The following is a 288358-nucleotide window of genomic DNA, read 5'->3' as shown; positions in this document are numbered from 1 at the left end:
TGTGATAGAAGAGCTAAGAAACCAAACAGGGGCTGTTGAGGCAACCCAGAGAACAAGAACCACCCTTAGACTATAAGGACCAAAGGAAAGAGGTGTAGTTTCCAAACTTAAGAAGCTGAGACTGTCCATATTAGCTGAAGCCATGGAGGGGAAATAGACATTGCTCGAGACGCCATAGAGAGAATAAAAGAAGGAAAAGAAAAACACTTGCTTGCCTTCATCTTCTCCTTTAACCTTTTCCCATGCATCCTGAGGGCCAAAGCTACCTAAAAGCTAGAGGGCAAGTAGCCCTAGCAGAGAGAGAAAGGGAAAGGAATGGATGATCCTGGGGGCAAACTGGCAACTGACCAGCAGAGGTTCCTAAAGAAAGAGGAGCATGGATTAGGTCTTGAAGGTAAGTTGAATTTCAAGACTTGAAATATCAAGAATGAGGCACTTGTGGAAAACGGGACCTATATGAGCAAAAGCAAAGAGATGTGTGGCATATTTATCAACAGCAGAGGAAAGCCACTCTGGGTAGATTAGAAAGTGCATGTTGAGATGTATTGGGATTAAACTAGTCAGACCATGGTATGGTGTGCTTTGAAAACCAGACTAAGAGCTTCAGAATTGTTAAAAAAAAAAAAAAAAAGAATCATTACAGATATTTGAGTAGAGGAGTGACATGATGGAAATGGTGTTGAAGGAAGAATTTCTGGCAGGGGTATGCGGGGTAGATCGGAGTAAGAAGAGATTAGAGACAAGGAAGCCACAAATCAAGCCACTGCAATAACTCACATGTGGACCAGCAAGTCTTGGCAAGGGAATGGCAGTAGGTATAGCGAGGAATAAATAGACTTCAGTGTTTAGCAAACTTTTTAAATTATAGGAGGTGAGGATGAAGAATAAATTAAAAATGATGCCAATTTTTCAGCCTAGCTGGAAGAATAATTGTAATTGAGGTGAGCTGGTGAGAGAAGATGATGAGGACTCTTTGGATGAGTTGTATTTGAGCTAATGGAAAGATATGAACAGAAAAATCTAGGAAAACAAAGAAGACATACTGGTGGTACATGGTTGAAAGAACAGAAGAGGCAATGTGGTTTTGGAGGTCATCAGCTAGCTAGGAGAATGAACAGGGAAGGAGAGAGCATGGGAGAGGGGCTGTAGTGAGAGTAAAGGACTAGCCGTGGCTAATGTCATAGAAGAGGCAAGAGACAAAAAGGAGGAGTTAGTCAAGGAAACAGAACGTAATTAAAAAGGCAGGAAGACAGATGGAATTTATGAAGGAGAGTGAAAAGACAAGCCAGGGCAGTTTGGGAAGTCAGTATTGCACAGGAACAGGAAATATGGTTCAATTAGTGAAGTATACTCACATAATGGGTAATCCAACATTTGAGTTTGAATAAAAGAATGGAAGAAAAGGCAAAAAGTATGGTCTTAAACTGTTAAATAATAAAGAACATTTGATGAAAATACAGACCAAGAAGACATTTCACTAGATTTACTCCGTATCTTTTAGTAACAAAGACTAACTCTCTATTCTCATGTTTTGTTAAAATGTAGTGATGCATTTTTTCCATTAAAAAAAATCCACCACACACACATACACACACTCAATATAACTATCTTCTCTTCCACCGTTTCTTTCCTTCTGAAAACTCTATGTTAAAATGTACATAACTTCCTGGAACATTAATGGGGTTACATTTTTTAGATTTCCTTGGTTGTAATTCTGTATTGATAAAACTTTCTTTTTGGAGAATTATGTACCTGTCTGCAGAGGTTGGAATTTGCCTGGAAGTCATCTAGGTTCAATTAATTTTTGTTCTGAGATCAAAAGAGACTTAGTAGGGGGTGAAACTCATTTGTAAAGAGTGGATGAAAAGCTGTCTACAGTCTACTGGCTCAGTGGCAACAGTAGAATGTAACTCTGTCTCTCCAGGGAGGAGTGCACTAGTGGCGAGTGACAAGAGGGGGACACTCATGGGTGAAAAGAGGGGAAAGGGTGTGTCTCATATGTGGAAGATGGTCTGGAGGTACATATGTGCACTGGAAAGCCATGCTATTTCACGTGAGAAGACCTGAGTCCTTGCCTGGCCCTGCCAGCCCTGGTGCATGATTTTGGACAGATCATTAATTAACCTCTCTCGGCCTTACATGGCTTTTGGGAAGATTAACCAAGGGAAGATGAGTATGTGGACCATTTTTTTTTTTTTAAATATGTACTTCATCCAGGAAGACAAAAACCTAGAAGTCTACTAGGCTTCTCATCAGAAGGTCAGACAACAACTAGTGAATTCTGCTGCCTAACTCCTCCAGGTTGCAGGCAGGCTTCTGGGCTTTATCTCTACACATCCCTGTTAACGGAGTCCCTACAGCTGATTCCAAGTCCAGGTCAAGACTTGTGACAGCTTATTCTTGAGCAACAGAGACAAGTACTCTCAGGGGCTCTGTCACTCGCTGCCATTTGGTCGGACTGATTCTGTTTCAAGCTTTATAATTTACCTTGAATTTCTTGAGCTCAAAGAGATAAATTCCAGTGGTTAGAACTTTTACAAAGGCAGCTGTAGTAGCCATTAACTGTGTGACTGACACGTAAAAAGGCCAGCGTATTAGTCCCAAGCATAACAGAATATTTGACTGCTTACAACATCCCTGCTGCATTTAAAGACATTCACACACACACACACACACACACACACACGGAGCAAATGTTTATCTGTACTAGTGTCCCATCACACATAGCTGGGGGAAGAGAGGTGAAGTTTGGGTGGGGAAAGAGCCTGGGAATAGAAAGACAAGAAAAAGAGAGAAGATAGCCTGGTTCATTTCTTTATTTTTCCATTGACTGGGTTCGAGTGGCTATAATTAGTGTGGACTGGGGTGGGGGAGGTTGGGTGGAAGCCGGCAGATCTGTTTAAAAAATATTTTGTGAGACTCTTGGCATAAGCAGAACCTCTGGGGCCTGAGTGACCAAAGGTGGCACTGAGCTGGGGAGGAGGCGCTGCTCACTGACGCTGCCTGGAAGCCGGCACAGCCGTGCAGACAGAGGCCTGGAAACTTTGACGGCTCTGGCTGGAATGCTGGGTTCTAACTAGGACTAGAGCAGCAGTGGTGAGGCTTCTGGAGGGTTCGTGGGCCGCAATGGAGAAGTAGCAGAACCCACAGAAGGAGATGGAAGGCCCGGGTAGGTGCCCCGGTCACTGTAGCTGAATGGCTAGTGCGTGGCTTGTACAGGGACGTCTGGAACAGCTACGGCAGAGATCATGAGGCAACTTTTCACATCAGTTTTGTCACTGACTTAGACCCTGTTGCCTTTGACAGGTCATCCTTTCTTTCTGGATCTAAGTTTTGTGGTCTAGGAAATGAGGAGTTTGGATCTGACCTTAAAGAACCTCCTAGGTCTAACAGTATCCATCTCCTAAGTGTATTGTTCCATTGTCAGTTAATTCAACAACTCCTTTCCAAGTGCTTATGTCAAGTTACTATTGACAAATTCTAGACATGGAATCATAAGCTTGTCTCTACCTGTGATGCTTGGCAGGTCCAGCTTCAAATCCTGGTCTTGTCATTCACTGCCTCTGTGACTTGGGGCGAGCTTCTTCACCTCTGCCACCCTCAGCCTCCTCATCTTTGTCATAAGGATAGTGACACCTCCCGTCAGGTCGTTAGTGACAAACATACAGTGCATCTAGCACATAGTAGGTGGCCAGTAAGTGGTGCCCACGGCTAGTGTATTTTTAATTAGATATTCTAATAACAGACACTATCAATCTATGAATAAACATGTAACTTTATAAAGTGTACAAAGATGACTCATAAAATGGAGCTTGTCAAGAGGACTTGCTAAATCAAAAAATTTTCTCCTGACGATATATTCTGTCCCCAAAATGAGGAGACATCCTTCTAAAATGCACTGCTCGCTAGATGTTTTACGATTTAACTTTGCCTCAGAATTCCTCTCAGGTTGTCACGCCTCATGTTTCTCTCAGCAAGGTCTCCTCCGTCCCTCCTCTGACAAGAATCTGAATAAAGTCCAGGGGTCTTCTCCGCCTTTGCAATTCATATTTTCCTCAACTGCATTCAAGTAGCATTTGCTTAATTAGGCTACATATAACTGCTTCCACTCCTGGTCAGCCTCTAAGGAGAGTGACTCCTTAGCGAAGGTTTCTGCCTCTCCCTGTGCGGCTCTCTCAGAACAGCCACCTCTCCTCACGTTTCTCAGGCCTCTCCCTCCTCCCACCCTCCAGGCAGAACCTGCGACGTGGCCCAGACTGATGGGAGGTTCATAAGGTTGTTGTGTCTCTGTCTTGTTGTGATATCATTACCAGATGCCAAGAGAACAGGGTACCTAGTAAATCGACACAGTTGCTGCAAATATGATGGTCTCCCCCCTTGTTTCAGGACAGGCTTTACATCCCTGGAGGAAGGCAACCACATTTTTGTCATTTCTGTTACCTCATAAATAGTAGTTGCTTAATAAAACATGGTAAATAGCGGTAAGAGGTAGTCCGTGCACACGCTTCACTGAGCATAGCTGTGAGCACTTTCTCGTGTGATCCGCACAGCAATTCTGTAAGGACGATGCTGTTTAACAAGTGTGGACACACAGACTGAGTGATTGTGTCCACAATCACATAAATCATTAAGTGGTGCTGCCTAGACTCAAAAAACGAAAACAAAACACAAATCCCGGAACAGACTCTGTTAGCATGCGGGGCATATGTAAATTACGGCCCTGCAGGTGGAGAGGAGTGGAGGATCCAAGATGCCCAGAGGCAAGTCTATCCAGGGGCTGCTCCAGAGTGAGCTCTTCTCACCGACCAGAGACATACGACTCCTGTCCCACCGTATCTGGGAGCAAAAGGGAAAGGTGGCTGGTGGTGATGGGGCCATAGTTTGCAGGAATGTTCTGCACATTCTCTGTATGTGTGTGTTTTTTCCTACCAAATTCCAGTAACTGGATGCCGCAGCTGAGCCCAGACGAACGTTTGCTTCACTTGCAGGAGATGGTTGATGACCTTGTCCTGGCTCCTCTACCCCCGCTTCCGGGTGAGTCCCAACACACAGTTCCCTCCCCAAAATGGCTGGGAACTACCTTCCTCAGCTTCTTCCAGGGTTATCTGAAAAGTGGATTTCAAATACTGGACCAACAAAAGGCAGCATGTACCCTAAGATGACTACCTTCTGTCCAGTTAAAGAGTGGCACCAGTAGCTTTGTAGATGAAAGATTTTCACTGCTCAGGAATAAGTGACTTGATACATATTGAAATATTTCTCCCTTTAGAAAACAAATTGAAAAAATCCATCCACTCTTGGGAATAAGCATTTATTTCATTTATTTTGACCTTAATAAGAATCATGATATCATGAATCACTGAAGTGATTTTGTTCCTCGGCTGGAGTTGAAGCAAAGGTGGGTTTAGACGGTGCATTTTCTCCTTTGACTTGGAATTCAGGGTCCATTGGGAGCTATTTCCAAATTATACTTTGAATTCTATCTCCTTTTAACTTTCAAATGGAGTAAATGGTCCTTCCCAGGTATGCTTTTGTATTCCTACCTTTTAAAAAAAATGCTATTCCATCAGTTTGAAACACTTTTCTTCATGTCCATATACACAAATCCTACCATTCTTCAGGATCAGCTCTAATCCCACGTTTTCCGTGAAGCCGTCTCATCTCTCTCCAGCTGAAAGAAGGCTCTCTCCTCCTCTGAACAGTCTTTTCACTCATGCTATTCTCACTCTTCCTTGTGCTGTTGTTATGTCTCTTCTGTTCTCTCTTTCTTTTTTCTTTTCTTCTTTTTCTTAAACATCTTTTCCTCTTACCAAGTAGTAGACTCCTAAGAGAGAGGACGCTATCTGATTCATGTCTTCTTCAACCATCGCTGTGGTATAACTAAATTCTGCTAAAGGAAAACCTTGTGCTCATAGGAGTCATTGTTATGTGGGAAACACGTATATTCTGCTTTATGTATTTACCTGGAGGGGGCACAATTTTGAAGGATGTACTAATTGTAATTGCTACATTGCATGGCGTTTATCACTGAGCCTAGCACATAGTACATACTCTAAATATTTGCTGAATGAGTAAGTGCATGGAAACAACAAAGATGTTGGGCTACATTTTTTTTTAAATTTTAATTGAAGTATAGTCAGTTTGCAATGTTGTGTCAGTTTCTGGTGCACAGCACAATGCTTCAGTCATACATGAATATACATATATTCATCTTCATATAAGTTTGATTATTTTTTAAACAAATCTTGGTATCCGACTTACAAGGGATATACAATCTTTTGCTTTGATTAATGACATTTTCACAATTGTTTCTTCCATTTTACTTTATGCTTTCCATTTATTATGAAGAGCAGTAGAGCAGAGTGTTACATAACCTGGCTCGGAGCTGCAGAATTTTCATACTAGATTTGTAACGTTAGTTAAGGTACGTAAATTCTCTGTGCCTCAGTTCCTTCAATGATAAAATGAGAGTGACTATAATATTGCTAAATTCATTGACTTGTTGTAGAGATTAAGGAAACTGTTATATGTAAAGCATCTAAAACTCTTCCTGGGGAGGAGTCAGTCCTGAATAAATGTTAGCTATTTTTGTCATTATGCACTTTTTTCCCCTCAGGAGTATTTGTTGAGTTAATCAAGATCGCTCCAACCCTCTTTTCTTCTTCTAGTGTTTTGGAAATGATACATCCAATTTTTATTCTTCGAAGTTAACTTTGTACTTGTGACACATGCATTTATTATTTATTTTTATGTATTGCTGTATATGGTGTACAGCATAATGTTTCAGTCATACATATGCATTCATGTATTTGTTTTCATATTCTTTTTCATTAGACACATGCATTTTTAATGTCAACTTTGTTGAAGTATCATTTACATGCAGTATAATAAACCCATTTATATACGCATTCAGTCTTCACCACAATTGACATATAGAGCATTTGCGTCACCCTCAGAATACCTTGTACCACTTTCTACACAGTACGTGTCCCACTCCCCACCCGTCTCCAGCTCCAGGTAACCACTGACATGCTCTCTGCCACTATGGATTAGATTTGTCTTTTTTAGAGTTAAATAGAATAAAGTCATACAGCTTGCAATCTTTTGTGACGTATATTTAAATGCATTTGCTATTATTACCCAGTTACTCAATACCTCTGTTTGCCCCCAAATGGGACCAGAACCTAAGCAGTGTTTCTCTTCCCTCCTCTCTCTTTTCCCTCTGCCACCTTCTATTTGGAGATTATCTTGGATTTTAGTTATAAATATTTTTAAATTATGTATCAGGAGTTATTTAAACCTGATCTAGGTTTCTTACTTTATTTACTCAACACTCGTTCTTGTATCTTATATATTATTTAGTGTTTGATTTATTTCCTTCGTGCTTCACACAATACTCCCCCACCCCACCCCGCCACACCTGACCCATAGGGTAATTATTCTGGTCTTTGCTAAATACATCTTTTTTTTCACTCTCTCATTTTATTGATAATTTATATAATAAATACAGGACTTTTCCTTTAAGTTATTTTAAAGTCTAGTCTTGTCAATGAGAGCTCAGATGCAGTACTAAAAGAAACCACTTCGACTGGGGCTTTTAACATGCTAATTTGCAATTTAGCTAAATCTGGTTCTTCTTTTCTGCCTGCCAGTCATCTTCTTCCAGTGATCAAAATTTCCAACACCAGGCCCTCTAGCACAGGGCTCCACAAGCAGCAGCAAGCATACAAATCACTGGTGTGTCTTGTACAAATCCAGCTTCGGTTTTAGCCGTTCTGGGGAGAGGCCTGAGATTCTGCGTTTCTAGCAAGCTCCTGGGTCATGGTGATGTGGAGCACACTTTGAGAAGCAAGGCTCTAGCTGCTACATTTTCATGGATGTGATATCCTCTTTAATCTTTCTGAGGCTATGAGTCATGAATTTTAAATGTCTTCCTCTGTATCCTCTATTTGTTTCTTGAATGTTAATACTTGTATTTAAGTTTGTAGCTTCTCTCTTCTGTTGTTGGTTTTTCTCAAAACTTATCTCTCCTTTCCTTCCTTTCCCTTTTCTTTTCTTCTTTTCTCCTTCTTTTTAAAGTTCTTGATTGTCAGAGTTACCTATAGCTTACCTGCTTCTGTGCATTGGCTGAGAAGCAAGCCTTCTGCTCAGAGGAGTACAGGGTAGCGAGGATTGAGGTGTGGGGGTTCTAAATCCAGTCCCATCCCAACTTCAGAGCGGACATTCACTGCTTTAGCACATGGGTAAAACCACTGCTACCAACTGGTTAGCACAAGCTGGGGGTAGGGCTGGCCAGCATGGCTAAGAGGTTAGAAACAATTAAAGTAACATTTTCAAGTGTCTGTGGCATGAAAGGCACTACTCCACGTGCTACCATGGATGAACGCATTTAATGGACAGAACTAGTCAAACTTTGAAAATCTAAACCACATCAACTCTTCCTTTCTGTACTTTCAGTCCCTCTAACTTACTTAGATTGAGAAGCACAATTTGTCTTTATTCTCATCGTAAACTCTGAGTTCTTCATTTCTGAGAGTAAATGGAAAGATGCAGAAGACATCGTCATTTAGATGAAATAGATCAAATATGCCAGGATGACTTCAAAGCTAAACCCTGTAAAATGAGGAGGGAACAGAGTAAAGAGAGTAAGAGAAAGGAGGAGAAGAGAGAAGAAACAAAAAGAAGTCAGAGAGAAAGTGTCAAATAAGAGGAGACAGGGAAAAGAAAACAGAGTGAAGGTAAAATTTGCACAGCAGTGGGGAATTTAGCTGTGTTTTGCTTGGTGTTAGTTTTTGACCTGCCTTAAGTGCTTCCAAATCTCTGCAAACAAGAAGATTAATTGAGTAGCCCTTGACATTCAGAGAGAGCTCTGCTGTGGTGACCTTACAGACATAACCGGGGAGAACAGGGGGAATATTAATTTTGGCTTACAAAAAGGCAGATTTTCATATGTTTATAGGAGGGACATCTTGTTCTGTGCTGTATGGATTATTTCTGTGAGCTGAATAAAACGGTCTCTTATTTTGTGAGCGTATAGGGATTTCATTGGCAATATTTACCTAGATGCCAAAGAAGAGGCTGTTTAAATCTGAGCACCTGACTGATTTGAACTTGCAGCTTAATGTGATCTTTCATCTATGGGATTTTTCCTATAATTTTCCAGATGTGGATGGACAATGGAGAGACAGGTGAAACCATCTGTATTTTGGATTCAGGCTACTAATTTCCAGTATGTTGTGTTCTGGGAATTTTGAAGCTCACACACTTAAAAACATATCCCGTTTTTTTTTTTTTTAAGGTATTTGTTTTGCAAAGGAAACACAATCCCAATTTTCTATATTTATCAAAATCTATTTCTTTAGACTTTGATATTTACTGTGCCTCCAGGAGCTGTTCTAATTGTTTTTAATTAAGATCAAACAGTATCGTTTTTAGTAAAGAAAGCATTCCAAAAGAAAGATATGGTCAGAGCAACACTTGGGCTGCTGGCTTTGTGTGCATCGACCAGCACTTTTAATCAACTGTTCATTTTTCAGATTGTCACTTGAGTCTCACTCAAAAGACAGCCTCTAAACACACTGAGCTCCTACCATGGGCTTAATCCTACACTCCAGCCCTGGGACACAAAGATAATTTCGGGATCCTCAGAGTCCTATAGGGAGGCAGACCTGGAAGTGGAGTGCTATGTATGACACATTACGTGTGCTGGAGGAGGGTTATGCACAGGGCATCATATGAGACAAGCAGAGTGAGGGGTCCTCCCTCCGCCTGAGTAAGTGAAAGTACAGGACAGACAACCTTCCACGTGGGTCTCACAGGTGAATAGATCTTCTTCAGTACAATTAGGCCTTCCTTATACTTCCTCTTATACTCCATAACTGCCCCCGGCTTCTCCTGCTCACTCCACTACTATCTGAATCCCCCACTTTTAAAGCTTTGTTTATAAACAACAACAACAAAAAAAAAACCTATTGAAAGTGCTCTAAGATTATCTTTTACATGGTGCTTAGGGAGTCTTGGGTTGGACCAGCCTGTTTCAAGCCCATGGTTTTGGGATTCAACTTGCTATTTATCCTGCGGCAGTCCCTCCGCCTCCTCACTGACTCCTGCTTGCATCTTAAGTTTGCGTCATTTGTTCTGAGGAACACGATTCTGTGAGTTATGGCACCGAAGTTCACCTAGGCATAATTAATTATCTCCTGGTGTCACTTGTGTGGGTGGCCGATCCCTAAAAGGGGAAAGGTTTTAAATGTCAGTGTTTTTGGAGATGATGGGTAGGGCTGAATCTCTGTGCATGTCAGTGCTGTTAGGGGTGGTGAGAGAAGCACACAATGTCCCTTCTTTACGAGTGATAACCCCCTCGCTGTCATCCATCACTGAAGCCTTCCTCCTTGCTCTGGTCAAGGTGGGAAGCAAGCTCATCCATCCTGGAGGAGCATACGGGGCGACCTTAGATGACTGGTATCAGTTCTGCAGGTTGCTCCTCCAGTTCCAGGGCATCATATCCGTCCTGTGTCATGTATATTGATTGTAGCCTTCCTCGCAGAGAAGCTGGCTCACAACTAGGGTACCAGCATAATTATTTTGGCCCCTGCCTGCTGAGAGAGGACAATGAAAGAGTGAGAGAGGCTGTGTGAAGGTGAAACAGAGACTTGATCTGCAGTGGCTACTGTCTCATTTGTCCTGGTTACCTACAAGGCTCTGTCTGCAGTGACACAGGTCACCTTGTGCCTTTTGATTGCCAGTCTAGGAGAGGCTGCCTGTGGTGGCAGATTTGAGTCCCAATCACTGACAAGATTTCTAATGGTGGGTAAGGGGAGAATGGGGAGTCAGACCAGAGCACAGATACTGTGTGGCATATTCAAAATTGGGTCTTGGAAATGGCCAAGAGGTACATGAAAAGATGCTCAGCATCATTAATCATGAGGGAAATGCAAATCAAAACCATAATGAGATATCACTTCATGACTATTAGAATGGCTATTATCAAAAAGATAAGAGACAAGTGTTGGTGAACCTGTGGAGAAAAAGAACACTTGTGGACTGTTGAAGGCAATGTAAATTGGTGCAACCATATGGAAAATAATATGGAAATTCCTCAAAAAATTAAAAATAGATCTACTATATGATCCAGCAATTCTACTTCTGGGTAGATAACCAAACAAAATGAAATTACTGTCTTGAAAAGAGATCTGTACCCCCATGTTCATTGCAATACTATTCACAATAGCCAAGACATAGAAACGACCTAAGAGTCCATCAACATATGAATGCATAAAGAAAATGTGATATATATTTACAATGGAACATTATTCAGTCATAACAAAGAAGAGAATTCTGCCATTTACAACAACATGGATGGACCTTGAGGGCATTATGCTAAGTGAAATAAATCAGACAGAGAAATACAAATACTGTAGGTTCTCCCTTATATGTGGAATCTAAAAAAAGTCAAACTCAAAGAGATAGAGAATAGAGTTGTGGTTGCCAGGGGCTGAGGGGTAGAGGAAATGGGAAGATGTCAGTCAAAGGGTACAAACTTCCAGCCAGAAGAAGAACAAGTTATAGGAATCTAATGTAGAATGTGATGACTGTAATTAACAATACTGCATCATGTACTTGAAAGTTGTTAAGGGAATAGATCTTAAAAGTCATCACCGCACACAAAAATATTGTAATTATCCTAGGGGATGAAGGTGTTAACTAACCTTATTGTGGTAATCATTTTTTGCAATATATATGTATATCAAATCATGTTGTACACCTTAAACTTACATATGGTATATGCCAATACTGTCTTAATAAACATGGAGAAAGCTTGGGTCTTGGTAGCCTATCTCTCCCTCACCCTTGCATTCAGAGTAGCTCATCAAACATTCATAGAATGTCTTTGTTGTGATAGGCACTGTGCTGAGTGTTGGGGACCCAGATACAAAGAAGACAGACTCCCACCCTTCAGGAGAGTTTGAATTCATGGATGAGTTCTCTGTATCTCTGTGTCTAATCAGTCTTCATCCTTTCAAAATCTCTTGAATCACTCCCATCTTTTCCATCCCCTCTTGGAAGCTTCATCCTCCATGGTCCTCCCTGGGCTTTGTTTTAGGGCAGCATTACTCTCTCTCTGTCATGGTCGGGTGGGTCCCTCTCCCCTGATGCTTTTGTTCAAGAGTGTATGATGAAAAGAGGAATGTGTTTTCATCCCTGAGTTCTCATTGCTCCTCTCAGGGAGTGGGTGTTCAGAGGAAGTGGTTCAAATGATGAATCTCTAAGCTTGTGTCCATCTCACCTTCTTTCATTCAGTGTCATTTCCAAGTCAGGACAGAGGAATCTCAGGCAAGACTTGACTTCAGATGAAATTCTCTGGTGACGGAGACCTTGATGCCAGGAGAAGGGAGTTTATTCAGGGCCCAGGTCTGCCTCTGATTTTCACTTTGTATGAATCATCTGACTTTTCTTGGCTGCTAGTTATATCTGCAAAATTTTCTCACTTCCATTGTGGAGTGGGCATGATAAGACATAGACAAACCCACTCACGGCTTGGTAAATTCTTATTTTCGTACATAGATTCATCTGACAAACATTTACTGGGCACCAACTGTCTAAGAGGCTCCTCCCATGAAACTTTGCATATGGAATCTCCATTGCTCCTATCAAAGTGCTTACTCTCCAATCAATAAACCTTCTGCTCTCCCGTCCCCATGCTCTTCCCTCTGCTTGGCAGGCATCAACCCCTGCCCTTCCCCTCTGCCTCTATTTTTATTTTTTTTCCCTAAATGCTCAGTTTCTTTTCTCGACGGTTATCTCCTCTGTGAAGACTTTTCTAGACCCTCTTCCCTCCACTCCCAGTGGAGCTCTGGTGGCACTCCATTTCTTCTCTCCAGTGGCACTTGTGTGCTCAGTGCAGTTAGGGACCTTCATGTCTTACCCTCCTACTAGACTGTGGGGTCAGTAAGAGCTGGCTCCCCCATAGGATTTAGCACTGAGCCTTACCCATCCTAGATGCTCAGCAATGAGTGTTGCACTGATTTATCCCTGCTTCCTCCTAGGACAGTCTACAGCAGTAGCGCTCAAACATTTTGGCCTCAGGACTTCTTTGCATTCTTTAAAGTTACTGAGGACTCTAAACGTTTTTGCTTATATAAGTTATACCTACTCATATTTATTCTATTAGAAATTAAAACTGAGGTGTTTAAAAAAATTCACCAATTCATATATTTTCAAAAGAGAGAAGTATTATTTTACATTTTTGTAAATCTCCTTAAAGTCTTGAGACTTGTCATTTTTCTTATCTTCTATTATATTCAATCTGCAATAATATGTTGTTTAGTTACAGTAGATGAAGGAAATTCTGCCTTAAACATACATGCAGTTTAGAAGGGGTGGAATATTTAAATAATAGTGTTTTCAGATAATTGTAGATCTTTTTCTTTGCTACTACATCAAAAGTTCAGTATGTGGTGGTTTCATAAAGTTAGTTGCATTATGGAATCTGGAACCAATTTTGTACTCAGATATGTTAAAATCTACTAATCTATCTCGCATTTTAAGTGGACATTTTGCAAATGCATGGTTTTGTAACACCATGCATTGGCCGTTTGGAAAATATTGGTTTACTGACATATACTGATCTTTTAAATGTTGACACATTTCATCCTGAAATTCAAATAGTCACATTTGTTACTATCACCACGGACCTAATCAGAAAAGTTTTAAGTATTGTGAAGCAGTGAAGTTTATGCTGGTGGATACACATTTTCCAACACTCTACATTTTGATCAAAAGCTTGAATGTATGATTGGCAAAAGGCATTGTCAATTTTGCCCTTGAAGTGACATCCTCACTTTGTTCATTATTAAGAAAACATCTGCCAAATACTGAGGTTTAAACAACCACAGTTTGTCAGCCCTTCTCTCAGGTAAAATTAGAAAAAGCAACTGGTGTAGCTCAGAGTTCGATCGTATCACTACTTTTCCCTGAGACAATTATTATACTTAGGTAGGCAGCAAAAGTGCTTTACACACATTTCTGCTTTTGTCACGGAATAGAAAAAGATGTGTACTCAAGGTCCTAAGTTTAATAAAATAAATAATTCGAACTGCTTCCTTAAAGGCATTCTTAAGAAAATTTATTTTTTTTAAAAAAGTGTTTTTTTAAAAAAACATAGCAATGAAGATGACAGCGACGATGAGTCCAGTTTGCTTTCAATGCCCTGATACGTGCTAAGACCTCAGAAATTTGTCCTCACTGTGTTTTCTGTACCATTGATTCAAATATTGACACGGTGAAAATGGCAGATACTATCTTAGCATTATGGTGAAAACAACTTTGACCTTGTAGGCCCCCTCAAAGGGTCTCAAAGTCCCCCAGGGGTCCTTGGATGATACTTTGAGAACCACTGATCTACAGGATGGGCATCTATATTTTGCCCCCCTTATGTATTCATCTTTACTAGGAATGAAGAGACTCATTTGTGCTAGATCTCTACTGAAGATCTCGGGGAGAGAGATTTTTATCCTTGATTTGACTACTTTCTGCAATTTCATTCTTTCCTTGGTTTACACATTACATCTTTGGATTCAACAGGAGTCGGTGACCTATTCAGAGGACCCCAGAGCTAAGACTTATCAAGTGACTGAGTGCCTGAGGCACATGGCGCATAAAAGAGTGGGGTCAGAGAAAGCACGGAGGAAACAAGGTTTGGAGAGAAATAACAGGAGAATGAAAAGACCTAAGGAGAGAAGGCAGGAAGGGAAAAAATGAAGAAAAAGACAGTAAAAGGAAAGAACAGAAGACAAAGAGAAGAGGGGCTCCCAGGGTGAGAGGCACGACGCAATCTGTTGAAAGGTCTGAATCAGGAGGTTGGGTTCAGTGGGACAACTTCTAGCCTTGATCTTTGCAAGAGTCAGCATCCTCTCCGGACCACACATTTCTCCTTCTGCAAAAGAAGGGAAGGAACGGTGCTGGAGGTGGACAAGAACATCCACAGATGGGCTCCAGGGGTCCCTGCACTCCCAAAGTTGTGAGCAAGATCTTGTGTATCCATGGGTTTTTTGCTTGTTTATTAATTTGTTTTTTAGGGCAGGGAGTGGGTTGTTTTCATCAGATACTCGAAGGTTTCTCTACCAATCTGAAGAACCACCAACTTGGTAGGTTCACGATCTTTTCTAGCCCTAAAACTTTATGATTCTTTTATGCAAGGGGACTCTGTAAACTGATCCTAAAATTGTTTCCCGACCTTAGAGGTTCACTTCCAGTGTCTGTGAACGTGAAATCTCTGGCCTCTCTAATGATTTGTTTTTTCTTATGGAGGAAAAAGGAAAGAAGCAATCCCTGGGAGTCTCGGACCCTGTCACACCACAGTGCCCAGCAGGTAGGACGGGTGGGGAATCCGAGTGTCCGGGGGCCCCGGAGCACAGCTGCTGGCCACGGTGTGCAGGCGAACAGAGACGGCTTTCCTCCGCGTGCCAGGGCTTCAGCTCCTCCGGTCTCAGTTTGTTGACTTAGTCCCAGGGAAGGAACAAAGCTGGCCAAGTCCAATGAATGGCCGGCAGTGGAAAAGCAGTGCTGCTGTCTGCTGGCAGCCGGGCGGCCGACACCACACGTGGTCGGCGCCCCCCCAGCGGCGCTCTCCCTCCCCCGCCATGGCTGGCTTTGGCAGGCGCTGCCAGGCCTGAGAATGCAGGAAGTTTTGGGTCACGGTGACCTCTAGTTGCTGATGCCAGATGAAATATGCCCTGGAGGTTCTCCAGGGTCACATGGTGTGTGGAGCAAGAGAAGGCAGGGCTGCTCTTGCGCTGACAGAGTGGATTTTGGCTCCAACATGGCACCCCTTGGGGAGTAGGAGGGGCTGTGGGTGGGAGAGGGAGGGCGGCCGGGGTGGTGGCGTGACACTGGGTAACAGGGAGAAGCAGTCTTGCTTTCTTTTACCCTCTTTAGCCTCCCAGGAAGCCACTTGGTCCTAGAGGTGAAGACGTAGCCCCCAGTCTGTGGCACAGAAACTCAGGGAAAGGTTTCTATGTATTTTTGTTGTTTCTATGACAGGATGGGTGAGCTTCTGGCTTTGTTCATGCTGGGCCTCATAGCTGGAAAAAAGCTCTGTAATAAGTGGGGCTTGACTTGCCCCTCAGGAGCTCAACTGCTCAACATGGAAGGAGCGCGGAGCACGCCCGCCCAGGGATCTGCTCTGTCTGGTCCTGGACTGGCCTTCAGCCACCATCTGGGCAAACAAGGTCCCTGCCCTGCCGTTCCTCCCTGCTGAATCTCTCTTCACCTTGTTCTTACATGTTGGGTTATCTAATCCCCTCCTTCTGAACCCCAGACCCCTAGAGAAGGCACAGCTGTACCCAAACGAGGCCTCTACCAGAAGGCCAATGACGGACACCTGTCATCTGTCCCACCTAGACCCATGGCGCCCCAATACAACCAGTCCCTTTGCCTTGACCTGGGCAGAGGGAAGGAGCTTGGCTACTTTTGCTTTCAAGAATCAGGAACAGAGGCCTAAAATGGAAACAGCTGAGAAGAAAGACGCCAAGTCAAAAACAAGATCCAGCTGGAGGAGGTCAGGCCCGATAAGCAGGCTGACCACAGACTTGAAAAAGAGGTCAGGCCCCAGGAGCTGGGCTGGAGCAGCACGCAGTGTTTTTGCCAAGGGAAGACAATGGCCTGTGAGGTAGGTGGGCTCTGCTGTCCCACCCCACACCCTCTGAGTTAGCACAGGGGAGACTTGCTGGTGTCCCCGTTCTCTGCTGATGGCCCGAATTCCTCATCTTGGTTCAAAGGGAGATAGGAAGGGTACGGCTGGGAATCTAGAGGACAGGGGTCTATGGGGAAAATGAAACACATCATTTGAAGGCCAGCTCCATCTCCAAGAGCCCTTGCCGTGTCGCTCCCCATGGGTCCTGGCTTCACCTCTCTACCCTACTCATTGTACTTCATAGTTTGTGTACAGCATACGTCTCAGACTGTCACAGAGCAGATTATTTGGTAATAGTGGTGACCAATATTTCTACACTGTATCTCTACTAGAATTTTCTTTCTTTTTCTTTTCTTTTTTTTAATTCTTTTTTTTACATTTTTTAATTGAGTTATAGTCATTTTACAATGTTGTGTCCTTCCTTTTTTTTTTTTTAACCGAGCATGACTTTAATTTTTTAAACATCATGGTATGAAACTAGAAATCAACCACAGAAAGAGAAATAAGAAAGAAAAAACAAAGATTGTATGGATTCTAGTAGAAAAATTGATTGCTTTTGCAAATATGAACTCTTTTATCCTTCCTCTGTGGTGACCCTGAGAATCAGCTAGAACAGTTATTGGTAATCTGCTTTAAACAGAGGCAAGGTGGGAGGGTACATAGCTCAGTGGTAGAGTGCGTGCCTAGCATCCACAAGGTCATGGGTTCAGTCGCCAGTACCTCTACTTAAAAAATAATATAAGTAAGCAGAATTACCTTCCCCCACAAAAAATTAAAAAGTATATAAAATAGAGGCAAACTAGTACAAAAAGCACAGATGTTGATTCCATCAGATAAGGGTTTGAATACAAATCTTATCTCTGGGTGACCAGGTGTCCTGGTCAGTCCAAGGCAGCAGTTGGTGTCCCCAAGAGAGACCCGTACCTTCTTATTTGTTAGTGGAGTCACTAGCTTCCCCCACAACCGACATTTTTGGTAAAAGAAAATCCTGCCCTGTGCACGCAGAAAAAGATTATTTTGGAGGTGTCGTATTTTTACCAGCATGCTGAGCAAATGCCATGGTTTTCTAGCATCAAAACAAGTTTATTCCAAAGTTTCTTTTGGAAATGTGAAGGCAGTGAACTCTGCCAGTCTTCACATTACAGCTCTCCTTGGCACCCGTGCCCCTGGGTCATTACCACTCGTCTGGACACATCCCTGCACCCCTGTCCCACTTTGACTTGTCTCTCTTTTCCCTTCTGTATGTTACCCCTTCCAACCATTTGCTTTGCTCCCTTGAAGCGTGCCTGTCCATGCTGGCAAACTCACATTTTCAGTCTCTTCATTGAGTTCCTTCTTTATTTTCTGCCTTAACTGAAACCTGGTCTCGCCCGGGGGTACAGCTCATCTGGATGTGCTCTTACTTGAACTTCCCACACTGTTTTCTTAAGTCTTACCCTGAAGTTAGAAGCCTTGTGAACTTTTCCTATACCCCACAGTGCTGCCTCCAAATCATTGTTCTTTCTCCTATTCCCTGTTTCTTTCAAAGAAACACAGTATTTGGCTACACCATCCAGTTCCTCCACATTCCACCCCCACCCGCACTGCCAACCATGGCCCTCTTAATCTCTCCCCACTTGTTGGAGACTTAGGCACACAACTGCTGTTCTCCCTCCTGCTCTAAGTTCTGCCTCTGAACTGGGTGGTCCCTATCTACAGGGCTGTCCAACTCCTTGACTTTCACAAACTTCAGGATTTCTTCCTTTGACCATAAACCTCTATCTTTCCATCTCTCTCCCACTTATATATAATCTGTCTTCAAGTTGGGTCCTGCTGATTCTAATGTTTCATTGACCTCATTGCCTAAATAGAGGCCCTTATCACTTCATATCTGAACAATTGCAATATTTTTCTACGTAAAATTCCTGCCTCTACGTTTTATAGTCCTGAAAGATTATTAAAGAAGAAAAAGGAATCAGATGATACCTGACTGAGGATTTTAGGCAGATGATTTCCGCCTAAAATTCTTCCATGGATCCCCAAAGCTTTCAGGATAAAGGTTAGATTTCTTAGTGTATTGCTCCCCCCGCCCCCGATATTCTCTTTGCTACTCTGCTTTGTCTTATTTTCACTACTCTCCTAACTTTTTACTTTTTGCCCCAGTTGTAGGGAACTATTGGCAGTCTCTCAAGTACCAGGGTCTCTCAAAGCTCACTGCATTGGTGAATGCTGCTTTTCCTACGTGTTTCTTTTGCTGTGGCTAATTTCTGCTTGTGTTTGTTTAAAGACTCAGCTCAGGTACCATCTCTTGCAGGAATGTTTTTTCCTGATGCTTGTGGCGTAGTTTGGTTTTTCCTCTGAGTTTCTACATCACCTCACATCATGGTTCTGAACTTCACTTTGCCCCCAAACAACTAGACCCCAGAGTTGGTAAACTATGGCCCATGGACCAAATCCGGCATCTCAGTTGTTTTTGTAAATAAAGTTTAATTGGAACACAGGCACACTCATTCATGTACATATTCTGCATGGCTGTTTTGAGATTATAAGAGCAGAAGTGGTTGGTTGTGACAGAGTCTCCACAGTCCACAGAACCGAAATATTTCTCACCTGGCCCTTTGCATAAAATGTTTGCAGACCCTGACCTTGCATCAATTACTGCGCTTCACTATAGTTGGATCCTCAGTCAGAGACGCCCATGCCTGGAAGGAGGAAGTGGACTGAGAACTTGCAGAGGATGCGTGGCAAGGGAAAGGGGTAGTGGGATGACTCAGATACATAAAGTAAGGGATCATGTCCCCACCCCACTGATAATGTTGTAATAGTCTATGTCCACACACATGTCCTTATGAAATACCTCTTAAGAGTGTCATAAGGCAGGGACTGTGTGCTTTTCATCTCTGTGCCTTTCATGCCTAGCACAGTAACAATTTATTAGAAAGCTAAAAAAGAAAAGGCAAGCTTAAGCAGAAAGACTTTTTGAAGGATCCTGGGATATGCTCATGGAGTCTAAGGTGGACGCCCAGAGAAAGACACAACAGTGGAGCAGACAGATGACTGCCATCAGGATCTGGTCTCTGTCTTGTATCTCTGCTGTTCTCCACTGTGCCAGCTTCATGTTTCCCTTTCTCTGTGGACTTCTACCAGCTGGCAAAAATCATAGCCCACCTCAGCTCGTCGGTATCTCAACTTATAGTTCCCAACCATTGACCAGACTTTATTTTGATTTTCTCTTAGTCCCAAATCCCAAAATACTAAGTTAGTTGACCATCACTTGTGGTCAGACAGTAGGGTTGGGTGAGAAAGTGAAAGTTTTAATGATAGATAGATAGATAGACAGACAGACGGACTGGAGAAAGGGGATGATCCAAAAATAAAAGTGGCACTGTTCAGATGAAGGGGTGCTGGACAGATAAGGCAGTAGGTAGCTCCCATAGCAGTTCCCGGTAGGTTCCCCCCGAAGTAGCACCTGATACATGCCCCATCTGTAGCTGCTTAACCAACATATGTTGACTCAATAAATGAATGACTTAACAAAATGCATAAGGAGTTAACCTCTCTGGGTCCCTTCTTCCTCTGTAAGATGAGAAAATTTGTATCTCACAGGCTTGTGTTGGGAATAAAGCGCTTACACAATACTCGGCAGACAGCAGACACTCAGTAAATACTGTCTAAATTTCCAGTCCCTCGTCTGAGTTGGAATTGGAAGGGAGACTTAGGGGCACTTTATCATACATAGCATATCACTTTTTAAAATTTCATCAGCATGATACCCTGATAAAATCTCTCTTAGCCTCTTTGTCCCATCTTGTCTCCTGACCGTACTTACATCAACATAAATAAAGCCCAGGGCTCGCCCTTGACTCAGACTGAGTCGCCACATTCCTTAAGAAAAACTCCGGGGCATCACAGAACAAAGCCCTCGTTTGTACCCAAAAGGTACTATATTCCTGTGTTCAGAAGACAAATAGAAACTCAAGGTTAAGAACCCCCGGCCTACTAGATCAATGTTTATTTTTTCATGAGCAAAGCTCTAGCGTTCCTGTTCACCAAACTAGCTCACATAACATGCACCCAAACTATTGATTCTTGTACTCTCTTGGATCACACCTTGCTCTTTATTTCACATTAAAATGCCTTCTTCTGCCCCATTACCACTACCTTCATTTGTAAAGCTCTTCAAACTTCAGTGTCTGCTCTGGCTCTATAACTTTCCTGACCCATCACCCACCTACCTCTAGAAATTATAAAACAACTTTTTCCCAGACCTGGTACAGAACATTTCTGCTCCTGACAGCTACCTGGGGCTCTCACCTCCTATTCCAATTTCCATTAGCAAATTATTTTTTTCTAAATCCATACTGGGTAATGCTAAAGAAGATTTCTGATGAATGAAAATTCCTCCTTATTGATAAATACTTTGTAGAAACCATTTAGTGTTTACAAAACTCTCTACAACTCTCCACTGGTGGTTGTATTAAGGCCATCCTACTCTTGATTCCAGTGCTGGTCTCCTAAATGATTAAGAGCGTTGGGAGATGAGGGGGGAGGATATAATTCAAGTGGTAAAGCACATGCTCAGCATACACAAGGTTCTGAATTCAATCCCCAGTACCTCCTCTAAAAAATAAATAAATAAACCCGATTAAAAAAATATTTAACAAGCCTTTGGGGGAAAAAAAGAGTATTGGGAGATGAAACTTCTCTTTTACTGAGAATAGTTTCCTATATCTTTCTGTTAAGGAGGCAATTTTCAATGGCATCTCTCAGTGCGAGAAGACACTTTAGACAGCGTCTACTACAGTGGATTTACAGATACCTGAATCTTCTCTACATGTCCCAGAGGGATGGTCTAATCTGTCTTACCTTAGTGATTTACTTATGACTTTTAGAGGAATACCGAATTTTTCCCTCTGCAAAATCAGGCATCTCCCATTCTTATCCAGTTCTTTCTTATACTGAGGAACGTTTTGCCCTCTTGCAAACTGTAACCACAAAACCCTTCAGTGTCCACTGACAGCGCTGGAAGTCTCCTCTTCTCCACACAATAGCTTGAGTAAGTGCCTGGGAACAAGATTTCTCTTTTCCAGCATCACCAACTTAGGACCTTCCATTGTTGCTTACATGTTACAGTTTTGGGTCCACCTAGCTTTTCTCAGGACAGAGTCTGATTAATTTTCTTGATAAAATTCTTAATTATAACAGGCTGACTTTCTCTTTGAAGCCTACAGAATAGAGGACATGTAAAACGTCCTTTAGGCATAAGAAATACTAAATATACAGAGATTAGGATTTGCATTGGATATAGAGTGTTTCTAAATTGGAAACATTTGTTGAGGAAAGATAGTTTAGCCTAAGTAAAAATCTGTGTCAATGTTCATAATTGTTCTAGTCTATTCTCAAAAGCAGTATGAGATCATCGTCATGGGGCACAAACACAAAAACCATCAATGGCAACCCTGGCTTTCTGCTAGTGCATTGAATATGTCAAGCTTTTTTTTTTTTTTTTTTAACCTCAGGGCCTTTGCACGTGCTTTCCCCTTTGCCTAGAGTACTCCCTGCAACCTCTTCCCCTCAACTTTTTGGCTGCCAACTCCTCATGCTTCAAGTCTCTGAGAAACTTTTCCTTGATGTCTTTACCCACCTTCCCCCCACCCCCCAGTCCCCATCTAAATCATGTCACCCATCATGATGTATTTTCCAACTTGCATTTAACTCTTTCTTTTGGCAAACATCACAATTTTAAATATGTTTATTTATATGATTATTTAGCACCTGTCTTCTCCACTGCACTGTAAACTCCAGAAAGGTTGCAATTTTGCCTGCTTCATTTACTATGAAATTCCCTGGCACCTGGCAGAGAGCGTGGTTTATGTGGGGAATTCACGTATTTGCTGAATGAATGAATAAATGAATGAATGAATGATTCCTGCAGCATACTGATTTCTTTCTTCCCTGCTTACGTTTGTATAGGCCTTGTTGCTTTCAAAGGGTTTTCATGTTTCTGTCATTTTAGGTAGGGGAGGGTGGTTATTACCATCCCGATTTCCATCTGATGGAACTGAGGTCCAGAAAAAGGAACTGACTAACACAGACTTACTCAGCTGGTGGCATGTGGAGCTATGATCAGAGGGCTGAATGTTGACTCTTAGTCTAGTGCTCTTTCCATCAGTAATTTTAAAGCATAAGGAGTTTCACTTAGAAATAACTTAAGTGCCCATAATGTAATTCTTTTTTTAATCTTGGGAAAAATATTATCTGCTTCCTGGAAAGATCTAGATAAAAGACAATCCCCTGAATTTTTTTTTTTCCCTAGTGAACTTTTTTTGTTTGTTTGTATGTTTTTGTTTTTTTGAGGGAGGGGGGAGGCAATTTAGGTTTATTTATTTATTTACTCCTTTTTTAAATGGAGATACTGGGGATTGAACCCAGGACCTCATGTATGCTAAGCATACACTCTACCACTGAGCTATACCCTATCCCCCAGACTTATTTTTTTAGAGCAGTTTTAGGTTCATTGCAAAATTAAACAAAAGGTACAGAGATCTTTTTCCATTTGCTCCCCACAACCTCATGACTTGATTTCTTCATGTGACCTATCGTAGAGAAGAATATAAGAAGAGGATGTCACTGACTTAAGCCTGTTTCTTTGGAGTCCACAGGGCTTCAGGCAGGCTGTATGTAATACATACAATTAAAGGCGGGAAACAATGTCTCCATCTGAACACATTTAATGTATCTTCTTATGAGAGCAATTGGTCAAAATGAAAATATTAGTTTTTATCAAACCAAGGGCTTAAAACTTTTAAAAATGCTCTTGAACAAAACTTGCGCTTCATAATATACTTATTACAAATGATGCTTTTTTTCTACGGATTCACTTCACTTTATTAGTCATTACATTTACTATAACACGTAGACTTGAAAGCAATGCAACATCATTCCCTTACAGAAATGCCATACACCAGCCTTCTTTCCCCACTGAATTGTACCGCTTTTTCATGATTTCAATTACTAAAATCTGTTGTTCATTCTTTTGCGCTCAGAAAACCATAGAATCCCAGAAGGATTGTGTAGCACGCACTTACTTCAAATGAAAAGTTGTGTATAGCACAAATATTTTGCTGAATTGTTTATATTTTTTTAAAAAATCCCTAATTTATATACTACCTTTGATTTATATCTCGGGTTATACAATTTCTGAATAGGATATCATTATTTTCATTTCTGTGTGGAATCAGCCAGGCTTTGATTCATTAAGGAAGAGAAGTTTCCCATAAGGCAGGATTTTTTTCTCACTTCCTTGAAAAAAGGGAATTTCATAGACCTGTGAGGTCTTAAGGTGGCAGGAGATGTTCTAGGTCCTTTAGACCAACTGCCTTTGAATCTGCTCTGCAGTGTATCCTCCAAAGTCGCTTCTTGCCTGCTTGAGTAGTTTGGGACAGCCACTGCCTCACTTCTAGTGTATACACCCAGGACTAAACCAAGTTGGTTGCTTACCCAGCTAAATGTGGTCCCTCTAACCCACCAAGCTGCTGGCTTGTGAAACATGGGGCTTCATTATGTCCGAACAGTAGCTTCCCCGAATCCCAAACATCTGGAGAGTGTGCTCTGCACTCACTCAGAGCCAGTGTGCAATTGTTTAGACTGTCTGGGAGCAGGGCAGGCTGACTTCATTTGGGGCTAGAGGCAGGGGTAAGCTGACAAGAGCTTCCAGAATATGGATATTCCCAGCTAGCTGCTTGCCAGAAAAAGAATGTTTTAAGTGAGCTTAAGTTACCAGATGTCCCCCTCAAAAGTACATGATTGCCATTGGGGAGGATTAAAAAAGGAGAATATATAATACGTGAATTAATTAGTCTTTTTCACTGATGATTTTTATTTAACGTTTGGCAGCACAGTTTTCATAAATTTTATTTTGTAGAATCTGTTTTTTTTTTCTTTCTTTCTATTTCTTTCTTTTCTTTCTCTCTCTCTCTTTCTTTTCTTTCTTTCTCTTTCTTCCTTCCTTTCTTTCCTTCCTTCCTTCCTTCCTTGTTTCAGAATAATTGTCCAGAGTGCTGATAGACCCACAGTTTTTCTTAGTATGATTTTTATGCTCATTCTTTTTCACTCATTGGTTCACATATTATTCCTTACTTTCAAAAATCTTTCTGCTTTGCATTCCGTATAATAGCATACTTTTGTAACATAATAACATCATTTTAACCATGTCAGATCAAAACCCGCATTTATGATACCTTGTAAAATGATGTAGTTTGCTTGGGTCTGTCCATCTTCCTGTAAAGGAAACTGCAATAAAGGTAGCACCTTTAAAATTTTTTATCCAAGTGAGATGGAGTAATATTTTAAGATATCAATCTTATGTTTTTTTTTCCTACCAGTGTTTCCATTGCTCCGTGCCTTTTCTGCACCCCCACAAGTTAACTCAGTACTTGATTGCCTGCAGGGAGGCAAGGAAAGGGCTGAACTCAGAAATAGCCTGCTAGGTTTTCTGACATTTGTCATGGAAAAGCCTAAGCCCTCAGGGGAACTTTGAGAGTTTTGTGGAGAAGGTAAGAAGTCGGTATTTAAGGATAGAGACAAAAGTATTTTGGCAGAAACAAGCAGAGGAGAGAGCAGAGTATTCCTCTGGGCACAGTGTAAGCTTGTGAGGGTGTGTGGATTGGGAGAGGAGGGGGAGGGAGACAAGAAAAAGGAGAAAGAAAAAGGATGACTCAGAGAGCTCTGTGGTCCGGAGAGAAGGACCCTGCCCCTGACTTCCCAGCAGCGCTGATGGGGCAGTAACGAGATCCTGCAGAGGAAATGGCTGCCTCATGCACGGAATACAATCTGAAAACTGATATGCAGCAGCCTTGCAAGAAAAATTCCCTTTCCCCAAGAGTGACAGGGAAACAGTGAGGCTTACCAGATATAATGAGCTGTGCAACACGGGACACTGGATGAAGAAGCTTGAGTGGACTTGGGACTAGAGCTCGACTAACTGCCCTCTCACCCTGCTACTGCATCTGGAATCCTAACTACGGCATAAGCTTGGGAGAGACAGGTTAGGGGGATGAATCTCAGGAAGAATTGACAATGTTTGTCCATCTACCCAGCAGAATTGAAACTCAGGGTAGAAATATTACTTTGAATTATGGAAAATGAAAGTTGAGAGTATACCTGAGTTTGTAGACTGAGGCATACTTCATGTACAATCAAAAATTACTTTTTTCTCACTTAAAAAAATTAAGGTAAAATTTACAAATAGTAACATTCATCCTTTTGGTATACAGATCTGTAAGTTTTGGCAAACATTTAGTCTTGCAGTCACCACCACAATCATGACCTGGACAGTCTCTCACCCCCCAGATCCCCCAGTGTGGCTTTCTTGTCAATCCCTCTTCCCTGGAAATCAGTGATCAGTTTTTCTCCCTAAAGTTTTGGCTTCTCAAGAATGTCATATAAATGGAATAAAAAAAACTGTTGAAGCCTTTAAATTTCTTTTTTATGTTTTATGTTTACAATGTTGTGTCGATTTCTGGTGTACAGCACAATGCTTCAGTCATACATGAACATACATATATTCATTTTCATATTCTTTTCACTAAGAGTCACTACAAGATATTGAATATAGTTTGCTGTGCTATACAGTATGACCTTGTTGTTTATCTCTTTTATATATATTAGTATCTGCAAATCTCAGATTCCCAGTTTATCCCATCCCACCTCCTTCCCCTCTCCCTGGTAACCATAAGTTTGTTTCTAAGTCTAGCTTCTTTCACTTAGAATAATGCATTTGGAATTCATCTGTGTTGTTGCATGTATCGATAGTTTTTTTTTTTAAATTACTGAGTAGTATTTGATTGTATGTACCCATCATGGTTGTTTACAGTTTTGGGTGACTGCAAATAAAGCTGCTATCAACATTTACCTACAGGTTTCTGTGTGGCCATAGGTTTTCATTTTACTTGGGTGAAGACCTAGGAATAGGGTTGCTATATTGTGTGCTTTATGTTTAACTTTGTAAGATACCACCGAATGGATTTCCAGATTGGCTGTAACAATTTACATTCTCATCAGCAATGTATGAGGAGTCCTACTTGCTCTATTTTATATTACCAATTTTTTAAAAAAAATTTGTTAGTCTAATAAGTATGTAAAGGTATTACATTTTGGTTTAATCTGCATGACTTATTTGCCATTTTTATATCTTTCGTAAATTATCTGTTCTAATGTTTTATACAATTTTAAATTGTTTTTTTATTTAGTAGATGAATTTTGAGAGTTGTTTTTTTTTTTAATGTATTCTGCCTACAAGTCCATGATCATACAAATCACTTGGAAACACTTTCTCCCAATCTATGCCTTGTATCAGGCTCTTACCAGATGTTGTAAAGAGCAGAAGTTCTTACATTTGATGAAGTCCAATATATCAAAGTTTCTTTTATGGCTTATGCTTTATCTAAGAACTCTTTGCATATTCCAGAGATGTAAAGGTCCCCCTCTTCTCCACCCCCAACACACTTATTTTCTTAGAAGTTTTATCATATTGGGATTCAAGTCTATGAACCATTTTGAGTTAAGTTTTACATAGGTGCAAAGGGCCCTAGATTTATTTTTGTTTTTGTTTTTGTTTTTGCAAGTGGACATTCAGTTGTTAAACAGATGACTCTCTGTTGACCTGCCTTTGTACCTTCCTTGAAGCACAGCTGACCATGTGTGGATCTGTTTTTGGACTCTTTGTTGTGTTCTGTCAATTTATAAGTCTAACCTTTCTCTGATACCTTTTAGAGACTATCTTTTGACTATTATAATAATGGACTATATACAATATTGTAGTTTTATAGTAAGTCTGAAAATTAGGGGGTATAAATCTTCTAACTTTGTTTCTTTTTTCAACATTGTTTCAACATTACTTGTTTCTTTGCCTTTCTTTGTAAATTTTAGATTCAGTGTGTCAATTTCTAAAAAAAAATTCTACTGGGATTTTGACTGGAATTGCATTAAATCTGTAGATCAGTTTGGGGAAAAATTAACCTCTTAACAATGTTGACTAATCTGATCCATAAACAGTATATATCTCCATTTATGTGGGTCTTCTTTGATTTCTTTCATCAATGTTGTATACTTTTTAGCAAAAAGATCTTGCAGATAATTTGAAAGATATAAAGATATATACATAAGCAGTTCATGCTTTTTGCTGCTACTGTAAATAGGACTTTTAAAATTTAAGTTTCTAATTATCCATCATGTATTAGTTCTAGTAGCTTTTTTGGGTACATTTTGAGTTTCTCTCTTTAGGCAATTATGTTTCTTATGAATAGAGACTCTTATTTCTTCCTTTCCACCCCATATGCCTTCTTTTCTTGCCTTGCTGTGCTAGTCTGTACTTTCAGTATAATATTTAATAAAAATGGTGAGAACAGACATTCTTGTCTTGATCCTGGTCTTAGGAGGAAAGCATTTATTATTAAGAATGATGCTAGCTTAGCTCTTTTGTGGGTATTCTTTAGCAGGTTGTAGAAGCTCTCTTTTCTGCTGAGAGTTGTTTTTTTTTTTATTCAAAATGGGTGTCAGATTTTGTCAAAAAATTCTCTGTTATTTTTTGTTGTTTATTCTGTTGATATGATGAGTTACACTGACTGATATTTAAATGTCGAACCAGCCTTGCATTCTTTTGGTAAACTCTACTTGGTCATGATGAATATAAAAAGGATAATTGAGTCCTTTTTAAACACTATTAAAGTCTATTTAATAGTACTTTGTTGAAATTTCTGCATCTATGTTCATAAGAGATATTGCTATATGATTTTATCTCTTCCTTCCTTCCTTCCTTCCTTCATCCCTCCCTTCTTTCTTTGTTTTTTTTTTTTTTTTTTTCCTTTCTATCTTTTCTTCTTGTCTGATTTTGGTATCAGGATACTGTTGGTCTCATGAAATTATTTAGGAAATGTTCCCTCCTATTTTATATTCTAGAAGAATTTTAGTAGAATTGGTATTATTTCTTGCTTAAATGGTATTTCTTGTGATGAAAACAATTCAGATATTTGTCTGGATTTGTTAATTTTTTTTTTTCACATATCTGGCAGATAGCTAAAGTACCAAAAACATTTTATTATGGAGTTTATATCAAGATAACTTTACTGTGGGGTGTTTGGGGAGAACACTAGTGATTGCAACTCCAATGGCACCACTTCTAGGGCAAGTTGTGCTGATTTTGGAGGGAAGGAAACCAATTTCTTGGCCACAAACTTTGTGCCAGACATGTAGGTGCTGTGTACTCTGGTTATGTTTTTGCCTTCAAAAATTAGACAGTAGGTACTAGTATTTCTCCCTTTTCATAGGTGAGGAAATTGTACCCTATAAAATCTGATAATTTTCTTCTTACATGAACTTCTCCAAGTGATAGTACTACACTCTATTTTTTAAAAAATGCTCTAGTGTCCTTTTCTGATTTTAAAGGTAATACATGGTTGTTATAGAATATTTAAATTAAAAGTAAAAATGATACATTTTATCAACTGGAAGCTTCTAGTGTGATATACAGCAAAATTCTATTTGGATATTAAAGCGGGAAATGCTTTTATCTTTCTTATGCTTTCCAGAGCCCTTTCCCAACCATTTAGGCAAAGGAGATAACTTTTCTTAAAGAACAAAGATAATACTTCGAGAAAGTAAAGTGTATGTATGTTTTAATTCCAAATCTCTTCTTTAAATAACTCGAGCTCAAGTCTGGAAGAGTGAGATTATTGAGTTTATTCCATGAATGACACATAGGGTAAGAGTTTTCCATTCCAGTTTCCCCCAAATAACAGTTTGATGGACCGTCAGGAAGAAGAGGACGAGTGATGCCAATACTAGATTCACTCTTGGCCTGTTTCATTGAGAGGGAGTCCAGTATCCCATTATTCACTTTGTCTAGGCCTTGATTCCTTGTACTTGGCCCATAAAGGTGGGTGACAGAAACTCTAGATAGATTATAGAGGTACATGAGAGCCAAATAGATTGTTAACCGGATTCCTCAGTTATAACCTTGAGGGACTGTAAGATTCAGGGAAAAATTTCAACTATAAGAGGACCACTGAGCTAAACCATAACTATGGCTGAAGGAAGATGTAAGGAGAATTCTAATTCTACTGTGTGACTTTCTTAGAGATTTCTGTTTTTGCAAAAGGGAAGAGAGCACTTATCTTTGCTCCATGTCACCTACCCTTGGAGAGACTTGAGTACAGGACAGACATGCCTTCTATTTTGTGGGAGCTTGTGGTTATATTCTCCAGCTCTGCTTGAGGCAGGCTGTATGTGTTCAATTCAGGACTGTAGCATGAAGCTGAGGAGGAAGATAAGCCATTTCTATATGGTAAAACTGATGTTTTCATCTTTGATCATTCCTGAGTTATTTCTCAAATAGATCAGGTTTTGAGAGGAGAGAGAAGTGTTACATATTGCCTCCCACTGTGAAATCCAACATATTGGCACATGGGCTGGGAACCTTGAGAAATTGTCCCAAGGGCTAATATTTGGAGGCTGACCTCCAGGAGCAATTGGGCCTTACACAGTAACTAAGTCAATTAGTGTAGGCTTTGATACTTTGGTAAGCCAAATTCTCTTGTGTATTTGACCTAGGTGATTGGCACTGGCTTATGTTTTATCCATATGCTGGATTTCCTCTTGTATAGACATTTACAGATTACCTTGGACCAAAGAAGGCATGGATTTGTACAATGCAGTTGTGCTTCATTATACAAGCCTTTAAAGTATTAATAATTCACCAGTGGTTCCCTGCACTGCATATGTTTCCAGGACTGTAGGTCTGCACTTTAAAATTACAAAAACTAAAGCTAATTCCACAAAGCTACAGTGGACGAGACATGGTGTCTAAATTGCATTAGGTGTTAGCATTTAGCATTATATCAACATGGCTTAATTCTGTTACTCTTTATCTTATTTGGAAATGCATTCAGTTCTGGGACAAAGGAGAGAACAATAGAGTTCTAACTCTTATCACCATCCCTCTCTTTTTCTGTGAGACTTCCTTGGGCTCACTACCTATTTGAATCTACTAACTAAAAAAATCTCTTTAAAAAAAATCCTCTCAGGGAAATGCAAATCAAAACCGCACTGAGATTCCACCTCAGACCCACGCGGTTGGCTACTATAAAATAAAGAAAGAAAGAAATAACAAGTTTAAACAGGGATGAGGAGAAATTAGAGCACTTGTACACTCACTGCTGGTGGGAATGTAACATGGGGGAGCTACTGTGGAAAACTGCTTGACAGTTCCTCAGAAAATTAAACATAGAATTAATAGATGATCCAGCAATTCTACTCCTGGGTATAAACAAGCAAGGTTTCAAAGAGGTATTTGTACACCATGTTCATTGAAGCTTTATTCACAATAGCCAAAGGGTGGAAGCCACCCAAGTGTCCACTGACAGGTAAAGGAATGAACAATGTGTAGTATATACACACAATGGAGTATTACTCAGCCTTAAGAAGAAAAGAAAACTCTGAAACATGCTCCAACACGCATGAACCTTGAAGACATCATGCAAAGTTGCAAAAAGACAAATGCTGTATGATTTCATATGTAGAATTCAAAGAGTTGAACTCATAGAGACAGAAAGTAGAATGGTTGTTGTCAGAGGCTGGGAGAGAGGGGAGTAGAGAGTTCTACAATGAGGGTAGAGTTGCAGTTTTATGAGATGAAAAGAGTTCTGGAGATTGGTTGTACAACAATGTGAATGTACTTACCTGTACTGAACTGTACATTTAAAAATGGTTGTAAGAGAAAGAAAATGCCATATGACATCATTTATATGAGGAATCTAAAACATAATAACAACAATAATAAGGACACAAATGAACTACTTATTATTTATAACTAAGATGACTGATCTCTCGAACATGCGTAAGCACATTTGACTGTCCTTTATGATTGCATTACCGCATTCTGTTGATTCTTATTTTGTAGTTGGCTTTATTCCTTTGACACCTATGTAAGTTTAAAAAGCTAAAGCTCTAATCTGTTCTTAGAAACAATAATTAGTACACATATATAAACTAAAAAATGTGCAGTATACTACTGTATATATGTATTTACATGCAATATAATGTGTATGTGCAGTCCAACTAATAATTCTACATAATAAAACTGAAAAAAAGAGGAAAAAATAAATAAAAACGGCTATAGCATGGTAAATTTTATGTTCTACATACTTATCACAATTTCAAATAAAAATAATTTTAAAAAACACTAAAAATATTCTTCTCAAAGAGAAGTTAGGCTTGGCTGGATCTCCTTTTCCTTTCATATCAACTTGCTGGTCCTCCAAGGTCTCCAACATTTCCTTAAGGAAATCTCTCTTTCTCCAGTTCAGTCTTACTTCCTTTAACCGAGGCAAATACTTTGCTGGGAGGTACAATCTCAAGCAGAGAGAGTGAAGGGAAAGAGGGTGAAGAGGAAAAGAAGGGAAGCAAATACAAGGTGGGAGTTACTGAACTCTCTACATCTTCATAAAAATCACCAATGATTAGCCAATCATGTGAACCATCTCTGGAAAGAGGAGCCAAGAGGAATTTATTTGCCAGCAATTTAGCACCACCTGTCACTCAATAGTCAAACTTCTCATTATAGAGAGAAATCCTTGCATTTTTAGGTTGCATCGCCTGGCCCCTTTAAAGGGGCAGTCCTTGGGGAAGCCAGTTTCCATGCCCTATGAGTTAGCACTGCTTCCAAGTTCTGGAGTGGTAGAAGGAACCAGCATCTTTGTGAGTTGGACCAGGTCCCAGTCCTAGAGTCTGGCTTCTGGAGCTACTCTGGTTCCAGCCACAGCAGGTGCAATGGAGGCCATGCCAGCAGGTGAGATGTTGGAGACTGCAGTGGCATCCTGAGCGCCCTATGAGCAAGCCAAGTATCTGGGAGACAAGTAAGAAAACATTAAACCTGGAAGGGCATTTTAACTGTGCCAGACACAGGGACAAAAAGGAAAATCCAGGAAGTCAACAAGAGGTGGTGTCTAGGCTTGATATAAATACTGATCTGATGAAACAATATGTTCAAAATGTGACCATGTGATGCTGGGAGATGTGGGCAGACCAGATGATTGAACATAAATGCAATTGGAAAACTCAGAACTCATGACATCATGACTTTATTATTAGTAAGCGTAAGAGATACCAGCTGCTGTAACAAACTCCCAAATATCAGTGTTTGGGTTCTAGATACTTTTACCATAAGCATCTTTGCTGCCAGCATTTTTGCCATAAATATTTGTGCTGTAGATATTAGTGCTATAAATATTTGTGCTAATTAGCCATAAGACAATTCTGCCATAGAAGATAAGATAATGAAAAATAAGACAGGGAATTAAGAAGGACATAGTGAAACATGAGAAATGAATAGCAGAGTTAAAAAGACTTAGTTGTGAAATATAAAACATTTGAATGCAGTTAAAACTTGTGGAGACTCATGGCACTACAGAGCAAAAAACTGATTTTATTTTGTGGCTTGTACCTAAGCATTTGTCTTTCAAGTCTTTTGTTTGTAGTATTTATACTTTCTTTTTTTGCTTATTGATTTGTCTTCTGGTTTGACATCACACTTTTTCTTTTTTGCTAAAATTTCTTCCTTCATTAAGAAAGATATCAGCTTCCAAATACTAGAATGCATGTTTGTAACGGAGCTTCGAATTGCATTGTGAGAATCTGTAATGTTTGTTCTTGGCATCTTGTCACATGTTTATTGACAAACATTCCAGAGTTCTATGGGAAATGTGGGTTCAACTCTGCATCCTTGAGGCCTGCAGCCTCTCTCCTCCAATGCAGTGTGTTTCAAAATAAGAAACCAACTCTTGGTGCAAACCATTGTCACCTGTCAGCTCGCTAAAACCATCAATAATGTCACTAACTGGAAGAAATATTAACACATTTCAACCAGCTGAAACCAAACTGTCAAACCAAAAACCATCAACCAGTTATTTTATCTTTCACAGAAAAGTTGCCGTAAGGCCGATTTTATGCAGTGTAATGTTTGTGGCAAAAATGTCTGTAGCAAAGGTGCTTACTGCAAAAATAGCAGACACTCAGTGTTTGCCAGAGGTAGTGGCAATAGCCACTATGCTTAGAATGCTCGCTCAGAAGGGGATGTGGCGGCTGTCACTCCCAACCCAATGCTGAAGTACCAGGAGCATGGGTGCAAAGTAGAGCTGGATATTTTTAGAGGCTTAATATGTTGGATTGACTAAAACAAACAAACTCAACAATGACCTGATGCCTGCAGCTGTTACCACTGAAAATTTCTAAACTTTGAAAAAAAAAGCAAGAAAAGTCACTCACTCTTTGAAGAAAAGTTGAGAGTATACACAAGTACATTCTTCCCACATGCAATTAGGGTAAATATCCTTATTCTTAATATAATGATAAGATATTTTATTCTCACCAAGTATAAGTTTCACGTTTTATCCAGAGTAGACTCGGGACCAAGAGACTGGTACAGCTAAAAGGTGTGGATATTATTTTTTCTCTTTACTCCCCTTTACTCGGGTATCCTGGTTGTCTGCTTGTGTCTTCACAACAGCTATGTGTGTCTTAATGTTCCATACCTTGAGATCTAGGGCATCATTTTGACTGAGATCTTTGTTCTAAGGGCTGGGATTTTTGCTTTTTTTTTTTTTTTTAATATATTTTGAGGTTGTGGAGCAGGCATTGTGATAATATTTATATCTATTAACTTCCTGATGTTTTTAGCTAGTGGGGCAAGAGAAAATCTTGCTTAGATTAATTTAATTTGAAAAGCATTTAAGGAACTACCCCTATTCTATTAGATAGTTCAGGCTGAGGATGATACAGGAACTCAGGCTCTGTCCAGGGTTCTGAGCCATCCGACACTCTGGATGAAATGAAAAAAGAAAAAAAGCATAGGGATGATTTTGTTTCATGGCACAAAACTTACAGTGAGAAAGGACATTCATTTTTGGACCTGGATTTCTCCTTGAGAATTTGATAACAGATTGAAATTGTTGTTCAAATCTGGAACATTTTCATACTGCATTTTTCTTTTTAGTAATCTTTACTTTGACATTTATCTCATTGTCTCTATATGTACTGAATGATGGAATGATGCTAATAGGAACAATTCAGACTAACAAGAGGATGTTTGGTCTACAGTATAATATGGATTCCTTTAATTATCTGTTTGAGTCTTTTATAGGCAAAAGCTAAACTGCCCACCTTGGTCCCAGACGATACACAAAGGAACAGCTTGGTGGATTGGGAGTAAGTCTTATGATAGTAGAAGCTTTATTATCACAAGAGTCTGCTGGTCTGTTCCCTCAAGGAGAATAGCTAGTCTGCCTTAGAGTGACCTGTAGAGAGGCTTGTAAAATGGTTAAAAGACTTTTCTATACTGCAAGTGTGATAATAAACAATATTCAATTTGAGTTATACACTACCTTGTGATTTATCCAGGAAAAGGACTGCTATCCTCTACTTCCAAAAGAGAATAATAAAACACAGGGAGTAAGAATTTGCCAAAAGTCATGCATCTACTTTGTTGTCTCTTAAGTATTTGTCACTGATCTTCTTAAGCAATTAAATGAAATGGGAGACAGACTAGGAACAGAGACTTTAAGGTAAGATTTGAATCAATATGGACACATGAGGACAGATTTGAAGATATAAAATCCTATTGTATGTTCAGATATAAAATTCTGCTGTATGTTGTATCTACACCGAATTCAACATGCATTTATGGGACATAATATCTACAACACATATTCAGGAGTCCCACTATGCATAGGGCAGTGAACTAAGTATTGAGAAATATACTGAAACAGAGCCCATTCCTTGTCTTTAAGAGTTCACCATCTATTTAGAACCATAAGACAAAGACACTATGACACAAAGTCACGTATATTCAGTGCTATAAGAAAAGCCCAAAGCATTATATGTGCTGTGATTGGAATATGATCACTTCTAATTTGAGGTGACCAGAGCCAGCTTTGTGAAAGAAGAGATGTTTAAGTTTGCCTGGAAAGTCACCTCCCTTTTCCAAAGTTCATTCTTCTGAAACTTTCTTATTCCCATCTGCATGAGTTTCAGTTGTGATCACCAATTGCCAACACTGTTTGTCCTCCCTTAAAGGAATCTGAAATTTATTTAGCTACTACTTTTCCTTATTCATGCATCCATCTACTCACTCATTCAACAGACATGTTTTTGAGGATCTAAATGGCCCTAGGAGATAGAGACACAACCCACCACCATCATCACTGCCACCACAACTCACTCTGTGTGTCAAGGAGCTTATAGTTCAGCAAGGAACACTGATTACCTGTCTACTTGCCACCCCCACCCCCCACCAATTGATGCTTATAACACAGAGTGTGGCAAATACTGTGAGAAAGGTAAGAGCAGTGTAGTTTAAGCTTACATAAAAGGGACATCCAAACCGACTTTGGAGGCCAGGAAAGTCTTCCAGAAAACAGTGATACCTAGGTTTAGACCTGAAAGATGAATGAGGGTTGGTTGGCTAAATGGAGCTGGAGAGGCAAAAATGTTAAGAGAGCTCAGGGAGTTTCCTCTAAATTACAGCCTGAGAAGCACACCTGGTCAGGATCAATGATGTGGGTCAATTGATTTCAGGGTTTTGAAATCTTCTGAATTTCTTCCCATGGTCAGACATCCCTATCTGAGCCTAGGTTTTGTTGGGATCTCTGCAGTTTCAAAAGATGTGAGGAGAATGGGAAAACTTAGATGAATAGTAAAGCATGTTATTCCATAAAGAGAAAGGAGATCACCTGGTGGAAAGCTAAAGGTAAAGCATTAACTTGTGCAGAACTGTGTATGCAAGTCTTTTGTCTCAGAATGAGGTAAGTGATGATTAAACCACAGAGCTATATATTCTTATTTTCTTAGGGGGTGAAACCACATGAACTGTAAGAAGAGTTTAATTATGGGTGGGTTTGATCAGTTAGGTAGAGAACCCTGAGTGTGAAAAACCTCTTTCAATAGGGTAGGTAATCTAATTTAGGTATCAGTTCTTGTGGCTTTGAGTTCACTGCACAACTTCCTCTTCCTGAATACCTTAGAAGGCTCCATCTCTCATCCTCCCCAGGGTTAGATTAGGACTGAGTTTTGTGTGACTGAGTTTTAACCAATGGAATGTGAGTGAAAGAGATGTAAACCATAGGGTCTAAGCTCGGCCTGTAAAAATATCTCATATATTTGGTCTCCCTTTCTACAATATTATGCTTCTTGTAGCTAAAAAGCAGAAACAACTTGAATCCTTGAATCATGGCTTAGAAAAACCCCTGAGTAGAGCCACCCTGCACTGGATTGTAACATGAGCAAGAAGTAAATATTTGTTGTGTTAAGCCAGAGATATTCCAGGGCTTATTTGTTATTGAGTCGCAGCCTGGTGCATTCTGACAAATGTACTCCTCCGCCTGGAGGTCTTCCCATGGCCTTATTTGGGCTTCCTGAAGATGATTTACAACAGTAAGATTTGATAACTCATTGGGCATAGAAGGTGAGGGAGTAGAGATCAAGAAAAGCTTTTGTGTTTTTTGGCTTGTATAGGTAAAATGGTGAGTTAAGATGAGTACATTTGAGAATTAAAGGTATTTAATTTATGTTATGCTGGAAAGATATTTCACCTTATATCATGAGTAATCCTACAAATAGGAGGGTATTTTGTGTATATACTGGTGGTCTTACAGTTTAATTCCCTGTAGAATCTACTACCTACTGTCTATATAACACGTACATTTGTTGATGGTTGGTTCCTTCACAGCTCAGCTGAATTCTGGAGGAGATTTCCTGACTTCTCCAGTTGATGAATTCCTCTGAGAGCTTGTGAAGATGCCTATTCTCTCTGTGCCTGGAATTGCCTTGAGTGGTCTACACACTCAAAGGAAGTAGCTTGTATAAATCACAATAGCATGTTTATGCTGCTCCCCAGCTCCCCAAATCTTACATTTTCCTGAACATTGTTATGCAGCATTCTTTTGCTCTTTGTAAGGATATTTCTCATTAGGTAGATGGTCAAAGCCAACACCAAATATCAAATCCAAGTTTCTTGCACAAGCAGTTTGGAAGGTCAGAATGAGCTCCACAAGATGCATACCAGCAGCTAACTCAATTTTTGATTCCCCAAATGACTTTTTTCTTGTGAAATCTGGTTTTCAAATCTTCCCATGCTTTTCCCTTAATTGCCTGCGTTTATATTTCAAAAAACAAAACAACAAAATAAAAAAAAAACAAAAAAAGGGAAAGAAGCATTTTAGAAAAGTTATTGTTTTTGTTTTTCTTAGCAATCTCTTCCATTATTCCTTAGTGTTTTTCCTAGAAGAATATTTTGCATAAAGTGGGTACTGAATAAGTATTTGTTGACTGGTTTAGAGATCTTAGTTTGGGCTGGAAAGAAATTTAGGGATCTAGTCCAAACCTGTCTGTTTGTAGGTGAGGAAACAAAAGCCTGGAGAACTGACAGTGTTTTGGCCAAGGTCACACGGGCTGATTAGCAGCAGACCTGCTGCTGTTACTAGTAAAAGCTACTCCTTTAATTATGTGCATAACTCAACAGTTCCACAAAGCCATCATTTGTCTCCTCTGATCCTTATAATAACTATGGGAGCTGGAAAACTCAGGCATTATCAGTCCTTTTGGTTTTTTCACAAACAAGGAAATTGAGGCTCAGAAAAACCAAGTCAAATTATTGAATTATCTTATTCATTTATTCCACAAATACCGACTGAGCCCCTGTTGTGGGCCAGGGACTGTTCTTGGTTTGTTTTGAATATGAACAAGACAAAGTCTCTGCCCTCCTTTTATCAGCGAGGAAGAGAGAGAAAACACTGTAATAAATAATCGTCAAAATGAACAGGCTTGCCTCTTGACTCCAATCCAGTGGTGTTTTTCTCTACATTTTTGTTAATTAATTAAAACAAATGAAATTTCTGATGGCTTGATTAATCCTCTTTTACTCAGGAGAAATAACCCCTTTAAAGAAATTATCCTGTAAAGAATGCAAAGCATTTCAGATGCGGCAATCAAAAGAGGGCTTCGGAAAGTTATATAATTTTATGTGCTCAAGATAATATGGGAAAACATCAGTACGTGTTCCCTTTCTCTAGCTTTGAGATTTATGATTGGTCTGGTACAATAATAATAACAACTGAATACTGGCTCAAGGAATGTATTGGATTCAGTGGGCAACATCTGACAGCGTTAACTTGTGAAATGTCGAGAAGTTCTCACAGGAAGCGCCAGCAGAATATGTAATACACAAGAAGGTATTCAGGGAGCAAAAAAATAAAATCAAAGGAACCTGCTACCCAATCTGTTTCATTAAATATGAAAATTAAAATGCCTTAACAAAATGCTTTCTCTTCCTCTCTCCTCCCAACAAACAAAAGCTTTGGGAGGCAGCCTGAAATTGCTCATCAAGGAAAAAGACCAGACTCAGATGCTAAATGGCTTCTTTTGAATTAAGCAATTAATGCTAAAAGGAACATGTTGTCTCCTCAGCATTTGTAAGGTGAAACATTCATTGTATTTCCTGGCACTCTATCAAGACTTTCCTTGGCCAGAGCCAGCAGAAAAATGGTTTGCTGCCTGTGCTCTTGACCTCTGGTAATCAGGAGGATTTGGCTGATGAACTTGACAGCAGCCATTCTCCTTAGGATTGAGAATATGCCTGGGAACTCTTCTCTTGGGTCCATCTTGCCCAGACCCTGACTTGCTGGACTTGGCAGGCCCATCAAAGCTGGTGTCTCCTCCATTTGCAAAATAGAGATGTGACCCTGGGACGGTGGAGGCTTTGAGATACGTTCGACTAATGCAACAGAACGTTATCTTTACTTAACTGTATTGGTCAGATCAGATTTTTCAAGAGTATTGCCTCCTTAAAGAATTTAAGACATTATCTGTCCTTTTGGTTTTTTCACAAACAAGGAAATTGAGGTTCTGTCACTAATTCATATGTTTCCTCAAAATATGTAAACTAATGAATTCCAGAGTGTCAGAGACAGCGTGGGGACATAAAATAAAACACAGGACCTGTCCTCAGGGATTGCTTTGTCTGGTGGTGGGGAGTCAGGCAGGAAAATTCCTCATGACAATAAAACATGGTAGCTTAGAAGCGAGGCAGATGCAATGCCATGGGAGCTCACGTGGGTGGAGGGTGCACTCCTGTACAACGAATAAGCAGCGGTCCCCTGCATGGACTCTGGCAGGAGGAGGCTGGACACGGGATGACCAGGAGGTATTGGATTGCTCTTGTACAACCCCAGCCACCTCCTCCCTGCAACTGAAGACTTCCTCTTTTACTTACTTCATAGATACATAACTCTTACAAGTTTTTTAGACCAAAGGGCTTTATCCAAAAATAGAGACAAGCCATATAAGTGGTCTTTATTAACTTATTTAATGCTCTAATAAATATATCTAGTAGTGGGAGGCAAGGTCCTCCCCATTTTACATATGAGGGAAATACTCATCTGAAATAAATATTTGTTATTTCATAGTCAGGGCTAAAAATAGTGATCCTTGTTTCTTCCTCCATGAAACCACCTACTGAAGTATTTTCACATTCACCGCATGTATTTTATTAGCCTTAAAGTTAAATAGACTTTCTACCAAAGCAACAATAGATTCTGCAATGAGATCCTGAGGGACTCACTTTGATTCAGTTTAGTAGGTGATCTTTTATCACCTGCACTAAATGTTGGCTTATACTTTCTCTTTTCTGATCTTAGATGGTAAAAATGGATTCTATTCATTTAATTAACTTCCGTGCAACTGCATAAAAAGTGTGCTGATGCTCCAACAATAGGTATTATTGTTTTCAACATTTATTTTATGATAATCATGTTGCACAATGAGGTGGGGGACCTATATTCTAGGGACAGAGAAAGTTGGTTCAAATTCTTGCTCTGCTACGAACTAGCTGTGTAACCTTGGCCGAGTTTCTCTCCTTCTCTGGGTTTTAGTTTTCTCAGATGTGAAATGGGGTTAATCCCCGTTGACTTCCCTTGCTATTTTTGAGAATCGAGAAGTGGTCTCACCGGAAGTGTACTGTGAACTATAAATAAAGCGCTGCATGAATGAAGGGGCTTATTATTCGTTGAGCCCTGGGCCTGCCAGACCATATGATCTTTTTCAGGGTTGTTTGTTTATAGTCGATTAATTCCTCCCCCTCCTTCTGCTCTTGAAGGTCCACAGAGGTGGGGGATTGGCAAAGAAATGAAAAGTCACAGCTTCATGTAAACAACTTCTCTCTCACCTAATCCTCCTTTGGTCTCCCTATTCATGTGTCTTCTTAATCACGAGGCACAAAGGAAAGTAGCACCTTCCAGCGCCGCATTAGGATTCTGGCAGTTCTAGGGCCTCTGATCTCAGAGAAGACCATCCTCTTCTTTTGCAGGATTCTTCATGGCAGACTTAAAAAATATTTTTCAGTGAGAGATGTCATTGCTCAGAAAATGGAGCTTCTGGGTTGTTTTTTGTTGTTGTTCTATTTTGCTTTATTTTTAAAATGCCTTAAATGATCAGCAAAATGCTTCTGCAGAAACTCACCCTCGTGATGTTCCATCTTCAGGGTCTCATGTTGGATTAACTTCCCTGACCGAGTGCAAGGTGGAGTTCTCCCTCCCAGCCTGACAGGCACTGCTGATGCCTGGAACAGAGCTCGGCTCTTTCTCTCAGTTCAGAGCATCATTATAGATAATAAAAACTCTGGAAGCAGGACTTTGCTGGCAATTTAGGTTTAGGGGATGATGCATGAGACAGAAAAGTCCATTCTGGACTATGAGGTGCTGACATCAGGCAAACTCCTAGTTACAGATGAAATAAGTCAATTTGACTCAGAAGACACACGAAGGAGGCAGCCACACTCTTGTAAGGTGGCGTGACCTTCTTCTAGTATTAACAAACATACACCATTCTACTTTCAGACAGAAACTGAAGGTTATGCCTCTTTCTTTAGTTGAGGGAATCTGGTCATGGAACCAGACAACGAGTTTGGCTCCAGGGTTTTGCCATTTACTAGCTGGCCAAAAATAAGTCTGATCTCTGTTTATTTATCAAGTGGGAATAAAAATATCTGCCTTATCATCTTCTGATGTGTGGTGAGGATGAAGTGACAATTCCTTCATGGGTGTGCTGCTTTCTGATTTGAAAGCATTTGTACATGAGAAGCGAGTAGTTGAGAGCAGGGGTTTGTGGGGCAGAATTATGTGTCTGAATCCCATTCCAGTTATTTCCCAGATTTGTGACCTTGTACAACTTGCTTGACTTTCCTGAGCATAGATTTCCTCACTGTTCAAGTGGGAACTGTAATACCAAATTTACAGGGACATTAGAAGGATTAAATGACACATGTGAAGTCCTCGGTAACTGGCTGGTGATGGGCACTTTGTAAGCAGTTGCTAGTTACGTCTTGTTTGATTTCTACCTAATGCTGTGAAGAAAGAAGACCAGCTCTTCTTCATATGGTTTCCATTGTGAAACGATTGGTAACTTGAAGACCAGAAAGAGGAAATATGTTACTGTACTCTAATCCAGCAGGAACATCCCATGGAGCATCATATAAACGCAGAGCTTGTGACTGCTGTTACTTAGAATAAAGCTGCATCTTCCCTTTGAGGCAGCAAACATCCTCCCTGAAGATGACCTGGAGGAGAAGACACTCAGAGATTTCATGCTGTTGGTTCACAGGCAGTCTGCTACTGCTCGCTCAGTGGTGGTCTTAGGGCCTGGGACATCCCTGAGAGAAGGTCCTTGCTTTTAATCTTTCTGATACAGCTCCAAGGTGGCGAGAAGGAACGTGGGAGTCTCAGCCACAAGGGAGATTGTGGTATCTGTGGGAAGCTGTTTTCAGTAGCCAGGAAGGTGTTGGCAGCACCAGACCATTACCCCGATGCCTGCTATCCCAGACGTCAGGGTCCCAGTATTCAGAAGAGCAGAACTGGAAGAATCTTAGAAATCATCTAGACAATTACGCATGTGAATAAACAGATGGTATTTACCAATGCTAAACTCGTACCTGTAACAGTATGTACTGTTACTAATGTGCCAAGTTAGTGGTTAATCTGAACCAGGACTTGGCCTCTCCACCCGGTTTAGAAAGTCTCACCTTTGCTTTGGAGGCACCATAGGAAATCTTGGCAGGAACATGATACAATCTTTGCCCTCAAAGCCAAAAATGGAGATACAAGGTGGACACATGTGGCTATAACCCCAGGTAAAGGTCTTAGTTCTTTTCAGAGTAACGTAGAGAGTCAGAAAAAACAAACCATACCTGCTTTGGAGAATCAGGGATGAAAACTCATGAGAGAGGTAGCCTTTGAGCAGAACCTCGATGACCAGATGCTATGGACAAGAAATAAGAATGGATGCAATGAAACGCTTAGAGCAGAAAGATGGCTGTTTCCTTATGGGTTAGAGAGAGTTGGAATTCTTCAGTCTCAGCTTCTCAGGAAGGTGAGAACGGGCAGCCTGCCCCGTATGGTCAGCTGACATCTGTGAAAATGTTGTGCTCCACTGCTCCTTCGTTTTCTCTTTCCCTCCTCCAACCACACACCCCAGAGATGGGCTATGGTGGTTCCGATTTCTCTTTGTGACTTAAAAATCTGCAAAGACATATCATCGAGCTGTTTTGAGGGGTGGGTAATAAAAATACCCTAACAGTTTTAAAATACATTGTGCGTGATCACAAATCAGAGAGAGAGAGAGAGAGAGAGGAAATTCTCCAGAGTCACACATTCCCCATGAACTCACTTTGCCAGAGCCAGAGTCCTGATACTGGCTCACCTTCGTGGGTCTCTCCTGGAGCGTGTGTGATTCCCACAGCACTGTCACTGCCATGGCTCCTTCATCTTTGCCACCTGGAAGAGTTCCTCACAGTAGTGCCTGGTCTTTCGCGATCTTAACACTTTTGAAGAGCACCAATGAGTTATTTTGTAGAATGACCTTCAGTTTTGGCAAGTCTGTTGTTTCTTGTGATTGGATTGAAGGTATTGGGAAGGGCCGTGCTGAGGTGCTGTGTCCTTCTCAGGGCACATCAGGTTATGATGATAGATACGATTGGTAACACTAACCTTGATCACTTGATAAAGATGGCATCTGCTGGGTCTCTCCACTCTAAATTTACTGTTTTCTCCTCTGTAATTATTAAATAATTTGAAAGGACATGCTTTAAGAAGATATAAATATCCTGTTTCTATTTAAACTTTTCCCAACTAATTTTAGCATCTCTTGCTGGATCTTGCTTACTGCCACAATTATTGTGGTATTCTGGCCATTTTCTATTTTTCTTATTCCTTCTGTTGATTAATTGAAGTTCATCTGTAGGGAAAAGTTGTAGCTTCACTCTCATTTAAACAGCAGTTATTGTAATTCTGGATTTATTGCTCTTGTCACTAACGCACAGGTGAAGGAGAATGTGGAAGAGTTTGGGTTACTGTAAAGGTCTGATTGTTTCAAGTACGCGGTGGAAAGGGGGTGGGTATTGTTTTGTTCATTTCACAGGTATTGATCAAACACTTATTTCTATAAAAGGCATTGTATGAGGCACTGTGAAGAAAAGAAAAATGTACACATCTCAAGAGGCTGATAAATCAAAGATTATTACTAAGGCACTCTTTATAAAAATGATAATGAAACTTTTCAACTGAATATTGAACTGATACATGATTACTGTGATGGTTATGGCAAGGACAGGTGTATTCACGATGCAGTTAGCAAGTCCTCACTGCAAGGTCAGCTCTGTGTGGTGTAGAACATCCCAACCAGGTGATCATGAGCTATATGCAGAAATTGGGTGCCTTAGTTCATAGAGTCATAAGCCTCTTAGCTTCTTTCTCCTAATTCATAGAGAGAAGAACCCAACTAGAAGATAACCTTTTGACTGTTTTGGGGACCCACCGTTTCTTTCCTGCCTGAGGCAGACTATGAGGCTGCAGAGAATTCAAGCATTGATCCTCATTAGGAAACTGGGAATTAACTTATATATAATACTTGGAAAAGTTAAACTTCTGTTCTTGGTGTTTTCTTTCTTAACAGGTGACTGGAACAGACTATTTAGGTATAATCCCAGTGACCCAAATATCATCAGAGGATGAAGGACTGACGTGGTCAAACAATTTCCAAACCGTAGCCTATTTTAACCAGCAGTCAATAAAGCCAAAGGACAGCTGTAAAGCACTAGTTATTATTTTACGTGGAACATAATGAGGTCCTTCTAGGGGCACGTGTAGATTCTCCTTGTGTGGGTCAGTGGTTTACTATCCGATCTCCTGTCAGAGGAACCATTTGCATATGCAGGCAGAATGTGAATTGCTGAGGGCTCCCCATGAAGAACGCTGATGTGAAGAGAACCCAGCTCTAACACCATTAAAAAAAAAAGTCTTCCCAACAGTTGGGCTTATTTCAGCTACAACAGGCTTTCATTTACATTTGCACTTAAACACAGGTAAATCTGACGCGAAGGTAATAGCCTGCATTTTAAAGATGAGGTTCAATGCCATTCTGTGATTTTTGCTAACAATGATGGATCCTGATCTTTGACCCAAATACTCTGGTTCTGGATTGTGTATTTTTTTACCTTATGCAGTATTGCCTGTGGTCGGTGATGTTTCTACAATGTTTTATAACTGTAGATAGAGTGGTCACATGTCCCAGTTTGCCCAGAGCAGCTCAGATTTATGCTTCTTGTCACAGCATAATGATCAATAGTATGACTTTCTACTCAAAAAACGTGCCTTGTTTTGGACCAGAGAACATATAGTTACCCTGTTTCTAGGAAGGTTCAGAGAAATTCTAACTTGAGCTACATTCAATCTTTAAACTCATGTTAAAGAAATCACTAATAAACTACTTAAATATTAAAAAAATAATTATCACTTAAATATATTCTGATGCATTCTGATGTTGGAATAGTATGCAGATATATAATGTATATGCGCACACACACATACACACACATAAAATAAAATATTTAATGACCTGGGAGAAAAAGCTCACACAAAAGGAAAAATTATAGTAATTTGGTTCTTGTATAAGCATATGGTTATAGCTGGGTAATGAGATACAGTTCATTTTCTTTTTTAAAAATACATTTCTGGATTTCCAAATAGTCTACAATGAGCATGTGAAAAAATTTGTTAGCCAAAAATAATGTTTAAAATCTCTCATTTAGAATTAAGTGGTCTCTATGAACAGGAGAATATGAAATCATCATGTTGAAGAAAAGAAGACCCTCACACGTAGGAGTCTAACAACATAATAATCCTTCTTACGAGTAGAACAGAGCTCTACATCACCAAGAACTTTCTGACCTTATTTTCTCATTTAAACTTTATAAGAATGCTCACAGTCAGTAAACTAATTCTCCATTTTGCAGGTGAAGCCAACATGCAGATGTAGAGTGAACGAGGCCAGACTGGGACCTCCGAGATTGTCCTAGGTAAGACTCCATGCCATTGACTTTTGTGCTAATCCTATATCGGCTTTTAAAGCTATCAGTGAGCCACTGAGCTTACAGTTAGAGACTAATTCCTTTGCCTGCACCACTAGTCCCACCTCATGGGCAAAGCTAAAAGGAGAGCATAAGGCTGGCACGGTATACCACAGGGGAGGTTAAGAGAAGCTTTTCCTTTCTTTAAGCCACCATTTGGCCAGCTGTTAATTTCCATCTCGAAGCATTCAAAAGTATACTGACTACTACTTAGGGACTTAGGTTCCCAGCCTGAGTTTGTTGTGACCGTGTCTGCCCTGTGATTTATGGTGACTTGCTTTTTCCCTCTGGTCCTGGATTTCTTCATCTGCAGAATGAGAGCTGGTAACCAGATCATCTCTATGGTTCTCTCTGGCTCCTGATAGTGTGTGATTCCAGGCTTCCGAGCTTCTGGGGGAAAGAGTGGATTCCAAAGCTGTATTCCAGAAGCGCCCCGTCTAACTGGGGCTCTACTTTTCTTTGCATTTGGAATGAGCCCAAAGAAAAGGTCATTTTTGCAGACATCTTGAGGTTGTGCTCCAATGTCCTCATTAAATAACAGGAGGCCAGACTGCCAGGCCCAGGGGAATATTCAATCAAGGAGAAAAAGGCCAAGTCATTACCGGAACCCTATCATCAGGGCTGTAAACACAAGCGTTTGGTCCCGGGCTTTAGCTGAAAGTCTGTGCAATTGTGCTCACGCTCTCCTTACACAGGTTCTGCTTGTCAAATGTGTGTGACCGTTCAGATGTCACCAGAGGCGGAGAGGGAGAAAGAGAAAGAAAGAAAATTGCAAGCATAAATAGACTCTGAACATAGAAAGATCAAAATAGACAGCCTCTGGCTTTGCTGAATGAGTCACTGCTGCAGCCCAGACCGCAAAAACAAGCGTGGCTGCTCCACGAAGCAGCCGTCTTCCTGTCTGGAGAGGAAGCGCTGCCCTGATTGGAGGCTTTGGCCATTTTACAGACTTCAAAGCACCCTAGGCAACTGAGCAGGCAAGAGGGGGAACAGGTAAAACAGCTTCTCCAAGTGCTTGTCTGGAGAACCAGCTACTCAACCCTCATTTGAAGCAGCATGGAAATGCTTTCATCTTCAGCCAACAGTGTTTTTTTGTTTCCTTGGTGTTTTTTTGTTTTCTTTGTATTTTTGATTTTTTTTTTTTTAAAGTATGGTGTTCTTCAGTTCTGGTGTAGTGTCTGTATCTTTCTTTCCTGAAATAATACGTTATTTTCCGGCTGAGACTTGGTTTTCAGGCACTAAGCTAAGTGCCATGGGGGATGGACACGAGGACCATCTAATGAGGAAGTGGGATGAGTATACATCCCATAATATGATATTATGAAAGAAAATGTGTGCTGAAAAAAGGAAAAACATGAGACTATGAGGGTACAGAGGAAACAGAGGTGGACCTTGGTGAATGGTCTACCAGGGTGACAGATGAGTGTGAAAAAAGACCCGCGTGTACTCAGGATTCAGCAGTGAGTCCAGGTTTAGCTTGGCATGTGGTGTACTCAGGGGGGTTTAAGAAATAAAGGTTGAAAGGCAGAGTAGAGCCAGATCCAAAAGGAGTTTTAATGCCAAGATGCAGCTTTGGGTCTTGTCCCATATGCTGTGGAGATGGGGAGGGGGAGAAACAGTGATACTATGGGAAGATAACAATGCCAACTCTGGGGGAAAAAAAAGATGAAAGAAAAGCAAGATCCAGGAAGATCAGTTAGGAGACACTTGCTTAAATAAACTTTGGCCCCTGTGGCATAATAAGAAATATACACTATTGGATTTTTGTCCCTGGTTCTTGGCATAGAGCTCCTAAAACCCTTGTAATTTCTTGAGTAATAGAAGTGATACGAGCATCTTGACCTTCTGACACTCTGCTTCCTTGGAATCTCCTGGGTGATAGCAATGTTTCTTCTTTGTAATGAGTTAGACTAGTGAATGGGGGTTCCCAGAGAGCTTCAGGATGAGGGCTGGTTGCCAGGGAGATCAAGATTTGATTAGAGGGTTGGAACTTTCAGACCTATCTCCCAACCTCAGGAGAGGGAAGAGGGGCTGAAGCTTGAATAAGTTGGGAGTTCAAGATTTGCAGATACTGACTACTGTGTGTAGAAAAGATAAACAACAAGTTTCTACTGTAGAGCACAGGGACCTATATTCAATATCTTGTAACCTATAATGAAAAAGAATATGAAAAGGAATATACATATGTATATGCATGACTCAACTCTTACGCTGTATACCAGAAATTGACACAACATTGTAAACTGACTATGCTTCAGTTAAAAAAAAAACAAAAACCAATGGCCATTGATTTAATCAACCATGCTAATATAAGGAAATCTCTGTAAAAGCCCCTAAACAATAGGGTTTGGTGAGCTTCCAGGCTAATGGACACATCGAGCTCCTGGGAGGGTGGCACAGCCACAGGCATAAAAGTCCCATACTCCTCCCCCCATAAGTTATCCTATGCATCTCTTCCATCTGGTTTTTCCTGACCTGTATCCTTTATAATAAATCCATGATAGTAAGTAGTGTTTTCCGGTGTCCTGTGAGTTATTGTGACAAATTATCAAATGTGAGGAGAAGGCTGTGGGCACCCCGTGAATTTCTAACAGTTTGATCAGAAGTATACGTGGTAAGACTGGCATCTGAAGTGGGGACAGTCTTGTGGAAATGAGCTCCTAAACTGTGGGGTCTGCCCTAACTCTGAGTCGTGACTGTTAGATAGCTGGAGAATTGGTTGGTGTGTGAAACCCTCCCACATATATTTGGTATCAGAGTGTTGTGAGTAAAAATAGCTCATTGCTCCCTACCTAGAACATTCCCTCTGGGGTTAGAGAGGAGAGGATCTGCAAGAGAGGGTGAAGTTCGTATGTCTGAAGTTCTAATCTAGTCAGTGAGGAGATCAATATAAAAATGCTCACCATCATAGAATGTGTTAGTGTATGTTGAAATCATTGAGCTGAGGGGTCAGGGTGACTCAATTGTGGCCAATGTAGTTTGACACAAATAAAGGAAGATCGCTCACTTTGTAGAAATGTGGGGCAGAGTTTGAGCTGGTCACTCTTACTTGAGCAGCCTTGCTTTGCTGAGAGGTGTTCTGAATACTATATGTTGGCTACTCAGCCATTTTTCTTCCCCAAGCCTGTAATTTCTTTCCAGCCATGGTCCGAGCCTTTTTGGTCTCTGGAAGCCAGTGATGCTTGGAATGAAGTGCGTGTATCTGTCTGCTGACACTGCTCTGCTTACCTGTCTGACCTTGGGTAAATCACCTCCCCTCCTTGGGACTTGGTTTCCTATCTGTAAAACAAGTCTGTTCCATGATTCAGTGTCCAGGGTGCCTTGAAGCCAACAGCTTAAGATGCATATTCAGAATAGGTGATCTTCATAGTTAATGTTATCTCTCCCCAAACAAACTCATCTCATTGAACCCTCCTGGCAACTTTGGGAATAAGAAGTGCAGGTATCATTATTTTAATGGATTTCACAGATGTATGAATAGAGGCATAGTGACACATGGAAAGTAGGTAATTTTCTGAAGGACACGAAGTGATTTAATGACATAAAATACAGTCAGGACTGGGACCACGGCTACCTGCCTTTCAGCCCGGTGCTGTCTCAGCTCTCCCAGGCTGCACAGACGCCTAGGAAGGGTCAATGAAGTGCACTGCGAGGAAAACTGTTTCCACGATGCCTCTTGAAGATCCTGTATTTCCATTGTTCCTCCCAGTGAGGCTAGGACAGAAGAAATGGAGCCATTTTACAGAATCATTGCAAAGTTTTACTAGTGAAAGACATTTCTTTAAAAACCACTTCCGTTCCCTGGGATGGTTGTGCAGGTGGCAAACTCATCTGTGGTCATCACTCCCATGACAGCTGCAAGAACTCATGTGCTCGCACGGGATCAACAGGCAGAGATCGGACTGTCTACGCTCCTCAGCGTGGGGCCCTCCGGCCATAGAATCATACTAGCTCTGGGCCAAAAGGGTCCTTGGAGTTCATCTGATCCAGTGCCCTGTCCTAGTGCTTAATCTTTTCTATAATAGTTGGCCAGCATCGTCTTGAACTACACCCTCACTTCTGGAACCTACCCCTGTACTGTCAGCTATCTGTTGATAACTTCACATGATTTTCCCAGAGTCAGCTCACATTCAACATGACCGAAGCAAAACCTGTGTTATCTTCCTCACACAGGTCTCTTCTCAAACTGCATTGCTATCCATTCAGTCCAACAAGCTAAAACCTGGTCCTTTAAAATCCATTCCTCTTGGGCATTGCATCCTGATTGTGTGTCTCTGAGTCTCTCACACACATGCCCTTCTGTACTCATGTCCACTGCCCTCCTTCAGGTCTTCCACCATATTTCCTTGGACCGTCTATGTAACCTCCTAACTTATTTCTTGGAGACTTTGATAGGCAAACATGTATTTAAAATTTCTAAATGGGAATATAGGATGCATCTCCCAAATGTATTGGCCATAGAACATTTTTTTCCCAGAGCATCTTCTGGAAAATGCTATTTTAGCCTTTCCAGATGAATCGAACCTCCCCCCCTCCATTGTCACATTTGTCCACCCCTCTTTGTCACTGCACTTGTTATTTCCTCTGCTTAGAATGCCCTTCTCCCTGACTCTTGCCATCTGGGGAAATCCTACGCATGTTTCACGGCCCAGTTCAAACATCTCCTACTCTGTAAAGCCTTCTTTGATCCTACGTCCCAGCATAACCTCTGAGCAATCAAAGAGCTGTGTACTTGTGTCAATTATAATGTTTAAATTATATTCTAGTTGTGGCTGTTTGAGTCTATCTCCCAACACATTCTAAACTCCTTAAGGGTTGGGAACTACACTTGACTTGTTTCTCTGTCACAAGTCTGAAATAGTTCTGTTTTCTTTCACTTCCTTAACATTGACTGAGTAACTTATGCTGGATGCTTGATGAATTTCATGCAATACACAAGCTTACAATTTTTGCACCCTGGTCTCCAGCCTCTTGACCCCGCCCCCTGCCACTATTACCTGATCTAGATGGCAACGAGTCAGGGTTATGCTGGGACATGGGGACATTGAGAAAGGCAGATGGGACAAGTATCTCGGCAATTACAATACAAGATCCATTTGGGAGAGGACTTCTAGGAAAGGAGAGCCATTCCTGGAGAGCAGATATTAGGGGAAATTCTGGAAGCTTCAGTATCTTACATTTTCTGAGCACCCTGCTCTGGGCAGGGCATTGCGCCAGAGCTGTGGGGAAACATGCGTTCTCAAGGAGCTTCTAGTAAGTGGTTGGATTGGTAAAGACTCCTGGTTTCCATGAACAGAAACCCAACTCTGCTAGCTGGGCTACAAAGGGAAATTCATTTCAAGGATGTGGGGGTGTCAGAATCCAAGGGCAAGGAAGTAGCTAGGCCTGGAACTGAGCTGGAAGCAGGGGATAGAGAGCCACAGGGAACCAAAGAAGTGGCTCTAGTTTTGCCCCTGTTCTCTCTGTGTGTCTGTTTTAATCTTTCTTACTGGAGAGCAGTGTTAATGCTTCCAGCTGTTTGTGACTCAGAAAGCTGTGTCAGAATGTGGCAAGCACTGAATATCACATCTAGCTGAGTTACCCTGGACACATCATCTTCTTAGTTCTCCCATCTATGAGATGAAAGATTCGACCAGCTCAAATGTCAGCTGGGATGGTCTATTTTGATGAGTTCTGCTTTAAGTCATTCTTCAGAGTTGGTGGGATTAAAACTACATGTAAAACATACTAAGAAATAATGACTCCTTGGGAAAATTTTTATCTGACTCTAGATTCCAACGACTTTGGCCAACCAATAAGATCTAGTTTGCTAGAACAACCGAGCATAAGATTTCACTCTGATGCGTAACTCTTTCCTGCTTAGGAGCATCCCAGGTCTCTCTCACACACGCTGATTTCTCCTCTCCTCACCTCTGTTAAGATAGCAAGTACCTCTCTGTCCTGTCTCCCAGCTGCGTTGCATCCCTGGGCCACTCCACGGATATTACGCATATTTGATACACATTTGCCAAAGTATCTTTCAGTACCTTAAGACAGCTAAGTAACTCTTGGTTTGGGGCCAGCCCTTGCGTTCCCCATCTGTGTGCTGATAACGCTTTCCTGTGTATACCACCGCACGACTTACAAAGTATTTCCATATAGATGACCTTACTGGGTCTCCGTGTCAGCCAGTCAGTCGCTGAACAGTCATTAGTTTTTTGAGGGCCTACAACATACTAAGCACTTGGTACATTCAATTTTGAACAAAATAGACATGATCTCTGCCCTGATGGCACTTACAGTCTAAAGGGACAGAGTTCATAGTTTTATTCCTATTTTAGAGACAAGGAGACTAAGGGGAAGTGATGCGTCCAAGGTAGGTGGCATAGCTGGGACTCCCCTGGGCTGCCGGTCCCACCCCATGACTCTGATTTTGCCATCTTTCTTCCTCACTGCCATTGGAAAATCCCTGAGCACTCTCTAAGAGTTAACAGAAAAAGCAAAAAAACAGCTAATGCCGATGCAGATGGATGTGAGAGGGGCACACAGAAGAGCCCACAATAACAAACAGAAGACAGTAAGAAGATAGACCAGCATCTGATAATTCCAAAGCCGGGGGAGGGGAACAGATCTCAAACCAAAGCCAGGACTAGCAGCACCAGCCCCTGGAGCTCGGAAACAAGACCACGCGTTCCCTCAGAGCTGGAGCCCAGCAGGTGTCCTTCAGTCGTACAAAGCAGTGTTTGATGTGAGCATCGTGTCCTGCTGTGAACATGGCTCTACATCAAGGCAGACTTGCTTGACAGACTGAGCTGGATTCAGATGTGAACAGGACACAGCTTTGCCTCGTGCCTTTAGAAGGATGATCAATAGGGGTCTCGGTGGGGTGGCAAAGGGGGACGGGATGAGCTGGGAGAGGGAGGAGGCCTCCATCCCCAGGGGCATCCTTTATATGCACAACACATTCTGTGGGCTTTTTTCAGGCCAGGACCCTCCCTGTCCTCACATCTCTGTAGGTATCAGGGCAGACCTTGGTTGGTGGATGCATAGAAAAGAAGATACAGTCTTTCTTTCCCTGAGCTGTAGTGAGAGACCCTGCAAAGGTAAATGGGCATTTACATTTGCCTCTGTGCCCCTCCATCTTAAAGCTGGAGAAATAGCCCCCGGGCACCTCATCCTGCTGAGAATGCATAGAGGAAAACAGAAGCAAAAGAAGAGTAATGCTGTCTCAGACATCATTAAGGGTTTGAATGAGACAGTTTCTCTGCCTTAGGTGGAGGGAAATGTATGTTAATCATAATTCTGCTACAATCCGATCAGGGGCATGTACAAGTTTTGAGAAAACTCAAAAAAGAAAGTCATCAACTCCATCTGAGGGGCTTCCTCAGAGCTGAGCCCTGGAAGAGGAAGTTTGCTCAGGAGAAAAGTATAGTTGGGGTCGAGGTGGGGTCAGGGAAGCAGGGGAAAAAGTCACCATGGAAGCAAAGGCTTGGAGATGTGAACGTGCCTGGTGTCTTCAGGGAGGGATGGATGAGATACTCACTGTGTTTCTGGTCGAAACACACTTTATGTAGTGAGAAATTCAGTATCTTGTAATAAACTTTAATGAAAAAGAATATCAAAACAAATATATGTATGTATATGCATGACTGGGACATTGTTCTGTACGCCAGAGATTGACACGTTGTAACTGACTGTATTTCAATTAAAAAAAGATAAAATTAAAAAAATAGATGATTGCTTAGGTTTTAAGGTAGGCTAGCTACTTTAACAACGGACGAGTTAACCTCAGTGGGTTAAAGAGTAGACTTTGCATTTCTCATTCAGTTCAGAGCACAGTGCAGTGCAGGCTGGCAGGGGGTTACACTCCTCGCAGCCACTCGGGGCCCAGGTTCCCTCCATCTGTGGCTCTGCCCTCCTGTGGGTCCTTGAGTCTCTGACACTCCACCAGCGGATGGAGGAAGAGCAGGAGGCTGGATTGTGCATGTGCAGGAAACTTACAGGTTAAGACCAGGAAGGTGTGTATTTCACACCTGCTCACCTTCCTGTGGCCAGAACCTAGCCACACTTGGCTGCAATGGGGTTCTGGGAATCAGCGGCTAAGGGGAGAACAGGTACTGATCAGCAGAACCACCTCTCCCACAGCTGGGAGTCTGGAGAACAGGAGGGTAGAGAGAATAAAGGCATTCTGCATCCTTGATGGGATTTGATGGAAGCCTTCTAACTTCCCTATGGGAAAGGCATGTGATAAAGGAGTCAGGGCAGCCTCTAGCTGAGAGGTGCCCTGTAGCCACACTCCTCAGAGAAGATGAGTGATTCTAACTGAAAAGCCCTTGTACCTAGACAAAAAGTTCTGCTCCAGCCATGAGATAATGGACAAGAAATCATTCAGCGCAGCTCTTAAAATGGGAAAAGAAACCCAGCCAAGTATACGGCTTATAACCCCAACATTTATAGAGCACCATGTGTTTACTGTATGCTCATACACCAGTTCTCAGCTGATCTGCACAATATCCTTGGGAAGAGAAACTGCTTGAGTATTATCATCCCCATTTTAATGCTCAGAGAGGTTAAGTGACTTATCTGGGGTTGCACAGCAAAAAAGAGACAGACCTGCAACTGAAACCCATTTTGTGTTCTTTCCACAATTCCACAGATCCACCTGGGGATGGCGGAGATGCTGACCACAATTTGGGAAGCTGACCCAGATCCAGTCCTGAATGTGAAGCCAGGATCCTGGGGAAATTCTCCTCAATCACCTGGCCTTCTGTCGGCCTGACTTTTGGAATCCGTGAACTAACTGCTCATTCAGAGAGCATGTTCATGTTAGCTGTCAAACAGCGCATGCAGCCCCTGACAGCCCTAATATCACTGTTTGTATTATCAGACAATTACCAGCCGAGCTCGTATTCATAATTTGACTAACAACTCGCGACAATGATTATTTTTCCTTTCCTGGCAAAACAAATATAGCAGCATTTTCTTTTCAGCATCAGCGCTGATGCTCCTTGGCATTCTATCAGCTGAAGGATTTTTTTTTTGGAAAAAAAAAATGTTAGTCGTACTCCCCCACATCTCGCTAACTTTACAGTCCCCCATGGCATCTGTGTGCAGTGAACTGAGCTGTTGAGACTAAATGTAATTTGCAATCAAGCTTCTGTTAACATGGAAATGTACCGGCTGGTCTGCTGCAATATGGGTTCTCATTCTGTCTAGCATATGGTTGCATTAAATCCAGTCTCCAGAATGTCTCTTGTTACCACATTGTCAATCCGTGCAGAGCAGAGAACCCTAAAAAACCACTAAAGGAACATATTTTTGGAATTGGCTCTTCTATTGGATCTTGACAAGAGCTGTCCAAAGACATACTTGGTTACTTGAAATGAACCAGCCCTGTCAGATCTATGCGCGCGCACACACACACAGACACACAGGAAACTTGAAACCCGGTTAGATGCTCTGTACTCACAAGCATAGGAATTACACTGGAGGACAAAGGAAGAGAGAGGGCCAAGGACTCATCTCCATTAGTTACATTTGAGCCCTGTTTATTGATTTTTTTTTCCTTAATCTCTCCTTATTCATAAAGTTCCAGAATTTCCGATTGGCAAGGGACTTTAGCAGTCTTTGGAGCTAAGAGCCCCGATATGAATTCAGATGAACCTGGGCTTGAATCTGGAAGCCATCCCTGGCTTGGTGGCCTTGGGCACATTCTGAAGCTTCATGTGCCTCAGTTTCTCCATGGGTGAGATGGAGGGTAATAAGAGCACCCCCACAACTCTGTGGAAGACCAAATGCCTAAGTGCACACCTGAGTCAGTCAGTGACGCCCGTGAGTGCCCGCTGCCTCTGTCCTACCCCCCCATTCCCAGCTCGATGCTTAGGTGTCTCCTCCCACATCACCCGCCATTGTTCTCTTGTTCTGGTCCTGTGCCCCTCTAGTGTCCAGGATGTCAGTCCCTCCCAAGGCAGCCCATTCTCTTCTGTACAACCTGTGAAACAGTTTTGCCTCATATTAAACACAATCTTTGATTGATCCTTTTTTCTGGGACAAACAACAAAAGTGGGGTTGGGTGGTAGCCCTTTGCTATTTGGAGAGGCTGTCAGACACCCTGCAAACACTCTCCGCTCTCCTTCAGCCCATCTTTTTCCTTCAGCTTCTTGGTCTGGTGCAGCACTGAGTCTCCTGACAAGCCTGGCCCGTCTCCTCGGCTATGTCTGCGCTACACTGAGCACGGTGTTTGGAGAAGACTTGTTATCAGCTGGGTCCTACCTGGCGGTGAGTGACAATCTGCCAGCTTACACCGAGCCTTACAAAATAGGCCTCTCCTTGGGAAATTCACGATGAGCAATGTTCAGTAAGTCCCGTGATGCTGTAAATTCAGTGGAGGAGGGGCACCTCATGGCTACAGTCTCTGCAGCATCCTCGGGAGAAAAGTAATTTTTTTCAAGGAAGTCGATGCCCTCGTTGTGCATCTATTCTGTAAATCTGAAGTTTTACAGGTTTCACTGGATGTGTTCCAAGCAGGATCAGAGGCACAGAAAGTATAATATTCTTTCAGTATTTGAAGAGTATTTTGGAGGATCAGAACAGAATGGGAAAGAGATTCTACTCATTCATTCATCCTCTTAAAAATTGTTTGGGTGCCAGACACAGTGCTAGGCACCAGGGATGCAGTGGTATATGACCCATTCCTGCCACAAGGAAGCTGGCAGACAGATTGAGCCAGTTAAGGTGTGGGGTGATAAGTTCTACAATAGTGCTGAGTGTGGGATGCGCTGGGGCCACCTCACCCAGTTCTGAGTAGCTCACAAATCCAGAGATGGGGATAAATATGCAAGCAAGTCATTGCACTGCTGTGGAGTAAGGGTTACATTCAAAGATTTTACAAAGTACCTGGAGCACTTTGCAGGGAGAAGTCGCTCTGCAAATAGTCACTGAAGGCCCGTGTGTGCTGGGTCTATGAAGAACAAAACATACAGCCCTTGAAAGTTATCAAAGATATAAATGTCTACACACAATTTCTTACTTATTACTCACTTAAAAGCTGCTGTAAGTGTAATGAAGGAAGAAAACAGGAATCTAGCAGATGATAAGATGGGGCTGTGATTTAGATGCAGCGGGGCATCAAGGAATGCTTCCCTGTGCTTTATTTAAGTGAACACCCGATAATAGTAAGAATGGGAGAGATCCAACAGTGCATGTGCGAAGACCTGGGGAAGGGATGAGCTTGGAGAGCTTGAGGAATTGGGAAAAACACGTTGTCAGGAAGGAGCGATCAGGAAGGGAGCCCCACTAAGGATGATTCTTCAAGCCCAGAGGGAAAAACAGGTCATTTCAAGCAGAAGGGTCAGCACACACACACACACACACACACACACACACACACACACACACACGGCATGGTGTCCTGAGAGGACACACCGGGTCTGAGAGAAGCTCCATCCACACCCCTTGACTAGTGCGTTGGCCAGAAGCTCGGGGAGTGGCCAGAAATGAAGAAGGAGGGATTGATTATATAGAGAGATACCATAGAAGCACTGAGGATGTTCTAAATTGTCTTTTAATTTTTAAAAATCATATCTATTTCCTCAACTTGTTCAATAGCTTGTATGAGGAAGGCAGAGGTATGCCTTTTACGTCTCTGTATCCTGCCCCCACCTCCATGCTTCGTGAATGTTGATTAAATTAAATTCCATCTCGTCTTTACCATTTTGTTCCCAGCTCGGATCCATGGTCTGGAGTGGCTTTCACTTTGCAGTTCTCTGTACCTCGCAGTGACATGGCAGTATTTGCGACCTGCTCCTGCTTTCTGATGGGTGGGAAGGTTTCATCCAAAGGTGTGAAGGATGACTCACCCCATGACGCAGGTTATCTGCAGCTGCCAGTTGGGCATCTCTTACTGAGATCACAGAAATCTGAGGTTAGACCGCTTCGCCCAGCACTCAGGCTCAGAGGAGAAACTCATTAACTCCATTTAATTAAGGAAACCAAACACTTCCAAACCTACTTTACTGTCAGCTCACTTCCCACCACCTCATTAATATATTTTTAAAAATTTTGCACCTTTAATGTGGTAACGATTGCCTTAATTCTTTCCGCATCAGAACTCCATAGATCTGAGCTATTTAGCTAGGCAACAAGTAGAAAAATTATACAAGTGGTGGTCAGAATTCTTTGAACCAATATCTTTTGGTATTACTAAATATAACGTATTTGGACTCAGTTTTCTGTGCGCAAGGTAGACAGAGGCAATATTTCAAGTTTACTTTTATACTATTGCAAATAATAAGAACATCTTAAAAAAATTTCAGAGCATTTTAGTTTTCAAAAAGCTTTTACATTCATCAGTTGATTCTCATAAAATGCTGAACCCCAGTGGGCAGGTAGAATCATCTCAATTCGACAGATGAGGAAAGGTGTCTCAGGATGACAGTTACGTGAGTCGGGTCTCTTCCTCCCGTCCCTCTCCCTCCTCAGCGTGGTAGGGGGCTGACAGTGAGACACAGTTCTATCAGTAACAGACAGGGGTGCCTGATTCTCTGCAAACGATTATAAATTCAGCTTAGGACGTGCTGAGTTACATGGAGTAGAGAACCCGGAGCTGGATGCATATCTGTATGGCTTTGTCTGTCAGCTACTCCAACATGTAAATGCTGTCTTTTCAACCTGGTGGGGATCAATGTTTTCCCTAAGTCGGAAACATCTCAAGTTTGTTCACAGGTAGAAAGTGGTCTCTTAATCCATCCTAACTATGTTCTTATTACCCACTGCTCTTCTCTTCAGGCTGACCCCCAACACAGACGCTGGTGTAGGTGACACTGATTTGGTAATGTGCTTTCATATTCTTACCGCATTCGATGCTCACGGCACTTCTGTGAAATGTGACTTCTTGTTTCTGTCCCATCACTTAGGATGGAGTCCCTGCTGAGGTGTGAGATTTATTCGATGGCAAGCAGCCGATAATGAGCACCGGGGGCTTAAACCTTGGGCCACTGTGACTTATTCTATTGCTTCCAGAGCTGCTCCCCAACCCTCTTACTTTTCCCTCCACTTTGCTTTCCCTGTAGCCTCCTCATCTTTCTTTAGAAATCTCTGGGAACACTTCCTTCAGTCTTCCAACAAGACCTGGTTTCTAGGAAGGCTCAAACCTCAGTCATACGTATTTTACTGTGAATTTAGAACTTTGAGCTCCATCTCCTAAAGGTATGCGTATTTTCATATTTTTATTTTTCAGTATACAGCTGTTGCACCTTCCCCCATGTTCTGTAACAAATACTTCTCGAGCACTTACTATGCTCCTGGCACTGGGACCACGATGATGAACAAGCAGATATCACCCACGATCTCCTGGATGGAACATGTTGTGGCCAGAAAGCTGTTTTCTGTAAGTGGACTTCCGAGATCCACAAACCTCATAGGCAACCATTTATCCCTACAATTTTAAAGAGTTCTCAGCCTTTAATTCTGGGGTTAGGAAAATTTAGCCAAACACTGCCCGGTGACATAAAGGCGATTTAAAAAAAAAGGAACATGTGACATCACGCACCAAAATGAAGAAGAGGAGGTTCTGCCATCCAGCTGAACATTTGATGTTACTGAAGATGTTTCTCCATCTCCCTGGGAACAGATAACATTTTGGCAAGTTCATAAGGATTTCTCCTCTTAATGAAGGGATTAACTTGGCATCTTATCACAGGACTAAACACAGGACCCAGGAAATAATACAAGTTTTATCTAGATTCCTACTGAAATTTTGGAACAGATCACTACACAATTGATTTGTGGGCATTTAAAAAAAAAGACACTGATCCTTAGAAGTTAATGCAAGTTTACCACTAACAAGTCATGCTAGACACACTCCATTTCCTTTTCTGATTGTGCCACTAAATCAGTAAATAAGCAGGATGAGGAAATTTTAGTAACAGACTTCACATGGCTTCCTGTGATGTGATTGTGTACAAAATGGTGACATATGAGCAGAATCATGTCTTATTCACAGTTGGGTAAGAAAAAGACATTAAGAGACATCTTAAGGGTTGCTAACTGCTCTACATTGGCTAGAAAGAGGTCTCTGGTGATGAACAAAGCCCTTTTTCCTGGACAATATTTTTTTCCAGTTATATATACCCACACATATATATATATATATTCTTTTTCAGGTTCTTTTCCATTATAGATTATTACAAAATGTTGAATATAATGCCCTGTGCTATACAGTAGGCCCTTGTTGTTTATTTTATACACAGTAGTGTGTATCTGTTAGTCCTCAACTTCTAATTTGTTCCTCCTCTCTTCCCTTTGGTAACCATGAGTTTGTTTTCTATGTCTGTGAGTCTGTTTGTTTTGTAAGTTAAGTTCGTTTGTATCATATTTTAGATTCCACATATAAGTGACATCATATGGTATTTGTCTTTCTCTTTCTGACTTACTTCACTTAGTATGATGATCTCTAGGTCCATCCATGTTGCCACAAATGCTTTTGGCCAATATTTTTTATTCATGACTTGAAAGGTTCTCTAGAAGAAGAGATGTCCAAATTTACAGATGACACCTAACTAAAATGAAAAGCAAATGCCACAGACTGGCACAAAAAGACAGCTTTGTACATACAGTGGAAGGAGCACTGGCCATGGAGGAAGGCTGCGTTGACCTTGCCTCTTGTCTCTGACACCTATCAGCAAGGTCACGTTGAACAGGGGTTAATCCCTGACGGCTCAGTCTCATCATCTATAAAGAAGCAATATAGTCACTTGCCTTTTAAGTTCAATGAGTATTTAAAAAGAAGCCTAGTTTCAAGCTTAGCATATTGTTTTTAATCTATTAATGCAATATCAGTAATAACAATGGAGCATTAGTATCTAAAACGGTCTAGAGCTTCTAGAACATAGGACTGAAACCAACACAAAGAAATAAATCAGAACTTAAGGTATGCGTATGCTGGTGCTGTTGGGGGTATCAGGACTAAATTTATAACACTCAAAAAGCTTCTCAGAAGTACTCAGCATACGCTAGGCACTTAAAAATGTGTGTTAATGATGGCTTAATTAGCTGTGTGTGAAGAGAAAAAACACAGAGGAGAACTGTATATTGACATTACATTTGTTTGATGTCTTCATATATGTGAAGGGCTGCTGTGTTGAGGAGAATATGTATTTATTCTGCATTGTTCTAAAGAGCAAGATCAGGCTGCGATCGGTGGGAGTTCAAGGGAAGGGAACTTGGGATGACATTCGAAAACTTCTGTAGCAGTAGAGCTTTCCTACAGCGGATCTGCGTGACGCGGCAGGCGGTGGGACCTTCTGTCCGATGAGCTAGTTTCCCCTGGGTCCTGGCTGAAAGGAGGGCAGCGCTGGTGGCCAGGAGCGGGCTTCATTTGCACACCACCGTTGCTGAATGACAGTTTTGTACTGGCCACTGAGTCAAGTGCTGAGGGCCAAAGTAAAAGTATGTGGCCCCCATTTTCAATGAGATCACAGCTCAGCAAAAGAAGCCCCCAAGTCTCCTGGGGGTGGAGGCTGAGGAGGGCTTCTCGCAGGATGCCAACTTTAGGCAGAGGCTTGGAGGATTGGTAGCCTTTTCCAGGAAGGAGAGGATTCCATTAAAGTGCCAAGGTTAGAGGTATGAGACATCGTAATGTATCATCTGGAAGACAATTACTTCTGGGAGTAGACACCGCCAGGAAGGCAAGGGTTAGAGCATTAAGGACTGACCATGCCTTGCAAGGTGCGTTGGGTCTCAAGTTCCTCCCCTCTGCATCTGCTGTATCATGTGCATGACCAGGTCAGAGCACGAATCCCACTGTATTATAATGGCTTATGGAGGGGCTCGTCCATGCACCGTGAGCTCCTTGAAGACAGGAACCATGTCTCATACATCCCTGTGTCCTCATGGCCTCCCCTGAGTTTGCCACATCTTATATACTGAGTTAAGTCCTCCTGAATGAAAGAATAAATAAATGAAGGCAATACAGATCTCGTTTGAGGAATGAGTTCCGACATGATTCACGGAGAGCTTTTGGATTCTTGTACGTTTCTGCAGCAGTGCTGAGTGCAACACCATGAATTACTTCTAGGGAGCTGCGTCTTCTGTGGGGTATTTCTGCTAATGCTAGTTGCTGGCATTTATTTAGCACACCTTGCGTGGGTACTGAGCTAAACACTTTGCACGCCGTTGTCATTTAATCGGCGCAACATCCCTCTGAGGTATGGAGACACTTTCCCCATTCTATAGATGAGGAAGCTAAGATTTGGAGAGGCTAGGCAATCCACCCAGGGTCAGTCACCCTGCTAGGATGTGACAGAGCCAAAATCCGACCCAGATCTGCGGACTCCAGAACTTGTGTCTTAACCACCAGATTCTCCATTGGTTGAGGCATGTTGCCCAGGGTGGGGCAGGATTAGCCATCGAGTCCCATCTCCTGGGAGAACCCCTTAGAACAGAGAGCCTTGTTTGGGTAAAAGAAGTTGAGCTCTCTGGAATCTTCTTGGCTCATAGTCCACTATAACCTCCTCTCTAGCACTGAAGGAAGGAGAGAGGTCCTTATGAACAGAACACCTTAGGAGGAGCTGGAGCATCTTGGACGATGGTAGAAACAAAATGGAAGATCTCAAAATTGCAGTCAGTGTAGACTCCTGCCTTCCTGGATGGGGGTGAGGAGAGAGATACACAGAAACAGAAGGAAGTGAAAAGATGAGGCTTTTTTTTTTTTTTTTTGCCTTTGGGCTTTTTCAGTTTGGGAGATCTTTCAGGGATGTTTCTCAATGCTTTTCGTTTAGACTGGGGACGTCTTTCATTTGGGAGTCCTTTGCTTCTGAGACACTCCCGAGCAGAGCGCATGTTCCCAGGTGAAGAGGTGAGGGATTCTGCACTCAGAACCCTTGCAGGTCCCCTGGCCTGACCAGTCTGCTGCTCTGGAGTGGGGAAAGAGGCAGGAACCCAGGGGAGATGCTGTCTTCAGAAGTAAGCTGGTGTGTTTGGCTGACTTTTGCTTGCTGCCTGGGTCTGACAGATGGGGGTGGGCAGGGGGTTAAGGAACCTCAACAGATGGCAGCAATCAGTGGGTGTTGGTAGCCATTTTCCCTAAGTGCTGAAAAGATGGTCACCTTGTGCCTGTCACAGTCAAACTCAACGCCCAGCTTCTCCGTCTTAGAACACAAAACAGTATACTCCTTTCTCAGCCTTCGGGAGGAATGTTTTCGGAGAGAGGCGGTATCTAGGGAGTATAAAGGCCGCCTGAGGTTCTGATTCAGCGACGTGAATTCTCCCGCCCAGTCACAAGTCCCCATGTCTGCAAAGATTTGTTTGTCCGCAAGGACAGAGATAAAAGGCAACTTGCCGGAAACCGTCCCCTCCCTTCTGATTGGTAAGGGAAAAACGTCCACGCACTGCCATCTGGTGGGAACTACTGGTCATTGCAGCTTGAATGAGAAGGTTCCCTCCACAAGCTCTGAGAAGGGGCCAGGCTTCCCTCCGGTTGGTTAATGAAGCAGCGATGAACAAAATACGGATCCTGCCCTTGAAGAGCTCCCAGCGTAATGGAAGAACGTGACCTACTGCCAAGTAATTATAACTTGAAAAGCACCATTTTAAGAGTGAAAAAAGTGTGAGTTGTTAGTAGTCTGGCTGATGAGAAAGGACCATGGGAAAGAAGCTATAGACAGAAGCTGGAAGAAGGTCCGGCACCTGCCACTCTGGAGGGTCCCTTAGCTGACACGCTCATCCCTGCCCTGGTTTTAGACGTAACTACATCCTGTCCTTCCTGTGACATGAGTCTTCGTATATTAGGTTCTAGATCTTTTTTCTGTCTTTTTAATTAATCAAAAGATTGTTACTTTTTTTAATTTAAATACTGCAATTTTTAAGAGCAGATTTATGTTCACAGCAAAATGAAGAGGAATTTAGAAAGATTTCACATACACTCCCAGCCACCACACATGCAGAACCTCCCCCATTACCCTCACCCCTCACCAGACTAGTACATTTCTTACACTGATGGACCTCACTGACACGGCGTGATCAACCGACGTCCACAGTCTGCGTTAGGGTTCGCTCTTCGTGTTACACGTTCTGTGGGGGCGGGCAAATGTGTAGAGACACATATCCACTACTGCAGCATCATATAGAGCATTTTCACTGCCCTGAAAGTACTCCTGTGCTCTGCCTATTCACCCCTTCCCTACTCTTTGGCAACCACTGACCTTTTTACTGTCTCCAAAGTTTTGCCTTTTTCAGAGTATCATACAGTAATCTAGCCTTTTCAGATTGACTTCTTTCCTCTCCTTTTTACTAGAGCTGCTTGCAGTTCTGAAAACCTCATTTTATGGTAACCCCCATTTTATGAATAAATTAACTTTCTTAAACTCATAGCTTATGTCCCCGAAGCCCGGCCCTCATTGCTAAAGGGCATATGTGGGAAGATGACTAAGGACCAGCCATCTCCGCAGCGTCCTTTAAGCATCCTTTGTCTACCGCATGACATATTAACTCACATTCAGTATCTACAGCATAAGAGCCATCCGTAACCCACAGACCATCTATGACGGAATTTTCAGAAGGCATCTTCTGGCTCTTACTAATGGCATGCAAATTGTTTCTTTCATTCTAAAACCTGCACTCTGGGAAAGTGTTCAAGCGCCTTCTGACGAGTGGCTGAATGATGGAGAGCTGCAGGCCTTTCTGTTCTGTAAAGACACCTTGCCTCCGGGTGGCATTTGCCACCAGGAGAGAGATTTCAGTCCAAGGACTGATCAGGAATGACTGGCTCTCTGATGGCCAAAGGCTGCTTTGCCGCACCAGCGTGGTTATCTTCCTGCCCTTTCTGATCTCCGCTTTCAGATGCAAAAACACAAATTCCACCCACCCGACAGCATTTCCTCTCAGTCCTTCTCATGCTCCCTGTCTTTCCTCACGCCTTGCCCACTCTTTCTGCTCGATGGGGTCAGTTTGCTCTCACCTTCCCACACTAACTTCTCTGCTTCAAGCTTGTGTCCGGAACTGCCTCCTTCTTGCCATCTGGCAGTTGACATCTGCCACATCTTTCCAGCTCAGGCCCCCACCTTTTCTTGGAGGCTTTCACAAAAAGCTGTTCATGTCCCCTCAGACTTTTCCCAGTGCTTGATGGTTGACACAGGATTTTTCACATGGTTGAACCACAACATTTGCGTCCACTCTTGCCTGCATCACTTGAGTTAATTGTTATTTTCCTGAGGACATGCTGGCCAGTGTCCTTTTAGGTACCCCGTGCCAAGTTCAATAAACAATATCCGAGTGAATATCACATTTTAGAATGAGTGGGTTAGGGCTCGTCTCTGTTTTATTAGAGAAAATGGTAACGAAACAGCCTATAGCCCTGGATGCAGAGCAGCAAGGCGGTGGGGGGGGGGGGTCTCTGCTAGCTCGATGTTACGTGAACACCCACGCCTCAGTCTCACTCATTTGTAACGGCTGGTTTCCATGCTTGTCTCTCTTCCTGAAACTCTCAACTCCCTGAGGGAAGAAGGTTTCCGTGCTTGGCTTGGAAACTGGCTTACAGCACATGATCAATAACTACTTATTCAATGGATTTTCACTGTATTTATAAGAACCCATATGGATATGGAAGACATTTGGACCCTCGGTAAAGTTTCCTTAACACCAGATGGTCACATTTTTTTTTCTGGAATAATTTTGAAAATCAGTAAGCTGGTGAACACCATGCAGTGCTGGTCACATAATTACCCAGGGTTGTTCAGCTGCCTCCGTAGCTCCCTGAGGGCGGGGATGAGTGGGTGTTGATGGAGAGAGCTGGGGCTGGACGTTGTGACATCTGTATTAGTGCCCTGGCTCTCCCAGTTTCTGCACACATGACCCCAGGTTAGTCACCCATCTTAGGACCTCAATTTTCCCGTTTGTGAAATGAGGAAATTGATTTTCCAGGACCTTCCATCTCTGACAATGCCATGGATTTCTTTGGTTTTGTCTCAGGTATCAAAAAAGCCCCCATCTCTGGATTGAAACTGCTGAGTAATTTTAATTAAGAAAAGTCCAGTGTTGGCTCCCATTCTTTTCTTAAAATGACTAGGCAAAGATCAGTGTAAATAATTCAAATGGCAAGCGCTACCTCCAAAACTGAGTCCCTTAGTGCTGTGGGTCCTTGGGGCCCAGCGAGTTTGAGCGTTCAGAAGAGCAGGCGGGTCCTGCAGCTCCAGGACACTGTGTTGTTAGGCGCTCACTGATGCAGAAGAAGCCGATTTGACTTGAGACACATTCCAGCACCAGTCTTCTCACTTCATAATGTAAGGACGTTGGAGATGTATTATGAAGAGTCAAAACTGGCCCTAAATATAGCTAAAACCAAGGCATTGCAAAGGGCTTTAGAATAGGGCACTATGTTGTACCTAGTTACTAATCTTGTTAAGCTCCCTTGGTTGAGAGAAAGGGCAACTCACTCCAGGTAGATCAAGTCATGAAGGATTATTGTTATTTTTTTTAGCACAGGGAACTATATTCAATATCTTGTAGTAACCTATGATGAAAAGAATATATATATATATATATATATATATATATATATATATATTATATATGTGTGTGTGTAACTGAATCACTATGCTGTACACCAGAGACTAACACAGCATTGTGTGTTAACTGTAATTCATAAAAAAAGAAATCAAAGGATGAAGCATTAATTTTAAGGCTACGCACATGTGGAAACAAGCCTCTGGGTTGCCTGGAAGCCAGGCAAACCTTACCCATCAGGCCTCACAGTGCCTGGAGTGGGCAGGTGTTCTGGACCCACCAGACCGACCTAGACCTGCCCCAGGGCCACACCTCCCCTGACCTTGGGCCTCACCTTCGGTGCAACTCAGCTACCATCAGTTCTGCGTCTCGTAGAACTGACTCTTTTCTCTTCATGCTGCCCAGCTTCGTCACTTAGTCCTTATTACAAAGTCTGGAGAGACGTAATCTGATGGCTGCGTCAATTACCAGGGCGGCTGGGTGTGGAGATTGCTTTCTTCAAGTTGCTGATTCGCCTATATTTTGGCAACCCCTTGGGACACGGGCACATCCAGGTCTAATCAGCTTCAGCCAGAAGCAGGTTCTAGCCTATACACATACCTGCTCCTAAACCTGGAGGGAAACTCCATCACTCAGTGAAGACGGCATGAGGGCAGCTTCCTTTACAAAGGACTGTCTGATGGTGAGGCCGTCACATCTGCTCCACTAGGCATGTTCACTGGGTGACGAGAACACCTAAGAAGAAGCTGGATTTCTACTCTACTTCTTTGCACAGCTATCTTAGGACAGTGGTATCAAACGTGGCTCAGATCACCCTATAGGGGAGAAACACAACAAAGGAACATGGCATATATTGGGACAAAACTTTTCAGTTAAGGAAAATATTTCTTCTGACCGTCAGAGCACAACACAGATGGGGTGGGAGTTTATATCAGACTGTGAGTTTACGGTCCCCAAACTTTTACAAATATCATCCTTAGCACTGATTGGGCATTTATGTGCCCGGCATTGGCTACTATTGTTTCAGATAAATATTTTATTTCTCCTCATCTTGTTGTCATTCGAGATCTGTTTAATTCCAGTTCCCTAGAAGCAGAAACCGAGACGGGATCTGAGTACACATGGTTCATCGAGGGCGTGCTCTGTCGAACAGATCTCCAAGAGAATGAGGAGAGCAGCACAGGGCAGGGGAGAGCCGAGCAGCAACGTGATCTCAGGTGACCTCGAGATTTGTTCTGATTCGGGGGTGGTCTGACGTATAATTCACACTGGAGAGCGGTGCCAACTTGAAGCAAGAGGCCTGGGCTTCTTGACTCCTGGATCTGCCAGTCACTGAATATAAGAGGTGAGGGATGGGATGACCTCTCAAGTGTCTCTGGGAGGTTGAAAATCAAGTGTGTAAGCTGTTGGCTGCATCATCCTGCGGGGCTGGACTGCAAGAGGGTGTACCAGCTGGCAAATGGGATCTAGGTGGGGCACGAGTCGCCTCTATTCAAGGACCCCCTAGAGTCTACTGCAGGCGGCTTGACTGCAGGCAACTCAGACTCTGCTACTGTTGACCACAGAGGAGCTAACTGGAAGGTTTAGAAGGCTGACTGATTCAGGAGAAGTAGCAGGAGCAGATTTGGACGATTGGCAGAAGTCAAAGCAGCCTTAGAGCGCCAAGTGGACCTCTTAACAGCCCAAGAGGACCAAGTCTTAGAAGACGCTCAGTGCGGTGAGGGTCTTTCAGCCGTAACTGACCAGCCAGGAAAGCACCGTGTCCAGACGCCACTGGACCCTGCCAAAGCCACTGGCAGTCGATCCTATCATCCTTCCAAAGCCAGTCCTCTGATTAGAAGCACTTGTTGGCCAAATCTAGATCATATATCCATTAACCAAATGAGAGGGAAACTCTTTTATTTCTTGAGTGGGAAGAAGGCATTTCATCTCATCCATAACTCACATCGTGGGACATTCTTCAGAAATAGGAAGAAAGGTTGGGTGCAGAACACCTCCTGAAAACCTTGCGAAACGAATTATTGTTACTCCCATTTTCCCCGTTACAAAAACTGAGGCCCAGAGAAGTAACTTCATTCATTGATTCAGAGAGGTTAAGACCCTTTCTTTATTTATTCATCAGATATTTGTTGAGTGCCTACTGTGTGTTAGGTATTCTAGGTGGTCATATTTCAGCTGTGAGCCAACGGGCAAAAATCCCTGCCCTCGTGCAGGGTGCATTTCTCTGTGTCTGTGTGTCTGTGGGGAGGGGAAAGAGGCAGAAAATAGCAGATAGGTAAATCCTGTAGTATAAATCAAGATAAGTACTAAATAAAGAAAAATACTAGAAAGATAAATACTAGAAAGAATACTAGATAAATACTAGAAAGAAAAATGAATCAGGGAAGGAGAGGAGGGAAGTGACTGTATCATGAAGATCTTGCAATTTTCAGCTAGGCAATCAAGCTAGGTCTTGCTAAGACAGTGACATTTCATCAAAGACCTACAGGAGAGAAGAGAAGGGGCCGTGTGAGTGTCTGGAGAAGAGTGTCCCAGGTGGAGTGAACAGCAGGGGGAATCTGCTACGAGGCATGGGTGCACCTGTCACACGTAAGGACCCACATGGAGGCCAGTGTGGTTGGGGCAGAGTGAGCAAGGGAGAGAGTGGCCAGAGAGGGAGACTGGGCCAGGTCATGGGGATTTTGGAGACCATAAAACATATGCAACAGAGGATTGACATGATCTGACTTACATTTCAAATGAATCACTCTGCTGCTGTTTCTAGAAAAAATCATGTGTGCATGGGGAGGGCAGTGATGGTACAGAGATGGCAGAAGCAAGGAGACTGGCTAGGAGGTTACTGCAGTAAACCAGGGGAGTGACAGTGGAGGCTGAGATCGGGAGAGTAGCTGTGGAGGTGCTGAGGAAACGGATCTGGGATTTGTAGACTGAATCATGGCCCCAAACGTGTCCACGTTCTAATCCCCAGAGCCTTATGGCAAAAGGACTTTGCAGATAAGGTTAAAGATCTTTGAGGTGAGGAGGTTGTTCTGGTCATTGGGTGAGCCCAGTGTAGTTAATCGCAAGGTTCCTTACAAGAGGAAAGCAGCGGAGTTAAGAAGAGAATAGACGATGTGAGGAGAGAAGAGGCAGAGAGAGAAGATGCTATGCTGCCAGCTTTGGTGCTAGAGGAATGGACCATGGGGCCAGGAATGGAGCTGGCTTCTAGAAGCTTCTTTGAAAAGCCAAAAAAGAGGTATTCCCCCTCAAGCTTCCAAAAGGAATGCAGCCATGCAGACTTCTGACCTCCAGCACTATAAGACAAAAGGAATTGTGTCAAGTATAAACTATATTGTGGCATTAAAGCCAGCAAGTTTACTGATGGAACTGATGCAAAATGGGAGAAAGAGAGAGTCGGGGGTAACTTCAAGAGTCAGTGACGGAGCAACTGGGAGGAGGGAGTGTCCTTGACTGTGATGGGGAAGACCTGCTCTGTGCGACAGTGAGACCAGGTCCATCTGGCCGTGCCCTTTCTCTCGTGCTATGCCAGGGAGCTGAGCCAGGATGACATTCATGGGAGATGCACCCAGCTCGGCTGATCAGATGGGTTTCTCCGCTGCCATCACCCTTCCCTGAATTTCCCGGCAGAGTTTCGCACTCTCTCTGCAGCTTCTCTCCATCAGCACTTCCTCCCGTTCTCCGATGGCAGCAGGCAGCACTGAGCTGGATGAGATTAGACACATATATTTTATTTTAAGGCACAACTGAGAAAACACTCAGGAAATAAAAGTTGTTTTGACGTAAACTGTATTATCTGGAGGCCTGTTGATGGTCTGCTGGTGGGATTCTCGGGCCGTGGGGTAGAGTCTTTGCACAGAGCATCACTGAGACAGCCACTTACAGGCACCGCACATCTTTGGCCATCCTCAGCCAGGGATGAGGGTCACAGGAGAGCAGTGAGGGGGGCGACAGGCCAGGGAGATGGGATGCCCAGTTCTGACTCTGGCTCTGCTACTCCCCTGCTGTCACTCTCTCATTTGCAGCCTCAGTTTTCTCATCTGTACATTGAGGATGCTGGGGCCAATGCTTTCAACAAGCCCCCTTGAACCTCGTTCTCTGGTTGGCACTGGTATCAGCTGTGTGTCTTAGAGAGAAGCTTAAACGAGCATTCAGCCATCTCCTCTGCTGACTTGGGTCCCGAGGATCAGGCGCTGACATCCTTCTCTCATCTCCTCTTCCCTGACATCCTATTGAGTTTTATTCTGACCCTGGAGCTCGCACTTCTTAGGCTGCATTACAGGGCTTGTTTCTATTCCAACTGGTCCATGATTCACACATCCACAGGGCTGAGCAGTGAGACTCTATTCAATACAGTCCAAGGCAGATGGCCACACTTCCTTTCCAGACTGGACATCAAATGCCAGGAACTGAGTGAGGGGCAGCCTCCTTCTGGCCTGGAGCTCTGTGAGGCAGACACGCAGGGCAGGTTCCGGCCACCTTCTGTTCTGATTTGCCTCATGATGGCTTTTGGTGAAAGATAACAAGGAGTGGAAAAAACAAAGAAGGAAGTGATGAGTCTGTCTAGGGAGTGCGGCAGGCATCCTTCACCCTCTGGGAGGATGTTTCCATGAAAATAAAATACAAAACAAAACACTGTCCTGCAGCTTCCCGGGAGGATGGGCAGATCTGCCTTGTGCACATGCTCCCCATCTCCCCCCCGGGCCAGGTGGACACGCTGCAGCCTGCTGGGGTTACATGACAGGAGCTCTCATAAATTCTCCCCTTCTCTCTCCTGCGTGGCTGGGGGATCTGACCTGTCTAACAGCACCAGAGACTGAGTTACTGGTGCCACGGATTGTGCAATGCGTTTTCTCCAGACTAATAAAGGCTTGAATAAATAAGCAAATGGATTAAAAGGATATTATCTATTTACTGTGGGACCTCATTAATGTGTTATCCCTCTTCTGGCTCTCAGGGACTGTATTTATAAAACAAAGGCTCTGGCCAAACCTTTCATAATGGAAAAGATACCGAATGTCAGCATCATCGTCACTCACCATCAGCACTGAGGAGTCCCTCGAACCAGGTCATGTAGGAAACAGTGACCAGCATTGTTTCCCAGTTTTCAAACTCTCCTTACTGATTTTTATCACTCAGTCCCTCAGACAGCCCTTGCCAACTGGGCTTCAGTATTACTCTCTTTGAACAGCTGGGGAAACTGAGGCTGCAAGAGGTCAAGTGGAGCTAAAGCCTTTTAATACCTTCACTTGGGAAGGGCAGGCACCACCTCTTTTAACCTATTGTTCCTCCCGACACGGAGCTGGCCTGGCCTCCCTGCACTCAGCTCAGTGTGCCTCCATCACGTCAGGTTCCACCTCTTTCCCTTCTCTTCCCAGCTCTGCTGTCTTCTTTTCTCTTCTGAGGAATAATTCAAATGACTCTCGTTCTCACTGCAGAGCTTTGCCCATCTCTCTGAAGTTGTCCTCAGAAGCACAGTTTCTATCCCAGGAGCCTATCAAGGTGTTTTTGTTTTTGTTTTTTTTCTTTTTGGCCTAGACAAAGGCAATTTTCTTCTGAAAAAGGATTATTGTGAAAGCTGTTAAGATAATAAAGTTGATTGTCTCCAAAATTTTCTTCAAAGGAGCTGGCAGTTATTCCTATAATGATAAAATGTGCTTCACTCACACCACGTTTGCACCCTGCTGCCCGGGGTCTGTGCCAGTCTATGCCCAAAACTTTTCCCTTCAATGCTAAATCAGAGTATACTCTTTAAAAAATACTTAAAATGGTAATTAATCTGAGCAATGCACTTAAATTAAGTTTCTTTCCAGCCTTTCAAATAAAAAGATAAGAAAGGGAAGAACCAACTCTGAGAACTACAAAAGGTTTGCCAAGGAAGAGGCCGGAGGGTGGCACATCTCACCAGGTAAAGGAAGAGATGGAGACGGCGCTCAGGTAGTGGGAAGAGGAGGGGCAGAAGCAGAGAAGTGTGAACAGTGTGGTACGTCAAGTAATAGACGGGAAACGAGGGGGAAGTGAGAGATGGTTCTGGAGGAGCAGGCTGGGAAGAAGGAACGGCAGAGTTACACGCCCTGTTCTGGTAATTTCTTAGAACGGACGGGAGGCCCAGTAGCGATGAGAGGTGGGAAGCTGTCATAGACTATAGACAGCTGCGCTAATGCAGGGCAGCAGTGTTTGCTCACGCTGACACTGCTATCTACATGTCCTTGTCACTGTCATTACCAGCAACCTGAAGTCAGCCACGAGCCCCACCAGGAGTGATCTGATTCAGTGGCTGGTGTTCTGTAACTTTCTTATGTGTTGCTCTTGGTCTTGGAAGTGCAACGTGGGATGCGAAATTAGACATAGGACATCTGTTTTTCTCAGGTACTACAAATTCATACCCATGGCCCTGGGATAAACTCTAATACGGTAGGTGATGCTTTGATGGAATTTTTCTGCGGGGTTCATGAGTTGCAAAGATCCACAGCCATCTGTCTTGTGCTCGCTGCAAAGGAGTACAGGAGGTGCCTTCTCAGACATTGCCACACTCTGCTTTGTATCATAATAAACTCTGAAATTCAAGTTCTAAAGGAAGACCTCTGTGGTGGGTGGGTGGGCAGATGGGTGAAGGGCTCGACTGAGTGCTGAGAAGGAAGCGGGTGGAGTTGTCAGCCTGAACCAAGACGGACTGCAGACTTGATTGGGACTTATCAATGTCTGGGCTGTAAGTTAGGACCTCTTGGCAAATGATCTATGAGTTGAATTTTTTAAAAGAAGAATGAAATTGAGTGGAAGGACCCTAGGCAGTCTGTGAGTTGATCCTGGGGATTTGATTGGGTGATTTCTTCTTCACTATAGGAAGATAAACCTACATGGGTGTCAAGGGGGACCCCCTGCCAGGTGCTTGTATACTACTTAAGATGACCTTTGGCCAGGGGAATGCAGTAGAATTTAGTGCTCAGTAAACCCCTTCTTCGATTAGAAGCCTTGGGATCAGTCATCCTTGTTGTGCTGTTGTTATTCGCTTTATTTACATTCAGGTTTTTCTCAGTGTTTGGTAAATTTCATCTTGAATACGTCAGCCTGTCTCAGTTGCGCTAAGAAAAACAAGGAGAAAAATTATGCTCACCTTGAGCTGAGAAGAAAAGAGAGGAAGTATTTCTCTCTCATCCTCCCGCCGCCTCAACCCAGGGAGATGGGGATTAGCTTGGTTGTGGCAACAGGAGTCAAAATAAAAGACCTCCAGGGGAAGGTGAAAGCTCGGAGGGAGCGCTAGGACGTGGTGGTGTCCCCTCTCTCCTCCTGCCGGGCCTGTTTCCATATACATTTTTCTCCGGGGGACAGAACTTTAGATCACCAAATGGGAAAGTCTTATTGTGTCCTTCATATTCAAGACAATGAGTCCGGCTAGGGTGATTTTTTTTTTCTTTTTTTTTTTTGAGCTTCTGTATTCCTTTAATACAGCACTGATGCCTAGAATCTGTGGAGAAGAGGCAACGAGGTTTCATTAAATGAGCATCTCTCTAGAACCGGGTTAGATTTTTGGCTTTGCACTGTGGCATGACCCTGGACCTATCACTGCATTTCAGATTCATCCCCATAATGACGTTTGTAACACCCACCTCATGGGATGGTCGGGAAAATTTAGGACCATGTGTGCAAAGTACCTATTCGTGGACCAGCACATGGAGACACATAGGAGGTGTTAGCTTTTGTTTATTTATTACAGATAACTGCAGAAGTAATCTGGTGTGTGATCCTTGTGGAGGGCAGGGTTAGGGGAAGAGGCTTGCCTCTCTCCCCTTTCTTTTGTTACAAGAAACAGTAAGCCAAGGGGAAACAGCACAGGCTTTAGGATTAGACCATCTGAGTGCCTTGGGCAAGTTAGTCACTCTTGTTTCTCCAGCCATCAACAGGAGAGCTGTTGTGAGAACTAAATGACACAAATACATTAACTGCTCAACAGGGCCCTTGTGCCCCACACTTAGTAAATAGTAAGTTCCTCCTTTTGTTTTGCTCATCTGCATCTGCCACCTCCCCTCACCAACGACTTTTTTTCAGATACATGACTGTACAAAATATTTCATTCCCTCGGTTCCAAAGCCGGGCAGTAGGTCTAAATGCAATGACTGTGCTTAGGTCTGGATCTGTTTTTTCAACTTTTATTTGTTCCATTTTGCACCATTCCTTTCCATGAAATAAATGTTAATTGAGGACCTATTATATGCCAGGGATGATGGGGCTCATGGTGGCTAATGTGACATTTCTTCTCTCAGAGAGCTCACAGGTTAGTCAGGGAGTGGCACCGTCCAGAAATAATTATGAGACAGAGACAGTATGAGCTGGAAAAGAGATGAAAGGTTGTAAACAGTCAAAGTCGCAGCAGGGAGCATATGAGCAGTAGAAGGATAGTGGCCATGGAGGAAGCTCCATTGAGGAGGTAAGCTGGGAGTAGTCTTGGGACTGTGAAGGATTCCTTCAGCTGGAGGTGATGGAGGGGGACTCCAGGCAGAGGGAGCATACTGCGAAAAGGCATGGGTATAGAAGCATGTGAGACATATTTGGGGAGTGTTGACAGCTTCATTTGGCTGGAGTATATGAAATGTGAAGGGAAGTAATGAGGAATAATAGAGAGGCATTGTTGTTAGGCCTTTAATGACAGGGTAATAATTTTGTACTCAGTTTGATTTGCAGAGAGGAATCACTGAGAGCTTTTTTGGGCAGGACAAGAAAGGCACAGTAAGCTGTATCAGAAGTGGTGTTTACATCTGGCTCTAGCAATGGCCTGGTGATGGTATTTATCTGGGTCTCTGGTGGCTGATACAGGACAGAGAGAGTCACAGCCTTTCAAGTTCTAAGTCAAGGGGACAGTAAGGACACAGAGGTGGGAGGGCTTCAGGAATCATTTGAAAACAGATTAATCCAGGCTGCTATGAATATAAGATACAAGTAGGGGAATTTGGGCAGATGAACTTAAAGTAAACATGATGGGTTTCTGAAGGTTCATATAAATGGTGCTGCTTTCCTTTTTAAAGGAGACCAGAGTGCCCGTAAGCCTATCAAAGAACCTCAATACATTTACTTTGATTAGTTTCTTTGAAGTCAGGTTTCTTGGAAGGCTCATGTATTATTAAAGTTTTTTTAAAATTTTTAAAAATTTACATAACACAAAATTACCATTTTAACTATCAAGTGTATTCACATATTGTACAATCATCATCTATTTAATTCCAGAATTTCTCCATCATCCCCAAAGGCAATCCATAACTATTAAGCCACCTCCCCACTCCCTCCAGCCCCTGGCAAACACAGATGGATGAATTGATAAACAAAATCTGATATAGCCATACAGTAGAATATTATTCAGCCCTAAAAAGAAATGAAGGACCTGTATGTGCTACACCATGGTTGATGATCCTTGAAAACATTATGCTATAGAAGTTTTTAAACTTGGGGTTTTTCCTGCAATTTTAATTTAAAAATTACCACTTGCAATCCCAATTTTTATGCTATGCAGTGATAATTGACAGTTGAAAATATTTGCATAGGTCACAACAATTACATTTTAACTTAGTGATTTTTGAATACGTCTCTGCAAACTCATGGTAGTTTTTGATGTATTTCAGAGGTTCACAACAGTATTGTTCCTGTTTTTTTGTTTTTTTCTTGTAAAAGGAGTCCATACATTTCTCAAGTTTGAAAAACTCTGAGGGTTCTGCTAAAGATGTCTTGCCACAGGGAGGCTCTCAGAGCACCTTGTCCAAGAGCTCAGGCTCAGATGCTTTAAGGAGCAACACAAAAGCATGCAGCCAGCGGTGTGTGAGACGATGGAGAGGCAGGAACTGAGGCATCCTGAAAAGTGCATGCCTCCTCTAAAGAGGGAAGCCTTTACCAGTCCTGAATTTTTCATTGAAATCTCTCAATTATTAGATTTTTACATCTCATTCAAAAAAAAAATTGTCAAAACACTGCAGGCAAAACAAGCAAAATCTGCAGGAGTCAATGGAAGGACTCTGCCTGAACATACATGATGTAGTGAGATAAGTCTGGTTTTGAATTCCAGCTCCATCTTTTAGGTTCCATCATTTTGGGTATATTTTATAACCTCTCCGAGTCTCTTCCTTCAGCTGCAAAATGAGTCTAAAGACAACGTCTCCCTAATGGACTTGTCATGTAAGTATTAACTCAGTGCTGGCAGAGCACTAGGGGAGTAGGTGGTCCTACCAGCTAATTGTTGATGATGAAATTAATGGCACTGATTCTAATTGATTCTGCTTGTGGGGGATCTTGGAGTAACTTCTGGGGAGTTTGGTGAAATAGTCCTGATGGTGATATAGCATCCTTTATGTGGGGTGTGACCTAGGACAGTGTCTTTGAGACTTGTCACACTGAAAAGCTGTGTGATAGTGGTAACTGAGGGTTACTTAGTCTCTGTGAGCAGTTTTTCTACCTGTAAAAGGAGATGACACATAACACCTTCCCTCTTGTGTTGTTGGGGGGATTAAATGATTAATATTAGTAGAGCGCTGACAACAGTTCCCAGCATGTAGCAAGCACTGCCTATGTATTTGTTAAATTGTTAGAAATAAATAGATAAAGGACACAAGTTGATCCAACATACGATTCTTATTAATACTTTTTCCTTCCGAGTGACTACTTCTCACTAAGGCATTGATTCAATTTGATGGCACCTTGCTCTAGTTGGGATTTTAAAATAAACTGTAGAATATGCTAGCTCAAGTTATCTGTGTTGTGATTCAAGACGGAGCTGTGATCAACACTGACATTTTCAGCTACTCCAGAGACCTTTGAGAATGTCAGGCTTGTTCAGTGAGAAAAAGTTTTGTAATTTACCTTCAGTTTATGATGATTTCCTCGTTGCCTGTTCTGGTTATTTTAGTGATTTACTAGTCTTAGGCTTAGGCCAAAACATGTCTAGGAGCTAAACAAACACCTTTAATAAAATGATGAGAGTTCTGTGGGGCAATGAGTTCCAGTGAGAAAAGAAATACTGGATTGAAGCTAAAATACAACATATGCCTTTGGTGAAGTCACTTCTCCGTGTGTCTTAGTTTCCCAAAATGTACAATTAAAGAATTAGGCTTCTTTGTGCGTTTTTGAGGCTTCCCCCCGACTTCTTACAAGTGGAATATTATGAGTACCTCTGGTATACACCCAGGGAGCAGCAGAGGTGCGCTGACTCGGGACGGTACCCTTCACCGCCACTCTGTTGGGCTCAATCTGTGTCCTGTGGTCACCCACACCGCACTGAGGCATCTTGGAGGGCCCTAGGGCTCCCTGAAACTCATTCTGGAAACAGCTGGGTAAAAGGACACTTTAAGCTAACAGACTGTGATTCTAAAAAATAGATCTTTTTTTCAAGTAAGGCAAACTTCTTTCTGCATAATAATTAAGTAAACAATAAACAAATACCTCCGTAAGTAAATTTACATGGATTTTACCCAGAGTTGGTGATTTTTCTATTTAAATGGGCCCCATAGTAAAATGAAGCACTCCTGCGTAGTATGAACGGCTCCTCGACGTCTTCTAAGTTCTGTGCTTTCCTCTTCCTCCTAAAGTGGGGCGCTCTGGGCATGAAACACAGTTGTGGAGACTTAGGAGTCTCGTTGCTCTGTTCAGTTGCTACTTTTCGAGGCACTGGCATTTGTCATTCTTTTTACCTCTCTTCAAAATCGGGCACATCTGAAAGAAAAAAAAAACTTCCCTTTTATTAAGAAAAAAAAAAAGGTATCTGAAATTGCCCAAAGTGTGCTGGCACCACAGCATCCCATGAATATTTAATCGTCATCATCAAGACAGGAGGCTGGAGAGAAAAATCAGGTTGTGATATTTGGGAACAGCAGGTGTGGGAAGGAGGGTGTTGACACCCTCTGAAAACGGATATGGCGTGTTGGGTGGCAGGTTCCCGCTGCCGTCCCCACGTCACCTGCGTGCTTTAGAAACCCTAGGGAGCGGGAGCTTGTCCTCACCGGCCCCAGGCCCTGCGCGCGGCAGAGAACCTCCCGGGACGTGGGCGGCTGGCTGAACGCCTTCCCATCGCAAAAGCCCTCAGGCTTTCTCTTCTGTGCACTTTGCAGGTGGCTCCGGTCCCTGCCCCATGCACTTTTCCCCCTTGTTATCGTTGCTAAATGAGTACCTCTCTCTCGTGTAAAATAAGGCAGTGAGAGAACAGGTGTCCAGCTATCAGAACCTGCGATGGACAATGTTGGAACTGTTCATCTGGGAACTCTTGTATCCTACGGTCAGGAGCAGGACAGAGATAAAGGGCTGGGGATGCCTGTGTACACGGTACTTGTCTTCTAGCTTTACCACACACTCCTCTCTGCCTGCCGTCCAGCTGCATGGGTTCCACCCCCGCTTCCTTGCAGCTGGGGCTGATTTCAGCCTCCAGGCTCCTGCCCCTGGGTTTTCCGCAGCCTGCTCCACTTTGGAGTTTTCTGACGGTCGATTGAGAATGTGTAATACACCACGTCTCAAACTTTTATGTGCATAACAGCTAGCTGGCAGGACTTCTGCACCTGGAGATTCCTGGACCCACCCCCTAGGGGTTCTCATCTAGTAAAAATCAAGGATGGGGCCTGAGAACATGCATTTTTAAAGAAAAGTTCTCAGGCAGGTGGTGCAGAGACCGCCCTCACATCAGATGTTATCCTCAGGCTTATCTTTCCTGGACCCTGTGCTAAAGGATGCCCTGGGGTGAAGGTCTGGCCTGGGACTGCAGTCACAAAGCCCACAGTGGGGGACTAGCTTGGGTTACTGATGTGCAAAGTCCCTCATGTTGTGGGAGTGTGGCTGAGTCAGGGACTAAGATGGACAGAAGGAACACGCCCTTCTTTTCCACCTGGGATCTGTGGAGGCTATTTGAGGCTGTCTGTTTGCAGTCTGGTCACAGCTCTCAGGAACTCACCAAATGTCAAGATAAATGAAACACAGTGCATTACAAAGATGAAAATTAAGAACAAACTTCTTGGCCTTGTGTTCAAGTCCCTCAGTAACATGGCCTTGGCCTCAGAGTCCACTGTTCTGTTCATTTGTCACATAACAGAGCAGAATGACAGTTCAAGAGACTGAGCTTGCAGGATTAGGGGTTGGGGTCAGCTCCAGCTGAGTCACTCAGGAGTGGGAGCCGCGTTGCTCAGGGCCCCTCCTTGGTCACCTGAGCCCCACCCACCCTGACGTGCTCTGTCACCTCAGGGTTGTGTTCTTCTCTCTTTGGCATCAGAAGAATTCTATAGAAGTTTCTTCTCTGGGTCACTCCCTATAGTCAGAAGTCCACTTTTTGAATTGAATTTTTTTGCTGCTTTCATTATTTTGCCATGCCAACTTAGGTTCTAGAATGTTCTAGAATGTGCTCCTTTTTTAAAAGAAATTTTTGTATTTTACTTTTTTTTGTTAATGGAGTTACTGGGGATTGAACCCAGGACCTCATGCATGCTAAGCATGTGCTCTACCACTGAGGCTCTATTCCTCCCCTCTAGAATGTGCTCTTACCCTGGAAATCAGTCTTTCAATCACGACACTGATATGGAGGTGATAAGACTTGATACTTAGAAGCACAGGATGCCAGCCCTGGAAGGGACTTCACTTTGAGTGTGTCCCATAATCTTCATATTGTTGACCAGGAAGCCAAAAGCCAGAGAGAGAAATTTTCCCAGGGACAGCCTTGCCTAGGAACACCCAGAGAGGTAGTGAACTCGGACTCTGAAGCAACTGCCTTTCATCCGACTAGCGTCCTTCCTTGGAGTCTCAGGGTGGCCAAAGCTTGTCTTATTTGCACTGCAGTTTATCACACACTGTTTATTTACATGCTTACATTTTGTCGAGGTGCGCCTCCTCCTTTGATTTCCTTCCTGCTGAGATGCATGAAATGACTCAGACTATTAGAAAAACTTGGGAGAGGAGAAAAGAGCCACTGGTAATAATTTCGTCTTGCTGCCCTAAATATATAGAAAGGGGAAGGAATCCAAAAGAGAACTGATGCTGAGAGCAGCCTGGCAAACCGGCTCACGGGGTGAGCTTGGGTCAGTCCCTTCTCTCATCTGGAGCATATGTGTTTGTTTCGCTGATGAAGGAAGGGGTTTGTGATGGCTGCCTGGGCTCTGCTCTAAGACCCTGTCCAGCTCTGCCATGTTGGGCGGTGTCTGGGTGGTTTCCCCATCTGCTCTGGGACAGCCCACATTTCCTCCTGCGCCCTGGGAGCAGGGAGGAGCCCAGGGCTTAGCAGGAATGGTGAGTCACACCCTGGCGTGAGTCAGACCCCCAACCCTCCCAAGTCGGAGAAGGTTGAGAGGGGTGGGGCCTGTGGCAAGTTTCACGTCCTCCCACCTTGTCCTTTCTTTGGTTTTATATTACAAGGAGGGAGTTCCATGGCAAGGCTCTGCGCTGGGGCACTGTCTTTCATGGCTGGCAAGCTGCACCATTACTTCCCTCTTCCTAAGGCGTCTTAGTTTCAGTGCTTTGAGGGAGTTGGGGTGGAAGCCGAGGGGCAGGGCTAGCTGCAGAATTTGTGGCCCCAGTGCAAAGTGAAAATGCAGTCCCCTTGTTCAAAAATTACGAATAATTTCAAGATGGTGACAGCAGAACAAAACCAAGCATGGGATCCACACATCTGCTGGTCCCTTGCAACTACTCAGACTGCAGGCCCGTGAGGCTGCCCTGGGTTGGGGTGGCTCAGGGAGTGGGCTGGGGGTCTGGAGTGGAAGGGGAAGGGGCTGCTTCACTGGACCAGTAGACACCTGACCATCGCCTCGAACCGAAGCCAGAAGTGTTGAGGATTCTTCTCCGTCCGCACTGAATGTGGAAGGTGGAACTAGGGCTACCGCAGCTCGGTGCCTTGGGAGTTTCAAGCCGTTGCCCTTTGATTCTGTGGCAGTCAAGAGCAGACAGAATCTTGCAAAGGAGAAGCAGCCCAGGATCGAAAAGGTGATTCACTGAAGGTCTCATTGCTCATTAGTGGCAAGTGGGAACTGCGTCTCAGGACTTCTCACTTCCGTGCCCTTCCTAGCCTTTGGGAAAGCTGAGACACAACAAAATTGTGCTTGCTCGTTGTGGGTTAAATTGGAACTTGGGACTCAGCGTGAGATGCAGGAAGGGAAATGAGATAAATGAGAATCGGATGGTGAAAACAACACAGTGGAGAATGCCAAAGCAGTTTGTCTGACTCCTATCTGATGCACAACACACAGCAAAGCAGACAAATGTCGGTGCAGCAAAACAGAACTGGAAGAAGACGCTATTTTCAAATAAAATACGCATATTTCCAACCAGCCTTGAGCTCATCTGATAAGGGACAGATTGTCCAGAGTAAATAGAGAGAAGAGAAAAAGATGCTTTGGGCTGAATTTAGTTCCATGTCAAAATCACGGGGGAACTTACTGCTTCTCTCTCTTCCGTTTGCTGTCTCCCCAGCGGCAAGGACTCCTAGAGCCGGGAAGGGAAACAGAGGAGATGGTATGTTCCTGCATTTGTTTGTTCTGTCATCTATCCAACATCTCTTGAGCACCTCTGTGGCCTTACCAGGTGGCACTTCTAGCTCCTGGACCATGCTAGGTCTTAGAAAGAATGTTTAAGACACTGCCCCTGCCTCTAAGGAGAGAAGACAGATAGGTATTGAGGGAGATAGCGAACCACAATAACGAGTAATACTAGCGATGCCTGCTGTGCGCTGTTGGAACTCCAGAGAAGAGAAAGCTCATGCTGCTGAAATTTCTCAGTTGACAGCCGGGCTGCTAGTTCCTGTTTGCTTCCGTGGCTGTTGCCTGGATCTGTGCACCATCACTGTGTTCCTCCCTCCAAACGACTCCCGGGGAAGGTGCCCAGCTGGACGGTAGGGATGTGGGATTCTCATAGGCAGAACCCATTCACCATCAGTGATGCGTGTCTGTGGACCAATCCTCTGCACCAGGGGCGAACCAAGGGTGGGAGGTGGTTCCGGTTCAGACACGGTGAGAATCAGTACCTACCTGTGCGTCTCCCCCACCCAACTGCTGCCCCCGGCACATCTGTAAGAGAACAGCCCTGCTGAGGCCAGGGTGAGAGCTGGCTGTGTGCTCGTGGGGTGCTACTCCATCCCCATCTGAGAAACGGCAGGAGGAGAGGAGGTCTCCTAAACCAGTGGTTGGAAACCCAAGTAAGTAGCAACCTACATTCTCTCTCAGGGATGACAGGATTGAAATAGAGGAGGAAAAGGGGCTAAACAGTAAAGGCTGTCACAGAAGAGAGAGAGGGGGCAACATACCAAGAGAAATGATCCCTAAGCGCCTACTTGTAAACATTTTCTCTGATTCTCTGCTCCTTGGCGTTGAGCGTGTTGACCTCCACCAGGAGATGCGTACGCAGCCTAGGACGTAGCTGGAAATAGTGGACACGAGATGAATCCTCTGATATACCCATCGCCATAGCACTGCTTGTTCATGCCTAGAACCAGCATTGACAAAGCCGGTGAATTAACAAAGCTCCAGAACCTCACTGTCTCCCTCAACAGCCCAGGGAGCTGGGTGGGTCTGTATAATAATTCCCAGTGCAAGGAAGAGGCGACTGAGGCCTGGGGGAGACTGAGCTATTTGCTGCTGATCCCAGGGAGTGGAGGACGACGGACCAGAGTCCTTGTTTTCTCTGTGACATTCTCTCTTCTGCTCGTGTCCTTCCTGGGGGTACTGTCTCCCGCTCCATTTAGCACAGGGTGTGGGGGGACAGGAGCGCGGTGTGAGCTGGGAGAAGCGTTCAGCAGCCCTTGGAAATTAGTGATAATTAGATAGCTGCTGCACGGACGTGCAATGTCTCTGTGCAGTCTCTTGCCCTTTAAACGAGCTCAATCCAGCAATAACTTCACACAGCAATGCAATTCGTTTGGTCCTACTCTTAAATGATCAGGCTGGGATCCAGCATCTCTCCGTTCCTCCCTGCTTTTTACCCCCAACCGGAGCCATCATAAAGACATTTGGAGCTGAGTGGGAACAGTATTTGTCTCACAATTACTTCTAATTGCCCTGTAGTTTTGTGGCGTATAAGTGGTGTGACCTACATACCAGTTATATGAAACTCTTTTCATCCTAGAGTCTATATTAAGGAGGAGATAAATCAAGGAACAGTGGCTCAGTCCATCTCACAGTTAACATTTATATCCCTGCCACCGTTGGTACTTGTTGAAATGCCAGCTCTTCTTAACAGCCCAGATCTAAGGCTGCCTCTTCCTCTGTGAAGCCTCCCTGGATTGTTCCTTCTTTCGGCTTCCCACAGCTCTTGTTCTGATCCTATTTGAGGTGCTCAGCATTTTCTGCATATTTCATCTTCCTGAACTCCCTATGCCAGAGACCATGTCTAGTTTATTTTTCAATCCTGCTCTGCTCTGAGAACTAAGAGTAGCCGAGGTCGTTGCTCAAATAGCAGAGGAGGAGGTCGTCACTCAGTTAAGCACTTATGGAGGGAAAGCATTCATCAAGTACGTTGCAGACATTGAGGGGGCTTGTGAAAAGACCCGTGGCCCTGTGATCCTTTCCACAGTTCATCTTACTGTATACTGACTCTTGGCATACAGAAGTCTTATTTGGGTTTCAAAATCGATTCGGTGAGACTCAGTTACATTTTCTAGCGATTGTTGCTGTATTGGGTCTTATCCTACGTTCATTTTCATATGCTGCCTTTCAACTCTTACCCCCATCTCTGAAGGAGAAATAATATCCCCAATGTACAGAAATATCAGCTCAGAATGGTAAAAAACATAACTTGCCATAGGCTGTAAAGCCATTGAATGCAGCTCAGGATTCATTAAATAGATACTGATTAATCACCATTCACTCAAAAAAATTCAGTAGTATGTATTTAGTGCTTGCCACGTGCTGGGCACCAGGGGGACTATATGGGAGAATAAGGTGGAGTTGTTACCCTCAAGGAGCTCACAGTCTTCTGAGAGGGGCACACACTTAAATGGAAGCAACTGCGTGTGGCAAATACTCTAGTGAGAACACTGACCTGAGACTGTTCTCATAAACACGTCCTTCTTGCTGTACATGACCTCTGCTCTCCTGATGTGAACGTGGTGGTGATGCTCAAAGTCACAAGTGTCCCCCAAATCAAGTCATCAAAAAAGAATGTTAATAAAGGAATATAGTTTTCAGATTTAAGCTTTGGACAGAAGCCTGCTCCTGCTCACCCCACCCGAAGATTTTCATCAAAGGGAGTTGGCAGAAAAATCTAGGACTTCTTGAAGGAGAGGATGGGAGGGAGAGGTGTGTCACTGTAGAATGAGAAAGGCCTCACCCGCTCCAGTTCCCCGTCTCTGGCAGGCGGAGTTCCACCCTGTAAACACCCTCATCCTTTCGTGTGACCCTCTGTTGGAGGTTGAGCAAGTCACCCTCAGCCCTCTTGGTGAGGCAAGGTTCAGACCGAGTTGGGTGACAGCACGAGCACATCCTCTTACTTAGCTTCTTCTGGACCAGCCACACCTCCACTGGCAACTGTCTGCGGTCTGGCCCCCTTCGTCCAACAAGAGAAGAAAATCCTTGAGGACCGGCCACAGTCTCGCCAGGTAAGGCCAGGCGGCTTGTCACTGGTTCTGCAAAGAGTTGGGGTTTTTCTCTCTGAGCTGACTCCTCCTGTCCCCGACCTGTGCCTCTGGTCCCCTCCACCACTGCCTCACAGTCCCATCTAGGCACCGGTTCTCCATGGCCCCATGAAACTTATGCTGTATCCTTTCCAACGTCTCAGGGTTGACGAGACTTGCAGACCAGCTTTTTCAGCCTACAAACTCCCTGACATACTTGTCTCTGTATTGATTTTGGTCTTAACTGCCCTGTGAGGACGGCAGGAGAGATATAATTTTCTTCATTGAGTGGCTTAGGAACTGAGGCTCAGTGACTTGAAGTGATTTGTCTGAGTTTGATCTGCAGACTGAGGCCAAGATTAGATTTGATTCCTCCTTCTCTCTCCCTTTACCACCCCACCTAGCAGGTCATACCTTATCTCAAAAAGCCAAGAGGAGTGAAAGGGCTTCCTGAACTGTCAAATGGCAAACAGAAGGCACTCTTTTCTTGTAGGCAGATCGGGAGGGAGATTTTTGAATTCATCTGAGAGAGATTTTATCGTGACATATAGGCTCCATCAAATGGACTCTTTGGGGGGAACAAATGAGCATGTGTATGGAAAGAGGCCTTGGAAATTGAAAACCGATATATAACTTCCAGAAGATGACTATGTGGAGCCTGACACATGCTCTGGCTTCTATTTGGGGCTGAAATGACACTCTCCTAATGTCAACAGCAGTCGTACGAGGCGCTGATCACAAAGGCCCTGGGGAAACATTTTAGCTTTTCCATCTTACTGTGGTATATGGAAAAGCAAATTTCAATGGGGGGGGACACCCCCAAATCCTTTCAAACTGACTCCTGCAATTTCCTCTCTGATGACAGCTATCATTATACGGCATTGTTCTGCCATTGTAAGAAAATCTCATCTTCAGTGATTATGTCGTTTATTTTTTAAGATGCTAATTTTAGCTATCATTTTTCTCTTCATGCTGTAAAGGTTGTATCGTTCTCAGTTGTAGAAGGAAATGTTTCCTTTGTGTGTGAGTGCGCGCGCGTGTGTCTGTTTGAGTTTGTTATGACAGTGCTAATGTTCATCCCCCTGGGCCCCCCACAAGGCAGTGGGTTGCATTGCTACGTAATCTTTAGCAGGCTTCTGTATATTCTTAGTGTCTTTGTGGCTGTAAGGGTCTTGATGAAATCACTTAATCAATTATCTTATTCGAAATAAAGTAACCGAAGCCCAGAAAGATGACATGACGTGCGTAAGACCAGGCAGCCGGTGATCACTGAGGCTGTAACCCTTACGTTGCCCACCACGTGCAGTGAATGGTGCTGGGTATCCTTAAGTAGAAGCATGAGCTGTGTGCCGTTTTGGGGTCTGTACAGATGCCCTTTAAGACTCCTTTCAGTTACAGGTTTTAGAGCACTTTGACCATTTTTAAGCATCCAGTGGAAATGTCATCCTACCCTGCAGAGTCGGGGACTTCTCCCAAGAAGCATCTTTCCTTATTAACTTGACTCTTGTGAAATACTTGTTTTAACCAAATTTTGGACCTTCTCCTTAGGTATAGGGTTGGGAGATGGGCAAGCAATGGTGGTGTCTTCAATTGAACTAGTAGCAAATATTGACCATCCAGGAAATTTCTTGTAGAAGTTCAGGTATCTAATTTTTCAGGGAGATCGGAAGACCCATCAGCAGTGGCTCCACATTCCCACCATCCACTGGGTCTGGGCAGCGTGTGGTCCTTGTGGGTGGAGCCTGTGACCCCCAGTCCTCCACGGTCCCCGTGACCCCCAGTCCTCCACGGTCCCTGTGGGACCTGACGGAGGTGAACGGGTATTTGGGTTTGTCGATACTTCTCTCTTCCAATCTCTGATGGATTCAAATCATTCTCTTTCAAGGGAAACCTAGTTGGTTCCACATAATGAAAGGCCAGACCACAGATCAATGACACCAGGGAGGAAATGAAATTAATTCTTTGGCCCTAACCTCATTATTTAAGAGGTAGGAAAAATGATGACTTCAACAGAATATGCCTTTGGCCCTGGTACCTGTGCAGGATATTAAGCCAGATATCAAGGCTCAGTGACTTGAAAACAGAAGTGTTAAACAAGATGACACAACTCCAACATCATCTCCAGGTTCAAGAGAAAAAGAAGGAAAATTGACAAATGCTGAATAATACTCTCTACTCAATAGATCAATGACATAAAGATAAGAAAAGGTATTATGATGTATGCAAGCACATGGGTAACAGCACGGTGCCTACATTCCCAAAGAGAACAAAACAAACTGCTGAAATCTTGGAATCTAGCCCAACAGTGTGTTTGCTATAATGCACCCACTGATGACATCATCACCTCTTGATCACTTATGGTGGACATCACCCTAAGCATGGGGACTCAGGGATGAAGGGAAATGACCCTTCCCCACAGGGGCTTCACTGGTATTGAAATGGTGTACACACATAAGTGCAGTCCAAGAGAAATATGAGACATGCTGCAAGAGGAAGAAAGCAATGTTGTTGTTTTACTGAACAAGAAGGGACTCATGACAATAGTCAGGTTGCCATTAGAGGGGAGGTTGCAAGGAGGAAGTGACATTTGACCTGGGCTTTGGACAGAGAGAGGTGAGAAGAGTTTCCAGCAAAAAACAAATTTAAACAAACTCATAAGTCAGTACTGTCTGAAAAGTACTTGAGAGATAACATTTACTGGGCTAGTGGGACTGACGGAGGAATGAGGCTGGCTGTTTGGGTCTGCACCAGATCCTGGGCACTGAGTGGCAGGCTGAGGGCTTCAGATCAGGCATAACACGGTGGATCTGAAGAGCAGGACAACTATCGGCTAGACATGTAGTTCAAGTTCATGACTATCCACGTCCATAGTTTGGCAGTGTCAGAACACCTGTGTGGATACCACTGAGCTCAGCCTTAAGTTTTTCAGGAGAATTAACAGAAAAAAAAAAAAAAACCCCACAGAACTGAGCACTTCTGAACACAGTGGACAGTATCAGATACTTGGCAAGGGAGGCCAGGTGGTAATATACAGTGAAATTAGAAAGATGGATGAAAATATTTTAAAAATACATTGAGCAACCTATAAAGGATATTTTATGAAAAAATATAGCCAAATCTTCTTTTTTTTAGTAAGTCTATTCTGCTGGGTTATCTCAAATTTAGAAAAGTGATATTGCATAAGTTCTTAACTTGTAGGGTGTGGTGGAGGCTTATTTTTAGTTGATAAGCTTTGTCATTTGGTCTGGGAAGCTGTCATCTGGTAATGAATAGTTATAGGAGGTTCATGGATGCCCCAGGCCTGGACTCTTCCATAATAAACACTTCTGGAGAACTTCACAAATATGTGAACACTTCGTTGTGGTTTACAGCATCCTAATGAGCTACAGGGAAGGTTCTCGTCTTGTGAAGGGCTCTACCAGTCATCAGAACAAGATTTACACAGATATATTGGGTAACCAAACTTTTCTCATTTTCATACACATGGTTGTATGAGATTGGTTCAGAATTATCTCTCCTTGGTCTCTGCTTCAAGGGAACTAGGTGGGTGTTATGGCTCAGAGTAAAAGGAAGTATTTGAATAAGATTCATTCATTTGAAACTGTTTATTGAACATCTGTTCAATAGAAACATCAAGTTTCATTCATTAAAATCTACTTACTGAATCTGTGTTCTAGGGCTTGCAGCAGTGAAGAAAAAGAAAGTCTGTGCCCTCAGGTAGCTTATATTTCTAATGGGACAGATGGAAAAATAAATAAAATCAACCATTAAAATATATAATGTATGAGGTACAGAGGAAAAAGGACAGAGCAGGGGATAGGAAGTTTTGGGGAGTTGAGATTTGGGAGAGGGTGCTTAGGGAGAAATAAGTTGTTATTTGAGTAAAGATGTTTACAATATGAGAGAGCAAAGCATGTAAATAACTGGTGAAACAGCATTCCAGGCAACTAGCACAGCAAGTGCAAAGGTCCTGAGGCAGAATCATGTCTTCTTGGCACCTTTGAGAAAAAGGCATAGATTAAACTGAGAGAAAAAAAACCTTTGGAAATCAAATTAGAAAGATGATGGTGGAGTGGGATGCCACAGTGACATTCAGGGTCCTGCGAGACACGAGACAACCTGTGACATTCACTCCAAGTGAAATGGGAGCCATTTGCAAATTTTGGACAGAGGAATGACATGGTGTGACTTCCATTTCAAAGGAATCTCTCTGTGTGTTGAGAATAGATGAAGGTGGGGTGGGTAGAAGGCAGGCAGAACAGGGAGATTCATTAGAGAGTTATTGCTATAACCCAGATGATTGCTGTGGAAGCTTGGGCACACATGTAGTAGTGGAGGTGATGACAAGTTTGTCGATCTTAGGTTTGATTGACTGAATGGGGAGTCATGAGACAGGAAGGAGGCAAGTAAGACTCCAAGATTTTTGCTGAGCAAATGGTAGAAAGGAGAGGCCTTTATCTGAGATGAAAACCATGAGAGGAACAGGTTTTTGAAGGTACATCAGGAACTTACTTTTAGACAGGAGGCCATTGGAGATGTCGAGTAGTGACTGAACATATGAATCTTGGATTCAGTGAGGATGTATCTGAGCTGAAGATAAAAGCGGGAGTGATCGATACATACATGATATTTACAGCAAAGGAACTGAATGAGCTCTTCAAGGGAGTTCATACAGACAGACGAGGGAGGAGGTTTAGGGGTGACCTTTGGGGTGCTGTAACATTTTGGGTTAGGGAAGTGGGGAGAATCTGGCCAATAGTGCACTAAAGGGGAAAGGGCATGGTGGGGGTAGTCCCATACTAGCAAAGGGAATTTTATCACTGACATTGTTTAGGATCCCCAGCACATGGTAATAATGAAAAACATTTTCATTTACATTTTCTGTAGACAACAAACCCACCCCTTTGTCCTCTGCACCCTGGAGCAGACCACTCCTCCCACCCTCTCTCCCCTCTGGTTCCATGGGAACCAAGAAAGGAGATAAAGGAGGAGCAGCTGAAATGGTAGGTGAACACTAGGAGAGAGTGCTGTGTGCTGGGATCCCAGAGAAGGAGGCTTCCAAGGAGGAGGGGGGTCGGATGGCACAGATGCTGCCGAGAGATGGAGGAGATGATGTCCGAGCACGGAGCATGTGGCAGCACAGCATGGCTGGGTTGGGTTCAAGAGAGGAAGGGAGAAGGGGAAGTGGTGAATACAGGCTTTGCTTTCAAGGAGCTCATTTGTAATAGGATCCAGAGAAATTGCGCACAAGCTAGAAGGGAAAGACAGAGGCTTCTTTTCCCCTTAGGATGAGAGAAAGATGATAGAAATACACTTCGGTAGAGACTGTGGCTTGATTGAAACACAGAGATAAAAGCATTTGATTTTATCTCTTCCACTGCCGTAAGCAGTCCTGATAAAGGTGGTTGTCTTATATTTTCTCAGGGAAAGAAAATAAAGCTCAGGGGGTTGAAGTCACCTGCCCCAAATCCCACAGAAAATTAATAACAAGTAGGACTCAACCTGGGTTCAAAAAGACAAATTCTCTTCACGGCCACCCCCTCATACAGATAATTTGGGGATCATTTACAGCTTTGGAACTCTCCATGAAGCTCTGGAAACTTTTGCTTTGTTGCTGTTTAGGGACCTTTCACAAATCCCAGGAATTTGTGCTTCTCAGGTATGTCTCCCGAGCTGCAGGTGCTGTTGAACCAGAAGCAGGATGTCTGGGGCCCAGGGAGGGAGCTAGAACTCAACATCTGCATCCGTGAAAACTTGACACTGTTCGGAAAGAGTCCTTCAAATATGGTCCACACAGGGCTTCAGGGTGAGCCATCTGACGCTGGAGGATGGGAACGCATGTTCTTACGCCTGTAACCTTGGACTTACTGTTGCATTGGCCTCTCTTTTAGTTGTGAATTTGCATCTACTTACTGACATGCGTGATACGTCCTTAATGCTGTCTGCTTTCTGTCACTCGAGAATCACACATTGTTAAAGCTCTGTTTACGCAGAGCCCCAACCACACCTTTTAGGGTCAAACCTGCCTGACCCCCAGTCGGGATAGTGCTAATATAGCTACTCTATACACAGGGATACATTGAAACACCTATTATTTCATCCAGCCCAGGACAATGCATGTTGTTAACCAAGATTTCAGAAACGGAGACCTGATTGAAATAAAGAGAAGTTTATTTGGGGGTTGTTAGGACCACAGCCTAGTTGATGCAGATTCGCAGACACTTGAACTGTGCTCTGCTGGACAACAAAATGCAGGAAGCTTAAAAAGGCAGAAGCCACAAGGCCACTGTTGGTTACATAAGTTGTTTGTCAACAATCATAAGCAGCCAGCAAGAAGTGAGAATGCTTGTTAGGCAAGATCGGTTGGGGTCTAAAATGGTTGCATAGCTACAAGAGGGGACCTTGAGACTGTAAGGTGGCTGCTGGCAGATGCTGTTTGAATATGGCTGGTGGTGTCCTGGGGTAAAGAAAGTCAGATTCTCAGTGATGCAGAATGTGTCTGAGACTAGGTCCTCAGGGGCCACCCGGCTCCATTTTTGTGTACCTCAACTATGATTATTCCATTATAATTTCAACTTGACATCAAGGTCCAGAATAGAAAGCTGTACACACCATTTGTCTCCCCATGACTCCCCAGCCTCCTGTCTGGTGGCATCTGTGCTCTCCCATCATTTTTTTTTTAAATTGAAGTATAGTCAGATTACAATGTGTCAGTTTCTGGTGTACAGCATAATGCTTCAGTCATCCATGCACATATTTATATTCCTTTTCATATTCTTTTTCATTATAGATTACTACAAGATACTGAATATAGTTCCCTGTGCTATACAGAATAATTTTTAAATGTATTTTATATATAGTCATTAATATTTGCAAATCTCGAACTTCCAATTTATCCCTTCCCACCCTCTTTCCTCCCAGTAACCATAAGATTATTTACTGTGTCTGTGAGTCTGTTTCTGTTTTGTAGATGAGTTCATTAGTGTCTTCTTTCTTCTTTTTTTAGATTCCACATATGAGTGACATTATATGGTATTTTTCTTTCTCTTTCTGGCTTACTTCACTTAGAATGACAATCTCCAGGTCCATCCATGTTGCTGCAAATGACATTATTTTATTCACTTTTATGGCTGTATAGTATTCCACTGTATACATATAACACATCTTCTTTATCCAGTCATCTGTTGATGGACATTTAGGTTGTTTCCACGTCTTGGCTATTGTAAATAGTGCTGCTGTGAGCATTGGGGTGCAGGTGTCTTTTTGAATTAAGGTTCCTTCTGGATATATGCCCAGGAGTGGGATTGCTGGATCATATGATAAGTCTATTTTTAGCTTTTTGAGGAATCTCCATACTATTTTCTATAAAGGCTGCACCAAACTACATTCCCACCAAAGTGTAGGAGGGTTCCTTTTTCTCCACAGCCTCTCCAGCATTTATCATTTGTGGACTCTAACAATGGCCATTCTGACTGCTCCCATCATTCACAGCACCAAAAGGAAACTCCTGGAGTAAAATATAAACCTCATCCTTTCAGTAGCAGGTCGTACTGGGCCCTTGGTGTCTGCTTTTCTTTGTGCAAGAGCCCCTTCGATCCATATGTGTCCGGACAGCTCAGTGTGACTCTGCAGCCCCTTTGCAATGTTTCCATTGCACTTTGTGCAGATTACTATCTAGGCTTCATCCAGCCGTCTGGTAATTATCTACTTGCAAATCTAATTCTTTCACAGCGTACTCCTCAAAAACAGAAAGAAATTACATTTGTAGATTTTCCTCTACTCTATACCTCTCTCTCTTTTCCCTTGGCACAATGATTGGCACAGAGAAGGTCCCGCCCAAATGTGTGTGAGTTAATCAGTCTGTACCATGCCCCAGAGTTTCACTATGGAGGTTAATCTAAGTCATATAAGAAAAAAAGTGGAGTATCCCAGTTAAGATGTTCTTATATATAGAATTAAGAAATCAGGACGATCAAATCTACAATTTGGAAGCCACTGACGTGGTTCATTTTGCTCAATAGTCAGGGAGATGTAAACCTGCATAACTGATGTGTCCATTTTGAAGTTTCACACCATCGTTACTCATCCCTGGAACCCTCACTAGTGCCCCCACAACCATAATCAGTAACAGCTATTGATGCCATAAAAAGTTGTTTGATTGTTCATGATTTAATAAGTGAGGAATTCTTGTGGATGAATCAGACAAAAAAGATGAAACTAATAAAAATGTCCAAACATACACACTTCCTAAGCTTTTAATCTCACAACTAAAAAAAAAAATTGCAAATTAAAACAAATATTGACTACTTTAAACTGTTAATTTCCATATATATATATATATATATATATATATATATATATATATATATACACACATGTATTTTAAATTATAAAACCCTCTCCAGACCTGCAGAAAAATGGGTTTAATGTTCTTTTTTTTATTTTTGTAATTTTTAAAGTATTGAGGTAAAATTGGCATCTAACATTATTTCAGGTGCATAGTGTAATGACTTGATATTTGTATATATTGGGAATTGATCACCACAATAAGTCCAGTTACCATCCATCACCACACAGTTACCATTTTTTTTCTTGTGATGAGATGTTTTAAGAGCTGCTTTCTTAGCAACTTTCAAATATACAATACAAATATGCAAATATGTATATACTGTGCATACAGTGTGGTGTAACTATAGTCATCATGTCATCATACTGTACATGACATCTCCAGGACTTACTCATTTTATGACTGAAAGTTTTTTTTTTAGGATTCCTGAAATGGGCTTTGTATTCTGCTGAGACTTAAATTGCTACAACATTTCTGGGAGGGGTAATTTAGACATATGTACAAAGAACCTTTAATCTTTAACCCAGCATTTCCCTTTCCAGGAATTTATACTACAGAAAAAAATAAAGGATTATGAAAAATTTACCTACAAGGGTCTTCAGTGTATTGTTATTATAGAAACAAAGGAAAAAAAGAACATGAACAAGTAATGATAAGGGATGAGCTAACTAAATATGGGTGATCGTATAACGGAACCGTATTGGAACCGTCTTCATCCACTAACACATTGTTGCAGGAAATTATTTGTGAACTGAGGAGTGTAGCACTGTGCTGGAAAACAGGGGCTTGAGGTCCAAGAGATCTTTGATCAACTTAAACTCTTATCGCTGACTGTGCAACTTTGAACAAATTCCTCAACTTTTCTGAGTTTCAGCGTATTAATCTATAAAATGAGGTTAATTGTAACACCTGGACCATAGGGCTATGGTGAGTGTGAAATGAGCCAGTGCAGTTAAAGCCCAGTGTTGGGGCCACAGTAAGTGCAAAATAAACATTGCTACTATCGTCAATTTCAGCATCCTCTTCAATCTGCTAGGTTAAAGGGCAACTTTTGGAGCAATACTTACAGCATAACTCAGTTTTTGAAGTAGAAAAAATGACATCTACAGAGAAATGTAGAAGCCTGAAAGGATATCCATTATAACACTTTACTCTCATTTTATCTAGATTTAAGGAAAGATTTCTTTTCCTTCTTTTACTTTTATGAGTGGCCTACAATGTAATAAAAAAAAGTTTAATGTGTTGAAATAATCATTAACACCAATCTCTAGAGATAAATGGACTCTTATCAACGCAGTAGTCCTTTGCTTGTGTTATGACCCTGTTTTCCTCATTGTCAAGTCACCAAAATCTCTCCGGACCATTGTCATCAAGGCCTGTATCCAGCAGCTGGAAGCTCTAGGTGAACACTCCAGGCCCCCTTGCCCCTCCATCCCGTCCTTCTGCCATAGCCCACGGGGTGTGCATCAGAGACACTTACTAAGCGTCTGTTCTGTTCAGACACTTGGTGTTGGCAGTGGGGTGGGGTACGAAGCAGCACAGAGGGTGGTTTCTGACCAAGAGGCGCTTGCAGTGCCCTGGAGGGGAAGGACACTCACATGATGACGCATCACGCGCTTCGCCTTATTGAGAAGGTCCTTCTGTCGCAAGGCAGCTTCGGTGGCGAGGGAATGCGTCTTTAAGGAGGTAGGGCTGTGCTATTAGATGGGCTTCATTATTGTTATTTCTTATTTTTTTTACGTTTTTTTGGGGTGGATGTAATTAGATTTATTTATTTAATTATTTTCTTTAAATGGAGGTACTGGAGATTGAATCCAGGACCGGATGCACGCTAAGCATGCGCTCTACCACTTGAGGTACCCCCCAACCCACATGGACTTTAGAAACAAGTACATTTCCATGGCCCACAGGAATAGTAATCTCTGACTAGGATGGAGCCCTTCCAAGCCCCTTATGTCACATTACCTTTGATGAGACTTTCTGTACGATTGCCTCTTGACCCACCACTTTCTGGGGGTCTTAGATTCTTATTCTCGTTCCGTCAATCCTTTTGTACCCATAGCCCAAGAACTCTGACTTGTATTCACTTAGTATGTTTCCTTGAAACATTTTCCCCTCAATCATAAGTACAATGTATGTTTAAAGCAAAAAATAATGGGGAAACTTAGAAAGATGTAAATAGAAGTGTAAATTATCTGCAAGGTGGTCATGCAGGGATAATCGTTTATAACATTTTGGTGCATGTGCTTCCAATGCATGTGTGGGTGATTTGACATGTAATACTCTGTAATCTGCTTCATAATGACATGTCTTTTTGTGTCAATTAATATTTGTTTACACAATTATTATAGGACATTTTTTACAACCTCCCCCTGTTAAAGATAAACTCTTTTAACACTTCAATATATTAATTTCTAATACTTTTCTTTTGCTTATTTATATATAGTTTTGGTTTTGAAAATAAAACCATAGGGTATGTATAGCTTAGATCCTACTTTATCACTTAGCGTTATTCTGTGAATTTTTATCTATCATTCAATTGTCTTAAAATATGATTCTAAGGGTTGCATAATATTCCACTATGGATGTGTACACATAGGGTGATGCAATAAGAACTTCTAATTTAGAATTGATGCTTAAATCAGTATCTCCTCTTCTAGGCTCTGAACTCCATGCAAGAAGATCTAGTTTTGATTCTTCTGTGAATTGTTTTCGTGTAGTCAACTGACAAAGATAAAATCCTTTGTTCTAGATGAGATGAACTCTAAGCGGAAGCTTTCACAGTGAGATGGGATTCAGGAAGCTATGACTGGGTAACTTCAGAGACCGGAGAAGAGGCTGTGACTCACAGGGCTGTGGCTCACAGGGCTGTGGCGGGTTGGGTGGGAGGGAGGATTTCACTGTGAATGGACCAGGTCTAGCTGGATGAAGCCCCAGCCTAGGAAGGTCAGTCCTCTTTGAAGTGCCACTCTCACTGGTTAGGAGAAAGAGCTAATGGAACCAAACAAGAAGTACCTACCACCAACAACAAACAAGTACCCACCATCCAGTGTCCTTGCCTGTTGAATTCAAAAACAAAAACAGGCCAGGCACTTGTTCTCTTGTTCTCATTGATTTCTTATCCAGAGTGCTCTTAAAGATGCAATTTTCTATAAACGTATAACCAAGGACTAGAAAGTTTTGGTGTGTAATGGAATAAAGGTGGTAAAATTAGATCTATTCCAACCTTATAATTTTGGGTATTTGACCTGCCTTGTAGATGACCTTTTAGCTCTCCGCCTTGATTGAGAATGGAGGCTCCACACCAGGTCCTTGCGGAGTCCTAGACTAGCTGAGCCGGAAGGAAACTTGAGAGCCCGCTAGTTCAATACCCTCCTAGTACGTGTGCAAAAAAAGCAGTGCCCCAAGAGAAGAAACGACTCGCATCTGCACCCGGATTTCCTGCCTCCTATTACTTTAAGGCATTTCCCACCATCACTAGTTATCACACAGTCTTCTCCCAATTGTTCAAGTTGCTCTAACATAGATTCAGTTGATTATTAAACTTCTTCTAGCCTTCTTTTAAAACTAAAAAACTTTAAAACCGTTTTGCAACCCCACTATATTTTAAGTACTTTGCTGGGCCTTTAGATCCATTAGTTCCTCTAATTCTTATACTGTCCTGCAAGGTAAATATTGGCTCCACTTCAAGTTTGAGAAAACTGAAGCTCAAGATTTTTAAATTGCTTCTCAATCTCAGTCAGCTGGTAAATTGTGGAGTCTGGGTTGCAGCCCCGGTCTGTCTAACTCCAAAGGTTTCTGTACTATGCCAGGCTATTTCCTGATACAGGAATTGATTACACTTTATGTCTTTACTGTCCTTTGTCCATTATCTTGTGGAAAGATTGGCTTAATTAATTCTCCAAATGTATTGTGCCTTTGAGTTGTAGGTGAGTGATCTTGACACATCACCCACAAAGTCGCGTTTAAATCAAAAGTAAAGGCATCTTTCACGTTCCAATGGAGGAAGCTAAATTGTGTGGTTTGGCCACGCCTACAGATTGGCTGAGCTCCCAAAAAGGACTGGAGCTGAACAAGCAAAAACAAACAAGAACTGACGTTTTGCAAAAGCTGAAGAGAATCAAAGCATGAAAAGAAAAGAAAGACAAAACCTTGTTCAGTATAGGTAGCATCTCTACTAAGAGAGAGAATATATTTTAAGGAAAATCACAGATGTCAGAAGAGTCATGGAAGAGTGAAAGAAATGCAGGGTTAAGTTTGGGGATACGAGTTCCTTTGGCCAGGCATTTTCTCTTGACCTTTCCTCGAAGAAAGATGGGCTACATTATGACTTCTAACTCTTGGCATGTCGTATGAGGAAAGAGGAAAAGTGTTTTGCTCTAGTTGGTTTCAGACCACTGTTTCTGAGGCTGGCCTAGGTCAAGGTCAGGATGGTGGGGAATGGCTCCCCTCCCCAGCTCCGCGACGACCCCTCCCCCCAATCACTCTTTAAAACAGGGTCATTGACGCCCCTTCCCTCTCCAACTCCACAGTACTTCTGTGACCTTTTGCTGGAATAAACTAGAACTTCTGCCAAATTATTCTGCCCAGTCCATCTGTAACTAAGGGCTTTGTTCTCAGAGGATCTGTTCATTGGAGGCGCACTGGATTTATTTCTCTAAGATAAATATTTTCTCCTACCTTTTCCCATTGCATAATTTATATAACGAGTTTGTAACTTCTCAGCCTACATGGCAGTTTCATAACTCCTTGTGATAAAAGTTACCCAAGAGACATTATCTTTCTCCATCTCTCAAAGCTTCTTTGATTTTATTTCCTGAATGCAGCTTTTGCATATTAGTGGGCAGATTAAAGTTATTGCCCAATGATGCAACTATCTGTGTACCGGGAAGTCTTTATTTGGGTGTGAATTTTAGTCTTCTTCTGACTTTACTTTTTGAAGACTTTCTCAGGGCCAAATTTTGGTGTACTTACTGTATGAAACAACTTATTTTTAACTTGTACTGGAGAATGGGAAATTTCTGATGAAAATGTGAGTGCCTCAAAAACCTTTAAGCTTTCATATGTTTTTACTACAGCTAACACTTTTTAAAAATTATATCCTCTTTATAACATTTTCAATGTAGAAAATTAGAAAATAAAATTAAGTAAAAAAAAAAAATCTGTAATCCAAATTATACAGAGAAAACCGATGTTAACATTTTTGTGGATATTCCTGTAATACATATGTATTAGTTATACATAACCATATTGTATTTTTAGAAAAGACTAAGATCATGCTATGTCCTATTTTATAACTTAAGAAAACATGCCATGGATGTCTTTCCATTGTATTTGTACACAGTTAGTTATACCAACCACATAATAGCCTATCTAAACTATGTTTAGGTAGCTTAGCTATTATAAACAGATTATAAATAAAAGAGTATTGCTGTTTTAAAAAGGATATTGGCATAAGGAATGCACTTGGATTTGCCACTGAAAGATGAGGAATTAAAAAGACAACTCGATATATCACTTGTTTTAAATAATCTCTATTTCATATGTTAAAATATACCAACACAGCTTCTAATGATGTACTAATTAATCCCACTTTCTTTGTCACGAGACCTAAATCCATAGATAGGTTACATTACTAGAGAACAAAAGTAACCATCTTAGCGATGCCTACTGGATGTGATAGTGAACTAAGAGGCCGAAGGTCACTCCAAAATTAAAGTTTCTACATTCAGTCACTCCCAGCAGGAGAGCTGGTTTTAGCTCTACTCTCCGTAGCATTTTCTAACACGTTTATTCACTGGCTGGGCTTTCATAGAGAATTACCGAGTTTCACCGTCGAATATTAATGGCATTTGAAGCCTGGTGTGGCCTGTTGGAGGTGGGGTGCAGGAGAAGAAGTCACCAGTGATATCAATGAGGAATTGTACCTGATGTTGCTGAGTGGCCCCAGCTCATTAAGAAGGGAAGACAGAACTCCCCTCACAGATAACAGGGAATATATTTTGGAGACGTGTCAAACATTTCAGTGATCTCTTTAAACACCGTGCTGTGTCACAGTTGAAGTTCTTAGATGCAGAGATACTGCCAAACAGTTAATACTGTGAGCTAACCTACTTTTGATGACACTTATCTCAAAAGAGAAGCGCTAAGGAGTGGTGAAACTTATCCACTCAGTTGAATTTCTCCATCACAAATAGGACATATACAACCCATAGATTTTTTTTGCACTGCTTTTATAGCCTGAAGGGATACTCGAGAGCAGGAATCGACCCAGGAGATGTGTGTAGCAGTAACTCGGGCCGCATCGATTCTGGCCCTGTGGGCTATGGTTTCCGTCTGGCCCCTGGGCTGGGTGGGGTGACGGCCTGCTGGAAGGTAGGCACATCCCTGGTTGAAACACCTTGCCTCTCCTGGCTATCACCCTCATACCTTCCCAGTAGTTCTGACTTTGTCAGTAGAGAATCGACCACCTCTGAAAGCTTTGGGCTGTGCCACTTTCCGTCTGGCATCTTTTAGGGATTGCCAACAGCCCCTGCTCAAATACTATTTTATTGCCTCCTCCTCCTGTGATAATACACTAATGGCTCTTCAGAAGATGCACGATCAAGGCTCTCCATCATTTACGAAGTACTTTCACAACATTTTCATTTGATCATCACAAAAGATCTCAGGAAGTAAGCAGGGCAGGTGCCCACATGCACATTTTCACAGATAAAGGAGTTGAGAGGATTGTTACAACATACTTGAACACTTCATATATGAAGATGACATGACTGAGCATACTTCATAATGGCTATTTCGGTTGCTCTTTCTCTGGTCTGTACTCCTACTCCTGTCCTGATTGCTCTGAATAAAGTCATACATTTACAGAAAGACTGATCAAAACCAAACCTTATGTCTCCCCAGTAAACCAGCCTTGAGACACACATTCACAGAACCAAGGAAACGTGCATATCAAGCCAGTGTCTTAATTGTCTCAGAACATTTACTATTTATTCTGGCCAGTGTTGCTCATTGCTTTAACAGGAGTTGTGTCAGGTCACACATAAGTATACATGTATCTTTACTTTCTAATATTAGGCACTTATGTTCATATATAATTACATTCTTTAACACACACATTTTCTGTTTTGTTTCCTTGCTGAAATACAGAGAAAGAAACGGCTTTTTTTGTGTGTGTGATGGATGTTATTGTTCTGTGTCTGTGTCTCTTACCTAACCACCTTCAGCAAGCTGATACAATTTTTTTTTAGTTTTTATTCCTTAGCATCCTAAATGGTCCACTTTTCTTAAACCATCTTCTAATGAATCTGAATGTCACTCTTGAAACAGAACTGCTTTCGTTTCTCCACACTGGCTCTCTGGCCTTCACCATTTGCAGGGGAGCTGTCCCTCTGCTCTAGCTCTCCTGCCTTCTCTCTCTGGGTAGGGCTCTGTGCACCTTGCAGAACCTCAGGTGTTTATATTCTCACCGAGAGGGAGTGAAAATGGGTCAAAGTTGCCTTAGAAGATTAGTCTAACACTTACTTATATCAATTGTTTTGTCCAATTAGGTGTCTTGTTTTGCGTTCAACATTTTACAAACTCAGTGTATATTTCATCACTAAGACACAGATTGTCCTTCAGTTACGGTGACTGACAAGACGAGAAGTTAGCGGCATTGTTTTTATGACCCTAGGCTCCCCTGTCTGGTCTTGTTCCACTGCTTTCAGGTGCCTGTCACTGATGACTATTGCCCTTTGGTTTTCGGATAAACATTCCTCTGTTGCCTCCCTTCTGCTCATGAGAGAGGCTCTCATATATCTCATACCCTGCAGGGTAGCTTTAGGCAGAAAAAAGTTTTCCCTCATTCTGTCCGTCTCCTGCAGTGCAGACATTTTCCGTGACATCCTCTGTGACTGAGCTCATGGTGCCAAGCACAGGGTTCGGCATTCTGTGGGCGTCCAAGAGGATGAAGGAGGGCATGGTTCCTTTCCTCATGGAGCTCACCATCTGCTCGTGGAGATCAGTTACAGGCAATGACTAAAGAGCTGGTAGGCAGAAGATCACAGTGCCTGGAGAGCACAGGAAAAACTGCATTTCTAGATTGCCATTTATGTTAAGCTTGAGGGACTGGTGAGTTTGGAGCCTGGTTTAGAAGGAAGGATTTCCAATCATCCTCTGTCAGGTCTGGTTCCATCACATCTGAGGAGAGAGACTCTCTAAGGTGAATCTGCTTTGCATTTTTGGCCACAGGTGATCCACATTTCCATGGAGTGTGGATTTTATTACTGATCCATTTGTTCAGCTGATACATAATAGATGCTTTCTATGTGCCTTACTCGGTGCTAAGGCTACTGTAGTGAAAAGAAAGCCCTGTCTCTGTCATCAAGGATCTTATGTACTAGTGATGAGAATGTAAGCATTAGGGCAAGTTTTTAGGTAGCGGATGAGTACTGTCATAATGATATACACAATCTACAAGAAGAAACAGTTACATACATGAGGCATGTAACTCATGAGACGAGATTGGCCAAGGAAGCTTCTAGTTGCTTTCTAAGCTGAGACAAAAAAGGGAAATGGGGGTTATTCAAGTAGAAGAAATGAGAAGGACGTTGGTGGATTTATGAGATGAAAGGTAGAGTAGCATGGCTGAAGCATAGGATATAAGTGCTGTGGTGGGGCGAGAAAGATGGGAGAAGAAGATGGAGAAGGAAAGGGAGGGAAGAGACATGGTGAGATGTTCACCTCTACAGGTTAGTGGGAGTTCAGATCATGAAGATCTTGCCTACATGCTCAGGAGTCAGATTTTAATTTTGTGGGCAATGGGGATGCATTGAAGGGTAAGTGGCCAGTGACACAATATGATTTGTATCTTAGGAAGATCAGTCTTCCTCCTGTGTGCTGCATAGATCGGAGAGATTAAAATCAGCTAGAAGACCTTTATGATGATCCTCAAGAGATGAACTAAGGCTGTGGCAAGGAGTGAAGCAAAGTACAGAACTCAGTGGCTATTAAGGAATTAAAGGCTGTAGGACTGGGTGCCTGATTTGTCAGTATTGGGCAAGAAGAGGGAATCAGGCAGCTCTCTGTCCTGAGAAACTGTACAGCTGTGATCTCATTCACTGAGCTTGGAACAAAAAGAGGGGACCAGGTCTATGGGGGAAGTGAGGAGATGATAAGTTCATCTTTGGACAAGAAGAGTTAAAAGTACCTGTGGGTCAACAAAGATGACAGGTCTAGTAGATGGTTGTGTAGATAGATCTGACTGTAGATATAAGGTATAGGAATCATAGATCATAGTCATAGATCTACAGATTATGGTTAAACAAGGGGGAAAAGGGGGGATTTCTTAGGGAGAGCATCCAGAGTGATTTATGGCAAACAGTAGCATGGGAGATATGGGGGGATCTCCATGAAAGAAACTACCAGCCACGAACCAGGAAGTAGAAAGAAAACTGGGAATCTGTCATTCCAAGGAACAGAAGGAAGCAAGCACTTCAAGAGGCATGAGTCAGCGATCAAGACTGCCAAAGAGATCAAGGAGATAGAGAGTGTTAAGTGTGTATTGGATTCATTTATAAGAACTTCTGGACTGAGAAGCAGATGTCTGCAGATTAAGGTGTGGAGGAGATAAAATTAGAGACTTTCTTTTTGAGAAGCTTGATCAGGAAATAGAAGAGATCCATTCATTTATCCTTGTGATTTCTAAGGTCAAACGAAACAAATGTGCTCTTTTTCTCCTGGTAAGAATTTAGATATCTGAAGAGAGGTGAGGGAGCAAAGTTCTCCACATTTTCTCTCTGAACCGAATTTCTCCAGTTCCTTTTGCTGTTCCTCCTGTGGCACAGTTAGTGATCCCCACCAACCATGGGATAACTTCCTTAGCAAAGAGGAAGGTCCTCTCACAGGCCAGGTGTCCAAATGACCAGCCTGGTATGGAAACAGAAGAGGGAGAATTTGAAGCGCCTCTGTTGATCATGTGAAGTGTCTTTTCATTAATGCACTTAACAACTAGTTTACTGTGTGTTGGTTATATACCAGGAGCTCTGACATAGGGAGGTGATGGTTTGCGTGGGTTTGAGGGCAGTGTCTTCAGGACAGCTTCTCAGAGCCTGGCTTTATGGGGACAGGAGAGAGCTGACCTCAGACTCCTGGAGAAAGGAGTCACCAAGCAAGTTTCTCTTACTCCACAGGCCAGCTAGGTCTTCTTAGGAACCGAAGGCAGTGTAAACAGGAAAGAGGAGCCTGGTACCCTGGTACGTCCTCTGACTTGCTTTGTGACCTGAGGTAGTGACTTTCCTGCTCCCACGGAAGCATCTGGTTTCTTATTTATAAAATGAGGGTGTCGAGTTAAATGATATCTCAAATGTCTGGCAGCACTCTCAGATTCCATCTTGTGAAACCAACTGAATATTCACTCTGAGAAGAATGATCTCCTTGGGGTGCCAGTAATATGGCATTTCTTCATCTATGTGATGGTTCCGTGAGTGTGTTTATTTTCATGATACTTCACTGATCGGTACATTTATGATATTTTGAATGCGTGTCATACTTCAATAAACATGTTTATAATAAAAATGTCATTAAAAAAATTAAGGCTGTAGATTTTACCTGGAGGGGTGGGGAAAGACTGTCGTCAGCATTGGGATGAATGTCTTCCCCTGAATTTCATGAAATCCGTACGGGAGAAGTCACATTTGGCCTGCCTCGCAGGAAACCCCTTCTTTGGGGGGACTTCCTTAGGTAGAGCTCCCAGCCAGGAGCATCTGGTTGAGGAATGTAGGCTGATGGCCCTCCCTGGCACCAGGATTAATGCTGAGTATGTAGTCAGCCCTGGTATGTCCCAATAACATAATCCACACCCTCCCCTGGTATGTCCCAATAACAGGGGATGAGGCTGTTGCTAATTTCTAAGCATTGTCCCCGTCTAGTTTCTGAATCAGCAGGTTCGAAATCAGGGATCTTACATATTCTGGAGAGAGAAGAGATGCTGTCGCAGGCTGATTTGTTGATCTTCATTAAGTTTTTTTTTTTTTTTTTTGATTCCTCTGCTTTTTTCTTTTTCAGTTATACAGGAAAAAAAAAATTGAGTGTTTCGAGGCTCCAAAGTACATCGTCGGGACCAGCATTTTTATCCTGGTCAATTCCTTGCATGCTTCTTTGCTCTGTCTTTGGAGGGTGTAGGGAGGCTGATGATTTAGCCTTATTCATTGTCCTCCCCAGGAGGAGAATGCCACCGCTCTGCTGTGCCCTCCCTGCCTTGGGATCTTCCTGGCCAGGCCAATGGCAGAGTAGAAACTTCTTCCACTGCCTGAGATAAGTCACTACCCCTGACATCTGGTTTACTTCCTTCTACTTTTTCAGACATATCTCCAGCCAGGTCTCCCCTGACTCACACATCCTGGTACAGGTTTATGTTAATAGCTACCTTCAGAATTTATCTTGGTGGGGGAATTCCATTTATTTGGGGATGTTGAAGGGGAGAACTCGGGGGCCCTGGATATGTGGATGAAATAGATACGTATCTATGTTTATGTCAAATAAGAAACACACACACAGAAAGCAGAAATTGTTACCCTGGAAAGAGGAGAAACAGATGAATGGTGCAAAGTTGTACCATACACAATATGACTCACCTCTCCATGGCTTCTCTGTCTTTAAGGAAGTTGTTAATCTCATGAAGTTCTTGAGACAAGTGGAATCTTACAGAGTTAAGCCCAGGCTCTGTATCTGGGTTGACTGGGGTGGGAGGGGGACCTACCCATATGGGATGGAGGCACGAGTGCAGAGACAAGGGAATATAAAGGACGTGTGAGGAGGGTTTCAGGCTGTCATCCTGTCAGAGAGCCGTTGTTTTAACCAGGTGCGAACAGCTCTTCAAGGAGCCAGGGCTGGAGGTGGGCAGCTACGTCTCTATTACATTCCCCGTGTTAGCTGGCATCCTTTGAGCAAACCCTCCTCTTCGCACCTCACACCTTTGCTGGGAGCATCCTCTCCCACCCTCTAATAAGCAGTCAGTTCCAAGGCACCTTTCTCCGCCCTCTAACTTTCCACCCTCTCCCCCCTCTCTCTCCACTCACACTTGTTACTCCCACCTTCTATTTCCATTGTGTTTTGCACACACTTTCCCATTCTGGTTCTATCACTTAAGTCTGCAGTCATCCCGTTTACATTTTCAGGACGATGAGCTTCTATGGATGAAAGACTGTGGCACGTGTTCTGTCCGATGTGTGTCTGCGTGAGTGTGAGTGACCATGTTCAGAAGCTGTTCCCATTCATGCCTCACAAGAGCTTCATTACTCAGTCCACAAGCATTTACTGAGCCCTCTTGCATGAGGTCTGAGGTAATGCACAAACCACTGTGGATTACATGTTAAGACTTGTCCTCAGGTCTCAGACCCAACAGAGAAACAAGCGAGGCACCATTCATCCGTCTGAGGACTTGTTCTTAGTGCCTGCTCTGTACCCTGCCCGTGGGCACCGTGCCTGTGCCGAGTGCTGGCTATACGGGTGAGTGCAGCGCAGTCCCTGCCCTAGAGATGCTCACGGCCCAGGAGTGAAGACCAGAGAGTAAAGAAGATGATGGTTACAGAACAGCATGACAAATGCTACAGGGATCAGGAACACAAGCCTTATCACAACCTTGACTGGATGAGTGGTGGAAGGGTTCATGGAAATTCGCAAAGTTAATTTCAAGGGCTCTGTCATCTCACTGAGTTCTCTAGTCAATGTCGTTATCTCAATCAACTCTTTTCTGTCTGTTTTTCAGGAAAGCCCACTAAAAATTTCTATTCTGTGTGAGAAGCTTGGCAAACCTCTCAGTGTTTCCCTTCTTAGATGTAAGAATAGTTCCTGAGGCTTTAGCACGTCCCTGGCTCTGGCCCTGGCCCGGGTGGGGAGTCCAGCACCCCACTGTGGGGGTCCCGAGCATCTCTGGTGACTGTGGGTATCCACTCGTGTTACAGAGAAGCCAGAACCTCCATGAAGCACACCCAGATTCATGACCGCCGTCACAGTCCTCCCGTGACGCCTCAGCGTCTGAATCACAAGGGAACTGACGTACTCAGTTGGAGAGAAGCTGGGGTAAAGCATACTGAGCAACCTCTATTGGCTTAGGTACAGAATATTTGGGGCACTAGAGAAAAATCAGTCAACTCTTGAGGAGTGATTGAGCTGGAAGGCAACACAGGAATAATTTAGTCCAACGACTTTCAGACTTCAACACATTTACCCCCAAAATGAGAACTTTGGAAGTCCAGAAACAGATACATGGATCAGTTTTGATTGAAATGGGCTATTAATTTTCAGGAGTACAATCTGCCAACCATAGAGTCTGGCCCCTCATTTTGTAGGTGAGAAACCTGCCATGCGGGTGGGGAAACAGTTGCCCAGGGTTTCCCAGTGGAAGGGCGTGGGGACCCGCATTTCTTCATCTTGGCCCTGTGTCCTCCCCTCACCCCTTCCTCCGTCTGAGCGAAGGCTCCGGTGGCAGAGCAGAGGGCCCCACCTGGCAGAGGAGGAGCTGGGAAGAGAGAGACCCTCCATCAGTTCCACTTCCTCCCAGGACGCAGAGCAGGCCTGCTGGCATGTTATCACGAATGCACAAAACGGGAAATTGGAAAGGATTGTTTGCCGATTTTCTTATCTCAGCTGGCACAGAGGAGGGCTGGCTGGAGAGTTTCAAGGTGTTAAGAGTTTATGCACCGCACACCCCTTGGCTGTTCGCAGAGAGACTCAGGAAAGGCTGCACATGTAAATTCACATAAATTTCCTTTACAAAATGTCAAAATTAAAAGTGGATTTTTATTTTGGGGATGAGCCTTGAGAGGGTTAACCCCTTCATGTGGGTAGAGATGTTACCATCAGAAACACACAGCTGACATCTTTGACTGCAACCCAGGGAAATGACGCCCACGCTTCCCCCCCAGCCCAGCGCCGCCTCACCTGCCAGAGGGCGGCAGCACTTGTGAACACACTGTAGAATTTTCTAAGCTCCTGGTTGGCCCACAAACATTCCTCTAGATAGGTATATTTTTAATCCTTGGTGGCCATAACTTCATTCTTTATTCTCTTCAACTTTTTAAAAATTAAACTAAACTGAGAGTTCAGGGGACATATCAAGGCCTCAATTTCCTCATTTACAAAACATACAGGTTAGAATAGATGAATGGTTCCTAACAAGGCATTCTGTCTTTCAGGGCTCCAGAGAGGTAGTAATGGGCATTATCAAATTTTATTTTTCTCTTCTGATGTTGAAATACATTAAAACACTTCCTGGGCCCCTAGAAGTTTTGTGGACTCAGGCCCTGGGCCTCACGTGCCTAAGAAGAAGTCAGCCTGATGTCCGGTGAAGGAGGAAGCTTAGCCCACAGGGTAGGATGCGGGGCTGCTGGGGGGGGGGCAAAGCTGGGGAGGAGCCCTGCTTCACGGGAGCTGTATCTCCCATCCCAGAGCAAAGCAAAGTGGACTGGCTGCAGATACGTGGCAAAAGTGTCTTCAGTTCACCCACGTGTAAGTTTGATAACTGTTCCTGCTTTTCTTCTAAATGCTACCACTAGGAGCAGTGAACTAGAGTCCAGGAGTCTGATTTCATGTTTTGTTTCTATTTAGCGTTGTGACCCTGGGCAAGTCTTTTACATTAATGCTCTAAAATTTGCAAAATGAAGGAATTGGACTAGACAATAATTCTCCAGCTATCATTTACTCCCCTCTATGCTTCTGAAATAGTCTTAGCAAAAGTCCCACGGAGATAGATGAAGGCATATACCAAGGGAGGCAGGTATACTTAGACCAGGATCCAGAAATAAGTTACTTATTGCAGTAGTGTATTAAATCGAGCTCTGAATTTGCTGGCAGCTGAGATACACAGAATTCTTACTGTCTGACTGAAGGAAGGGTGGCACTTCTTTAAGTATTTGCTTGGCATTGTTGGAGGAGTTCATCACGAGGAGTGGTCGCTAGTTGACCAGCAAGCTGGACTTGGGCAATAGGAGGCTTATCTCCACCTGCCCCATCCTTGGAATGTCCATTCTACCCATCGTTCCTGCAATGGGAGCCCTTTTCAAGGATGCAAGCTTGAGAGAGAAGTGTGGTGTTGGGACCATCGGGATTGAATATGTGACTGAACCCAGTTAAGGCCTCTCTGAGAACTTTTAAGATTCTGACGGACCGGTGTGAATCATCGTGCTGCCGTCCTAGATACGCTTTGGATGGAAGTTCCCTTGCTGATTAAACCTGCCACCTGCTGATCTGGAGTAGCCTGCCCTCTCTGTGCAGGGGCCAGTTTCAGTTCCTGAGTTTGTGAGCCAATACATTTATTCACACATTTTATTTTTTATTACAAAAGCCACACTAACATTTTAACATGATTTAAAATTTGTTTAAAAAGCAAAAATTTAGGTGTAATCCAACTACCTCAATAAATCTAAATATTTCCCTTCTAGTCTTTACTAATGTAAAAAATTATCATTTCCAGAGAAAAACTTCTCTGTTTTTTTGGTTTTCTTGACCCAAGAAGATACATCCTTACTCCACGATGCTGCAGTGCATGTACATGTCATTGTAAATGTCAGCTCCATATCAGATGGGGAGCTTAATAATTCCTTGGCCATTAGGTGTTTAGTTGGTTTCCAATTTTTTATTACTACCTAGAATATGCAATTAATATTGTAGGCTGTTCTTTTTTTTTAAGGATAATTTTCATTACACGATTTCCCTGAAATGAGAAAATTTGGTCAAAAAATATGGATGTAATTCTTTTCTAAGCCTTGATCCTTTGCTTCTCTTAGAAATTTATACTGCTTTTACTTTCCTGGGCACCACATGCTAAGATAAATTTACCGGGCAGTCTTAGGGAACAATGATCCTTTTCAATTCTAAATGGCTCTGAATGGGTCTGTTGCAAGGCATAATTTATCCCTGTACAAGCTTTTAATATTTCAATGTATATAGTCTGGTTAAGCAGGGATAGGAGGGCAGGTTTTTACTGACTTGGGAATAAACGTGGTCTAGGCAGGTGGTGATGAGGAATGGAGGGGGCTGCTGGGAGGCACGGCAATCCTCTCCTTGGGGAGGTTGTTGACATTACGTTCATCGTCCTTGCGAAGGTGTCCCCAGGCCTGAAACAGAGCTGGAATCCTTCCAGGGGGAGATGGCTGGGCTCAACTCTTCCACTCATCACGGCTGTAAGAATTTCACTGGAGCTGAGGTTCCTTCTTTCCTGGACCTCAAAATCTCAGTCTCAAAGTGCCCTGCTTCCCTTCCCCAAGTGTTTCCAGAGAAGACAGCCTGAGGGAGATGCAGTGGTGCTAATTAAATCCTCCCTCTGTTTTCCAGGCACTGGAGCCTTTCACAGATGTCTGCTGTTAGGTTCCGGTTCCCAGAGTGCGGCAAATACAGAAGCAGGCTTTCCTTCCCCAAAGGCACAAACCCTCCTTCGCAGGTTACAGGGAACTCTAGAAACACACTTCCTTCCAACACCCACCGCAGCAGAGGTGGCAGACCTGCATAAACACAGCATGAGGCTGCCGGGGAGGCCACACACACACACACACACATGCACAAAATTTCTCCTGCTTCTCCACGCATGTCCTTGGATTTCTCATAGGCCAGTAACTTTAAAAAATTATCTGAAAGCCCAGTGAAGCCCTTCCCGCTGTGAGGCAGCCTGCAGCTTGGTGGGGATGTTGGGCTCAGCCTGGTTGGAAGTCCTGGGTGGGAGTCCAGGTGCCGCCGCTACTACCCAAGTGCACCCTGGGTGAGTCCCACCAACCTGGGATCCCCAGAGAGATGGAGATGAAACCATCCTCCTAGGGTTGCTGGGAGAATCAGGCAAAACCACCTGCAGTGTGATCTGCCGGGGGCTTTTCACGGGGGAGTCCCCTAACCAGCCATGTTTTCTGCTGCACTCAAGCCCTTTAGGGGGACTGGGTGTCCACGTTTGCCTGAGACAATGCCGGTTCCCTCCCATCGCTCTGGCACAGTGGTTAATAGCGCCCTTTTCATACTCAAGTGTCCCGGGGGAGGCAGTGAACTACACATTCATCCTATTTTTTATCTCTCTTAAGTAGTCTACTTATTCCCAGTTTTAATAACATACACTTGCTGTGGATGGTGGCTGTTTCTCACTTTCTGGTGTTTCACAAGAACCGAGGAAATGGAATTTTGTCCCGGTAAGAGCACAGGGACAGCCCTGAGAATAAGCTGGCATTCCCAGTCCCACGGTGCTGCTGGGCGGGCGGCGCTCCTCCCTTGTGGCATTGGTGGTGCGGCCGTGTGGCCTCAGCTTGAAAATGGCCACTCCACCGCGGGTGCTTTTCGGTAGCATGTGTCTTTTATTTGGCTTGGTTTCTTTGTGTCACTGTATATTTATAAAATATACATAAATCTATTGTATTTCTATTTATTTTAAATCAGGTGTAAGTCAATGTAAGCATCCAGAGATTTATGAAAACAAAATAAAAATAAAAATAAAAAATAAAGATACACCATATCATGCAGAGATAATCTTTTTTTTTAAAGTATGGTATAGTTGATGTGCAATGTTATACAGCCTTCAGGTCTGCAGCATAGTGATTCACAATTTTTTAAGGTTATATTCCATTTATAGTTATAAAATATTGGCTATATTCCCTGTTATGCCCAGTATATCCTTGTAGCCTATTTATTTTATACATAGTGGTTGGTACCTCTTATTCCCCTGCCTTGTCTTGACCCTCCCCACTTTTCACTCCCCACTGGTAACCACTAGTTTGTCAGGGACAGTTATTGCTAATATTTCATTTTACTTTTTTTTTCCAGATTTTTTTCTATCCTCTATCCTACACACATATGCAAATCCAGGTTATTATTTCTTCCTTCCTTTCCTCCCTTTCTCTCTTCCTTCCTGAATTATTTTAACAAATTTCAATAACGTTCTCCTAATATACCATTTTTTCCCATTAACAATATATTTTGGACAAGATTCTATGGTAAAAATATATACTCACATTTACAATGACTACATTACACTCACTGTATGGTGTAACATGTCTTATTTAGCCAGTTCCTTACTGATAGATACTTTGTTTCACTGTATTTTTTGTATTAGATGTAATGTTGTGTGAGAATCTAATGTTGCTATTAGACACAATGTTTTGCTATTGGACATAACATTATGTGTTTTTCCTGCTGTTAGACACAACGCTGTCATGCACAACCTCCTATAGTTATGTCTTTGGGTATTTGTCTAAATTAGTTCCTTAGGATATACTTTTATTTTTTATTAATTGTTTTAAATTGAAGTATAGCTCACATACAATATTATGTAAGTTACAGGTGTACAATACAGTGATTCACACTTTTTAAAGGTTATACTCCATTTATAGTTATTATAAAATATTGGCTGTATTCCCCATGTTGTACAATATATCCTTGAGGATACATTTTTAGGATTGCAGTTTTGCAGTTGAAAACACACTCAGTTCTAAGTGCTTTTGTGCCCTTTTACTTCCCAAGAAGTACACAAGAAGGTGCATTATCATTGCTTTTAACTGTCAATGAAGCTGCCCGGCTGGTAGGTTTTCAAGTGAAAATGCTGTGAAATCTCAAAGAGGAATTATCTGATGATTATTTCATACCGGTCTTCCCTTGTGAAGATTCCTGTCCCCTGCGGTTAAAGATGGGGGAAAAGGAACTACTTGCAGCCTCCTTTTCTCTGTCCAGAGGGTCTCTGTTTCTTTCCCCTGGTACGTGTCCCCGCAGGATTGTGGCGTCTGTGTTACCGAACTGCCGCCATCAGTGCCTCTGCTTAGCTGATGTGTGCTGTTGGATGGGTTGGGCAGTTTCAGGAATGTCATTTGCTCATCATAGACTGTTTTGCCATAGCTAAGACACATGTGACTCTTTTTTTTTTTTTCTGATGAGAAGATTGTTTCTTCCTTTGTTTTAGGTTGAAGAAATGTCAACAATTGGGGATTTTGAAGGATTCCAGCCTGTGTCTCTGAAGCAAGAGGGAGATGACCAGCCCTCTGAGACTGACCTGTTGTCCACGGAGGAGGGCAGCCCAGGCAAGGACCCATCGCCAAGGCAGATTTCAAGGCTGTCAAGTGTGACGGAATCGGCACTTTACCCCAATCCCTATCACCAGCATTATATCGCACGGAAGTACTTCGTCACACGGGTAAAGCTGTAAAATCACTTGTGTTCTTAAATACTACGTAAGTCTTCTCCTTAAAAAATCCGAACATCCTTTCACGTACCACGTGTTCGACCAACTGTTTTCATACTTGTTGTCTTGTGTAATTGTCACGATAACTGTGACGTAGGCATCCTTATCCCCATGTTGCAGGTGAAGGATCTGAATTTCAGAAGTTAAGGGTCTATTTTTGATCAGCAGGTAGGATCAAGGAGAAGCAGGTCCTCCAGCTTTTTTACTGAGGAGTCTTCGGCTCCTCAGTCCTGTATCCCTGCTACACCTGACCTTAGTAAACTGATGCTCTGTGAAGACAACCAGACTGACTAGAGTGTAAATCCCTGAGCCCAGAGTATTTGGTGTATGTTTGGAGAAGACACGGGTGATGGAGTGGGAAGGATTGCTGAGATTAGGCTGGACCTCAGGGGTCTCCACGGGCATGCTGGCACTGCAGTGTGGGACCAGGCACGTTAAATCCCAAACCTATAACTGCAGCCTCGATCTGGGCTTCCCTGTGTGTCAAAGCTGGGGAAATAAATGGATGGGTGTGTAACGAGGATGGGGTTTGTATATCTAGATATTAAAAATGCTCTAAACTTCTCACATTTGGATCCCGTAGAGTGTACTCCCTTGGGTTCTGGTACCTTTCTCTGTCTTGCACACTCCTTCCTACTTACAGCTCTCCTTTCCCAGTCCTTCACCTTTCTTGTCAACACGGTAGCGGTGAGCTCATAGGTACAATCAATTAGGGGCAAAATTGCAGGCTGTGCACTGTGGCAACAGAAACCACCTGAATTTTCAAGTGTATTTGGGACATCTTTTTGTTGAAACATTTTTTTTTTCCCAACTCAATCTCCTAAATAAGTGGTGACCAAGAGTTTGGGATGATTAACAATGCTTTAACTACTGACTCTTGATTTGTTAGGTTTTAAAACATATCTTCGGTTAAGATACAGTTTTAACTAAAGAGACTCAATGTGTGTGTGTGCGTGTGCACACGTGTGTTTGAAGATACATACCCATATTACTCATGTTCGTTGACTCTTACATGCAAAGTGCTTTGGTACATTCTATAGTGTGTATGCGTTTATGTGCTTTTTTGCACGTGTATAGCAATATGGTTTGCTTTCTAAAGTATGTGAACTTTATTGAATATGCAAAGTGAATTTGTAAGTTATAGCTGTGAAGGAAATCCAAGCATCCCCTAAAGTGTCCTTATCTTTAATAGTGAAAATGTATCCATCAGCATTTGATAAGAGAATTAGCTGTGAGTAATATAATAGAGGAGGTTTATCACTGGGATCTGGTGCAGCTAAGAGAGCTGCCTGAGAAGTCTGTGCAAAGCTGTTGTCTTTGCATCTGATGATGGGCCTGAAGTTGCTATAGATCGACCAACTGGCAATTGTGAAGTAAGAATAGGGAATAGGGGAAAACTGGAAAGTATATGGACAAACTGGAAAGCCTTATGACCAAGTGGGACACGTGAAGGAAAAGTGGGAAGCAGGTCTGTCTCCCAAGTCTGAACTTGAAGATGTGAGTCCCTTTCAGGGGAAGCCAGTGCTCTTCCCCATCGAGCTGCACGCTTCCCCAGCTAGCGAGGGGGGAGGAGGATCTGACGGAGGCGGGCTGACTCTAACAGAAGGAGCTGTGGGTCCAGGGGCTGCCCCGTGCCATCAAGTGAACAGGAGATGGGTGGCTGTGAACTTGAGCTGTGTCGAGGCCTGGGGATCTTCAGCAAGGAACGTGACTGACGGTCCACCTCTCCCTTTCCAGTCTGACACAAGCGCCTCTCGTGGCCAACCCTAATTTGGAAGTAGACAGGAAAAGGAATTCTAGAAAATGTAGCTCCTGCTTAGCTCAGCTGACACAGTCTAAAGCCACAATGGAGTATTTATTTATTTACACAGTGCCCTTATTTGTGTGGCTCTGTGTAGCCCAGAAAATACAGCCCCTTGGAGCAGCACTGTGAGGTAGGCAGGGAAGGGCTTGTCACTCTTGTTTTAATAGTAAACATCGTAAAGTTTCAGAGGAGGGAAGTGACCTGTCTGAGTCACATAATATTAGTGGAAGAGCTTTGGCTACAATCTGCATCTTCTGTCTCTGAGTTCAGCGTGCAGGGCCAGTTGAACGTAAGGCCCCTTTGTAAAGGTTTTCAATGACTGACTTCAGTTCACGTGAAGAGCATCTTCTCCATCAGGTGTGTAGGAAACAACTTTCAGTTCTCAAGGGCTTGGGGGAGAAAACCTTCTTATCTTATCAGTGAGTCCAAAATAGACATGTGGACTCTTCACGGCGTAGCTGTAAGGGCTGTATTCCCAAGGCACTCAGCCTTCACTTTTCTTCAGACTAAAAGAGAAAATATGAATAGTTTTTTTTTCCCCATGTGAGTATAATGAATGTGCTTTAATGCATGTGAGGATAATGAAAATACAATTGTTGGCTCAACTGAAACTTATAATGAGAAATATTTTGAATACATAAAGGGATGAGCCACCTTTACTACCTTGTAAACCACAGATCTGCTGATGTGGTGGTGGTTGAGAAAAATGTGGAGATGTATGTATGTGTGTGTGTGTGTGTGTATACACACACGTACACATATACACACACAAACACATATGTGTGTATATATATGTATATATAAATTTTCTCATCTTCAAAGTGTGGATAAAACAGTAGTTTGACATGGGAATTTCAGTAAGCTAACCTTGTAAGAGTTCTTGTACAGTGTATGACACTTCTATTAACACACGATAAGCAGCATTATTGCTATCCTAAATGCTCTCTCCCTCTTTTCTGTTGCTTTAACATTCACACTTCTGTAATTGGTAATAAGGAATGATATTAAGATGCCCATGACCTCCAGCGTGAGACAAAAATGTAGACTTATAGGATCTGTAGCAGGCAAGTGTTTGGAACAAAGGAAGCTAACTCATTTTCTCAAGGGATAATTAAATAAGACCAGGGCTCTGAATGACTCAGATCTATGAAACATTCATCATAAGGTATCACTTCTTAGAACTGAAATGGGATCTATGGATGATCTGGTCCAGTGCTTCTCAGTCTTTATCATGCAAACAAATCACCTGGAAATCCTGTTAAAATATAGGTCTGATTCAGTAGTTCTGGGGTGAGACCTTAGATTCTGCATTTATATAAAGTCTCTGGCAGTACTCATGATCTCTGTCCACACATCACACTTTGAACACTATGTGTGTAGTTAACACTCTCATTTTCAGAGGCAGCTAAGGCCCAGAGAGGGGCAGTTGCTCACCCAATGTCATAACAGTTAGTGAGCACTGACTTACCCAAGAGGCTAGTAAGTGGCAAGGCTAGAGTTAGAGCCAGTGTTCCCCAATTCTCATTCATAGTTCCGTGATCCCATGTAGTGATGAAACGAATCAGTTTATTACAGTGTAAGAACTTAAAAAATACATGTTGCAAATTCAGAAGAGCAGTGAGTAACTAAGTAGAGAAGCTCCTTGGTGAAGCATTTTATTTTATCAAAAGATTTTAAAATAATTTCACAGGAGGTGGTTTATTGAAAAAAATTGGAAAATGTGGCTAAGCAAGATTAAAGTCACCATATTTCCATATCTCAAAGTTAACCAAAATATATGAATGTGCTTTTATATATACATCTTGGTGCGTACTTTTTCTTATTTTTTGTCTTCTATGTACATTTTATTGTGCAAAAATAGGATTATATGCCAAAAATTTCTGTCAATGGCTATACTTCCGTAACATCCGTTTTCACACTCTGTAACATCTGTTATGAAGATGTACTAAAATTTATTTAAGTTTTGCTGGATATTTAGGCTGTTTCTTGTTCATATCCTTTACCCTGGGAAGGGAAGTGGCTTGCTCTGGCAGGATGGCCCTGAGCTTTCCAGCTGCCAGGAGTGGATGCCCAATGCTGTAAAAACCGGAGGATCAATTACATGCATTTCAGGCTGCTTATGCAAAGATGTGTCTGATACGGAAGTATAAATCAAATTTAGGAGAATTCAGGACAAATATGAGACATTTTTAGCATCATAACATCCTGCATTAGATCACACTTTTGAATATCTGATCATAAAATTTGTCAGTCTGGTCCTTTAGATCTCTGGTGTTCTTTCGTGGGTCGCTCTGGGCTGTTGTTTTCTTCCCTCAGGCTTCCAGCCAATTATTTATTTACTGCAACTTTGCCCTTCCAATATAGCTTAGCAACATTCTTGCTAAGTTAGAGCCAGGAGTGACCTCAGAGAATATCCAAGCCCACTGCTAAGACACACAAAGGAGATATGATTTATCCAAAGGCAACCAGCAACTTTGGGGCCCTGGCAGGCCTGGAATCTGAGATTCCTGGCACTTCCCACCACCCATCCACTGCCTGTGACCTTGGACAATGAATGAGAAGTCATAGTAATGAAGGTCTGAACCACTCGTCATCCGCCTGCTTGGATAACCTTTTCCTCCTATTTTTTGTTCATCTGCTATTAATCCTTAGACATCTAAAAATGGCCTCCTGCCTTCTCTCAACAAAAGTACCCCTCAAGGCTAATAACTCGAGGTATATTATGATAATCACTTTAGTTGTAGAGAGTGATATTCAAAAGCAACTTCTTATGAAAGGAACAATACTTGATCTGCATGGGGAAAGATATATTTAAACTCCCTGTAGGACTCTATATTTGCAGACACCTTATCAGAAAGTTGAAAGCGATTAGAGATGGGGAATTATCTCTAAATTTATACTTGAGAATGTAAATTACATACAAACTAATGGGACTAAAACTATTTGATCTTTTAATATTTAATTAATGGTTCCCCATGGCCTTTTTATAGCCTGTGTTCTATTGTGAGCAACGAGACTTTAATAAGCAGGTTTGGGACTTCCCATTGTGTGGCAAGATGTCATTGCCTTCATGACACTAATTTGGCTTTCATACGCTCTCCTTTCCCCCTTCTCTTACCATAGGCTTCCCCGTGTCTTGCTCTTGCATTGGGAACAACTAAATATATTAGTTATATTGTTATTGTCTGTGTGAGCTTCTCTGCTTTAGAAATTATATGTCTCACTGGGCAAAAGATTTCTTGACTCCCCTCCTTACACCGAAATCCTTTGAAGATTGTAATAAAGTTGACGTTTCTATCTGAGGGCAGACAATTAACAATGATAGAATCAGATGCATTTCCTTCATTGTCAGGGAGAGATCAATTTGCCTGGGCTTTACAAATCACATTCAATTTAGAGCCGGTTTTCTTACCTTATGGATTTTCCACAAAGCCAACCCGCTCTGGACATAAGGATGCCCACGAGAGAGCTCTCACCTTGTCTGAGCCCCCAGCAGCATCCCTTCTAGACTGCCCCCTCCTCTCACTGTCTACTAAGGAGTCCAGCCCATGGGAAAATATTAGCAGCCAATATGAGTACCGTTTGTGTGACAACTGGCTCCAGGCTAGTCTAGCTCAAGGAAACACAAGGAAACAAATTCATATGTCTTTCAAATTTCCTCAGTACGTTTGTTTTGACTGAAAATATTTAGTGCTAGACTATTAGAGATGATATTGCCCATTATGCTATGTAGTGACTTATAAATGTGGATCCCCCGAATGACTTTTTTCTTAAAATTTTATTTATTTATTTATTTATTTATTTATTTATTTATTTATTTATTTATTTATTTATTTATTTATTTTAGTATTAGAAATGTATGTGTATTTTCCTTGCTAAGCTTTCTTTTATCGGATAATGAGTTCATATCATTCCATCACACTTTCCTATTCATTTTAGGCTGCAAGGAGTCTCAGAGCTAATTGTCCCACTGCAGCAACCATTTGATCCCCAAATCCCAGCACAACAATTTCCCTTCTATTTAATATTAACAAGGAGAATAATCATAAAATCTGTTATTACTCAGCGTTACCAAATGTTTTTGGAATTTCCTAGCTGCTCTAGTACAGATAATGTTATCTTTTCCATCTAATAAATGATAAACTGATGCCTGGAATGACAAGATGACTTAAGGTGGGTGTCACAAGAAGCAGAAAGGCTGAGATTTAAAACCTCATCCTGGACACAAGGCAAAGTGTTCACGCACTGTATTTCATTTTTGACACTAAATAGCTGGAGTTAATTCATTATGGTAATCAATATGTCAGGATACACTGCATAACTGCTCCGTGCAGACATGACTGATGTTCCTGCTGAAGGTAAGAATGCAGGCAGTGAGGACATGGACAGAACTCCAGAGACTTCCAAACTGTTCTTTAAAGAGCACACTTCATTTTTAATGTTTAACTTTTGAAAAGGTGTACAGTAGAACAACATCTCCATCCATCAAGTTCCTTCCCTACCCTTAGGGTACCACCGTTAGCATTTTCTACATATCCTTCTACAGTGGCATGTACAAACAAACTTAAATACTTATTCTTATCCATTCTCCTTTTTACACAAAAAGGTGGCATACTGACCCTTCTGAATATTTTTGTCTTTCACTTAGTAATAAATTTTGAAAACTTTACCTATAAGTGTGTTTCTTCATTTTGTTAAACTATATTTAGCATATTTCATTGCATGGCTGTGTCCCATGATGTATCTAACAAGTTTCCCATTGATAGATATTTGCATTATTTCCAAATTTTTGCTGTCCAAAAACAAGGCTACGAAGGACACTGTATACTTATGTCATTCTGTACACATGCAGGAGCGTCTACAGTATAACTTCACACAAATGGAATGTGTGGATTGAAGGATAGATCATTTTGGTAGATTTTGCCAAATGCTTCCCATGGGGAAGACAAGTAAGGTTTTGAAAAATTCTGCATTCTTACATTCATCTGCACATATTTTTGGCGAAGTGCCTGGTATAAAAACATTCAACAAAATGCTTATTTTAGGATTATTTCATTATTCTTCAGTTCCACTCAAATTTTTTTTCTTCTAAAAAGTATTCATTTCACTACCAAGTTATATTAGCTTGAGGCAGAAATTATGTGACTATAGGAAGAGAGATAGGAAAAACAGCCATGATGAGTCACCAAAGAAAGTGTCATTTTTTTAGAGCACTGACCAGTGGGCCTGGTAAAGTCAGGCTGCATCACGAGGAGCTGAGGATGGGTGACAAGACAATTGTCACGGAATCATAGGAAATATCCCTGCAGGGTAGCCCCATCCTACCAGCGGGATCACTGGACATCAGTGATGTTGGCACAACCTCCTCTGTCAGTGCGAGCTCAAGGCATATTTGATTCATGTCTCAGAACTTACAGATTTCATGACACACAGGTTTCGGCAGGCCTAGGGTACCACATTAGCTCCCTGACAACTCTTTAACCAGCAGCAGAGGTTGACAAAAGAGTCAGAAACCATTCAGCCCACTGACTGACTGTCCAATTCAACAGGAAACTTGTTAAAACTGAGAAGTCAGAATATCTTGGTATAAAGGCTATGATCGTATTTTCTTAAAGATTCCCAGGAGGTTTTGCTCATCATCTTGGCTCAGAAACTCTTGGTTCAGTCTACTCAGTTGTCTTACAGAGAAGGAAACGGAGCCCAAGAAAAGTCAAACAATTGGCCGTAGGCCACAGAATTTATTCATGACACATCTGGACGATGGACCCAGGTCACTCAACTCTGGTCAGTTGTCCCGTCCATTTCCTGGATGACTTGGGCTGGTGGGGAGCTGCACAGATACAGTTCTACACTACCTTCCACCACTTCATCTGGAGCAGCTTCATTCTTTTTCTATACTTTACACATGGACTCGTCTAAGATTTCTCTTAACCAATGCACTCTGTGGCCAACATCTTTCAAAGCCTTTTATCATAGCCTGAGAACACAGGCAAACCAGCATCCTACAACACCTCCCCTCTGGGAGGAAAAGATAACTTGCATGGGTCCTAGCCAGGCTAGTGTCCCTGTTTCCTTTTGGGAGAGAACAGTCTCAGGCTAGGAGGGTTAGAAATGTTAATATTTATGGAAGAGTAGATATTTAGCATAAAACCCTATTGTATAGAGAATATATGAGAACTTGAGAAGTGCTTGTCCCAGGGTTGGGCATGAGGCCATCACTGTGTTGTAGGCCTGGAAGTGGGGTGTCTGGGGTGCCTGTCTGGTCTCTGTCACTTTTCAGCTGAATGAACTTGACAAGTTACTTCCCTACACAGACTCCTTCTTTCTGCACCTATAAAATGAAACAGCTTGTGATAGGTAAGCTCTGGGCTGCAGGGGTTCTCAGCCTTGGCTATACATTGGTGTCCTCTGGGATGCTTCCAGAAATCCTGATGAACTGTTATGTGGGTCCCGTCCACTGAGTATCTGATATGATTGGCCTGGCGCACAGCTTGGCCATTAGGATCTTTACAAGCTCCCCTGGTGATTCTGATGAGTAGCCAAGATTGAGAATATCTGCCAGAGAACAATGGTTCTCACAGGAGAGTCCACACCCACAGCATCACCTGGGAACTTGTTGGAAATGCAGATTCTCAGGCTTACCCCAGAACCACTGAACCAGAAACTCTAGGGACAGGGTCCAGAAATCTGTGCTTAAAAACACACTTCAGGTGATTCTGATGTGCCCTGAAGTTTAAGAATCATTGAGCTAGAAGGCCTATTAATTTCTTATTAAGGTAGGTATTAATCCATTTTTAAGCTAGAGATCGGCTCGTCATAGGAATACCTATTTGGAGAAGGGTGAAGAAAGAGAAGTAAGGAGACAAAAAAAGTTCACTTCCCAAAGCCAGCTAAAAGTATACTCAGTGCACTGGAGGAAGGTTTCCCTTTTGTGTTTTAAAGCCATGTACTCTTTGAAGAGAGAACAGTTTGATTTTTTTTTAATGTATATATTGCTAAATGCATTGACCTTCCTGATAAACATGTTGTTTGTCAGAAAAACTTATTCCCTGAAAATGGCTGTCTCCATTTCTATGGGAAAGTATGAGCCAGATTATGGAAGCCTCACAGGACCCGATCACCTTTGACCCAAGGAGAGCAGCTTAGTAAATACCAGAGTTTAAGGCAGCTTTCTGGAAGGCAGGGCCTATGAAAGCAGGCAAACCCAAGAACTATCTTTCCTGGTCAGCTTTCTGGAGGAGCTGCAGGGATACAGTAAATGATCATAAGCACAAAGAGAACTCAGTCTTCTCTAAACTAGGTATTTTCTTTTCCCACTCAGCCAGGGGCCATTGAGACCGCCATGGAAGACTTGAAAGGCCACGTTGACAAGACTTCTGGAGAGACCATTCAAGGCTTCTGGCTCTTGACAGAGTGAGTAGTTATGACTAAGCAAAAGGCAGTGGGAATCTACCATTTTCCTTGACAACACCATAATAGAATAGGAGATGGGTGTGTGGAAGAATTTATCCTGGATTCTGTGTAAGATAATCAATTGACATGCCCAGTTGGAGAGTAATGTTTCATGGTGCCTCATGGCCGATGGTACAGCCAGGTGTGACTTCTACAGCTGTTTTCCAGGCTAGTTGCTTCACTCAAGCCCCCCCCATGCCTACCTTAGATCAGGCCCTCATCACTGCTCTCAAGGGCTAGTGTGTCAGCTTCCTAACTGATGTGTCTGGTTCCATCTCTGTCTTGTAAGAGTTCTTCCTCCAACCTCAGCAGGCTACTTACCATCCCAGTAGAAATAAGCGTTAGGAAAGAGGATGAATGAGGTCAACATATTAGTTTGAAGTTTATCTTATGTACAGTAACATGAGCAGAAAAACGAGGGAACTCATGCAGGATAGGGAAGAGGGGCCACCTGTCCAGAGTTAGGATAAAAACCAAATCTAACACTGACATCCTATTCCTTTAATAGCTGCTCTCTTCACCCCCAATGCTTATCTCATCAACAGGGGTTTTCAATGCAAATGACACCATGAAGATGGTTACCTTTCTGTCCTATATGAAACTCTAGTGTCTGGGTGACTTTTTTTTTTACCCACCAAGCAAATATTAGGAATGTCATGGTCTCTATAATCATAAGTAAAGTACATAATAAGGGTAAGAGGCACCTCTTTTCTTCCACAGAATCCATACTATTAAATGGAGAATACAATTAGAACTCTATTTCAAATACTTAATCGGTTCTGTAAATTTCTTGTCAATACGATCATCACAGGTTCCAACAGAAAACTCAGTAATTTCTATACCTTGAGTGAAGAATCATTTAATCTTTCGCCTCTGGGCAGGACATCTTTAACTAAGTTTTAAGAGAGCAACGCTGGAATGTTTAAACATCCAGCTGAGCAGAACAAATCCCTCAATGGAACACAGAATTAAATAACCAGTTAAGTCCATCTGTCTGACCACTATGTTGTATTATTGTAGCAAATGAGTTCCAAGAATTGAATTAAAATAAACTTTTGAAAACCTGACAGGTTCTGAGCACTTTTGTCTTCATCTATAAATTGGAGATAATGATATATAACTGAAGAGTTGTTATGAAGACTAAACAATGTAACACTGTGAAATTCTTAACAAAGTCCCCAGAACACAGTGGATTTTAAATGGGCAGTACTGTCCTTACTCTCATAAGTACTAACCATTGATAAAAGGTCCTTTTCTTTTGGTAACCTCTACATTTATGCCTATCCTATCTGTCTCTATCTCTATCATCTCTGGGTTACCCTTTTTTTTTTTTTTATTTGAAGTTATCTCTGGGTTACCTTTAATGAAAAGTCTATAATTCAGGCTTTTCATTTATTCACTTTTACCAACCTACATTTTATTCTCCACTCTCCACCTCCCATTGCAGAGTGAAATAGGGCTTGTGCAAATGAAAAGTCTCCCTTGATTAGGATAAATATCAACTTAAATGCTGAAGGTCACATCAAAAGTAAACACCTGCTTTGTCTCTACAATGTGTCTTACTTATAAGAAAGAATGCACAAATGTGGTCTTTCAAAATCCAGGGTGGCAGTTTTTGAATTCTCACATAATAGAACCAGTCACTTCTTTAATGGTGCTTTTTTTTTTTTTTCCGTATAGAACTTTGACTTGGTTTTTTGTTTGTTCGAATGTTTTTGTTCAGTGATTATAATGGCCTGTAGACAGCAATTGTCCAAATATAAATCTGATTATGTGATCTGCATTGAGGCTTAGCACCACAATTGTGTGCTTGATATAACATCAACTAGGATGATGGCTAAAAACAGCTATTTTCAGATAAGTACAAACAGCTTAGCCCCAAAGACCTAAGTTTTGTATGTAGCTCTGCACCTAATAGGAACTCAAAGAGTTGATGAGGACTCTGGCAGCCAGTTTTCCATTTCTCTTTTGTTTGTGGTGCCCAATTTAATTAAAATCAAAGTGAGGCATATAGCCTGTGCATGAAGAGCTTCAAGCAATCACATTTGTTTATTTGTTGTCAGACTTTCTTCCTTTGCACATTGGAACCCATCTCTCCTCTTTAAATAGTACTTTTGTGTTCGTTTTTGGTCATCCTTTCCACCAAAATTCTTTTACTCCTCCCCAAACCCTCCATCGAAGGATACTTTCAAGAAAAGATCTGATTCCAATCATTTCTACTATAGTAAGAATCTGACAGTTTCTTTTCCTTGCCTGTTAATTGTTAAATCTAGATCAGACTGTATTCTTGTAATGGACAGAGCTCCCGGTTGTAAAGAAGATGGTTCAGGCATCTGGGCTAAGTGAATAGTCTCCGAGTCACTGTGACTGTTTAAGCAGAAGATGGGAGGCTATTTATCAAAGGAGGGTCATGCATATAGGTTTTGAATGACTTTTCACACTTAAGTCCTCTGTTTGTAGGACAACAACATAGGGAAATGCAGAAACAACAACAGCAAAAAACAATCAAACAAAACCCGAAACCTCCAAAATAACAACAGTAAAACTAAACAAAACAAACATATAAACACACAGGCTCAGAAAGATGAGCGCTTGGGGCTGCTTTTGTCCGTTTCCTCTTTTTCCTGATGGACTGAGACCCAGCCATTCAGCTTTCATGAGTTACATGGCTGGGATGTAGACCAATTTCCCCAGCACACAAGACTCTTCAATCATAACCCTTTTTGTATGTGTCAGAGACGACTGGGTTTTATGTACATCAACTTTCAGCTCCTTTTGGGAAGATGAGAAATCCCTGACTGCTCATCTGGTGGGGTAAAGAACATCTGCTTTCAACCCAGGGTTCCTGTTTCAGAAAGATAAGTAGTAAGAAACTTTAAATGTAATATATAGCACATTTCAAAGTATCTTCATGGCCATGAACTTGCTTTGTCTTCCCTACATCCTTGCTGGTTTATGATTCCCATTTTACAGGTGAGAAGTGGAGACTAGGGAGGATGAAGTGGCCAGTTAAGATCACATAAGTGATGGAGCAGAAAAGATGGACTACGGCCCTGCATTATCTGGGTTCTGGTTCTTTCCCAAAGGATGTAAGATGTAGGTGAGGCGTGACTAACGAGCCCAGTTTAATCATTAGTCATGGTTGGCCAAACTCCTAGAGGTAACTTGGTACAGGAGGGCTAGGTGGAAACTGTTGAGAGAGGAAACTTGAAAATTGTGTCACGTTTAAGAACTTTGAGTCTATCCCTTAGGTGATAGGGAGGAACGGATGGGTGAGAAAGTGTGAGTGTATTTATATTTTTATGAAGATCACTAAAGGTCCACAATCCCTTATTCAAAATCCTTGGGACCACATATGAATCAGGTTGAGAATTTCTCATATTTTAGAAATGTTGTTTCTAAACAACAACAAACTGATACATACATTGTTTATTTTAGGCCCCAGTGGAGATCTGTGCCAGCCCCCTTAATCAAACATATTAATATCTTTGCCGGGAAACATACGATACTAAAAATAGAAAAAAATGGCCTCAGGCTGGTTCAGATCTGGTTTTACCACAAAGTGAGTTTGCACCAGGACTGCAATTTCAGAGCTTTGCTGAATTTGGAATTGGGAGTGAGGGTTTGTCCTGGCCTGTGCATAACTGAGATGTGGAGCATCAGTGAGTTGGGGGAGGCCAGGTGACGATTAGCTACCTGTGCAGTGCTGGCGAGGGACTGATCCAGTGGCGTGCCGGAGCTGGTTCACGCTGGCTCATGAGAGGTGAATGCTATGTAGAACTTTGAGAATTTTAAAAGAGTTAATTGTTAATTAGTTAAAATTGAATATAGTTTCACAACTTAAGATTATACATAAAATCAAACCAAATTCACAGCAAATACATTAAATTTAAAACAAGGGTAATATACTCAAAACCCCTCATCTTCTGATGATTTGACTTCGTTTTGCTGTTACGCATGCTCTTGGGGTTGTTTACGCCTGTTCTCTTTAGTGGGTGGAGATGCTATAAGACAGTGTGCTTCTGCTCACCTCTTACCAGCTGCACACTCAGTGAGGTCATGTTGGTAGCTTGGCACTGGCCCTGGTGGCAGCGACTACACCATGGAAATAAGCAAACCCTAGAAATCAGAGTTTAATTTACTGTTTTGTTGATCGTCTGAACTCAGGAAGGTAAAGGAAGGCATGTTAACGGCGCAGATTAAGTTTAAAAGTGTGTCGTGGCTGTGGCTGTGACATTGTCAGAGCACAAAATAAGTTGAGGAAATATCCTTCCAGCATTCAAAAACTATTATCCTGTTCAGTAAGAAAGTCACCATTTTCACCAATGGAGGGGTGAAGTCTGGACAGGCAGCTGAGGAGAGATTAACGCCAGGCAGGAGCTGCAGACTTGCAGTGGGTCTGTGTTCTGGACCCGTGGCTGGGGCAGAGGCCATTGGCTGTTCTCACAACTCGTTTGTCATAGAGCATATACTGAGGGGTGCGTTAGGAACCGGGAAGCCATAAACTGATAATTGACATGGCTGGACTTTGTGGATCTTTGCCTTGAATCATCTGTGGGGAAGGGGTTCAGGGTAATTCTCAGGCTTTGGTCTGGAAAACAGATGGGGTGTCTGTGCCACTGTTCCAGGTGGAGAAGGACATGGTAACTCTACCTTACTGAGAAACTGCCATATGCCAGACACTGGAGAAGAAACTTTGTGCGCACAATCTCACTTAATCCTCCCAACAATCCTGTTATTCACTTTTTACAGAACTTGTTGAATATAGTTTTGCGGGGAAAAACGTGTCTGAAGTGTTTATAGAGCCTCTCATGGTGGTGTTGAGTAGATGGCTTTACATTGGGGTCCAGATGCCATCTGCATTGGTAGTTTTCAAAAGAGATGGTAATCCTGACACATCTGTGTAGCCTTGCCTTTTATAGAAGCTAAGGACATGAAAAGTCATTAAGTTCGTCACGGCATTTTCCAAGGGATGAACCAAATTGGTTCAAGTGAGCTTCTCTGTGATGTTCTAACTTTACACAGATATATCATTCAGCAAAATTATAAAAATGAGTTTGAAGGCACTTTGGTGGAGAATATGAGAAGGGTGAACAGAGAGACCAAAAGGAGAACTGGAGAGATGGAATCAACTCCAGCAAGATCCCAGTTAGCTGAAACCATAAAGGTGCCCTATGGAGATTCCAGTTAGGACCCAGGTCTCCAACAGAGCCCATCTGGGAGGCTTATATGCCTCTGTAGCTATCATGACAGGATGGTGTTCAGCTCTACTTTATCGCCTTCTCTCACTGTCTTTCTTGGCCCTTCTGGGAAAGGACTTTTAAAATAAATAGCGTGTTCCCTTTTAGAAGCGATCCATCAAGCTAGCACCGAGGAGAACATCTTGACCCTCTGTGGAGTCTCAAAAAGCACGATACAATGGCAATGAAGGGGCTCTTCAGTTGAATGTACTCAAGACGTCTTTGTCTGCGGCGGTTAAGGAGGTGGGAGGGGATGGGCTCTTCCCTCCACACACATTAGTGTGTAGTGGTGGTGGGGAGGATGTTGTTCTTATTCCTCTTATTCCTGAACAAAAAGACTTGCCTCTAGTGGCCGGGATCAAGTAGCTCTCGCTCTTCATCTTTGTAGAAGAGTCTTTCAACATGTGCCATTGTCTACCTCTCCCTAAGTCCACCGAGGTTTCTATCCGAGGTCTTCGGTACAACAACTATGTGAAATCCAGCTAACTATCTGTGTTGAACATGTAGACAGTAGAATGAAAGCGAAGTCAAGGAAGCAGCCTGGTGTCATAGAAAAGAGTCCTGAACTCGGAATGAGATGACTCGACTTGGATTCCCGGCTCTGCTACTCATTATCAGTGTAGCTGGGTGAACTTGAGTAAGCTTTGCCTTTTTTTTTTTTAAATTAGTGAATTTTTCTTAATATATTCTTTAATCCATTAGAACTTCACTGCTCTTGAAAGAAGCACAATCACTGTTGATTTTTGGTATATATCATTCTGGCTTTTCTCCACGCAGTTTTGTCAAAGATGATTATAGCATTAATAGATAATGTTTATTGAGCACTCAAATTATACCAAGTGTGTGATAAGTGCTTTGCTTGCATTTGCTTTTATGTTGGTATAATGCATATAATTTTGATGCTCTCTCCATAGAATTTCTCTTAGGTTTTGTTCCTCATATTTTTCTTGGTTATTATGTGGTTTTTGTAAAGTATTAGACAATTACTTTTAAACTGTCAATGGCTACACTAATTTAAAGGTTTATATTATTCTTTTGAAATTGAAACATCAAGTGAGAGATATTTACCAGTGGGCCAGAGTAGCATTCCACAGTGGGAAAGAGAAACAAAAATGTATAAGGCATTCTCTGTTGATTTTTTATACAAAATAATAAGTAATATTTCTCTAGCACTTTATAGCTTAAAAATTACTCTTCTTCATCTAATTCAATCTTCACAGCAATTGTCTGAGGTAGGAAACATTAGCTCCAGTTTGCAGACGAAGAACTCAAGGCTCAGATGCATAATGCAGCTCTAAAGTAGCAGAGCTAGAAATCCAATGCATTATGCTGCCCTGATTTTTGCTAAAATGGTCCTTTTGCTATTGTGCCCAGATTCCATATGTGATCTTATCAGATTGTAACTGGTTGGAATAAAATCAGAAATTTTGTTTCTTGGGTTTGGTGGAGTAAGTGGAAGTGTGTAGGGCATCTCTGCTTAATTTAGAATGATTTCCCAAAAGAAAGAGCTTTCCTAAATGTTTAAAAAAAAAAAAAAAAAAGCATCCTGAGAGATGCAGGAGCACTGAGGCACAGGGAGACTGCGAACGATTTCCCAGGTACAGGATGTGTCTGAAATACACTGATTCCCAAAGCAGCGATGCATGTGTTTGCTTTACACCTGCTCTCACATTTGATCCTCAAATAGACCCATGGGAGAAAGCAAGGAGGAACTATTGGCTTTATTTTATGGATGAAGAAACCCAGAGATTAAATGACCTGTCTGAGGGCAGCCACTTATTAAGGGTCACAGGAGGGGCTCGACTTCACGGAACTTCTGTCCCAGCCTTGCTGTCTTCTCATCGCACTGCTCCTGCTGCCTTTTGTGATTTTTCATCTCCTGACACAGCCATCACCACGGTTTAAATTGTTTACATGATCTTTGTGCCTGTGTCTGGTTTCTCTGTTGATTGTCTATTGTTTGCAGGGAGGAGGACAGAGCTGTTGGGCAGGTTCAGAGACCTTTTCCTCTTTTCCTCTCCGGATCTTTCTGGACCTGTGTTGTGCATTTGACTTTATTTAGTTTTTCTTTTCCCATAATCAACTGAAAAAATCAGATACCTGCAGGGAATGCTGGATACTGCTGTTGGGCTGAGGTCAATCTTACTTTTATCTTGTGACATCTAATTAGATGTCTAATTTTTCATTTGTAATGAAAAAACTGCTCCTAATAATTAAAAACAAAAACAATCAATCAAACAAACAAACAAACAAAAAAACAAAACCCAAACAAATTGGGAGTCAGGGATTGCTAACCTTTTGGTCATGAATAGTAAACATCATACGCAAATTAACAACCTGAAATGTATCTCCTACCCAACCTCACTCATTTTTGCAAAGTGCCATCTATTCTAGGCTTTGCTGCTCAAAGTATGACCTTGGAACCAGAAGCAGCAGCAGCATCTTGGAGTTTGCTGGCAACGCTGAACCTCAGGATCCACCCCAGTCACACTGCACCTGAGTGTGCATTTTCACACTATCCTCAGTTGGTTGCTATGATTAGATTTTGGGAAGCACTGGGCTAGATCACTCTCATGCTCATGACCTAAGGACATTAGTGGATTCTCACCACCTACATAACCTTCTGTGGCATCTTTAAGGCTCTGCATGCCGTAGACTGAATTGCCCTTTCCAGCCTTATTTACCATTATGCCACTTAACAAATTCTATCAGTCAGCTTGAACTGCCTGCTGTCCCCTCAAAGTTCCTGACGCAATGCCTTGGTCTCATGACTTGTGCTCATCTGATTTGCTCTCTCTGGTATGCATTCTCTCCCTCCTGTTTATCCAGACCTCTTCTTGTCCTTCAGGGATACTATGGCCATAAAGACTTTCCATATTAATTGAACTACAATTATCGTCTCTCCCTTTTCTGCGCTCATGTTCTACAACGTAGAACACTTCATTATGCACATTGTAAAGAAAGCATTCCCTACATCAGGGCCTGGTTCTGGTTCACCTTCGTCCAAGCCCATCTCTGCCCGCCTCCCAGTACTCAGTATAGCGTCTGGCGCAGGGCAGGGGCTCAGAACCTATCAAGGACTTGACTTGCATTTAATTCTGATAGAGTCCTTTATTGTTTGAAGCTCATGCCTGACACTAGCAGGGCCATCCGTCCATCCATCCATTGAGTCCTGCCTCCATTACCCTGTTACCTCCAAGCAGCTCAAACTGCCACAAGACTTCCTCCATCCTTGGGTGAAAGCACTCGGGCTGAAAAGTGCCTCAAATCTGTCAGGATGTTAATGACCTGTGGCAGGACTCTGGCAGCAACAAAAGCACCTCTGTTGCCAGAATCCATTTATACTGGGTGGGTGTTTTTGACAACCACTTAATTAAACACATTGCTTTTCTCTATAAATTCCCCCATGGCATCAGCCTCATCCAGATAGCTAATGGTCCCTGAGTAACCTGAATTATAGGACAATGAGGGCATTTAGTTGCTGCAGTCACAAATGTGCTTGGAAGTGTCTGTTTTCCCAAGACTGCTACGAATTAGGGAGGAGTCAGGAAGAGCCAAGAGGTGAAAAAAGTCAGATGCAGCTAAATGTTCAGCTCCACCACTTACTAGCTATGTGAACTTGGTTGTGCAAATCTTTCACATCCTCTGGGATTCAGTTTTATCATCTGTAAAATGGGGATGTAAAAAGGGATATTGATTTAAGGATTAAATTATTGAATATATGTGCAACGTTTACACCAATTTTTGCCACACAGTATGTGCCATGTAAGAGTTGGCTTTATTATTATTATTATTATTATTATTAATATTCACTCATTTATACATCCATTTATGTATTTACAGAGCTATTTCCCTAGGCCAGGCACTGCCTTAAATGAAGAAAATACAGAAACAAATAAGACAAAATTTCCATCTTCTAGGAGCTCTCAGTCTTGTGGGGAGGGAGGATGTGTAAGTGAAGTCAGAACAGAGTATGATACATGCTGATACACAGTCCTGTAAATGATTCCGTGGGAGCACAGAACTCACTGTGTCTGTATTATTGACATAGGTCAAGGGATATCCAGGATTAAAGAATGAAGATAAATTTCCAAGAAGATATAGTGGGGAAGAAAACATTCCGGGAAGAGAGAAGACTCTGTGCAGAGTGACAGAGACAGGCTCAGGGAACCACAAAGAGTTCAGTGTGGCTGGATGGCAGTGAGAAAGTCAGACAACTAGAAACAAGCTGGAAAGGCAGGAAGGAGCCAGAAAGTAAAGACTTTTGAATGCCAGGCTAAGGAATTTAGATCATATTTTTTTCTGGAGTCACAAAGTGGAGATCCAGAAGCAATTTCCACCCTGCTCTGTATTTTTCAAAATTTGAATTTGAGTGCTTTTAGATAAGGCATATGCCCCCAGTTTGCCAACACCTTACCACTCCCTATTGCCTTACACTGGTCCCTCTTCATATCCTGTGTGCTGGGCTCCCCCACTCATGACAGCCAACTGTGTGCATCTCTCCAACTCCATGTCCAGTGACCTCACTTTGGTATGTTGACAGTCATGACAGGAGAATTTATAGCAAGGAAATAAAATCAAGTCAATATTATTATTATTATTATTATTATTATTATTATTATTATTATTATTATTATTATTATTATTATAGAATGTGTTTACCATTTATACCACCCCACTGCCTTTATATTTCCTTCATGATCACTATATAGGCATTTCTGTCTTGAGTTATCAAATAGAGTGTTAACATTATTACAAAGGCAATCGATTTCAGAAATAATCGGCTAATAATTTAAACTTAGTCTTGATTATTTAGGGGACTACCAATGTGTCTTTTACTGAAGAAAACAAGTAAGACTTGTATCTTAATATTGAGGCTATCAACACAAGTAGGCCACTACAGCTGTTATACAAACAACTATTATAATCTGTTACGAATAAACATGCTGCCTGATTCACAAACAGGAACTTGTCTCCACTTTATGGGGATCCTGGGTTGTCCCCAAATGCCCCGTTGTGGGGAAAGTAAGTTGAGTCTGAGAAGAGTAATCAACGTGAAGAGGAGGGAGAATCTGCTTCCATTAGTATGTTCAATAGAAAGACCTAAAGAGTTGAAGAATCGCTGTGGCTTCTGAAATGCTGTGCTACGAGCTGTTAATAAACGTGTAGACCTCTGAGCCAGGAAATTACCAGGGAAACTGAGAGGAACCTGCACAACATAAAAGGGTCTGTCCACCAAGAAGACAGAGCAAGCTCTACTGTGCGTGCCCAAACAGTAAAGTTGCAAAAGACGTGACATCAAGCCACTAGAGCTGAAATGAGACATAGATAAATCCCTGATTACAGTTGAAGAATTCAAGGCCATTCTTTCCATAATTGGTCTAAAAAATGGGCAGAAAGTCAGCAAGGATTTAGAAAAACCAAACAACACTAGGACCCAATCAATATTTATAGAACAGTCTACCAAGTAACAGCAGAATACACATTCTTTTGCAACACCCACGGAACATGTACCAAGATCTACTATATTCTGAATCACAAAACAGACCTCATCAAATTTAAAAGATTTGCAGTCACACCAAAGTACGCTCTCTGATTACAACGGAATCAAACAAGAAATCAATAAAAGAAAGAGAACAGAAAAACCTCCAAACACTTAGAAACAAAACAACATACTTCTAAATAGGGGTACATAATTCAGGGGTCAAACAGAAAGCCTCAAAGGAATTAAAAAGTACATTGAATGAAATGCAAATAAAAATACAACACATCACAATGTGTGGGAGACAATTAATGCAGGCCTGAGAAAGAAATTTCAACACTAAAGGGAAAGTGCTCGATACAATTGAGGAAAAGTCTCAAGTCAATAATAGAAGCTCCTGCTTCAAGAAATTAGAAAAAGAAAATTCAAAGTGAGAAGAAAGAAGGAAATAATAAAGATAAAAGTACAAGTTAATAAAACCCCAAAATAATAGGGAAAATTAATGAAGCAAAAAACTGGTTCTCTGAAAAGTTCAATAAAATTGACAAACTGCTAGAAAGGCTGACAAAGGAAAAAAAATAGATACAAATTACTAATATTAGGAATGAAACAGGGGATAGCACTACAAACCCTGTTTGACAACTTAGATGAAATGAACCATTTCCTCAATACACACAAACTACCACAACTCACCCAAGATAAAATAGATAATTTGAATAGCCTTATAACAATTAAGAAATTAAATCTGTAATTAAAACCTCCACAAAAAGAAGTATCCAGGCCCAGATGGTTTCACTGGAGAATTCTATTAGATGATTAGAGAAGAATGAACATCAATTTATATAGTCTTAATAATAGTAGAGGGAAACCTTTTTAATTTAATAAAGAATATCTTCACAAAACCTATAACTAACATCATGCAGTTGGGAAAAGATAATTATTTCCCCCTAAGACTGGGAACAGGACAGGTGTTCACTCTCACTATCAAATTTAACATAGTCCTAGAAGTTCTAGCCAGCATAATAAGGTAAGAAAAGGAAATAAAAGGCATACAGATCAAACAGGAAGAAATAAAAAATGTCCTAATTGTAGATGGCCTGATAGTCTATGTAGAAAACTCCAAGGAGTCTACCAAAAAATTCCCAGAACTAGTAGATAAGTTTAATAAGTTTCCAAGGTACAAGATCAACATACAAAAATTAATTGTATTTCCACACACTAGCATTAAAGAAATGAAAGCAAATTAAAAATACAATGACATTTATAATCACTCAAAAAAAGAAAAATAAGGGTAAATCTAAAAAAATTATGTATAGGATTTACACGTTGAAAGGTACAAAATGCTGACGAAAGAAATCAAAGAAGATATAAATGAAAGGAGAAACATACCAAGTTCCTGTATTCATAGGTTGGAAGAATCAATATAATAAAGATGTCAATTCTCCACAAATTTGACATACAGTTTTAACATAATTTCTTTTTATCTCAGCAAGATTTTTGTAGGTATAGACAAGGCAATTGATGGAAAGATGAAGGAGTTAGAACAGTTAAAACAAGTCTGAAAAAGAATAAAGTGCTTCTCATCTGCAATCCCTCTTTTCTACTATATAACTTCAGCCCCTGACCATAACTGATTGGACAAAGAGGGGCTAATCCATTAGCTGACTGGAGACCCAAAAGGCAACTCAAAGGAACAATCTGGATGAATGGAATGCCCTACCTTGAGAGTCTGAACTGGGAGATGCTAAACTACAGAGGCCGGTTAGCTATGAGAGCAGACTGAAAATTCAGGTATAGTCAGGACTAAGGAAACAAGGAAAGGTCCTCTGCAAGGTGGAATTAAAGAGGAACAACTCTGGCAGTAAGCAGAAGGAGCACATCAGACTAGAGGATACAGATGAGACGTGTAGAGGAATACACAGAAATCACGAGAGAGACAGCCCCCCACCCCCGTTCCCGAGACAGTAGATTTTATTCCTTGTGACTTTCCAGGTTTCATAAAGCCCAACTCTGCTATGGCTCCTGTTCTCGGGTTTCCGTGGCATTCCTCCAAGTATTTTTATAACACATCTCCTCTTCTTGGACTTGCCTGATGCGGGCTGCCTCCCCTGTACCCAAGGAGATGTAACTAACATAGTACAGTAAGTAAGTCTCTCTCCCATTTAAAAAAATTAAATAAAACAATAGAAGGGGCAAGATGTGAGCATGTGTTGTGTCTTGTCCCTCTGTTCTTCCCTCTCTGCCGCCTCCTCAAAATTAGTCCTCGTTCCTCTGCCAGCTTCTTTGGCTTCTGATCAAGTGAATCCCCTGAAGTGAATTCAGGGAAGCAGGGGAGGAGACAGCCCCTCAGGGTGTGGGTCTCTTGTTAGTGCGTGTGCCTGCAGGACTTGAGCTTTTCAACAGCTATTTAGTCTGTTTGTGGGAAAGAGAGAAAGAAGGATGGGGTGTGCCCAGAGTCTTTTCTTTTGTGTAGGGTTTAAAATATCTTACTGATGGTACTGTGCTAGGGAGAGCACAATTGCCTGGCTGCAGAGACAAACTAAGAGGGAGAAGAAGCTTGATGGAGTGTATATGGACTGGGCAGGGCGGGGAGGGACAGGAGAGGGGCGTTCAGAGAGCTGGGTTCTCACCTTGGCTCTGTCATTCGTACCAGATGCACATCACTTTATTGAGGCATGGTCCCTCCACCTTTAAGTGGGGGATAATAACCATGTAGTGCAAAAACATTCACAAATTGCAAAGAAGCTGGTTATTCCCGCATGTGATGTGGCTTCGGTTTGTATCTCCTTCCACTCTCCCCCTTGTTCCCTCTGCTTTAGTCGCACTGGCTTCCTTGCTGTTTCATAAAGCATGATGGAGCCCGTCTTGAGGACTTTATTATCCAGAGGGAAAAACTGACCATTGTTTTTCTCTGCAATCAACTAGAGCAATATGAAACTCCACAGTAGGACTCTTCTTACTCAAGAAAAAAACAGTCTTTGTGGGCACAAAAATGGACGTTTCCAGGTGCATTCTGTCCATGTCTTATGGGGACAGCTCCGTCCTATAGTGATACATGTTAAAGAGGTGTTGAAGAAATAAATAAATGTTCCTGAGATCTTTCTTTGTGTACGTTCCAGAGAATCTTCCGTACTTGGCAACTTGTGCTTTTCCAACACTGAGATCTTCACCAAAGAGCAGGAAATGAAATATTGATAGGAGAGCGTTCTTTAAGAGTATCAAACAGATGCCTGGGTGCCTGCTCCTCAGCCCTGGGAGCAGTGGGCTGGGAATCAGGGTACCTGAGTCTGTGGACTTGTCAATCTGTATTATCATTATCAACTCTCATCACATCTTTGGGTACCACATTAACTCCTACTCTTCCTTAGATGCTTTTACCTCACATGTTAGAGAACTACATATTCTATAAGATCTGAATGCTTTCCTCAGTCTTCCCAGCAGCGAGCACAGGGCCTGGTACCTGACTGGCTGCATGGGGTAGTGGGAAAAAAATGAACCACAGGAAGTCAAGTCAGGGAACGGAACGGGAACAGGGAAGATTTGTGGACATGAAGTTTTTATTAGAACACTGAGTTTACTTGGAGGGTCCCCTATTTTAAACAAATCGGAGAGGCCCAGGGAAAGAGTAACCCAATGATTGAAAGAATTGCATGCGGGTTGTTTAGCTAAAGGTTTTATAAGATTTCACTTAGCTCAGGGGGAGGGAAATTGCTTTGCTTCAATGCCATGTATTTTTTCATCTGTTCGTGTTTGAATAGCAAACTCAAATTGAGTTCTCTTCAGGGCCTGGAACCCAGTGGGTGCTCAGAGAGTAAGTGTGGAATGAATGATGCAGTGTTTTCCTCCTGGGTTGCAGATTTCTGGCTGGCCAAGGTACTGTCTTCCTCTTCCAAGGGCTGGGTTATGTTATGTTATGCTAAGAGGCTAGAGGGGCACAGGACAGAAGATTGATTTGTAAATCAGGTATAATCTCTCTATTCAATATTAGGGAAGATGTCTTTACTGAGTGTTGTGTGTGTGTGTGTGTGTGTGTGTGTGTGTGTGTGTGTGTGTGTCCGCGCGCGCGCGCTCACAAACACGCATGCTTATGTGTACGTGTTCCAGGGAGTAACATTAGAAAAAATATTTTGGGAAGAAAAATCATTTCCAAACCACAAATTGATTTGACACAACCTTAAAAGAGCAACTGAGAGTATTGTTAGGCGTGGTGCTGGGGCCACTGGGAAGGCATCTGGGGCGATTTGAGTGACTAGGCGGGGGTCCTGGAAACTTGCTCCCGTGGGTCCGGTCCCGCCTGTCATTGCTAGTTCGCTGTTGCCCTCTGCTGGCCAAATTGTTGTAATCCCAGGAAACGGAGGCAAGTCTCCCGGAGCAACTAGATTCCCACTTCAGTGAGGTCTAGGCCCCTTCCCCATCAAGCCGGGAAATGATGTCAGTGCTGAGGAACAGCGGTGGCGGGGAGGGGGATGAGGCAAATCCTCTGCCAGGAGAGATCGGCTTTCATCACTGAGGGGATGAGTTTCGTGAGTCTTACGCTTTATTCCATGCTCTGCTCAGTCGCTAAGACCATGCTCCCTCTTTGGTCTGTGCTGAGCCCAGTGAGGGGACCCACTGAGGACTAAGGCACTGTCTCTACACCAGAAGGTCTCCCATCAAATGTGGGGGGAATGGGAATACAAATATAGGAAGCACCGTAATTTAAAGGAGTCTGTGACCAGGGCCACAACTGAGGCACTGACCGAGGCTTGTGCGTATTTAAAGAAAAGAAGGATGACTTCCACTTGCAGGTGAGGGAGGCGAGGGAAGGACCTCTGTAAATAGTTTGCGTTTAAGCAGGGAATTTGAAGGTTGGGTGAACTTTTCATTTAAAAAAAATATCTCTTTTACCATCAAAGTAGGATATGTTTATTATAAAAAAAAAATCAACTCTAGCTAATAAAAGCATGAGAAGAAAGTCACTTGAAATCCTACCACTCAGAAATCATCAGTGTTAACATTCTGATCTATGTATTTTGCTGTTGTTACAAAATTGGAAGTATACTGAAGGTAACATTTTGTATCCTGTTCTTTCTCACTCTTAGTGCATGAACAGTTTCCCGATGTTACTGATGATTTCTTGAAAATGTGCTACTTTGAGGGGGGAGTGTTTCAATATGTACACCTGAGGACAGCATTCTTCAAGCAGCAAGAGGCAAGACATATAGTTTGCATGGCACGAGAATAGTTAATTCTTCACTAATTCTTTTCAGAAATATATTTTGGACACCTATTACCTTGGAGACACAATGTTAAGAACTGCTTCTGTCTTTGTGAGGTTTACAGGATGGAGAGGAGACAGACATTAATTCGGTAATCATAGAAATAACTGTAAAACTGCATCTGGGATAAGTACTGAAAATGTGCAGGTCTATGAAAGTGTACATTAGAAAGAAAAGAAGTAGTCACAGAGGTCTGGGCAGGCTTGCGAGAGTACGGAGTAATTGAGCTGAGCACTACAGGAGGTAAGTAGGTAAAGAAGATTAGGAAGAACATACTCAGCAGAGGGAACCACATGTGCAAAGTCCCTTCTGTACGAGTGGGCGTGGTGAGTGTGAGAAGCTGAAAGAAGGTCGAGGAGAGTGGCATGTAGAGGCTTGGCTGGAAGTGAAGCTGAAGAAATAGGGGAGATCTGACCCTGCAGAGCCTCTTTGACCAGGTGAAAAATTTTTGTTGTCTCATAAGAGCTATAGAAGAACCGTTGAACTTTTTGAAGCCAGAGTCAGGCGGTAAAGGCCAGATTGCTTTGAAAAGGTCTACCTCATTGCAGTATCGTGGCGAGACTGGAGGGGAGCTAAGAATATGTCCATAAATCAAGTCCAAGGGACTAGTAGCCCTAGCCCACTGAGAAAGTCATTGCAATAGTCCAGGCAGGAGATATGGGAAGACTGGATTAGGATACTGAAAGTCTGGAGAGAAGTGGATGGTTTTGAGAGATGTTTAGGGAGTGAAATGTTTAGGACTTGGCATATGAAGTGAGGAAATGGGATGGGTCCAGAAGGACACCCGAGTCTCTAGCTTGCATCACTCGATGGAATGTGGGTTTTTCCCCTACGATATGGAGCACTGGAAGTGGTCAAAGTTTAAAGGGGCCAGTCAAGGATATTGTTTGGAGGGAGAGGTTTCCCAGAGAGAATAATTTCAGGAGTGGCAGAGATCATCGCATCAGCTCCTTCCAGAGGTGGCTTTTACTACCTTCACATACGACACTGAAGGATCCTCTATCTGGGGGGTGAGTGGTACCAGGGGTAAAGCCAACACTATCCCTGGATTTGGGGTCTCCATACCTGTTTCAGGCCTTTGAACTACTTCTTGCTAGGTGTAAGACATCAGGCAAGTCACTTTAGGGGTCTCTGGACCTTAGTTTCTTGTCTTTAAAATGAGGGTAAGTCCAAAGGATTGTTGGGAGAATTAAACGAGAGCATTGATATTCAAGGGCTTTGTAAGCCTCCGTGAATGGCACAAAGAGTATATTCTTGTTATTCCTATGCCTATGTTTGTTCTGGATATTATCACCAACCAAACATATTAATATTAGGGATATAAAATTCAGTGTTTTCTCCAAGAGTTCTTTGGGGGAAAAAAGGTGTGATTGAAGTCTAAATAAATAAATATACCACCCAGGAGCTAGAGATGGTGGCCCCAAACTATTTATAAGCCTGTGTGTTTACTTGGATTCAGACTTTTCCCGACATGTAAATTATGCAGTCTGTGTCACAGCAGAGCACTCTGTGTTCCTAAAAAGAATTCTCTTTTTTTTTCCCTCCCCTCCGAATCCATCCTTTACCTTTTAAAATAAATCTCATTATGGAGTGCTGACATTTTCAGTAAAACCATTCAACCAAAATCAGAGGATTTTTTAGACTAAAAACAAGTCTGGTTTATTAGGCAGCAGCTTATAACTTGCTGCTAAGTAGATACAATCTATTTAGAGAAATGTATGTAGATATCTGATAAGACGTTTCTGAATCCCTGTCTCTTTCTGACTAAGACTGAGAGTGTTAAACAGATGATCAAGATTTCTCTCCTTCTCTCTGCGGAGTGGGAGTTGAGAATTGCAGCGTTGTCGGAGTGGATGGAAACCACAGAACCAAGGTTTAAACAAGATCTCTCGGTAGCTACACCACTAACTCTACTACCAGATTTTAGCTGATTGATTTTAGACATGACCTTCCTCAAAGGGTGGTGGGGACATGTAGAGCTAATACTTGTGCATACCTGATAGCTGGCATGTGTCATATAACAAGGTCTCCATGCATGGTCTCATCTTTCTTTTCTTCCTTCTTGTGTTTCTCCCTACTTCTTCCTCCTTCATCTCCCTTTTTTCTTCCTTCATGTCTCCTCCTGTTCCTCCTCCCATTGATTTAACTCCTAACTCTGTCTTGCCTGTCTGTCTCTTGACTACATTGAAGAATGGCATATATTGGGGTTACCCAAGGTCACCTAGTCACTTATGTCCCTGCCAATGATAATAACTGCTAATTTACAAAGCATTGGTTGAGAATCATATGCCTTAATTCTCTCCCCAAACTTGTGAGATGGTTATTAGTACCGTCTCCATTTCACAGATAAGGGATGTGAGCTACAGACAGGCTCAATGTCCAGTCTTACAGAGTTAGTAACTGGTAGAGCTGGCAGTTTTCACCCCCTACACTCACCCAGCCCAAAGGCCTCCAAAATGGTTATGATTGACACTCATTTATTCACTCGAAAGATACTTATTTAGTGCAGGCTATTTGACAGGAACTGAGTACAGAGCCTCACAGACAGTCCTCCTAGAACAGACACACACACACACACACACTCACACACACACACACACACTCACACACACTCACACTCTGACACATAGGGGTGATACTCAGACCACACTCACTGGCAATGCCCCACCCTGTAAACTGGGTGTTCATTCTGATTTGTCAGTGTTTATGTGGTACCCACTGCTGAACTTTATACATATCATTCCTTCTTACAAACCATAATAGGTTTGGAAAAGGAAAAAGGATCAGCATGCTTTGAGAGAGTGTAACAGAGGGATGAGTTAATATAGGGGTTTAAGATAACTTCTTTGAATGAGGTACTTGAACCATGACTTGGACAATGAGTTTTCTCAGTGTACTTTGAGATGATGCTGGGCAGAGGCCAGACCACACAGCGACCTGTAGTCCATGTCACGTAACTTGGATTTGATCCTGAAATCAGAAAGATGCTACGTAATACAGTAAACAGGGGAGTGGTATCATTCCTTTTGTATTTTAGGAATAGCACCGTGGTTACTGTGAGAATGGATGGGAGCAGGGTGCTCAGACTATCTTTACATTAGACTGATGCTGTGTAGTGGGGATTCAGATATGAATCGGTCACAAATCATCCTTTCCAGACTCTTAGGGAAGACGAAACATGTACTGAAACAATTATAGTAAAAGTCACGCAGTGCTATATACTGAAGGCTGCAGCAGACAGACAGCAGAAGTGCTGTGGCTGAGAGGAACTGCAGACCCTGCCGACTTTCTTTTCACCAGAAACCATTGCTTTGACATCTTTCTGTCCTCACTGTCGGAGAGATTCTTAACTCTCATAATTTTCCATGCATACTCTGAAAGGCTGTCAAATCTGAAGCAAATCAATTCAGGAAACACTCATCTATTGTCTGCTTTGTCTTTGGCTCACAAGAATCCTACTTCACTAGTTACACTATATTTCTACCACAAGAAATGATACAGTGAGTTTGAAATAGTGATGGCTTGGGTGGCAGTCAGTGGACCTGTATTCAATTCTCCATTTTGTCTTTGGTTAGCAACGCAAACTTTGGAGATTGGCATAAACTAGTGCTTAGTGAGTTGTCCAGACTGAGTTAGAACAAAGAGATATTTTTGGTGTCTTTGAGGAAGATGCACTCTATGAAGATTTTCTAGAGAGCTGGGAAGATGTGGAGGAGCATGAGTCAGTTGACTGCCAACATGATACAATCTTGCTCATCCCCACTGGATCGCATTAATGGTAATCATCTCTGAGCTCTGTGTCCATAAAACATTTCCCTGTTATCCTCCACCTTCCTTCTCCCTTGGTCATGGGACCAGAGTGAGAGAAGAAATGGCATTCTTCAGCTCCTCTTTCTTCCAAGACGGTCTAACCTCTTCATTTCTCATGTTAGCAGAGATGTTTCAGTGAATGCCATTATCTTTAACTTGGAAAGATTATGCCATTGACTTCTCTTCTCTGTGGTGATTTTACAGGATAGACCACTGGAACAATGAGAAGGAGAGGATTTTGCTGGTCACAGACAAGACTCTCTTGATCTGCAAATATGACTTCATCATGCTCAGCTGTGTGCAGCTGCAATGGATTCCCCTGAGTGCTGTCTATCGCATCTGCCTGGGCAAGTTTTCCTTCCCTGGGATGTCCCTGGACAAGTGAGTATGATGTCTCAGACTTGAGAAAGTGGTGTCGTAGGTGTGGGGCTTGTGGGAAAAACAATCACGTAGTTCAGTTCAGTACTGTAAGCTGGGAGAACCCAGGGGAGAACAGTGAATATGTAGTTGAATTCTTTAAACAATCCTTGAGTTTTTAACTGTATGTCAGACACCAGGGATACAATTTTAAGTACATTTGCACTTTAATATGAGAACCTGACAAGTGAATGGTTACATGTAAAGTGGAACGAGCTGTGGGGGCATGGAGGAAATGTTCTCAACCTAATCTGTGTGGCAGAGAGCAGAGCAGCTTTCCCAGAGAAGCACTTGAGTTAATATTTGACACTGGGCACGAGTTAGCCAAAGAAGAATAAAAGTTGAAGAATATTCCAAACAGAAGGAAGAACACAACCAAAGGAGAGGAGGTGGGGAAAAGTGTAATGCCTTTGAGAATGGAAATTAGCCTGTAAATCTTAATGGGCAGAACCCAAGATGGCTAATAGCGCTTCTTAAAAGAAGCCCCTTTGTGATCTCACCTAGAAGCTTAGTGGGGGGCAAATCAAGTCTCTCAGAGGTGTTGACAGTTCCCACGAGACCTGGTGAGGTCTGTAGAGGAGGCTTGCTGAACTGAGTAAGTGCTTGTTATGGTCTCAGAAGGACTTGACATACTTCAACATTTTAAATCTAAGCCAGAAGGACAGCAGTCTTCTCAACCTCCAAATGTGAACTCTTCCCATGGAACTGTGAGCTCTTGGAGGGCAGGTACCTTTGTTGTCATTGTTAATGTTATTTAAGCACCTGGCATTGGGCCTGGTATGCAGTAAGAACTGAAAAATTTTTCTAAAATACTGAAACAAGCATAGGTGGATTAAATGATTGGTTTTCCTTACATAAAGCATATCACATCAAAGAACTATTTTTTATTTGCTCTTTTCATGGATACTGGAAATGATTGATACTGTTCTTTAACTCCTTGAACTGGTGGATTTCTCAATAATACATGCACATTGTACATTTATTTTTCAACTTCGCAAAAATTATTTACTATCAGAAAATCTCCCTCCTACCCCAGACTCTCAGTTCTCCACAATTATCTCCATAGGTAATAGTCAGCACTTTCATGTTTTGCTTTTTTTTTTGAGAAACAGTCTGTAAATTTATAAGAATAAAAATGTCTTTATTTTTTATTTTTTATCCAGATGGCAGGCTAGATTTCTCAGCATCGTTTGTTTGGTACTCCAGTATCTCCCCTTTATCATATATATTTTACCATGTGTATTTGTGTCTATTTTTGGATTATCTATTCCATTTACCTGCTTATTAAAGTACAAAATGGTTTTAATTATTGTAACATTTTATTACATTTTAATATCTGGTATTACTCCGCCTATTATTTTCTTTTTTTAAGAATTTATGTTTACTTATGCATATTTATTTTTCCATCAGCTTGCCTAATTTAAAAAAAATAAGTGCTATTTTTATTAGGATTTTCGAGTATCAAATCAACCTTGAAGTCTTAAGATAAACACAGTTAGTCATGATGTATTATTGTCCTTTCTATATATCGCTGAATTCAGTTTGCTCATATTTTATTAAGGAGTTTTGTGTCTATGTTTATGAGGATATTAGTCTACTTTTTTTATTCTTTTGTAATGTTTTGGCCAGAATTTGGTGTTTGGGTTATGCTGGCCTCATAAAACCAGTTGGAAAGTGTTCCCTTTGCTGTAGCTTATTTTTTGATGTGTTGTTGTATACAGCATGTAGTTGAATTTTACTTTGTGATCCAACCTGAGGGTCTTTTCTTTTAATTGTTAAGTTGAACCTATTTACACATTTTGATACGACAGTTACGATCTTTGTTCTGCCATCTTGATTTCTGTATTACTGTATTTTTCTAAATATATTACCATATTTTCTATATATCTTATTACTTTTCATTGTGTGTAGTTTTCATTTAATAAGACTTATAGTCTTTTTCTACTAGTGACTATAAATGTAACTTAACATAGTATTTTTAATACTATCTTTTTTGAATATTGTCTTTTGACTTCCTAACATACACTCATTTACAACCCATTTTTTCATCTTCTTTTTATACTTCTCTATCATTCATTTTTTAAAGTTGCTTATAATTATCATCATTAGTTACATCAGTGATCAGTTATTTACATAATATGCTTCCCCTTGATATGCCATCATCAATAATATATATTAAATCTCCATTGTGAAACATAAGGAATTTGCATAATCATATTATCCTCACATTCTCTCATCCTTCACCTCCCTTCTTTCATTAGCTTTATTGGACAAATTTCATTTTTTATAACATATTTTATTTTATTTATCATGAGGCATCCAATTATCACCACAGACTTGATGTAATTCCCGCCCTCCTAATTAACTTGTTCTGCTTGATTCAGATTTTCATTCTGGGGTTAGAGTAAGGGAGCCTGTGCCAGTGGCTGACATGCTGTTAGAAATTAAAGGGTTTTCTCTGGGCCCCTGAGGGTAGGAAAATAGTGTGACGAAGGGGTGGTTTTTAAAGTTCTGCTTCGTTTTTTTTAGCAAGCTTCCCTAGTAGAGCTCTGGACTTGGGGTAGAGTCCTGGATTTCAGTCCCAGTTTTACAGCTGTGAACTTTGTTCCCTTACCTCTCAAAGGTCATTCGTACTGTCACTCTTCTTCATTAACAGGCTTGTTGGAGGGCTCCAACGAGATAGCTTGGGGACACTTTGTAATATGCCTCATACGTATCAGATGTCAACAAGTTCTGATTTTCTCCCAGATAAAAGCCTTTGTTCACATGGAACTAAGTAGATTAATTTGATCGCTATCTTTATTTCCAAGTCAGTTGGCCCTTCTTGGTTGGGTATTAAGTCACTATTGCAAGTCAGAGGCCAGGCAGCAGCAGGCAGACAAAGGAGGAAGAGGCAAGGGAAAACCAGCTGCTAAACATTTATAAACTGACTCCAGAGGAAAGCCTGAACAGAGTGAATAAATTCCCTTGTTAAAAGAAAACGCAGTGACAACATTAGCACCTGCCGGCTGTGGGTGGTGATGCTGACACTGTTCATCAAGAGCTTCTGCCTCTCAATGCGACTTGACCTTCAACACCAAGAATGACTAGCGCTGACTGACGACATTTTAGAGATGAGAGAAGTGAGACCAAGAGGGGTTCAGGGATTCAGGCACCATTAGTATTTAGTATTAGAGTTAGGTTTCAAAATCAGTTCTTCCAACTTCCTGTCCAGTGTTCTTTTCTTTAATAAATACTATTTTGTCTCCTTTATTTCTCTCTCTCCTCCCCTCCTTCTCCCTTCTTTTCCCTTCCCTCCCCTCTTTTTTATGATCTTGCCTCTGTTTTTTCATCCTCTGTCTGTCCCTCTGGGTGAAGATAACCTTTTAATGCAGCTTCTGCTTCTCTTAAGAAGCCTCAGAGAGGACTGTTGGAACTTAGCAGCATATGCACCGGCGTATCCCAGGTACTTTGCTGACAAAACAGCGTTGTTTTGTTTTATTCACGGTTTTGCCTTTGGCTTAATGTGAAGGGAGAGAGTGGTGGCAAGAGATAATTACAGGCTATGGGTCATTTATTTGTGAGCTGAAGGAATAGTCTCTTTGAATTAGAACATTCACCAGACACAAACCAGGAAATGGGAAAAGGCCTGGTTTATCCTACAGGGTAACTTGCTTAACTAGTTGCTAGTATGTAGCTTTTGCTACTGTTCCTTATCTAAGATGAGAACACTAAATCTTATTTGTATCATAATTGGATTCATTCCCAGATTTTAATTAAAATTGAATTTTCATAATCCTGTTGTGTCTGTAACCTCCCAGAAAAATGGAGGAGGAAGAGGAAAACTCAGTTTCTACAAGATTAACCGTGAGGTTAAAGCTATGACTAATCTTAACCACACCAATTTTCTCACTGTTTGAATTTGGACAATTCACTTTAATTCCTGGGCTCTCAATTCCCCATCTATAAAATGTCAAGAATAAAAATCCCTGTCAAGCCTAACGCGTAAGTCATTATAATTTAAATGATGGATGTAAAAGTCTTTTGTAAATTGTAAAGTGCTAAAATAATTGCTACTTACAGAGTTCTAAAAATCCGTATTTGCTTGCTAACTCTTCTGTTTTTTTAAAATATGCCCACAAGAGATAATGGTAAGGAAACTGACTCCGAGTGATCGAGGATCTTGTATACAACCATGTAAATAGATGATGGTGAGGTCTGAACCGTGAGATCCTCGGATTTCAACTCTTCCTTTGTCTTGTACCTATTTTTTTACTGGTCTTCAAATGTAATTGTTGAAGGTAAGTGGGACCCATTTCATGACCTCTGTTCCCATCTGAAGTCTGTAATGAGGAGGCAGAGTGTAGCTAGTCTAGAGCTTAGAGAGCAGGTTCTGAAGTCAAGCTGCCTGAGAGCCAATCCTAGATCTGCATCTGAGTGACATAGAGCAAGTCACACAACAATCCATACCTAGGTCTCCTCATTTGTAAACTGGAGAGGGTACTACTACCTCAGTCTGTGTTGAGGATTAAATGAGATAATACATACAAAATGCTTAGAAAAAATATCCAGTAGATAGAAAGCACTTGAAGAATGCAAGCTTCTGTGAGAGGTTTGGGGGAAGGACACTGGTTTAGGATTCAGGGACCTGGGTCCTGATCCACTTTCTTGATCGAGAAAGCCTCCTCCCCTTGCTAAATTTCAGTTTCCTCCTTTATAAAAATCTCTAAAATATTTTTTTGCTTTTTTTGGTTTTGTTTGTTTGTTTTGAAATCCGTGCTTTTGTGATACTCTATTGTAGCAATTTTCCCCCAAATCATTCATCTTAGAGGGCTGAGTGATTTTACCTAATCAATTACTCCTGCAAAAAATGTCTCAGAGAGGCTTTCTGCTGGAAAATAATGTTGCTGTCACAATGAGATGCCAACAAAAGCTGATCGGGAAGGTCAGGCTAACAGATGTCTTCCTGCAAGAGTAGGCATTGCATATTTATCTCTCCACACTGTTTAAAATTGGTATTCTGCAAAAAATGAGGGCTAGGTGACGCTGCAGGAGCGAGGCTTGGAAACCACTGGAGGTGGTCCCCCATCTTCCTGTCTGTGGAGATGCTGGTGACAGCGGTAGCTAGGAGCTGCACGAGGAAGGCGGGAGGAGGGCATCCCAGACATTACTCCATCATCACCTCAGCCTTGCTCCCTTGGCTCCAAAGGCCAGCGAGCTGCTCCATGCCCCCAGAGTTCTAATTTGGCTTTCCTTTCTCAGACAAGATCTTCAAAGGGCCTCTGATCGGCTCTGGGTGAAACCAGCCCGTGGCCCGGGCGGATTCTGCTGGCTTGGCGTCTGTCAGTGTGTTCTAATCACTGTTATAAGTGTGGATCTGCGGAACACCTTGTAAAATACTTCCCTATTGCTCCAGCAACATCTCCTGTCTAGACAATCTAATTATGAGCACAGAGCAAACAACTGAAGTGTTTGCCGCCCCCAAGGGTTGCCTAACTCCAGGAGTGGGGGTGGGAGGACTGCGGAGGGGGTGTGGATGGCATTGGTTACCTTTTGTTGACTTGACCAGAAAATTGAGTGCTCCAAAAGAATCCCACTAACTTTTAATTAAAAAAGAAATGATCTGGTGGAAGCTGACATTTTGTTGTTTTTCCAAACTCAGTGGAGGTTTAAAGGTAGCGATTCATTGCCCTCCAATCACATCTTTTTCTTGGCTTCAAAGGTGGTTTGTGGTCTCTTTGCTTTCAAAAAAAAAAAAAAAAAAAGCCACTGATTTAATAGTCTGTTCTCCCAGCAGCATTTTGAAAATAAAAAGCAGCTCCCTAAATGTATGTTCTTTCCAAGTAGTAATTCGATTACATTCACTGTCTCTCCTGAGCTCTGGTCACGTGGCAGGCATGATGATGACAAAGTGACAAGACAAGGACTCTGTCCCCAGGATGTTTACGGTCTCAGGGGAAGGCAGACACACACACACACTGACACTTTAACCAGGCTTTGATTAGTCCTCTGGTGGAGAGCCAGCCATGCTGTGGGCACAGGAAGAGGAGAGAGAATTTCTCCTGGGAGATATGGGAAGGTCTTCCAGGGCTGTGGAATCTGAGCAGACGTTTATAGGATGGGCAGCATTGGGGCAGAGAAAGAGTGAAGAGTAGGGCAGTGCGGGCATAAGCAGATAAATGCCTGACTTGTGTGATCATGCCAGGTCTCCCCTGGGGCTCAGTTGCAGCTGCTGAGAAGATATGGTGAAAGTTTTTGAGTGGTTTTGGATAATAATATGAGCTGTTTGGGCTTTAGTCATCTTAAGATCTGAGATGTTGAAGATTTGGGAGGAGGCTTCTCAAACATTTGGCATTTTGCTTCAGGAAGGATGGTGACAATGTAAGAGATGATTTGGAAGAAACAACTAGAAAAAATGGATGGCTAAGGGAGAGATTCTCAGATTCTTCCAGGGTAGAGTTGGGAAATTCTAATGACCTGAGCTGGACCAGTAGATGAGAGAAGAAGGGCACAGGTGTGAGGAGACTTGGCTGCAGTAGAACCTTTCACATAGGATGACCCAACTGGGTGTTCCTGGTATGGGAGGGGGCAAGGAGGAAGGGACCATGAGCCCATGAGTGGAAGATGCTCTTCATGTTTATTATTTGAGGTGCCTGCTTGGCTATGGGAAAAGTTGATGGTTGGGATAAACTATTCACACAACTGACATTTATTGAGCATTTGCCATTACCAAGTGCCGGGCTGGGCACTGGGATGCTGTTGTGCTAAAGGGGGAGTTTCTGCCCTTGTGGAGCTCACAGTGAAGGGGCAGTCAAATCGTCATACCAGTAAATACAAAATTACAGCAGTGAATGTGCTTTGCAGAAGAGGTACATGGGGCATGTGAATTATTGATTGCTATGCAACAAACTTATTTCAAAACTTGGTAGCATAAAATAAAGATCACTTGTTGTTTCTCTGTTTCTGGGTTAGGAATATGGGTGTGGCTTAGCTGGGTCCTCTGGGTCAAGTCACTGGGGCCACAGCATCTCAAGTCTCCCTCATGTAGTTGTCAGCAAGCTCAATTCCTTGCTGGAGGATGGCCAGAGATACCAGTTCCTGCCACGTGAGTCTTTTCTAAGGTACTTACAACATGGCTGCTGGCTTCCCTCTCAGGGAATAAGGGAGAGAGTGAGAGAAAACAAGAGAGGCTGAGCAAGATAGAAGCCACAATCTTTAAGTAACCTAATCTTGGAAGGGACAGCTCATTACCTCTTCCATGTCTATTCACTGGCGGCAACTCTCTAAAACCAGCTCACACTCGAGGCTGTCACAGAAGGACATGAGTATTTAAATGTCCATCAGCAGATGACTGGATAAAGAAGTTATGGTATATTTATACAATGGAATACTACTCAGCCATAAAAAATAAAATAATGCCATTTGCCGCTACATGGATGAACCTAGAGAATGTCATTCTAAGTGAAGTAAACCAGAAAGAGAAAGAAAAATACCATATGATATCACTCATATGTGGAATCTAAAAAAAAAAAAAGGACAAACAAACTTATTTACAAAACAGAAACAGACTCACAGACATAGAAAACAAACTTACAGTTACCAGGAGGAGAAGGGGGTAGGAAGGGATAAATTGGAAGTTCAAGATTTGCAGATACTAACTGATATATAAAAAATAGATAAACAACAAGTTTATACTGTATAGCACAGGGAACTATATTCAATATCTTGTAGTAACTTATGGTGAAAGAGATTATGAAAACAAATACACGTATGTTCCTATATGACTGAACTGTTTATTGTACTGTACACCAGAAATTGACACAACATTTTAAACTGACTATACTTCAATAAAAATATATATAATTAAAAAAATATTGTCTACAAGAAAAAGCCAGAAGGAAAAAAGAAAGAAAGTAGCCATTGTTGGAGGCCATCTGAGTGGTAGCCGACCACATACTGGAGCATTTAGTATAGGATTTACACCAAATTGGAAGGTGAAGATGAAAGAAGTTTTCTCTAGGGAAGGGATTCTGAAACTGGGATTTGAAAGATGAATAGGAGTTGACAAGGTGAAGGAGGTTATGGAGAGTGCCCAGAGAGAGAGAAGCATGTGTGTGAAGGAGGGAGGGAGCCTGGTACTTCCGAGGAACTCTCAACAGGCAACATGGCCTGCTAAACATGAAAGGGGAGGGACACCAACATGGAGATGAGTTTTGTACTGAGATGTTTTGAAGGAGTTAGAGTAATTCTGCTGTTATCTGTCACTTGCACTGGGCATTCTCTTAAGAGTGAATGGTTTCACAGTTAAAACTAGTTTAAAAGCCCTTGCTCTAAATCATAGGACAGTTCCTGGAACTTCTGGGAAACGGGTCTGACTCAGTAGGTAAAATGAATAAAATTGCCCACTTATCTCTTAGGATAATTACTTTTTGTGTAATGAGATAATGTTCATAAATCACCCTGGGCTTCTTGGGGAAAGGCATTATATAAACACAAGGCCTTATCAATGATAATGGAAACAGATTTGCGGTATTGAAATCAGATGTGCCTCTTGACGGTGTGACATTTTACACCAGACTGAAAGACCTATGAAGTTCCCGTGAATTCATGAGAAGGGCTTCAGTTAAGGCATGGAGGCAGCACGTGCAGGAGGTGGATGGAGTGGGTGTAGGCATGGAGAGGTAGGATGGGCGAGGGGGAGGGCTCTCTTTTTAGCTCATTCACCCTGATATATTTTTTTAAACATTTTTTATTGAGTTATAGTCAGTTTACAATGTTGTGTCAAATTCCAGTGTAGAGCACAATTTTTCAGTTATACATGAACATACAGACATTCATTGTCACATTCTCTTTCGCTGTGAGCCACCACAAGATCCTGTATATATTTCCCTGTGCTACACAGTACAATCTTGTTTATCTATTCTACATTTTGAAATCCCAGTCCCTTCCCACCCATCCGCCATCCACCTGGCAACCACAAGTTTGTATTCTACGTCTATGAGTCTGTTTATGTTTTGTATTTTTTTAAAATTTTTTTAGACTCTGCATATGAGCGATCTCTATGGTATTTTTCTTTCTCTTTCTGGCCGACAACATAATGCCATTTGCAGCAACATGGATGTTACTGGAGAATGTCATTCTAAGTGAAGTAAGTCATTCACCCTGATATTGAAGAGCACTTGCCTTTGTTAATCCTGGGTAAACGAGTGTGACTAAGAATGTAACGTGGGAGCTCTTCCTCTGGGCTGGGAATAAGACAATCTGAATTCTTATATATTCTATCTTCAATGTTCTTGTCCTTGAAAGAAAGTTGTTTCCCCTCTCAAAACCTTATTTTAGGTCCATGTAACATGAAAGGGGATTAAATTAGATGATCTTTAAAGTCTCTGCCATCTTGTGGACTGATATTTTTTTTTCTTTTTGGATAAACTAAGTTATTTAATTAATTAATTTGTTTATTTATTTTTATTGAAGTATAGTTGATTTACAATGTTGTGTTAGTTTCAGGAGTACAGAAAAGTGATTCAGTTATATATATAATATATATTATTAATAAATATATATATATTTCAGATTCTTTTCCATTACAAGTTGTTCACTCTAGTTCCTTGTGCTATACAAAAGGTTTTATTTTTTATCTATTCTATATATAGTAGTGTATATGTTAATCCTAAACTCCTAATTTATCCCTCCCCCCAACCCCTTTCCCCTTTGGTAACCATAGTTTGTTTTGTATATCTCTGAGTCTATTTCTGGTTTGTAAATAAGTTCATTTGCATCATTTTTTTGATTCCATATATAAATGATATAAATGATAAAAGATATTTATCTTTCTCTCTTTGATTTACTTCACTTAATAAAATAATCTCTAGGTCCATCTGTGTAGCGGCAAATGGCATTATTTTATTCTTTTTTTATGACTGAGTAGTATTCCATTATATTATATACCACATCTTCATTATCCAGTCATCTATTGATGGGCATTATGTTGCTTCCATATCTTGGCTATTATAAATAGTGCTGCTATGAACACTGGGACATGTATCTTTTCCAATTAGACTTTTAGTCTTTTCCAGGTATGTACCTAAGAGTGGGATTACTAGGTCATATGGTAACTCTATTTTTAGATATTTTAAGGAATCTCTGTACTGTTCTCCATAGTGGCTGCCCCAATTTACATTCCCACCTACAGTGTAGGAGGGTTGCCTTTTCTCCACACCCTTTCTAGCATTTATTATTTGTAGACTTTTTAATGATGGCCATTCTGACTGGTGTGAGGTGATACCTCATTATGGTTTTGGTTTGCATTTCTCTAATAATTAGTGGGTCAATGATTTTATAACTGAGATTTTATAACCTCCTTTCCAGTATTGCCCCCATGAAATGAGAACAATAAGTCAAGGAATATTATGACCAATGAGAGTTTTTCTTTTGGGAAAGTTTGACATTGGTGGCCAAACTTGAGCTTTTATGCATGTATTCTGCAGACCAAAGGAAAGATGGAACCAGAGGAGAGAAAATAGGCCAGAGCTGATGTTGGATAAGTATTTTTTTCCAGCTTCAACTAACATATTCTTCTCCTTTCTCCTCTTTTTTTATCCCCCTGCTCTTCCCTTAGTCTAAACTCTCTGGACCCAGCCATATAGTTCATATTTTTAATTTCATATTATTTCTCATTTTCTCTTTATTAAAAACATCCAAACAAGTATGAAGTTGGTTAAATTATTCTTTATTCAGATTTGCCTGACTACTAGATTGTCCATACAACAGAGGTTTACCTCACCAAAGATGGTATATATATTTTTTTTCACTTTTATTGAAGTGTAGTTGATTTACAATGTTAGTCTCAGGTATACAACAAAGTGATTCAGTTATACATATACATACATATATATTTTTTCAGATTATTTTCCATTATATGTTATTAAAAGAAATTGAATATAGTTCCCTGTGCTCCACAGTAGGTCCTTGTTGTTTATCTATTTTATATGTAGTAATGTGTATCTGTTAATACCAAACTCCTAATTTATCCTTCCCCCACCCTTTCCTTTATGTGAACCATAGTTTGTTTTCTATGTCTGTGAGTCTATTTTTGGTTTGTAAATAAGATTTGTATTATTATTTTTTGGATTCCACATATAAGTGATATCATATATTTGTCTTTCTCTGTCTGAGTTAACTACACTTAATATGATAATCTCTAGGTCCATCCATTTTGCTGCAAAAGGCATTATTTCATTCTTTTTTATGGCTGAGGGATATTCCATTGTATGTATGTGTGCGTGTGTGTGTGTATATATATACACACACATATATATATATACTACATCAGGTGGAAATGAGGTGAGAGGTGGACAAGAGTCCAGTCTGCTGTCTTTCCTAAGGAGTAATTCCCTGGCTTCTCATCCCTTCCTTTCTCCAAATACTCTCTCAGCAAATAAGAGAATGTGGCACAGTACTTTTCTTTCCAAACTAATCATTATTTATGGAAATAAGTCTATACTCCACAGGACCCAGGATTAGAAACCCTGAGAACAACTGAAATCCAAGAGAGATTATAGACAGCACTGGATTACCCAACAGGCAGGCAAGCGCAGGTGTGTGGCGACTGCAGAGCACAGCCACCAAACGAGGACAGAAGTTCAGTCTTACGTAACTTATTCAAACTTTAAATCTATAAATCTTGAAAGAACCTATTTCGTTTCCAGCATTCATGAAAATTTTCTGCTTTTTGATTTAGTTTTATTTGTATTGTGACTCATACACAAGTAGTGAAGGCTGTCATCCTTACAGCGTGTACAGGGTCACAGAGTCCTCATGCGGCTGTCAGTGTGAGGTGGGTAGTGGGACTCGTAGGGAAGTGAGCCCTTGCTTCTGAAGGGTGGCATCAAAATCTAAAAAAAAAAGACACAAATGAACTTATTTACAAAACAGAAAAGACTCACAGACATAGAAAACAGACTTATGGTTACCAGAGGGGAAAAGGAATAGGAAGGGTTAAATTGGGAGTTTGAGATTTGCAGATACTAACCACTATCTATAAAATAGATAAACAACAAGTTTATACTGTACAGCACAGGGAAATATATTCAATATCTTGTAGTAACCTATAATGAAAAAGAATATGAAAAGGAATAGATGTATATTCATGTATGACTGAAACATTATGCTGTACACCAGAAACTGACACAAGATTGTAGACTGACAATACTTCAATTAAAAAAAAAGTTACAAGTATGGGAGGGCATAGCTCAAGTGGTAGAGTGCATGCTTAGCATGCACAAGGTCCTGGGTTCAATCCCTAAAAGTAAATAAATAGACCTAATTGCCTCCCCCCACCAAAAAAATAAATAAGTGAAATATTTATTTAAAAAAAGTAAACAACCATAATTTTTTTTAAATTTAAAAAAGTTATATCAATGAAGACAGTGGAATAAAGTTATGTTAATGAAAAAAAAAAAAAAAGAATGGTATCAAGCTAAAGCGTGTCCCAGGGTTGCCTCATCTTCTCCTTCCACTCAGGCAAAAGCAGCAACTTTTACCTTCTCTGTAGAGTGTCTTCAGGCATCAATAAAAGAGACCCAATTTTCTTTTTCTACTTTTTCCCTCCACATTAGAATCATGAAAATTCTGCCTTTAAACCTTTAAATTAGCCTTTTGAGCAGGAGAAATACTGGCTAAACACAAATGGCCTGGGGTAACACTCTCCCATTTCTCCGTCTAAGAGGATCTCTCAATTGTTGGAGGCAGTTGTGTATCTAACTGAAACACTGCATTACTTAGGCTCTCCTGAAGCTAAATATGCCCATTTGAGTACATTCTGGCCAGTGAGATGTAAGAGGAAGAAATGAGAGGCTCTTCTGAGAGGACTCCTCAAAAGGCAAGGAAGCACTCTCCTCTGTCCCTTTCTACTTCCTCCTCCTTCTGCTGATAAAGTGTATGTGATGCTTAGCCACCATCTTGGATCATGGATCCAAGGATCCAACCTAGAGGGGGCAGAAGGGGAAGCTGGAAGGAGCCTAGCTTCAGAATGACTTTGCAGAGCTGCTGTTCCACTCCTGAACTACTCATTTCTGATCTTCTTGTATTGAGAATGCGTGGTTCATGGTAGTTGGGATTTTTCTGTTATATGGAGCCAAACATCCTTTTAATTGACAGAGCCATAGACTAGGAGAAGAGCTTCTGCCAACTCTGGAAGGCTGGGGATGGTGGAGGTGGCAGTTTCGTGTGGGAAAATGTTCATATGGCTCAGGATCCCACAGTCCCTGGTTCCAATTCCAGGCCTGTCACCTCTTTGCTTTACTATATCACTTTTCTGAGACTTGTGTTCTTAGCTCTAAAATGGACTTAGTCATATCCACCCTGTAAAGTTGTGAGGATTAAAGGAGAACACTGAGCACTGCCAAGCTGGTGACTGCTCTGGGTGCTTCAGACATATTATTTCCTTTCTACTTTCCAATTTGCTCTGATTTTTTTTTTTTTTTATTATTAGGAAGGTGGCCCTCTACATGTATCCTTTAAAGTATTACAAAACGCTCAGACATGGCTCCTGCCTGAACAGCAACTGGGTCCCTGAGCGGGGCATTGAGGACCAGAGATCTGTGTTGTAAGTTCCACAGGGAAAGAATGTGAATCATACACTCAACTCAAGGCCTGTTACTCTGTGGTAAACGAATGGAGTGTTGGAGCCTGTTTTCCGATAGGACAAGAACTCAGTGAGTTGTTTTGAGAAAACTCTGTTAGTGGGAGATAGGAGTCTATTTCTGAGAGCAGGGGAAGCGCAGGTTAAAATACTCCCAGGAACAAGATGATACTCCCAGTTCAGACCAACCAGGAGGCACAAATAAGAAGGGATGACTCCACAGGGATGCATAGAGAAGTGACCTTATACCCAGTACACGTCACCTGCAACACCTAGGGTTATACTTTTTAAAATTTGATGGGGCAGCAGGTGGAGGAAGCTGGTTCTAGTGTAAAACCTAACTTAAAATTAAAAACATTAGGTAATTAATAATTTTTGATTTTTTCAATTAAAACATTATTTCAGCTATTTCATATAGTTATAGTCTTTGTGTGTTTCCCTTGCATTTTTCTCCTTCATGGTAAATTGGATATTGCTGCACCCAGGTCCTAGAAATAAGCTTTAGTTGTAATAGTATTAATGTGATAATTCAACAAGTGGAGGACAGTAGCCTAGTAGTCTCTGTAGGGAAAGAGAGATGAATTATGTATCGGTCTTGCCCTCAAAAAGCCTGAGATCTAATTGGAAACAGGAAAAGTAAATCTAGTTTTCATAGAATGTATAACATGACCCTAAATGACCTAAATAAACCCTAAATGAAAGGTAGAACCAATGTATTATGGGAACAAAGATGAGGTAATGGTTTTTTTTTCAGGGTGGGAATCTTTGCTAAAGGGACAGACTAATGAATTTTGGTAGAGAACAGTCAGGTGCCGCGTACACTGGGGGAAGAGTATTATCAAAAGATGCAGTAATACATAAGTGTGGAAAGTTGTTTCAGAAACCATGGCTACGTTCCTAGGTGGCTGGAGTATGCAGAAGGTGGTGGGGGAGGGGAAGGCTGTTCACGGAAAGGGTCAGATGGCAGAATAAGGAGGCTGTCTGTATTCTGATTGGCTGGTGGCAGTCGCAGAGGCTTCACTGCAGAGGTTTTATTCATCCTCATATCCTTACAGCCTCCAGCACAACATCAGTCTGTGGCAGGTGCACAGCTGTGTACTCAGTGAACAGTGAGGACATGGTGAGGACCTGATCAAGACTGGTAGTGGTGTGTGGGATGGATTGGAACATTGAGAAAAATCTGACCAGATCTTTGAATCACTCCTGGTGAGAAGTGTTGGATGCTTGATCTAGGTGTGGAAAGGACAAGTCGTATATAAGAATCTGAGTATCATTCTCTTGAGGGCAACACTGATTAATGGCCTCAGACTCCAATGGAGCAAAGTCACTTGAGATTCGCTTGGATGGAGATAAAGTCTGAAACCAGAATTGCCTCGGGGTTTATGGACCTACCACCCTCAGCAAGTATCAAGTTCCATCACACACTGTGATGAGCTGGGCAGCAGGCAAGGATTTTGTCACACATGCTCTTGACTTTGCCTTTGGGGATCTGTGCCAAGAATGCCCTGGATTTGATCTTGGGTGCGGTGCTGTCCACTCACTCATAATGCCCTGGGAGGCGTGTTGACAAGGATGGGTGGATGGTGGGGTTTTGCTGAGCTATTTCTTGGCAAACCTCTGGGAGGAGGCGTTCCCCAAATGCCACAATCCTGTTATTTTTGAGTAATGGGCTGAACCCAGGTGCCTGATTGGACAGGGCCACTCCCAATTTCTTCTAGATAAATATTTGGTTGCCAGGAGGTTATATTTAAATGAGAAATACCTCCTTAGGAAGTTATTACCTAGGAATTCCTGCAGAGGGCAGGATCCCATCCCTGCTGGGAAATGCCTGAGAACCATCCCAAAACTTACAGGGCACTCACTGTACACTTGGTGTGAGAGCATCCAGTTTGAGGTTCTCTGAAACTCTCTGCTCTGAATAACAAGAAACCCCATCAGCGTTAGAGACTGCATTTCTTTGGGGGAAATTCTTCTGGTCTTTGGCGTTATCATGACAGGATTCTGAAGCACAAATGGAATCCAAGTCAGGGATTTGGCTTTAAAGAGAGAAATCAGTTCTCTGAAAAAGAATCTGATTCTTCCTGGAATCCAAACACAGAGTCTGGGAAGCCAGGACATTGGGATCTTTCAGACATAAGGCACTCTTGACTTTGTTTTGCTACTTGTAATCAGTGTTTGAATGTTGGTTTTTCAGGCCTCATCAGTGTAGCTCTTCTGGTCTCTCTTTGGGGATAATTGTCTTATTTTATATATTTTCTTTCCATTTTCACTGAATGAGACTGTTAGGACCTAACAATTAAATCTTATAACTTTTTGGGGAATCATCTACCTTTAGAAATTCGCAGTTAACATCCTCAGTGTTTTTGTTTGTTTGTTTGTTTGTTTTGTTTTTAAGAACTCAGAATGGGGCGGGGGAAATAGCTCAGTGACAAAGTGCGTGCTTAGCATGTACGGGGTCTTGCGTTTTATCCCTAGTGCCTCCATTAAATAAATAAATAAAAATAAACTTAATTGCTCCCCTCTGGAAAAAAAAAAGAACTCAGAACAAGACACATATGAAAACACACAGCAAAAAACAAGGTATAAGCAAAAATACAAGTAAAAGACCATCCCTCAAACCTTCCAGATCAAAGGTTATTGTTTTTGGTCCTCCTATCAAGAATCTGTCTTAAACATACATTCTCCCTAATAACATGTAGCATCAAACTGATATGCTGTGACTCTCCCCATGATTTTCTGAATCATCTCTTAATAACCAGCCATATGTTATTTTTTGTTTTTAACACTTTGGATGTTTTTACATTAGGGGTTGTCCTAATATCCACCGACATAGATCAGCTCAGAGAGAGGCGACCTTACCCATGTGTACCAGCTTAAATACAGGTGAGGAGGGGCTTGTGCAACAGGTTGGACTGAACCCCCAGGCTCTGTAGGATCTGTTTTGGTGAGAATCCATCTGGAGGAATGACTGGGGCACACTTGACAGAGTCAAAATTCAAGATGTGTTTCTTCTGATTTACTGCAGAAGAAACTGCTGATTGTGATGTGTTTGAATTCTTTCAACTTGCTCTACTTATAATTCAATAAATGAGGATGAGTTGTCAGAAATATAGGTTTTTGGAGTAGGAAAGATGTTTAGGTATCTAGGTCAATTGTCTTCATTTTATAGATGTAAACTGTGATCTTGGGGGACTATGGTCCAGATCCCCAATGGCAAAGCTGAGCAGAGCTTAAAGGTGGGTAAAAAAAACTAAGGGGCTTGTTCATTCACTTAAGTCTGTAAGTTCTAACATCTTTAGTTTTTCTTCTCATTACATCATCAGAAGACAGGGAGTTGGTCTAGGGAATGGGCGCACTAGCCTGGTGGATAATAAATGTAGAGTAAAGGTCTTGCCTTTCCATAAATGAGCTCCCTGACATTACTATTGATTATCTTCTCTCTTCTCTGGACTCTTCTCATTGCTCTGGTTCTGTAGAGCAGTGAGAGCAGTCTCTGATCTTCCAGGTGTCCCTCAGAGCTAAAGTTCTATAATTTGAAATTGTTTTCTGAATACTCTCAATAATAATAATAATGGTGATATACTGAGGCCAAAAAAAAAAAAAAAAAGTCAAAGGTCCAGGTGGTTTTACAGAAATTATCATATGGAAGAGAACATGCTTGGATATCAGCGTCAGGAGTCTTGAATTTGACCCAGTCCCAGCATTTAATCCCTTGTGCCTTTGTCAATTGTCACTGCTGGGGAAGAAGGTTTAAAAAAGGTTTCCCCTCCTCGCTTCTTAGAATTTTCCAATTACTGTCTCTTTAAATTCTACTTTTCTGAAGTCCATGCAGTTCCCCTGGGCAGTTGCTGGGTGGCAGCAGACATGCTGAAGTGATGGCCGATGAAACAAGCAGAATGACACAGTGGTAGTTTTCCGAGGCACATTTAGCCCTGGATGGATGCCCTAGTCCTCACAGCAAGTGAGTGACGCAGCCGGGATGGCTGGTGGGGTTGGGCCTGGCAGGTGGGGGAGGAATCTTTCCTTTCCCATTGTTTGTCACTGGTCATTTGGAAAGGGTGGTCAATAATTACAGTAACCACTCTGATTTACAAAACAGCTGCCATGGACCAGACACTGTACTAGCTCTTTAGTGATGTCATTGTGAATTCAAATATCCCCATTAGCAAGATGTTATTATCCCCACTTTACAGATGAGGAAACTGAACAAAAGAAAGATCATCTGAAATGTCCTCAAGGCCACAGAGCCAGCCAGTGCTTTATCTGGGATGAAACAGATCCTTATGGCACCAAAACCTATGCTTTTCCTCCCATGAGACCACTGAAAAAAATAAAAGATAAAGCCAACAACAAAAATTTCATCTCTGTTTCTGAGGCGAGTGAATCCATAGGTCAGGCAAAATTTTGGCTCAAGAGACTACTAATGTCAACTCCTAGTACTTTAGTGTCTTGGAATCTGCAAGATCCTTGCACACTCATTATTTGATTGCGTTTATACTGACACACACATACACACATAATCTCATAATAAATGCAGGAGGGTTGGTTAATTTTGAATTTTATAAATGAAGAAACTGAGGCTCACTTGAAGGTGAAGTCATCTGGGCAAAGGCCTCAGTAAATACTGCAGAGCTGGGTCCCTGATCCCTAGGTTGGGACATTCTCACTCAGCCACAGTGCCTTGAAGAGATGAGTGGTTTTCTCAACATGGGCTCTCCTCTAAGGTCAGCTGGACCAAAGGTAGAGGGACAGGCTCAGGCCTTAAATACATAGAATTGAGATGGTCTCCATCCACTTGATGACCCTTGTCTTTCAACACTAGGTGACTGGTCTACATTAATGATGATGCCTGTGTAAGCAACAGCTGTTTACAGCGCTCTGTGCACAGCCTATAGCTCACTTAAGCCAGCCCATCCTGCACATAAAGAATGGTGAATGTGCTGCTGGTGCCAACAACAGACAAACTTAGCTCAGTGAATCCTGGCAGAAAATATAAAAGAAAGTAATCTAGAAAGTTTGAACTGTGTGCACACTTATATTTTACATTTTTTGTTTTGGGATAGAATATATATAAGAGCTTATTTCAAATCTTGAATACTGCAAGTTGCATCAGAGAACTTCTGGAACTAGAATGGACCTTAAAGATGATGTAAGTCCAAAAGAGGGAAAGTTATTTAAGTCAAACTCATTTACGCAGTCCTGGATGTCCTGATCCCTTGGGATGAAGCTTGGGCTTGAGAACCAAATAAGCTTGGATTTGAATCCTGTCTCTGTTATTTACTGGCAATATCACAGCAGGTTAACCACTTGATGTCTCTGAGCCCCAGTCTCATCTTTAAAAATAGAGAGAATTATAATAACTTGGCAGGGTAGTCGGTCAGTCTAAGTAGGCTAGTATATCCAAAAGCCTTGTGCTTGTGTGCTTCGCCTTTCTTACATACTCTGATTACCCAGTGTCTCTCATTTATTTGGTTTGGATTCTAATGAGATCATGTGTTTTAGAGTTTGCAGCACTGATGAACTACACGATACAGGAGTACAACTCAGGCCTTGATGGGAAAAATACGGTGCAATCAATCTGTTTACAACGTGTTCACGTCATGGGTTAACCATGTTATAGCATGCTTTTCCCATATGTAGTTTTAGCATCTATTATTACCTTGGGATCTGCTTTGACTTGTATTTCTGAACCCGTATAATTAAGTGTTATATTATAGTGGGCTTCACAGCATTGGGTAATGAAAAGAATTCTGGCCTGTAATCAGCGGAACTTTGTGCCAGCTCTACCAGGCACTAGCTGTGTGATTGCAGGTGTCTCCTTTGAGGACTGCATGTGAGCATTGTAGTCCAGGTGATCTGTAAGGCTCTGAGAAGGATGTCCAGTTTGATCTGTCTCTGTTTCCTTCTACTTGTAGGTTTTGAGACCTCTGTGTAACTGCTTCTAGTGGGCTGTGGGCAACTGTCATCCTTCTAACTCAAATCAACTCGGTAGTAGAAAGACTCAGCAACATCCCAACCATAGACCTCTCCTGCTAAACTGGGTGGGGTTTGGGGTTGTTTCTATTTCTGTTTTTTCTTTTGTTTTCAACCGCAGGGCCTCAATACTGAATAAGACCAGCGAGTTCACTAGACAGCTCAGGCAAGGAGAGATCTTTACAAAGTGCCACAGGTTACAGGAAGGTGGCACTAGAGACCCTTGTCTCAGAAAAATGATGAGGACTGGGATCCAGAACGGAACAGACTCATAGAATCCCTCAGTTAGAGACCACCCAAAGCAGACATCTTCTCTCCAGCAACCCTGACAGGTGGTTATCCAGCCTCTGTTCGCAGGAGTTCTGACTTCCTGCCTTGCCTGTCCCACTCTGGGATGCTCTGGTTAGAATGATCTTTCGTGTATTGAGGTGAAATAAGCTCCTTTTGAAGCCATCTCCTGTTGGTCCTAGTGTTTTCTCTGTAGCGACACAGAATCAAGAGTTGGTTCATTAATTCAACAAGTATTTAGTTCCTATTAGAGGTCAAACACTGTGCTGAGCTCTAGAGAGGCAGAATATGGTATCCTTTTTCCCCTCAGGGGCTTATAGTATGGTTGAAGAGTGCGAAAAGTAAAATGTCAGTTACAGTATGATGTAGCAATTGCTGCTATGTGAAAACACGGAAGTCCTGTGGGGACCCAGAGGAGAGCCTCTTACGCAGATGAGGAGGGCAGGAAAGATAGTCCCAAAGAGTCTGAAAATCAAGTTTTTGTGTCCTTCATCGCTATCCTCTGCAGGTTGACTGTACCTCTAGGATGTGACAGGCAGTGCAAATTTGGAAGTCATAGACTGACTCAGGAGACTTAAGGTCTAATGCCAGTTTTTCTGTATTGTCCTTGTGAGACATGGAACACATCAACCCATTTCCCATAGTAGAGGATGCAAGTGGTACCATTTCGTGTACTAGTCCTTGACATGTTAAAATGAGCAGTTGGTGCACTTATCTGATGGATCTCCCAGTTTTGCCCTCCTCTTTATTTCTATTCCTCACTGGTCAGCCTAGAATAGCAAATCAGCCCTTAATTCTCCCTGTATCCTGGCCTTATCAAGTCTCACTGAGACAGCTCTTCCACAGTTTGTACCTGCACTGGGGTGACCCTTAGCTTGTGTCTGAACTGTTCTCAGTATTAAATTAAAAAGCATTGAATTAAAAGCACATTTAGAGAAACCCACAGAAATTTTAAACGTGCCCAGGCAAATGGCAAGTTGCCCCTGGGATCTTTCCATTGACCAGTACAAAAAAGATGACTAAGGCAGTGTCTGCCCACTCCTATGTGGAAATAATGTTGTTTGTCTAGAAGCCAGTGAAAAATATGTATATTGAAGATGGCCTGATGATAGGTTATTTTGTACCCCAAATGCCTTGATCCCTCAAATCCTTTTTTTGAAAATTCTCGCACTACAATTTTTTCCCACTCATCCTTGGAGGGATTTTTAGAGAAAGGGCTAATGCCCCCAACTCAGGGGTCTGAAAACTCTTTGAGACTTGAGAAGTCATTGAGAAGTCTGAATTAGGTATTACTCTTACCTGCTTCAGCCAATTCTGCAGAACTACAATGAGAACGTGGACTCAAAGGGACAGTGAACTCATTGATTTTCGGATTTTGAACGACTCGTGTGTGGTGGGGAGAGTAGTAATTTAGTCATGGGACTGAGGTAGGAGCAGTGAATATTCTCTGAAACTATGTCATCAGAATATAGATTTCCCAGTGTAATTTCAGTAAACTTGCACCATTGATTCAATTTTTTTTTTTTTTTGCCAAAGAATCCCCAGGATTTGCTACCTCCTCTTATTTTTTCTTCCCCTCTAGATTCAGGGAAATGAAGCTTGTCCTTCAACTTTGCAATCAGTATTTCTCATCAATTGTTTTGGAGAGAGTTGACTCATTTTGATCATATTTGAGAACATATGAATAGCTTTCAATTCCTACCTTACAATGAATTGTGATCTATATTTCTTATAAAACAAATGAGGGCCACTAAGTTTTCTCAAGAGCCTATCTAGGGAATTTAGTGAATTTTGATGTATGTATAAAAGTGAAGTTCATTATTGACTGTGATAATTATAAGCCACAAAACTATTCATTTATCAAATATTTATTGAGGGTAAGGCACTGCACATATTTATGGCTTTTGGCTCTAGGAAGAAGAGAATGAAACACACATCACCCACAGGGAGGCTTGAAACCTTTTCCTTTTTGACTGAACTCCTCCAAAATCAAGCTTCTGTTTGATAATTTGGCTCAGATAATGAGCAGCATGCATAAAAGTAATATTTCAAGGTTCAAATGATCTGTTCAAATAGAATAAGCATGTATTGGGTATGAGTACATGTGTATCACTCTGTTACGTGTCATAGTGACATAGAGCTAAGGGACATGGTCCCTGCTCTAAAAGGTGCATTTGCAGGAGCTAACTTGAGTATATGAACAGCTCTGCTTTAAGGTGCAGGAAGCTTATGCTATTGGAAAGGAGTTGACACCAAAGAGAGAATCCATACAGCTGTGGCTGTATTTGGGGAACATAATGGAAGTAATATATGACATGACTTTGAAGGAAGGGAACTGGGATGTAAAGAGAGGGTTAGGGGAAGAGGTTGTCCCCGGTTGAAGGTGCAGCAAGAAGAAAGCCACGTGGTTAAGAAAGAGCAGCAGAAGACAGAGAATAGTGAGTGGATGTAGTTTTGCTTCAGTATAATGAATGCATAGGGAATGATAAGGCTAGAGATGGGGCCAGATAAAGGAGGGAGGATTTGAACGCCAGTATACAGTGTCTGTACTTGCTTGGTGGCAATGGAGCTACTACTGAATTTTACATGAGAAAGTCCATCCATCTACCAAAAAATTTTTGAAATGCCCTGTATAGGTCAGGCAATGTATAAACTATTCAGAATTCAAAGAAAGAAAATGGGCAATCTCAAACCACGTCTTCAGCAAGGAGAGGCAAATACATTTATTTTAATACAGTTATGAGTATTAAGAGGGACATCTTGTTCATATAACTAGGGGATTATGGAAGGTTTCTTAAAGGGAATGAACCTTAAGGATTGGGTAAGGATTATCTAGCTGGAGAAAATGAGTTCTGCTCCAATAAGACCTTGACACAGTTTACATGATCATTGACGCAAGGAACACTGGGAAGAGAGAGCTGAGCGTGGGGATGGGGACAGAGGGATGGGGGAGGGAGGCAGGGAGGCCACTTAGGAGGCTGCTGTAATACGGTAGGTAAGTGAGGATAGCCTGGACTATTGCGATGGCTGTGAGGATGAAGAGGTGATGACCGCTGTGAAAGAAGCAGCAGCTGCGGATCTTGTTTTGATGCTGGAAGTGAGGAGCGGGTGAGAATTGCAGAAGTGGAAGAGAATGAGGAAAGGAGTTAAAAATGGCAACAATTGGAAGTCTGGGAGGCCAGGAAGACGATGCTACTATTGTTGGGGAATGTAGCAGTCAGGAGAAGCTGGTTCAGGGGAAATATGTGGACTTCAGTGCTGAGTGACTACCGAAAAGCAGAATAAGCAAATTCCATAAAACCGGGCCATGAGCAAAATGCTTGGGTTATGATGTCATAGTTTCACCTTCTTCTCTCCCGGAAAGTTTCAGGCCGTAGGATAAGTGGCCAAATATAGCCTGGAGCTCATTTTAAAGTGTTGTTGTCTAAGGCCAAACGATCATATGTATTAACTGTAAAGTGTAAAAACCAGATCTTGTTAAAAATTCCTTGCCTTGGCTCTGGATGTTCTAAATAGTACCTTGGGACTGTTTATGATGACAGGTTTGGCCCTCTTCTCGGAACATGTGCATGCCCCCTTAAGCAAACTGCTTCCTCAGGAAGAGACCAACAGAGGTAGGGTTTTCTCCAAACACCTAATTTTCATTTCTTTCTCCTTTTTTTTTAACTTAGTGGGTAAAATTAGTGATTACTGGACCGCGTACGTACATTTAATGACCCCACATGCTTTAGGGATGAATCACAGTGGCCTCCTCTCTCTGCCTCCTCATTACTTCACTTCCAACTCCATTTCTGTCTCCACTGTAATTGCAGCGCTGGGTGAGACGCTGCTGGAGGAGGAATTAGCTGAACTCTGGTGGTTTGGCAACAGAAAGATAGAGAGGAAATAACATGGAACAGGAGGTCTATGTGAAACATGTAGCCTTGTGGCTTTCTGCCCAACCAAGGCAGCTTCCCCTATGGTTCCCAGCCCTCCTAGGGCTTTCAGGGCATTGAGTGTGAGATGGTGGTAAGGCCATATGCTGCTTTTGTCCCAACTATAATCATCTGGCTATGAAGGGCCACCTTAAAGATGCATGTATGCACACACAACACCCCCTACTCTGAGATCCAGGGGGATCTCAAAACCATGTACATGTTTCAGAAAAACACTACATTCAAAGTAAGGAGAAGAACTGATTTGGGTTGTCGGAAAGTTTGGTGGAGAAAAGAATGCAGATAGTAGGGTGAAGTTAAGAATGGGAACACGATACCGCTCTATTCCAGTAGAAGCAAACTTTTTCTTTAATGTGTGTTTTTTATTTGTAACTCAAGCCTCCCCAAATGAAAATGTGGGAGTAACTAAGACTGCACAGTATGCACATGTTAAACCAATGGACAGAATATAGAAGATTAAATGAACATTTATGGCTTGAAATACTCCTGAAAGCCCATTAATCCACTTGGGAGATCAACTGATGGAAAACCGTGTATGGGCAACCTCAAAGCAAATACCATGAAGGGCATGGGTAGCATCAGTCCATGGATTAGAGTGTACTTTTCAGCTTTGCTAGTCCGGGTCCATAGTCTATGTTGGAATCGCTGTTAGCCGGCAGAGGGAGATTCGTGTCTGCTCCGATGTGCTCAGAAATGGGGAACTCACTACCTCCTCAAGCAGCCTGTTCCATTTTTAATGACGTATAACTCTGAGAAATTTCTGTTTTGCCAAATCCGCCCCATCAGTGCTTCTTTTGCCTCTGTAGCCAAATGGAAGCCTAACTCTTCATATCTGTAAACGTGTTTCCGATTTGGGAACATATGATTTCTCAGGCTTTCTGTCTCCAGTCTGACTGACCCTCTTTGAAGAGGACAGTCCCTTATATCAAAGGCCTCTAGTGCCGTGCCCTTCCTCATGCCCCTGCTTGCTTGATTTAGGCTTGGCACCTTTTCTTCTAGTGATGTTCTTTCTTTGTGGAGAAAAATGGTTCCATGACTCCAAGGCTCAGGAGCAGCAAAGGGCCTGGGTAACTTATTGTTTGGATCATCAGATCAAGTGTCCCTAAGGCGAGCATTTGGGTGGTGATCGCCACTCTCCTGGGTGAGGTGAGAGCATCAGGGATCTGGGGATCAGCAGGAGTCTTGGGTCTTCTAACCCAGGGTGAGGTGCCAGAAGCTGATGCTGGGAAATGGATTGACTTACAGACTGAGCACATTGTCCATCCGGATCCATAAGGCCCCATGTCATTAACGTGGGAAATGAAGCTATGAGGAATACCTGTTTCTCTCCATCTCATTATCACCCATGTGCTCGTTAAATCAGGTTGGATGTGGCATCAAGGAAGGACAGAAGTGTGAGCACCTCTGCTTGGTGTTCTTAGGAAGTGTGTACGTAGGATAAAAAATCACAAAATTCCACAAGTTCATTCCATAAAATTCCAAACCTTTCAAGATATACCTGAGGTCAAGTATGCTCCAGGCTGGAAGCCAGCAAACGTTTTCTCTTACTAAAGGAATAGGTCGTAAACATTTTATACTTTATGGACCATAGTTTCTATCACACGACTCAACTTTGCTGTTATAGAGTAAAAGCAGCCATAGACAATACATAAATAAATGGATGTGGCTGTGTGACAAGAAAGCTTTTTTTCGATAATAACAGGCAGTGGGACAGATTTAGCTGTAGACCTTGGTTTGTCAACCCCTACTCTAGAGGGTGGACAGTTAGTGCGGTGGAGGATAGTCCTGGTGGCTCATAGCAAGGTCCTGTTCTGTCCTGTTCAGCGTTCCCGTGCATGATTCAGCTGAAGGCAGAGGGCACACCTGGTAAGTCTACAGATTTCAGGCAATCGAGAATGTTCTCTAATCTATTTTGCAATGTGATTAGGGTGCAGCAAAAGGCAGGTATAACCCAGTGGCTAAGAGCATTGCCTTTGGAGTTAGGTGGACCCATATTTAAACTGTGGCTCTGCCACTTTCTGTTTGGAGGAATTCTTCCTAAATCGTGTGAGTTATTTAGCCTCTTTGAGTTTTATTTTCCTTGTCTGTAAAATAGGCATGTTTTTCCTTGTCTAAAAGGTTGTTGTAAGGATTAAGTAAATGATGTATATAAAGTATTTAATATGACAGGCACATAGTAAGCCCTCAATGAAAGGTAGCATGAAAAACCTCACTGATTCAGTTATGAAAACAAAGGAAGCTGTCCAGTCTGGAGGAGAAATGACGTAAGCTGATCCATCACACAGCGGCAGAATCCCGACTGCTTACTCCACACTGTGTCTAGAGACATCAACCTGTAGATTGTAACTTTGAATGGAACGGAGAGGTGATTTCCTCCAACGAGGTGTTTAAGGAAAGTTACGGAGGAGGAATGTATGAATGAAAGGATAAACTGGGTGTAGTCCTTCAGATAGACAAAGCAATTAGAAGAAGAGATCTCTAAAGAAGGAGTTAGAATATTTTGAATATTCTATTTAACCACATGTCTTCATCCAGAAGGTCTCTGAGCTGGATCTGCAGCTTCCTGTGATCTCAGTGGTTGGGTGGGATTCCTATTGCAGAGGACAGGAAGGAGTAGTGGTATGAATACACTTTCTTTTCCGCTACTTGGGGATTTTGCTGTTACTATAAATCCTATATCAGTGCCAGCTGTTTACGGAACTCTCACCATGTTAGACCAAAAGATATTTCAGATGATGGAGTGAGTTCTACTTAGCTTTGGGCCCATTGAGCCTTTCAAAGTATAGGGGAAAAAAATGTACTTCAAATAATAGTTAGGAAAAAATATATATCATAGCCTATGGGATGCAGTAAATTTTAGAAGGACATGTGGCCTAGTCAGCAGAGCTTTTCATATGTTCATTACAAAAAAGAAACTATTTAAAAATTACCTGGTTCTCATATTTGTAAAACAGAGAAGCAACATTAAAGTAAAAAGAAAAGAAGAGAAAATAAAAATTAATAAAAATAACAGTAGAAGTAAGTGCAATAAACAAACAAATCATCTAAAACTTGATTCATTTTAAGGGAAAAAAAAGGAAGACAAAGCTATCATTAATATGAAAGCAGAATATTAGGCCCTAAAATCACTAATGTGAGGCAAAAATTGCTAAAATTAGGAATGAAGAAGAGACAGAACCACTGTTGGAGAAGAGGTTAAAATAATCATAAGAAAACACCACAAATGATTCCATGGGAAAATACTTGACATCTGAAAGGAACAGGTGATTTCTTGCTAACATATAAAATGCACACACTAAGTCAGGAAGAAGAGAACTTGGTAAGACCTATCATCATGGAAAATATTAGAAAAATAAGTCAAGGTCTATCAAAAGTGCATCAAAATTCATATCATTTCTTTCTTATTTGTAAGCACCTAAGATACTTCTAATGCCTTTTCAGCTTTTAGGGAAAAAAAAATGTGAGTGTTGTGAGTGGAATGAGGCTCAAACCTAGTTCGTTTTATAGATGTATTAATAATAAGAAGTGAAGAACTTGCGGCTCTTTTTTATGTCCTTCTCACCCACTTCTCCCATCTTCCTACTCTCCTAAGTTGTAGCATAGAGACAAGGACGTACATCCTTTCCACATGGGCCTCCCTAGGGCTAAAGGAAAGCTGTGCAAATGGAGACTTGGAGAAGCCTTGGATGGTCCACTGAAGTGGAGTGGACGGGTGTAATGGAGAGAACACGGGACTTGCAAGCAGCCTGGTCTAGAGTACCAGCCCTACCATTGCTATTTCCATTACCTTAGGCACGTCAACTGCTCTGAACCTTAGAGTCTCTGTAGTATGGGGATGCTGAGATCTGCATTATGGGGCCTTAATAAGGATTGATGGGTGTGATTCAGGTAGCAACCACTGTCAACTGCCTGCCCAACCACCACTTACCCTCTTCATCTATTCTAGGTGGAACCAACTTTATTTACTATTGATGTTCTTCTGAGAAGTTGTGTGATTCAGAGCAGGTGATCTCTAGCCCTTGAGAGGAATGACTGGCAAACTTCCTTTCTTGGTAATGAAGGCTTGAGGCATGAATGTATGACCCAATTCAGGCCCAACAGCTAACACGTGATAGGACTTACTGTGGACCAGATGCTGTTATGAGGCTTTACATACATTTACATATATCCTACGAGGTAAATACTATTAATTAACCTCATTTTGTGAATGAGGAAACTGATGAACAGAGAGGTTAAGTAACTGATCCAAAGAAACACAGTTAATAATTAAGTGGTAGATCTGGGTTTAAACCCAGGAGTCTGGCCCCAAATTCTGTTCTCCTAAATACCAAAAAATATTGCTTCTCACATATGTGGAAGTCTGGGAGGACCATATATAATTTTATAAATATAAAATCAAAATGTAACTTTTTTTCATCTTCAGTACTTTCTAAATATAGATCAAATATTCATTGTAAGCCTGGGTTTCACAAGGATGGAGCACTAGTTGAGCAGGCCAATTTTGTCCTCAATAACTTTAGCTTTCTGATTTGACTCTTTTTCCTGCTCGGGTGTCTACTAGCTTTATATTTTATCTTCTTTCCCCTGGGTCCAAGCCAGCAGCCAGGAAAGACCTTGAAAGTCACCCACAAGGAAATTATCAATAGTTGCAAACAGGCTAGAAGAGTTCCCCAACCCAGAGCCATGTCAGTAGGCATCACAGTGCTTTCCAAAATAAATGAAGCACAGACAGTGGAACTTTAAGCATCAGCCAGTGGATGAATGGTATTATTTTGGGCAGCGGGTCATCCAGGTGCTCCTGAAGTCAAATCTTGTAGGCGTTTTGTGTGTTCTTTCAGGATGCCAGGCCAACTCTGGTTGCTGCTTCTGCACACCTTTATCTGCCTGGACACGCAGTTCCAAAAGCAGAGAGTGTGGGGGAGAGGGCATTAGACACGTGGTTTTCAGCCTTATTTTGTTTTTATCTCATTTCTTCTTGGATCTCTTTCCTCTATCTCATTCTTTGTCTCTAAGCCTCTTTTGGCAGTTACTTCTCTCTCCCCCTCTCTCAATCATCCTCTCACTCTCTCTCTTTCTCCCTCGCTCTCTCTTCATCTCTCTCTGTTTCAATCTGTCTTCTTCTCTGACTTTCTTTTGTAGCTGCTCTAAAGAAATCATAATTTCTGGATTTTCTACCAAACTATCTTGCGGGCACTTCAAGGACTATCTTTCCCATCTCCTTGTTTTGATTACTGCAAATAGGTATACACAGCTGGCCCCTTTTCTTTTCCAGTGAAACCACAACCCACTCAGCAAATCACTGCCTTTCGTTTTGCTGGCTGGAGAGAGAAAGGATCAGATAGGTGAGATGAGGATGTGGAAGGGCGATGGGAAGATAATGACAGATTTCATGTTAATTAATATTTTCTGTGTCTGAATAGTGAAAGTCCCGTCCAAGTCCCCCAGCCAAGCCCAAGTTAAACTCTTGGTGTGTGGGTTTAAGAGCTTTGCAACCTGGCATGCTGGGGCTGGTTTAGAGGGAGTGATGCTGTATACGTGGAATTTTGTGGTTGTCTTTTATTATTATTACTGAGTAAACCATGCATATCTAAAAAGGAAACTTTAAGTCAACCCACTCTCAAGGTGAATTAATGTATTCAGTCTGAGTTACCTCGCCCATAATTTAAATTACCAGAAGGTCTATGTCTTAATTATTAAAGGCTTTGGAGTTCCTCAATCATTCATTTTCATTTTTATATCAAACCTCAATTATTTGTGCCTCATGTTTGTGCCTATTTTTTAAAGTAGTGGGACATCTTAGACCTGACAGACTGCTAATAATTTTCAGTTCCATTAAATAGGTATTCAGCTTCTTTCAGAGTTTAGTACTTGGAATGCCTCTTATGTGACTCTTAGGTTTTATTCTGGATTTTCTTTCAAAAAGCCAATGAATCTTTTCTTTTATATCAATAATGAAAATAAATGAACAAAATATGATTTTCTTGTAATATGATTTTTTTTGGGGAATTTCAATGCTATGAATTAGAATGCTTTATTTTTTAATTAATTTTTTATTGAAGTATAGTCAGTTAAAATGTGTCTATTTCTGGTGCACAGCAAATGTCCCAGTCATGCGTGTATATATACATGTATTCCTTTTCATATTCTTTTTTATTAAAGGTTACTATAAGATATTGAATATAGTTCCCTGCTAGAGTGCTAGAGTGCTTTATTTTTTAATAAATATGCTTTACTATTCTACTATATAGAGTAAGTGAATGCAGTTAGAGTTTACTGATTATGAAATTTATGTTTTCAACAATTTCCTTAAAAACAATATTGAATAAAGTCATGGAAGTCAAGAGAGAAGGTATTTTCATGATGGAGAATGGTTGGCAGTGACCAGTCCGTCATTCCATAAACATCTGTTAAAACTGATCATAGTAGTCACACCCACTGTTTCATTTAATCCTCATGACAACCCTGGGAGGTAAAAATTATTCTCTTCTTACTAGAAACAAGAAAAGTAAGGCATGGGGAGATTAAGTAACTTGCTTAGATCACAGAGCTAGAAACTAGCAGAGCCAGGATCCAAACCCAACTTGTGTGTGAAATAAATCAAAGATCTGGAAAGAGGGATTAATGCTTTAGACTCTGCCAGTTTTTTGCAACAGATGAGATTACTGGAGACATCCTTCATTCTCCTATGACCAGAAGTGTATTAAAAGCAGGGCAGATCAAGGACATTCAACAAAAGATGGATGCACAGATATTATGAGGGCAGGTATCCGATGTGGTCCAACTCATGTTCCCTAGTTCTTGATCAGTGTTGCTCTGTTAACTTCAGGAAGAAAACTTTCCATGTCTTCTCCCCTCATTTTTTTCTTTCCCTTTCAAATTCCCCACTTTTTCTTAAGTACAAACTTGGTTATTCTTCTATAATACCAGTTGTCATGTTGTTGGGAGAAGAAGGGTATTACAAGAAGTTTGAAAAATGTAGATGGATTTGACTTGTCAATCTTTCTCTCCAAGACCTGCCAGGACCCAGATCTATGGACGGTGGATCTGTGGTGCTGTAGGGCTCCATTTGGTGAGTGCACTGCAGCTTTTCTGTGTCAGAGAGGGAAGGGCTCTTCCAGAATGTCCAACCCCATGTGTTCCACAGAATCACACACCTAAAAGAGGTGTCTGGCGCTCCAAGTCAATGAAGAAACATTAGACTGCATAAAGTCAGTTAGATCTCTTCCTGATACCCATCCAGAATGTCATTGGACTAATGTGCGTTGAGAATGTCTAAAAGAGAGAAAGCTTTCCCAAAGTCCTCTGATCATAGAACTCTTCCTTTATAGAGACTTTCTGTGTGTAAATACCACAGGCACTGTGCATAATTTATCTCATTCAAACAATAATCTTTTAAGGTGGGTGTTAACTCTGTTATACCTGAAAGTCAAAGAGGGTGATTCGCTTGTTCAAGGTGCTGCAGTTCTAGTGGTCCAGGTAGGATTTAAACTCAGGTCTTTAAACTCATGACTCTAAAGCCCATGGTCTACCTTTTATTTAATTCCGCCTTGTACTTTCTCTGTAGAAGAGTTCTCTGACACTCCACATACGGTGATTTATTTTTTCTAAGTACTTTAGTCTACTTTTATCAGTTTATTAGCTTTTTTAAAAATTTATTTTTATTGAAATGTAGTTGATTTACAATGTTAGTTTCAGGTGTACAGCAAAGTGATTCAGTTATATACATACATACATATATAATTCATATATTTTCAGATTCTTTTTCCATTATAGTTTATTGTAAGAAATTGACTTTAGTTTCTTGTGCTATACAATAGGTCCTATTGTTTATCTATTTTATATGTAGTAATGTGTATCTGTTAATACCAAACTCCTAATTTATCCCTCCCCACCTTTCCTCTTTGGTAACCATATTTTGTTTTCTGTATTAGTTGTTGTCCAGCCCATTTCAGTCTTGCTTGTGTAAGGGCTCTGCTTTCAAAGGTGGAGCTTCAGAAGGTACAGTCTGACCCCTAACTTGACTTATCTGCTATAACTTGCCCCCTAACTCACCCTGCAGAAGATATGCTAGCTTCTTTGGTGTTTCTTAAAAAATGCCAAGCAAACACTCATTTCAGGGTCCCTGAATTTGCTGTCCTTTCTGCCTTGAATGCCATTCCTCAGACAGCTTATGGATCAATCCCTCATTTTCTTTCAATTTCTGTTTAAATATCATTTTCCCAGAACCCAGATCACCTTATGGAAAAAAAAATAATTCTCCCTGTTGTATTGATTTTTTGCTTTACCCTTTTTTTTTTTTTTTAAAATACCATACATTTCCACCACATATCATATATTTGTTTGTTTCTTGCCTGACTTCATGAGCCAGAGGGTGAGCTCCACAAGAGCTGGGACTTGTTTTGGTTCACTGTTGTGTCCCTGGGGTCTAGAAAGTGCCAGCCTGGAGTAAGAGCTCAATAAATAGTAGTTGACTGAAACTAAGTCAGTAAATGTTTACTCTGCGTTAGCCCCACACCCAGGTCATGGGAGCAGATATCTCTTCCAGGCAGGATCAATCATATTCTCCCATCCAGGCACTAGGGATTGGAACTGAAAGACACTAGGTGGGAATTGAGAATTGGGATTGGTAGTAGAATGAGAAAATACATGGCACCTTAGACTTGGAGGCCAGCCACATACATGGAGGCAGAGGAAGGTCTCTGGCCTCTTTCCAAAGAGAGAATAATGATGAGGCTGCGCAGAGAGTTTAGTCATAACAGACCATGTGGCCCGGGACAGAGGGAGATGGGACAGGTGTCTGGGTTCCTGGGCAGCTTTCTACTTCCTGTTGTCTATTTCTTAGGAAGCCAGGCTGCATTTCTCTACCAAGTTTCGGCAGAGATCTCTGTATCCTTATAATAAGCTCTTTTTATTTAGGTGAGCTTGGGTGGTTTCATTGTAGGGATTTTTGTAGCTGCGAAGATTATCAGTGGCTTAAACACTGAAAAGTTCAGGGCTGGCATCTATGGTGGCTCCTGAGGCCATCAGGCATTCAGCCTCCTTTCGTCTTCCCATTCTGTGGTACTTCACTTGAAGACCACGGCATTCTGCCTGTCACCTCATGGGAAGGATGGCGCTGCACCTCCTGGCCTCACTTCAGACAGGAAGACAGGGGAAGGAGGAAGAGGCAAAGAGTGTTTCTCCCTTTGAGGCTTTCCTTTTCATTTTGGGAAGAAAGTCTTCCTTGAGGAATTTGACCTATATCTCATTGTCCAGAAGAGTGACCCATTCCTAAACAAAGAAATCAAGTATTTTAGCTTTTTAGATTTCTTTATGAGGATGGCTGAGGAAAAGGAGGTTGTTAATGACTTTTGATTTGCTAGTCAACAGAGTTTGACACAAACAACAGCCCCCAATAGCCTGTTTTGTACTACAGTGTTTAGCCTCAATTGCCCTCAATTGTTTTCTCTTTCCAATTTGAATGCAGGGCATTGGAAAACAAAAACAAAAACATATCTAATGCTTCTTCTGTGGCCTTCAGAGCACACAGTACAGTGCTGGACATATAACATGTATCTATATACAAATATGATTATGGATTTTCACTTGGTCTGAGAATCTTATTTTTCACAAAGGAAGGTTCAGCTTTATCCATATGATTTGCTATCTTCTCTGACTCCAGCAGCATTCCATGGCTAACTTCGTGCCTTGATTCTTCTACAGCTCCATTGTAAGTACTTACTGGTTGCCCTGGGCCTTAACTTTCTTTTACACATGTCTAACACAAGGCCATCTTCATAGTCAGTGCTCAATGGATTCGTAATAAGTGAACATATATGTCACCGAGCACCAGATCTCAGAACTCTCTGTGCCAGAGGGCCAGTTACTTACTGATTTATTAGTAAAGTTTAAATTGTATATTTTTCTAGAATTCAAATAAAAGTAAGGTATATAGTTTTCCTATAAATACCACCAAATGCTTGTCTCTAAAAAGAACAAGACTATCAACTTTGCTGAAAGGTATTAACATTTTTATTTTAAGTGGTCATTTGCCAACGTTGTGATGATAGACCTTGGATATGAGCACAGAGGAGAGGGGAAGAGGAAGCCAACAGATACGATGAGAAAAGAAACAAGAACTACCTTAGAGCCCCCAGGCAGTTCAAAGGGCGTTGTGATTCCTCCAGGAAAGCGTTTTTAATACCTGAGCCTTGTGCTCTGGGTCCTGATGATTTCAGAGGGGAAGTGGCCCGAACTGCTGGTGTTGCTGTACTGTTCCAGGTGCTGTGGGCATCACGATATCTGTCAGTACGAATGTCAGTTTGGCTGAAGATGCTGAGCTAATGTTGCCTAGAAAAATCACCGGAGTTTTGCAATGAGTGTTTAAGATTTTAGCCTTTTCAACGTAGAGTCAAATCTTGAAAGCATGACTCAAATACGTGCATCTTTGTATATCTTCCCCCAACTTAAGGTACGATTTTTAACAGAAAAAAAAATTAGGTGGGAGTATGGGGAAAGATTAAGAGAACTGAGTTCACAGTGATGAAGTGGGACTGTATTACCTAAGTCTGTATTTGGGGAAATTGGCATTTTGATTTTTAACAGAAAGTTTATATCAGAAACAGTGACAGAGAAGAGAGAGAGAAAGAGAGAATGATGTGTACAAGGTGTGTGTGTACACCTCCAAATTTCAGCTAAATAATAAAATAAGCTTTCAGTTTTTTTTTTCAATTTGGACCAATAATGTAGCTGCTTCACTTTCTCTTTTTTTTAATGAGTGATGTATTGTGTGTCACAGGCAGGTGCTGCCATTTGGGAAAAGCTGAGGTAGCAGAGTTTTATACTCTATTTAGTGCTTTCTGGAATCTGAAATGAGATTGCAGTGGGAAGTAAGAACAGAGCTCCAAAGGGCAGCATATATTGTGGGAGGAAAGGAAAGATTAGTACAGCAGGAAGAACTACTGTGAGAAGTTACACTATTCTCCATGTAATTCTGGGTTCATGCTCATTTTTAGGAAGGGCAAGCCGGTCAGCCCATGATCACCAATCCCTACTAACACCCAGAGCCAGCTGTGTAAAGGACCCTGGGGGTGTGTACTCCACCTCTTCTTTTCTTCTGCCAACCTTGGGCCCCTTCCCAATGTCTTCTTTTTCAGGGGGCAGGGGAGGGTAATTAGGTTATTTATTTATTTAATGGAGGGACTGGGGATTGAACCCAGGACCTTGTGCATGCTAAGCTCACACTCTACCACTGAGCTATACCCTACCCCCTCCATTGTCCTCTTTTGACTTCCTTTTCTCTTCCCACCTCAGCCAGGTCAGGGGCCCTCTTAGGCCCAACCCCAGGCAGAGGAAATCATTTTGAGCCAATCTGCCCATTCAAAAGTCCTAAATAGACTTCATTATCATGCAGGAGCAAAGTCACCTTTAAAAGGGCAGCTTGCTGCAGGGAAGGAAGGGAATTACTCAGACATCACTGCGTGGATCCTCAAGCCACTGATTCACGTGCCTAAGACTCTGAGTTTGGAAAATAAGCAGCTGAAGATGGTTTTGAAAGAGATTCCAGCTTATTATGAGGTGGCTGAGTTTCTGGGTGCCTGTGTTTGTCTATGAGACTTTTTTCTTTTTCCAGTTCCAAGCATTTAGGGAAAATTTTGTCCTGTGTCACTCACCAATGTGCATGGTAAGCCTTAGACTGAACACCTAGGCTGAAAATAGCTGATTGGACCTTCAGCAAGTGTGGGGGCCCAGGGATGGGAAACTCTCACTCCACACCTGCATTTCTTCCCCTTGTCTGTCTCCACCTGTGTGCCCCGCGGGCATCCCAGACTCAGCACATCATCTTCCCCCATCTCATGCTTCCCCAGCAAACCTGCTTCTCTTCTGGGGCCTTTATTTATGAAGATGGACTCATTATCTTCCCAATTATCCCAGCTTGAAAAAAATCAGTCATCTTTGACTTCTTCTTATTTCCCCCAACCCAATCAGGTTGTTCAATTTTGTCAAGTTTATCTTTGCTGTATTTCTCGAACCTAACCCTTTCCATGTCCACTGCGGGGTTCTTCCTTTGGGTCTTTTTTTTTTTTTTTTTAATAGAAGTATAGTCAGTTATAATGTGTCAGTTTCTGGTGTACAGCATAATGTTTCAATCATACATATACATACCTCTCACTTTAATGATTACGTCTGCTTCCTGACTGTGTTTCAATGTGGTGGTTAAGAGCCTACACTTTCCCCAGCCTTCTGCGCTGCTTTAAGTTCAGGTTCAGTGACTTACTGACTCTAGAGTCTTCAGAATGTCTTTTATATTCTCTTTCCTTTGATTTCTTCATCTGTAAAGCAGGAATGATGATATTTTGTATTTCATAGGATCGTGGGAGACTATTTAAAGAGTCTAATACAAAATACAATACTAAATAAATATTAAGGACTATGAGATTATTAGATCTTCCTGCCTCCAGGGTCCACCAGTCCTCAGAGTCATGCAATTTAACACTATCAGATTATCTTCTTAAAATACCACTCTGATCAATTCATCACTCCACTCAAAATTCCACCAGTGATGCCCCAATTCCTCCTTATGCTTTACAAACTGGATTATAGAAGATCTCAGGTAACAGAGTTAGGCTAGGGGCTACGAGAAGCCACAGGATAAACATGGCCCATCTGCCTGAAGTCTCAGTTTTGATCAATGTTAAACAGGTTTAGATTTTAGAATATTATTTTTTGTTAAAATCAACTCTGCAAACTAAATGCAGTAGGAAACATCATTATATGATTTTGATGATACAACAAAACAAGAGATTGCAAATACATTTTCTGTTTATAGCCAGTGGCCTTGCCCTATGGCACTGGTGAACTTCCACTGGAAAATTGCGAGAAGCAGTAACATCCAGCTTCATAGCTTGATTCACAAGACCTTTGCAGTATGGTCCCAATCTAATTTACTGGTCTGTCTGTTCCTAGATCCCCTTTATGTAATTCAAAACCTCGTCAAATCAGACATATCGGTGTTTCCTATACATGTCCCATCATTCCTCTGCCAAATAATGAACTCGCCTGGTTCCTTCCATGTGAACTGCTCTAAACCAGTTCACCACCGCCCCAACACTCGCACACATCGCGTGTACTTTCCTTTGCTCTAAATTCACTCATGTCTTACAGCCCAAGACTTGATGAATTACTAAAGAGAGGTATGAAAGGTGACTTGAAAGTTTTGATCATTGAGCATCTTAACAGAGAAAGCTATGTTTTAAGCCCTGTTAGGGCTAAATAAACAGATAAATATATTGCTTGTCATCAGTGGAATCAGCAATTCAGGGGCGGGTACTGATTAAAGAGAGGTTGAATCTCTTTGGAAGGAATAAGGTTTTGTGAAGGAGAAATCTCTGAATGATTCTGGGGCAGACAGTTGCCGTGTTTGATTGCAGACTGTTTTAGGTAGAGAAGAGGTTGGGTTGAGGCCATTTTGGAGAACATTTGCAGATATCTTTGGAGTTATATAGACTGAATTTGATCTGATCTTGGTCTGACTTCTACAAATTTTGTGACTTTAGGTAAATTGACATTCTGGGTCATAGTTTCATCATCCAACAAATAGAAATAGTAATGAGGGTGTAAGAGTCAAATGAGATGATCTGTTTATATTTTAAAACACTTTATAAGTTTTAGTGGAGTTTCTTTATCTGTGAAATAGAGATAATAATATATCTTCACGTAGATTATTTAGAAGATCAAATGAGAAAGCTATGCAAATCATTTATAAAGTGTTTGAAAATGTGATGCCAAAGGGAATAGGTATTAGTCATCATTATTTTCATCAACATTTTTATTACTATTCACAATCCACACCTATGAAAAGGTCTGATTTTATTATGGTAGCATTTCAATTATGGCTTTGCCATTATTTTACAATTTAGGATTTCCAAGGGGTACTATCATGACTCCCTGAACACCTTGGCAAAATCTTCATCTCTGAAGTCAAGTTCTTAATTATTAGAGATTTTGACAGCTATCTTTCTTTTTGCATAGTGCTTTGTTTATTTCAAAGGGCTCTCATAAATATTTATGTCATTAACTCCTGGAAACAACCCTGATCATTAAGCAGGGTGAGAGTGATAAACACCAGTTCGAGATGGACACATTGTAGCCAGGGGCATTGTTTTTTGGCGATGGTCACAAAACAAGCTTATGGTAGATACGGTGAATCCCTCTGCTGCCTCCTCAGAGACCTCCCAGAGCTCTGGTTATGACTCTACTGATCCACGGCTGCCACTGCAGGGCAGCTTCTGGAAGACAAGTACTAAGAGAGCACTGAAGCCTTTTAATTCTCCAGAAACCAAGCAGTGTTTCAGTCCATAGTAGGACCTGATGACTACTTCTCAAGTTCACTTTTTGAAATATGTAAAGCTATCCTTCCTGGTTTTTCTTGGTGATTTGGAATATAACAAGATGTGATTTGCTTGAAAACTTTCTGCAGCATCAGTGCAGGAGTTCCCAAAAGGGAGTTAAAACTTCTGCAGTTGCAGGATTTACAACAGAATATTAAAAGGGATCACCTCTGGGTGGTGGGATTAGAAGTAATTTCCCTTTTTTTTTTTTTGCACTTTTTTTTGCTTCTCTGTACTTGCTACTTGTTTTTACTACTCCAGTACATTTTATGTAAAAATAGCAATTATATTAGGTTGGCAGAAGTACCACACTTTGGAGCTGGTGTATGTCTCCTCCACTTGCTACCCAGGTGACCTTGGAAAACTGCCTTCTCCTCCCTAATTCTCAATGTCCTTATCTATGAAATATGATAATAATAATCTTATACAGCTCATAGAGTTGTGGACAGATGAAAAGAAGTAACTTAATGTAAAGATCATAGCATATGATAGGTGATCAATTAATATATATCCACCGCTATCCTAACTTCTTCTGGACTCTTCAAACTTACAATGGTTTTAGGCTAGAAACGAAGTCTATATGGAATAGAAAACACACATTTACAAAACCTTAAGTGAACGCTTTAAGGTGACTAATTATCCTGAATCTCAGTTCTTTCCCACGTGTCCTTTGGCGACAGGCTCTTACAAGACAGTCTTATTAAACACGGCATCGCAAAGAGCGGAGAAGCCCGCCTGCCAAGTTACCGCTGAAGGGATGTCGGGAAGCAGTGTTTGCAGAGACATCCCTAGCGGCGAGGACACAGATGAGCGCGGCCTCCGCCGTGTGCAGTGTCGGGCTGTCTTCTGCGACGGGCTGGAATCCAAGCATCCCAGTGTCCCACGTCTGCTTGTTTTGGCCCTTGTTCAGATCTCTCCACCTAATGGGAACCTGTAGCCTCTGTTTCAGCGCTTGGGCTCGGTTCAGGCAGCTCTCTTAATTGGTTTATGTCATTCATTAGGAATTTCTTTTCTTTAAAGTTGGCGACTTGAAGTCAGATTGTGAGAAGAGATTCCGTCCCACCCGTATCTGTTATGATGTTCCTCGGGGTTAGCAGTGAGGTACTGTGGGGGCTCCTCTGGCAGTGTCCCTAGCTTGGCTCCCAGTTTCCACAGAGTTGGAGGCCGGGTCTGTTTGGATGGGGGGCCCTCACCTTCTGCCTCCACCTTCGCGGACTGGGAAGGGTGGCAACGTGCCTGCAGAGACCAGCTTTTTTCTTTTTTCCTTCTGCACTTCAAACTGAGGGCCTGCTGATCTGGGGCATGGATAATTCAAGAGCTTTTTCACTCCTGGAGAGGGCTTGGCTGAGGGAAGATGGGGAAAGATGTGATCGGAAAGGGAGCAAAGAAATGTCCAGGTCCATCCGTGTTGCTAGCAGCAATGTTTCTTCTCATACCAGGCCATGACTTACCAGACAGAGCTTGCCATGTGTACACTGCGTGCTTCCAGACAGAGCATGACTGCTCCCTCTTCCTGTGCCACGCCCAGTCACTCACCCCCCACCACACACACACACACACACACACACAATGCGGGGTGTGGGCAGAGAGAATTTCTCTTATTTTAGAGCAGAGAGCAACTGGTTACAGACTTCAGCTCGAGGACAGTTCTCAGCATTCACCCCACCTATGCTGAGAATCAGGAAACTCCGACAGTTTCCCACATCCATGCCTTTGTATTCTGTCCTTCTACTTGGATTAACCTTTCCTATCCTTGGGTACCCACTCTTGATTACACATTCATGTTTCAATTGCTGCTTCTTTCAGGATTCACTGATCCTCTAGTCAGGGGTGGAATCTCCCTTTCTGCTTCTCTTTTCATGGTTTTCTCCACTTTTCTTCCTTAGAACGTCTATGTCTTTTCTAGCAGACTGTGAGCAACCGAAGGCAGAGGACTTGCCTGGTTTATCTCCAGTAATGCTGCCGGGGTAGTGTTTGGAGCACAGTCCCACATAGCTCACATTTACTGAATGGATAATATTGTTGCTAAGACAGAGTTCAACCCTTTACATCTTTAAAACTCCATTCTCTGTGGCTTTAAATGGCAATTCATGTTTGTTTAGTACTCCGTACTTGGTTAACATAAACTCCATTGGGCATCACTCAGATTACAAAAAGGGCCTTGGTCTCTTTGACCTTTAAATTATTATGAAGAAGCTACTTTGATATTCTGAGACTCATTTCTTCTCTGAAGAAATATGTGAGGATATGGTAGAAGTCTGTGGTTGGATGCAAAGCGTCTTTAGGGGATTGTATGTATGTGCAAATTTTAATTTCAAAGATTAGAAATTCCCAAGGGTGCACGCTGCTGTACTAGGTGTGATACAGGATTAAAGATAGTGCTCAAACTTTGTCTTTGTGGCTCTTACAGCCTTTTGGATAATACTCATAATGCAAATAGAATTAATTTTGTCAGACATTGAAATGTTCTGCCGCCTCTTAATTATGCTGTGGAAAGATGATTTAGCTGGGTTCATTTTTTTTTAAATTTTGTTTTTTATTGAAGTGTAGTTGATTTACAATGTTAGTGTCAGGGACACAGCAAAGCAATTCAGTTATACATGTATATTTTTTCAGATTCTTTTCCATTATGTTATTAAAGAAATTGAATATAGTTCCCTATGCTGTGCAGTAGGTCCCTGTTTATTTTATTTATTTATTTTTATTATATTTTTAAATTGAAGTATAGTCAGTTACAATGTGTCAGTTTCTGGTATACAGCATAATTGGGTTCATTTTTAAACTGTTTCTCTCTCTCTCTCTCTTTTTTTTTTTTTTTTTTTTTTTTTTTTTAACACTGAAGCCACTTCTTAAGCTTTGGCCAGGATAGGGGATCTATCTGTCCATCTCCTTCTCTCATATGTCTGGGCTCTATCCCACCTCATTCAGGAGTTATTTCTAAAATGGAGGTACATTTTATGAGGAGTTGGTAATCCAACGCCTGTCTTACCAGGATATAACACACTGAATTCCTTTTGCTTTTGCCTTGAGCTTTTAGCCTAAGTAAGTCATCAGAAGGGTTTGTTTGTTCTGCCTTATAGTTTCTGATCAAAGCTTCTTTATGAAAGATCAGGTGCCAAAGGTGGAATTTAACTATGAGCTATATTTTCCATGTCTACTTTATCCAAAAGTCAATTTTAAAAACTTGACTCTTCACAAGGTATTTCAGCAGCGGCAGGTGTGAAAAAGACTCAGAAATTAGAAACTGTACTTGACGGTGAACTCCAAGCGAGTCAGCAGTGTGGTAAGTCACTGACACAGCTGATGGTGTTGGTTAAATTAGCAGATGTACAACTTCTAGAGAAAAGGAGGGGGTTGTCATGGTATATTCCACAGTGACTGGATCACTGTCAGAGTCTTATTTTCCTTTCTTGGCCACGTATTTTAATAAGGACATTGTAAAACTGGAAAATATTCAGAAGAGAGTATTTGGCTGGTCAGGGACTTTTGACCTTATCAAGTGAGGAATGGTTGAAGGAACTAGATATTTGTTGTCACTGCTGTTGCTTTTATGTATATATACAGAAAGAAAGAGAGGAGAGAAAGAGAAAGGGAGAAAGATTCTATGACAGAAGGTTTTATCGCTGTAAACATTTGACTAATGTTCAAGCAAACCTAATACAAGTCTATTTTCTTGATGAAAAATGAATTTTCTTGGGACCTCTGACAATTCCACAATATGATAGAAAAACTATCTAAATTGTAGCCTTTGGATTTTTCCTTTAACTATAGTTTACCAGTAGAACCCTCCTCTCAGATGCCTGGATGCAATTATGTACAAACCTTTGGGCCTCCCACCAGCCAACCAAGACCCCTGCTGAGAACCTCACTGTAGACAGCCCTTCTTTGACCCTTACCTAGCTGTGCCCATCCCCACAGGCTGAGAAGCCCTCAGGGCCACAGGGATATGCTACCCACAGCCCATGTTCTTCCCTCCCAGCTGCTTGTTACTATGACCCGTGGCACTAGGGTCACCTGGGAGCTTGTTAGAAGTATGGTCCAGAGCTTGAAGACCCACCCCACCAACTAAATCAGAATCTGTATTTTTAACAAGGTCCCCAGGTGATTCAAATACACATTAAAGTTTGTCAAGCTTTGCTCTGGGCCATACTCTGGGTACCTGAGACCCTAGAATTGTTGGCCCAAATGGCCCCACAGTGGCTTTTAGAGCCTGTGTGGGCCCTTCATTTGGTTTGTCTGTTCAAGAGCAGGCTGCCAATGGGCATGTACTTAGGCCTAAAGGAGTGACTAAGAGGTGGCCATTTGGGGAGCAGACCCGTGGATGGACCTTGGAGACACGGGCTGATCGTTCTCACGTATGCAAAGCTGCCACACTGAGGGACAGGACACCAGGATTGAAAAATAAGAGAGAGAATCCTGGGTCCCATTCTGTATTGTTGCTCTGGGCCCATCTGGAAGTATAAAGCTCTGTGGTAGAGGTAAATCTTAAGTAAAGCAAAATTGCAAAACCCCAAGCTCATATGAATGCAAAGCAATACTATTGCAACATGAAGATAAATCAAAACCCCCAAGTAAACCCTGCCTCACTTACCTCAAAGCAAATATACCCTGTGGAATGTAGGTAAATCAGCTCTATTTCAGGAAATGGCTGGAATTTCTTAACTTTGTACATAGCTTAGTATTATACACCATGTCCTTTCTTTGACACATACCCCAAACCCCATCAAATTTATGATTTGGCAGATTTTGGTGGATGCAAAAGAAACTAGCAGGAATGCAAGAGAATTCAGAAATTTCTTTTCTTTTGATTTACTTTGCAGAGCTCTACTGAAGGAGTGCTTTAAACCTGTGTTGACAGGTCCCAGGTACTGTACATATAGCCCTATGATCGTTCGGCAAAGCAGGCATTCCTAGCTCCATTTTGCAAACAAGGTAACAGAATGAGGGTAAAAGTGACTTTTCCAGATCATGTGGTAAATGAAGACACTGAAATTTGAACCCCGGTCTGCATCCTCTAAACTTTATGACTTCTACTACATCCAAGTACCTCATTAAATAAGTTTTGTTGTTGTCTGAGTTTCACTGGTGGTAGGTAGAATAGATTCACTTTGGACAGGGACGGAAGGGCCACTGAGCACCCAATTCTTGCTGGACAGTTTGAATGGTTCACATTGACCATGACCAAGAGGAAAAAATGTGAATCGTGGACAACCTCTGTATGTGGAAGTTAGAGATGGACATTTTTGCTTTGCCTAAATGTGCTGTGTTTTTAAATACCATAAACAAACTTCCCCAAGAAGTGTTTCATAAACTGGAAGGGAAAATTAAATAAATGTAGGGCATATCACCTCTTGAAATGTATTCTGTTTCAATTCCTCTGAAGTGGAAGAGGAAACACATTCGCAGCCATCGGCGCATGATCCAAGGGGCCGTGTTAGGAGGGAAGAGCCTGGTCCCTGCTCTGCCCGTCAGAGCCCTCTGTGCCCACTGCCTTTCTGGGCAGCCCCGATTGTTTCCCGAAAGGCCCTGGAGAGTGGGGCCAGGAATTTGTAATGACTTGTCTCTCTGATTGCCGTTTCATGTATTCCAAACCGTCGTCTCACAATCTCTCTTGAGAGGAAATGGAAACAGATAAGATTCAGAAAATATTTTTCTCAAAAGGAGCTTTTTTTTTTTTTTTTTTTTTTTAAACTTAGCTACTTACTTTGTGCCTGTTGGAACTTGGTTACTTGGGGTGCTCAAAAGTAATTTCCTTTTAAGAAAGGAGACAAAAACTTAGCAAACCTGAGGCCAATGCAATTTGCCAAATATCTCAATTTATAATAGAGGGAGTTGCCTCAGAATCATTTCCTGTATTATGTGGCATTTTTCTTGGTAGCTGTGCAAGAATCACCCTCTTCTCTGGACATAGGGCAGCCCCTTGGCACAGAAGGGCCCCTCCAGATGGAAGTGGCATGCCAGCATCTGCGGCACAGCGCTCAGAGCAGAGGCATAGACTACCTGCGTGCAAAGTACCAACCCTGCTGCCCTGGGCGTTTCTCTAAAAATCTCATTTTATGTGCACCTCCAGATGGATGGACTCTCCCATCTCCCTTAAACAAACAGAAAACAATCTAAGAGCTCATTTTAAAACTAAGAAGTTGAAAAAATGTAAAATAATGAAAGGCAAAAACAGCAGCCAGATCATTCTGGTCTGAAAAATGAGAATTTTTGTTTTGTTGTAATTTGTATTTTTTTTTTTAACAGTAAAGACCATAGGTCTACTCATTTAAAAACTGGCCACGTAGTAGAAGGTGGATATGGTGAAGGCAATGGGCAGGGTTTGGATATAGACCTCATTCTTGAACAGCTCCCAGTTCACTTGATGAACAAGTTTACAGAATAATTTCATGTTGGTGAAATTATTGTAAATGCTTTAAGAGAGGCCCAGCAAGTTGAATTGTTTGGTTGGAGACTTGAGGAGTTGGAAATGAAGCCTAGAACTATACTGTTTGAGGCCCTGAATGTCAGGCTGGGAAAGTGTTTCTGAACTTGATGCAACTGGAAGTCCCTTGAAGTTTCTGAGCAGGTTGGATCAGCAGCGTGGAGAAAGGCAGAGGGTGGATTCATTTAGACGAAGAGAGAGTAGAAGAGTGGCTTCAAGATGGTGGAATAGAAGGAAACTTCTCCCACAAATCCAGATGAAGAGAGTACAAATGACAATGTGAACTCTAAACTGACTGTCCGGACATTGGCTCACTGGGCAAATGAACAACTGATTGGTATAAACGCCTCTTTTCTCCCTTGTCCTGCACATTCACAGGGTACCATGGAAATGTGAGGGGCTGAGGAACCAGAGAAACCTAAATTCTAATCCCAGCTCCACCACTTACTACATAGTGGCTTTGGACCACTAAATGTCCTCTTTGTTAACCAAGCCTCAGATCTCTTCTAAGTTTATATCTTTTGAATAGAGCTCAGGAATCTGGACTATGAGATCTAGGTCAGAGTCCTACCTCTGGAACAGAAATACCTGGATGTAAACCATGGCTTTCGACTGAAAAGCCATGTCTTCCTATGTTCTACGTTTTTGGGCATTTTATATCACCTTTCTAGTTTTCATGGAAACAACAGTTTCATGTGGAACAATGGAATAATGGAATGTTTTGTGTGCTGAAAGGCACTGTCCAACCAGCAAATATCAAATGCCTATTATTCACTATTAGAGACTTCATATTTTTAATTCAATTTAACCCTTAAATTACCTTTTAGAGAAAATATTACTATTTCCATTTAACAGAAGAGAAAATTGAGGTGCGTAAAGATTGGGAAACCTCTCATTCAGTTAAGTGGAAACCACAATATCAGTCCATTGAAGGTACGCGTAGCCCAACTGGAAACAAATGAGCATCATAAAAATACAAATCATGGCACATACACTGAATTTTCTGTTTTCCCCCCAACCCCAACCCAACTTGTCTTTACTCTCATGATTTCCTCTGTTTTCAGTGCACTTAACGCTATTCTTTGTCAGTCACCTTCTTGGCTTATCCATGTCCTCACATCCATCAAACTCTTGTTAAAAGATCTTCTACTTTACGAAGCCATTAGACTGCTCTGAGTTTCTTGAAGACTTGTTGTGTGTTCTTCAAGCTCTTTACATTGTACTTGGTACAAGGCTGAAGATCAGTAATCATGGATTAAATAAATGAAACCTTTTTGATACCTTCCTGCCTCTGGGTCCTAATGACAATTTCACCTAGAGCACTTTCTCTGGGTTTTATAAAGGAATGTTAATGGGGATTTGCTGATAATCTTGACACTCAGAGCCATAGTTAAATATTGTGGAAGTTACACTCTAAAAAGTTTGAAGGAAGGATTGGAATATGAGGCTCCTTGTGCAGAATATGACAATGCTAGTCTACCAGAGTTTGTCTCAAAAAATAATCAGTGGAAAGAAGATTATCATTTTTAATCATGAGATCACATTTGTTTCATTCTGACAAGCATGGAGCTCCAAAAGTACCTTCTAAAACACAAGCATTTAGTTTCCCATGACTGAAAGAACCACATAGATTCTTCTCCTTTATCTAAAACCCATTTACCCTCAACCTTATGGGATTGGCCTTTCACTTAAATGGCATCTGTGAAACCAAAGTTTTGCTATAAAACACATAAATTTCTCTTTAGGAAAGGGCTTGAGAAAAGGTTTTTTTTTTTTAAGTACTTGCCCATAGCTCTTCTAGTAATGCGTCCTTCCTTTACCTGTCAATAGAAGTTTGGAAATGACCAATTAGAAGAAGAGCTGCTGGAGTTAGAGATGTTGATGGCAGCAAGAAATGACAGCCTGATGGGGAGGGAAGAGACAGCGGACATAGAACTGATAAACTTGGCAGTCAAGAATCTTTTAGAAGTTGGGTAATAGACTTACTCTTCATATACAACAGCTGGCTTTCATAAAGGAAAACATTGGAGGATAGGAAAGTATTATGGGTGTTTGTGTATTAATCTAGGTAGCCTCCTAAATTTCAGGCCTTGTTTTGTCAAAATTAAGGGGTGAAGGCTATAGAACATACATAAATAATAAATCCTTTCCATGTCTTAAAATCTGGGGTTTGTAATGACTTTTACAAAGCTATGACGTAACTAGCTATTTTTGATACAAACTGTTTAAGAAAATAAGAATGTAAGTTTTAACAATTTCCATCCTAACAATCCATTCATACCTGTTTTGGAGAATAAAATGGTTTTAGATTTCATTTAAGGGAAACCCCGAAGTCGGTAACCCTTGGCTCTTTGTGGTCAGAAATGTTAGATGCATGAAGAGTTGGAATGTCGTCCAGAGAGTAGCTAATCTGATGCGTTTATTATTTTATGAAGGGGGGGGGTCTTAGTCCTTTTGGGCTGCTGTAACACAACACCAGAGACTGAGTAGCTTGTAAACAACCAAAATTTATTTCTTACAGTTTTGGAGCGTGAAAAGTCCAAGGTCAAGGTCAAGGTGCTGGCAGATTCAGTGTCTAGTGAGGGTCTGCTTTCTGGTTCATATATGGTGCCTTTTCTCTCTGTCCTCACATAGTGGAGGGGATTAGGGATCTTCCTGGGGTCTCTTTTATAAAGGCGCTCATCCCATTCGTGAGGACTCTGCCCTCATGACCTAATCACCTCCCAAAGCCTTCACTCCCTAATTCCATCACCTTGGGTATTAGGATGTCAACACGTAAATTTTGGGAGGACACAAACATTCAGGGAAATGGAAACTTAGAGATATTGTGTCCAGCTCTAAGCTACACAGAAAGTTTGTATTGGTTCTAAGATTAGACCCGGGTTTTAGTGACTGCCAGTTCAAGGATCATGCTGCCATAACATGTAACATTCGAAGAACCGAATAATATGCATCAAACTCACAGGCATCCTAACTTGGTCTGTGAATTTACTTATTTATTCATCATTATTAAAGAAAGATTTATTAAGTGGTTATTATGTACCTAGCACTATAAAATGTCCATGTTTATTTTATTTTAAGTATTTTACACACACACACCCCCCCCAAAACTGTGAGTTAAGAAATCTTAGGTTGTACCTTTGGTTTGAACCTCAGTCTTCCTCACCTCAGCCCTGACCATGACCACCTCAAGGACAAGCACATCTAAAGTTTCCAAGCAAATAAACACCTCTTTCAAGTACTTTTAGTCTAGGAGATTCCATAGCCTTTTTTTTTTTACTTTTAACTTTTTTTTTTTAATTGAAGTGTAGTCAGTTTACAATGTGTCGATTTCTGGGGCACAGCATAATGTTTCAGTCATACATGGACATATGTTCTTTTTCATGTTCTTTTTCATCGTAAGTTACTACAAGATATTGAATATAGTTCCGTGTGCTGTACAGTAGAAACTTGTTGTTTCTTTATTTTATATTTAGTAGTTAGTATGTGCATAGCCTTTTCAGTTGTTACCCTTTTAGAAATTACTCACCCTCATCTTCTCTGAGTTCTGCTTGTGTTTTCACCCTAGGTCTTTTGTTCTGCAGTTTAAGATTATTTCTTCTTCTAAGAGAAGAAAGGTCGGATCTCAGCAGCCCTCTGAGAATTTCCCTTAGTCATTAAGTTATCCTTTGGCTTTTGGTCTAACAGTATAATACATATTTTAGTTTGGTTTTTCTGCACAGAAAAAAACCTTAGAGATGATCTAGTTCAACTATCTGGTTTCACAGAGGACTCCTGGAACCCAGAGAGAAGAAAATAGTTCAAATTACTCAGCAAACCAAAGGCAGATCTAGCCTTTGAACACAGGCCACCTAATTGCCACTCAAAGTTCTTACCACAGCACCGCGCTGCCCCTGAATTCTCTCCTTGTAGACACTGCTGATCTGTTTCACGGCATCATTAACCTCTCCCTCAAGGAATATAACCCACAGAGTTTCTTGGTTACATGTGCCAATAAACGGTTAATCTCACTGAGCCCAAGGCCCTGGAAACTCCTGGGAGGGAGCCAGGTGAGCAAAGAGAGCAGATAAAGGCAGCACCTGCCGATGGGTTTGGAACAGCCTGGGGACACAGAGAGAATGTAAACACGTTCTGCAAATCTGATTGTCTGACTCTGTGCCAGCGTCTTTTGGGTTCTTGTCATGGAAAATATTTTGTCTGAGGTCATTCATTGAGCAGAGGAGCGTTGAATACCCTCCAGGGTGCCAACCCAGTCCCCCTTTTGTCCAGATGAAATCAGCAAGGGGCCAACATTTCACTGCCCGAGAAGGCCCGCCTTTCACAGTACAGGCCGGAAGGGAGGGAAAAGGAGACTCTTAGAAAATACATCGTGTTGTTCTGAGCTCCTCTCTCCCCCTGGCTGCCCGCCCTCCGCCCTCCTCCCTCCTCCCTCCTCCTGCGCGCCTCCCTCTGTTTGCTCACCCGGACTTACAAGCACACGCCCTGTGTTTAGAGCAAGAGTTAATGTCTGTGCTTCCTCGTAAATCTGTTTGTTGCCTGGAGCTATGTTTTTAATTCCATGGTGGAGCTTTGAGATTTGAGATGAGTAGAAAGGAGGGGCAGCTGATGGAGGTGATCATGGAAGCTGCCACTTCTTCTGGGAAGACATCCTCCTCATTCTGTTCTTTGAACGGGTAGTTTATGCCTCAGCATCTGGAAAGTCCAGGATGGAAGGAGACAGGGAGAGGAGGGAAAGGATGTTGGCTCTGTTGCACTATGTGAAAGGATGCATGGCTTCTCTCCGAAGAGAGAAAAATGTGTGGAATGAGCCAATTAACCCAGACTGGTGACTGGCTGGCCTATTTTTCTAGTTCAGCTAAAAAGGACTTCAAGGAGAGGAGTCTTTCTGATGAAAATAATTCTTGTCTTACAAAGCTTGTTATTGAAGAAAGTTTTCCCTCCATGCAATTTGAGCTCCTTTTTGTGTTGTTAAACTGTCTTTATCTTCCATGATTGGTCCTGTGGTACTTGCATGATAGCTTCTTCTAGATAAGCCTCATCTCTTTAACACACCTTTGCTATTTTAGTGTAGAAGGCAGATCTTCTCTTGGGTTGCCGTGATGGTTTAAAGCAGTAATTGCTCGGGCCTTCCAACCTGCCAACTACTGTATTTGAGTAGAATTCCGAGTCTGAGTCACCGTGTAGAAGGTATAATTAACATGACTAAAGGAAGAACTCTGGTCTTTGAAAATTCTGGTCCTCAGTTTATATATCTATAAAATGGAAAGAATGAGAAACACACCTCTAAGGGGCCGTCCAACTCAGTGTAAGATCTTAAAAATCTTCAGCTGTTAACCCTCTTCCTCCGCCGAGTCCTTATGAGTCTTAATGATTCCTTCCTTCTACTTCTATGCCTTTCTGTGAGGTTTTGAACTTTGCCAGAAGTAAAGGGTGTGTTAACCTCCTTGCTTCCACTACTGTGGGAGTGGAGCTGGTTCCTGGAGGGTGGGAAGTGGCAACAAAGTAAGCTGTAATTGGTGAACTACGTCTCTAAGGAGAATTTCAGGTTTCTATTTGTACGTGTTTTGGTCTGGGACGCGGAGGTTAGTAAAACAGGCCCAGAGATGATCCGGTTCTGGGCTTCAGGGATTGAGCCTTATTCATTTCTCAGTTTGCGATAATGCATCACACAGAGAACGGGCAATTGAATGGTGGAATCCAAGATAGACAACCTAGGAATGTTTCAGAGAAACACCTCTAATGTGATTTCAAAGATTACTTTTAACCTATTAGAAAAATTTTACAGAGCTATGCTTATACAGTCTGAAGACGGAGAATTGAAGGAGTGCTCTAAGCTAAATGAAAGTCTCTGATGGAGTTAATTATATGCATCAAAGCTTTGATGGGAGGCAGAAGTTGAACACAGAAGAAATATCCTGGGACACAGCATCAGGTGGAGGAAAAAGGACTGATAGATGAAGCAAAACACAGAAGATTCCAGCGCCTCCTCCGTGCTAAAGATTTGCTTCCCTGGTTTTGTCCATGTTCGGGGATCATGGTGTTTCTCCTCTCCCTTTTTAATCCCCTTCTGCTGGTAGTTCTTGACTTGATAATCTGATCACATTCTTTATATTATTTCCTGCTAACTTCATCTATTTCTATCAAAGAAGTGGTTTTAAAATTGCTTATAAGGGTTAAATAAAGTTGAAAATATAACGTCTCTAACAGCACACAGTAAGCATTCTAGTACACCAAAGGGACTTACTATGTGCTTGGATAGTGCCTTCCAGCACATAAAACATTTTCCCATCCATTATCCTCTTGTCCCTCATGAAAGTGTTGTTACCTAAAGATCAGAAAGATGGTGGAGAATGCCCCAAAGATACAGCTAGTGAAAGCCAGTGTTTACACCGAGAGTATGATACTGAGAAGAAAGCTACCAAATCTTTCTTTGTTAAATAATTTGATTTCGGCATTCTTTACCTGAGACTACTCTCCCACTTTGATTGATTTGACCATAGCAGCTCAGTAAGAAAGACCTGATCTTCTTACTCTGATGACACGACGTTTTTGTAACTTCCCCTTACGCTACTAATGCTCACTTATTTTCCTATAATCTCATAATTGCTGATATTGAGATATATATAAAAATGTACAGTTCCTTTCGAGACAGAGATTTCCTTTCAACCTTTAGCTAGGATCCCTGGGCAGGCTTTTTGCCCACAGATTATGGCAAGTTCCTTAGGGCAGTTCTTTTAACTCTGTGCCTATTGGAAATAGGACTGCATTGTGCAATGGCAGGAGCTTAGCTTGGAATGTATTTTGTAACAATAGCCCAGAATGGTGAAAAGACCCCTACATGAAGTCTTGAGAGACCAGGGGCACTCACCAGCTCAGCCCTGTCTGCAGCGACACTTTCAGAAAGCCCTAGTTCTTTCTGAGTTTCTGTTTTCTCATTTCCAGAAAGAAGGCTCTGGGCTACCACTTCCAAAAGCCTTTCTAGTTCTGACACTCAACAGTATATAAACTTTAAACTACTACTCCACCAGATGGTGGCTAATTTGTGCCTTTCCATGTTTGTGAAATAGCTTAGTGAGTGCTAAGATTCCCAAGGAATGTTGGGACGATACTTGGTGTGGGCTTTGTAGCAGAAGATGTGTTCTGCTCAGGGAAGCTAATTCAATGCCCCGTAAACTAAAGAAGTCACAACCCAGAGGCTTCTTACGGGTCCCTTATATCCTGCACTGGGTGAATGCTAGTAGCGTCATGACTATAGCTGTCTACAACATTCACACAGAGTTATCGAGGTCATGGGATGTCACCACGTGGAGACATCCTAAAGGACATATGGGGAAACTGAGATTCAGGAAAAGAAATGAGCTTGCCTATAGTCACGTAGCATTCAGGGTCAAAGCCCAGACTTTCACACAGGGCTCCTTGACATCCTGTTCATTGCATTTTATACCCCGTTCTGTCACGTTGGATGACAGCTTTCACAGTAAGCATGAGAACATTTAATAAAATGTTCCTGGTCATAACGTCATCTATATTCTCCACAATTGCCCTAATGACATTTGACAAAATATGATAGATTTTTATAGCACTCTAGTACTTACTGAGATTTACTTGCTTACTGAGATTTACTTAGTTTTACCTTTCGAGAGATGACTTAGTTGTAGATTTATCTTCCCAGCTATCACCTTTGGAGCTCAGGAGAGGAGACTGTTGGAATTTGTATCCTTAGAAGCACACTAGACCCCTGAGAAAGGTCATTGCCATGCTTATATTGATTGGTTATTTAGAAATAGGGCCCCTCTTGAATTTGATACGTAAACTTCATTTGGCATTTCCCTAAGGTGAAAGTATATAAACTGTATTTACTAGGAAAGCTAGCTTGGCAGATTTTCATGCCCTTTGGATAAAAGCAAAATTGTACCCAGCACATAAATTGACACATGAAGCAGTAAATAATTGTATGATGCAAGTTGTTTTAATGGACTCAAGCCAGAATGTTCCATTAACCAGTATTCATTCATCAATATTCATTGAGCTTAGGGCTTATTGCGAGGCTAGGGGGAAAAGAAAAGAATGAAGGAAAGTATAGGAGTGTGATGAATGTCGGCATAGCAGCTGAGAAAGTGAGAGGTTAGAAAGGGAACTTTAGAGATATTTACAATATTTTTAGTTTTTCTCTCTCTTCTTTTGTCTTTCTTTTTTTTAATTAAAAAATTTTTTTTCCTTCCTAGGCAAAGGAATAAAGTACAAAAAAGGCTGGGTGTCAGCCATTAAATACAATCATCAAAAATCTGAGAACTGGGCAGCAGAATGTGCCAGGCTCTTTTCTTACTTTCCTTTTGTAAGAAGCAGCTCAGAGATCAGCCAGTTAGGGTGTTACATGCATATGTGTGAGGTTGTGTTTATATATATTTCTATGTGGATAAACATTCAGAAACCACAATGGCATTCCCAAAGGAATCCTTTCTTAATACAGGAAGTGACAGCTTTGTGAAGGCACCACAACTGAGCTCCGGTTTTTCATTCTACATCCCAGGATTTAGTTTCTAGAAGAAACGAAAACTCTGTGATGTTCCATGGGGCTGCTTAGTTAAAGCTTGTCAAATGCAAAGCACCTGAACTTGGCTTCCAGGGAGCTCTTTGCATTCAGAGATGTCTAAAACCACAAACCATAAACTCTGATGCGTACATGCAAAAGAAGAGGCCACAGAAATTACAAACTTGTTATTCAGTGTGGCCACATTCCCCTGCCATCATTACTCCCAAGTTGACTTTCTCTTGCTCTGCACTTGGGTTTACCAGATGACCAGGCTTGGGCTCTATCAGATAGCAGCTGCCTCCCGCATACTGGAGATCAGGATAGTGGGTCAAGACTGTGACCAGGCATAATATTCCTATGAACTTTGACATGTTTGTTGCTGCAATTTCGGTAGCTGGAATGCATGCAGAGAATAGAGAACCATGAGATATGGAAGCTGGGGTCACAGAACATTTTGAATTGGTCATACACACCCTCCTATCTGGAAAGCCCCAATGTCTTTTCTCAGTCATTTCTTGCTTGTGTTGACTGCTTAGTGGATATTGTAGTTGTTGTCATCTTCCTTCTCCTCAAAACTGTCTTCCAGGTTGACTGTCTTCATGTTTCAGTTCTTGCCCCACCACTTTGACTTTTCCTTCTTCTTTTCTCTTTTAATTTTGACTATCAGAATATTCACATGAATTCACTATCCACATTTCCAGCTGTGACCTCTATGCAGAGCACCAGAGTCACATTTCCAACTAGGTGTTTACACACAGAAATCTTAACAACACCTTGAACTCACCATATTTGAAACCATCTTTTCTTCTTACCTCTTAAATTCCATGGCACATTTCAACTTGCTGGTAGGTCAGCCGCTTATCTCAACAATTAATCTAATGAAAATTGCTAATCTAAAGGAAAACTTGTTTCTCGCAGGAGACCAGGAGAAGGACTTAGGATCTACTGGGGGAGACCCGAGCAGCAGTCGCTATTATCCCGCTGGAACCCATGGTCCACTGAGGTGCCTTATGCTACCTTCACTGAGCACCCTATGAAATACACCAGTGAGAGGTTTCTTGAAATTTGCAAGGTAGGAGGCAGCTTGGGCATCATTCTTTGGTGATGCTAAGTGCTTTTAAAATGTGTACTGCTTAAACAAACAAAAAAAAAAATGATAAGCTACAACCTGGGGTTTATATAGATAAAAACTGTAATAGGTTTATAGGATGTTTTTTAGCAAACAGTGGAGCTGTTTTATAGATAAAAAATGTATAATACTTCTATTAACCATATCATGCTGTTTCTGCTTCGCTAATTTCTTAGCAAAACAATTATGGTGTAATATTGTTTAAAAGTTGCAGTACTTATGTTTATCTGTGTTTATTGCTTACAGAGTACATATAATTTTCTGTGTATCATTAAATTCTTTTATTCAGAGAAGAATGTGGAAAAGTGTGAAGTATGAAGTCAGATATGGCTCTGTGGTCTTGTTTAAGTCACTTTTTCCCTCTGGGCTTTGGTAGTCTCATCTCTAAAATGAACATAACAATGGTCCCTCTCCACCTCGTTGGGCCATTGTAAGGTTAGGTGGGATACAGTATATATAAATGATCCATAAACTATAAAGCAATTAATACTTTTACGTCTTTAAATCTCATCTCCCCAAGTAGATTTTAAACTCATCAGTGGCAGAGAGGCCCCCCTCTACTATTGTTTCATCTTCCCCAGGGAGACTTAAGCAGTACTAGGACACTCTAAGTGATCCGGAAGTGAAACAGTTGGAGCTATACATGTGGTGAAAGATCAAACTTGATATTTTCAACAAAACCAGATATACACATATGAGTGTTCCTAAAGGTCTAGAAATTCTTGCCTTCTCTGTCCTCTCTCTGTTTATCTTTATACACTGCCATTCATTTCAGAATATCATAACTCTTTATTTGCTATAAATTCAAAACATGGCAATCTACATCTAAAATCCTCCTGTGGTTGGATGGCATATATTGTATTTCTCACATTAAACACACTTATTCATATACATGAAGATGTATACGTGTACATGAATAGTTTTACTTGATAAGCCCCCTATTTTAAAAAAGGATCTGAGGGAAAATATATGTAATTAGAAGCTAGATGGGCTCTTCATTCCCCCTAACCTGCAGGGAAAGTTGGTTTGAATCTTGTTCTGCTCTCAGCAAAGGTCAGTGGTCCTCTCAAGATTTATGCAGATGTCCTCAGGGGCTGATGGTCTCAAGGGTTGCCTCTGATTCCCAGCTATTGCAGGCACTAAATTAGTTCATTATATGGATCGCATTGCTACTTTCTCCATGTGATACTCCTATTTCACAATACTTCAACCCAAGCGTCGACATCAGCCCTGAGCCTGCCTCTTTACCACCCAAAGTCAACAATGACACACACACACACACACACACACAAAAGAAAGAAAACCAGTAAGAACAACATAACACTGACACAAAGGCATTGATGTGAGGGTAGACTCACTGAGGACTTCAGGGAGATAGAGTGAGCGTTTATCTCACAATAATGCCCCAAACCCCGAATGGAATATTGGATCACCCTATTTTTAAAAAGACTTTATTAATGATAATGCTCTGATGCATTGCTTCATAATCTTCTCTCCTCTCCTCTCCATCCTGCTCTTGCTTCTTCCCAAACTCCTGTTCCTTTTCTCTTTTTTTTATTAGCAATGAAGAGTCGTTTATCTGGTTCTTTTTTTTTTTTTTTTAACATGTGTTAATCCAACTGACAGAGCTTAATCATGTATGTTTCCAAAACTATTCCTTGCCTTTAAAGGAAATCTGGTTCTAACAGTGAATATAATACATGTTTTGAAGTACCAGTAATTATTTTTTATTACAAGTCAAAAGTGAATATGAACTGCCTTGGTAAATAAATACCAACTATCACTTCCTGGGCCAAGTCTTCTCTTAATTCCTCTTACCTGGTGCGTTTTTAGCAACTATTCTCTAAGTGCCCTTTGCTGGAAGAAGTATAAGGTGAAGGATTGAAAAACAAATTCTATTAACTGCATTCCTTTAATACTTGATAGTGCTTTATTTTATTCTGTCATAAATAAAAATAAGAACAAATAATTTAAAAGGAAGATGAAAGATAAAATATCAAAAGGGGGATGGAATAACTATTTCCCAAATACCTGTGAATGCAGTTAAGAGACTGGAGCATTAAGTTTTGCCCAAGACCACCTATCACCCAAGGCTAAAAGGGGAACTTGATGTTCATATAGCCCTTGTTGGATGGAAGATAGAGCAGCGGTGTGTGTGTGTGTGTGTGTGTGTGTGTGTGTGTGTCCATGCTTGTGTGCACACATGTGTGGGTATGAGCATGATGAGTGGTTGGTTGCTTAGCTGGTTGGCTTTCAGTCAATCAAACTACTTTGTGAATCTGTTAAGTGTATTTCCTTTAACACTCTTCTCATTAAATTATTCTTTCAAAGTCTTGTTTTTTCTTCCTGGCAACAGTCTGCAACTTGCATTTGATAAGCCATTTCTTAGTCAAAGTCCACTCTAAGTCCGGGCTCTCTAGGAAAACAAGTGATCTCAGTCTGGGACATGAGATGATGAGTACTTTGATCCAGTTCTTTGAGTCTTAGTTTCTTTTTTGCTGTTGGTTTTTATGTCACAAAATTATTTGTGTTTTGGACATTGTCCAAAATTGGCTTTGATTAATACTCAGTTATATTAATATAACAGTATAAATGAGAAGAATGACAATTTTGGGAATGTAGAATCCTTTTGATATGAATACTTCAGCATAATAAGATTTTTAAAGGTGATGTAAACTGGTGTTTCCATTTTCCTTATGAATGAAATAGGAAAAAGTAGGATACGGGGGAAGTGCGTAACTAAATGACCTACTTAAAGCCATTTAATTCAGTTTAGCAAACCTATTATGGCAGAGGAAAGGGGATCATGTAGCCGAGTCACCTACAATCAAAAGTTTCAAATCATTTACAATCTAATGGAATAACTTATTTTTAAAAGCATGTTTATAAAATTATTTTTTGTTTGTTTGTTTGTTTTTACTCAGCATCTTTTCTTCTGCAGCACCTGGAATCTCTCTATTCAACAAAATGTTTTCTGGCACCGACAAGGTGCAGGTGTTATGATTGTTGTTAAGGATACAAACATAAATGTGGCAAGATTCTTGCTTTCTGGAAGGCATTGCGTAAGAGAGGAGGCAGAAAAACATGCAAAGATTTTTAAATAAGTACTAATGGACTGAGACAGAATTCTGAATCAAATGAAAAGAAGTGTAAGCACTTGGAGGTATATGGAGTCTCTTAGACACAGTTTAGATGGAGTTTAATCTTGTATATTTCCCACCATAATTATAATGGCTCAGATGATAGGTATAAGGGCCTAAATTAAGATAAGGGTGGTAGGAATGGAGAGTAGATGAAGAAATTTTGAGATATTCAGGATATCAATGGAAGAAGGTAACTGGCAGGATATGGTAGGTGAAGGAGAGGAAGAAGTCAAAGGCGGCATGGTCTGGCTTGGGTAGATGGCGATTCCATTCATTTGAATGGGGAAATCTGAAAGAAGAGTAGGTGAAGGGGTTTAGTTTAGGACATGTTGAATTAGAAATTCCTGTGGCATGTGGGGTTGAGTTGGTTGCCAGGCAGTTAGAAATTTAGGTCTGTCTGAAGCTCAGAAGGGAAAGCTGAACTGATAATATAAGTTTCAGGTTATACTATGTGGGGTCAAAGCTGAGTCTTGGGGTTGATTGCTCAGGAAGGTAGCCGAGGAAGTAGCATTAATGGGCAGAATTGCATTCAAATTCAAATTTATACTATCTCTAAGTCATTTAGCACTGATCTAATAAAATCACTGTCAAATGCATGCAATGCTCTGTCAAAATACATTACTTCTTTTACCCATCCCACTAACTCTACACCACCTGTACATCTGGTAAGTATGATGGTCAAATGGACTCTTCCCAGGCATTCTTGCTTATCTCTAAGTCTTCTTACCAACACTTTTCGATCTGTGCATGCACATACTTTGCATTACTCATATAAAAGGGTTGTGAAAAATAGAAAGTAACATTTTTGGCATTGATTTTATTATTATAAGACATAATAATCTCATGTGAATTATGTAATTATATTTTATAGTTATTGATTACAGTTTACATGTTTTCATGTAATTCAAGTAACAAAAACTCTTTGAGGTCAGGATGCTGTCTCCACTTTAAAAATGAAGATACTTAGTGATTAAGTGAATTAGGCTGAGGTATCATAATGACTATTTCCACACCCAAACAATTTGCCAATACTCAGGGGAAAGGGCAAAACCCAGAAAGAACTCTGTGTGTGTGTGTATTCATAGTTACTGCTGTGATATAAAATGATACGATACTTTGTAACCAAGGTTAGTCATCCTTAATTGTTTAATTCACTTAATATCTGCAACTTTTAGCCTTTCTTCTTTTAACCATTTTCTTTTTTTCACTGAACCAGGTTCATTTGTCCACTGTGCAGCAAGCCAAATGCTTAAATGCCAAGGTTCCCAGCAGAGAAAGGGTTTACTCACAAGGGATCCAAGCCAGGAAAATGGGGGAACAGATCTCAAATCTGCCTCCCCAAATGCTTAGAATATTTATGAGATAAAGATGCAGAGTGGACCAAGACATGGAGAAGGTGATTGGAGGCAAGAAAAATCTGAAGTAATCTATATTCTGTGCAGGTGTATCTGAGTTACATGCTTTTTCTTAGGATGCATGCTCAGAAGATGGCAGAGTTAGCATGATATGAGTTTTTGGCCCTCTGCCATTAAAAGGTCATCCTTTGGACACTTACACAGGCCCAGTTGAATGGTTGGTGGTCTCGACCAGTTTGAACTGAGCAAGATTAGCTCCATGTTCCCGAAAAATAACTTAAGCAACCGTTTCTAGAGTGACCCATATGTTAGAGGTGTTATCTACAGAGGGTTATTACAGGAACCTTGTGATATATTCTCTGACCTACAGGAAGCTTGGAGGGCATGCAATTCGCAGGAACAATTAAAGTGAGTTTCGTCAGTGAAGGCAGTTACAGGCTGTTATTTATTAAGAAAGTTATAGTTCGGGGGATCTAACTGATGATGCCCTCAGTTGTCTTAATGGGCTCTTGGATTGCATGGAGAGTCTGGTTGAGAGGGCCTGGTGATTGTGCCCAGAGCTGTAGAATGAATTGTGGGTGTTCTACAGCCAAATCAAAGTGGTCTATACCTTTTACTCTTGCCTGGAAACTTTATCCTTATTTTCAAAGGAATTATGAGAGTGAACCAATGTCTCAGCAACCAAATGCAACTTTCTGTCCTTAACCCCTTGGTTTCCCTTCACATCAATTCAACCAATATTTATTGAGTACCTACCGGGCATTGGATACTACATGGTGAGCAGTGCTGTAGATAATTGTTGGGATAGCAAAAAGAATAAAATAGATGTTGCCCTCCAGACATTTTTAGTGTAGAGGGAGAAGGCGAAAAAGGTCATTAACAAATTGGAATTTAATGTGGAAATACTATTGATAGAGAGAGTCAAAGGTTTTATTGGAACTCAGAAGAGAGAACAGGTATGTCCAATAGTTAACAAATGAGGTGACATTTGATGTGAAACTCCAGGGATAAGTGATTTAAGCATCAAAGCAGGTGGGAAAAGACAGTTTCAGTAAAAGAAACATGGTTAGAAGCTGCAAGTGACAAAGGAATATAAGATGTTCTTGGACAAAGAGTAATTCACTTACGCTAGAGTTTAATGTGTGTGTGTGTGTGTGTGTGTGTGTGTGTGTGTGTATGCTTGCACGTGGGCATGCATGTATTGACAGGACAGTTGAGGGAATGAAATAGAGTCTGGAAATTAGGATGTTTTGAAACTTCCCTTCTGTAGGAAAAAAGCTTCTGCCTCCTCTTTCTTCCCTCTGTACACCTGAATGTACCCACAGTCATGATGTCTCCATAAAGATAGCTCCAGGTAAAATGTACAAGGTTGGTGTAAACATTCTGTTCAGCTGTGGGACTTCCCAAGTGGTTTTCATTGCTGGGTATTGGATGGACTTACCCTTTATTCCAACATGCTTCACTTACCACATAGGGAGGCTGAAACCTGTAGCCTGAAGGCTTGGAAAACCTGCTCAGCTAAGGAATGTGGGCCTGCAGGCGTGAAACCCGGTCTCTTTACCCAGTGTAAACAGGAAGCAAGTGATGGTTGTAATAAGGAAAACTGAGACTCGAGGCAGTGAGCTGCTGGCAGACAGCACCTGAAGCAAACCTGGGGCCCAGTCACTCAGCTGGTAAATAATCGCTGTAAAGTCAAGAAGAACATTCACTACACACACACACACACACACACACTTTACCTTAACCGGCACACAGGCCCTATGTAACTGGAGTTGTTAAAACTTGACCCTCTGTTTTTGAGACTGGAATAAAAGAGGGAGCCAGGGGTGGATATATAAAAGCTTTTAGAGAGAAGTATGTGGCTGTTGGCATTCATATCAGATGACACCGCGTTCCTGTCACACAGATTGAGTTCAGGTGTTTGAAATGCTCAGGAGCCAGCTCGGGGACTTGGCCTTTTGTCTGCCTCTCCTTCAATGCACAGCTTGTTGCTCTGTCCCCGTGGCCCCTCCTCTTTTTTAAGGGGCTCATAGAAATGACTAGAGATGAAGTGCACCAGACGCTAATGAAATGCCAAGTTCACGAAGTATGAAATAGTGCCACCTTTTTCTTTCCAGCACTTTGATTCTGAGAATATCCATGAAATAAACTTATGATGAGGACTGGGAAGGCATTCAGTAACCCAATCTGATAAATATATACTGATCTACGAAAAGTTATCATGACTGTCCAGAGAGTGTTGCCATGGAAATATTGAGGTGAATTGTTGCACTTTGGAATTGAGGAATGACTTCAGTGATGACAATGATGATGTAGTTAATGATTTAGTGACAACTTTGGTTATTGGCAATAGGCTTCCTTTAATGCTTTTGCAGTAAGACTCCAAATTCCAGCGTCATCATATTCCCCTTCCCAACCCTTCTGAAATACACTAGCACTTGGACACACAGACACACTGACTTTATTATAAACCCCTAATTTATTAAAGTTATTTTAATCTTTACAGCCAATCTATGAGTTTGATGCTATTAATATCCTTATTTGATAGAAGAGGAATTATAAAATTCAGAGAGGTTAGATTACTTGCCCAAGGTCACACAGCTAGTGGATGCCTTATGTGCAGTGTAAGATCTGGTTCATCTTAATGCTCCTGTTACAGCATACTATATACTTCCTTTAGTTCAGTAGTTCTCAACAGGAGATGATTTTGCCCCGGGGGGGTATTGGCAATATATGGAGAACACTTTTGATTGCCCTGCCTGGGATTGTGGTGCTATTGTATCTGGTGGGTAAAGCCAGGGATGCTGCTTAACTTCCTGAAATGCAGAAGACATAATCCCCTGCAGCAAAGAAGTATCTGGTCCAAAATACCAATAATTCCATGGTAGAGAAAGCTTGGATTTGTTGTATAGACAGACAGCCATACTAGTGACTCTAATTCTTAGAAAACTGGGTGAAATATTTGAGTGAACACATACGCAAAGTGCAATAGAATAAAAATTATTTTTTGCCTTGAGTATTTGGGAAGGCACTGTGGAAGAGAGAGGACTGGAGCTTGGTTTTGCAGGTTGAGTTAGAGCGTGGGCACTATACAGCTTTGTGGATTGAGTAGACTGTCAGAGCTAGAGGTTCTTAGGCAAGCTTAATACAATGGGTTTCTCAAACAAAAATTTTAACAGCTTTATTGTGGTATGGTTCCTGTACAGTGAACTACACATATTTCAGGTGAACAATTTGATGAATTTTGATAGATGTCTAAACCCGTGAAACCACCACCACGATCAAGATAGCTAACATGTCCATCACTCCCCAAGAAGCACAATTTTCAGATTCCCAATTTATCCCTTCCCACCTCCTTTACCACCTGGTAACCATAAGTTTGTTCTCTATGTCTGTGAGTCTGTTTCTGTTTTGTAGGTAAGTTCGTTTGTGTCCTTTTTTTTAGATTCCACATATAAGTGATATCATATGGCATTTTTCTTTCTCTTTCTGGCTTACTTCACTTAGAATGATGATCTCCAGGTCCATCCATGTTGCTGAAAATGGCATTATTTTATTCTTTTTCATGGCTGAGTAGTAGTATATAGAAAAGATCTTAGGACTTAAGTCAGGAGACATGGATCCAAGACCTTGTTCAGTTGCTTACTAGCTATTTGGTGTTGGACCAATCTTTGGAACACTTGGACCCTCAGTTGCCCCTAATGCCTAGGATTTTGTGCAGCAAAAGTTTTCTAAGTTTGTTGATTTCAACCCCTGCCCTCTATCCTATTTTGTTTAAGCTGTTAACTTCCCTTTATGAATATTGCTTTTGACTTCTGGATCTTTATTATTACGGATATTAATTTAGACATAGACTTTTGATCTGCATATTTCTTCGTTCTCCAGGCTCATGTTTCCAGCTGACTATTGGGAATCTGTAGGATGTTAGACACCTCAAACATGTCTAAAATAAAACCCTTGATTCCTGCACCTCAACACCTCCAACTCCTCCAACCCCTGGCCTTCCCAGCTCAGTAATGATGTCACTATCTAGCTAATTGCTCAGAACAAAAATCTAGGTGTCATCATTGCTTTCTCTGTTTTCTTCATTCCCCCTGTGTTCAATCACACCAGCAGGTTCTGTGACTTTACCTCTGAAAACTACCCCCAATTCAACCAGTTCTCATGCTCTCCACTGCTAACCTGGTCTAAGCCACTGTCATGTCTTGCCTGGACTAATGAAGTGACCTCAAGCTCACCCTATCTTCCTGCTTCTATTCTTGGCCCTAACAGTAAATTCTTCATGCAGTAGCCAGAATTATTTTTTAAAAGTAAAAAATCATGCAATGTTGAACTTTTCCTTAAAATCACTTCAATACATACTCCTTAACATGGCTTACAAGATTTTTCATGCCTAGTGCTCCAACCTCTTTCTTCTGGTCACTGTAATCCAGTCTTACAGGCCTTTTCTGTGTTCCTTGAATAAACTAAACTCATCCCTACCTCACAGCCTTTGCAGGTGTGGTTGTTGTCTTCCTGAAATAACTTCTTCACATGATTGCCTCTTTTTCAACATTTGGACCTCAGCTCAAGTTTTACTTCCACAGGAAGACTTGTCCTGAACACAGTTATAAAGTAACCTTCAATCCCCTATCCCTTTACCACATTTTATTTTCCTCCTAGAATCCATCACCATCAAAATACATATCTACTTTCGCTTTTTGTCTCATAGCATAAGAATGTAAACTTCATGAGAAAAGGGTTCTTGCCATTCTAGTCACAGCACTGAGAACATTTCTGGAGTATAGACTAAGTGCTTTGTCAATGTTTCTTGAATGATTTTAGATGCCCTTTCATCTGCTAATGACACAGAGAGTTAGTTTACAGTATTGATAGAAATAACCCATATACACACAGAAAATTAAAGCAGCTAAAACAAAAATGACACCTGGTAAACTTAAATAGCTGATAAACAAACTGAAAAAATTACATATTATTTGTGACATTGAGAAGCAAAATTTGGTCTGAGGAAAATTACTTTTGTTAAACATGAGGTTACATTAACAACTAAAATCAAACTCAGGAAAATGGTAATATTGAAAATTATAACTGGGAGAAGAAAACATATAATGGCTAAATTTGAAATGGATAAAAATCAAATATTTGTTGTAAAAGTTGCAGAGAAAAGAATCCATCCAGTGGAAAACCTTCAGAAAATAAATTTATCTAAATGGAAAAAATAAAAAATTCTTTAACTGTTTCTTTCAGATGGAAAAGTATTCAATGAATTCAATTGTCTCAGTGTAATTCATGTCAGAAAACACAATCTTCATGAAAATTCACTAATGCTTGTGTAGTTTTGATATAGAAATAAGGGAATAAGTAATAATGTCCTCTTGCACCTGTTTTTTTTTTTTTTTAACCTTTCTCCTGGACTATCTGTAAGAAGTTAGACGACTGGTTAGACACCTCAAAAAACATGTTTAAAATAGAACCTTGCAATTCAGGTGGCTTTGTGAAGAGTTTCTCTCTCACCATGTCCTAGGTCTTTCACTTTTGTTGGTTTCAATCTCAGTCAGGTTCTCACTGTGTGTGGCACAAATGACCATGAATACCTCCGGGCTTGGATTCTATCAGTTTCACACCACACTGGCCAAGTGCCCATACCTGAACCAGTCTCTGGGACCAGAGGAATGGATTCCTCTGATTGGTTAGGCCTGAGTCATGTGATAATGTCAGCTTCACTTAAAATATTTGGATTAAATGGAAGAGTGTGGTTCTCCAAAAGAAAGTCAAGGTACTCTTCTCTTGGAAGAGAAAATTCAAATGGAGGAAAGGATGCTGGGTTGGAAAGAACAACAGTTGCCAACTAGGCTCTTTCTAACCTCATCTCATTTATTGAAATCCTATTACCCCTTCAAGGACTGTCTCAAGAGTCTCCTTTTGAAGTCATTCCTGATCCTCTGACCATGTGTAGTTCCTCCCGCTTTTGTGTTTCTTCAGCATTTTGCACCTCTTTTTGCTGTTTAGTTTTGTGGGCTTTGTACAACCATTACAAGTTTGTCTTTTATATTATTGCAGCGTAACTTCTCTGAGGGCAGAGACTTCATCTCAATCGTCTTTAAATCTTCAACAATGCCTGACAGGTGTCTGATTCATAGTAGACTACCAGCAAATATTTTCTAAACTGACTTAACATTGTACACATTATGAATAATGAAAAATAAACAAGATGCCACGGCTAATTTTTTATGTACATAATTTATTTACTGATTAATTTATTAAAAGACTAACAGAAGCGATGTTAACAATTCTGAGAAGTGATTTCTATCTAAGAAGTAAGAATAACCACAGCACCAGGAGAGCAGTCAACTTTCGTGGGGACCGGCTGGGGAGGGGCTGTGTCTGGACCTACCCTGCACTCACTAACTTTGCCTTCTTTTCCTCTTCAGTTGTCTGGTTTCACGTCTAAGCTTGTTCCAGCTATCCAGAATGCACACAAGGATTCCACTGGATCTGGAAGAGGAAAGGGATTGATGGTGATAACTGAACCCATTTTGATTGAGACCTACACGGGACTGATGTCATTCATTGGAAACCGCAACAAGCTTGGCTATTCCCTTGCCCGTGGGAGTATTGGTTTTTGACACTTTTTTGGTGGATAAGTACATCACCCACAGACATGCCATTATTGAAGATTCTGTTTCAGCCCATCATATTTTTGGACTGAAACAATTAATTACTTTTAAATAGTATTACATGATATTGAATATTTAGAACCTTAGGAAATCTAAAAGCTTGATTAGACTGATAGATGCATGCTTCAGATCTCATTAAGAATAATCAAATTTCCTAAAACCAGAAAATAAGTTCTAAGCCCATCAAATAATATCAAATTAATATCTGATCACAAACTTAGGGCAGATCCTCTGGGTTTTTGTTCCTCTGTCTTCTAAATGTAGGCATATTCTGGGTTTTGATCTTCAACCCTCTGATTCCAATCTTCTCTCTCATTAGGGTCTCAATCTGTATTATTTTAGCTATCTTTTTTATGAAGGTGACTTCCAAATCCATATTCCCACCCCCACTATTTCTTCAAGATTCAGTTTTGCATTTGTCTGTTGATCATATATCTATATCAGTGTTCTGATGACCAGTTACATTCAGTATCTTTAAAATCCTAGTTCTCTCTGTAGTGTTTTTATGGTCTGTCATCATCTCTAAAATCCATCAGTTTTGATGTCTTTAAATTCCTTGCCAAATGCATTTGATATAGTAGCTGTTTTAGTCTCTTTGGGTTGCTATAACAAAATGCCATAGACTCACTCGATGGCCTTCATAACCTAATTACCCAAAGGCCCCCCAACTCTTAATACCATCATATTGGGTTTTAGGATTTCAACATGTAAGTTTTGAGGGGACACAAACATTCAGACCATAGAAGTACCACTGTCTGTGACTTAGCATTGTACCCAATGCCCAGATGTCAAACTTAAAGTCCATTTTTCTTTCAAAATTGTTCACATATTTCTTCTCTTTTCCATTCTCACAGGTATATTATTAGATCATGTTTCAAATTCTATTTACTTGGATAATTTCTGTAGATTTTTAATTGGCATCTTTGCTGTAAAGCTGACCCTTTTATAATCCATTTTGCACTTTGTTGCCAGATTCCTAAAGCACAATTTGATTGTCTCATTCCCTTCTCAAGAATCTTCGATGGCTCATTGCCTGCTGCAGATTTTTTTTTTTTAATCTCATACATTTTGCTTTGTCAATAACAGATTTTCCTTCTAATAAAATGTTTCATATGCCCAATATGAAAAACAGAAGTAGGGCCACTATGATTGAAACAGAGTTGGAAATGCCATTGACTTCCTCTTTTTTGGGGTCTCAGAAGTGCCCCCTGTGGAATGTCTCTGGATCCCACAAGGTTTTAAGGAGATGTTTCCAAAAACACTGTCCTAACTCACTGTTTCCATTTTCCTTTCTCTCACATTTCCTCATTGTCTCTCCTTGACTTTTGTCTAATATTGAACTCAGGAGATTACTTCACCTGTTTTCATCTCTTCAAGTTTTTCTTTTTCAATTTCATCTATTTTCAATTTATTTTGAAAAGAAGCTTTTAATGTTGAACACCATAAACATGATTATAATCAAGGTTTTGCCTGTCCCTAGACCCAAAGTTGAGACACCTTGGCTGTATTCAAGTTAAAACATTCCAGCTGATTTTTTTTTTCTTGCTGGGGGGAGCTTATGTGAAGTCTATTTTTAAAGTCTTTTCTTCAAAATGCTTACTTCCTCAGTTTCAAAGATTTGTTCTCTGATATTTCACAAACATCAAGTTGATGGAGGTATTCGAATCTTTGGATAACCCTCATTTTGTTTTGCCTTTGTCTTTATTTACTTCCATTAATATTTTTCTCCCTCCCTCCCTTTCCACTTCCCAGCATCTAATTCCCCTCCTTCCCCCCCCCAATGGCAAATATTGTTACAGTCCCCAAGGCAGGGAACTTCTATTCAGACTGTAAAAGGAAATGTTGAAATCTTTAGCTGTCCTGTCAACAGTAGTGGAATGAAAAGTCGTTGGATTATTTTGGCAGTGGTTCTGAAGCAGGTACAATTGGCAAATTATTGTAACACTGCTGCCCGAAAATCCCCATTTGCCTCAAGATAGTGGCATTTGTTGGCAGCAGCCTCTGAAATGTCCAGCACATTCTCTCTCTCGTTACCATTTAAGGATCAGTCTGACAATTGGCTTCTTTCTGCATATATTTTCCCTCTGTAAGCTAGTGGACTATTCCCAACTGACCTTCGAAAGGATACAGGGCAACATCATCAGTGGAAGCAAATCAGAAAAGATGAGAGGAAGGAGATGTCTCCTAGCCCTGAGGGTCAGGGTACCACAGCTGTTAAGTGCGGAGAAGAGTGATCCCAGAGATGACATGAGAACCATCTTCACATTTCACACAGACCATCCTGTGGGATATTCCAGAAACTGATAAATGGGATCTAGAAAGCTGGACTATAACCAGAGAATAAGAGGATTCAGGAATTTGGATGTCAGTTTAAGATAAGAAAGAAAGAGGTCCTTAGAGTTAGAAATGTCCAAAGATGGGGTGGGTTGCTCCTTGAAATAGGGAGTCCTCCATCACTTGATGTGCACAAGTAGGGACTAGATAGAGTGGGTATTGTGAAAGGGATTGCTGAGGAGATGATAGATAAGATCCTTTAAAGCCAGAGACTGCATGATTCTCCAAATAATTGTTGCTAATGACTAGATAACAGACACTTTTTTTCTTTGGAAAAAGTTGAATCAGTCATGTGAGACCCTGGAAAATTACCTTAATTTTCTAAGTTTTAATTTCTTCATCTGTAAAAAGAGACACTATCTCTTCTGCCTACTTCATGAAGATCCTGTGAGGACTCAAGGAAATGAGGTTAAATTATTTTATGAAATAAAAATCACTGAATATCTGCCTTCAGGGTGATGTCACTTTGGCAGCAGAAACTGGAACAACATCCAAGAGAACTAAATTCAGTTCTTCTGGGAATTGTTTCTTGATCACTATGGGCCTACTGACCATCTTTTCCCCATTTGGCACGCGGTGTTTTCACAAGGGCTCCTTGTCCGTGAGGTCAACAGGCAGCCACAAAGCACAAACCTGGAGACTCACAGGTATGCCTGGGCTTTTCCTTCAGACTGTCATCTGAACTGTACCAAGAAAGCTTCCCAGAGAGTCATCATAGGTCTGATTGGGAATAAGATTAGATACGACACAGAGGCCTTAAACACAGAGCATGTCATCATAAAAATGTCATGGTTGGCCATCTTCTCTGTCTGATATTCGTCCATTCGGGAAATCTTACTAGAAAATCCCCAATAAGTCTCCTTTCAGAAACTGTTTGAACAACTCTGTTGACAGATTGCTCACAGTCTTCTGATCCATTTTGGGCAGTTCTGATGGTTGGAGAGTTCTCCTTCTGGTGATTGAGATTCTGTAGTTTCCAGCTTCCATCTCTTTCATTTAAAAATAAAATTCCTCTGCTAGAGTAGGTTCAGCCTGGGTTTCCATACCTAAATGTGGGACATCTGGGTTACAGAAGCTAGGCTGGTGGATTCTCTAACACTTACAGAAAGAGGAGCAGCCAAGAATCACCATGCCTGACCCCCGAGTGTGCCACTGGACTTCTTTAGGAGCCTGCCCTTTGGCCATCTTCTAAGGCAGGAAAGAGAAGCCAGAGTCCCAGTCTCATCATCCCTTTGCTGAAGCAAGACTCAGGAAGCTGACGCTTGAAGCCCTGGGGCCAAGAAAGCACAGAAGCCGTCTAATCCAACGCTTTCATTCACAGAACAGGAAGTCAGGGCCTAGGAACTGGAGAGAAATCACTCAAAAAGCAGGTGGTGAATTGTTGGCACTACTAGGATTAAACTCTAAACGCTTCCAATCTCCTAGTCCTGACCCATACTCTTTCCATGTGTCTCCAATCCCAGGAAAAGACACTTCATCTCAATCAGGGCATCATAATTTCTGGGTTAATTCTGAGGCGAGAAAACAATAGGTCACCGTTGTTTAGAGGGAATTTCCAGAAATTGCCTGTATTTTCTTAAAGGCTAAGGTCACTCATAGAGCTCTCTGATTTCCTATCTGATCAAAAAGCCCAAACAAAGCTGCGGAAGCCAGCAGAGCCAGCGAAGATTTTGTAAGGCAATTTTACCCCTGCCTGGCATTTTGTGGGGCAGGGGAGGGGAGGGCAAAGGTATTAAATTAAGGCTTAAAAGCTCCTCAGAAATTCTTTACACACAAGAGACCCAAGTTGGAGAAAAGAAGATGACTCGTGCCAAAGGGAAGAAAGAGAGAGACTAATGCCTGTGGTTTTCAAAGGTTAACAACAAAAAAAACCCCAAGTATTTGCACAGGGATGAATGCTCATTGGCTCTTGGCCAACAATTATACAAGGGCTGGTGCCCACATCCTGTAGCTGTGGTTTAGGGACGCTGCTCATGAGTGACTTCTTATGCTTAGTGGCAGGAAACTTTAGTCACTGGTGTGTAAACTCACCTTTGGTCTGCACCTCCCACAACGTGCTCCGCAGGCACTGAGGGACCAGGCCTCCTGATTTCCTAGCAGATAGCAGGTCCTCAGAGGCCCAGGAAGAACCCAGTTTGAGGCCCTGGGAGTGACTGAGACTTGATTGAGACTTACCTTATTCCACTCGATGGTAGCAATGCCTTAGGACAATTTTGGAGCCACAAGGAAGAATTATGATATCCTCTGCTAAATCCTTTCACTGGCCTCAAAAATCTAAGTCCTTTCAGGGCTACAATGTGAAATACTAGAGGCAAAGTCATGAGGCTGCTTCTGAGCCTAGATCTTGTATCTGAGGAATTATTTTACACTCAGTTTTAAAAGGTTCCTAGTAAATATCTCACAAGTCTCCTTTTCAGTGAAGCCAAATGGAATTTGCCAGAAATTAGTCAAAAAGCAGATGGTGGATATTGGGCGATACTGGGAGCAAATGCTAAACCTTCCATCTTTCTATTCCTGGCCATTGCCCTTTCCGTACACCCCCATTCCCAGGGAAAGGCATTTCATCTAAATCATGTGTCATTAGCTAATTTGAGGTGAGAAGACAGTAGGTCCAGTTTAATTCACTCTTGTGTTTTTAGGTAGAAATGAGATAATGAGAAGCTCCATTATGAGTAGAGAATATATTGAGATAAATTTCTCAGAACTGCCACCTTGTCTCTCACATCCTGTCCACAGTTCCTACCCCATGCATCTCAGGAATTACCTTCCCTTCCTTTTATATTCCTGCTCACTCTTTATGGAATTATTGAAACTGAGATTGGAGGGGACCTTAAAGGTCATGTAGTTTAGCTTCCTACCTACTGCAGGAATGCCCTCAATCAAAACACACACACAGCAGATGCAGACTCAGTTTCTGCAAAAAAACATTGTCAGGGCAGAGAATCCCTTGCTTGCTACAACAGTTCTTTCTACTGCTAAGCAATGACAGTGAGTAGAAGGTTTTTCTAAATATTATATCCAAATCTTCCTCCCTGAAAATATATCTGTTTGGTCCTTGATCTTCCTTTGAAGTTACTCCAAGTAAATCAGTTCCCTATTTCATGTGGCTGCACTTCAAATAAAGGCAGACTGACTGGTGCTCGTCCAACAAAGCAGTTTTATTTTTGTTTGTTTATTTTTTGTGTTCTTTTTGACAGAAAAATCCTAGTTACCACAACCATTCTTCATATGATGGATTATCCAGAACCCTTACTTAACTTATCTCTTGTTTGTGGACTATTCTGTTTGGTTAGCATTTAAAATATTATATTCAACTCTGGCATGGCAGTTCAAATATAATCTGACCAGTGCAGGTTAGAACGTAGTTGCTTTTCATTTGCCAATAAATTGTTATTAATGAAATCCAGGTTTTCTTTATCATACCATTTTTTTTCCCACATGAAGCTTATGAGCAACTTCATGCTATCTATAATATATAACATCTTCTTTTCTGATTTAGTAATCTCATTTAAGGAACAAATGAGGCCACTTTAGTATGGATTATTTGTAATGAACTTATATTAGCTCATAGTAATCACTCCTTTTCTTTTTTGAATTTTAAATTTATTTGTTAAGTCTTCCCTAAACTATCTGTTTAATATTTTATCCCAAGTCAGTGTCAAACTTACTTTTCTATAGTATTTGGCAACTAACATTCCTTTTAAGTGGGATTTTTTTCCATCTTCAATCTAGAGGACAAGGTGGGAATGGTTACCATGATTGACAGCTGAGCCGAAGCAGTAATCAGAATGATTTCATCCACAGAGATCTTTGGCCTTGGTTGGCTGATCATTTTGTCCCCGGAGCAAAAATGGATGGGCAGTCCGCTCAAGTCTTATTCAGTGTGTATAAGCTAAAGTAAACCGAAGTCTGATTTGAATCAGCGTCTACCACCCCATGATACCCTTATCCTCACTGCATTCAGATTGCCCAATTCAATGGCAACAGTTACCACTGTCATTTTTGGCCTACAGAGAATAGCCACAATGAAACTGTTTAAGAATGTTGAGTTTCCCCTCACAAACGTACTTCTCATGGTCTCAGTGAAGAAGTGTCTCTGGAACTTCTGAGGGGGTATAGTTAGAGGGTAACTGAGGAGTTCTTACATAATAAATCTGCTTGAGCATCACAATCTCCCTAACCTTTGTCTGCCTTCTTCTAGCATTTCAGCTTCATTCAGTATACACTTCCTTTGGGTCCATGTTTCAGTCAATTAACCAAGCAAACTCTTGGAGCCATTTTTAGTGACTCAAACACACTGAATTCAAAATCTATTCTGGTGCACTCTAAACAATAATTTTTGTTTGCTCCAACATTATATTGCTTCCACCTTGATCTAACACTCTTAGGATCAGCTCCCATGTATGTTCTCCAGTTATCTGTAATTTTTTAGGGTCATATTACACCTTCACATGAATAACACTATTTTACTTATTTATTAGAAGTTGAATTTGGTTATAAGTCTAGAAACAATGCAGAATGAGAATGATTATTGTACATTTAATCAGGTGCTGACTCTTACAATTTTTGATCCAGATGTGGCTTTTTGTTGGTTGGTTGGTTGGTTGGTTGGTTTGTCTTTGCTTGAGAAAAACAATAAGTTCCCTGGTACCTGGTATGCAGTTATTGATATGGCAATTTTTTTTTTTTCTTTTTACCTGATGTTAAAAAACTGTCAGGGGCAGTTTACTTTCAGATGTTAGGACCAGCAGTGTACTCAACAATGTACATCAACCTTCCAAACCTGTGTCACATTCTAACCAACAGGAAACTGGATCACCTCTGTGTTCTGTAAGTCATCACGTTGGTCTGTTTTACTGATGATATCATGTGTTGATACAACCAGGTGAACAGGAAGTAGCAATGATTCCAATACTTGTGTGACACATACATGGAAATATATCTCTCCAAAATTCCAAGGCTATTGTCAACAAAAGTCACACTAGTGACTATTCTAGGGTATCAGTGGTCTGAGACATGTCAAGATATACCTCCTAAGGCAAATGGCAAAGTTCTGCCCCGCTATTACTAAGGAAGAGTCAGCATGCCTAATAGGGTTCTTCAGATTTTGGAGGCAATGTGTATCTCATTTGGGTTTGCTATTTGAACCCATTAACCAAGTAACCCAAAAGCTTGGTAGCTTTTAGTGGGGGACCGAACAGGAGAAGGGTCTGGAAGAGCTCCATGCTGCTGTGGAAGCTACTTTGTCATTTGAGCTGTATACCCAGTAGATCCAATGGTGCTTGAAGTATCTGCTGCATTTAGAGATGCTACAGGGAAACTTTGGCCAGCCCCTCTGGGTAAATCACTGGATAGCCCTGAGGGTTTTAGGCAAAGATATTCCATTCTCTGAGGTATCAATTTCCCTTTTGGATTGCTACTGGGTCCTAGCAGAGCTCCAGCACTTGACCGTATACCACCAAGTTGCAATGCAACTTACGCTGTGCATAATGAACTGGATGTTATCTGACTCACAAAGTCATATACTTGGGCATGCACAGTAGCACTCTATTGTCAGTTGGAGCTGATATGTACCTGACAAGGCTCAAGCAGGTCCTGAACGTCAAGCAAGTTGCAAGTAAGTGTCCCAGAGAACTAGGGTACCTATTCCCACTACATCTTCTCTTGCTCAACCCACAATTAGGGTTTCATGGAGAGTTCTCTATAACCAACAGATTGAGAGAAGAGAAACAAGCTTAATTTACAGATGTTTTTGCACAATATGCTCCATCATCTGGAAGTGGACCACCGCGGCATCTACTCCATGGTGGCACCGAAAAAAGACTGTGAAGGAAATTCCTCCTAGTGGGCAGAATAAATGGAATTCCATTTCCATGTTCTGCTTCAAGACTACTTCCCATTTTATAACTGAGGAAACAGATCTGGAGTAGGGATGTGATCCAGTTACTGCCACACATACCTCACAAAGCCACGGCAGCGTCTTAAAAGTAGAGACATGATGCTGTTTCTTCCATTTTGCCTATATCAGGTTGGGTTCATTTTCCACATGATATAAACCATTTCATCATTTTAAACTCAAGGTGTTTTAATATATGGAATTTAATATATGGGAAGTGATTCCCATTATGACACTGCAAAATTGGCCCACCCAAGGATTGGTTATCTCTCTTGCCATATATTCTTGTCACACACAAGAAGCTAGGCAATCAGGAAGTTGCTATCAGAACAGCAGGTACCAGGATCACACCACCTTAGCTACCACTCAGTGATCAGGAGCTTTTACTGGAACTGTTCCAGAGCCATGTTGCGTCTGCTAGATCTGTACCAGCAAAATGAATGTGACACATTCTGCCCTCTTCCTCCTTACTTATTCTGAAGCAGGACAAGAGAAGGACATTCCATTTCTTCCCTTTAATAGTAATTGTAAGAATTTATTGAGTGCCTATAGGTCCCAGGCAGTGTGCAAAGGTCTTCGCATTCATTATATCAATGAATCCTCAAATAAATCTCTCAATATAATATCAAAGTCACAACCTCTATTTTGAAACGAGGAATGTGAAGGACAAAGAGGCTATGAAACTTGGCCAAGACTTTGTACTGATTGGTGGGAGACCTGGATTAACTCAGAACTTAATCATATCCAGAATCTAGCTACAAAGGGATCTGAAAATTGTAATGTTTAGCTTTATAACTTCCACAGTAAAAAAAAAAAAAATGCCTACTAGAATAAGGTCAAGAGAGGTGTTGAGCTGGCCATTTTACTGAATCCACAGCCTAACTTACATTTAAAATAGTGACTGTTAAACTGCTTCCCCCCCTTGATTGTATACTCAAGGTATCCAAATTTCTCCTCTACTAGAGACTTTTACCTATATTAGGTGATCAGAAAATGTCTTTTATGATGCTGATGCCATAGACATTTTGGTTTTAACCCAGGTCAGCAGCACATGTCTAAGCTTCCATGAAACCACAGTCTTTTTGTGGTCTGATTTTACAGAGCAGCAGACCAACTTAGGTCTTCTCCCTGACCTCAGGAAGAAATAGTATTTTGATTTTACCAAAGGTCTTTTTATTCCCCAGACTTCTCTGTGGTTATATCAAAAACACATAGCAACACTCAGTACGTGTCATAATTACAGAAAGTGAGGAATGGCATTTTTCCTGGGGTAAAAAAATATATATATCATAAATAAAACTAGCTGAGTGATGCCCAGAGAGCCAGTCAGGAGTTTGTTGGTTTTAGAACAGAGCTAGGTTAGCAGAAGTGTAAGCCGTGCCTAGAATAAGTAGAACATGATGACCTAGCAGATATTCTGGCCAGAAGAAGTATGTGAGGAAGAAGAGATGAGCTGAGGCTCTCCCGTACTGCCTTCAGCTTCAGGGAGTGTGAGCTGCAAGCGGTAGAGATCAGCCATCAGATTCTAGTGACTTTTCAGATGATGGTTCCAACAGTAGAGGTAGGAAATATAGGAAGTAAACATGACTTCCACAGGAAATACAATGCATTTGAATTTGGATAATTTCAGTATGAAGGGCTGTGGGACCTCAAATGAAAATATTTCTGTCTAATCAACAAGCACATGTGAAGGCACGTTGCTTAGGAGATAAGATCTTTGGCCAGAGATAAAGGTCAGGGAGTGATCCAAGAATGAGTGGTAGTTGAAAGCTCAAGTGCACATGAAATTGCTTAGAGTGAGGATATAGAACTTTCTGCAATAATGGAAAATTCCATAATTCTGTGCTGTACCACACGGTAGCCGTTAGTCATGAAATATGGCAGATAAGACTTAGGAACTGAAATTTTATTTGATTTTAATTAATTTAAATTTTATTACTTTAATTTAATCTCATATAGCCACATGTGTCTTGTGGCTCTCCTGTTAAACAGCACAGGTATAGAGTGAAGAAAAAGATGCTGAAAATGGAATACTTAATGATACAACATTGAATATTTGAGATTATATTGATGCCAACAAATATAAAAAAGAACACTTGCTTTTTTCAGTTTTTTTATTCCTACCATATTTTACCAAATGGGAAAGAAAATCAAATGATACAGACGAGTTGTGTTGGAAACCAGCAGCTTCCCTATTCATCTCTTCCCTTTTCCAGCTGAGTGGTAACTGATTTTAAGAATTTTCCTTCTGATTCTGCTGATAGTTACCTTCATAACTGAAAAATATGTTTCTATAGTCTCTTTATTGATTTATCAGTATCAGATATTATCTACTGACTTCCCTTCTATGAAAGAACCAGACCCACTTCACATACACTATACTTCACACTTCTCTTTGCTCCTTAAATGTTTATTTTCACTTTTCTGTGGATAACATTTGTTACTTCTATTCCCCTATCAACTTTAGTTTCTATCTCATCTCCCCTCTATGAGCGTAAAGACGTTAGCAAGACAACTCTAGCTTTCTCGAGCAACTCTTATTTTTTTTCTTACCTTTTTTCAAATGAGCAATTACTTCTAGATTACCCAGGTTATAAACATTTGCATTCTGTTCTGGAATCATTAAGCAGTGTCACACTTGTCTGCACTTAGCAATTCTGAGGAAAGAAGTGATGGGGCTTGCAGAAAGAGGAATATGAGACAAACTATCTGCTACTTTCCTTTCATTCTCCGTCTTACTTTGCTGGTGCAAAAATAACAACTCATTGTCTATATGTCTCCAAATTTATCACATACTATTTTGTGATTTTTCTTACAGGCCTATAAATTATTAATATCCTTCTTTTGCAGGTAAAGAAATCAAAATCATAATAGATACAATGACTTGACCAAGGTCATGCACCTGGATAGTAGGGAAGTTGACAGTCAAGGTAGGTCTTCTGATGACAAATCACCTCACCGATCTGTTCATAGTAAAATTTCCTAACTACTCAAGTTTGCAAAAAAGTAATGGGTTGGTTTTCTTGTTTCAGGTTTAAAAACCTATGGTTCATGTTGGAAAAGAGAAATTTGAAGTTTATGTACTGTGACCACATTTTCTTTCAAGGAACTAGAGAAATGCCTCTGGGCATCTGGGTATTTCATGAACCCAAGTTGGCAAATGCTTACCTATCAGTAAAGAATCACCCAAATTAAACTAAAATTTACCATGCACTCATATGCTAGTTTCTGGGTTAAGATATTTCATACTCATTATTTATTTACCACTCACAGCAATTTTTAAGTAGAGAACATATTAGACATGGAATTGAGTAATTTGAATTTCAATAACTCATCCCTGTCCTTGAGCCCACTCCTTCTGTAAAACAGGCTAAAATAACCCGTCCCCCAGACATATTTTGCAAATGTGCATATTTGGAAGGTGAATTGAATTTGGTGAAATGAAATGAGGTGAAGTGTTTTGGTTGCTTGGGAGATAAGGCAGTATACAAACATAACACTGATGAGTAATAGTAAAGTATTATAAGGCTTTTCTCCTGTTACTGGTAATGAAACTGACCCAGATGAATCTGGCGTCAGGAATTGTTCCTGTGTGTGATGCAAATGACTCTGAACACCTTTCTTCTAAATTGCTAAATTCCAATGAAGATTGTGCTAGCGTGACTCTACAGTAATAATGGATTCCTGATCCACACAACACACCTAGGACATTTCCTATTATTTCCAGTAATCCTGTGATTAATGAAAACTCATTAAAGAGGTATTTCAGGCAGGAGACAGATCCAGATTCCATGCAGCTTGTATGATGGAGGGGGTTCCCTTTCAGAAAAAAGAATATAAATTTATAAATACAAAATTAGGAACAAAAGTGAACATTTTTGAATAATAAAATACATCTCAATCAATTAAAAATACAGATATGACAAACCTGAAATTTACTACAAAAATTAAAAATTCAGAAAGTAACATAATGCCTTTATTAATTAATAAGACTTTATTTATACCCATTGTTGACTGCATATTGGTTGACAACTTCTATGACAATACATTTTAAAAAGTTTTTCTACAAGAATAGATAATTCAATTTTTCTTCTGTTTATTGAAATGTATTTTAATAAAGTTATTATTGACAGTTGAGAAAAGTTTTATTCAGCCCTACAAGTCATTATTGATAACGGAAAATACCAAGTTTCTCCCACACATGTAACGTGAAATTTGGAAGCGTTTTCACAGACTACCTCCTGGCTCTATGTAGTTTAATCATTGTTCTCCACTATCTTCATCTTTCCTGTGCCAGATGCTTTAGGGGTTATTAGCATCTTCACAGGAGCTGAACTTTGGCCTTGTTCTTCCTTTGAATCTTGGTGCTAGTTTGTTACAGAAGTAGAAGCCAGTCCTATATCAAGATAAAGAATAACTTAACTCTTCAAGAAAGTGACTAGGGACCATTTAATTGTATCCTACTGTCCCCAACTAAATGCTAACTTACCTCAACTTCCCTTTAACCATATCTCACAAATGCCCACGGTCATTCTGACATCCAATTTGAGGGGAAGAGTGATAAAAGGGGAGACTGAATGGAGAGGGACAGCATTTTTAACCAATTTCAGTTAAATAAAATTTACTTTTGAAAAGTAAGGGAAGAAAAGAAAAGGAAAATGGCCATGGGAATATATTGCTAGGGTCCCTCTTACTGCCTCAGAAAGGACACATTAAATGAGGTATTTTGAAATTTAATTTTTATTAGCTTTATATAAAATCCAGTGGCCCAGGATTGTGAAAGAAATAACAGGTCTGGAGTACGAAATCTTGATTATAGTCCTGGCTTTCCCACTGATTCACCATATGGGCCTTGGACAGGCTATTCACTGCTGAACCCTCAGCTATTTCCATAAAAAATGAAACTTGACTAGATAACACTCGAAGTTCTCTTCACTGTCTGACATTGAGTTGTATCAGCGGAACTGGCTGCAGTAGCAAAATTCACAGAAATGGGGACCTTTCTGCCTTCACAGTATCAGGGCACTAAATTCAGGAGACAGAAGCAACCCTAACTATTTTCACTCCATCTTGGAAGCAGTTGCCTTGTTTTTCAAGAGTGTAGTCATCTCTTTTCAAGGAAAAAGGTGTAGTCTTTCCAAGGATTCTAGTCCCCTTTGCATCCCAGTGACCTCCTTGTGAGTCACTACTTGACTGATGAGGGGCTGTTTCCATGGTGACCACTTCTGCTCTTCCCAGCAGCTGGAGGGCTTAACCCAGCCCTGACACAGCTTCCTCAGTTGGGCTGGGCATCCACTTAACCAAAGCATTCAGGGCAGGACTTGACAGCTCTGCACTTTGGGACTTGGAAGGGATTCCAGAAGGGAGAAGGGTGGGGGCATGGTGAAACCACTCATCTGTGGTCTCATTTTTTCCGTGGGTTAAGGTCTCAAGAGGTTATGTCCTAGCTAGAAAGGAACGTTAATGGCCAAGGAGTCTTGAGGGGCCCTCAAATGCTGAAGGAATCATTTCTTGGTGGGTGCGGTTGTCCAGCGAGACTTCCCCATACCATTTGCTTCTGACCTTTGTAGAGCAATCTTCCATCTTCTCTGGTCCATAGGACACATCTCAGGCTCAGTAAAGTCCGCCTCTTTCACACCAATCAATTCTTTGACAGTTCCCAGGTCTGTCCTCTTTTAGCTGCATCTTCCCCAGGTCCGTCTATAAAAGATCAAGAGCCATTTGCCTGAGTGGAGAACCATGCCTACAAGTTAACAGACGGTCACAGCTGTGTTAGAGGACTCAGGCTCGAGCACATTCTAAAATAGAACTCGGCCACAGAGGGCATGGAAACACGCTGTGCTCAACACTGCCAGGGAATGCAGCCCTGAAGCTTGAGTTTTTCACGCCTCAAACTCATTAAACCCCCAGCCTGCATTTCACACATCATGTCCCTCCGGTATTTCTGGCTTCCTTCCTTCAAACATCACACCCTTTTCTCCTTCAGGTGGCTTTTACTGGTCTTTTGTTATTGATACTACTATTCATCTGGAATTTTCTGAATGCCGAGGCAGAATGTCCTAGGAAACAGAACATCCCTGTGGAAGGAAGAATTGATCTAATTATTAGAATTATTGGATTAGAGGCATGCAGAGCTGGAGGAGAGCCTAGAGGTCATTTATTTCTACCACCATCACCCTACACTTTGGGCAAAAAGAGGACCAAAGTTTACACAGTGAGTTTGGGTCATTACCAACAAAGTGGAAACTGACTCCTTGCCCTGTATGTATTTCTATTAGACCATTTGAAAATTGTTATTCTTAACACCAAATAATTTTGTGAAGGTACTTTTAAGTTTTATTAGAAGTAGGTACCCAAATATGCCACACTGATGAAGGATGTTGAGGGTAAGGAAGTATATATGTATGGATGGGGAGGGTTATGTGTGAACTCTGTATTTTCTGCTCAATAAAAATAAATAATTAAAAAAAAAAGAAGTAGGTACCATCTACCACAATCATCTAGTCAATTGCCTTGTTTGCTTTAGTTTTAGAATAAAGCCTAAATGTGTCAAAGAAATTATCCCCTGACATCCACAAACATCCTGGATATTTGTTTTCATTATCCAAATCTCCATATACAAACATCATAGTTCATAGCTAGGAGCACTGATGGATTCACATGTTCATTCAAGAGGCCTTCAAACTACAGACTGTGTGCAGGTGCTGTCTCTGGTCCTGTGGAGTACTGACAGAGGAAATATGATGTAGCTGAGATGGAGTTCCCAGCACAGGAGGTGAGCCAGGTACGACCCCCACCCCCCCAATCCTTGCACGCTGTGACTATAGAATAAAGCAGATTGGGATATCTATTTTTTAAAGGTATAAGCTTGCGAGGAGAAAGGAGAGAAGGATTAATTTAAACTAGATGCCCCTGGAAGGCTTTTAGGGAAGGTTGTATATGAACTTCTCTTAAAGGACGGGTAGGAGTTTTACATGCATACAATGGTAGGGCAGCGATAATCTAAGAGCGGGAAATAATGTGGACACAGCATGGAGGGAGGAAGAATGTTGAGAGTTTCGGTCTCAGTTTGTGGCCAAATGATGCTACATCTCATGGCTAAGTGGGAAGGAGGAGGAAGCACAAAGCTCTATTCAGATGGAGGAAATTCTCAGATTTATACCTAACTTTCTGTGAATTCTTCTATCCCGAAGAAACACCACGTAGGTAGAATTTTCAGATTTTGGGACTCCCTCATTTTAGCTATTTCCTTATAAAGAAGTCTCAAGATCTTCCTGCTTGCCTAGGTTCAAATCCTGGCTTTATACTCGCTAACCCAGAGATCTTAGGCAACTGACCCAATCTTCTTAGAGCCTCTGTTTTCTTATCCATATACCTTATCCAGGGTGCATGTGAGAGTTAAAATAACATAAAGCCTGAAAATTGCTCAGAATAGTACTTGGGACATGTTAATATTTAAGTTCTTCCCTGTAAGCTGAGTCTCCCAAAGTATGAAGTATGGTGACCAGACTAGCTGGATCGTTTCTTGAGGCTTGGGTTTAATTGTTAACAAACAAGAGTCAGTATAGTTATGTGTAGGGTAACCAACTGTCCTGGTTTGTCCAGGACTGGGGAGTTTCCTGGAACATGGAACTCGGATTACTAAAACTGGGACCATCCCAGGCAAATCAGGACGCATGGTCACCCTACTGTTGTGGTTGAGATTGGAGGCTGTAGAGCCAGACCATTTAGGTTCAAGTCTTAGCTTTGCCATTATCACATGCATAGCCTTGGGCACTGTACCCAATACTCTGTGCCTCAGTTTCTTCATCTGTAAAATAAAGGCTGAAATAGTAATGCTTGTTGTTATGAAGTTTAAGTTGTTATGAAGATTAAGTAAGTTAATATACATTATGTTAGCTCTTAGTTGTACTAGAAGATACCAAACTTTCTTTGTATTTACCTGCCTAACTCTAAATTCCTTAGATTATATTTTTTTAAAAAATCACTTGTTGAGAGGAATCAAATTAATTTCTACTTGTATATTTACACACTATCTGTCTTCTCAGTGGATTTGAGGTGAAATGAGTTTCTTCTCTTAGTGTTCCTGGCACCCTGGGCATGCCCTGTCCTCATTGACTGCCGAGTTACTTGGCCTTTTGCACCATTGTGTGCAAATGGAAAACTGTGAGAGTATTTGTGGAGAGAATGTGGTTTATGACTCAGGTCTCTTTTACTCACTCTGAAGAGGGCGGTGTAATGAAGTGAGAAGTGCTCAGGGCTAGGAGTCAGGACAGTGGGTTTGTCACAGGTTTGACCTTGGCCACAGCCTTCCCTCTCTGGATCTCAGTTTCCTAATCCTTTAAATAAGGGGTATAGGGGCATGATCCCCAAGGTTCTTTGGTTTCGAGTAAAGACATTGCATGGTTGCATTTTATTTTTTCCCCTTCTTTTCTCCAGCACAGGAAACAGAGAAGCAGACAACAGCAGTCTCCTGGCATCACCCAAAATGTCTCTTGTCCCCAGGAGAGGAATTCTGAAGCCTCACACAAAAGCTAGAGTAGGCTCTGGCCCCTCTAATTATGGCCCCTTTAAGGCCCTGGATCCTTCCTGTCTGCAGAATGTGCTATTTAACTTTGTCCATGGCGGTGCCTTGGCCAAGGACGCAAGCCATCGCCCTCACTTCTGTTGATGTTTATATTGAGAAAGCAGATAATCCTCACTGCAGTGACAAGTTGATTGAAGCAAGTAAAAACCAAATAGGGTTTAGAATTCTAATTGCTGACAGATTCATAATGGTGTGTGAGCCTGGTGTCTGCCTGGCTGCCCTGCTGTTCAGAACAAAGTGTGAAGTTAAAGAGTGTATTGTTTCTCATATGAGTTTCTCAACCCTAGAACAGTTTCTTTTCTGAATGGAGGTGGGGGAGAGAAGTGTGGCTTTCTAAAAACGATGAAGAAAAACATCCAGTGGACTTAAGAGGAAAAGGACAACTAGGTGGGGTTTTCTAGTGAAAAGATAATGTGGAGATGGGTGTAGTGGGGAGGACACCTGGGTTCCCATTGGATGGTGACACTATATCACTTGAGGCAAGTCGTTTAACTTCTCTGACCTGTCTGTTAAACAGGTGTGTTAGATTGAAATTGTTTACAATTTTATTGTCTTACAGGAGCTTTCTGTTAAATATTTCTAGGAAGAATAATAAACAATCAAACAAAATCAGAATAGTTTTGATGTAATATTCCTACACCCCTGGCACAAGCTGAAAATATACTGTCCTTTGATACCTATATGAGTATGTGACATTACACAAAGTAGATTGCAAGGATTCACAATACATTTATAATATTGGCTGTCCTTGTGTTGATAGGGAGGGAAGTAAGATTAGGGGTTGGGGAAAAAGTATTTCAACTGTATCTACATAGTTTGATTTCTTATATAAAATATTTGAAAGAAATATGAAAAATATAAATTATCAATTATAGGTAGTGGGAAATACAGAGGTTATTATAGTTGAGTACTTTCTGTACTTCTCTTATTTTTCTCAATTAAAAAAAGTTGACTAAGTATTTGTTGCTTCTTTGAATTCCAGTACTTTGTAATTTTGTGATATTTCCTCTTTGAACCTCAGCTTTCTCATTCATAAGATAAGAAAGTAGGTCTAGGTGATCTCTAAGATCCTTTGAATCCTTAACTTCTATTTCTGGTAAGAAAATAAAAACAAGATGGGTGATTAACACGGCAGGAAAACCAATTTTAAGCACATATGCTGGAAGATTGTGTTGGGGTCTTCTTGAAAAGAAAGATGATGATTTTGTCTTTCTTTCAATTTCCAGTAATTCTATATAGATATGTAGTTCCCAAATGCAAATTTAAACATCTAACATTTAAGAATTGCCTCCAGTGTTTTTCTGCCTTTGCAGAAATCACCACTATGATTAAGGGGAGAGTGGTGATTATTTGAGAGGAAGAATGAGCTCTTGGAATGAAGTGTGGTTTGGGAATTTTAGAAGGTCCAGGATTTTAGTCCTATCTTGGGTACTCTCTACTTGGGTGACACTGAGCAATTCATTTTAACCTCTCGGGCCCCTGGTTTCCTCTTTTGTAAAGGGAATGAGTTGGACTAGGTAATCTTTAAAGTCTCTTATATAAGAAAAAAAAAAAAGAAGAAGAAACAAACATTTTACTTGATAATAAACAACTCCAAGAGAAAGGTGGAAGACAACAGATCAGGAACGCCATAGGTAGAGCTCCCAGTAATTATAGTGGTTAGACCAGCTGTCACCAGTCTTCAGGTCATCCAGAAGCCAAGAATTCCATGGTTTTATTTCAGGGTGGAGTCATTCTTTCAGTTCCTTCTCTCTGGACTTTTTAATGTCATCTTCTCTTTAGTACGTCCACCATGTGCTGCTTTGCTCTTGTGCTATCCTGGGCTCCCGTACCCTTGTATCCTGAATGTTATTCTTCTTGATGCTCTGATTATTCTCCATGAAAAACATATATATATATATATATATTTGAGATTTCTCAACCCCGGAAAAAATATTTTTTTGTAGCTCATGGTCTTTGTCTGGTTTCTTAACCACTTTCTTTTTCAGGACTATCCCTCAAATGTGCACTCTGAGTAACTTCTCAAAACTTCGGTGCTGAAAATCCTTTGGAATGGATAACTTCTTCCTTATAATAAATAATCCCTTTACTCACTCATCAGTTGTTAATATTGGGTGGAGTTAAAAATGGTTTAACTCCACTTAAAACAAAATATAGAATGCTTCTTCTCAGAAATAAACTTTAGTTCGGCCCTCTAATTGCTATACTGTTTTGTCTCTTCAAATCCTAATCTCACATCAATCTGACTTTTTTGGAATCATCTCCTGAATGTATACAAGTCTTTCTCCAGTGAGATGGTGAAAAGCTTCAAGCTTATTATGAGCTAATAAATAGACAGTTTCTAGATTAAAGCAAATGCAGAGACAATGATTAAAGAGCTTCTGCACTATTAAAGTGAATAATAAGCACTCAGAGATTGTCCATGGATAAAGGGTCCCCCTGGGCATATTTTAAAGTCCACTCAGTGGCCAGGGGTTGGAGAGTTCTACAAAAAGAACATAAATCACTTGCTCTTCAGATTTTTTTTTTCTAAGTCAACAGAGACTGAAGCCATGACTCAAGCTTGCCAGGATTTTAAACCTGTGGTTCCATGAAGTCTAAGAATTCTGAAGCTGAGACCACTGAGTTATGTTTCCAGTATCAAAAGCCAACTCAACCTTGGCATCCTGGCATCCTGAGAACACTAAAATGGAATGGTCCTCTGCCCTTCTCTAGCCGGTTTTTGTTTTTGTTTTGTTTTCTGCCGATCAAGACTTCCATTCTATATTACAGATGATGGTGTAAATTCAGGAAAAATTCCCTGTTGGCCACTCCAAATCCAACAAACACAACTTAGCCATTATTAACATTGAATCCTTTGTTAGTTTTTAACACCTGCCTTTTCAGAGCTGTTGATTTTTCTTTAATGAAAAGTCTCACCCTGATCAGCTTAAAGTGTAACTGACAGAGATAAAACAGAGCCTGGATTATTGTCTCTGTCGACAGACCATACAGAGGACAAAACCTGATGACAGTGACATGTTGGGGGAGAAGTTCTACTGGTATTGTATTTTCTGATCCACTGACAATCAACATGTGTTTATGGAAATCACTGTGTCACTGGATTTCCAAACCTTGGGAAAGAAGACTGAGAGAGTGAGGGGAGAGAAAGGAAGATTTGGAATTGTCCCTGCAAGAGATCATAAGTCAACTCTAAGGTTGATGTCTTATAACTATTTCTTGCCTTAGGAACAGTACGAGTCAAATGGCTACCCTGAACTACTGTTTTTCTACTGACATCTATGAGAAACACAGTCTCTTAACATTAGAGCAGAGAAAGAGGATTCAGGATTATGTAGCTCATTCTTCTTATTTAAAGACAAGGAAACTGGAGACTGAAAGCCCACAATCACACAGTCACTGAGAATCAGAGTTGGAAATTGTATTTGACTTTTTTTTCCCTCCCAGGCCCATGTTTCACCTGAACTTTGGAGGCAGGTTGCAGTGGATTTAAATTCCAGCTCCTCTCCTTAAGAATTATACCCTCTTGGGCATGCTACTCAATCTCTGTGCCTCAGTTTTCTCATCTGTCAGCTACAAATAATAATAATATCTAGTTTGGAGGGTTATTGTAAGGATTCAATTATATAATTCAAGTAAAGTGCTTAATGCAACTCCAGACGTATGTTAACACAATAAGTACTAGCTATTATTATCATTATTGTTACTGTTACACCATGCAGCTGAGGGCATCGTGAGTCAAATGTGTAATCCTTGGACAGGGAGGTATTGCTTTATGGTAAAAAGCAAGTGGCAAATCTGATCCCATCACCTACTGTCATTGAGAAATTTTGAGCCTCTTGCACCGCCTTCGGATTGTGCCTGACTTCCTTATCCTCAGGAGAAGGCTCACAAGACCCTTCCTGGTTGGCGCTGGCTCATGTTCACAGCCACTTCCTTGGTCAGCTTTGCTCACTATCCCCCTGCCTACTGCTCCCCTCCCCAAGCTTTGATCAGTCTCACTCTAGTGTTCTCAACAATCCATGACGTCTCTCATCTGCAAGGCTTCACACTTGTCCCCTCGCCCTGACAAATGCTTCCTCTAAGCTCTTTTCCTGGCTAATTCCACTTACCCTTCCAATTGCTTTCCTCCACCTAGGCAGCCTCCCCACCCCGTTGAACAGTCTGTACTTACTTTTTTTGTATCCTCCTTGACACAGGTTTAAATTTCCTATTCCTTTGTCTATCTATCTGGCTTGACTAGACATAGACCCGTGAGGTCAGGGACGGTATTTTTTTCACTGTTTTATCCCAGCTTTTAGAGGAATGTCTGCCTTGCGGTAGCTGCTCAATGACTGTTTGTTGAATTGAGCAAATGATATACAGGGTTCTTTTCTCCTTACACAAAGAATCTTGCAGCCTGAACATAATGAAAGCTTTTGTTCTACTCCAAGTTGCTGGTAAACGGGAGCTTACAGGTCAGTATCAAAATCACTGAGGCAGCAGTTTCCCAAGAGGGACCCATCCAAACCCTCGACTTCACATGAGCAGGGTTTAGGAGGGAACATCACCTTGCCCAGGGAGAGGCCTGGGAGATCAACAATTAGGCCATGGGAAAGCGAGGAGGATGGTGATTAGGTCTCGGTGCTAAGCAAGGGACTCAAAGATGTATACTTTGCATTGTCTCTCTGGGTAATCCTCCCCTACATTTTCTCATGATTGCCTGCAATAAGATTTCTTAATCATTTGGGGGGTTTAGAGTGTGATCCCTTGAATGTATAATTATCTCCATTATTCAAAACAAAGAAGACGCGTGCCAGTCGGAAAAAAATAAAACTAAAAATGTAGCCTCCAGCAGAAAACCAAGCTCAGCTCTCTCCCCATTCCCAGTCTTCTTTTTTGTTTTCTCCCATTGCCCTCCCTCCCTCACATGAAGGGTCCCGCACTCCTATTTCTGTGGGCTCTGAAACTGCAGCAGCAAGGTAGCAATAAGAAGGAGCAGCTGCTGGGTACTGGGACCAAAAGATATGCAGCGTTCAGCTCAGACCAGAAGGTTGGATGGCCACATCTCACAGCAGGACGTGGGCTGGACCGGAATGACTTTGCCGCACACCTTCGTAATTAGTTTCAGTGTTGTTTTTTGTTTGTTTGTTTGTTTTTCCTTCTCCTCTCCTTATGAAACACGTTCCTCATTTATGCTCCTGAAATCCTGAAATGGTGGCTCTGGTTTCTACAATCTGTTCAGTCACTGGCTTGCTCTCTGTATTCCCTGTGGCCCCCCATCCTGTCCCCCGGAGTCAGGCCATGTTTATATAATGAGAAAAGACTGTAGATGGGGTTCCGATGATTGACTTCTAGAGATTTCTCTGCCGGATGCCAGTGGGTTGAACTTGAGATCTTTCTTCTCCTTGGGTTTTAATTTCCTCATCTTTAAAAGAAAGCATTAGTTTACATGAAAGATGGACTTTTTTTTTTTTTCTTCTATACAGGGCCTGATGGTGGATACCTCAGAACTAGGGGACCACATGATTTTGTTGCACACACACCACTCTGCTGCTGCAGCACAAAACAGGCCATGGCCCATAAGGTGAGTGTTGGGCTCCAATCAAACTTCATCTGAGGACACTGAAACCTGAATTCCATATAATTTTTACATGATATGAACTATCATTCTTCTTTTGATTTTTTTTTCAGCACCATTTAAAAATGTAAAAACCATTCTTCACTCATGGGACGTATAAAAGCAGGCTGCAGGCCGTGGTTTACCAGTCACTGATCTATACCTTAGTTCTCCAAGGAGGGTCTATAAAAGTTCAAGAGAACCCTGTGCCATGAAGACACAGCAGTGCACTCTGTTCCATTGATCTGGCTTGCCTTTTTGTTACCATCTTTAATTTGCTTTGAATTCCAAATGCAATTAAATGTGAGTGTGTGATTTTTGTTTGTTTGTTTACCAAAGGGAATTGGAAAAGATTGAGGTAGTCTTTTAATTTTGAATTTGATTCTTTCCAAGGCCTTCACATTCATACTCTAGCTGCCCCTCGAATGGGTTGCACCTGATCTTCAGCTTCTAGGGTGATTCTGGGCCACTGTGGACCAAACAACATTTGTTAAATTTCATTTATTCATGGCCATGACAGGGAGCTGAGGCATGAATAATACAAGAGTGGATAAAAAATCATTTATAGTGCATTCGGCTTTAAAATACATCACAGATATTATTTTCCCTCTGAAGATTTACCTTCTTAATCCCTTTTGCTGATATGAAAATGAGTTTGCATTACCTGAGCTCACAGTGGATTATGGCTGAATTGGGGTGCAGAAGAGAGATGTTCTAGAAATGCAATAAAAATGACATCCCAGGTTCAGTCTTCCTCCTCAAAGTCTCTTGACTCTTCCAACCACTGAGATTTCTCTTCTTCACCAGTTCCTTCATTATTCCCTCTCATTGGAGCCATAATATTATCTTTCTTCTTCTGACCATTCACCTTAGCCTGACCTCAGTCCTGGGACTTCCCTGGCATTCCCCATGTGCCAGCACAGCCCCTCACTCACCTGGCATAGAGGCCAGAACCTAAAAAACACTGCACAATTTGAATAAGGAACTGATTAATAATGATGTATCAATTTCAATTTTTAAATTTTGTGAAGGCGCTCTTAGGGTGGAGATCTGCCTTGGCTTGCATGTGAGTAGAGGTGGACTAGCCCTTTATTCTTATGCACATTTTTTCATAGCATCCTCCTTTTTCACCCAGAAGGATGTCACTACTTGCCAGTTTGGCATGCCACAATGACGTATGAATGCAATCTGAACAGGTCTCACTGCTCCCTTTCTCTCCATCCTGGGCCTGCCAGTATTCCCTCCTAGTGTGCACCCCTAGGATGGCCTCCTGTCTCCATGGTGATGTGATTCTGCACTGGGCTTCTAATAACTACCTGACAGTCCAAGGGCCAAAAAGAATTCTTGCAGCTTACACGTGAGTATTTCAACTCACCTAGACAGAGATAAGTCAGATAGAAATAAGTTCTGTGATTTCACCCAGATGGGAGATTGAAAAAGTGGGAATAAGGCATCTTACGGGGTCTTCTGAGCACGTGTCTTAGACCCTGTAGCCGAAGCACCTGGATGATTTAAAGGTTGGAGATATGGGAATTTTGGGTTAGAAATGCTTTTTTTTTAATTGAAGTATAGCCAGTTACAATGTGCCAGTTTCTGATGTACTACATAATGTCCCAGTCATGCATATACATATATATATATTCATTTTTATATTCTTTTTCATTAAAGGTAATTACAAGATACTGAATATAGTTTCCTGTGCTATATAGAAGGAATTTGGTTTTTATCTATTTTTATATATAGTGGTTAACCTTTGCAAATCTCAAACTCCCAAATTTATCCCTTCCTGTCCCCCTTCCCCTGGTAACCATAAAATTGTTTACTATATCTGCAAGTTGGTTTCTGTTTTGCAGATGAGTTCATTAGTGTCCTCTTTTTTTTTTTTTATTTTAATATTCCACATATGAATGATATCATATGATATTTTTCTTTCTCTTTCCGGCTTAATTCACTTAGAATGACATTCTCCAGGTCCATCCATGTTGCTACAAATGTCCTTATTTTATTCTTTTTTATTGCTGAGTAATATTCCAATGTTCATAGCAGCACTATATACAATAGCCAAGACATGGAAGCAACCTAAATGTCCATTGACAGATGAGTGGACGAAGAAGTTGTGGTATATTTATACAATAGAAATGCTTTTCAAGTAGGTCCTTCCTGGTAAGGAATTCAAACCATTCTATCTTCTGGAAAGCGGAATAAGACCTTAAAATATTAATTAATGTGTTTGCATCCTTCCAATTTCTGGGATCATGGGACTAGTCTCTTTAGCCTCATAGTCTCAGTGAGTTGTTACTACCTGAGGTTCAGAAACAAAGGAGGAAAGGCCCAATATTTTAGTTTCAAAATAGGCTTTTCAAAGCTTATGAGGGAGATGAAAGCCTTCAGAGAAAATGCTGTGGGACTTATAAGAGCTTGAGTCTTTTACAGGAATCCTGCTCCTGCGCATCTACCCAGAAGGAACCCTACTTCAAAATGACACCTGCACCCCAGTGTTCATAGCAGCACTATTTACAGTAGCCAAGACATGGAAACAGCCTATATGTCCAACAACAGATGACTGGATAAAGAAGTGGTGGTATATTTATACAATGGAGTACCATTCAGCCATAAAAACTGACAACATAACGCCATTTGCAGCAACATGGATGCTCCTGGAGAATGTCATTCTAAGTGAAGTAAGCCAGAAAGAGAAAGAAAAATACCATATAAGATCACTCATATGTGGAATCTAAAAAAAAAAAAAAAAAAGAAAAAGAACATAAATACAAAACAGAAACAGACTCATAGACATAGAATACAAACTTGTGGTTGCCTGGGGGACAGGGGGTGGGAAGGGACAGACTGGGATTTCAAAATGTAGAATAGAAAAACAAGATTGTACTGTGTAGGACAGGGAAGTATATACAGGATCTTGTGGTGGCTCACAGCGAAAGAGAATGTGACAATGAATGTCTGTATGTTCATGTATAACTGAAAAATTGTGCTCTACACTGGAATTTGGCACAACATTGTAAGATGTCTATAACTCAATAAAAAAAAAAAGTTAAAAAAAAAAGAGCCTGGATCTTTTAGAAATGTATAATGAAGGTTCTGACATAGATTGCCTTTGCCATAGAAGCAATACGCCTAGAATGGTTTCCATATTAACATACTGACCATGGTTAGATAAAAACCTGGAAATAGAGACAAGAGGTGACAAGCTAGTGAGTTTCTGAGAAAGTGACTTCCGTTCCTCAATGGTTATCTCAGTGAGACTCAGGAGGTGAGTGGTTAAGGATTGCACTTTCCCCAGATGAGGTGATCTGAGATCAACAGCTGGCCAGGAACCTACACACTGAGTGGATTCTGGCAGGTTCTAGGGTACTTTGTCCAGCACAAGGGAGCAACAATGAACAAGGATTAGGGCTGTATCATGTCTGGGTGAAAAAGACCAAAGATATACCTCAGAAGTGTCTGCAGTCTCTGAGTGGTATGGAAGGTATTGGCAATGACCCATGCATTCTCTTTGGAGGGTTCAGAGACAGCAGCCTGTGAATTTGGAAAAGTCTCATGGTCAGAAGAAAGCAGTGTCAAGGCAGAACGTGACATGGGACATAGGCGATTGTGGGATTTCAGTTAGTGAATGTTTATTGAGTGCTGACTAAGTGCCAGATACTGTTCTAGCCATTTGGGATAAAATAATGAAAAAAAAAACAGATGAAAATTTCTACCTTTAGGAAGCATTTTGGTGATGGGAGCGAGGGGAGAGAAGGGGAAATAAACACAACAGAAGAATACTCAAGAAGTTGAAGAGTGCTATGGAAAAATAAAGTTGGGTGGAGAGGGTTGGAGGGAGGGGGTTGATTCTGAATATAGTAATCAAGGAAGGTCTCATTTAATACAGACTTGAAGAGAATGATAAAGAGAATCATGGGGATCCTGAGAACACCCAGTGCAAAGGTCCTGAGGCAGGAATGTGTTTAATGCATTTAAGGAACCAAGTTGGCCAGTATACCTGCAGGTAATGAGTTAAGGAGCAAACAGGAGAAGTCGAGGTTGGGCAGGCCACATGCATCTAAATCCCACTGAACCATGTGGGTGACTGTAAACTTTGGCTCTTACTCTCAATGAGATGGGAAGTCTTCCACTGTTTTGTACAGAGGGGTGACATGATCTGACTTAATTTTTAACAGGATCACTTTAGTTGCTCTGAATGAAAATAGTTTCTAGATGTCAAGGAGGAAACAGAGGCAGCAGGAATGAAGCTAAGGCAATGGTCCCAGGTGAGCTATGATGGTGGCTTGGATCAGGGTGCCACAGTGTAGATTAATATGAGTGGTTGGACTCTGGATGTATTTGGAAGTTGGAGCACCAGCTCTTTACTATAGGATAAATATGGACTCTTAGAAAGAGAAAGTCAAAGACAAGGCCATACGTTTTGGCTTGAGCAACTAGACGAATAGAATTGCCATTTCCAGAGTTTGGGAAGATTGAGAAAGAAGAAGGCTTGGGGCTATAAGGTATTAGGAACTGATCTGGGATGTGTTAAGTGTGGGATGTCCATTTTGCTGTTGGGAGGTGGCAGGATCTGGTGAATAAGTGAAGGGGTTGGTTAGGAAGAAAGACAATAGAACACATGGCATTGAAGGTGGTAGGTAGAAATGCAAACAGCTTAGCTAGTATCAGCTTGCACTGATAAAAGTCTGGGCCCAGAGGCTTTCTACACGATGGAACATAAGCCTTTTCGAAGCTCAGAGGCACCCTTGCAAAGAACAGAAGGGAAATCATGAATGAACAGACTTTAAATTTAAAGTAACTAAGTTTACCCAGAATGGCAAAAATTGTTATTTTTGCCACTAGGCAGAACTAGGACTTCAATGAAGATTATAAACAAATGTATTATCATTTTCTTTGTGTATCTCTGTTTTCTGTGTTGGAAATACCGTATGTGCTACACATTTTAATAGCACGGGTGAAGGACAGACAATATAATGAGCGTATGAGCTTCATGAAAGAATAAATGGAGAGGTAACTTTGAAAGCAGAATGGAACATATAAGATCAAGGAATGAGCTGGGGGGCTCACATCACCTGAGGTGGGAGCTGGTCAATGGCCCTGCTCTTTGTGTCTCATAAGAAAATATCCAGATGGCAGGTCATCAATCTAGGGACCAGACTTTCCAGTGACACCAACAATCAGAGGAATCTCCAGGGACCAGGGCTGAAACCTCTTCTTGTGAGGGAGTCACCTGCGGAAGATCTAAGTGGAATCAGCTGTAGCGTCTTCACACATCTGAAGAGCGGGCATGCGGAGGCGGTTATACCTGTGCTCTGAGGGTGAGATTAGGGCCGATCTTATGGGAGTTCCAGGAAAGGTGATTTCATAAGGTCAACTAAACAGTGTTGTTCAAAGATGGGATGAACTCCTCCTAGTTAGTAAGATCTTTGTAGAGACAGTTTTCAAGCACAAATTCCAGAGCCATTTGGCAGAGAACTGTAAAGAGAGGGTCCCACATTAGGTTCCTAGCCTGAGATTCTGTTAGCTAGTGATGGCGCTGTGGAAACATCGCCTGAGACAGATGCTGTCTCTAAAGAATCAGCAAGCCATGGGGAAGACCAGAAATGAGGACAAAACTCGTCAAGTCATTCATGTGGTGTGCACTGAGCAACACATGATGACTGGCCACACAATCTAGCACAGACCTTCACTGGCTGATTTGATAGGAAGATTTTAGGTTTATTTTAAACACAGAGACTTGAATATTGCCTAAATATTGGATAATTTGGCAGGTAAGTGTAGCTTCAGAAGAGTTCTTATTCTCGCTTTTTTATAAACATACACAAGCAAAGAAAAAAAATGTTTCTAAAGGAGGTTTTAAAGGATCAGAAGCTGGGATTGAAGAGGCAGCCACAAAGCTCCATTTGACTGTGGGGTGTCATTTTTCAAATGGCTCCTAATCACATTCCCGAGCCTGTCTGGAAGGGCCAAAATATTCGTGTTCTTAGGAGCGAGGCAGTTAAGTGATTACTGTCTCATGCAAACGCGCCTTGGTTTCAACGCTGAGGTCGACACAGCAAAATTACAGCCTCTGTCCTTAAGTTGGCCTCAGACATTTTTTTGACAAACAAAAAGGCTACAATCATGTCACTAAGGCATGTGTAGAACTCAGGGTAGAACTTAGAATCTTGTCTCCATTGCATATAATCCTCCTTTGAATGCAGAGTTTAGACACTGGCCAGTCACCTTTTTTGTCCAGAAATGTCACATTTTTCATCCATTCATTTAGCAAATTCTCTTTTAGTACTTCCTGTGTAGCAGTTGTCGTGTTATCACTGTGGGGTTAGAAGACGAGGTGGGCAATGTCCTGGCCTCAGGGAGCTCACAGTGGGAGTGAAAATCCAGGAAGCCAACAAGAAAAAAATGCATGCTCTGTGTTACCATGGAGTCCTGGGAGCTGTTAGTGGTAGTGGTCAACCTCAGGGGGTTGACACAAGCCAACATTTAAAGGTTATTAGATTTTAGGTAAAAAGGCAAAGATGGAAGGTTGTGTCTGGCAGAAAAAGTAAAACGTATTAAGGTCTGGACGCATAGAAAAGTACGAAGGATTAATATCTCAGGCTGGCTGGAGGCAAAGTTGGGTGGATATAGCGGGTGACAGATGAGGCCAGATGGGTAGAATGGGGCCAGATCCTAAAGGACTTTGTGCACCAACGGGAAGAGTTAGAATTACATCCCGACTTGAATCTTTAGCGGAGGTACTGGGGATCAAACACAGGATCTTGTGCACGCTAAGCATACCCTCTACCACTGAGTTATACCCACTCCCCCTAGAATTACATTCTGAAAGTGATGGGAATCATTCCTATTTTATAGGGTTGTTGAAAATGCAGTGAGATAATACATGTGAAAATGTTTTATAGGAACATGTGTATTTAGAAATCTGTTTATATTTACTGTCGCTTCAGTTTTGTGGGGGAAGATCCTTGGACCACAAGACAATACAAATCAAAAGACTGCAAGAAGAGATAAGCACAAAGATTTCTGTGTCGGGAAAGGGCTCAGTGAGAGACAAAGCCAAGTAAGCTCAGAGTAGTGAGGCAAGAAGACACCCTAATGCTGTCCAGTAGCCCAGGTCTGATGTGGACACCTCAGAAGCAAGCACTTGTATCTGTACAGAATGTGACTCCTTTCAATTTGCACTGGACGTTAAAGATTATAGACCAAGTTAACTTACTTGTGTGGCAACCCTGGAAGAGTCTAGGCGTGCCCTGGTGATTGAGATTTCAATTTTTAGAAAAGTGTAACATGAAAATAAAATAATCTAAAAGAAACTGTTGTGACAGGAAAAAAAAATACTAGAATCCAGAGTCAGATAGAATCTGAACTACATTTGAATCCTGGTGACCTCCTTTTTGCCTTATTCTTCTCCGTTGTAATTGAATGTATTGAGATATAATTAGCATTTCGACAAATAAATTCACCATGTAACCACTACCTAAGTTAAGGTACAGAACATTTCCATCCACCTAAAAAGTTGCCTCACGCCATTTTGTCCACAATCCACTCTCACTTCCAGCCTCAGATTTCTGACACTATGAATAGTTTTGTTTTTTCTAAGATTTCATATAAATGGAATCATAAGTATTATTTTTGTATGACTTCTTTCATTCAGTGTATTATTTTGAGATTTATCATGGTACTGTGGACATCAGCAATTTTATTCTTTTTTTTTTTTGTGGCATAGCTGTCCACCTCGTGGTTGTACCACAATTTGTTGATCCATGAACTGTTGATAGATAGATGGATTGTTTCAAATTTTTGGCTTATTCTTTTTTTAGTAAATTCTGTTGGCCAGGATGACAGAGATGGGGCTTCCAGGCACGAAGTGTCAGTCTTACTACAGTAGTTTAAAAGGAGAATTTGGCAGTACCTATTAATTTTAAAATTTCCATCATTTTTAATTTTTTATTTAGCAGGTCTACTCTTTACAAAATACTCACACAAGTCAGTAGGCCATCAGTATGAAGCATTTAAACATTTTTTCTACACTTAGTCCTCTAGAATTTCCATCCTTTCTATGCAGGGTTTTTGCTGTTTTTTGCGTCCTTACCTTTTACTCCTTCCTGGTGCTGCACTTTTTTAGCTGAACTGGATGGTGATTTAGAAAGGAATGCATTTTTTAATGTACCCATTTCCTTATCCAAAAGAACTAGCTATCTATATATTCTGTGTATTTATAGTTACATTGTTAGTATCTGGAAGTTTTGATTACTTCATAGCTGCTAACTTTGGTTTGCTTTTTCATCCATGATTCTGAATTTGCCCAGAATGTAAGAAATCACACAGGGAGTTTGTTAAAGAGGGCCTGTTGAAAATGTTAGTATTTCTTGCCACTCTCTCTGGCATCCTGGGACACTCATTACTCAGCTGCGTTTTAGCCAAATGCTTTTCAAAGCATTTTTTTTTCCAGAGTCATCTAATAAGTTTACCCTGTTAAGTGTTCACTATAATTTTTCTCATTTTACGATTGATGGAATGTAGTCATGAAGCAAGCAGATATCCTCCAGAGAGGAGGACCAGGCAATGGCAGAGCACTGGGTCCAGGGAACGCCCGGCCCAGTCTTGGCATCTGCACGCTCCAGCTGTCCACCTGAGTGCACGTCACCAGGCCCAGAATGTCTACTGCCATCCACAAAGAGTAAAGTTTTAAGGCAGTTAGTTGTATAAGTCAATGACATGAGTCAAAGTCAGATCCTGGTAATAGGAAAGTCTAGATCTGAAACTTCATCTCCCATTATTATATACGAACTCAGTCATTCACCCTTTTATTCAAGCTTGCCTTTCCTGAGCGCAAAATGTGAGTATTGTTCATCTTTCATGCCCAAGCCCAGGCCTGGTAGGTGCATCAGAAGCAGGAACACTGTGACCTGCCAGAACGCGAAGGATTAAATGTGTCCAAGGAGTTGGACCACGAAGCAGTAACATTTTTCTTAAACAATTATCATTTAGTCATCTGTCTTCAAATCAAGGGCTTCTCCACCCTGGCTTGGCCAGAAAGAGATTGATTTTGGATCCAGATGTCTTCTCCCTTTCCTTCACAGGAAAGAAGAGCTGGGTTGAAGCAGGTTGTGCAAAAGCAGTTGAAGGGATGAGACTCAGTCATAAATATTAGTGGCCCGTGGTTCCCTGTGGTAACTCCACAGACGCTCAGGAGCATCCGCGTGGTCTAGTGCATAAAAAATTCCCATCTCAACGACCATCTGCTCCCATTTCTTTAAATAATAAAGCCACCACAATCCTTCTGAGTTTGCTCCCCTTGCCGGGGAGATTCAGAGATCTCTAGAGCCTGAGCTTGAAAAACTCATGCAGCCTCTCTGCTTCACGGGCCCAGATATAGCCCCTCATCCCTGGCCCTCTGAACGTTTGCACACTCTGTTAGAGAGAGGTTAATTGATTCATTAAAAGACCACAGAGCTACTTATTATGACTTTTTAAAAATGAGTTCCTCCCAAGCACACGGAGCTAATGTGAAATTCCCAGGCATTGACGATTATTCTAGAATTTGAATCATGATTAGCTTTTCCTGTCTCATACAGGAGAGCTAAGAGAGTACATCTAAACTTCTAAAAACACAGATACTGTAGAAGAAAGGGTCATCTTTATGAACCAAGAGGTTAAGACAATAAAAAAAGGCATAGTTTCTAGTTCCCCTGTCACCCAAAGTCCTGCTGGACCAGGCTTTGTCCCTTCCCAGCCCGGGTATTAAATTAACTGCAGGCAGCCCAGAAGCTGTATCTATTTCAAGGTCGCAGCCTCGGCTGTGCCTTTTTTTTTTTTTTAAATCTGAACTGTTGGGAGGGAGAGGGGTTTGGGAGGGCGGAGAGACAGAAGGTAGAAGAGGAGAGAAGGGGGGGTTATTTCAGGCCTTGCTTCTCTAAGCCTTCAGCGTCTGAGCCCCAGGACAGACCTTCCTGTTGTGAAATACTGGACCAGTTGTTGCGGTCTGAAGATAAACAACATTCCAGTAGTTCCCCTAGAGGCTACCCGAGGCCTTGTGCTTTTTAACGTTTCCCGGGCCCTGCGACAATCCAGGAGCCCAGAATTACTGCATCACCAGCTGCAGCACACACAGCAGTTCCGTGGTCTCTGTGCTCTTAAACTGGGTTATGGTAACGAGCCCAGGGTGAGATGGGGATGCCTCTGCCGGGTCGTTAAGCCCATGAAACACTGGCATCTTTTGTGTAGCTTTGGACGCCCAGCTGCACTGACTGGAGGTTTGTTAGAACAAGGGCTCCTTGCCCTGATGTGTGAGGTTTCTGTCTTCATTAAAGTTTGAGGCTGAATTAGGACTCACCGGGGTTACGTAAGGGCGCATTTAGAAACCAGATGCAAGCTGTTAGCAAAATCAAACTGGGTTCATCACAAAAGGGTTGGGCCCCAGGTTGCTGTGCCCAATAGAACAAGCATTTCAAATGAATTTCTCATAAGTTCTTGGTTCTTATATGGGTAGGCGTGGCTTTAAAGGCCATAAAACCGCAACAAATCAAAGAATAGCTCAGACTTGCCTTTCGCTTTATGACTGAGGATTTGAGGGATGATTCATGGACTGTGAAAGTCGGCCCTGGTCCCTGGCTTAGCTCTACCTGCAAACACCATCGGGGCCAACAAATTCAGGGCCACATATTCTCTGCTTTCTGGTCACTTTCTAGAATTAATCAGTTGTACTCAAACCCATTATTATAATTGCTCCCCACGATCACCTATAGGGCATGTAAAGGGGGTATTATTAACCTCATTTTAATAATAAGAAACAGAAGCTCAGAGAGATGACGATTTTTCCAAAATTTTTAGAGTATGAGTAAAATAATTTTAATTTTTGTTGCCATTAGTTATTATTTTACCTTTTGTGTGTGTATATGTATGTATAACTACTAATTCAATAGGTTTAAGATGATTATGGCAGGCAGACATCTAAAGTGCCCCACTGGGATTTCTGCCTCCTTTACTCTTCTACAAAGAGAAAAAAAAACATTTTGCGGGGATATAGCAACAACTTTACTAATAGGTTCTGGGTGTTGCAATATGGGATAGTTTGAATAAATGGCTTAAAGACTTAAACATAAGACAAGACACTATAAACCTCCTAGAAGAAAACATAGGCAAAACATTCTCTGACATAAATCTTAACAATATTCTCCTAGGACAGTCCACCTAGGCAACAGAAATAAAGGCAACAATTAACAAATGGGGCCTAATTAAACTTATAAGATTTTGCACAGCAAAGGAAACCATAAGTAAAACAAAACAACAACCTACAGAATGGGAGAAAATATTTGCAAATGATGCAACTTGTGACAAAGGTTTAATTTCCAGAATATATAAACAGCTCATATAACTTAATAACAACAACAACAAAATAAGCAATCCAATCCAAAAATGGGCAGAAGACCTAAACAAGCAATTCTCCAGTGAAGACATACAAATGGCCAATAGGCACATGAAAAAATGCTCAATATCACTAATTATCAGAGAAATTCAAATCAAAACTAAAATGAGGTATCATTTTACACCAGTCAGAATGGCCATGATTCAAAAATCCACAAACAATAAATGCTGGAGAGAGTATGAAGAAAAGGGAACCCTCCTACACTGTTGGTGGGAATGTACTTTGGTGCAGCCATTATGGAAAACAGTATGGAGATTTCCTCAAAAAACTAAAAATAGACCTACCAAATGATCCAGCAATCCCACTCCTGGGCATGTATCTGGAGGGAGCTCAAATTTGAAAAGATACATGCACCCCAGTGTTCATAGCAGCACTATTTACAATAGCCAGGGCATGGAAACAACTTAAATGTCCATCGACAGATGACTAGATAAAGAAGCTGCGGTGTATTTATACAATGGAATACTACTCAGCCATAAAAAAGAATAAAATAATGCCATTTGCAGCAACATGGATGAAACTAGAGATCGTCATTGTAAATGAAATAAGCTAGAAAAAGAAAAATACCACATGATTTCACTCATACGTGGAATCTAAGGGAAAAAAAAGAGGACACTAATGAACTCAGCTATAAAACAGAAACAGACTTGCAGATGTAGTAAACCATCTTATGGGGGCAAAAGGGTGGGAAGGGATAAATTTGGGAGTTTGACATTTGCAGATGTTAGTCACTTTATAAAAAAATAAATTAAACAAAACAAATTTCTTCTGTATAGCACAAGGAGCTATATTCAGTATCTTGTAATAACCTTTAATGAAAAAGAATATGAAAACGAATATAAGTATGTATATGCATGACTGGGACATTGTGCTGTACTGTGAGAAATTGACACATTGTAACTGACTGTACTTCAATAAAACAATTAAAAAAGAATTGAATGCATAATTTCCCAAAAACCCAAAACATCATAAAATAATAGAAAATGACTGAAAAGAAAAATGACTATTTTAATCATTAACAAATAAATACAATACTATAAGCAGCATCTTCTTAAGAAAACTTGACACCTGTCACGCCCAATTTTTGAAACAATGACATAATAGTAACAAATTACAGACAACTGAGAAAATAAATAGTAATAATGAAAAGATATATTCAATCATCAAGCTAAATGGTCATTTATTTCTAGGGCATAAAAACAGTTAAAGAGAGCAACGACTGTAATGTGATGGCAGATTCACATTATAAGGAGTAGAGCTTGAGGAGGAGGTTAAAAAAAGAAAGAAATATAATCACAGTAAAAAGGCCTCACGTGTATAATGCCATATAGTTTTCCAAATTATTATAGATGATTTCTTTTAATATTTACAAAAATTCTGTGATGTAGTGAAGGAGGCAAGGTGGAGATTATTATTTCCATTTTATAGACATGGAAACTGAGGACCAGAGATGTTAATGGTCTTGTCTAAGGTCAAAGGACAGAGAAAAGGCTAAAAATTAGATCTTGCACTTGGAGCTTTTCATTTGTTTTTATGCATTTATTGCTTAGCATTTTATAACAGTATGCATGTCAAAATCTATATGTGCTTACAAATGTATAACAGCGTTTTGATGGCCAATAAATATGGACATATAGGAAAAAAGTAAGATGTTAAGTTTTTAAAGCAGCAATGAAGTAATTGCAAAATAATTTTACTTTCCATTAAAAATCAATAAAAACTTTTCTAATTAAACTAGCATTTGAATAATTCGAGAACTGTGTCGTATAAACACTTTTCTCTCTTCTTTAAAAAATGTTTAATATTCATTTTATTTTCAGGGATGAGAAGTCTAGCATCTATAAAATTTGCCTATAAAAGGGGATTTTTCTCTTTATATAAAAATCAAAGTCAGGTAAGGATTAAACTGAAGATGATTGTTTACATTCTGTTTTTGAAATGTACACTAATGTGTGACGTGGACTTATCAGACCACCAGGCACATTTTGCCAGAAAAGGTGTGATGAGAACACATTGAGCAGACAGATAGAAGGAGGGTGTGGCATATGGTGCTGAGGAGCCAATAGGAATGGCAGCCCCGACCCTGTAACTAAGGGGAAAACAGGAGTTCTAACTCCCCACTCCAAGCTGATTGTCCAGGGCCAGTGGGATCAGTAGATGTCAGAGTTTAAAGATCCCCTGGTTCATTTATAGACAGAAAAATATGAAGCTAAAGAAAGAGAGATACTTGCAGATTATCAGGAAGAATAACCATTTTCCATGACTTCCACTCTCAGCTTCGCCCACCCCCTCGTATTTAGAGGAATAACGTAGGAGCCGGTGGTGAGAGCAGCAAGAACTGGGTGTGTGCTACGTTATTCCTGCGGCCTCTGGGATCTTCCCCACGCCTCCCGTCTTTCCCAGGGGCAAGTGGGATTGACCTACAGCCCACCATGCAGTTCCTTGCACTGAAACTTGCTCATCCATCTCCACGATCCCCTGCCTGGTTAGCTAGTGTCTGTCACTGTGATGTGAGGGAAAATGCAATGTGCTGGTGCTCAGAAGTTCCACATTCCACCTATGAAATCCAAGACCAGTTCCTTAACTTTACAGGGCCTTAGTTTTTTTCACCCCTTACATGAGGTTAAACAGTTCCTACCATGACACCGTCCCACATTTTATGAGGATTAAATCAGTTGGAGGGTATTAAGGTTTGTAAACCCTGAGGAACAGCATAGGTGTTAATTAACACCATCTGTTCCCGAGGGGAGTGTGGAATAGTGGTTAGATGCTCAGGAGCTACAACTAAACCAAGTGTGTTTGAATGCTGCTTTTGCCACTTATAAGCTGTTGAAACTCAACGTGCGTTGTGCGACTTTGCTAAATCTCAGGTTCTTCATTCTGAAATGGCAATAACAGTAATAGTTGCTACCTCCCCTCCATGGATGGCTTTGAGGGTTGAGTTAGCCAATGCCACAGTGGCCGACACAGAGTGAGCAATCAGCACGTTTCCATTACTGTGACATCACATCTACCAACTGCTGTGATTCTCAAAATCTGGAAAAATCTGGAAAAGCAGGCCTTTCTCGAAGTCCACACTAGAATTCCTTACACCGAGGCAATCGCCCGGGTGCTTTTTTGAGCTAATCCCTAACTACCCCTGGGAATCTCATTACTCCTAAGGTTTTAGATGCAGTTATTTTTATAGTGGGCTGTCGGAGTGAAAAAAAAAATCAATAGAATTTTTTTTCCATATATTTTCTTACTTCTGTGTTACCTCTAATTTTTCCTGGGAGGATCATGCACTTTGCAGGGGTCGGGGTGGGGGTGGGAGTATCTGAGGAAAGGGAACAAAACAGACTGGGATAGATTACCAGACTGGGGATCTAGTCTTAAGTCTGCCCCTAAGTCGTGGTGTGATCTGTCACCTTAGGTTTCTTTCCTGGGAATTCCAGTTTCCCATTGCTGGAACGAGGAGGGTAAGATTAGAGTTCCTCAGTGAGGTATAATAGTCATGCAGGAGCATCTAGCAAAGTTTCTGGCACATTCTCTCCTTCTTTCCTTTTACAGGAATTTCTAGTTCTAATATTCTGTAATTTTAGAATTGTGTCTTTTGGCAAAGTCAGACCTCTCTGTCTTAGCTATGTAGAGGTGTTTTAGCATAAGGGCAGAACATAGTGGAAAAGGTCCTAGGAAAACAGGTGGTTTCTTGGTCTTAGAAACTCTTTCCTAGTCTACCTCTCAGACAGTTCCTTTCATGATAATTTTCTGATATCTTTCCAGTTGAGGCCATGATACTCTTGGATACAAAGCCAAAGCCATATGTCCTTTGAGTCATTCTCCCCAAAGTGGTGATCCTTATCCTGATGGCCAGTCATACAGAATAATCCACCAGAGTCCTTTGGAAACCAATGTTTATTAAAGGAGGGTGGACCGCATTGAGCCAGCCCTGTAGACCACACAGAGAATCGAACTTAGAAGCCTCGCTTAATTAATTGCTCTAATTGGCTCTTCTAACCAGCCAGCAGCTTCACTACAAAGATAGTATCTGTGAGAGCTGAGAAAGAATCTTAGGTATCTTCTCTAAACAAGCTCCTCATTTCATAGGAAGGGAAACCAAGGATGAGAGAGCACAAGTGACTGCCCAGGGGTCAGAGGTCAGTGGGAGAGGTAGCCGTGAGGCTGGATCTCCCGACTCCCAGCCATTATAGCACCAGCACCTTAAAGTCATGTCACACGATGGAGAACAAGTTTTCCTTCATGTTAAACTTATCTTCCTTCCACCAAATTTTCCAATTTTCCAAATCTCCTCCAGACACTCAAGTTTAGTAACTTAATGGACAATGTTTTGTACTCCTTAAACGAAAGGCACTGCCAAGGCTGTTTAAAATGGCCCGGAGATGGAGTCTGCTGTCCTTGCACTGGTCCCATCTCTGGTCAGACACCATTCACCAAATGGCATCTCAGTGCATGGATTTCAGGGTTTTGTCCTATGGATTTAGTTGGTCTGCTGTCCCTGCTGCTGGAGGTACAGGTTATCCAGTCTTTTGCCTCTGTTGCCCCTGTGGGGAGACTTGTGCCTGGTAATGTCAGGGTGTAGGTCCTGCAGAACCCAGGTAGAACAAGGTGTGAGAGGTCACGGGGATGCCTGTTGACTAGGGTGATGGGTTTATGGAGAATCCTGAGGAAGCTGAGGAATATCGTGTACACAGAGCAGAGGTTCTTAATCTTAAGCATCAGAATCACCTAGAAGGCTGGTTAAAACACAGATTTGGGGCCCTACCCCCAAATTTTCTGATTCAGTAGAGCTGAAGGGGTCCAAAAATTGCATTTCTATCCATTTCTCTAGTGATGCTGGTGCTAATGGTCTGGGGGCCACACTTGGAGATCCACTGGCCTACAGTGTAGTGTTGATGTGCACAGCTGATATCCTGCCACACACAGCTGATGTCCAATAATTTGAATGGAATATAAAGAATTCTGGAGGCTCTCTCTGTAATGGGCTCCCTGGGCAAGGACTTCAGCTTTTTTCCTTTGGGTCAACTTGGGTCTTTAACGATCTGGCTAGCATTTAGAAAGGCATCTGATATTCTGGTTTTAATGTAAACACTTCCCACCTGTCCCAAGTATGTGCATCCCTTTCCAAGAGCTTCAACATTTCTGACATTGGCAGAACCCTAATCTCTCTCCTCCCTCCTCACTCTCTCCCTCTCTCGTGGCCAGCATCTGTTCTTTTCACAGCTGTGGCTGTTTCCTTCTGTCTGCCTCTTTCTCTTCTTGTCCCCAGCCTCTCACCAGCCCCTCCCCCAATTTGGATCAAAATACTCTGTTTTTATTTATTTACTCCACAGCTGTCAGTGTTGTGTCTGGGTCACTGCAGTGCAACTTGCAGGGAAATGCGATCCACGAAGAGTCCTTAAAACTGCAGATACACGTAGCAACTAATGTACCCACACTCAATAGCAGACACCTTCCTTGGTCCTTAGGTGGATCTGAAAATGGCTGGCTTAGGGCTGTGTTTCAGGGTGACCCCAGGAGGAATGAAGCCTAATGGTCCTAGGAATTTACACTCAGCCATTTAAAGGTATTGAACAATTCTGAGTATTTAAAACTTTAGCGTGAGAAAAGGAGATGGAATTGTTTGGGAAAAAGAGCTCTAAATTAGGAGTCCGGAAACTAAAGTTCTAATTCGGGCTCTGCTACCAATAAGCTAAGTGACCTGAAGCAAGGCGCCCTCTCTCTCCTTTCTCTCTCTTTCATCCTTAAATTGAAAATAGTGGACTTGATAATTTCCAAAGCCCCACCCTCAGTGGGTCTAAGTAATAAAAATGTGAAGACTCCACTGAGTGTTTGATTTCTATATGGTGGTGCTGCATAGTGTACATAGTGAGCCCAGGTCATGGTCTAGGGAGTTTCCAATCTTTCACTGAGGTAACTGCAGAGCTAGAATATAAGTTAACAAATCAACCAATGAGGGTTTATTCAGCAAGCAAATGTCTAAAGGAGATTTGAGAGAGGCAGCTTGACAGGCTAATTTCACTAGTGGTTGAAAAGGCACTGACTTGGACCAGCCATAGGAAAGGTAATGGATATGAAAGACAAATCATTGTGATACAGAAGGAAAGTGACCAGACTCTGGGAGTCTTGTCCTGTCTTTTGTCCTTCATGTGCATGTTCTGAGCCAAACTGACCTGAAGGGTGAAAAGCAGAGTCATGCAGATAGTAGCGCAGAAAAGATCCAGTGGGTGAACTGAATATTGAATACTGCCTGATAAGACTATTTTATTCAATTGCACTGATTTCTCACATTAGTAGGTAATCTTTCTGGAAAGAGGTTAGTGTCATATAGGCTTAAGGGAAAAAAATTCTTCTTAATGCCCAAAGTGCAATCCTCTGTAAATCTTATTTATTTTTTCTCTTATTGTCTTAATATTTTTTGTTAGTAAGTGGTGACCACCAAAAAAAGATGAAAGATTGCATTAAATTATAATTTACTTTTTAGAGCCGATTGCAATTACAGTACGCAAGCACACCGTCTTTTTCATTTGATGAAGACAATAACCCTACGAGGTTGCCAAGTAATCATTATTCTCATTCTTCACATTAAGAATCTGGGATCAGAGAGGATCGTGGACTTTGTTCACACAGTTAGTGAGTGTGATAATGTCACCAAAATACAGGTTTTAATTTTCATTAATTTAAAAACATTTAATATATCTTGGAAATAGGACTTCCCGGTGTGTGTGAAGATAGTACGTTTTCTGTCCTCAAAGGCAGTTCAGTGAGGAGCGTCAGGGGTGTGAATGAGTGGGTGTTAACAGTGAGTTCCAGATGCTGTGGTGAAAGTACTGTGTCAAGGAGGTGCACAAAGGTGGAAACTTCAGGAAAGGAAGTCACACTGTCTTCTGTTAATCTCTAAGTTATGAAAGTTTCCTGTCTGACAGACATTCAGGCTGCATTTTATTATCTCTATTCCTTAACATCAAACAACTCAATATGTAGCGTCCATACTAATAAAAATTTATATAGAATAAATACTTTCCTCTAGAAATACTGACTATGACACCAATTTCTATAAAATAAATACAACCAATCACGTCCCATAAAGTATAAATCAAATGTATTTCTGTGATGAGAAACATCTCAAAATATGACTTTGAAAATATTTTACTGAAGAAAGAGTAAGGAGAGGGCCAGTTCCAGGCATTCTATGCCATGTTAAGCTATTGGTCTATGGCCAGCAGGTCACCTTTCCTTCACAGGACTTCCTCTATATTGCAGAAACTTTTCAATTTTAGTATTTCCCCAACATGTTAATCATTCTCCTGCCTTCATTTATCACCCTTTATTTTATGTTTTCCTTGTTGGTAAAATCTTAGCAGAAAAAATTCCACTGTGAATAGAGGCCATTTCAAAAGACAGGCTAGTTGTCTTTTTAATACTGTTTTTCAAGTCTTTGACTCCTTTCAGAGTCATGTGTATTTATTTTCATAGAGCATTAGGGCATAACTTTACAAAGATTATATGGAGTGTGGTTGTTTGTAAAATAAATCAATACGCCTGCTTAACATTTCCTCATTACTTTCTTCCAATGAAAGACATGCTCTGAACTTTACATCATGAAAGAATCTTTCCCTGAACATATGTGCAAAATTCCTCCAATAAATACTTACTGAGCGAGAGCAGCTATGCTGGGTGAACTAGTGGAGTTCTCAGAGGAACCTTAGGAATGATTTAATTAAATACTTTTATTTTAGAGAAGTTCAGTAATTACCATAACTTCCCCAACAATTCAGAGGCAGAGATAGCTCTAAAATAGGACACCGCTGATTTCCATCCTCAGAGACTACTTTCCTGTAACTGACTTAAGGTCAATGGTATTTTCAAGCAGGTAATTTTCCCAGTCCCACAATTTCAACACAGACTTAATTTGATCACAGATTCTTTAGAAACTTCTAGTTCACCAGATGCTGTACCAAATCCTGTTGAAGCTATTTGAGAATAGTGATACTTAGAAACCTCAATCAGATACTTACAGATCTCCTAAGCATGTAATTGACAGCAGCATTCTATAGGGCAAAGACCCCTGGTTTGTCCGTCGGTAAAGAATCCCACTAACAATTTTCTGGGAGCCCTTAAGCAGGTCTTCATTTTTCTTTAGTAAAATTATGAGACTGGTTTAAAGATCTCAGTTTTTTTTTCCTTACATTTTGATTCTATAACTAAAATTTGGCTATTGTATAGATTTTCAGGATGATAATGACTATATGAGTCTCATTACCTTAAAGAGTATTTCATGTCATGTGAATTTTAATTGGTGTCTCATTGTTCATTGATTTAAGTATTTAATATAGAATTTTTTTTTAAAATTTTAACAGGCATATATACATATATATTTCTACCTATCTATACTCATCAATGTATGGGGATTTTGAATTGTGTTTACCCAAAGGTAATTGTCCTGTGAAAGAAAAATGTAGTCTTTTCCATGGAAAACCAGTCCACTTAAATCTAACTGTAAATAGACCAATAACACCTCTATACTTTTGTTTATGAAACTGACAGAAGTTTAGCCTTGGGTAAAATCAGCTAGTGCACAGTGAGAGGAATGTGGTGGCCTACACCACCACTGAGAGCAGACTAAAAATTCCTCTTAAGTGGCCTGCAGTTGGAATGGACTGCACCGTAAATTCCTTTCCATATCCAATTCTCATGATTCTGCAATAACTGCACTTCCTGAATGTAAAAATAGGCTGTTAGCAGAGCGGTGGAATGGTGACTCCCTTCCACCCTAGGGAGGAAGGGTCTCTGTTGGGTGAGTAACTTACAAAGCTGGACAAGTCCGATTCCCAACCAGATTTACCTTTTTTCGACTCAAGTGAAATACCCTCACTTGACTTCTTTTTTAAACCACCTAAATTTTGAGGAACTGATATGACTGTGAATGCTGAGATGTAGTGGACACATTCTTGGAAGTGAAAGGTACTCTAAAAATACAGATATCATTGACCTGGCATCAATAGGCTCTCGCTCCATCCCTTCCTTCCCCTCCCCCCACCCCTGCAGTCTATCTTCAGTAAAAGTGCATCCAAATATAAAGTAGATGGGTCGTGTCCCATTCCATGGGATCTTGAAATGTCTGTACTTAAAACGGGATGAGGCTAAAGCTGTATTTGAAGTGTCCTAAACTAGGGCACCGAGAGCAGCTGCTCTTATTTCCAGCTGGTTCCCTCAGCCTGGCAGGGAGGAAGGGCAATAGTTACCTTGACAAATTCTCATTTCCAGGCATTTGGAGATTCAGCTGTGTAGACTGCTCAAGGCAAAAAGCTGACAAGCTCAAAGCAAAAACAAAACAAAACAAAAACCTAAGAAAAACAGAAAGCAAGAATCAGAATAATAATAACAAGAATGATTCCAACATGATTTTTTAAAGGAAATAATCCATCTAAAAGTGTGAATAAAACACATCCCACAATCTATACTCTTCAAAATGACAAATTTGTATATCACTGGATAGCTTGTTTAACTCTGCTGCTTCTGATGTTTGTAGATGTTCATACTCACAAGGAAGAGACAGGTATTCAAAACTTTTCAGGGAGTCTTTGATGACTACCTTTGGAAAATGAGATATATCTATGTAGAGGCTCAGTCTATAGAATCAGGCTTAAAGTAATGAGAAATAACTTACAGATACAGAAAAATTCATCATTTGCTTTATCATTACTATTGCTGTCTACCATTTACTGAGATTCTACCTTACATCAGGGATTGCATTAAAATCTTTACTTATGTTATTTCCATTTTTGCCACAAGCCTATGAAATAAGTCATGATTAGTGTCATTTTACAAATGTAGGAAGCAAAGCTCAGAGAAATTAAATTAACCAAGTTTACACAACTAGACAATGGTGGATCAAGGATTTAAACTCAATCAAATCATACTACAAGCCTGTCTTTAAAAACATGACATTATGTGGCAGGAAAAAAAACTGAAATTACAACTGATATTTTAGTTCCTTAGCCCTAGAATTCCCCTTGATGCCATGATGCTACCCAGCTGAACTAGGTAAATCTAAATTTATTAACTCAGGAATGAAATAGCTGAGCAAGATGAGTGAAAAAAAGACTTACTATTTTGACTTCTGAGCTTTAAAACAGTAGCCCTTGGAGAGAGGCAGAGACCTGCTGGTTTGATACCAATCCCAATTCGTCTTATTCCCAGCCTCCTTTGCAGTTAGGTGTTGCTGTGGAATATGAGTTGAAGTGATGTTCACTGTATCCAGGACAGGGGCATTAAAAAAATAAACACCTTGACATGGGATAATCCATGCTCCTTTTCCCTCCCTGCTGGCTGGCTGACTGGAATGAGAAGACCTGTTTGGCAAACTCAAAGGGTGTTTGTCAGACGTGATGGAGCCCAGTATCTTTGCACGGAGGAGAGCCACAGTTTGGAGGATCAGCAACACCTGTTTCAAACTTTACTTGAAGAAATAAATTTTTACTGTGTCAAGCCACTCCGATTTGGGGTTTATGTATCACACACTAATATAGATGAAAATGGGAAAAATGTTTCAAAAATAGATTTAGAAAGATATTTAATAAATATTTATATGGGAGTGTGGGGCAGGAGGCAGAGTTTTCCCACTTGGAGTCCAGATAAGGATTTCTTGAAAACCTACAGGATAAATGACCTGGTTTCTTCTAGAAAAGATTGTTATTCTGTTTGTTTGTTTGTTTGTTTGGGGGGAAAGGCAGTGGAGGAAAGGAAGGTGTATGAAGATTGATGGAGCCTGCTTATAGATAAAAAATAGATTTCTAAGACATAGCAATCAACAGCAATAAACCCTTCTTGTTTGAATCAAAATTCAGACAAATTGTTTAAAAAACAAAATATTTGTTAGACACTTTAGGTGTGAAATATGTGAATGCTAAGTAGATATTTGATGATACAAGGGAATTATTATTTTTTACTCTAATAGTACATTTTGCTTTTTAAAAGAATTCTTATCATTTAGAGATTGTCTAAATGTTTACAAATGAAATAATATGTTGTCTGGTCTTTCTTTCGTTCGTTCTTTCTTTCTTTCTTTCTTTCTTTCTTTCTTTCTTTCTTTCTTTCTTTTATTTCTTTCTTTCCTTCTTCTTTTTTTTTAAAATACCACCAGTGGGGAATGTGTAGGATTCTAGATAGGACAAGATTGGTTTTGGATAGATGATTGCTAGATCTGGGTAATGGATACATGAGGTTTGTTATACTTTGTCTACTTTTGTATATGTTTGAAACTTTCTATAATTAAAAAAAGTTAAAAAAGAGAAGAAAATATTTCCTAAATTGGGGAGAGAACTAAGTTACAAAACTATGAATATGTAGATATTATGAGACCCTGAAAAAGTTCTTTTGGCATTTTTTTCTACCCCAGATTAAAACCTTGAGAAAGGTCATGGAGTCCTCATACAGGTTTGTAGAACTAGAGAGCTGAGAGGCCTGTGCCTTGCTTCCCAGGAAAGCCTGGGCACGAAGCGAAACCCAGTGTGGAAATGAGTACTTGGTATGCAGGAATAGACCCCTGGCCTCACAGAGTCCCTTCTGGCTCAGTGTGGCTCGAAGCAGCAGAAGGAGACCAAGGAAACGCCGGGAAAGAACCAGACCTCTTGGCCATGAGCATGAGGGATGACCTAGTGGTGACCTGTGTGGACCTAGTGACATGAATCAGGTTCATGGTGGATAGTTCAGTGAATGGTTAGATGTCATTAGAGGACCAGGTTCCTTCTGGTGTCTTAGCATAAAATAAATCCTTCAGAACTTAGCTGAAAACATGGGACAAGGAGAGAACCCCTAAAGTGACCGAGATTAAATTTCCACCACCTGGTAGAATGCGAATACAACATATACAGTATGTTCAATTATCTAAAAATAAAGGAAATGAAAAATTTTCCCACCCGCATGTTTGAACTACAATTCATATACACTACAATTATAGTGCCTTTCAAAAACCCAGTGATTATTTCCACCTCGTTTAAGTACCCCAGATGAAGCTTGAAACACATCCTAGTTTCTCTATTTTTCTTCATTACCTTTATCTCAGCCCTTTAAATCAGTTAAATATTTAAATTCTTAATTCCTATAGGAAAAACTCTCCCTGGGAGATAAGGACTCTGGGTTGGAGCCTGTGCTCTGCTAGAAACTATTTGTGTGACTGGTAGGTAAAAATAATTTACCTTTCTGGACCTGAGGCTCTTCTTTAGTAAAATGAGGCTTTGACCCTAAATCTACATTCAAATTCTCTTTAAGAGTGGGTTTTTAGAGTTTTGTTTTGTTTTTGTCCTCTAGGGTGCCAAGAATGTCAGGGAATGTCAGACTATGCCATACAGATTCACTAGCTGACCTCATGTGATGAGGTTTCATGAATCATAGTCTAAAACAAAATTTTAAAATAGAATTCTCAAGCGATTAGGGGTTAGAAGTAATCAGTATTTTATGGGCATAATATTACTGGAGAAATCATGAAATGACAAATTCTAAATACTAGAAGGGATCTTAGAGATTATCTAGTGCATTCTTCTTTGACCCAGAGAGACAGAGTTACTTATCTGATATTACAAACAATCGTGGTAAAGCCCCACTTTGAACATGAGTTTTTTTTGTTTATTGTTCAGTTATCTTTTCACTATTCCTTCTAGCTTCAACTATATAGCTGTAGATTTCAACATAACTATTTTGTTGTTTAATACCAAATACCATTACTGAGCATCTGTGGTATACAGAGTGCTGTGAAAGCTTCTGTGTGAGTCATCGCCGGAGAGGTGGCACTCCCTTTGTGGGGAAGAGTCACCCATGTTAGTTAATTGCACCAGCTAATGCAATTCCAAGTGGGCTTTGTTGAGAGCTTTCTTAGAAGCCTTAAAGAAGTGTTGTGAAGGTAAAGTTGAAAAAATGACAGTTCTGGGAGAACAGTATTTGACCTGGTTCTTGCAATTTGGGTAGAATTTTGTGAAACTTGGGCTGGGAAGAGTTAGGAAAGATACTTCAGGGGGGAAAAACATCATCAATAAAGTCTGAACGAAAGAGAATGTAGAAAATTGGGAGGAAACTTCTATTATACTGATGTACCCGGAATCATGGCAAAGCTGCAAATTAGACCTGGCGTTTGGACTTTACCATGGAAGGAGTCATTGAGTGGTCAGTAAAGGAAATGGACAACGGTGTGAGTTCTGTGGATACAGAGTCTCCTAAAATCAATTTTGGCAAAGTTAATCAGATCCCTGTTTGGACAGGTATGTTGTTTGCATGTTTCAGCAGTACACCTGAGCGTGGCAAAGTGATGGAGAGAAGCTTTCTCTGAGTCCCTAAGGAGATAAATGAAATTGGGGTTAGCTTCTTTGGGAACATTAAGTTTAAAATCTGAATTCAGCTAGGTACCCAATTAGGACTGGGAAGATGCTGGCTTCAGGCCAGAAATCAGAAATACAATGGTAAATTAACTTAAAGCGGTTTAAGTAGTTCTACATAAAACCATTTGCCCATAAGAGCTTTGGGTTGAAATAATTCACAAGTTCGAATTTTCAGTGATAGGAGCAGCTGACAATGTCTACCCTGGTTTTCCTCCCAAGGGCTTGTTTTAACACTGTCTCGCTTTTGCAGCATGTAAGATTTAGCTTTGGTAATGAAAACCAATAATCAATTCTAAAAAATATGAGGTTTGCCAGACTCTAGGGTTTTCGTCAGTTTCCATCTGTGTTGCCTCTGCCTTTATATCCAGATGAAACTTACAAATAATTGTTGTCCCCAGGGGAATCATTTATGACCTAGAAATAGAAAAATAAATGAAATCTGTATACTTCCTCTGATAGCATCTGGTCTTGCAAAAATTCCCTCCATGTGTACTTGCTTAAAATGTGTAAGTCTTTAAGAGTTCTGGCTCTGGAGCCCAATATCTGGATTTTAATTCCACTTCTACTACTTTTTTGGCCTGAGACCCTGGCAAACTTAACTTCTCTCTACTTAGTTCCTTCATCTGTAATATAGAGATAATAAGAGTAGCTATCTCATAGAGCTGTTTTGAGGATTAAATGCGTTTTCTTATGTAAAGAACTTAGAATGGCACTTGGCAGATAGCATCATAAAAGTGTTAGGTATAATAACAGTAATTAATTTTATTAACTTATTTATTTCTTTGCATTAACCACTATTCTCACCCTGTCCATTGTACCCAACTATCCTGGACTACCTGCTCTTCCCAGTTAAGCCAAGCATGTTCCCATCTCTTCACTTACACTTGAATCATTTGTTCTGATGAAATGAACTTCCCTCACTTAAACTCATAATGAAATGTTCTCATTCTTTATCATTCAGATCCTGTGACCTTACAAATATGAATTCTCCTCACACCATGCTCTTTAGTAGCAACCCTTAGCAGAATTCACTACAACCTCTCCTGTGCTCCCATGACATTCTTCGTATTGGATCATGGTTACATATGTCTCATTACTAAAGTGGGAGCTTCCTGAGTCCACAAAATGTCATCCTTTAGTCTCTCTCCAGAGCCTTAGGCAGGATCCTGACCCAAATGAACACTCTATGTATAGTCATCAAGTGAATTAATTAGATGGCACTGTACATTACTGATACCAGAAAAAGTAAAACCATTAGAAATCATGAGAATTCCAACCAAGATACCACTAGAGTTTGTCGAACTGTCTACAAATAAGAATTGATGTAAATTAATAGCACATGCAGAATTATAATGGATTAAAAAGGGGCTTTTCAAGAATGTTATCTTATAACTAAAGCCAATTCATTTTTATTTTTATTGAGTAAGAAAACAATTATGCCATAATTTCCCTCTAAAACGATCACAAATTAAAACAAATGGTGATGATGTATAGCATGTTATCTCACTATATTTCAAAAGCTCATAAAATTTTATTTATCTAGTCCCAAACACTTTGTGATACCATGTTTATACACACATGCACGGGTACGCACACAAGACCAGCACCACTGCTGCACAGCAAGAATGGAGTACATATGATATTGCTAATGGTAAATGCTGCAGCATGCCAAGAGCAGAGTACAACCATAAACTTGTAGTTGCTAAACACTATTGCCTTAAAATACATAATTCACAAAGTAAACTGGGCAAATTCATAATCACTGTGGGCAATTCTTAACACCCATGTATCAACAACTGATCTACGAATCAGATAAAATTTAGCCCTGAGTATAGAAGATATGAAGACAAAATTAACTAGTTGATCTAAACTAGTTGTTTGCTATGATCCAAGCAATTAGTCACAAAGGCAGTTTCACCAAGTTTCAGAGTCAATGTCATGCTCTTGAACCAAAATGGACTTAAATTAGAAATCACCTGTATAAAAGAATGCTTACATCCACTCTCAATAGTAATGCATGTTTGCAAGTGAAGAAATGCATTCTAAAATAAATTATAACTTAACAGGCAAATCATATTCAACTTAAGAAACTACAAAAGAGGAACTATGTAAAACTAAAGAATTTGGAGGAAGTAAGTACAAATAGCAAGAGCCAAAAATAATTTAAAACAAAACAGTAAACAGCAAAATCAAACACCAATTCTTTAAAAAAATAAAAATTAACCAATTTTAATCACATAAATCTCTATTGAAACTAATCAATAAAAAGAAAAGGCAATGGATAAATGTACTCAATATTCAATAATCAGTATTAAATTTTAATAAATCATTTCAAATTGTCAAAAATATTAGGAATAAAAAGAGGAGACGACTGTTTCCTAGAAATATATTAATTATAAACTTGATTCATGAAAAAATAATAAATGCATTCAATGAATGGCAATTATAAAAACTGGATTGATTATCAAATACTCCCTTCAGAATATGCAGAGCTTGTTTTGAATATACAGAACTTAACTATATGCTGCCCACAAGCACATAGACCCCAGATCAGCTGAAAACCTTGCTACCAATCAGTCAGAAGAATGTCTGTAGGTTGATCACCCACCCCAGAACCCTCCCTCTGAGCATCTTTAGAAAAACTTTTCCCTGAAAGTCACTGGGGAGTTTGGGTCTTTTGAATATCAGCAGCCTGGACTCTTTGCCTGGCACCCTGCAATAAATGCTGTACTTTCCCTCACCACAACCTGGTGTCAGTAGGTTATCTTTACTGTGCGTGGGCTGGTCGACCCAAGCTTGGTTTGGTAACCCTGTGTGTCACGTACTATTTTAAAAGTGGTAAGATAGAAATTCTTCTACACTGCTGGTGAAAAATAAGATTATATAACAATTTTAGAGATATCCAGTAAAACTGAGATAAACATATTCTTTGACCCCCTCAATTTCTCCCCAAGAGATGCCTGTGTGTTCGTGCCCTGAGACGTGTATTAGGATGTACATTGCAGTGCTACATCAGTGAAGAGTTAGAAACAACACAATATCCATCAAAAAAATGTGCAGTTGGTATTTATAAACAAAAGCCATGTATCTTAATATAGTTACATCTCAAAGGCATAACGGGGAGTTTGGACAGTAAAAATAGAGTGGCCTACAGAGATTTGATAAAACACAAAGTCAAAATAGAGATTCTGTGGTGCTAGGGCATGGGATTAGAATCAGAAAGAGAATTATAAGTAGCTAAGTTATATCTGTAACATTTTCTCTCTCAGTAAAAGAAAGAAGGCAGAAAAAAATCTGAAGAAAAATAATAAAGGAATTGTTTTAGCATCCTGTTTGAGAAAGCAAATCTACAAGATATAAAAATCCAGGCCAAAATCAGACATAGCTCCATGACACTCAATTCTGGATTGTGGTAGGGCAGTGTCTTTCTTTCCTTTCTTTCTGAAGGAAAGAAACTGTGACTAAAGGATATTCTACTCGCCAAGACATCATTCATTGTATAAAGGCAGTGGTAACAGGCTGACATTCTGTCCCATGAAAGCATCCAGGGAGTATTTAAATACACAAGAGCCTTTTTGGAAAACATTTCTTGACAATGATATCTAGCCAATTAAAGGATGACTCAAAGAACACAAAAATGAAAAAGGCATTATTAAAAAAAATAATAAAGATGACTAGTAAACAGTGACTTCACTTAAAAACAGAAGAAATGCCAAGCAATTTTTCTAATTATGATAACAGGACAGAAAGTATATTTTATAAACATTAGCAGTGTAAAACTAATGGAAACCACAAGCTGAGAGAAGGATTTTATGCAGTAATTTTCAGTCTTCATATGCTCATGTTTTTAGACAAGGGATTCACAACAGTGTCTACATTCAAAGTATGTAGTTAAAGCATAATTTCACCTATTTTTTCATAACTAGTTTTTTTAAATCTAGAGGAATCTTTTACAAAAATAGTATTTCTTGTAGCAAAAAAACATTGAAAAATATCAACAACTTCAGGTTAATAAAGCACTTGTAATTATTGTTAGCACTTATTATATACTATTATAGTAATTAATAACTTAAAATTAAATAGCATTTTTTCATAAAAATTCTTTCAATTTCTCTAGTTATGTTCCTTTGTCTCTCTCTTTGGTCAGTATCTATGAACAAAAAAAATATCTGAAATGATTTTCATCTAATGTTATCTGTGGTTATAGGATCTCAGGTAATTATTTTATTATTCTGCTCTCCTGAATAATAAGTAAAATAAAACTGCACCAGTTTTACAGAAACAGTAAGATTATTTTTTATTAAAAAGTAAACCTGATCCGTATCTTCCCCTTAAGCTGCTTAAGAACCTTAGTTTCATTCCATTCCCCTGCACCCAACTTTCAGACACATCTTATATTAAAAAACATCTTAGGTTTTACTTTCAAATATGTATTAATTGTATTATAATAAATGCTTATTTAGATTCTAAATTTCTAATTTTCTGATTTCTGTGTTTATCTATGTTCCTTGAAACTCACATCTTCTTCTTGGTTTCATTTTTTATTTTGTGGAGCACATCAACCAACAATTCTTTTTAATGAAGTTTTGCACTGATAAACTCTCCAAGCTCGTACATTGGTAGTGAATTTATTTTGTCCTTACACTTAAATAATAGTTTAGCTGGTAATTGAATTAGAAAATCAAAATAACTTGTCCTCAGATTGTAAACACATTACTTAACTCTAGTGTCCAGGGTGGATAACCTGATTCTTGCTTCTAAGATGTCTATTTCTTCTCTCTGGAAGATTGGAAGATTGTTTTTTCCACTCTTGCTTTTGATGTGACTAAACTGGGGACTTCTTTCTTTATTCTGCTTAATAATTGGCAGACTTTTCAACATGAAGAATCCTGTCTTCGGATCTGGGAATGCCATCATAGTACTGTTATCAAGTTTTACGTCCCTCTTCTCTCTCTAAATTTTTGAGATAATTATCAACTTTTCTTCTATACTTTATCATTGACCTTTCCCCTGTCTTTCGGAAGATTTATTAGCTTCATCTTCAGCTGTAGCTGCTCTACTATTCAATCAACTTACTGTAATTTTAATTTTGGTAATTACATTTTATCTCCAGGATATCTAATTGATATTTTTTCACAAGGGAGTTATTGATTCATCAACATGGTAAACCCTCGTTACCCTGAAGACACTAATTATGATTTTCAGAGAGTCTTTTTTGCACTAGGAACTCTATTTCCTTGAGTGCCATTGCCTCATGTTTATTGAAATTGGTGACCCTCTCTCTTTCTAACGTTATTGATTTTACTCAAATATTGATAATTCGGCTTGTCTCTTCATTTTAATGTTTAACTTTTTTGACAATATGATTTCTGTGTTTTCCAGCCTGTCTTCAAAATTATAAAAGAGGGAGAAATGTGCTGTCCGTTAGGTTATACCAATAGCTGACTTTGCAAATATGAAGATTTCCTTTTCCTTTTAAAGGTAAACAATCATCCAAGGTCCCACCCTGTGTCTCAGGTCCAAGCATTCATATTACTGCTTTTGCTTAGAGCAGAAGCACTTTTTTTTTTCTACTGTCTATAGCCTGAGAAGTGAGAGATGCAGAGAGGAGAGCTCTCTAACATATTACCCTGATGATTGCTGCAAAGATTTCCCTTCAAACTTGGCAAACACACATCCAGAGGCATTTTCTTTTATAGTAGTGGTCCCTTTTAAGTGTGTTGAACTGTGATTTTCTCAGTAATCAAATCCTGTTTGTGTGTGTGTGTGTATATATGTATATGACAACAATCTAGTATAATTTCTGTTAAACAGAGATAAATCTTCCTTGTTTTTCAGCACTGTTACTCATTTATATTGATTCAAAATTCATATATATAATAGATATAAGACAACATATAATTCTATATTTATAGTTTTGCATATATATACACACATGCATACATGCATTTAGTGATTGCTAAGGGTGTAAAACATGGAAAGGAGATAGGTACGTGCACTCAGTTCACCATTTATTTCACTTTCACTCAGTATCTCTTTAAGTTGAGAGCATAATCATTTTCTTGCTTTAAGAAAAAGTTATATGTAAAAGAAATTCCAAGAATTCAAAATAGCACAGGTCAAGCTTGTATGTGCATGTAGGTTAAGGATTTAAAAGAATTCTTAAATAAATAAATATCACTAATTACTACTCTTTATATTTGAAAAATAAAATTCTGAGTTGTACCCCACACCCCATAACCTTTTTATCAATATTAGGATGCTGGAGATTAGACTTAATTTATTAGAAGTCTAATTTTTAATTTCAGAAATCTAATGAGTTACTGGCATTTCATTAATATTTTATGACATGCACATTATTACAGATATAAATAAACTATTTAATGCCTTATCATCAGATACATTTCAGAATTAAAAATACAATATTACCTGTAATAAACCACATCATTAACCGTTCTTTTATTAACCTCTCTTCTGGTTCTCTTTAATGGCAGTGTTGTTAGTGGTATGAGATTATCATGGTTTTACCTCGTAGACCTGCTAGGTTTCTCTGAACTATCGACCTCAGGACTTCTTGTAAGAGACAGAAAACCCCTTACTGTTTAAATTACTTTTGACTGGCTTTCTGTGACTGCAAATAAATACACCCTAATAAGAAAAAAGAACTAATTTTTTTTAAAGTTACTGGTAAAAATGCTATTTTCCTTTTTCATTTAAGGAGATAAGTTTTTTAACTTATAAGTTGACTTTGTTGTATATAAAAAATAAATTTTATTCATAAACATTTATTTTGTCTTTTACTGTTGCTTGATAATGGTTAAAATAAGTTCTGAGTGCTATTCTGGCTTACATGATTCTGAGAGCAGTTCCAGAATGGAGTTAAATATTAACCTTCGCAAAACAACCCAGCCTAGCTCTCAGCCACAATGGCTGAAATGAACTACAATATTTAGCATTGGTAAGTTATTTTCTCAGGCTACATAATAATGAATTGCTCTCAGACTCATTATGTGGATCCAGGAAGATAAATCTGCTCTGGTTGTGAGCTTTGATCTATTACATATACTGGCCCAGAGATAGATCTGCTTGGCAACAGAATAAATCTACTTTCTTGTAACAAAAAACAAAAACAAACAAACAAAAAAATTCCTGCACTAAATTAGTATGAACTTACTTAAAACAAATCAGATTTAACCAAACTTTTTATTGACCAAGTGAAAGGAAGTTTCAAAAAAAAAAGGACACAAAAGTACACTGAATGTTTTAAAGAAAAAAATTTTATCATCTCTCCTTTCTATCTTCATTGTTCAAAGAATTATATACAAATTTATACACTTTAATTTTTATTAATTCATATGTTAACCTGAGGAACAGATTGAAAAACATTTAACTGGAAACTTGGATCTGGTAGATAGGTAGTACTGAATATATTTTTGAAAGCCAATCTTCACTGGTAGTGTTTATAGCAAATACCTTCACATAATGATCCGATGGTCTCAAATCTATAGGCCACTATTTACCTAGAAACAAATTGACGTTTAAATATACAAATACTATTCAGGACGGCGAGTGTCAAAATGTGTTGCTCCATGAGACTAAAGCAAATACAACAAGAAATGGTTTGAAATGCGCTGTAAGTAATATTTAACCTATTGGATTTAGAATCAGAAAACCTAGGTACATGCTTCCATTTATTACCTTTGAGACTGTGGGCTTCAGTTTCTCATCTCCAAAGAGAAGACAGTAGTGGTAATGACGATGATATAACAGCAACAATGACAGCAATTTGTTTTAAACTATAGGAGAACTTTTTTGAATGAAAAATTTATTTAAAAAATTTAGAATGTTCTGAATTGCTACGTGATGGGCCATGTAACATATCAGCTAAAAAAATAAATAAAAGCAGATGGCTCATTTAACATTCATTCTAAGAAGAGTTTTGTTTATGGCTCATTTAACATTCATTCTAAGAGTTCTGTTTATAGTTTTGACTTTGTGATAATTTTTTTTGTTGTTGTTATCTGGGATTACCCCAAGGTGATCATTTTTTTTTTTTTAAGTTCTTAACCTATTCCATGGGTCAAATGTTTTTTGGGGGGAATCCCACAAGGCCATCTCTATAGAGTCTTAGAAGCACTGGAGTTGGAATTTCAGAAATCTGGAGTCTGTTTATAGCTGTCACATTAACTGTGTGGCTTTAGGCAAATCACTTTAACCAAACTGATTTGGGGCAAACCCAGAGTTTTGTGAATACCAAATGAGGTAATGGATATGAAAGTGCTTTGTTGACTGAATATGCTTTTGGTTCCCTTTGTGAACCTGAACACGCTGAGTTCTCTCTCTGGGTGACTCAGTTTTCTCATTTGTAGAATTAATAAGTTGGATAGGATCATCTCTGAATGACTTCCAGTGTTTCTATTAATTCAGTCCGTAATTCATACTTAAAGAATTGCATCTTAATTTTTTAAGTGTTCAAACATTTTAGGAAATGCTAAAGCATAAGATAAATATTTGTTTTTTATCATTGGCATAGGTAGAGACTAAGAAGATACAACTGGCAAAAGGACAATATTATCAGGGTCTGATATGTTTTTTATTATGTTTTCTCTACCCTGCCCCTTCTTTTCCTGAGCATCCAGCACTATGGTGACAGGATGACTTGGGAAAACAGACACAGAGAAACATCCACATGCTGACTTTCCGTCCCTCTACTTTGTTTGTTTGTTTATTTGTTGGTTTGTTTTTAGTTAAGTTCAAAGCAAAGGTGAAACATAGCCTACCAAGGACTTGCACACTAGGCACTAAACTTAGACCGGCCCAAGACCCCAATGAAGGCTTCCCAACCTCTTTACAAGTGTGTCTGATTATACACTTTTGACTTTCTCCAAAGAATCTACTTGAAAAAAATATATAAACGGCATTGGGGTTTTTCTTTTTTAATTCTTAATTTTCCTTAGTTTCTAGCAGCAAATGCCCTTGATGAAACTTTCAAATTTTTAGGTGCCCATTTCAGGAGATAAGGAGAGTCTCTATAGGACATCAGAGAGGAGCGAAACATGGTCCTACACCTCAGGTGGTATCATGGAAGGGTTTCCTCAAGAAAAATGGACAGGATGGGTGATTATGGAGACAGGATGACTGAGAGACGTCCTTGGGGCATTCATTTCGGCGTTCGTTCTGGAAAAGACACTATGTCTCACATTTTCCAGATCCCTGGTGTCCAGTGGTTATACACTCCCTTTGCATTCTCACTCTCTGTCCTCCTAGACCCAGTTAGTATGATCCTGAAGTCCCCATCTTCCACCTCAGGATGGTTTGGGGGAGATTTTCCAAGCACTCCAAATTAAAGTCCATTTTCCCACACAGAGTTGGTGGTATTTTATAGTCAGTTACTGTAACTATTTTGTACAGTGTTACAGGTGTATTATAGATAAAGTAGCTTTTTGTGGGATAAACCTGGATTCCTAACCAATATTCATGCCATGGTTTCCATTAGAAATTTGGATCTCAGTTCCAAACAACTGCTTGGTCTCTACATTAAGGAAGAGTTGAAGATAATTTTTTTTTTTTAAATATGCTCTTCCAAGTTGAGGAGAAGAGGCACATGAGAAATGAAGGTTCAGTCTAATCATGGTTTGGTGCTTGATATCCTGAATCTTGGGAGAATGGTTTGAACTTCCATTTGCTTGACAGCAAAGTAAGATAGAACATTTCTACAGTGAGCTGACAGCGACACACTAGGCATCTTCTGATAATCTTTATTTTTAAGTCTGCACTCTGGCCATATGGAATTACTGATTCCCCAGAACAGCCATGCTGTCTCACACCTCTGATGCTAAACTCCCTCTGTATCCTTAAAGATGCAGCTCAAGCATCATTTCCAGGGAAACCTTTCTGAGCACCGCACACGTGCACAACACACACACACACACACAACACAGTCCCCCCGGAGCTTCCACATGCCTTGTGCTCACCACTGTCACAGCATATAGCTCACTGCATAAAATTTGTCTCTTGACCTTCCATCTTTCCCTTCTTTAGAACAGGGGTCATGTTAACTGCCTTTGTATATCCGAACATTTGCACACCTCCTGGCACGTGGCAGGTAATCAATAAATAGCTCTTGCATAAATGACTGAATACATGAAAAATCATGAGGATTTTTCTCCTGCAAAAGCAAATCTCTCTCTCTCTTTTTTCCTTTTTTTTTTTTTTTACACTGAGTGATACCCCTGCAATTCACTGCTCAGCTTACCCGGGCCAAGCATATCTCGAGGTAGGTGAGTAATCAAAGCTGCTTCGTGTCCCAGAACTCGTTAGCGGGAGCCCTGCAGGGTGAAACCATGCTCTTTCCCCCTCATTCACCCAGTCACACCGACAACATTTGGGAGCTATGGGGAAGCGCCCAGAGCCCACGCCCTTCCTTTAGACTGTGCCTTGGCCCCTTAGGCACAAAGTGTTCCCAAGTGAAGTCTGAGTCAGCCGCTTCTGCCTATCTGCACGCCTGGCTGCTGTCCAAGACTTAGATAAGAAACCACCCAGGTGCTCAACCTCAGAAAACCAGCAACAAGGTGGTCTGGGCCAACAGAGACCAAGTTAACCGAGTGCAGAATAAAAGAGGAAGTGAGCCCTACCCGAGAGTCAGGAGACTGGGTCTAGTTCATTGGTAATCTGTGCGACCTTCGGCAAGTCATCTCCCTCTGGGCCAAGTCACATCACTGGGAACGAAGTGGGTTAGGGTTAAATGATCTCTATGGTTTCTCCAATTCTTGAGTTCTAGGTTCTGAAATAAAGGGCAGGCTGAAGATTTCCCATACCTAAAAAGATAGTGGTAGTTGCCTGTAGCATCCCTATCCACAGGGAAAGGGCCAGGAGGGGCAGCTCAAGTTCACAGTCAGTGATGATTCAAAATGCATTCAGGATACTCTCTCGGCCCTTCCTCCGTGAGGCTTGCTCTAAGAAAGCTTAGTCTCACAGCCCCTAATTATTACCAGTGGGTAATGCTGTATTATCACCAAGCCTGGGCCATAGTCTAGTGTGATCTGCCACTTAAACAAGCACCTCACTGCTTCATTCTGCACACCATGTGTGACTGCACCACCCCCTCTGCACCGCCTACCTGCTGAGTCCCCACCAAGCCCTGCATTTATGCCCTGTAGGTAGGTTAGGCTCGAATTCTGATTTATTTGGAATAGATCAATAGGAGGAATACTAACAATAGCATCACTTCTACCCAGAGTACCACCTTTTATTCAGCGTTTAGTGCTTCCAAGACTTGTGCCGTATGCTTCATATGTTTACTCATTTTGTTCTCATAACCACTCTGTTAAGGCCGTATTTTTATTCCCCTCATACAAAAGAAGAAACCTGAAGTTCATTGTTAATGTCATTCAGACAATATGTATAAACTCGCTGAGAAAGGCTATATGACAATTATAATCCCTCCCATTTGTGTAGCATTTTAAGCTGACAAAGACCATTTTACATCATCCTGTTTGGTTTTCCCTACGATGTAGTGGCTGAGTCATGACAATTTCCACTTTAAGGAATGGAAACTTGAGTGAGGTTAGGAGATGATAGTTCAGGTTCCTTGATCCTCAGTCCTGAGCCTTCCCTGGAAACCACCCATCTCTGCTGGGATTCCTCAGAGGTGAAGAGGGGCCCAGGGACAGGGGGTTTCCTGGAGAACTGGTTCAAGGTCAGACATAGGGTGTGATGGTGAATTTCCGGAGCTTAGATTGAGATGGTGGATGAGGTCAGCATATGAACAAATGTAGGGACAGAGGGAGGACAAGTGGGGGAGAATCACTTTGCTCCTGGTTTCCTGGACCGTACGCACATAATGCCAAAAGTGTGCCGTCAGACCTGGCATTTGCCCAACCTCAGCAGCACAGAGGAAGGCCCCAGAGTGTGGTAAGAGGAGAGGTTGTTCTGGGCGGGGACATTCTGTTTCCGCAGGGGCTTTTGGTGCTTATTTAACCTGAAACTTCTCAAATAACTTGCTAGGATGGAATAGCAGGTGTTCACACTTAGTATGTTTGTGTGGCCTCATCTTATCTGCTGTTCTGTGGCAATTTCTCTTCTTTTATACCTATCGTCAGGTCATTAGTCAGATGGGGTGAATCATCCACCATGTTTAGAATGGAATTAAGTATCTGAATCCTTAGGACAAGGAAATTTGACATCTCAGGTCCTAGGTAAAACTAAGCTTGCCAAACAAAGTTGGTGGCGATCATCCTATCATTGGGTGAAAATCAAAACTTAGAACATTCAAGATTGCTCTTATTTTATCAAAGCTTAATTCACAAAAGAATTGTAGGTAGAATTCACATTAAGAAACTAGGGGATCTACTTATCTTATGCTTTGGCCCCTCTTAATTTAGTTCTAGAAGTCTGTAATTGCAAGCACGATCAAATCAAAGTCATCCTTCAGCACTGGGTATGTTCATGCAGCTACTTGTGTCCCAGACCCTGAGTCAGCCTTGACTCTCTCCTTCTGCCTTCCTTGTGCGTTCAGTGATTTGCTCATTTCCACTGATCCTGCCTCCGAAATGTCCTCAGATTCACCTTTCAATCTCACTTCTATGTCTTTAGATTTGTCCCATGTTGTAATTCCTGTCAACTATTGCAATAGTCTTTTAATCATCATCCAAACTCCAACCTGGGCCAGATTACCGATACTATACAAATAGACCACCTCCATGTATAAAATCTTGCATGGTTCTGCAACCTCAGGGTAAAATTCCCAACCCTGCACATTCCGCCCCCTTAGCCTCTTTGCTTGCCCATCAACCACACATTTATTTAGCCATATTGACTTTCTTGCAGTTCCTGGAACATACTATGCTCTAAGCCACTGTGTATCTGATTATCATGATTCCTTATCCAGAATGAATTTACTATTCTTGCCCTGCTATTGATTCATCACACTTACTTCACAGATTTCTTCTCCATGACCACTCCCATCCATCCCTGACTGCTCCCTCCCCCAGGCCTCCACTATCCGTTTATCCTTTGGCTATTTACACAATCTTCTCAGTTCTGATTTCACTGTAATCTCAGTTATTGGCACATACATTTGTTTACTCACCAAATTGAATTTCTCAAACACAATAGCTGTGCTTTTATCTTTTCCCTTCTATAGGAAGACTCAACAAGGATTATTAGAATACATACTTAATAATACATTTAAAACTTTTCCCCAGTGCAAACAGGGTAGTTACTCATATTCTTTTTTTTTTCCTTTACTGAATGATACACAAAAAGCCTGTATCAGCATACTAATTTTTTAAAATTTTCTGAGAATGACCCTTGTTTAGTAATAAAGGTTTGTCCCTTCAAAATTGTTTAATTCAGAGGTCCACACTGCTGGAATAAATGGACGTCTGAGAATGTCCATGTCTACCCTCTTTACTATATAACTTCTGGGAATAATTGCTTGGGATAACAGCCTGGCTGTATCATCTCTTAATATTCTTCCTACTTTTAACTTGTCATTCAGTCTTTACATCAATGCATTGTTCATTCAACCACTGTAAAAAATTTTGAAAAGAAATCATTTTAGTTTATATCACTAAGAGTTAAGTTGTCATTTTATAATGAAACACCATTCTTGTTTGGAGATACTGATGATACATTGGGAGGGTAAACATGTTTCAGCTTATTTATATTGGATGTGGAATATAAATGCCATTTTTATCTGTTCCTTTTCATTTATAGATAGTATTGTAATCTGAAAGCCTTTACTTGGTATTCTGGCTCATCTGTAAAGTAGAGGTCCAAATTATACCTGACTCACAGGGTTACTGAGAAGATTGAAAGATATAATACACACCAAGTGCTAACGTCTGGAACACAGTAAGTGATCTTTATTTTGAATTTCTTTCCTTGGCCTTCCTTACCTTAGGTCACTCTGTCTTGTAAAAACTAAACTGTCACTTTCTGATTCTGGAATCTTGTAAATGCTGCAGGGTACAAACGTGAAATTGTTTCGGTCACCCTAGATCCTTTACATTCTTAAATAAATTTTAGAATCATCTTTCAATTTTTTAAAAGAGCTTGCTGAGAATTTCACTGGGATTGCAGTAAATTTAAAGATCAATTTGGGGACAGAGAATATGAACACTGTTGAGTTTTCCAATCCATGAATATTATATATCTCTCTGTTTTTTTTTTTAGACTGATTGATTGATTGATTTTTATTTCAGCAATTTTTTTTTTTTTAGTTTTTAGCAACGATGTCTTGTTAGATGTATGCCTCTATATTTGAGAGATTTGATGATACACTAAATGGTATTTTTAGAAATTTAAAATCCAGCTATTTGCCACTTTTTTATAAGAAGACAATTTTTGATCTGTTACTTTGCGCCCTGTGAAATTGGTAAGTGCACTTATTCTAGAAGTATTTTTGTATATTTCATTGTGCTTTTAATGTTAATAATTATGTCACCTATGAATAATATTTTTATTTTCTTTTTTTCAGTCTTTATTTCTTCTTTTCTTTTTCTTGCCTTACTTCACTGGGTAAGATTCTCACTAAAAAGTTGAAGGCAAGTGTTGAGGAGTAATATGACCCTCTTGCATTCAAGTCCTTCACAATTAAGAATAATGCTAACAGTATGTTATTTTGTAGATGCCCATAGTCAGATGGAAGAAGTTTTCTTCTATTGCTGGCTATTGTGAGCTTTATCATAACTGCTTGCCTGCACCTATGGAGATAATCTTATGATTATTCTCCACAGTCTTATTTATATGATAAATTGCATTGATTGGTTTTCTTATTAAACCAGGCTTTTATTCCTGAGTTAAAAGCCACTTAGTCATGAGGTATTTATTGTCTTTAAAAAATATTATTGGATTGGATTTGCAAGTATTTTGCTAAAATTTTTTATTTTTGGTCATAAGTTTGTTGTTCCATAATTTTATTTTCTTGTAATATCTTTGTAAGATTTTGATATTAGGATTATGCTTATCTCATAAAATAATTTGGAAAGTGTTTCCTCCTTTAATTCTGCAAAACTGATATTATTTCCCTTTTAGTTGTTTACTAGAATTCACCATGAAGCCATCTGTGACCAAACTTCTCTTTGTGGGAAGGTTTTTGATCAAGAATTCAATTTCCTTAATAGGTATATGAGCATTCAGATTTCGTATTTCTTCTTATGTTTATGTGAGTAAGTTGTGTTTATCAAAGAATTTGCCCATTACAATGTCAAAATTATTGGCATAATGTTTTTCATAATTATTTTTTTTGTCTGCAGTGATTTCCCCTCTTTTGCTATTGATATTACTAATTCGTTTTCTCTATCTCATTTTCTGAGCAGTTCTGCTAAAGTGCTTACCAAATAATCAACTTTTGCCATTGTTATTTTTTCTTATTTGTCCAGTTTCTATTTTATTAATTTCTATATTTAGTTTTTACTTTTATTTTTCAGTATTTCCACTTTTTTTAGTTCGTTCTTTTTCTAGAATTTTTATGGTAGAAAGTTAGCTCATTGATTTTACACCTCTTCTTTCTTTCTAACATGGCTATTTAAAATAATAAATAAATAATTTTTTTATTCCTCTTTCTATTCCCTTTTCTTCCTGAACCATCCAGTCCAAGGAAAGTCTGGTGTTTGTATTGGTAAGAGAGGAAAAACTATAGTGCCCCAGAGTGAGATGTGAGAGCCTAACTAGTGTGAGAGGCGTCCAAGTGCAGGTCTGGGAGCTCAGCACACAGTGTTGGAGACCAACGGGCGTGAGGAGTGTTTCTGCATGTCGAGAGAGGGACAGCGCAACATGCAACACTGGAGTCCTGGCAGGGGGAAGTGGGTGCACGTGCCAGCAGTGGGGGAAATTTTTGATATACAAGGGGTTAATGAAATAAGCAAACCTATTAAGTATAATGGGAGCCAGGTGCTTCACTGTTAGAGAAGGGAGTTGCAAATATGGACAAAATGAAACTATGGTGTTAGATTAGAACTGAAGGTATCAGTGTGAACTCATGATTTTCAGTATAGACAGACAAATAGATACAGAGACAAACACATTAATTAATAGCTATATGAACATAGGTGTAAATGAGTGTGGGTGTGCATTCCCTAGCTCTGTTCACCAGGAGGGCTCGGGAACAGAGGTAGGCTTATATAAATGAGCACAATCATCACTTAGATTTTGATTTTGAAATATAATTCTCCACTAGAAGAAACCAGAGATCTTTGAAGGAATGGCTGCTTCTATGGCTTGGGCAGGGAAAACACAAGATGAGCCTGGAACATTTTGTAATGCTGAAAAGTAAAGAAATATTCTTAGAATGATGGGTTCATGTCAAAAGGCCAGAGGAGGTAGCTTAAAGGGGTTCCCATTGGCAAAATCTAGGTTAATTTAAGCACCCAAATGAATAATCAGATTGGCTAATGACCATGTAATAAAATACAAATCTATGAACCCAGAAAAATGTAAATAAATGGTAAATGCAAAGTTTAATGTCATATAAAGTATAAAATTTAAAACAATGCAAAATGTGCTAAAGCACTTATACTAACAAAGCTTGTGGTAAAGAAATATGTAACAGTAAATCCTTGGATTTCACCCTTTGGTTATACTTTAAATATCTTAAATTTAATCTCCATTGTATTCAAGTAATATTATATTTAATACACTTTATAAAAAATTATGATGTAATATAACTTTAAATGACATATAAATAACATATAAGCAATGGTTATCTCTAAGAGATAGGAATTATTTTTAACTTTACTCTTTCAAATTTTCTCTATTAAAAAATAAGCATGTTCCTTTATAGGCACCTGTGTGTTTTCCCAGGCAACTTTAACATTTTTAAGCTTCCCACCTTAGGGAGTAACTGAGTTGGAATTTTCTGAGCTTCTCCACATCTATTCTCCATCATCTTCCACCCAACACTGTGACCTATGAGGCTGACCTTTAGATGTCACTGTCTAGGATCTCATGTGCTGAGTCTTCCAAATGGATTTAGCCAATGGGAGGCATCATTGGAGATTGAAGGGAAGGTGTTTGTCTTGCTGACTAGTTTTCCATAAGGTGAGGGTTGGGCAGTGTTTCCCATCTGTGACTATCCCTCCTGTCAGCCACGGCTCCTCTGAGTGACCTTCCCCTACAGCTATAGGTCACACCAGGTACTGGTAATTGCTTCTTCCACCTGCCCCTTGATGTAATCTGGGTACTTTATCATCCCTTATTGTTTTACCTAAACATGGTCCACAGTTTTGTAAATTGCTTTTCATTAAACTCTCTTCAACAACAGTGTGCCATCTGTTTTCTGCTCAGACTCCAACTGACACAGTATCTACTGACTCCTATGAAAATTACACTTCCTCTCACCATTTACTCACAAATTTGTAGATCTTAATTTCCTGTTACCCTGCTAGATAGCTTTCTAATTCTAAATAACAGACTGCAATTTCTCTTTCTTTATTTATACATTTTAGATATCCATTGACTTCCCAAAAGGAAAGATGAATAATTTAGCACCCCTACAGTTCCTAAGGGAAGGGATTTGTCAGACGGGAAGGAGCTGGGCATTCTTAACAATTGTTAACAACAACAACAAAAAAATCATGTTAAAACTGCTTTTGACCTTGTTCCTTCAATTCTAAATCCTCCATTTCAGTTGGAATTTTATTTTCTGATTACGTATAAAAGTATATAGCATTTTAAAAATAGTATTTTAGATATGATATATAGTACATATCAAATGTTTTTCCCACAAATATAAAATGTATTAAATAACAAAATAATTAGAATACAGAAGTATCTTAAGAAATAGAGTCTATCATTTAGATAACTCTGGCCCCCTTCTGTAGGTAACCTTACTAGGAGGTAAAGACCTTTCTTAGAAACATGCTCTTTTCATATTGAAATACGTGAGCAGCCATATGTAGAAATCTGTTACCACAGAATTCAACAAAGCACAGAGCATGTGTGCTAGACCTGGGTTAAATAGTGGATTGAATAGAACTCTGATTCCTTTGAATTCCTCAGCTATTGCTGTTAACTGTGATCAGTGAGCTGGGGCACTGTCAGTTGGAGGAGCATGTATCTCAGACGTAGTCTGTCTACAGGCTTCCTCAAATAATGGCAACGCCATCCTTCCAGACCCTCAGACTGAATACCTTCAGGTTGTTCTTGACAGCTCTCTTTCTCTCACCATTACACGCCATCAGTAAAGAAATTCTGTTGGCTTTTTCTTCACAATGTACACCAAATGACAGAGGAGGTAGATAGTATTGTTTTAATTTTATTTGGAGACTGAGGAGATTCAAGTAGGTTAAGTGTTCTAAGACTAAAGTCACATAGCAAAAATGTATTCTGAAATATTAGAAGATGTAAACAGGAAGATAATCAGCCATACAGATTCCTCCCTGACCTGCAAATCCTACTTAGTGTCACATCAAAAATATTTGTTATAATGTTTGACTATGCTTTATGTTGATGAAGGCATTTTCTTATTTAGAAAAGCATTTCTTTTTTCTAACCGTGGGAGTCTCAGGAACTGAGTTTATGATGTTTGAACCTGTTCCTGAGCTTCACTGTTGGCATTTTCAATTGCTCTTTTATTGTACTTTTACCAAGATACTGATGCTAAGAGTTTTGTGTTTTGTGTTTATAAGTCTATTTACATGGATTATAAATGGGTGAGGTTTAATTTTTTTAAAAAAACTTTATAAAAATACTCTAGCATCAGCTTACATTAGCTGTTATTACATTGAATATGACCAGCTTGAGAACATATTTCAGGTGTGTCTATGATAAAGGCAGTTCTCACTATCCTTCATTTGTTTTGTGTGTTTGACTAGTATTTTTGTGATTGGGATTGTTTATATAAAATCCCTTTGTCATCCCTGAATCACTCCACATTTGTTTATTTTTATCCTTTCAACTTGTTTAAGTAAAGGGAATAATCAGATAATGAGTCTATCTCCTTTATTTTGGGACTAGGTTGAAGCTCTAGTAAAGCAATTTTTTTTTTTTTCCTCTCTCTCTTTTAATTGAGGATCTGGACAAATAAAAATGAGAAAATGCCAAAGAGACAGCATGGTAGGAATTCAACAAAGCAAAAAGAAAAAAAAAAAAACCTTTAAAAAGGTTTTAAAATAATGTGTCAATAACCAGGTAGTTTTAGAAGGCATTAAAATAAGGAAAAAACAGCTTATGGAAATAAGAAATCTGTTGACAAGAACTTTGGGGCAGTCAGATCTGTCTTTTGTAGTGTGTTTTGTTGGTGTGGAGTGAGTCTCAAGAGTTACATAAGGCAAATTACAGGACATCTGATCGTTGATGTAAGGTGTAGTATGAAGGCAGAGGAAGAGTCTGGATTACTTCTGCATTAGAGGTTTATGTTTCCTAACTCTTAAATTACAAATGGGACAGTGGGGTAATGGACTTGGTATAGGTACTTGAATTTGGGGAGTTTTAGTTTGGCTCTATAAGGACTAGCTCTGCTACCTTGGAAAAGTCATTTCCTGTCTGTAGGGCTCAGGTTTTTATGTGGAAAAAAAAATACTAGTCCTTTAATTTATCTTTCTTATCCTACTTCTTTTCAGCTGACAAGTCTTCAGATTGGCTGAACTGTCTGAACTAAAATGGCAGAAAACCCTATCTGTAAATGTTTCAATGCTTCTAATGTAATGCATATTTTTGGAAGTGAGTAAGACCCAAAGTATTTTGGTTCAGCCTTGCCTGTTAAGGGATATTATAACTTTCAAAATAGCATATTATTTTGCTAAAATAGCATAAATAATGTTTATTTAAACATCTAACTCTCACCTTTTATCTACAAATTCATGTGATAACCCACAATTAAAAATATGAAGTATGTTACAGTGTAGCATCATACTCTGTACCATAGCTATGAATTATTGAGCATCTAGTGTATGCCAAGAATTTGACACTTCATATACAATTTCATTATAACACGTTTGTAAAGTGTAATATTATCCTCAGTTACAGATAACCCTTAGAGATATTTAGTGGTGTAAAAGATCACACATGCTAATAAATGACAGAAATTATTCTACATTCTAATTTTTAAAAAATGTCTTTCAGATATGAATTAACATATGAATTTGGCTGACATTAAAGTATGTATTCTTTTCTGTAAACTAAATTGATAAGAACACCGGTCAGAAATCCCATTATTTTTCTCTAATAATGTACACTATCACATTGAGCAAAGCATTTCCTTCCTCTAGATCTTGGTTATACCCACCCTAAATGGAAGGATTAAACCAGGTGATCTATACTTGTCTCCATAGTCTTAACATTAAAATATTAATGCTCTGAGCTTGTATCCCTTTTTTCTCTCTCCATGCATGTGCAAGTTATCATGAGACCATATTTTTCAGCATTATGTTGTGACTTTTACCCCTAGTGTTTCTTTTTGACTCTCCCTCCATTCATCCAGGTAGGCATTCTTTATATGGCCTCAAGGAAGAGATGACAAAGCAGAAATAAAAAAGAAGAATAGAGCTAGCCCTCGGCTTTTGAGTTTTGAAAGTCTTAATTTCATGGGGCTGAGTAAGAATCACATGCTTAAAATCAGATTATAGAGACAGTGGAGTGGGAGGGAGAAGAGAAATGCTTTTCATTCTGGAGACTTCAGCAGATCCCTTGGGTTGTAGGGAAAAAGAGAGACTGTGCTGATGTGGTAAGTGGGGACCTCAGAGGGTCCAAACTGATCTCGAGTGGCACAGAGAGTAGCAGCATCAGTAGCTGAAGACCTCCAGGTCCCACCAATGCACGCACGGTAATCACGTAGAGGTTGAATGAGAGCCACAGCCACCCACTCAGTTTTCATTAGATTGAGGAATGCATGCTGCCTGGGTTAAGGAGTTTTGTTACCTGTCTTTCTTACTGGCATCCAGCTAACAAGACAGCAGCGAGCAAGCTGCCCCACTGGCTGCCCAACAGGAATGTCATCCCGCCTGACGCTTTGCTTATTCCCCATCTGACTTGCCCCATTAACAGACACTCATTTTAACGTGCCAGAATGTTCATAAGTGCTCTGGATAGAGAATTAGGTCAGAAGAAGAAGGACAGAGCAGCATAACAGACAAGGCTCCTCCCCTCTACAGTCAAACGCTCTCACTTGTGCATGGGCAGCCAGCTCTTGGTCTTCTCCACAAATTGGTTCTGTTAAACACACCTTGTAAAAAATAACTCCTGTGTGTTAAACTAGAATGTATTAAGAATCCCAAATAAAGAAGATTCCCCTTAAGGAATGAAACATAATATCTGAAGCATGTTCCTCCATAAAGAAAAATTATTTCGGATGGTGGGAAAACACCCAAGGCATTGTTGCCTACCGTAGTATTTACATCCAAGACTGAAGCTGTTTTTCACACATTTAATTAAGCTTCATGGGATCTCAAAGCCCTGAACTTTATTTACCGCCAATATCAATTCACTTCTACCCAGGACAATGTGTGGTAAAAGGTAAGGTTCATTAACTCTCATTTCTAAAAGAAAATGGAAAATCAGATGAAAATATGTGCCAGGGTCTCATTATTTAACTATGAATTTTAAAAGGGACATCCCTTGATATTTAGGTATCACTGGTTTTGCCCAAGTGCATTCATTAAACAGTCTTTGAATACTTACATGTGCGTGTGGGTTTTTTCCAGAAAATATCCCATGATGCATTGTTCACAGATGGCATTTGCTAATAACTTGACTTCTCAGGTAAGCATAAATATATGTAATTCAAAAAATCAAGCACAAACAGTAACCATGATCAGAGAACTTACAATTGTCATAATTACTCTTTATTTAAAGTACTGCTGGTGATGTGTACATATTGTATTGAAGGAGCAAGATGAGATCTTCGCAAAAGAGAAAAATCTATGTGTTTTGAAACACTCTGGGATTAAGATGTTGGCAGCTAAGACATTTGAATGTCAGCTCGTGGTACAGTCTATTATCCACACAATGCGTTTTCATCCGAGTTCACTATTCAAAGTGGCTAGTTGATGGTTAGAACATTGGCAATAGCTCCAGTTAACTTTTATGTTCCAACCAAGAAATATTACCGTGACATTCTTGTGTCAACAACCGGCAAACAAGTGGTCTTCACCTTCATCCAGTTTCCCACCTGCTGCTCCATTATTCATCAAACATTTATTGATTACCTGTGAGAGTTCTTTGTCTGTGGTGCAGTGAGATTTCGAGGTGAGTGAGACATGATTTCTGCACTCATCTACATTCAAATGACTCTAGCCCTGTAGGGGAGAGACAGGGACTCTGAATCATATGAGATAGAATATCCCATTCAACCACTGATTTGTATAAACTTGATGTTTTTTGCTGTGATACCAGATATTTCTAAGAATTAAATCTTTCATCAAATAATAAACAGTGGCTAATTTTATTCAAAAATACGTGTGATGAACTAGCATGTATCAAGTTTCAGTCAAAACTGAAGACAGGGCCCTTAGTGAGCTGACAGCCTGATAGCTAAGGAAATCATTAGTAATGTGCCACAGACTGTGTGGAATGCCAAAGAGGAATCTTAAATATGTTTTGAATAATAGTAGCATTATTAAAATATCTATAAACTGCTAAAAAGACTACTTTGAATGGACAAAAATAAATCTATATTTATTTAGAAATATGATCTATGGTCTGTTTTGAAAAAAAATGACAGTATATCAAGGTACAAAAGACATTGTCCTTGGAATCTTGAGTTCTGGCTTCTAGCCCTTCTCTTTGGGGACTCTTTTCCACTCCAGACCTTAGCCTTCTGTTCTGTAAAATGAGGATATTTGACAGATTAGTCTCTAATGTCTGGGCCATTCCGATAAATACAACTGTATAGAAATCACAGAGTTGACTTCTTCAGTTGTCCATCTGCAAGGTCAATGGTGAAAAAAAAAAACTGACCATGTTGGTCTAAAATGACAGGGCCAGCTGTATTAAGAGCTTCGTAAAATGAACTGAGAAATGGAACTTAGAAACCAGAGGGACTTCCCAGGGAGCTGGTGAAAATCCCTTCTTCCCCAGAGCCCGGTTTCTAGCTCCCATTTCAGACGTAACAGTTTTAATGGAAAGAAAGGCTCCTGAAATGAACCTGTTTGTGACGGCAAATTCTTTAGGATCCAGGACATCCTAATCCCTTGACCTGAGGCTGTACTGACTAGAGGGATGAGGGTATTTGATGTGAAAGGTGAGACATCCTGAGCTTAGAGTCTCGAGGTGATATCACTGGTCGGCTCCTTGCTCATGAGACCTCAAGCAACTTCTGTGCCAACACAGGGGAGATTGTCTCCTTCTTTGGTTTGTGATAAGTACTGGACGGTCACATCAGCTCTTATCACAAACAAACTACGGAGAAAACAAAACAGCTGTTTGTTTGCCTAATGTTTTCCCTTGAACCTCAATGGACTATTGCAGAAGGGATGGTCCAGATACACACGCCACTGCTACCAGCTTTCCTATGGGAAATCATAGCCCCAAAGGATGAGCTGTCTTCTGTCTGGTCTACCTTATTTCTCCAACTATTGATTTGCGTTAACCTTGGCTAACTCTTACTGTTATTTTTTCTGATGGATGTAGATCATTGGGTTGAAAATTTATATTCCTGATATTTTCATTTCCTTGCTATAAAAAAATTATTCTATGGCTGTTTCCACCAGAACCAGTTTTACGGACAATTAGACACAGAATGAATAGAAGAGAGATGATTTTCTTATATATTTGCACTGGAGAGTATCCTGTCTTACGTTTATATGGGACTTTGGTTATGATTGGTCTGGTGCATGATATTAATGGGGCAGACTCCTCACTATCTAGTTCTCAGACATGCCAAAAAAAAAAAAAAAAGCTTCCTAAGCATTAGTTCTCTCAATGCAAAGTGAAATACACGGTGAACTTTACTTCCTCCCACAGAGCAGCAGTGATGTAACATTCCTTGGATTATCAAAAGACCAATATATTCTCTTTTTATTTATGTTTTTCTAGCCAAATATTCTTTCTCGTGTGACACAGGAGACTTTGCACTATACAAAGGTTTTTGTCACTAGAGGGAGATGTAATCACAAACTCCCTTGAGCAGGTTGGAGTCCATGGGACAGATGGAAAAGCACATGAGCCAGGAAATGACATGGTCCTATATCCTGCCAGAAATCTCGGTGGAACAGAGCTGCAATGGGTATCTGATGTTAAGCTCACTCGCTGGTATTCTGATGGCTACTCACCAGAAAACAGCTCATCCATCCAAACCTGCAAGGACATCTCTACTGAAAGACTGGCAGTCTTAAGGGACCACAATTTCCATCTGTGTTTAAGTAAACACCTGTTACTGTTAGATGTCATAGGTTGTCAAAAGCCTAGGCTACTTAATAGTATCATGAAATATAAATATTTTAAAGAATATTTATAGCCCCTGTAAATACTTTTCTCCTTAAAGAAACAGTCTGGAATGTCAAAGGAGAAGGAAATTTATAGGTTATATAATTCCCTCCCCTCAATTTATAGATGAAGAGACTGGGTCTCAGAAGAAATTTGTTCAAAGACCCTACTTGACAGCTACTTACTGAACTAGGATCTAGGTCTCCTCATTCCTAATTCAATGTTCATTTCACCACCTTCCTTTCCACATTTCTTGAGCACCTACTATTTGCCCCAAGTTGTGATACAAAGATGAGTGAGAGCTGTCTTTGACCTGAAGGAGCATTTGACTTAGTGGAAGAGGAGGCAGAAATACAGTAACAATTATCAGAAGACTATGTCAGTTTCTACAGTGGAGGGACACACAGAGGCCGTGTAAGGAGTCACACGTGGTTGGGTTGTATGCATCCCAAATACATACTGTGAAGGAAATTTTCATTCAAGTTCCCTCTCCAAATATTGCATCTCTAGATACTCTTCCTGTGAATTTTTATCAATTTTAAACATATTAGCAAGTGATGTTCAATGAAAAAAAAAGTGTATAAAAATATAGGTGATGTGTCATTCTACTTATATAACAAAGGACATGTGTACAGAAATGAAAGTGGAAGTAAATAGAATGTTAACAGTACTTGGTTTGAGGGCTAAAATTATGGATGACTTTTACTTTTCTGTCTTTTTATTAATTATTATAGAAGTAATAGCTGCATATATTTTATTATAAAAATCAAAATATGAAACTTAGAACTATAAAAAATTTAAAAGAACATGTAGAATATGTTGGTGATATTGGAATTAGGAAGGATTTTATAAACAAGCCCCAGAAAGTACAAACCATAAAAGAAAAATATTGATAGTTTGACTACATTAAAATTTAAAGCTTCCTTATGGCTGGACTGTGTGAATAACACCAAGTCAAAGACTGAAAGAAGACTCTTGCAACTCAAATAAATGATAATGGATGATGAAAACCATGTTCAGAATTTATAAAGAACTTTTAAAATTAATGAGAAAATGTCAGATAACCCAATAGAAATATGACCAGATGTTAAATATAGGAATTTTGAAGAAAGAGAAAACTGAGAGGCCAATAAATATCTGAAACTCCTCTAGCAATCAGAGAAATGTTAATTAAAATCACAGTGAAATTCATAACCATCAGACTAATGAATTAAAAACTTGGAAAACAGCAAAGATTGATGAGGATGTGGTAAAAGGAAGCTCATATCCTGGTAGTGGGAGAGCAAATTGAGAAAATCACCAGCAACACAAATTGACGATATCAAATAAATTGGAAATACTGTATTCTATGACTGAGAAATCCATTTCTAGGAATATTCTTTTAGAGAAATGCTCACATATCTACATGAAGAGATGGGTTTAAGAATTATCATTATGATAGAATCTGTAAGACTGAAGTTGGGATAACTTAGATGTCTATCAATTAGAGAGTGGATATATAAAAACAGTGAAATTCTAGGCAGTGATTAAAATAAATGAAATTAATCTTCATGTATTAAGATGGATAAATATCAGAAACATAATGTTGAGGGTAAAAAGATATAACTGGGTACATACAATCTATTAGCATTTAAATTTTTAAAAACTAGTAAAATCTACTATTTATATGTGCTTATGTAAGTATTAAACTTACAAAGCATATGATGGGCAGAGTATATATTAACAGCAGAACAGATATGATCTCTAGGAATAAAAAGCGGGGATAGAATTTTAGGGAAATGTAGACTAAATTTGTTTCATGAGCTTTTTGTTTTTCAGCATTTTTATGTCTTTGAAAACATGCTGTATTTCTTAAAGAATGATTGTACTTTTTCTCCACAAAATGTGTGTTTATTTCTTTAAAATTCTGAAACCAATATGGCAAAATATAACAACATATAAATCTGGTTGGTATTCATATGTATTCCTGTTAATTATTTTCCATATTTTTGAATTTTAAATATTTCATGACACAAATTAAAACATTAAAAAATCAAGACATGAAGGATAATGACAAACTAACAAACTGTAAGAAAGTTCATCTATGAATCTTTTGGAATATTGAACACTGACTGGATATTTGATGACATCAAATGAGCAACTTTAAAAATCTGGATAATTATCTTGTACCATATGAAAATATTTACAGATAATATTATGTCTGAGACTTTCCTCAAAATGATCTATGAAGGGTGAAAATGGGAAGAGCAGAGATATAATCAGATTGGCTTGAAGGTGATAATTATTAAAACTGGGGGATGCATACAGTGGGGGTTCATTATTCTAGTCTCTCTACTTTCCCACAATAAAAAATAGAAAAATAAATTCAGTTTAAAAAATAGGAAAGTCATAGAAGAAAAAAAAATTGGTACAGCCTTTATTTCCCTTTTAATCAACACCACACTGTTGTCAATTTCTGACCTATTCCCCGAAGTCCTTTACGCACTTGTACCTGTAGAAATGGAAACGTAAGCTTCTTTCACATGTTAGCACACTGAACATACTCTGTAGCTTCCTTCCCCTCACAAACATCTGTTGGAAATCCACCTATGTCAGTACAATTGTCCCCACATAATTATTATTAAGGCTGCATTAAACTCCATAGAAGGACATAATATATTTTCTAACTGATTAAAAGGTTTTTTAATCTAATTTGAAATTTTATGAACATACTGCAATTAATATCCCTTTGTAAATGCTATGGACATACTTTTAAAGACTTAATTTTAAAAATTTCTGCAATTAATATCTGTTTATAATTAAAGATTATATGCACGTCAAGAAAAATAAAATACACAAAGGCTTCCAGTGACAGTCACAAGTCCTCATCTTAGCCTTTCACACCGTCCAGGACACTGAGCCATTTATGAGTTAGTTCATCTGCTGGTTACATTCAAAGCCCTAAATAATATGCTCGTACCGCTATTATTTTTATTTGTTACATGACATCTTTTGACTTTCTATTTTTACAAGGTGACAATTTAACATTACTACACTATTTCTCATTTTTTCCCAACATTTAAATAGTTTTTTTAGTTCTGCTGTTGATTATATTTGTGATCTTAAATGCAAGTTAAATTACTTAAGATCTTACACATGTAATACTTACACCTCTGTCCCTGTTTTCACCAGCCTCAGACAGTCCACCATGTGAAGCATGGAAATGAGTCTTCCTCCTGTACTTAGTTTTACCCACCTTCCCCTTCCAACTCCCAACTCCTGTCGGCCATAGCTGTCGGCCAAGTTAAGACTTGCAGTATCTTCTGAAGTTAAAGATAATGAGTCTTGTACTTTGTATATAAATTAACTCTAAAAATCGACTACCATACGCAGATGGCATTATTACGCTTCTATAAATCTTGGTCATTTCAGGGCTAAATAAGAGAAAGTGTTTTAGGATGCGTTTTCTTTTCTAGAAATCTAATGCAATAACCCCCGAAGAATATTGGTGTATAATATTCTTAGAATCGGTGTTAACTGGATTCACTTTATACCCCATCAATTGCTCAAAATAATGGCTCATTTTAATTTACTTTATGTTTACACCACGACTCTGTATAAGTTCTTAAGATTAGCATTACTTTATTCTTAAAAATCAATAGTATGACTTCACCGTATCCCAACATTTTTCAGTATCTTGATCATACAGTCAATTACATAGAATTCCCTTCTCTTTCTTTTTTCCCTTGAAATCCCTCTCCCAGCCCTCCGACAGCCCATCACAATCAGGACTGCTTGTCCTCTATGACTGCTTGCGAAGATGTCATCATGGGCCTTCACTGTGGTCCCAGAGCAGAACCTTTCTTTCTTAGATCCCATATTTTTTTATTCATTCACTATTTCTTTGTTTTCTTGCAGTATGTTATTAATTGTCTTGCTTAGGTAAGATATATAGGAAACAAATTTAGGGGTTATTGTATGTCTGAAAATCTATTTTGCAGCCACACTGGATGAACAACTTGCCAGGATAGAGAATTCTATGTTCATAATCTTCCCCTAAACCTTTGAAGTAATTTTCCACTCCTTACAGTTTATAAAGCTGGATGCTGAGAAGCCTGAGGGCAACCTCATGCTCATTCTTTGTAGGTATACTCTCTTTCTTTTCTCTCTGTCCAGGATTTTAAGCTTTTCCCTTATCCTTGATATCCTCCAATCCTGAAGGTGTAGATAGTAGGTATATTATTTCATTCATCCTCACTCTCACTACACTTCGAGCCCTTGAAATATGAAGACTGGCATCCACTTTTACTTCTGTGAAATATTACTCTGTTATTTCTTTGATAATATGTTCGCATCACATCTCTACTTTCTCTTTCTGAAACTTCTTTGGTGGGTGCCATGCTTCCTGACTGCTTTGCCCTGTACTTGTATTTTCTTTCATATTTTCTATTTCTTTACCTCTGCATTCTAAGTTTCTTTTTGTCAAACTACTTCAAATACTTTTTAAAGCTTTCATGCCCATGAATTTTTAATCTCAGCAAAATCCTAAATCTGTGGTGCTGATAGGTGGTGGTTCTCAGCATTTCACGGAAGTGGAAACTGATGTTCAGCATCTCAAAAGTTTTAGGTCATAAAACCAAGATTTGAACTCAAAACTCTTGAGGGAAATCCCAGTTTCCATGGGACTGTACCACAAGTGATTCCTAAGAAAGTTTCTGTGGGTAAAGCAGAAATAATGAGACAGATTCTATACTAATGATGCTCACAGTCTCTAGGATGTAAGATCTTTTACCTAAACTGTGCTCACATAAAACAGAACTTGAAAGCTATAGGAACACAAAGCATAATTTTAAAAATATGAAAAGCAATCAAAAGAGGGAGGGAAAATATTAGCAAAGTAAGGAGAGATTTCATGTAGCAGGAAATGTTTGATTTTGGTTTTGAAGATAAGATTTTTTTTCTTTTGGGGTGTACTTCATCCCATTTTTGTGCATTCTACTTTTTAATCAAAATATTATTTATACAAAGAATATGTACATTGTATTTGTATGGATTAAAGAATAGTAACACAATTATTACTCATAAGTCCATTACATTCCCAATACCTTTAAAATTCTCCCAGTGTTCTTCTTCTATTAAGTAATCTTGTTCCATCACTCTCAGAGGTCACCGTTATCCTAAATGTTAATTATTCTTTATTTTCTTGCTTCTCTTGTAGTTTTCTCAGATATGTGTGTCCCTAATTATATATTGTTTTTTGATCTTCATATAAATGAAACCATACTATCCATGGTCTTCTGTGGCATTTTTTATTTGACATTATGGTTTTTGAAATTCATTACTATTGATCCATGCAGCTGTAGTTCGATCACAAGTATGTTTGGATTGTTTCTGGTTTATTCCTTCCTCTTAACAAACAACGCTGCTATGAACATGCTTGCATGTGACTGCTAGTCGCACACCTGCAGTACTTCCTGCATTTGTTCCAGAACTTCAGGTGTGGAAATGCTGGGTCCCAAAATATGAAATCACATCTGTAAGTTTAACAACTGATCAAACTGCCTTTCCAAAATGGGTGTGCCAATTTATTCTCCCACCAGCAGTGTGTGACAATTCCCATTACTTCATACCCTTGAAAGCAGAAGCCATCTTTTTCAATTATGTGTCCTGACCCCATAGCATGGCACTTGGCCAATAGTGGGGACGGTGTGATGTTTGTTGATCAGGTGAATGAATGAGGAGATCTGAGGCTTAAGCAAAGCCAGAGAAAGAGGATGCAGATTCTTTCAGGGATTGTTATAGAACACACTTTTCTTTTCCCTTCCAATGGGAGGAGACAGATGACTTTATTGATAAAGAATGCATTGGTAGGCAAAATTACATTTTTTGTACCTGCCGTGGTAAGTCATGCTGAGTCAGTTTCCAGCTTGTGATGTGATTCTTGCTGACATCATTCCTTCCTTTCTTCCTGGCTTGGACAACACCCTCTTTCTTTTATCATTTTTAGAACATAAGGAATGCATGCTCATGAGAGATGAATAAGAAACCATAGTTAAAGACAAATTTTTTTACATTATCATCTGAAATTGTACCATTATGAAATAACCACTATTAACACCGTATGGCTGCACCATAATCTATTTAATTATTACTGAGGTCGTTTTGATATTAGTGACTTCAGAGCTAGAGGAAGTAGCCTTTGGGAGTGTCCTTATCCACACAGAATGCATATGGAATGACACAACTTTTGGGTTTTAAAAGTAATCAGACATTCAAAGAAGTAGCCTGGACTTTCAGAACGTCAAGGAGAGAATCACAGAACATTTAAATAATTCCCTCATTTCCATAAAAGGGAACAGAGCCAGGAACATTAATTCCAACAATAATGATTACATTTCCTTGCTCTGAAACTTCAGATTGCTCCTAAAGCATTGAAGAAAGGTCAAAGTCCTCAGCTGAGCATGCAAGAACTTCTTAGTATAGTATTTTTTCTAGTATGCCAGATTCAGTCAATAAAAGATATTTACCACCCACTATGTGCCAAACTCTGTCAGAGATTTTTTAGAATTTATGCCTAATGCTAACAGTGGTGGAATTGTTTATCGCTATCACCCTCAAAACACCATCCGACTTTACAAATGAAGAAACTGAGGCTGAACATCCAGCACTGTCTGCTGAATTCTCAGGGCAAATCACCACTGTGACTTGATAAGCCAAGTGCCCTGATCCCTAGGACACTGTATTGAGCTAATTCTATTCTGAGAAGTATCAATCACTTAACACATTCTACTTTCATTGAACCAAGGGCAAGTGACACCTAGATTTTCCACCTGGCATTGTTTTCCCCCATTAGGCCTGTCTCTCTTCTTCAGCCGCTTGTGGATGGCTTTGATTTCTTACCTTCAGCTTGTTTCCAACCTGACAGGTGGCTGTGACACATGAGGCAAAGGAGGGTGGGGGCAGAGATGGGGAGTGTGGGGTGGGGGTGGGGGAATGAAAAGTGGAGGACTGGGTACTGTTTTGCTCTGATACCATTGTCCAGTCAAGATCCAAGACGCTGTCCCTCTCCTGTTGCTGTGTACTCTTTGCTTTGTAATGCAGAAGTGTTTATCATGACAAGCTGTGAGCAGATGGACTGGAGAGAGCAGAGAAATCTGACCCAAGAAAGATTCCACTTGAACAGCTGAGGCTAGTACTTCACCCGATGTCCGAGCATTTAACCCGTTAAGGGCTTTATGAAGGTCAGTAGCAATGCTTCACTTGCTGAACTATTAACTTTTTTTCTACTACCTTAATGGTAGCATTTGTCTGTTATAAAGCATATTTTGTACTTAAAGGCATTTGTATTTAGCAACCTCTTAGATGCGTTCATCAATCCAAAGAGATGATCATGATAAAATATTATTACTTCTAGGCAGATAGCTAGATATGAGCAGAGAAAGGGGGACACGGGCCAAATGGTAGGAAACCATATATCTTGTGAACAATGGGGGTCCCTGGGCAGAAAAAGAGAACAAGAACCTTTGGACTGATAAGAAATCACACATTTTGGGGTGACAAGTATCTTGGAGGCCAACAAAGAAAGGTGGGAAAAGCCAGGAATCTCCAACATCCAAATGTAACCTTTTGCTCATTATGGCCTCATAACAATAAAATTACCCTTGCAGATAAGAAGTACCCATCATGTACCAATGACCATGACATTTCTGATCCAGATTAAATAAGGACAAAAATCCCTCCATCCCTTGGGAAGGTGGAGCTGGGATGAAAATCAGAAGTTATAACCCCAAACTCCTCCATCCCCAATTTATATTCTGTCCATTCATTTCTACATTCTATGTAACAAACTTGCCAAAGAAACTCAGGGCAGCCGCTCACCTGAGTCTGTCCACAATTCCTTTGAGAGCATGCTATTGCTTTACTTTCTTAACCTCCGTATCTCATCTCTGAATTTTTTCTACAGTGAAACAAGAACCCAATCAGTGGCAATGCTAGTTTACAAGATAGGCAGTTGAGGCCCAGTGTGTCCAAAACCACATGGAATGACAACGGAAGAGCTAAAAACCACTAAATATTGGGAAGTTGGGAGGGGTCTCAGCAGTTACTGAGTCCAACACCCATACTCAACAGAGGAGAGAACTGAGGCTGAAAGGCAGAAATGACTTTCCGGGGCTCCCTACAGCATGGTGAGTTCATATGGGACTTGAACCCAGGCCTCTTCTTGCAGCCCCAGGATTTCCTCTCCCAGTCTTTCAGTTCCTGCCTTTACACTGTCCCAACATGCCTGCCTTACTAGCTGGCAAAAAAGCAATTTAATGTGCTGGCTGAAGATGAAGGGAAAAAGGGACTGCCATGTTCTACCCAGTCATCCTGCACAATTGTATCAAGCTTCAAAAGCCCTTCTGATTCTTAATAAGTAAATGGGTTACCTGAAAAAGATTGAAATCGAACATTCCTAGTAATTTTGAGAATTGCTTAACTTTCTGGGTCTAAAACAAACAAACAAAAAAAGATTCATCTCTCTGATTTAATCACTCTGCCAACATTGGAGAGAATAGAAAAAAAAAATTCTGATTTTAAATTCTCCCTAAAGGAAAATAGAGGATTAAGAAAACTAGTGTGGAGTGAAGAAAAGAATAATGGATCAGTAGTCAAATGACTAGATTTTGAATTTCAGATATGTGTTCCTCTGAATGTTACTTTGATTCTCTGAGCCTCAATTTTTCTTTATGTAAAATGAGAATTAGTAACAGTCTTATCTACTTCCTGAGACGATGGTGAGAGTCTGTGGCTAACTGTTGTGATTGCTTTCTGTAAATTTACAGTTATGCTATACTAACATAAAGTAGTATTAAAAATTGCATTAATGGCCATCCCTCCTGTGGTATGGTGAGAGAAGGAGAGCTTAGCAGCTCAGAGAACAGACGGGGGAGATGTATTGTCTGGGTTTGAATTACAGTTTTATTATTTACAATCTGTGACATTGAGCAAGTTACCTAAGCTCATCAGTAAAATTTGGATAATAACAGAGTATCCCTCACTGGTTTACTATGAGGATTACATGGGTTAATGTGTGAGCCGTTCTTAGAGTAATGCCTTTTGTATGCTAAGTGGTTATTAAATAAGTTTTTTTTAAAGATTTTGGTTACTTCAAGG

At 40.7% G+C, this 288358-nt stretch overlaps 1 protein-coding gene and 3 long non-coding RNA genes across 6 annotated transcripts; 3 read left to right on the top strand and 1 right to left on the bottom strand.

Moving 5' to 3' along the window:
* Positions 1-15082: 15082 nt before the first annotated feature.
* Positions 15083-55311, top strand: LOC116664343. Its single transcript, XR_004320824.1, has 4 exons — positions 15083-15146; positions 15310-15370; positions 46059-46121; positions 54808-55311. It is a non-coding gene; the product is annotated as an uncharacterized LOC116664343 (long non-coding RNA).
* A 29630-nt stretch (positions 55312-84941) lies between these two features.
* TPRG1 (tumor protein p63 regulated 1) lies at positions 84942-209322 on the top strand. The gene is made up of 6 exons (XM_006188859.2): positions 84942-85179; positions 112452-112682; positions 121856-121947; positions 141981-142157; positions 196255-196408; positions 207395-209322. Exons 2-6 carry the CDS (start codon positions 112461-112463, stop codon positions 207587-207589), a joined length of 840 nt encoding a protein of 279 aa, XP_006188921.1. The 5' UTR covers positions 84942-85179; positions 112452-112460; the 3' UTR covers positions 207590-209322.
* An 8781-nt stretch (positions 209323-218103) lies between these two features.
* Positions 218104-231622, top strand: LOC116664341. 2 transcript variants are annotated; one of them, XR_004320821.1, is made up of 4 exons: positions 218104-218800; positions 221857-229553; positions 229926-230023; positions 230131-231622. It is a non-coding gene; the product is annotated as an uncharacterized LOC116664341 (long non-coding RNA). The 2 variants fall into 2 exon arrangements; XR_004320823.1 differs by lacking the exon at positions 221857-229553.
* Positions 219579-251800, bottom strand: LOC116664339. Of its 2 annotated transcripts, none has more exons than XR_004320819.1 (3): positions 251597-251800; positions 250730-250831; positions 219579-221947 (listed from the first exon to the last, which is right to left on the bottom strand). It is a non-coding gene; the product is annotated as an uncharacterized LOC116664339 (long non-coding RNA). The 2 variants fall into 2 exon arrangements; XR_004320820.1 differs by having other exon boundaries at positions 219579-221570.
* Positions 251801-288358: the final 36558 nt, after the last annotated feature.

The sequence above is a fragment of the Camelus ferus genome, chromosome 1, assembly GCF_009834535.1.
Source record: "Camelus ferus isolate YT-003-E chromosome 1, BCGSAC_Cfer_1.0, whole genome shotgun sequence".
In the NCBI taxonomy this organism is placed as follows: Eukaryota; Metazoa; Chordata; class Mammalia; order Artiodactyla; family Camelidae; genus Camelus; species Camelus ferus.
This window is presented reverse-complemented; position numbering and strand designations above follow the sequence as displayed.

Excerpts from the sequence above, each read along its gene's own strand:
- TPRG1 (XM_006188859.2), top strand. The coding sequence starts at position 112,461 with ATGTCAACAATTGGGGATTTTGAAGGATTCCAGCCTGTGTCTCTGAAG. Across the intron at positions 121,948-141,980 it reads GGCTTCTGGCTCTTGACAGA|GATAGACCACTGGAACAATG; the intron begins GTGAGTAGTTAT and ends GTGATTTTACAG. Across the intron at positions 196,409-207,394 it reads GGTTTCTTGAAATTTGCAAG|TTGTCTGGTTTCACGTCTAA; the intron begins GTAGGAGGCAGC and ends TTTCCTCTTCAG.